Source organism: Lytechinus pictus, chromosome 19 (genome assembly GCF_037042905.1).
Source record: "Lytechinus pictus isolate F3 Inbred chromosome 19, Lp3.0, whole genome shotgun sequence".
Lineage (NCBI taxonomy): Eukaryota > Metazoa > Echinodermata > Echinoidea > Temnopleuroida > Toxopneustidae > Lytechinus > Lytechinus pictus.
The window spans coordinates 11,442,265-11,730,622 of record NC_087263.1 but is presented as its reverse complement, the minus strand read 5'-3'; the positions used below and the strand labels follow the sequence as shown (position 1 = coordinate 11,730,622).

Here is a 288,358-nt window from a genome sequence, read left to right as displayed (position 1 = left end):
TTTAGTCAAAGGCCCTTCTTAACAAAGGAGCCTTTGTCGAAAATCGATGGATCAAAACAGCAATGTCGTCCTGGATTCTACATAAACGACACATTTGCATTTTTTGTACGGTCCGAATTTTTAGACGATCTGCTGTTCCTGTCCACCAACTTCATGAACTTTCGACAATAAGCTCTAATATGTATATTGTGATTTGACGGGCATTTTCAATAGATTCTGAATGTCGCAGAAAGCGTCTGCAAAGTGGGTGCTAAAATACGCTATTACAAGTGAGAAGGACGATAATTTCAACGAATGAGATATGTTCATCTTGAAAACAACTTTTAAATTAGATAAAAATGTAGAGCTTCTTTTTATTACAAAAAATAAGTGGGAATATGGAGCATGCTATAAGCCATTATGTACAATTTTGATGATTTTCTATAGCACAAAGTGCCGATGATATTCTGCAAAATGCTGCAAATTTGAATCCATTATACTGTCATTAGAAACGTACAAGTGAGAAAAGCACGTTAAGTATATTATGAAATGGAAAGGATTTTCATCTACCTAAGCCAAGACTCTCATCTTTTAAAAACTCAATTTTATTTCAAGGACCACAACTCTGGAATTCTGTTTCTGTAGATATCAAGCAATCAGTTTCATTAAATGTTTTAAGTCAAAATCAAGGCAATTTATTCTAAATAGTTATTCATAAAGTTTGTATAAATTTCATTCAGGCATTATAGGCATCACCCCCTTACGTTGTAGTGTAGTGATTTTTTATATCGTTGTTATTGAAGTCTTTGTATAATTATTATGTTAAAGGGTAAGCTATATCACAAGGCTTGTTCCTTTCTTGCTGTCCCTCTCATATTCAATCCAATGTTTATTACTATTTTTTTTTCTATTTTGTGAATACGATACTTTGTACATGTAGTGTTTTTTGTATGGATTTTTATGAGCAAATAAATTGAAATTGATTTATTGTGTGAATATAATTGTAAAATTACTTCAAAATCATTGCAAGAAACTAATACAGTTTCCTTGAAACATTAGAGAATCAGGTTAAATTAATTTCTCGACAAATACTTGACAATCAAGGATTTATCACGTTCCAAGACATCCCTAGGCCGTGGAGGTGAAGTTCCAGCTCTCTCCAATGTGAGCGTGAAGCCATTATGATATCCGATCGGGGGATAACGAGGCCAAAAGATATGCATTGCTCAGGGTCGTTGGCTACTTCTTGACAGGAACAAACAGGTTTCTCTTTCCTGTGAACAAACACTCGAGACTTCTTGAGCGGACGCCACTCCACTGAAGAATATGACCTGATCAGAATACGGAATATGTCGTCCTTCACCTGAACTTGCTTCAACTCTTCATTTCGTCCCATTTTGTCAGGTCATTTATCTATTCCATTACACCTCAAACATGGTAAACTGATGTCCGATCGTTTTCATACCAATTCGAGAAGGTAGCAAAAATGTATTCATGTTTAATAGAAAGAAAAGAATTGAATATTTCTTCTGATAGAATTTCACCAGGAGCCAACATCAGAGAAAATGCCAGGCTTGTAATACGACCCCCCCCCCACCACCACCACCGCCACAATCACAAAAGAAGCTTACACTGGAAGTTGGTGTCCCACATTATCAATTATGATAACGTCACAAAGAAGTACGGTACGTAACTATGGAATCATGAGTTATTTGTGTTTAATTGAAATGCGAGATTCATTAACATTACACTGCGGCTAGTGTCTCCCCATATTTATTTCTGTTTATGGTAACTCGCGTACGAATTCGGCGGAACAACTTTTTGCTGGTAAACGCAAGCTGGTACTATTACCAACTACCCATAGGAAACATTTTACGTCTAGGTTAATCAGTCATAGTGGCTAACCTTAAAGACGACAGATATCACCCTCTGGTCTTTTTATCAAAGTGGAGGCAATGACAGAGGTGGGATTCAAATTCACAACCTTGCGATTATATGTCCAATACTCTAACCACTAGACCACGCGATGCCCCTCTCTCTCCATCTATCTCTGTCCATCTCTCTTTCTCTCTCATCGTCCCTCTGAAACTATTCTGGTTTGTGAGAAGTCGAAGCAGATTCATGTTTTGGATATAAAACTAGCAATAAGGTGAAAAAGCTTTTCACAGCCGATCATTAAACCAGTCTTTGCAAAATGAAAATAGGAGGCTATGAAATAGGTTTCCACGATAATTTTCATGAATCGACACACGTATACATGCAATTCTGTCGCGTATGCAGTTATGTAATGGTAACGCCAGGTTTAGTACTAGACCTTCTTGTACATGGTATAGGGCTAGCTCATATACTAAACATGGTTTACTTTCTTACCCACCCCCCCCCCCCCAACTTCCCACACCTAGCGTATTATGGGTTGTCTGTGCGTTCTGAATCACGCATTTAAAACAAAGAGTTGTGGGTTCGAATTCTCACCACGCCGTCATTGAAATTGGCAGGAAATCGATCAAAACTTTACAGCAATGATATAATCAACTCTATACACAATCAATGTTGAGTAGCATAAAACGCAAAATGATCGGACTTGTAATAAGATAAAATCCCTAATCCTGAATTATCAACATGTATGTCTTCATCCCCATATATTTTGAAGACGTATGCACCTTCTTCCGCACGTCAATCTTGACAATCTATAAATCAGGGTTGACAAATTCAACTTTTATTGTACCATCATAGTCAGCAATAGTCAGGAAAATTATGTACTATTTAAAACCTTTCTATTGGAGTACCACAGGGCAGTGTTCTGGCCCCCATCCTGTTCTTAATGTTTATAAATGATATATATGTATGTATTACTGAAGGTGCTTGCAGCATATTTGCTGATGATGTAGTAGTATTTGCCTCTGACAGTAAATTGGAAGATGTAACAAAGAAATTACAGAAAGATGTTAACGCCTAGGAATGCAAATTCACCAAATGTAGTATTACCCAAACCTAACATATCCCTATTCAAACGATCCTTTAAATATGCCGGAGCAGTAACTTGGAATAAACTCCCTGAAGATATCCAGAATGACATTTTTGTTGAAAGTTTCAAATATCATTATAAGAAATTTCGCTTAGATCAATAAGAATTTGTTTAAGTGTTCTATTTTGGTTCATATATACTTATAGTATTGTTATTATTAGCATGATTACCCAAGAATACACATCTAATTATTGTCGATTAGCATTAGTATTAATATTGATACAATTCTTTAAATTGAGGCCTATTCCTGTTTTAACATGATTTCATATTGATGTATAACACCTCTTTCTTTTTCCTTCACTCCTTTATCTTACTATATTTTTGCCATTTGTTCTTTTCTTTCTGATGTTTCACTTTTAGCACTATTTGTATTTTAGTATTGCTGTATGAAATTACATGTATTCCTATAATTATTTTTAATATTTCCTTTTAATATGTGCATTTCTCTCTATATGCAGGACCATTATGTGAAACAGCCTGCGAGCTGATTAATGTTTTATCCTGTTGAAAGATGTTTTAATAAATAAATAATAAATAAATTGATTTAAATGGCAAAACGTGTTAAAATTTGATAAAACTGCTTAACTTAAATAAATGTAAACAAAATTATTATAATATGTACTGGAAGAATTTGTATCTCCTTTGGATTAAGCAGAAGCAGTATTTCCTGTTATCTTAAAAGACACATCATATGAAAACTGATATACATCGCAAAAAGAGGAGAGTGTGTGGTATTTTGAAGATACCCTTAAAAGAGTGCAATGACTGCCTTCACATGAGGTATAATCATGAATTTAATTTTAAACCTAGTAAACTTCATGGAAAGGAAAAAATAATTCAAATCAGGAAATTCCTGGGAAAACCCCCTGGATCGAGTTATGAAGCATGTAAGATGATAGGGGAATACGTGATTTTGTAGAATTGAAACGGAATAGATATATTTGCTTCATTTTGGCCTTATACACTTCCCCGATTCTGTCACACGAATTTACCAATTGTATACAGTATTTTTTTCATTATCCTTCCTTCTGAAGTGAACGAAATGGATAGTTGCGCTTGGAGTTACGAAATCTTGTCTTGAATTTCGTGCTTTTTGCCTAAACGTGCAAAATAAAAGGAAATATATCAGAGCTCATTAATGACGTAATAATCAAGATTGAATTCCAGGATACTAATAGATGCATAAATTATGGTATGTGTATATTAACTAGAGTAGAAAAGTAGCTAATTATGTTCATAATTTTCTTACTATTTGTGAAAATTTCTTTGGACATGTGGAATGTGGCGTATTTCCCCCCCCCCCCCGGGGGGGGGGGGCAAGAATGACTGAAGTTTACCTGATATAACCATGATTTTCAGTTATAAGTTTCATTCTTATCTGCCTGCGATTTTTTAGGGGGAGGGGTAAATTAGCCAGATTGATTTTTCTTGGAATTTGAATTTTACTACGTTGTAAAATCCGTTCCCGCTGTAATTGCGAGAACTTGCTATTATTTAGTGGAGCGTGCCGATGGTGTAACTCATCCGTAGCCTATAGGAGCGCCCTGACCGTTCCTCTTCACCGACCTTCGTTCTAACCCACTGTCTGTATCATGGTAGCAAAAACGAGCAATGAATCTTGAAGGGGCATACCATGGCAGATTTTGTAAAATAAAATAAAAGCCACTCGCAAAAATTGCAATTAAAATCGCATTTGTGATAAAGTATGATATCACATGTCACCCGTCTTCCTTTCATTTTCTTATTGGCCTTGAAACTGGGGGTGGGGAAGGGACAATCCCCCCCCACCTACGAATCCGCCAGCGTTCTTTACATGGAACGTGAAATCAAAAGCGAAACTAACCTGCCCTTCAATAAAACCTTGCTTTTCAAGAGCAATGACATCAATGTTCAAGTAACGCAAAGATCGAGGATTATCGAACGTTATCGGCCCGTTGTTGACATTCTTTTACGATGTCCGTTGTTTCTCGCACAGCTTTGATAATGGATGTGGTTTTGTGCCAAATAAGTAATTGCGAAGGGTACAGTACAAATGAGGAAGACGAATATAAATCTAAGAGAAAGAGAGGTCGACAGGGAGAAAATGAGAGAGATGGGGAGAGAACGAGTTGCTTAAACCATGCAGGGAAATATACATTTTCTTTCTTTCTTTCTTTATCACTCCATCTCATTATAGCAATAATATACTCAATTGTAAGTTGTGCTTTATACAAATTGAGTAATATTATTATTATCATAAAAGCGTATCTATGGCAACCTGTAATTTTAAGGGCGGCCTCGAATATATCATTGATACATTGAAACCCTTACTCAATGGCCACGCCTATGAAGATAGAACTCGCCAACCGAGCTCCAATTAAGTCAAAGGGGCAATATAATTATAACAAGCAAAGCAGGATCTGAGTAGACGGCTTTATTATCCGACAAGTAGGTCAGAAATGGATTTCTAGTAATGCGCCATCATGAGTCAATGCGATTTGAATCAAATCCATTAGATTAATGTGGGCTTTCCCGACTTAAATACCAGTCCCACGCGTACAGAATGAATGAAATTAAAGTAATAGGTTCATGATAGGCAAATGATTTGCCTACCATGAAGAGGAAGGGCTTCCACTAATTCCGGAGAGTATTCCTGAACAGATTTCCGGGGAGGTCAATCTGTCTTTAATCTTTTTTTAGGAATCAATATAATTTCTTGACGGATGGTTCGAAGAAAGCAAGTTAATATAACTATACATCTTCCCTCCTCCATCTCTCTCTTTCTTTCTCTCTCGCTCTCACCCCTCCCATCTTTCTACATCTCTTTATTCCGTTATTTCTTTATTTTGTTCTTCCTTTAAAGAGCGAACAAAATGGGTCTGATGATCATGCTTTGTCCTGATGACTTTCTTGATTTTCTACTTTGGAAACGCTTCATGATTGAATGTGAAAACCATTAATGTGTCCAATCGACCCTGATTTAGCGCTGAAAATTAAAACAATCAACACTACGTAGTCATGTGCAAATCAGCACACCCTCACACAAACTGATGCCATGGAAATCACACGTGTGCCTTGAATCACAAACCATAAACTGTTAGATGAAATAAATGCGATCTAGCGAAGGAAAACCAGCTTTTCCCAAGAGACCCATATATAATTTAGCAATAATTATTCTCGAAAGAGGTCTCACCAGTGAACTCCTCCGAGTCCGGAGTTTCCTGGATAAAAATCCTTCATTTATCTTTAAGTAACAGGCTTAATATAAGTAAGGAACTTAGGCGTGACGGTTAATTGAAATGATGAGTGCGAAATTAGAAGTTGGTTAAAAAAGTGCATTGGTCGTTAAGTATCATGACTTTACGTTCTTTAGGAATTACTGGGATGTTCCTTTCTCAATGTGATTTCCGACTCCCTGGCGTTATTTATATCCCTTGATGAATTATTTCTGACTCCTTGGCAATTAAAGAGAATGCTATGGTTTCACAGAATGTAATGATGAATAATCAATTGCAAAATTTCTAAAGGGAAAGGTGAAACTACAATCCTGTAATTCTCGCATCTATAAAGCAGTGATCAATTTGGGATATCCATTGTCTTCATCATGTTCATCAAACGACCTTGAGGAGTTCCAAATGAATAATATATGAAATTAATTACTATCGTCAATGGAACAAAGTACGATGCACTTTATATGTTTAATATTGCGGAACTGATTAGGAAGGGGTAAATGATGGGATGTAAGAAGATTATACCCGGCTTCTGGCAAATCCCATGCTTATTTTGAAGAAGATAATTGAACCTCACACGTAATGAATCAATGATGTTTTGATGATCAGGTTTAGATTCATGAACGTTTCATTTTAAATCAAACCAATTTTAAAGCAGTACAGTAAAAAAAAAGGAGGCCCATATTCGCAGATTTTTTTATCTTGCAATTGGTCTGTCATTGTAATGTTTAAAAAAATGTTTGAACTTAAATATTGATTTCTGAAAGTGATATTGCACTATAACTACTAGTTCGTAGAACCTACGTAGATGAAAATAATCATGGTATAATAAATAAATAATAATAATGATATGCAACATTTATATAGCTTATGTAAAGTTTCTCAGAGCTGCACACTAGTAACCCCGGCTTGAGCACGGCTACCCTGACCGGTTGCTCGAGCATTCAAGGAATGTCACCCTACCGGCATGACCGGGTGGAGATTGACAAATGCAGATCAATGCCTTTGCCAAAGGACGCGAATGCTGCGGCGGGATTCGAAACTCATGCAGACCTTTTGGTTCAAAGTCGGGAGACGTATCCTCTGAGCCCCAATACATCCACAATTACATAATAAATCATAATACAGTAAAAGGAAATAATAAAATAAATAAGGAGAAAAATAGATATATTCATATTACCTGACGTTCTATTTTAAAGACAGTTTACTCAGTTGCATGTGAATTCAGAGACTCTTTTGTTTCAAATGGGCGAATGCAATTCTAGAATGATATATGATACAAAAATTTCACATTTTTTCATCATCACCATGTATCAAATATATTTCGAATTCGCAGAGATATGCTAGCGATATGATTAAACGATGCGGTGATCTTGAAAGCGTATAATAAGTCTACCGTATAATGATTAAAACATTTTGGTAAAATGCCTCTTAGAACGCTGTTAAAATGATGAGCAACGCTGTTTAAGCCCATCACTCTAACAACTATTGCTTAAACTTTTAAACAATTGTTTACACTTTTTAAACAACTTGTTTTAAAGTTTAAACAATAGCTGCTAGAGCGGCCGGCGTAAACAGCGTTGCTTAACATTTTTAACAACATTTTTTTACAGTGTCAATAACATAATTGCAGTGGTTAATTATCATGAGCGATAGGTAATTGTGTTTAAAGGCATATACAAACAAGCAGCCTTAAGAGCCCCACCTTAAGTCCTCAAATACTCATATCTGGCCAGGTTCATCTCCCATAATGCAACATTCTTGTAATACAGGCCCACTTGAATTGTGGTGTACTAGCTCAGTACTCCATACATCCACATTGCAATAATTATATTACCAAGTAGCGAAACATGTACCTATCCTTTCAAACGCAATTCAACGTCTGTATTACTAATAGTAATCTGAAAGAAAAAAAATAATTCAAAAACACACAATCAATGAGAGACAACACACACACACACCCAATGAAACGGATTGTGATTTGAGGGGGGCGGGGGTTATATCTCGACAGAAACAATAACGCTTATCATAAAAACTTGTAATTTTTGCTGATTTCGTCTATAACTCGATGATTTTATGCAAGAGGGGTGAATGGCATTTTTAATGAATTCTCCTGAATAGAAATTTCACGTTTGCTTTTTTTTCCAGCACACTTATAAAACACTTAAGAGAATTGTAACATTATCGATGCTTGGAATAGAATGTATAATGTCTCAGAGTACAGAGTTAAGCAACTAAAGGATTTTGATAGAACTTTGCAGCAATTTATATCTTATTTTTTTGTTAAATATTTGAAGCCGAACATAAACGATTGAGAAGTAAAAATGCACTTTTATGTTTTTCTTTGGTGTTGAAACATGATTATTTTGAACTTCACGTATATAGATGTTATTTTACAAGTCTTATAACAATGTAAGACATGCTCTTTCGAATAAAGGAATATTGTTTCAACTTCTGATGCACCGCTTCTTAAAAGTCAGGTTTCGTGTTTGCAGTTTAGTTAGCACAAATGATTGCACGCTATTGCCAGAGGCAATTGATACGTCAACTCGTTTTCCTTCCACAAATATTCTGACATGTCATTACATGTTACAGATGAGGGTACTGTTTCATGAAGACCTGTTATGATAACACATGCAATATTGATATAACACATTCACTATCAGCCAATCAGAATGAAGGATTTCAGTAGCTTTTAACTTTTATTGTAAATGTGTAATTATACCATGTTTTATGAAACGGACCCCACAACGTTTGCTTTTGTAAGCCACCGATGCTGTATGGAATTCAATAGAAGGAAACGGGAGAGAGGAAGGGAAGGATGGAGTAGTATTGACAGGTCTGGGCCGAGTGTGTAATAACCACTAGCGTACCTATGGGGGGCCCCCCTGACGAGTCACAACCAATGCAAGGGACGTATCCCTGCCCCCCCCCCCCCTGACGAGTCACAACTGATCCCTGACGAGCCCCCTCCTTTCAAATTGAAGATTTGTATATATATATTTTTTTTTTTTTGCTTGTCAATTTTTTTTCTGGTACGAAATCCTTTATTTGTGGTTGAAGACTTTTTTTTTCCTTTTCAATTTTTTGGGCGGACGATTTTGCCCCCCCCCCCTGTGGAAAATCCTAGGTACGCTACTGGTAATAACCCTATGTGAATGTGGGAGTGCAGTGGTGTAGCGGTTCTAACTCTTGCAATATCATAATCGGAGGGTCTTGTGCACGAATTTCACTATGGCCTAGCGTCCTTTGGCAAGGCGTCAATCCACACTTTGCAACTCTCACCCAGGTGCCAATTGGGTTCCTGTACGACACAATCGTCATGGGCGGTTTAGCAAACAGGCTGCTAACAAGCTATGAATCCAATGACCGGGTAATAATAATTGTGAAGCGCTTTGAGCAGTCGAAGATTGTTATCGCGCGATAGAAAAGCAAATTATTATTATTATTATTAAACTAATTATACAGTATGACGTCACCTATAGGTCTTGCTCCGCCCCCTATCAAATTATCCTGGCCCCGTCCCCATTGACATGATTAAAATATTTGGACCACATAAAAGCAAAATTAAAAGGCATGCATTCGTTTTATACTATCTGGGGGCCTATTGCATAAAACTTAGGCCATAAAAAAACTCTGGAAATAAACCGAAACTCTGACATACAGGTTATGCCATTGGCATTTAACACTGGCAACTTAAATTGCCACAGTTTCTCTTATGCAGCAGGTCTCTGGTTTACTATTCAAACTTACGGATGTTACTTAAGAGTCAAGAGATTATTATAAATCAATGTTCTGGAAATTAAAAAAAAGTAATCAACCTTTAACAAATAGATATTAATAATTGATTAGCGCTGTCAAATTTTCCCTTTTATTGTTCATAAACCTGAACAATAGTCGATCAGTTCATGTAGTAAACCCGGCCCTCGTTCCATAAAGACGTGTTAAAATAACAAGTTCGCCATTTCTATAACACGTTAGGAGTCAAAAGATTATTAAATATAAATATATTGTGGAAATTCAAACAAAATAATAAACATTTAACAAATATATATTGATAATAGAATAGCGCTGTTAAATTTCCACCTTTTATTGTTTATAAAACAATAGTCGATCAGTTCATGTAATAGACCCGGCTATCGTTTCATAAAGACGTGTTAAAATAACAAATTCACCATTTCTCACGTTTACTTTCACTTTCAGCAACTTTAAACTAATCGTCTTAATTTGTTATTATAACAAGTTTTATGAAACTGACCTCAAATTGTACATAGATTCAGTGTCTACAACGTGCAAGAAATGAATTCATTCCAAACTAGAAACAATGGCCAGAAAAGGATGAACAATTAGATTGCCATTTATGGCAAAATGTGTGTGTTAAATTCTACAAACCCTCTGAATTAATATACGACAACGATTGGATAAAATGAAATGGACGCACGCATCTTCTTGAATATTTCAAATCTAATTACCTTAATGGCTAGTGCGCGACCTTTAGGTGGAATCGAGTATTGATGTATTCATGAAATAAAGCGAAAGATAAAACTGCAAACGACTAGGAACACTACCTGATTAAACTTCGGACATGACCATGCATAATGATCGTGTGACTCGAAAACAAACGGTAATCAAAGTTTGGTTGATTGATAAGCGTAAGATGGAAATCCAATCACATATCTTGTTATACTCCTAGTAATAAAACATTTTCTTTTTATCCGCTTGATATTTTGTTGTTCGTGGTGATTTTCTCTTATTTATGATTTGTTATGGTATTGGAAGTGCAGCACAATTTTTTTATCTTTGAAAGTCTGCAAAATAATCATAAGCATTCAGTATGATTTTCCTTGTTATCATTGTATATACTGTATAATGTTACCATCGTATAGATTATAAAACAAACTGCTCATGTCAAGTAAATGAAGTTTATTTATAAATTCAATTCAATTCACACGATGCATCCCCCATGCCCACGCGACTACCATCACGAACACAGTAAAAGCATTGAAAATGTCTGTCAAATAACAAAAACAGCTGCGAGAGGGTTTTTTTGGTCGAAAATTGGTGAACCAGAACAATTAGTTTCGGAGCTGACGAAAAATTGCATAAAAAGAATCCACGACGAAACTGCTGTTTTGATTTACCAATTTTCGACTTCTTGGTTGTACTTCAAGTCATCAAGGGCATATGAAAATACGTTTTCTATATTCCTAAGTCCGTTCTGCGTCGTGGTGCGAAAAGCCTTTATCGACATTGGACGACGCAAATGCAATCATGGAAATGGGTTATATATTTAACAAATTTAACAAATTCAACGCTGGGAGAAACTGAAAGGCCTTTGCCTCTTCAGCTCCATCTCTCTGGAATGCTCTTCCACCGAGGATCCGAACAATTGAATCGCTTGAAGCATGTAATAAGTATTCAAAATCCTTTCTGTTTTCTTCTTACTTTTCTTAAATATGTTAATGTAATTTGTTCTGACCATACACTCACACAAGCATTTTTTTCCCGTAATCCCTCCATCCCTCTGCGCGTCGGAATAGTTTACTAGATAGATGGCGAATAATAAATGCTGTGTTTTTTATTATTATTATTATCATTATTATTATTATTTCATTTTTATTCATCCGGTATAAAACACTAATACATGATACAAAGGTCCAAGGACCAAAATGAACGCGTTTACAACAATTACAACATAATAGTAAATAAAATTAACGGTAACAACCAAAAACAGACTACTATATCCGGAAGATTATAAAATATGACAAAGGAAATAGGCGGAAAACAAAAATTTGGTTCTAAGAGGTAGGCTATTTTTACAAGGTATTATCTATGTCGATAACGCTATTAAAAAACTACATCAACATTTTAGGCGAGTTACAGTTACAACATGAAAGGTTAACAAATTAAAAATTCCTGGAGGAATAATGCAAATAATATTGTTATCTCATTAAGCTAAAAGAAAACAATACTACCTAAAACTTAAACTAGTTTAGTAAAAAAAAGTATATGCCTCTAAAGTAAAAATCACTCCAATGTGATAATCTAAAAATTCGTGCAGGAATTCCCTTGAATTTTAAGCTTTGTCAAAACGTGAGTAAATTTGTTTGGGTCCGATCGGTCAAGTTTGACCTACGCAAGGGGCCGCCGGACGCCGAACGTACGACGTGGCTGAGCCTTTGCTGTAGAGAGTCTCTGCGGCAAAGGGAAGTCTTTTTAACTTTAGATGAGCATGCGTAGGATCACGAATTTAAAGGTAATGCAAGGACTAGATCATCATTTACTCTAATGTAGGTCCCTCGTCTGTTTATTATTCATGTAGATGAGCAAAAACAAAATAAAAACAACCAAACAAAGATAACACCGACTTGAAATTCGCATTTGGCCCGACAGTGACTAGCTATTATACTACGCTGGAAACAACACAAAGTGCCATAGTTGGGTCATACTGTGGAGTGTGGCCCACAGTGCGTTCGAAGTTTACAACCACATGTGAAATCATCTTCACACTGTAGAATGTGGTCACTTCAACATTGTCTATCAGTCTTCACAGACATAAAGACACTCTGAACACGCAAACTGCACAGTTGTCCACAGTGTGAAATTATCTTCACACAATATGAGCCTTTTAACATTGAAAATATCATATCCACATAGTCCACTGTGTGAACAAGATCTGAATAAACCATGTGACACTGTGTTATTTCCATTAGGTTAGGCCTTTGAGCATGGATCTGCAACAAGTAGAGTCGAAAACCTACACTCTAAAAAAGGAAGAGCTAATTTTGCTCTTAAAGATCGTGTATAGTGACTGCATTTCGGAGTGCTGATTTGTCTAGTTCAAATTTGAACGAGAAAAATCAGCACTCCGCAGTGCAGTCACTATAACTTTACACGCTCTTTAAGAGTTAAATTTAGCTTTTCGTAGCTCTTCGCTTTTTAGAGTGTACTTAAAGGGGAATCCAGCCTTGGCCATTAAATGTTGTGTTGGGAAGGAGAAAAATAAATTAAAAGGAATGGTGAAAGTTTGAAAGAAATCGGACAAGCAATAATAAAGTTATAGCTGCTTTGAAATTGAGATCACTAATACTATGTAGATTTCAAATTGGCAACTGGGTAAGTAAATTATGACAAGGGGCAAGGACAACTTTCTCATAGGCCATGTACTTTATTATCAGGGATTTGTGGCTTTCTCCTATAGTACCCATTCCCCTGGGGCAGTTATCTAAATCTAACCCTGGTAGTATATTGTTTTAAGTCCTCATGAAAGAAAAATATAATTTGAAATAAAACTTTTGGGAAAAATGAAATTTTAGCCATAATATGTATTGGAGTACATGGAAGAGTAGTCCTTGCCTTACATCACTATGACATCCCATATGCGGCCAATTTGAAGTCTCCATGGGTATAGTGATTACCAATATTTACAACTTTTAAAAATTCATAACTTTCTTGTTGTTTGTCCAATATTGTTCAAACTTTCACCTATCAACTTGTCTGATTATTCTTTTCCTTGTAAAAACAAGTTTTTATTTGGGTTGGATTCCCCTTTAAGCAAAGCTTTGGAATTAGATCAAATTGGAGCAGTTGCGCAATGAGACAAAATTAAAGGGAGAGGGGTGAAATATGGCGTATGGGGCAAACAATTTTAAAAGATAATAGCAAGCGAAGCACGCGAACGAAAACAATATACCTTTTTAATACAAAAATCTAATTTTGTAATAGGATTTGGCTTACTATTAAAAATATATCTCATCTTTTCCCCTTTCTTTCTTTTTTCCCTTTCTCCCTTTTCTTTGTCTTGAAACTTTTGTGGGGGATGCGCCAAAGCCCCCCTCCCCTCAATCTGTACACAAATTTATTGGAGTATCGTGAACAATGTACGATGTCGGAAATATTGTGACCGTTGGAAATGAAACCCTACCCTCAAATTAGACGAAGGGAAAAAGAGGTGGAAATAGGAATAAGGTTAAAATGAAACTCGGTGGACCCTACTAATGACTCGATACATAACAAGTGTGCCTACATGGAATAATTTTGCCCTATTTCCCTTTTTTGTCGGGATTAAACTGAACGTGATTTTTTTTTTTAGATTTGAACGGCAAATTATACCATCTTAAGTAGATGTGAAATGATTATAGGTGAGGATCAAGGGGCGGAAGTTCGCTGGATCAGATAATAATCTTTTTCAACAAATTTTATAAGACGGGCCCCTAGTCTACCTCAGTGCCCCCATTTTTAGAATTTGCCACAAATGGTGCGACAATTTACAAGACCTGGGAGGGGGCGTTCACTAGCATTTGTTTTCTAACAACTTTCCGTGCTTTTGATTGGTTGAGACCTATCCAATCCTATGGTAACTATGAGGTTAAAGACACTTCATCGACTAGGCCTAAAGCATAAGACGCGTCCTTTCTTAGAATGCTTTGCAGTTAATGACAATTATCATGATCGTACTCAGATTTTCCCCTGTAGAAGGGGGGGGGGGCAAGACGCACGAATTATAAACAAAAACAAAAGGCGAGGATCAAAACGCCCGAGCTTGTATTTAGACTCTTGTGCATTTTCGAAGGTGAAATTAAAGGGCTTTGTACACACTTTTAGTAAATTTTATGAATGGAATTTTTCAAAATTTCTGGTGGGGGGAGCAACTTCCCCCTACCAACTATGCTGCGAACGGCCATGCCTATTAAGGCTCCTATTTCACAAAACCCCTTTACCGTGATTACACTATTACATTTAATGATCGCGATAATGGGATCGTTTTGACCTTGACTTTGGTGGATTTATGTGATGCGATCCCATAATGGTATTTACCTTCATTCTAAATTGACCTAATTATTATTATTCTAAAGTGATATTGTATCTCACTACAGACCGATATCATACAAACTCTACTGATTGTGCCCACAGCCCCTTTTAAGAATTTACAGGAGCGAGTTGGAATTTTCAGGAACATAATGAGAATTAGTTTGATGCGACGATTTCATTAATGAATCAAAAAGGGGAAGGTTGATGGCGGGGGGGGGGGGGTATCTCGCATTTAATAGTTTGTTGTTGTTTCTATCCCTTACATGATTTTTTTACCCAATATGCTTGTATGCGTTATAAGATGGGGTGTGACTTAATGGTGACAGTGTAGGAAAGGGTGCGTGTGGGGTGTGTGTCAGTGTGTATGGGTGAGCGTGTCGGTGGGTAGTGTTGCTATACAGGGATTGTCTCAGAAATTCAAATTAATCAATCTATAATTGTGTATCTGAGTGATATCTTACCCTATAATTATGTTATTTTCTGTATTATGCATTCATACTGAAGATAACAAATATTTTGTATACTTTTAACTCAGAATTTGATTATGATTCGTAATCATTTGTATAAACTTACCCATTTGTATGATTACCTGGTAAGAATTATAATTATTATGTTGTATGTGTTACTCATGTATTGAGATTTGGTGCCTTTTACTGTCTATATTTTATTCATGGCACGTCCCCAATGCAAATCAGACTCTGTATCTGTTTGGGTATTTTACCATGTGAAAATAAGATTGATCTATCTATACATGTATATCTATCTATATATCTATCTATCTATCTATCTATCTATCTGTTATATCTATTCATCTGTTAATATAGCAAAGACACGCAGACAAATTAATGGCACATGTTTCATTTTATGTGAAAACCGGAATTTGTTGGCAAGCAATTGAGTGAACCTGGTTAATATGTAGGCTTGAAACTTGAATACTTATATTTTTACAACTTTAAAGATTTACAAACATATATAAAGGGGAAGCATTTTTCGTCAGATCATTATTTTTGGTAATAAAATTAAACAAAGCATTATAGGTCAATGTGTGCATACTCCAGGATTTTGTTGTGTGCGTGCATTTTTAGCATGTTCAGATGTACATGAATGCATTTTCTTACAATTACGTTAATGAAACAACATCCTGAAGAGATAAGAAAGATCTTACAATTTCGAAATTTTTATAGAATCATCTCAGGTTGAAATGTTTTATGAGCCATCATTGGACTGACCGACAGGATTATGGATGGGACTAAGTGTTTCAATTCCCGTAAGGAAGGTAATAGTTTTGCAAAGAGTGCCTTACATTGCCTTAAGGAGTTATGCATATTTCATAGGCTTAATTGTCCCTTATAGTGTTTTTCGATGGAATATTTGGGATAAAAATTGTTCCCCTAGAACCACTTAGGAAGGACTTACAATTTTCATGAAGAATGCATAATTCATCGGCCAATATCATCTCAATTTATCGCTGCCCTATATTCGCTCGCAGAAGTCTTGGCCCCGTTGCATAAAAGTTACTATTAGGTAACTTTGCCATCCAATAACTACCGTGATAACACTGATCAACAGCTAATCAAAATCAAGAATTTAATGCAAGTTACCATAGCATGGCAAAAGCCTTGGGGGTTTTCAATGAATAGCTCTCCCAAAAGTTGAAAAATCGGCTATTTGCTGATTTACGCCGCCTCTTCTTTGACCACGGGGATTGTGAATATGGGGGTTTCAAAAAGAATAAAAACTTTTAATTACATCGTTTCCAATTTAAATTACATTTTAAGTACTATAAAATGGTGACGTTGATCAGGATTATGATATTCGTAGGACGTGTGATGATGGCGGTGATAATAATGATGACGATGATGATGACGATGGTGATGATAATGATGACGCTGATTATGATTATGGTGATGATAGTGGTTATGATGATGATTATCACGATTATGATGATGATAGTCATGTTGGTGATGACAGTGATTTTGATGATGATGAAGATGGTGCTGATAGTAATAATGATGATAATAATGATGATGATGATGGTGAGGATAGTGATGATGACGATGTTGACAATAGTGAACAAGATGGATATGAAGATGAAGATAATGATTATGATGACAGTGATTGCAGTGATTATGATGATGACGATGATGGTGGTGGTGGTGGTAATAATGGATACAATGTCTTGGTGAAACACTGTGTGACACATTGTTCTCTCTAGCAGAGTACTGCATTGGACAGCGAGCTGAAACTGATAGCTTGGGTACCGGACACCTCAAAAGTGTGAGTGGATCCCTCCATTTACTCAACTTTATTTATCAAAAAAGGGAGTTATAAAGGTAGCCTTGCAAATTGTTTTATTGAGAATGGTATACATTTTGTTCTATTTCCATTGCATATATTGTTATTGGTTAATATGACTATAACGTTATTTAGTGTTTTTAATAAACATTTTACTTTTCTTGTATAGTCATATTGCTTGCAATGTATATTCATTTGTATTGATTTGTATGGTTATCATTTTATACCTGTGTAATTATTTCTTATGTTGTATTGAGTTGAGAAATGAAATAAACTTGAACTTGAACTTGAGTGTTCACTGTGTGTTCACATTATCATGATTATAGAGTATGTGGGAGTGTGTTTACACTTGACGCTCAAGTCTAACATTTTAAAGGTAATTTGCCTTCCACACAATACCTGTGGGATAGTGTGTGTGTGTTTTTCCAGATAGGTTGTGTGAGGTTGGGTGTGTGGGTTCATGATGAATCGTGCAGTACATTGCACTTCCTTATCGTGTTATTTCTTGGGATCTTCGGTTACATATCCAGTATTTTAGAGTCGGGTAAAAGACAAAACGCGGGAAAACATGAGCCGGTTTGGCGCATCACAACTCTCTTAGTTTCCCAACACTATATCGAAATGTCTCGTCTGGGAACGCAACAGTTGGGGGCCAGGTCATTGAAACATTATCGGAAAGTACCTCCTCAGAAGAGGATTATCACGATTATATCGTTATCTATCGCACCCATGTGAGTTGAGATGGATGGGAGCCCGCTGCAGGAAAGGTATCAGGTGGCTCGTGCTGCCGCAAACTCGGATCGATCATGAATGCGATAATATCGAAGAGGTCGGAAGGGGAAAAAGGAAGGAGTCATGTTTATTTTTCATTGAAAGAACCGATTCCGTGTGAGGAAATGGCGAAGGAAAGCAGACAGCGAGAGGAACAGGAAGAAGAACAGGGACAAAGAGATAGAAGAGAGAGAGAGAGAGAGAGAGAGATCCCGGAAAGAGATAGACAGATAGAGAAAGGGAGAGTGAGAGATGTGAAGATATAGATTCAAATTAGCTGATTACATCCACAGGGCAGCAACATTCAATGGAAGGTGAAAGATTTATCTTCGATCCATTTTTTAATGTTCAAGTGACGACCTTATGATATTCAACTTCTAACATTGTTAAAAACAAACTTGATATTTTACGTACATTAAAAAAATATACCTGATGCCAATTACGAACACCGTTTGAACATCCCACACCCTCTTGATCTGCAAGCGTACACTTCATACCGATAAACACACCCTCATTTCCTTTAAATCAATTCAATTGCTCACACACACACATACACACACACACACCCCCAACCACACACACATTTGCCTACCCTCATCCACACACACCGCATTCTTCTCTTTGGTTGTAGAAATGCATTTTTCGAAATACACGAGAGCAGTAACTTGTTGCTACAGTCATACCAAGGAAACAGACTCAAGACGATCAAAACTGCGGCGTTATTTCGAATACAACATTGGCGCTCTGTTTGGTATCGTTGCAGTCGGTTTCATTGTTGTGACTGTTATGATGTACCTGTAGAATGTCTACAAAAAAGGAAAAATCTTGTTAATTTGGACTCTCGCCGCATTATTAGCAGTAGCGATTGCTGCCTTATAATGTCTGTTTGTATAAAGTTGCAACATTAAAACCACAACGTCTCTCTCTCACTCTCTCACCTACCCCAGTCTTTACTAGCTTCCTTTTCATTTTATTATTATGTTCTCAGTATTCGATTTCCAGGGATTCAACATTGCCTTCTTACCAGTCTTTCACTCCATCGAAGATTGTTGATAAATTTTCAGGATTGCTTTCTTGACTTAATCCTCCGATCTCTCTTCGGGGAGTATTGGCAACAGGCTAGCAAGAGTTCACCGCTTTCTACGGGACATTAAACACCATGAAACCATTCTCAGCCACCCCCGCGAGAACGAATGTATCGATGCATGATTGCCAAAGGAATATTGTCTCCGAGCGTTTACTGTTACGCTTAGAGGACTAAAAGTCATTACTCCTGTCTCAGGAATCAATAAACGATCTTTAAATCGTGTAGCGCTTTTAATCGCACCAAATTATCTCACATTCAGACTTCGGACGGTGTAAATACGGAATAGAGTTTACAGAAACGAGTGCTGTATTACCTCATTAGGCAGTTTCGCATCGCGACGCAGAACACTTTCAAGAACTTAGAAAATGTATTGTCAAATGCCCTTCATGGCGCAGAGAAGCCAAGAAGTCATTCTCAAAAAACTCGAAAATTCTCGAAAATGTTTGTAATGTTTTGTCACCTCCGAAACGGAGGACGAAACTGCTCTTCCGGTTCACCAATTTCTGACAAAGACCTCACAGCTGTTCATTGTTATTTGACGGATATTTTCTGTGTTCTTGATTTCGTCCTGCGTCGTGGTGCGTGAACTTCTTATTCTCTGCGCTACTTTGTCTAATAACGCCATCGAAATACGTCAGGACGGAGAGAAGTTGCATTGTCGCATGCGTGGAAGGGGTTGGGGGAGGTGTCAATTTGGCTGATCCATTTTGTCCAATTGAATCATACTGTATCGTTAAGCATTCCAAAGAGATTTAATTTCTCTATAAGTGCGCTGATTTTAACCTGCTGCGTACTGGAACGAGCAAGCTCCGGTGCAAAAGCATATGGGAATCACAGAATCAAGTAGCCAATGTTTTAATACACAGCGCCCCGATTATCTTATGGGGAAAGGGTGCCGCTTGCAAAGGATTCAAGGTGAATTCTTCAGTGAGCGATTTATCCTGTTTATCAATCAGACTATTTAACTGTTTACCAGAAATCACTACGAAGAAAGATAGTTTCCTGATATTGCACCCTGAATCTGAGGTGACGAAATCTCACTCCAATTTCGGCGTGGTACACGTAGTTCTTCCTCTCAAATGAGGGTCGTGACTCGTGGGTTACTTTTGTTACGTTGTCACCAAGAAAACCACCCATATCGTGCTGCTTTAAACCCAGAAAAGGTGCATAGGATAACAGTACGATTTATTCATTCAATGTTTAAGAGCGCATGAAGTATGGAGGTAATAAACTCTAGCCAGAGTCTGAACTATGATATATTAATGTCAAAATTATGTAAGTAGAATATACCGCAAACAAGAGCAATGCTCGGGTGTATCTCGGCTTTTTATTCTGAGACACAGAATACTATTACGGAATTGATTACAAAGGAATGTATTATTCATTTCTATTGATACCCCAAACAAACGTTGCATCTCCTCATCAGTCACTTAATGTATTAGCATAACAGGATAAAGAACAAAACTGACCCTATGGCCCTGGGCTATTCATTGCCTAATGGCGTAAAGATCACCATTATACATTAAGCGTGGACACCGGGTAAGATTGATGACTGCTTTCATTTATTAATCACTAGGGATGAATCTTTATGGCAATTACCGTTATAGGTTCTCACTATCAATAATTCAGAAACAAAATAGTTTTCCCTTGGTTGATTTTGGCGGTTGAGTGAGATTGGGAGAAAATGTGAGAGGGAGAGAAGAGGGAACGGGAAATAAAGGGTGGGGAAGAAAGAGAGAGAGAGAGAGGGGGATTCGTGACTAAGGTATCGGACTTGCACTGGCACCTCAACAGTGTTTAAAGAAGATTTCGTCTCTTAGATGTCTTATGCAAAAAAAAACTGTCAATAACTGCCCGTCGCAAAATATATGTTTTTAGTGGTTGCTGTAATGGAACTTTCGTCTCTCTTAAATCAATAATTAAGTTTCCCTCCCCCTTGCAATAGATATATATATCCCCTCTCTCTCTCTCTCTCACACACACCCTTTTCCTTTGCTTTCTATCTATCTCCCTTTTCTATAATGCATTTGCTTCTCTGTAAGCGTCTTCTCCCTAGCATGTTACTAGCACCCCCTCACTCCCTCTCTTTCTGTTAATCTAAATCTAAATCTTGTTCCCGTCCCTCCGCCCCCCCCCCCCACGGGCACGTTTAACCTTTTGTGGGAGGATCGCTTGTCCCTCCCTCGACAGCATAAAGGATGTTTTCCTGTAAATCAGGGTTTCAAAAAACACCAAACCACTCGGAAATTGAAAACTATCCATTAACTGGAAACAAAACGAGTCCCATGTGTTATTTGCAATACTTGTGCTAAATTCTAAATATGTTACTGTATAGCACCATAACCATTGTGCTGATATGATTAAAACTCATTGAATTGGTACAAAATATCAAATAAAAGAGTCAGACGATGACGGTTATGACGACGAAAACCATGATAATAATAATAATAAAATGATGATAATAATACGCTTGATAAAAAATAAAATCATAACCATCATTACGATAGTTATGTCAATACACTTCTTCTGTTATCGCTTGTTTTTTGTTACTTTTATGCATTTTTAATTTTTTAAATCATGTTTAATCTTAATCAACATGCGCACTGTGTCGCGCGATAGAGGATCGCTGTCGCGAAATATTTTACATCGGATACTTGTGGAACATTCTGCACGACATCAATATCCCAGCCATGGTCTATTGCTGGCGTCGGTTTTGCGTTAATTTCGAGTGGGAATTAGATACGCCAAACTAATCAGAGGGCCGTGCCTATAATAATAATTGATTAACATAACTCTAATTGATTTTCCCCGATTGCCCTTCTCGTGTTGCCCGTACATGTTTATAACCTATGACGTTAACGCACATGCACTTTTGTATGTTGTTGGAAGGATGCATTTCGTCAGAGGCTGCTCTACAAGTCCAAGGCGGGGCGAACACCTGTATTATTTTTGTGAAAGTATATATTTTACCAGCAATAAATGGGCCCCGTCTTACAAAGACTTAGGATTGATCCGATCAATCGTAACTCTATGGAAATCCATCAATGTCATAATTTTTTTTCTACGAAAAATTTGCACAATGTCCTTTGTATGCAAAGAGAAGCACAGTGAGTTTTCAAGAAAACAATGAATGCATGAATATACATACATCCATAGCTAGGAAATATTGTTATCAAGCATGCATAATAGATGTTGACGTAGCTGGCTTTCCATAGTTGCGATTGATCAGATCAATCGTATAACTCTTTGTAAGACGCGGCCCTGGTCTCACGTGGGGCTCGGGAATATATAATAGAAACAAGTATGAAACATTGGAAATGCATAAGTGCATAAATATACAGAATCATTGATATACTTCATATTCATGATATAAAACTCATATTATCGCAAAACTAAACTACAAAATGGAGAGTGAACGGCATCTTTCTTGATAAGACGAACTATGGTGATTAACCGAAATTGCATACAAAATATTACAAAAATAGGCAAAGGAAAAACGAAGTGGAAGTTTCGGGAACGTATTAGGAAGACGGGAGAAAAAGGCACCTCCTTAAAAAAAAAAAAAACTCAGAGGTCTTGGTCGTGAAACTATTCTGAATTTTATCCCCGTACTTCAACTGGAACAAAAAAAAATCTTTAACGTCGTTTTGCCGTCCTGTTTCAAAGACACTAGCCCCTCCCTGATTTCCTGTATGAACAATGTAGGGGCGGATCCAGGATTTTCCAAGGGGGGGGGGGGGGCACATTTCCCTGAACAAAAATTTCACAAGCCAAAAAACAAGGTTTTTAAACAAGAATAAGCATATTTCGTCCACGAAAACATTTGACAAGCAAACAACCCCCCCCCCAAAAAAAAAGGTCTTCACTTTCAAAGGGGGGAGGGCACACTTCTGTTTGAACGGCATCTTTACATTCCAAAATTTAATTGTGCCTCTCAAAAAGGGGGGGGCAACCCCCCCCCCTTGTTCCGCCAGTGGAACAGTGATATGTTTTTTTTTCAGTTTCTGTCTGCTAGTGACTTTTAATCACTAGCAGATGTGATCATGGAGACATAATAAGTTGGGTAACGTCAAATATAAACAATGTGCTCTCGTCATGCTCGTGAAGTTGGAATGATTTATTCTATTTCGAGAAAAGATATTATCTGTGAAACAAGATATGCTACCGTTAATCCAAGAAAGATCCGGGATCTGTGACAAGTAGGGGAGGAGGAGATTTCTTTTCCAAGATAATTATATGCCAGAATATTTTTACAAAATATTCCCTTTGAAAAATGAAAAGGTGATTGGGGAATAATAATAAAAATTAGGATAAGTGTTCATTTTTGAAATTTTACCCTTTAAAGAGTTGTGTATATTTTGATTTCAAATTTGCAATTTAGCTTGTTTGGATTTTTTGGGGAAAATGTGATAATTGAAAATAGAGATTTGAAAAATTTGTTCTGTTTTGAATGATGATTCAATAATGAACTATTTAAAAAACTGGGTGTGCAGATCTTTGCTTTAATCTATATCTTTTACATGGGAAACGCAAGTGAAAAATGCCAGTTCCTTGCTTGTAATGTCATTCCCTTTGTTAAAGAATATTTACGGAAAGTCTGAAAAAATACGTGAAAACATGGAACGCGAATATATTTTATCATAAGAAAAACATGACCTCCCTCCCCCTCTTTCACCTTCGTCTCTCTCTCTCTATCTCATGCTGCCGCCCCTCTTTTCGATTCTCTATCCGCAATCTGATTGAAGCATAAACACAATTGTTACACTAAAGCAAACCAAACAAATAATAAAACCAGACTGAAGAGAATGACCCACTTAAAAATAATAAAGTAGACTGAAGAGAATGACCAACTTAAGAGGTAAGTGGATTGTAATTTCCATAGGTTATAACGAATGCTATGAATTATCCTTTAGACGTGCATCATACATTCATGTAATAGTATGCTTCTTATGCTCCAGTTACACAGGCAAATTCGACTCCATGGTCCCGTCTTACAAAAGTTACGATTGATCCGATCGATCGTTACTATGAAAAGCCAGCAACGTCAACATCTAAAAAAAAAAAATCTAAATATTTTCTAAAATGATGTATATTCATACATTCAATGTTTTCTTAACAAATTCAGTATTCTTCTTTTTGTTTTCAAAGGACATTGAGCAAATTTCCTAAAGAAAAAAAATCTTGACATACATTTTTTGTTTTTGATGGATTTCCATAAACTTAAGATTGATCGGATCAATCGTAACCTTTTGTTAGACGCGGCCCAGATTGATCAAAGCTATAACGTTATCAACAATGACACTATCGACCGGTTAGGAGACGGTTTAGTTGGTGTGAACGTAGTATCATATTCCATGATGAATGGAACTCCGAATATGTTTCTAGTAAGCATGGTTACGAAGAAAGAGAGGGGGATGGGGGAATTATCGAGGTCAACAACAATCCATATTCATCTGTAGCTCGAACAAATAGGTAAATCAAAAGATTGATATAATGATGCTCACATTCTGATGGTCTTCGAAATTGAATAATCTCACTCTTTCACCTCCCCCCCCCCCGATCTCCTTAGGAGAGCTTCTGATTTCGAATATAATATTATCTATGCAATTTATAATATAGTGATTAATGAAGTGCAAACCACGGCGCGCCGCGGCGGCTTTATCGCTTTATTACCCCGTCCATTTTAATTCTGGCTCCTCCGCATACATGGCATACGGAATATCAAACATCCCTCCACCTTTGGGAGTATGACAGAAATGGGTAGTCAAGACTCTCTGATTTTTAAGCCAACTTATTGACGTTCATATCCTTCCGAGGGTGTTTCACAAAGATTTAAGTATGACTTAAATGTCGACGCGTAGATGTTAAGCCCGGCGTACACTATGCGATTTTTCGGCGATCCGACTTGAATTTCAAAGAAATAGTAAAAAACATTCGACATGAACATTCCAACCGATTAATATTTGCGATCAGAGTTCAGAATAGTGGTAGAACTACTGAAATCAAAATTCATTATAGTTCGAGCCTCTCTGTAGGGATAAAAGCAAATCCAAATCGTAATGACATCATCATCGGCTGCGACTTTAAGCCGATTTGGACTTTACTCCGACCACAGGGCTTGCCGCAAAGCACAATTATGATTTAGTTATTCCTAATATTATGCCGAACTTGAAATGAAATCATTTTACTTCTTGAAAATGTCACATTTAATGCAAAATGTGATTTATCAAAAAAATCGCGTCGTATCGGATCGCATAGTGTGCGCTTGGCGTTATGCAACGCGCAATCTTAGCCTATTGATTGATACCATAAACAAATTAATACGTATTATGATTATTGATACCCAGTAATGCGCGTCCTCATGGCACGATCTGGCCAATTGCGGTCAAGCCTTTATACCGCACGTAACTAGGCATTTAAGTGCGACTCTAAGGACCTTTTCACACGTGAATCTTGAATCATCATTGTAATGATGATTGCTATTGTAACCCGTATTGTGATCGTGACTATGATTAGCGTTCGTGATTTTAATCATGTTCAAGTTTGGTTTCGCACGTGCTAAATATTCGTCATTAGACCTCATTTTTCACTGGAATTATCATTCAAATTACGATCAAATTACCGTGTGAAAGGGCGGTAAGTCATACTTAAAATTTCGTATTGTTTCAATTTCCCCATGATTTGTCAGTGGCTGGGCGCTTTAAATCTTTTCGAAACACCCCAAGTACCCAATTAACACTTGGGTGGAGAAAAGTAAATAGGCGCATAGTGTCGTCACGATTCAACACTTGACGTTCTGATGATAGACAAGAGAGACAACCGCGACACTACCACAAATATTGATTGAAATTATTTCATTTTTGTCGAAAATCAATGCAATTTCCCAAGTTAAATATAGAAAGGTTTGTGTTTATGTATATGAAATGCAGTAAGATTACGCCGTTTTCATTGAAAAGGAAAACTCCGCCTCCTTCGTATTGAAAAATTATCCAATACTTGATTTTGATGGCTTCGTCCTTTTTGACTTGCTTGAAGACAGTCAATATGCCTTAAAATGCTTTTGAATAAGTGGTTTAGGGTTATTTTCTTGAGCATTTTGTTTAAAGATGATCTTTCTATTCTATTCGTTTATCTTCCACATTTTCATGCATATAAAACTATGCATAAATAGGCCTAGATTTACAGAATTATGAGTAAATTCAAATTGATTTACCATTCAGGTCTACAAAATATATGCACATTTCTCATCTCTGATTTTTCTTATTCTACATGTATAGTCAAATGGCAATCAAATATCAAACTGATCCATGTACATAATTTGTCGGATACGCAATGTTGCAGTAGCTCCATGATTTCCAACTACCAATTCAGGCACCCTCAGGCATTCAGTCCATCAATAATACGTGTATTGTAAACATGGAAAACCAAAATTAGGGCGTCTGATTTTCTTCGTGGAATAATGTAAAAAATATATGACAATTTAATGGAGCAGCCTGAAATATATTTTCGACATTTGTTACTCTCTACGTGATAATAAACTTAACAAATCCGCATTCTCATTAGTCATTTTGTAACGTCAGGAATTGTTTTCTTTTTACATTGCTGAAATGATTTTTTTGAAAATAATTGCTTGCTTGGTTTACAAATGAATTATAATAATTTCTTTTGCTATTGTTTCGATTAAAATCTATTTCATGTTTCGTATGATTGTATACGTTAGCCCCTTCGCAACACTCACTTTAAACCTTGTGTGAGTAAAATAAAGTAAGATAAAGAGCATAAAAGAAAGCGATTCAAATAGATAGGCAAGATAATCAGAGTCTAAATTGATAGGGTATCTCAAACTGAACGTCATATTTCAGCAAAAAAATGTGAATACATTTGTCATCCTCGGATGTTTCATTTACAAGACATCCTGCAGGAAACGCCTGAGAGAGGGATGAGGAAGCGAACAAACATAGGAAATGTATCAACATTCCCGCTTTCATCGGCATTGGGGAAATTGTTTTGATAAGAACCTCTATAACATTTTGGGCGCATCGTGGTATAGTGGTTCTGACTCTCGCCTTTCAAACAGAGGGTCGTGGTTTCAATTCCTAGCCATGGCGTGTTTTCCTTCAGCAAGAAATTTATCTACACTGTGCTGGACTCGACCCAGGTGAGGCACTTGCGTACCGGCAGGAAGTAATTCCTCAAAAAGCTGTGCGCACCAGAATCGGAAGACATATACCGTGTTTACACTTAATCGGCATTTGGTTCAGAACCAAATGCCGATGCAGAATCGGCATTTGGATTGCGTTTACACGTTGTTACAGCTCGCGGTTCAGAACCGCGAGCCGATGCAAAAACCTGAAATGATACGCATACCAACAATATACGTCATAATAAAGACAACGCTGGATCAGTGCGCTTACAATTACGTCACAATGGTAAAGTAATTGAAATGCGCACAAATTGCCGGTGCAAATTCGGCTTTCTGTTTACACGTAGCAAAAAGCCGATTCTGCATCGGCTCGCGGTTCAGAACCTACTACTTTGGTGGTGCAAATTGCCGGTTCTGAACCGCGAGCCGATTCAAGTTGCTCGCGTTTACACGCTATGAAAAAGCCGATGCTGAATCGGCTCGCGGTTCAGAACCGCGAGCCGATTCAAATGCCGATTAAGTGTAAACACGGTATAGCTTAGCCGGGATAATATAGGAGCGCCTTGAGCACCTAGCAAGGTGGATACGTGCGCTATACAAATCCTAGTATCTATTACTATTTAACATTTATACGACTGATCGCAGTACCAGCAAAATATATGTGAAGTTAATGAGCATTGACATTAATACATTTCCCTGAGAAACATGTTTGATTTTAACTCACACTGATGTAATTTCGCTCGATGGGAAAGCCAGCAATACATTGTCTTTGATACATTCCCCAGCAAAATACGTCATGTTTTAATAATTTACATTAATGTTGTTTTACTCGATGACATCAAGTGATGTGCAGTAACGTCGTAAAATAATCAGCTATACCGTGAATCCAAGGGAATCGGGAGATCCCAGACGTAGATATTTCATCTTACACCCACTGGGCAAGGAAGTACACTTGTATAGACACTTACGAATATTAATGAAAATAGAAATGATGTGATTATTCTTATCGTGTTTTTCTATTTATTTCTATTCACACATGGTGGGACGATAAGTAAATTTACCGGTGGCAGTTGCGCAATGGGCAGAGGAAATACAAGGGGCTCACCATGGCGTATAGGGCAAATTTGTTTAAAAAAACACGGGAAGAGAGTGGAACGAATGAGCTAATATTTTCAAGGTAAATCCAATTTTATGATTGATTTTCACATAATATTCATAATATCATATCATATTATCATATCATATTTTGCATTTTCCCCCATTTGCTTTTATTGTCCTGAGATTTTATTAAGGGATGTGTGCCCAAACGTCACCCCCATCTTAGCTATAATTATAGGCCTATGTTAGTTAATTTGTCTACAATCTGATATGAATTATTGATATTCTGTTTTATTAGTCTTTCTCACCAGATCATGAATATAGTGGAACAAAGTTACCTGATATTTTGAACCTGTTTCTCCTAATATTCCTTGAATCGTTTCTTCGATCGCGTAGGCCTATTTTTTTAATTTCCTGTTTATAATTTCTCAAATTCCCGGAAAGATACCAAAATTAAATGCATTTCAATAATCCTTTTTTTAATTTTGTTTCCTCTGTATATTGGGATTGTAAAATGAATTATTTTGTATTCAATTCTGAGACTTCATAGTAATACAATCACAGACGTTCTACACTTTAGATTTCAGGGATCTTAGAATAAATATATATCGGCTGTGAATAGTGACCTGCTTAACATGAGATGAGAATATGATTTGAATTTAGATCTAAAACGTCAGCATTTTAATCCTTTAAGATTGAAAAATAAATCCCGATGATCGATTCAAAACACATTCTAAATTTCATAGAATAGATATAGGAATAGTGACCAACCAACCAGAATGTAATTTGAACTTAAATCTGAGATATCTACATTTAAATTCTTAGTGATTGAAAATTAAATCCAGCGGATTCAAAATGAATAAAATTTTCGGCCGATTACTGTTCACAGCCTATCTCAATGTATTGGATAAATCCTCGAAATTCAGATTGTTTTTAAGGGATATTACTGCGTTTTATATCCCTTTTTACACCTCTGACGTGTTTGATCTACTTGATACCCAAATACAAAAGCTGTCAAGGATATCACACGTTGGCCATAAGACATTGGTATACAAACAAGTACTTAACACCCTTTCCTATAAACAAAGATTGATGTGTCAACGGGCACTTAACAACCACCCTAAAATGTAAAGTAAAGACACTCAAGAACTCACCTACTCTGATAGACAGACGGAAACTGGCTGGTATAGGTCTAGTATATGTATCTCCACCGGTATTCCAGGTATCGAGAGTAGATCCGAGAGAGAAATAATTCACCTGAGATGCGAAAGACAGGCTTTAATCAGTGATACCGATGAGAGATGTGGTATTGGAATGGCAGAGAGAAGGGTTAGGTGGTTGAATTGGATGTTATTCTCTGACGAGTGCCGAGTGTTGGTGTGGCTAGCGGACCCATAAACTTCAATGATGCGGGAATGCGAACATTTCCGGCAGTGCGGGATGGTTTTGGAATGTTTGGTGCGCCGCGAGAGCCAGGTAATATACACCCCCCCCCCTTCTTAAATCGTAAGAAATAGTGCGTCCGAATCATCGCTCATTATACAGTACATTATCTTCTACAGTTGCTTGTCCCACCCCCTTCCCCTTGGTTTTGGTAGCTTCCACTGCGTTATTAGAAAAGGTTGAGATGTTCTTGATGTTGGCATGTATGAAGTATAACCAGATGATATTGATAAAGTTTGCTATGACAGCTCTCTGATTTGATACTAGAATTGGACTAGAAATGTACATGTACAAAAGTCAATCTATCATTCATTTAGAAAGTAAGCATTCAGTCTTGAACTATATCAGCTAAACGTGGTGAAATCTCGGACGTTCATATTATGAACGTGATGTCGAAAATATTTACCTAATAATAATACATGTTGAAGAAAGAGATGAAACGTAGAATTATCCAGATTGGATTGGAAGTAGCTATCTTCCCTAAACGTTGAAGAGAACGTATATTTGATCCCTCTTATTATTATTTATGAGTATTCCAGATAAACGATTGGCCAATTCGTGATCATGTGACAAAGTATAATTTTCAAAGGAAAAACGCATCGCTGCAAATATATGGCAGAGGAGGTATCACTTTGTCCCATTATCTAAAGCCTAGCGACAATTTTTTTATCCATAAATAAAACTATTTTTAAAGGGGGGGGGGGCTCATTTCTAGAAACAAAAATGAATATTGTAATCACTTAAAGCCAGGCAGAGTAAAGAAGATCAATCGCACCTAAGTCATGAAAGTGCGCGTCTTACTTATTGGTTTATTGGGTGTGGGTGTGTGCGTGTGGGATGTCTGTGTGTGGGTGTGTGTGTGTACAAAGAAAGACAGAGAGATAGAGAGGGCGAAAATGAAAGTAAGTGAGAGAGAGAGAGAGAGGGGGGAGCAGCGGAGAGATGGAGTGAAAGAGATAGACATGTAATAAAACAGGAAGTGAAATTATAATAGGTATTTCAGAATCTCAGACAAAGAAAAAATCGAATTCGCTTTACCGTAAAAAGAAATATTGATAATAAATGCATTCTCTACAACGGGTCGTGCCTTCTACTGTCCCACTGAATCCGCATCAGCTTAATACGGCACCATCCATCAGAAATTGATAACAGAGAAATATGACATCTATGATAAGGAGACAAAAGAAATAGAAGAAACATTTGTCAAATATCATTCTAAAAAATCAATGACTACAACATAAATTTATTTCCCTTTGCATGTAAATGCGTGGTTATTTACTCCTTTCTGAACTGAGGAGGATTCGTCTCCTCTTTGGTGTACAGGCTGTGAAATTGAAGAAGAAAGGCAGACTGAACCACGAAAAAAAAATCATCTCAGTTAATTTCTTTTTCCCGTGTCCACTGATGGCTAATGCATTTTGCTGCTGCGAGAGACAGTAATATTGTTCTTCTTAAAATAATGCAATGTCACTTAACATTTATGATTTGATAAAACATTCTCAGTACATATAATGTTACTAACTGCGCCAAGGGCAGTTCTGCGAAATCAAACACTTTTTTGTTGTTGTAACATAATTGAATTCAATGTCTTGATGGTCAAAGACCCATTAGAAACGCATTTCTATTTTGTTCGGATATTAATCAGTATCATAATATCCTTTTATACATGCTTAATTATTTTGGAATCAGAGGGATAGCCTCGGAGTGGTTCAGGAACTACCTCAGCAGCAGGCAGCGATATGTTTCCATGGCAAATTTAAATTCTCCTACCAAATCTATCTCACGTGGAGTCCCTCAAGGCTCAATCTTGGGTCCTCTTCTTTTTTGGTTTACATGAATGACTTTTATGAATCTTCAAATACTTTATCATTTATTATTTTTGCCGATTACTCAAATATATTATTTTACCATAAGCAATATCATTGATGAACTCCCAGGTAACATTATTTTTTATGATATCAATATTCAAAGAGTATTAAATACGACATTTCTATGGGTAACTATCGACTAACAGACTGTCATGGAAAGAACATATAGATAATAAATGTAAATAATTTCACAGAATATTAGAATACTAAATAAAGTTAAGTTCTACTTCGTATATTATTAAATTTGTACTCTACGCGGATCCTCCCGCATTTGAACTTTTTTATTATTGCATGGAGTGCTGAGTTTCATTTGACTAGACTTTTACTACTCCAGAAAAAGCATTGCGCGTTAATTGCCATTCTCATTATAGAGCATACACGAATGTTCTTTTAAAAACTCATGGTATACTTGTATTTTATGTATTTTATCATATGTTTACAAAAAATATCAATATACCTCACTACCCTACAATATCTGCTGAACTTTTCCATTTACCTAGAACAAGGACATTATTTTTACAAACAAACTTTTCATGTCTCTTGGCATCAAACTTTGGAACTCACTTTCACAAGCTTTACGAAATAATCCCACAATTAATAGTTTAATAGAACGTTTTTTTTTAATCTCACTAATAATTATACATTCTTATCATTCAGTCTACTTAGGCTATTTTGAGGATCGTCCGTTCTTCCATATTCTTTCCCACTCACCCCTCCCTCTCCCTTTATTTCGCTTATTTTTCTCTATCTCCTCTTTTTCTATTTACCTGTGCAGCTTTTTTTTTTGTTTGGTTGTTTGTTTTCTTTTACTCGTTTTTGGTCCTTTGTTTTGTTGTTTTTGTTATATTTTGTCTGTTCTTGTACTATTTTTTGTCTTGTTCTTGTATAGTTTTTGTCATGCCTTGACCCCGTACCGCTCTGTTATGTCCTGTTTTTGTAACGTTTGGTTTCTTGTGTCTTTTTCACTTTTTTCATACCTTGTAGTATCATCAAGCCTTATTTTTACTTGGGAGATTAGGATAAAAAAATTGTATTTTACCAGGATTTATATTTAATTTCTACAAGAAAGATATGATGATTTGTATATTATATATATTTGTAACTTTGTATCTTGTATTAATATGTCTTATTTATTGATGGAAACCTTCATTCACAAGCTTTACGTTTCAGACGGTTTCTATTTCATTTCATTACGTTATATTATAATTCGCTTTACTTTGTAATTTTGTTGAAATTTTGAAATGAAATTAATTCGTTATCAATCAATCAGTTAATCAATCAATCAATTAATTACAGCGATATTAAACAATTGACTACTGAATTTTGTAATTCCCATAGGCTTTGCCTAGGGATGAACCCTTTATTAGGAAATGGGTAAAAAATTGGCATAAAACATTTTCTGAATGAGTATGTTCATCTTCGGCTCCTGTCTTTTCGTTAAGATTTCCCAACTGATAAATGGTCTTTCGAATAGTTGCTTCATCAAAGTAAATTATCACCCTAACCGGCTAAAAAGAATAGAAGTTTGGGGTTTCCGCTTTTCCCTCTTTCAATACTTTCTGAAATCAATACACCACAACCAATCCTACGCCCATCTTTCATATTTTGTTTTGCTTTCTTTTCTAACGGAGCGCGTCTCAAATCTCAATGTTTATTGACAAAGTTGACAGGAAATATCGTGTTCACTTGAAAATATCCATAGGCTACCATTGAACCAAATCGTTGGCTTTGAAAAAAAAGTTTTGTATTGCTAATCATATTGGGCTGTCATTCTTACATTTCATTTCGACAAATATCTATTGTCCGATAAATGAATTTTCAACTGATTGCTTTTTTAATGGATGAAACATGGAAAAAAGAGCTGCGTTTGAAATATCCACAGATGTTATTTTGAAGAAAAATGATGCTGTTTATTATTTCGCTTCATCGTTCAATAATAGAAAAAAGGTATGCACAGCAAAGAAAAAAACGTCCATGGATATCATTTCATTAATGCGACGAAGACAGAATATATCTCTCAATTTAAAAAGGATGATGTTTCGTCGTTGACAGGCCAAGCACTTAGGGTTCGTTCATTATCTTATCAATTTTTCGGATCGATGGCAAATTGGCTGGATTTGACTAGTTCGATGTTCAGCATGTTTAGGTTGTAATATTATCATGAACGTCGTGTTTTTTTAAGTCCTTCGATCAGATAAACTTAATCCATAATGACATTGAAAGGAAATGGATTGACGAATTATTACAATGTAGCTAAATACAATCCTCCCTGGCCGCCCTCTTTAAAGTCGATTCTCTATATTTGGACAAAACAAAAAGAGTGCAAGAGGGAAGAAGAGGTGAGAGTTAGAAAAGAGAATAAAGAACATAGAAGATGATAGAAATGAGAAGTGTGGTTCGTGTAAATCTATTATAACCCTTGTTTTACAAGTGAAATATGACGACACCGCCCCCCCCCCCACGGTCATAGAAAAAAAATCCGGTGCCGCCCTGATCCCATTAAAGGCAATCATCATTAATTACATCCCCTTTCTCATTCTGCGATAGTATATATTTGGGTATAGAAAATACCAATGTTTTCCACGCACACTCTATTTTCTGTAGGTAATTATAATGTTTGTTGTTTTTGTACTTCACAATAAAAAAGGAAGTCAAAGCGAGAAAGCTTCTCTACTGTATATAGAGAATAAACTAGGGCAATTCCATAAAATGATCAACCATTTTTTTTTCAAGTCTTACTTCACTTCATAAACTGACCAAGCCATGGTCAATAAGAGAACATTACAGACTGTCAAAAGAACAAGAAATCAGAGACAAAAATTCATGAAGGTCCCACATATAGGGGGTCGGACGTACATATTTTATTGAATTGCCCACTAGTGTAAAATCTTGCATTTACTAAAATCACGCCATTATAGTCCCATTTTGTTTAAAAACGAGAGGCAAATTACAAAGAAGAGTCCCTGTTTTGTTTTGTCTCTTATCTAATGAAGATGTTAACATGTTTATTAAAGATGACGCGCTATAGGACGTGTGTATCCTTGAATCCGCACGATTGGCACTCGGTTACCCGGCGCACGATCGGATAACCTTGCTGTGCATTACTAAGAAATATCACTCAATCCGACAAGATCATCCACGTTCTAAACATAGGTACACATATCCAACACTTCAGTCGACAATACTACATATCAATTATTTCCATTATCCTCGCGGAATCCAACACAGGGGGTTTGGGGGAAATAAATGGTTCGGATAACAGGTTAGAAATCAGACGATTGCTTTATCACCTGCCTCGTCGAAGCCTCGTCTTTCTTCGATTAGATCCAAGGTTGTGGAACGGTATACGTGGATATACGAGAAATGCGGATGCAACGAAAGCTGAAGAAATCCACTTTTCAGATCCCTTATATCGATGCAGCTATATTCGAGAAGGGTTATTTTTAATGGGATTTGTCTTTACGTATTTCAGCGGTGATGCCTGAAATACTTCTTCTCTCTGTTTTCTCAAGGCTATAAGGACGCCAATTCGAATATATTCGATGGTTATTTATGTAAAGTTAAATGATTAAATACCATAATATTGTTCATTGACATTGGTCCAGTTCAGAACGTCAGCCGATGCTTTTTATTGTGGTAGAGACATTGCATATTATTTGTATGTGTCTCTGCCTTGATCTTGTTTCCTTCATATCGTCAAGTAATCAAAACCACGCACACAAGGAAAAGATGTAATTTTTGTGCATTGACAGATCTCATTAAATAATGTATACGCTCAATCATCGAAAATGCAATCAATGGCTAAATATCATTTGCCACTGGAGAGTAGTGGTGGCTCTAAGAGGAGGAGCATTTGCATTTACCCCCCCCCCCCCCCCCATACTGACAGACACTGAAATAAATGATCGAATTTGGATAGTAATTTGTAAATGATGAGTACATTCTGTCGCAATTATCCTACTGCACTCTAAAAATAGTTCGGCAAAAAATGTCCAACTTTTATCTATTTGGTTAAAAATCTGCCCAAACTGGGTAATAAAAATTAATAATTGGGTAATAAATTTGCTCTATTGGATAATAATTGTCAAGAATATATATATATATATATACATATATACATATATATATATATATATATACATGTATATATACATATACATATACATATACATATATATATATATATATATATATATATATATATATATATATTCGGAGGAATCGGTGCGTTAGCGAGTTTCGCGAGCGTTCCTGCAGTGAATTTGAGAACTACCTAGAATATGCATCGTTAACACAATCTTAAATCATTGCAATTTTTTTTTCTCTCTTGTTTTTTTTCCCCTGAGAACCACTTACCACTGACGTATACTTATGCAATGATTTTTTGTATGTTTATTGATATGAAATTTTCTTATAGTGCCTTTCTGCATTTGTCTTCTGAAATCTTGCGTTAAATTGTTAAAAACTCTGCCAGCCTATATTTGTGCCTTATTGAGCATTATGCGGTTTTTTTTGGGTATAATTTTCCTCACTCGGGCCTACTTTTTTCAATCTAGCATCCTTGAATAAAAATGTCATTAGAGGTTTCATACAGTGCTTTTGCTCTCCTGCTATTTTTTTCAAAACACAAAAATTACTAAACGTATGTTTATTTTGTTATTTTTTGTCAGTTCTTAAATAAATTAAGTAATTGTACTATAAAAATTTAGCATGTACATTTTTTTATTGCAACATGGGGTATTGTGTCTGTAACCATTCATGCGTATATCGCGTGCATTCAATGCTGAATTTGTTACAAATCTGCAAGCATTTAAAAGTTATTGGTTCTTTCTTTTCTTTTTAACCATCCTTCGGACTGCAGAATCTTCTTTGCTTTTGTTTTGTATATGCATATCGCGACATGTATTTGCGGATAGACCACTAGAATACATTCATTGATCGATCTTTCTCCTACAGATCACACAGGCTTAAATCCTGTTTTCTGCTATGTTTTTTTTTATTACTATTTAGCTTTCTCCATTTGATATGACCTTGTTTGTTTTTGTTTTTTTATAGATTTCATCACGCTTCAGGAGAGACGGACACAGTATGGTTATTTTTCTGTCCTTGCTTTATTTTGCTTAGTACGTTCTGTTGATATTTGTTGTTTGTTTGTTTACGTTAGGCCTATTTTTAGTAATTCACTAAGGATCAGTCAAGTTTGTTTTGTTTTCATTTTTGTCCTGTTTTTCATCTTCTTTATTTCCAACCCCCTTCCAAAGTTTGCACGGCACAAGGTCATTATACCTTACACTAGTTTTCAATTCCCCTGCTTTGTTTTTGTTTTTCTTTATCTTTCTTCCTTTACTCCTCTTGTATTGCCCTTTCACTGTCACACATTTTTTCTTCTTCTATTCTACACATACTCAGGAACAGGCACATAGCATAGTGTATTGTTTTCTTTTAGGCTTCATCTAACCACCATCTGCCCTGCTAATGACGGATTTTTCTAGGTTTCCATTTAGCTCCTTAAATAACGATGACTTGTTGTCTCTCTCGGCGCAACATGGCGTTACTCGCACATTAGATAATCATGATAATTCCAACTATGGTGCACACATACAGAGTTTTATGGACAATAATACATCCGATCTTAATTAAAACTTGGATGCTAATGATCACTTCGGACAGCTCACTACATCACATTATTTTACAGAATAACATTTCAAATTATACATTACATCAGATAACACTGGCGAAAGTTTTTTTTTCTTCTCCATTTTAATATTAGAGTGCCAGTAAAAACTTTGATAAACTTAGACTATTTCTAGATAAAAACCGGGGTTTCCGAAATCTTCATTTATTGGTTTAACCGAAACATGGTTCTCTGACAATCCATGTTTCATATTCACACTCCCTTATTTTGATTTGATTGTTAACAATAGAACTCTAAGACCTGGGGGTGGTGTCGCTCTTTACATATCGCAACAATACGATCATACTCTTATAGCTAACATGACCATATCGACGTTTTAGAAACCTTGTTTGTTGAAGTCACAAACCCCAAACATGCCAAAGGTAAAGACTTAGTACTTGGTGTTTTTTTATAGACCCCCTCAATCTAATGTAAATACTTTTTTAGAATCTCTTAATGAAATTTTATCAAATCCTGTTTTGAAAAATAAAGATTGCTTTTTTATGGGTGACTTTAATATAAACTTAGTAGATTGTAATTCTAACAGCACCTCACATGAGTTTCTTGAAATGTTTCTTTCATATTTTTTTTTACCGCTTATCACTAAACCGACAAGAGTGACAGATAACTCGGCCACTTTGATTGATAATATTTTTAGTAACTCAACAAATTCTCAAAGCCGGTATTATCCTTAGTGACATTACTGATCACTTTCCAATTTTTGCTAAATTATCTACAAATAAAATTATCATGAAAGACACATTCAATACTCCATTTCGAAAGATAGCTGATGACAACATAAACAATCTAATTAATAATTTAAATACAACAGACTGGTCAAATGTTTTTGAATCCACAGACGTTGATGACGCATATAACTTTTTTCATTTCCAAATTAACCTCTTCTCTAGATACTCACGTTCCATTTACCACTAACAGAAAATCAAATCATACAAAGGTTCCACTCCATCCTTGGATTACTAAATCACTTTTGAGATCAATCAACCGAAAGAACAACCTGTACTAAAAATACATAACTAAACAAAGTAACGAATCTCGCTTTAAATATACTTCATATAAAAAACACTTACTACTTTATTACGCATTGCAAAAAGCGAATATTATCCCTCCCAACTCAATTTGTACAAAAACGATATGAGGAACACATTGGAAATCATTAATGGAGCATTAAATAAAAAGAAAAAAAGTACTTCTATATCAAAAATAAAAGCAAACAATACAATTACCGACGACAACAACTCAATGGCACAAGAATTTAATTCATAATTTTCAGATATTGGCAACAATCTGGCAAGCAAAGTCCCTCAAACTCATAAATCTTTCAACAGTTTTCTTGACAACCCAAATCCAAACTCTATATTTTTTAATCCTACTATTAAACACAAGAGAAATTATTAATATTGTTAATAATCTACAGACCAAGAAAGACCAAGAAGAGCCCACGTTTCGATGGTATTCCTAACTTCCTACTTAAGAAAATTATTTTGATTATCGTCGATCCTCTGGTCCACATATTTAATGTTTCTATGAACACAGGGAAGGTACCTAATCTCATGAAAATAGCCAAAGTCACCCCCTTTACAAAAAAGGTGATAATCAACTTGTTTCTAATTACCGTGCTATTTCATTGCTCACTTCGTTATCTAAAATTCTTGAAAAACATACTCGTACAATTACGTTCTTTAATAAATACAATACTTTTTCGAACTCGCAATTTGGGTTCCGCAAAAATCATAGCACCTCGCATGCAATTCTGACCCTTATTAATAAAATTACTTCTTCTATAGATAAAGGTTGTCTACTGTTGGTATTTTCCTGGACTTCTCCAAGGCCTTCAATACCATTAACCACGAAATACTTCTTCATAAACTTTCGTTTTATGGTATTCGGGGGAAGGCCTTGGAGTGGTTCAAGAGCTACCTAACAGACAGGTCTCAATTTGTGTCAGTCAACAACGTTGTTTCTTCTACTCTTCCTATTACATGTGGAGTACCACAGGGTAGTTTACTTGGTCCTCTTCTTTTTATTACATATATTAATGACATTTAAAAAAGTTCAAATATACTAACATTTATATTGTTTGCTGACGATTCGAACATTTTCTTTTCTCATGATAACGTAAACCAACTTGTAAGAATTGTAAACTCAGAAATCATACATGTCACTGACTGGATTAAGGCGAATAAACTATCACTCAACTTACAAAAGACGAATTATATGCTTTTTAGTAACAGAATAAATACATTACCTGATAACCTAATTTTTGATAATACTGTTCTTGAAAATGTTTCAGAGACCAGATTTTGGGGGGTTACTATTGATAATAAACTATCATGGAAACCACACATCAATAATATATGCACAACAATTTCAAGAAACATCGGAATTATCAACAAACTCAAATATTTTCTCCCATCTCACACTTTACTTACACTGTATCAAACATTAATATTACCATACATTAATTATGGCATTTTGGCATGGGGTTCTGCGATCCAAACACAATTACAAAAAATACTGTTGCTGCAGAAGAAGGCTCTTAGAATAATTTTTCAAACCCAATTCAGATCACACACAGATATACTATTCTTCCAAAATTATATTCTTAAAGTGAGCGATTTATATATTTTCCAACTCGCCCAATTTATGTATAAACTAAACAAAGATGATCTCTTTTCAATTTTTTCAAATATGTTCTGTAAAAACTCCTCTATACATGATTACCCAACGAGACAACGTAACTGTTATCACCTACCCCCTACCCGTACTATATTAGCTAAAAACTCTTTTATCTTTTTTTGGACCTGTGTATTGGAATTCCCTGCCCAACGACTTTAAAGAATCTACAAAACTTAATATTTTTAAACGCAAACTTAAAAAGATGTTCATTTGTCAATACTCCACACCAACAAGTCAAGCTAACACATAACCTAAACTAAAACTACAAAATAACTTAACCTTTAACTACCAATAAATTTGTCAAACTTTACTTATTAAAAAAAAACACTACAAGTACAACATGATACAATTCATTACGACCTGTGCACCTGCCATGTTCTTCTTTTCATTTGCACTTTTTATTTGCACATCCCTTATCTCCCTCTTTCCTTCCTTTGCCACTTTTCCCTCCCTATTAAAATTTTGTAAGTATTGTTGTTATTATATTTTTGTTATCACTGCAATTATTATTATTTGAACTACGTTCCCTTATTTTTGTTGTCGCTTATTCGTTTTATTTTGATATTTGTGGATTACTTGTTTTAAGCTTGTCTTCTGTGTCCGTCTCGATTTTTGTATATAGTTGTATATATAGTTTGTTTATAATTAGTATTGAAACTAAGTTTAGGGGCTTGCCTTCTCTACAAACTTTTGCTTTTCTTGGCAAGTCCCTCCGTTCATTTCTACATTCTTTTCATAGATAAAATTATTGCAACACACTGTAGTTTTGTTTAATTTATATTCAACATTTGTTACGAAATTTCATTGATCTTTCTGTATTATAATGAATATGTATTGTTACTTTGATTATATTTTGAAAAAAAAATGTTGAACGGAAATAAATAAAACTAAATCTAAATCTATATATATATATATATATATATATATATATATATATAGATTTAGATTTAGATTTATTTATTTAAATCTATATATATATATATATACATATCTTTTTCTCTGTACCCATCCCCCCCCCCCCCACCCCCTATATATATGTATACACTGTTGGTCATAAAGGTGGAATAAAATATTTTTGAATAAAAATCGACAGTTTTGTTGGTATTTGAAAGGCTACGCGTAGACAAAATGGTAATTGAGTGATTACATAATGTTTCCCCATTACACAGGTGACATTATGGCCCAGTGGATTTGTCTTCGGACTTTGAAACAGAGGGTCGTGGGTTCGAATCCCAGCCATGGCGTAATTTCCTTCAGCAAGAAACTGATCCACAGTGTGCTGCACTCAACCCAGGTGAGGTAAATGGGTACCGGTAGGAAGTTATTCCTTAAAAAGCTGTGTGCGCTATGAACGCCTAGCTTAGCCGGGTAATATAGGAGCGCCTTGAGCACCTAACAAGGTGGTTATGTGCGCAATATAAATACCCTATATTATTATAACATGAGAAATTTGGATTACGTAATAAATTATTTTGTTGTAGACTATAAAAGCCTATGCATATGATATTCTGTCCCTTTCCCTGATTTAGCACTGTGTTTAAGAAGGTTGCATTTTTTCGAGTTCCTTGTACCGTTTGAAATAAAAATCGGTAGAGACGTTCCCTGGACTATGCCTGGTCCAACGGCAACAGCAACACGCGAGAGAGTGGTAGCACTGCGACAGGAGGGCTACAAGCAGACTGATATCGCAGAAGTCCTAGGGATATCACAGAGTGCAGTCTCTAATATCCTGAAACGTCAACGTGAGGCGGGGAATGTGCGGCCAAGGAAATCTCCAGGACGTCCCAGATTGACCACAATAAGAGATGATCGCCAACTGTTAAATTTCAGCCGCAGAAACCGGAAATTGCCCACGAGCCGTCTTCGTCGCTTGTGGAGGAGATATCATGGGATCAACGTTTCCCGGTCAACCGTTAATCGCAGATTGCTCCAACATGGTTACCGAGCACGACGGTTGACCAAATGTCCACGCCTGTCTGTTCGCCACAGAGTAGCTCGTCTTCTTTGGGCTAGGGAGCACAGAAGGCTTCATCCAGGACATTGGCAACATGTGGTCTTCACGGACGAGAGCCGGTTCATCCTTGACCGAAAGGATGGGAGACAACGAGTTCGTCGATTAGCCGGAGAAAACATTCGCAATGAATGTATCCACGAGACGACTCAAGGCGGAGGCGGCTCAGTGATGATATGGGCCGGCATCCATTATGGAGGGAAAACGCCACTGGTGGTTCCGGACGGAAACGTCAACGCCGCCGCCTACAGGGATATCTTGGAGTTCCACTGTCTTCCATATGCAAGACGAGTGTATGGGCACAATTTCCGACTTGCAGGATGACAACGCTAGACCGCACAGGGCCGCTGCAGTAAGGGAATTCCTGGAGGCAGAGGGCGTCGTACAGTTGCCATGGCCAGCTTGTTCGCCGGATATGAACCCCATAGAGCATGCATGGGATGCCCTAGGCCGAGCCATCAACGACAAAGAGGTCATTCCTCAAAATTTGCAGGAGTTGGCAGATGCTCTGAGGGAAGAATGGGACGCTATGCCCGTTGACGTCATCAACAAGCTAGTGGACAGCATGCCACGACGTCTGCATGCGCTGGTTCGTGCCAGGGGTGGATATACCCGATACTAGTGACTGAGTAAGAACAATGACTCAAGTTTGATGCAAATTTGTCCATGAAATCACAAAAAAGAAGTCATCTGGAAAACTGAGAGAGATTGAAAATAAATATATCATAATCCCATCGCTTAGGACATAAACTTGTAAAATATCACTGTTAAACGTGTAAAAGGCAAAATAATAAAGTAAAGTGGTTATCATGCACCATAAATGCCATATTCAAATCATGTTGTAGTCATTACGCTGTGAAAATTTTGTGAAAAAAAAATATTCCACCTTTATGACCAACAGTGTATATATATATATATTTAGATTTAGATTTTGATTTATTTATTTCCGTTCAACATTTATATATATATATATATATATATATATATATACATTTACCAACGTACATTACCCAACACAGTGGACAGTATGTTGCCCAACATTTTAAGTGAGTAAAGTTGCAGACCACTCTAGAATACAAATTTCATACCTCACAACTTTCAGTTAAGCGGTCCCTACTGAAGGGAACACAATGCCCCAATGTGTTCACACTTCACAGTTTAGCAGTATTAATAGGATATTCAAATAGTCCACACTATGAGCAAACTGTAATTACACTGTGATTGCATTGGGTAAAACTGTGTTCACATCAGCAAAGGTATACAAGCGATGTGTTCTTTGTGACTCTTTCCATCCCTCTGCCTCACAACTTTTTTTTTCTCTTCTCTGTACCCACCCCCCCCCCCCACCCCCTACTTTTGAAACCATGGTTTGGCCAATGGAGGACAGTCGTTGTCGTACTACAGTAAACCCAGTCTGGATCGACCCTGATCGAGCTGAGCTATTGCAATAATATTTCGAAAGACACACAGGTCCCGTTTCATAAAGTATTGTTATAACAACATATGCATAATTTCTATAGCAAACTTACTATCAGACATGTCAGATAGATAGGTTTTTAAAACAATTTATACAACGCATATATAGATCCTTGACAGCTGATTGGATGATTGCGCGTCACATGACATTCAGAGGTATCAGCTATAGCAAACCAAAACATGGCACCCGTCAAATAGTCGGCTATTGCACACTCCAGCAAGAGAGCCAGCCGTGCAATATTCGACTATTGCACGATCGAGCAAGTGCAATAGCTCCCAAACTCAATATATGCGCGTACCATCGATTGCACCTCCACAATAACTGCATGCGCGTACCCGCATCTCTGCACTACATACACCACGCCGCAGATAAAATTATATTTAGCGAAATAAAAGGTCAAAGATAGGCCCGGTAGACCATAATCTTAGCCCTGTTTGTTCATTCATAAGCCTAATACTTTCGATCTATTTGGGTTATTTGGTCAAGACTAAATCTACAAGTCATGTGTTATATATAAAACAAATATTCAATGTTTTGTCATTCGTGAGACCGTTCGAACATTACGTTCGTAGCAAATTAAACAGTCTGTTCAAATCCGCTTCGCGTCGTTGAAAAGATTCTATCAACTTGCACGCTCATATAATATTCGAAACGATCACGCTCACAAGCGTAAAATATTTGTATAATATCAGTCTGTTTGAAGTCGATTTCATTGGTGAGATAGAGACGGAACACAGATTTTATAGATCCCACATCGATGCAATTAAATTCTCTTATGCCCAATTTGTGTAATTGATTATGGCAGAACAAATTGCATCGCATTTTTCATTTCGCCAAACGCAGACTGCATAATTATGTTGGATGTGTTTCGGTCGCCTCAGCACCGTAGGCATTCTTTTTTGTCATGTGATGGGGCGACGAGTGGCGGTGGAGGATGGCCAAAGATGCAAAAATGTTTTCTTATAATTTTCAGAATTTGCAGAGTGAAATCCGCTGCTCATATTAAAAAGTGATTAGCTCACAAAATATAAAGAGTGTGGAAACGAATAAAAGGTCAAGTCCACCACAGGAAAATGTCGATTTGAATAAATAGAGAAAAACCAAACTAGGCTCAAAATTTCATCAAAATCGGATGTAATATAAGAAAGTTATGACATTTTAAAGTTTCGCTTATTTTTCAAAAAAACATTGATATGCACAACTCATTGACGTGCAAATGAGACAGTCGATGATGTCACTCATTCACTATTTATTTTGTTTTTTATTGTTTGAGTTATACAATATTTCATTTTTTACAAATTTGACAATGTGGACCAACTTGACTGAACCATATAATATTAAACAATGCTAATTCAATATGTTCAGGGAGGAATTATTGTTGTTTCACTTGACAATGAGGAGAAAATTAGAATATTTCATATTTCATATAATAAAACACAAAAGAAATAGTGAGTGGATGATGTCATCAGTCTCCTCATTTGCATACCGACCAGGATGTGCATATAACTGTTTTGCGATGTAAAATTTAAAATGTCGTAAGTTTCTTATTTTACATCCAATTTTGATGAAATTTTCATTGTTATGTTTGTTGGATTTTTCTCTTTTTATTCAAATAAACTTTTTGTTGGGGTGGACTTCTCCTTTAAGCATTAATTAGAAGTTCTTAGGTGATTGGTTCATATCTTTTCATTTAATATATGGTCGTACTGATGTCATTTTTTTTTGGGGGGGGGGTTAAATATACACGGTTAAAAAGAGATTATACAGCCCGTATAAATGTCATACAACTTGTGTCACTTCATGAACTGATCATATGATTCATGGTATCACCTTAAGGTCGCACCCCGCCCTCAACCTTCCATCAAAAGAAGGGGGTGCTCCTGGCATGGCCGTTGCAGCTCTCCTCCATATAAATGTGTAATACTGGTAGGAGGCAGTGAAACGTCATTAAAGGTATCAAGACATGGCATTATTAATCAATGTCTAACAGTTATAAGTTCGGATTATTGATTCATTGAAGTAAATGCATTTCGTCTCACCAAAGTTTTTGCAGCTATTTTGTTCATATCTCAAGCAATACCCAATATCGACCATTATTATCCATATAGAGTAATTTAGCGATGCATTAAAAACTCATTAGGGCCAATATTCCACTCATCCTCAATCCGTGGAATCGTGGAATATTTGCCCTAACTCTTGGAATATTTCTGGTTTTCCATTCTGATCCATCCAATATAATATGAATATTTAACACCCCTATATCGGTAAGATTATGCAATAAATCCCGCATTAATACCATTCGGGTATCGTCACTCTCCTTATTCGTTTTAGTAGCGACATGTTATTACCAATTCTCGTCGCGTCGTATTGTCGATCCTAAACGATAAATAATGTTTCTTATCCTATGGACAATATTAGATTGGGGTCTGTTTTGTTTCTCTAGATGTTAAGAATTCATAAGGATTTCCACATGAGAGCATATACGAATTAGCTTCCGATTGACCGTGCGCTATTTTCATAAATCATAATCATTTTCGTACGATTTTATCATATAAAACTAATGCCTCTCTTCATAATTCATAGCGACGGTGTTAATACAGAATGCTTATGAATTGCGATATTGGGATAAGCCTGTAATAGACTTGATAGACGTTTATGGACTTTCGGATGTCTATTTGTCAAGCGCTTTTCGTGAATTGTAAGGTTTCTATATTCTCAAAGCTAGATGATGTGCCCTTAATTGTTTCTTTTATTTCAATAAAAATTAAAAAATATGATTTTTTTTGTTATATAAACGCGAGTCATATTAAACATTTTTAACAGCAAGATGAGCGTCAATGTGTACACGACTTATTCTAAATTATTCATTTGAATTCATGAAGTAATAATAATTATCATCATTATGTTTTTTTTTTATATTTTGAACAATACATCCCAGGTTAACAACCTATCTAAATTACTTTTTTTAAACTCCATTTAATTGTCGTTATAATTATGATTGTTTTACTTACTTAGTTCTTAATATGCATATGTTCATTTCACGTCATTCATTTCGGTTTTTTTTTCATTTCCAACAATTACAATTTGTTTCGTACATATTATATAAAGAATTAAACAATAAAACATAACAATTTTCTACGTACAAAAAAACCATAGTCAAAATTATCACATAAACATATTGAAAATATACAGTGCTTCCCAAAAAACTATACACTTTTGAAATGGCTGCCAAAAAAAAAAAATATATATATATATCACTTTGGGGGAAAAGACTTATATATACTGTATATATGGAAAGCCAATAAAGTAAACTTTGAAATGACACCAAAAAGTTGGAAAACTATTCATGCTTGAGCGAGCACTGCCCACTGAAACAAAGGGTATGATATTAGGCTGGGCTGGAATTAGCCTTCCAATTTCTTTCAGGTTTTTTTTTGTTTGGAACTTGCAAAGTTGAGGGTTTTGTGATGAATTAATCATCAATTGTGATCAGTTTGTTGTTTGAGAAAAATTTCATGATTTATTAAATTGAAATTTAATGCATGAGTGATCATGAATTGCAATTTTTAGTGCAGCACTTGACTTTATCATGTGGATCTCAGCAATGTGTTCATGATAGTCGGGAGAATAGGGGATAAGATAGGACTTAAGTAGGTGAAGTACGTTGATTGGATAAATGTCAACAGAACATTTAGCAACCCCTCCCTCCATCTCTACCCCCTCCCCCCCCTACACTTCTCTCCTCCTGTGAGACTAAGCTTGGCTAGGCTGGGCAGGAATCAGCCTTACAGTTTTTTTAGTGGTTAGTCCCTTGGAACTTGCAAAGCTAAGGGTGTTATGCTTAATTAATGAGTGAGATAAGTTATGGTTTTTTTTTTGGTTTATGGTTACTAAATTGAAATTTAATGCCTGAGTGAACATAAATTGTAATTTTAGTCATGCTAGTTTAGCATATTCACCTTGTGGACCTCAGCAGTGTGTTCATGAGAGTCAGAGTAATGTGATGGTACCCGTTACAAACAAGAGGGTGAGATGTGGTAAGACTTGGTTAAAAGGGCATTCCTCTTCTTTGTGTCCTTTTACAAATTAAAAGTCATATGTACCCCCCCTCCACCTCCATTTCCCCGATTTCTTCTCTCTCTCACTTCCTGGATTGTATCCTATTCAAAACTTAACTGCCAAATGACCGGTGGCTGATGGTCAATTTTTTTTGAGTGATTACCAAAAAATTGACTGATTATGATGATTTATGAAATAATATATTTAAAAAAAATGAATTTATGATTGATCACATTGCACATTGAATGAGTTTATTTACTGACAAATTGTTGATTAAATGATTGATAGGATAAGTTGATGCCCCAATTCAGAATTATAATTAAATCAACATTCTGCTCTGGACTTCACGTGTACATGACAATAGCAATCAGTCTCTCAACAGGAGGGGAGGGCGGGAGAGAGGAAGGGGGGGGGCTACGTGTTCTGTTGACCTTTATTCCATCAACCTACTTCTCCCACTTAAGTCCTATCTCACCCCCTATTCTCCCGACTCCCATGAACACATTGCTGAGATCCACATGATAAAGTTGAAATGCTGCCCCAAAAAGTGTAATTTGTGTTCACTCATGCATTAAAATTCAATTTGATAATTTATGAAATTTGCTTAAACAACCAAAACTGGTCACGGTTGGTCATTAATTTCTCACAACACCCTTAATCTTTGCAAGTTCCAAACTTCCAAAGGATATGCCTCTCAAAAACTGACAGAAATTGGAAGGCTAATTCCAGCCCAGCCTAATTTTCATACCCTTTGCTTCAGTGGGCAGTGCTCGCTCAAGCATGAATAGTTTTCCAACTTGTTGGTGTCATTTCAAAGTTTACTTTATTGGCTTCCATATATGTAAGTGTTTTTCTCAAAAGTGATATATTTTTTATTTGGCAGCCATTTCAAAAGTGTACAGTCTTTTGGGACGCACTGTATAGGAGGCTTCAAAAAAAGCAGAGCATGTAGGGTGCAGCCTCCTATTAGAAATATTCTTGTTAATAGGTTAGACCCCCCCCCCCCTCCAAAAAAAAAAAGGATTTGCTGATGCGTGATAGCGTGTGGTTGAATGCAAAAACGACTTCATGAATATCCAATGTAAATTTGGTGAGTCTCTAAATTTCCACCGTATACATCGTGGTCTAAGTAGCCGGTTCTCGGATGAAGTTGAAAGGGATACCGACACAAATATAACCAAAATGTCAAGTACTCCATGAATAAACAAGGCAAGTTCGATAAACCACGAAGTAATAGGGTGGGCGAATGAATTAAAGAGACATAGAAAGAGAGATAGGAAAGAATTAAATAGATGGAGAGAGAGAGAGAGAGAAAAGGGGAGAGAGAGAGAGAGAAAGGGAGAGAGAGGGGGAGTGAGAGAAAAGGAGGGGGAAAGAGGGAGAGGGAGGGGGTTACATGAGTTAGTGAGGAAAGTATGAGAATGAAAAAAAAAATGTAGCATATATGTAGGGGTTAGGGAGTAATACATTAGTTTGCCCTATATAACTCGGGTTACTTTGAAATTGCAAAGCCCGGCGGGCTTACTTGACCCCCATCCCCGTCTTCCGCATCGGTAGCGCTATCGCCCACTTCATATTTTACAAAATATTTTAATTTTCTCTTATCATGCTTATTATTCAAATATACTTCATTGATTAATTATTGATTTGTTGTGCTAAATTTTATTGAATTTTTTTTTTTTACATAAAGCTCCAAAGCTGCAAAAGATTTAACTAAAAACTACAGAATAGTTAGGATCACTGGCGGATCCAGGGGGGGGGGGGGCAAAGCCGGCCCCTGCCCCCTTTTGAGAGGCACAATTAAAACATCTAATGTAAAAATGCCATTAAAACAGAAGTGTGCCCCCCCCCCCCCTTTGAAAGTGAAGTCCTTTTTTTCTTTTCTTTTTTTTCTTTAATTTTTCGTGGACGAAATGTCCTAAAAAAATTGTTTTGCTTGTCAATTTTTTGTCGTGAAAATGTGCCCCCCTTTTGGAAAATACTGGATCCGCCCCTTTTTAGGATCAGATGTGAATGAAGAATAACAGAAACACTCAGTTTCCTATCCATTTTACTGTTTTGTGTGTGTGCGTGTTTTTAGGTTTATGTATATCTTAGCTTTTCACTTTTCAAAATTACTGGCGACGATATTCCGATGCAAAGTAGCATGAAATAAATGTTTTTTATCCAGTAATATTTTCATTCAATGACAGAAGAAATAATGAGTTATTGTGAATTTCGAATAAATATTAAATTTGCTTTGGGTTTGTGTTTTAGATCTGGTATGAACATACGATTTACAGAATTCATATTTTATATTGTTTTGTAATCTTTCATTTTCATTTCTATTCATTTATGTGAGGGGTGGGATGGGGCCCAGTCCTGGGCCTTGAATGTTTAAGCATTTTGACACTTGCAACTATTATTTTCATAAAGATATCTGCCCCTGATTATCTTTCTTTAATCATGTTATTTTGAACTAGAAGGATGCAGATGGGGGAGGGGTAGCGGGGGCACAAAATAAGCCAGTTCGTAGTTCCACTCTGCGCGCAATCAAATGAAGATTCTGCGCATGATCAGAGGAAGGTCATTAGTACAAAAGTGACATGGTGGTTTAAAATTTAATGCGATAAGCACCAACTTTGATGTCTTGATTATTCATTTATTCTTTTGCATCGTGTTTTTCATTTATATCCAAAAAACAACAACAACAATGCGTCAACGAACGACTGGTATTTCACATTTTGCCAAGTACATTGTACAACATGCTATAAAATGCATTCAAAGAAGAAACTCAACAATACCTTCATAGAGGATAAGAGCGTTCATTGGTGTGCTATTCTAGTCACCTGGTCAAATTCAATTTCTTCATACTGCTGTGTAAGGCATGCTTACGTAATATCTTGCTTTGAAATCTGCCTATCATAATGAAAGAAATGAAAGGTCATTTGACCAAAATCGTCCTTGAAGTAACTACGAACTGGTCTATAGCCAGATACTAAAATCATGGGCGGTGTGTGAGTTTAAGTCGATCACAATTATTGTGCGTGGAAACAGGAGTGAGAGTTTTAGGGGATTTCCCTCGACTTTCGGTGTTCCCCATAAGGTGGCGCTCTGCAGAAAACGAATCAAATTTACAGTAACTCTGTTTTCAGATGTCGGAGAGAAGAGATTTTGGAAAGCTTTGGTAAACTTTTAATGATGAAACAATTTTCATCACAATCTTACTGAAAAACACAATAACTCTCATTTATAAAAAATACTCACCAATCACAATAAACATTAATAATTGTTTGGACTTTTTTTCGAAAGGCAATGAGCAACACATATTGAGTGTGTAAACAAAGGTTTGTTTTCCAATTTGTTATATAATACTCGCAAACTAATACGTACTTCAAGGAAGAGACAAAATTCAACAAAGGTTTGTTTCCAATATGTTATATAATACTCACAAACTAACACGTACTTCAAGGAAGAGACAAAATTCAACGTTTGACAACAAGTATCTCTCCATCTTTGTCCTAAAAAACCCAGCAACCTGGACTTATTTTCCTTGTGCTTTCCTTTGTTTTAAGGTGCCATATATATATATATTATTTTTTGTATCACACATGTTTACTAGGACCCTGGGAGGATGAATCAAAGCAGAAATAGTACATGATCCAAATAGCGAAGGTTTTGGGGTCTCTCTCTTGACGATGTACACCTATATTCAACGGAATTGGTTATCACGGTAATGGTGGTGGTAATGTCTAATACACAAAAGGAATAACGCCCCCCCCCCCCTTTAAAAAATCGAAAGCTTCAAAGGGATCTTCATTAAGTGATCACTTAATGAAGATCCCTTTGAAGCTTTCGACTTGCACTTATCTCCTTTCTATAGCGTAAACGAGTACAATGACCAGAAGACAAATTCGAAGAAACACTAATGAAAGAAGGAATACATATTTTCTCATTTTCCAATCAATTAAACATATTAATCAATGTTACCATGACTATCTAGTTTTCAGCTGAAGGAAACCGAGTGAGAAAATCAACTCGAATTATTGAAATGTAAATATAACAAGTTTTCTTGTCAGTTTTTAAAAACTAAAATGGCAGGTGCAGTACTCGTGTTCAAGTGGTTCGATTGGCCATACGGTTAAACATGGCACTGGGACCGAATGCCGCTGCACTATATATTAATTTAACCGTAACACGTCCGTACTCCATGTACTCGTATGGTATAGTCACACCACCCCAACATATCCGACTCCAAACCGACCGATGGTATGTCATTGGAAATAACGTAATATCTTTGATCGGTCTGACATCGATTTCGTTGGTGTGCCTATGGCATTGAAACCCCTTTAAGTGGACTTGGGGTTTTATTGATTCGTAGCAATGTGTGCATACAACGGATGCAGATGAATGATGGATTCGTTTGGTCACCTTGTCCTCCCTCTCTACCTCTGGGTCCAACCCTAATAACGTCGATCAATTATCCAATGTCCATTGGGACAGTAAATATGTGGGTAATGGTATTACAATTTGATTGATCTCATGGGCTGTACTAGGAAAAATCACGGGCGGGGGGGGGGGGGGGGTGAGGGGGTCCCTCAATGATGATCCTCCCCTAAAATATTGTAATATGGTTTTCTTTAACAAACCAAATATTAATTTAAGTTTTTTGTGAAGGTAGGGTCTTACTTGTTGAGGTACATCCCCTTCCCTACCTTCCTGCGCTTTTTGCCCTTTCTCTTTAAAAAAAAATCGCGCGGATAATTCAGTTCTCAAGTTCCGTAGGTTTAAAGAGAATTTCACCTGCTGAGTGAATTTCACATTTCTTTAAAAAAATGAAATTTGTGTAAATTGTCAATTTATTCATTATATATAATGAAGCAAAGTGGTAATGCATTGTACTTAGTTCCAACAGTTTATTTTGAATTCCAAATTTTCGACGTTAAACATACGTCTTCTTCAGGGATAAAGCTCACAAAGACCATATATATATATATATATATATATATATATATATATATATATATACTCCAATAATGATGATCCTCCCCTAAAAAACTGTCCATTCGTTCATTATGATATATATATATATATGTTTTCATTGTGCATTTTTTGCCACGTTCCTAAAGAACGAGATAGGATACGGTCATACTTAACTATCACAATAGTCTGTAATTACAGGTATGTCTTCTTCATTTATATCATTATTATTTTAATTGAATGAATTATTTATTATTCATTAATTTATTTATCTGTTCATTCATTAATTTGTCATTATGGAATATATTCAACTTGGTGATAATTCATTGATGTGCAAAACAAACTTGGATGTTGTATCTCCTTATATTTTTCAGACGCTTCTGACGAAGTCTCAATTAAAAGACGAAAGCTAAAGCAAATAATGGTGTCCTGTGTCATCTGTTGAGTTGGCCTCGCCTCATCTCATTATATATATATATATATATATATATATATATATATATATATATATATATATATATATATATATATATACTCCCAAATATGATTGAATGTCCCTTACATATCGGAGTGACAATCGAGTGAAAAACCACTCGTATTTTTTTAAAAAGAGAACAAAATTTAGAAAACATTTTCCTGCAGCATTCACAGATGAATGAAACTTTCGAAATAGAATAAAAATCGGTTGTTCTGAACGATAAGAAATTGTTTCCTTGGCAATGGGACTTTATTAAAAATATTATTTGCCATTTCATCTAAGGATCTGTATACTTACCTGGCTATGACCTCTATGTCAAATCATCGGTTAAGAATGTGATTACATGGTGCTGTGCTGTGGTACACCGTCTACTAATGTTACTGCACGAGAGATGTCTCGAGATATAAATGCACTTCCGAATAGAACAGTACTTAGCACCAATCATACCAATAATTGTTACGTCATCAGCCTAATGCTACAGTCACATCTAGGAAACCGACTGCCAACCGACCGACGATGTGTCATTCATTATCACGTAATAACTTTGATTGGTCGGGAGTTGTTTTCGTCTGTGAAGCTGTCGCTGACTGACAGATGGGGTTGTCAGAATGAAAAGAAGTTCTTAGAAATAAAAAGTCAGGAAAATTTGGTATCCGAAATCCGAATAGCTTTATGTCCGAAAGAAAGATGTATCAATCAGTCAGGTACAAAGATATAGCCCCAGGCCTGTCATGCGTGTTGCATCCTCAGGAGAACCTCTGGCAAATAGAACCATCTTCCAGACCCCGTACTCGAGTGCGCTTGAAATAGCGGTTAACGCTATGGCATAGATTCGCCCTCCTTCAAACAAGCTCCGGCGATCGAGAGGATTGCTCCTATGTTATTTCAGATCTACGGCTGTTCTTGGGCTATTATTTGAACAACTACCCTCCCAAGTTGCGAGTGACGTAGGCGGGACAGCTCCAGGAGTAGATCACCAAATTTTTTTTTTTTGGGGGGGGGGGGGTAGAAGGGGCACATAGAAAGTTCATCCATCTAGGTTATCAAAATTAATTGGACAAGCGGGAAGGGGCTTCTCACTGCCAAAAAACAATTTACCGACAAGAACGTTATGACAATCCCCATCCCCCCCCCCCCAAAAAAAAAAAATATATTATTATATAAACAATAACTTCCAAAGGGGCGTATCATGGAGACATGAAGGAGACCACGACACTCCTGGAATTGCGCATGTATGGGGAAAAGAGAGAGAGAGAGAGAGAGAGGGAGGGGAGAATGGGGGGGGGGGGTGACGATGTCGATGATGGTGATGATAAATAGAGAATGAGAGCATTGGAGAAATCAGGAGAGAAGTATTAGATATTCAAAAAAGGAGGGTACAGGGAGAGAAAGAGAACAATTATGAGGAATAGAAAGAAAGGGACATAGAGAGAAAAGAAGAAGAAGATAGTTTTAGAAAGGGGTACGGTAAAGAGAAAAAAAATGAGGAGGAGGAGGAGGAGAGAGAGAGAGAGACAAATTGGCTTATCATACTCGTGTTCGCCATACTAAAAGGAAACCCATTTAGTACAAAGAAGAAAATAAAGAAGAGACTGGCTTTTAGAAAGCAAGTACAATATTAGAACAAATAAACGGAGAAGCAGGGGAAGGGAGAGAGAAAGGAAGAAAGTTGCCGAAAGGAAAGCATGGGATTTTATTTGCAATTTCGCGAGATTTGTTCTATATCCATACGAGGAATTATTATAAAGAAGTGATGACAGCTCGATCAAAACTATTCTCACTTGGAAAAAGATGTTCTGCAAAATAGGAATCGCTCCCCAAGAGGACCCATTCGAGAACTTCAAGGTTTCTTAGAATTTCTTGACTTGTTCTTGGCCCGCCCCTCTTTTTTTTTGCAAAATCAAGAATTTCGTCACCTGCAGGTTGCGACCTATTTAAAAGCCATGTGTCATAACTTGATGATGTGTACTTATCCAGCACATAACATTGTATTGTCTATTTCCCCCGTTAATGTTGAAAATTTGGGACTTTATCAAGGCTGAAATCACGTGAGATTTTTACCAATTCCCAGGTCAAATACATCCCAGAGCATGGACTTCGGTTTTCCCGCCATAATTACGAAATGGGCGTACGTCCTATTGTGCGCGTAGGTCTATAGTTTTTTTTTTTTTTTTTTTTTTTTTTTTTGGGGGGGGAGTTGTGTTATGATATTCGATTACTCTCCGTGAAGGAAGATTCGAGCTTCAAGTATATTGAAAAGTACTGACATTTATGAATGATGAAAATAGTAATAGTATTAATAATCTAAAAAAATAAAAATGACGGCAATTAAAACTATAATAACATTGATGACCAATGTTATGACATGACGATGATGATAATGTTAATGAAAATAAAGCTGATAATTATAGTAACAATGATGATATTGATAATATTACACATAATAAAAATGATAAAATTATATCTTTATTTCTCTCTCTCTCTTGGAATTTGACAACACACACATGCACACACACAAATGAGACTGAAGAACCCGACTTATTTCAAAGGTCTCTTCCACTCCCTTCTCCTCTCTCTTCTCGTTTCCCCCCTACTCTCTCCCTCGCTCTATCGATCTCTCTCTGTTTATAAATATAGAAAGATAGATTGAAGGCGGGATTCTTTGTCCAAGGTGTGGCCAAAATGACAATGAAAGGAACTTTAGTAAAGATAATTCACTGATTTATTGTTTCTCTTGCTTATTTTGCTTGATTAATAAACATATGCATAAACGTTACGCTCATTGTTTGTGTGAATGTTTTTGTCTCTGTTTCAACATGTAATCACATGACTTGGCGCAAATGGGCTTTGACTTTTTTTCAAACAATGGCTGTTGTGCACTCAAAACCATAACAACAACGCTGAAACAAATTTCTCCAAGTGACAAAGGAATATTTTCTCTATCCATACATGTTAGAAATTATCTCTGAATCCCATATTTCATATAGAAAATGCTTAATTTAAAAAGTGTAACATTTTTCCTGGCTCGCACTGTACAACCCCAAACCCCTAGAAAAAAATTAAAGGAGACTGAAGATGACAATCCTTTGAAAGGTCTCTCCCCCATTCCCTCCCACCCCCCTCTCTCTCTGGAATTTAACTAAAGTAACCCCCCCCCCCCGAGACTGAGGAATAAGATCCATTTATCCACCCCCCCCCCCTCCCCTGTCATTTTTTTTTTCTTTCGGCGGGCATGATCACGTTCCACACGTACGATAAACAACGCACGGCAAGGGGGGTTCATGGTGCCTATGTCGTCCTATATTCCTTACCTAATACATATTTACTCCCCATGGAGTCTGCAGACTAAATAAGATTTCCAAATAATCATCACTAACATGACAGAAAGTTCCTTTTGAAAGTTTCAGGAGAAATGTTTATCATGGAATAAGCAATGAAAGATTTTAGCCATATCGTAGCGTCAGATTCGTCACCAAGCATTCTTATTATCCACTAATTTGTAGACCTTGAAACAAATGAAAATACAGCCAGACTGTTGGAATTCACAACCTCACGTTGAACTTTAAGTTTTTGTTTATTGTTGTTTTTACATTAACCTTACTTGATATATTTCCTACTCTATGAAAAATAATATGTGGAACACCAGACTGAATCAAAATTGATAGAATGAATAGCACAAACATTTATCTCCTACTCAAAAAACAATAATTTGTCATTGCTTAATGTTACGTTCCTTTTGCTTTAATGCACCAAGTGACTGTAACATGTGGTATTAATGACGAGCAAGATTCATACATTTCCCCCTAAAAAACACGTGCTTACGTGGGTATCAATAATGCATGAAGCATTTTCATTTATTTGATGCAAGATAAAAGAGCAATCTATATTTTTAAAAAATCATGGTTTAATGCGATCTCGCCTTCTTTACTAACGATGTCAAGGCATTTTTTCTCATTTAGCATTCATTAAAAAAAATATTCAAAATACAAGAAATCGTTCATAGAACATTGTAAAAAGAGCCACACTCCCTCATTCAAAACATTATGATATAAATGAAAGTGTCAAACACGATATAAGAAGTAAATTCAAATATACTACAGAAAGTAATAACTAAATCAAAAGTTGTACCTTGCCTATTTATGTCAGTATAACCTAGATGTTCGATTGTAACAGCGCCCCCATAATGAGACCGTTGGTAAGGCTAGCAAGAAAGGCGCTTCCAAAAAAAAAGGTTTAACTTTTATTATGCTCTCGCTTGATTATAAAAGTATCTGGATGCAGATTGAAATGCATGATAATGTTCATAAGCAGGCATATAGAAAACAGAGCAATCCCTTATCCAACAAGTTAATAGTGCCTATTTGCCTTCTCATAGGTGCCTGTTGTTCATATCAGATAATTTGTTCTTAAAAACCACCCTTTTTGTACCCAATGAGCGCCCGGTTTCTTTATTTAGCGCCGTTCTGCTTCCTTCTGCAAGTGCATATAAATGTAAAAATAATCATAGTTTACGTGCCTTTAAGTTTCATGAGTCATGTGAGTGGGGTAGATTAGTATTTTTTTCTTTGTTTTAAGATCATGGCCGTACGCAGCGGGTAGGGGTCACCCCCAAATTTTTTGTTGTTGAAAACTCACATATTTTACTGCAGATTTTCAAAATATCCACCAAAAATGTGCACAAAATCCAGCAATTTCACTTAACGAAAATGCAAAAGCTCCTCAATGATAAGCTCGGTTGGTTCACTCCCTCGCTTTCAATTTTTTTCAATAAGTTTACGCGTGCTGCCCCCCCCCCAGCAAAAAATTATGTATACGGCCATGTTTAAAAAATAGAAAACGTGCCTTGTTTCCCCCTGTGCCCCCCCCCCTCCCCTCCGCACTTTCATCTTCGCGCCGCCGCCCCTGCATATCAGAATATTTGATATATAATGGAAAGCGAAAGTATCACACGAAGTATATTTGTGTGAGGGTGTGTGTGGTGGGTGAGTGTTGGTGTGTATATTGTGTGTATAGTGGTGCTCGGGAGTCTGTGAACCCAACCAGAAAATGAACATAATATAAGTGTTTAAGTTCTGCCATGTTTTAGATATTTTGATTGTGAAGTCATTTGTGGTGGGGTTCATTTAGTTTTGAGCACATGTGTACATAGAAATATATGTTCAGTTCATAAATCATGAATATGGTCATAAGACATAGAAAATTATTAAACCAAACAATGGCTTATATAGTTACATTAGTATAATCTGAAAAGGCCTGTTTATTAAATTCCAGTGCCATTCTCCACCCTTTTCCCACTTCCACCGCCATGCCACATGAATAATAAATACTTTTTATGAGTAGCTCACGATAACCAAACAGAAGCAAATTCGTGACCGTGATCAACGCGTGTATTATGAGCAGGCAGATAATGAAAGCCGTGCAAAACAAACCAAGCGATATTTGGAGCTATGATTATGCGGTAGGAACTAGGTAGATATTCGATCGTGGTGCTGTATACGGTAAGATTCTGTCTTTAATTTACATTCTGTGCACTCGTATATTTTTTTTTATTCGTAAAGAAAATGAATTTAAATCTAACGAATATTTTCATACTTTTTACCATTATAATGACAATTAACCGCCATATATTTCTGCCGGCATCTTCTCGCGTGAATGTGTGTATTAGCAATAAAAATAGGCTCCACAGAAAATTATGTTTCGAAAAGATGATTTCCTTCATTCAATTTTACGCAATAATTATTTACGATTGTTGGAATTATCGATTTGGACATTAACAGAAACTGTTACCCTACTTGATTGATTTTCATATATTTATTTACTCCGTTCATTTCTTAGTTTTTGTTACAATATTGGCTCTTTACACGTGCTAAGTACCCTTACCGACTGTATCAATTAAATTACTACAATTTGCTACTATTGCAAGTTTGCAACAACAAATTGTAGAAGATAGAGCCTTGAATTAGATTCAATACAACAAATACTCCTTGCATCATGTTAATGAAATTTGAAAATATTAACCACTGGCGTAGAGAGTGTTTTTTTGTTGGGGGGGGGGGGGGGCTCGGTGCCAAGTAAAAATGGCAGAGGTAAAAATGGCAGAGGTAAAAATGGCAAAGGTAAAAACGGCAGAGGTAAAAATGGCAGAGGTAAAAATGGCAGAGGTAAAAATGGCAGAGTTAAAAATGGCAGAGGTAAAAATGGCAGAGGTCAAAATGGCAGAGGTAATAATGGCAGAGGTAAAAATGGCAGAGGTAATAATGGCAGAGGTAAAAATGGCAGAGGTAAAAATGGCAGAGGTAATAATGACAGAGGTCAAAATGGCAAGAGTTAAAAATGACTGAGGTAAAGATCATGACATACTACATCAACAAGGAAAAGACAGAGCCTTTCCAGTTAATATCAGTCATAATTATTGGCCTCGTGGATCCCTCCATTTTCTCATAATTTTATTTTATAATGATATTTTACTAATATATGATAATTTGTTTTGTTTTACTTATGGAAAAATATCATATATTGTTCATGCCTCAATTTATATTGTCTGTATAAGTTCATTGTAATTATTTCGACCACTTTACTTCGTTCTGTTGAAAATGAAATAAATTAAAATTGAAATTGAAAAAAATTGAAAAAAAAAAAACATATTTTTTTAAACTGACATTTCATTGATATTTTTTGTTACACCAGATTTGGAAAAAACTGCTCGCAAATGACGACACCATTAAAATATAAAATTCTAATAGCTTTTTAAATCTTTGATGGCTTCCTTTAAACCCTAACCAATATCATTTTGATTTTTTTCTGCTATTTTTACAATAAACTTAATGTCAGGGTGAATTTCCCCTTTAACAAACTAATGACAATACTTGGGATCCAAGTATTGCTGATGCCACAAGATCTTCAAGTTCTTCAAGTGATCCTCGAGCAATCATCGTTAAATTTACTCGGTACACCTACACAGAGTCTATGATGAAAAATAGGCGTAAATTGAAGGGCACGAAGACAGTTATAGTGGAGGATCTCACCAAACGCAATGCACAACTTCTCTTCCAAGCTTCGAGAATGAAAGACAAGGTTAGTGCCTGTTGTTCTATGGATGGAAGGATATATGCAATCATGAAAACATTTAATGGTCATGGAATGAAGAAATTGATCCTATCGTCATCGGATTTGAACACTTAATTTTTTTTTTCACGAACAATTGTAATGACGCATCTGCTGAAATATGACGTATTTTATATATAACTTTTGGCTACCGGTGGCCAATTTGTTTGAATATTCTCGATCACTTTAACTTTTCTAATTTGTGTGTCCTTTGTATGTTTTGTACATGGTTACCAATTTGTGTGTTTCTAGTATAACATGTCTTTTTACAACACATATCAGCGTGCTGTTAACAATTTAAATATGAATGCAATATCGCGTATGTTGTCTCCTAGTATCTTAGATGAAAGTTCAAATCGGCAAAATCAGTCATATTATACACATGAGGCTTTAAAAAAATGCTTTCTATGATAATCAAACTACCAGTGTGAATGAGAAATGTTCGATGATTCATTTTAATTGCAGAAGTATATTGAAGAATTTTGATGAAATTACTTCATTATTTAACTACCTATCTATTAAGTTCTTTATAATTGGTGTAAGTGAAACTTGGTTAAAAGACGATAGTGTGCAATGCAATATTGATGGTTATAATTTTCTGTCTAATAATATAAAAAATAAGAGAGGTGGAGGAGTCGGTATATATGTTAGGGATGATCTTGTTTTTAAATCTAGAAAAGATATTGAAATTAATGATGTAAATATTGAAAGCATTTTTGTCGAAATGGAAATCCCACAGAATAAAAGTATTGTATTAGGGGTTTTTTATAGGCCACCAGATCAATCAGTTTCTTTGTTTTTAGATGCACTTGATAATATTTTCCATAGTTTGAGGAGTGGAAATAAAAGCCTATATTTCCTTGGTGATTTTAATATTGATCTATTAATGGTTTCCTCTTCTCAACATGTTAATAAGTTCTTAGACATTTTGATGACAAATTCCTTATTTCCATTGATACATTATCCCACTCGTGTAAGTTTACATTCGGCTACATTAATTGACAACATTTTCACAAATGATTTAACAAAACTGTCGAGTGGTGTAATATTAGATGACATTAGTGACCATCTTCCTATATTCTGTATATGTCATAATCTGATTTTTAAGGGTAAGGCATATTTTGAAAAGGACGATAAATGAAGTTAGTATTAGCAAGTTTTATCAATGTTTAGAGCAAATATCCTGGGACTTAGATGAGAAAGACCCAAATCTTGCTTACAATTCTTTTATAGATAAATTTCTAGAAATATACAATAAATGTTTTCCTTTGCATAAAGTACGTATTAAAAATATATCTTTTTCTAAACCATGGATTGACAAAGAGTTGATTAAAAATATAAAGAAAAAGTGGAAAGCCTATAGAAAATATTTAAAGAATCCAACTGATTATAGAAAAAGGGTTTATAATGAATATAGGAACATGGTCACACATGAAATGAAAAAGAAAAAATATGCTTACTACAAAAATAAATTCAACAGTAACAAGAATAATATAAAAGTGACATGGAAAATTGTAAATCAAGCTATCGGATCTCGATCTAGTAAAAAATATTCTAATATATCAAACTTAAATGTTAACAACTCAATTATTACTGATAAAGCTGATATGTGTGATATTTTTAATAACTATTTTGTTGATATCGGTTATAATCTTACTAATACTGAACATTATTCTGGTAATTATCAACAGCCAGACTTTTCATGGAATATCCGTTCTGCTTATATTACTCCAATAACTTGTAATGAAATATTAAATATAGTATCTTCTTTTAAAAACGGAACGAGTGCAGGGTATGATGAAATTGATGTTAATGTTGTTAAGAAAATAATTCCAATCATTTGTTCACCTCTTTGTTCAATTTTTAATTTGTTTATATCCAAAGGTCTCTTTCCAGATAAGCTTAAAATAGCAAAGGTCATTCCTGTTTTTAAAAATGGTCGTGAAGATGACGTCTCAAATTATCGTACAATTTCAGTTCTTCCTTTGTTTTCTAAGATTTTTGAACGATGTCTATATAAAAGACTATACCAATTTCTCACTTCTTCTAATATTTTACACAATGGTCAGTATGGCTTCCATAAGGATTACTCCGCATCGATGGCTCTTCTTGATTTTATTCATAAAGTTTCTGATTCTATTGATTCCAAAAAATATATGATTGGTTTATTTCTCGATTTAAGCAAGGCTTTCGATACGTTAGACCATACTATTTTAATGAAAAACTATATGCTTATGGAATTCGCGGTTTACTCTGGGAACTATTTAATAATTATTTATCACATCGTTTTCAGTTTGTATCAATTTGTAATAATAATTCATGTTTGAAACCGATTCGATGCGGAGTACCCCAAGGATCTATTCTGGGCCCCTTACTTTTTTTTATAAATATATGAATGATATTTGCACTTCATCTAAACTATTACACTTCGTTTTATATGCTGACGACACCAGTGTGTTCATGTCTCATCACAATATTGTTTCTTTGCAGGATAATTGTAATAATGAATTATAAAAATTAAATAACTGGTTGATTAACAATCGATTAGTTTTAAACATAACTAAGACAAAATTTATACATACAAAGAAAAAAATTGAGAAAGATAGAGTGGAAATTAGATTCAACAATTCAACTATACAATGCGTTTCATTTTTTTTATTTTTAGGAGTTTATATAGATGATAAACTCTCGTGGCATGAACACATTGGTGTCGTTTGCAATCGTGTTTCTAAAGGTGTTTGTATTTTATATAGATTAAAACATTTTCCGCAATATATTTTGATTATGTTATATTATGCTTTAATTTTCTCACATATTAATTACTGCAATATCGTTTGGTCTAACTCCGCTGATTGTTTTATAAACAGATTATATATACTTCAGAAAAAGGCCGTGAGGATAATTTGTAATAGCCTTTATAATGCCCATACCTTGCCACTTTTTCATAATCTTCATTTACTTACTTTGTCTGATTTAAATAGGTTTAACATCGCAATATTTATGTATCTTTGTTCCAAATCACTTATTCCTGATTCCATTATGTCTAAATTTTGCCTTAATTTTTCGATTCATCAACACAATACCCGCAGTCTATTTTATTATTTTTTACCACGAGTACGTACCTCAGTTTCTCATAACTCAATTTATTTTCAAGGACCTATTCTTTGGAATAATTTACCGCATTCTATTAAAACATGCCGAACCCTCAATTCTTTCAAACGTTATTACAAATTACATCTTTTAAGTTTGTATTCTTAATTTGCTTGTATAACTACGCTATATATTTTGAATGTACATGTATGTGTTGGTAAATGTTTTAATTTATGTTATTTTTTTGGGTAATATTTATTGATTTTGTCTTATAGTTGTTGGGTCAACGCTCAATAAGGCAATCTGCTCTTTTTTGTTGGCCCCTCATTCTCATAAATATGTTTTTTGTATGTTGTCACAATGTTTTACCTATGTACCTTATGTATGTTTTTCATGTTTTTATTGGGAGTGTAAATAAATTGAATTGAATTGAATTGAAAGTGTGCTTCAAATTTGAATATTAGAAGAGCGATTTGACATGAGAAGGCTGTCCATGCAAGTCCAGGAATAAATTAAGAAAAACCAACTCGGGTGTTATCAATTTGGTGCAGAAAATGTACAGTATGATTTGAAAATGTTACCCTTTCCATTAGTCAAACATAAACATTATAATTCTAATTTTCTTCTCAGAACCATTCTTATTTATATAATCTACTGTACATGGAGGGGCTTTTGGATTTTTTGGCATGGGGGTTTAAGACTGGCCATTTATACCTCTGGCATTTTTACCTTTGCCATTTTTACCTCTGGCATTTTTACCTCTGCCATTTTTACCTTTGCCATTTTTACCTCTGCCATTTTTACCTCTGCCATTTTTAAACCGAGCCGGGGGCTCATGGTATATATTTTACAACCAATAAAAAGGGAGAAAATGAAAAAAAAAAAAAAACGAAGGGGGGGGGGACACATGATACTACCTTCTGAGTATCGTGTCAAAATAAATTACAGAATTACATGTTTGCAATACAAAGTTCAATTTACTCATCGGTTTCGCACGCTTGCAGATTTTTTAAATGTGTAATTTGGCCTCATTCGCCATGTCTGCCCTCTCAATGTTTTGGCTCAATGCGCTTCTGTTGTGCACAGTATTTAATGTTTTCTCTATCGTTAGCAAAATGTACTGTTACGATACTGCAACAAATAACAATAAAAATTGAATTTTAAATTTTATTTCCTTTTCTTTTATTACAGGAAATAGATCAATCATACACTAAATAAAATCAAACATCTTACATGTCTTGAAGAGTTAGATGTGTAATCAAAAGTTATGATAGTCCTGTATCAAATCCAGTTAAAATCCAAGTTGGTTGGCGAAGATTCCTTGAATTAAGTTCACAATGATGGCGATGATGAAATTGATGTTGAAGCACGATGAATAATAAGAGTCACTGTAACGAGTTGAAATGTCTGTGAGGACGATGTTGATGATGATTAACAGTCAATTTCAGCAATCCATGGGTTGAAAGGCGTTCATTAAAACAGGTTGATGATCTCAATGAGAACCGAGAATTCCTCTCTCAAAGTAAATGCACAGTTCATTGATGGCGTGCAAATTATTCCACAGAAGATTAATGTTGTATAACAGTTGGAAATAAACTATGCTCTGACATAAAGACTGGTGTGAAACTCTGAGTTCTGATCTGATATGATGAAGAAACTGCCAGCTTATATATATAACTTTCCACTATTCTGGAAGGTTCTAGTATGTATTAAAAAAAAAAAAACTATCCTTCTTTCTAGAATAGTCCACTTCTAGAAGACTCTTGGATGACCTCAGTGAAATTAACAATGTAAACAACATAGCTAATCCTATCGTCCATTTCCACTACCACTAGGAGTCTATTGTGTATCTTTGTACATTCCAGAAATAACAAAAATTACTCCATCTCATTAAATATGCATGCCTAACAAAGCCCTACTGAGACATTCTGGAATATTCTTAATCATTATATGCTATGAATATCCTTAAAGAGGAAATAACTAAATAAATGAATGTAATTGTTCTTGCAATTCTACTTATATATAACAGTACCAAAATACAATGGACCTTACACATGAGTTTGCATAATTTAATTAAGTCTCTCCTAGTATTCCGGTTTATCCAAATCTTATTATTAAGGAACTTAACCTTGATATGTATATCGGGGTGGGAGGGTTAAAATAATCACTTTTTAATTCAATAGGATACAGAATACGTTCAGACACAGTAACATCCGGGTGGACTCAGATTTCGAAAGGGTGGAGTAGTGCGGTCCAAAAATCTGAAACCGTACCCTTAAGAAATTAAGTTTGTATGAGGCCCTCTACAAAAGTTTTTTTTTGGGGGGTGGTGCTTGGGAACTGGTATGTAACATGAAATGGGGATCTTCGACAACTGAAGCCTGAAATAAGGGGCCTTTGAAGGAAGAGAATGGGTTAGTCAATCAAAAAGTGTAGACATGTTATGCTAGCGTACAGTAACTGCTGGCAATGATTGAAAAGCGGGTCTTAAGGGCCCCACATAATTTTACTACCATTATACGTGAGTCCCCCCCCCCTGAGTAACATAGTTAACAACCATTATTTCACTATTTCTTGAGTGTCAACATGATCCACAAAACGTATCAAGTGAAGGCAATTATCATATTTCAGGATCTTTGGATGTTACCGTTAGAATTTAATTAAATAGTGATGAGGGCAACTCCTAATCATATAATTAATAACACTGGCACTATGCATCACAAAAAGAATAGTTGAGGCATTATTTAGCATAGGGGAAACATTCATTCATTTCATTTATTTCCATTTCTGGTAAAAAACATTCAAATACAATCAAATATTTACAAAAAAAACACATATGAATATAAATACCAAGAATATGGGGGAGCCAGCAGAGGCCATTGGCCTTTCAAAGGCTGGGCTCCAATGCCATATTGAGACATACATAATATAGAGAGAGAAAGGGGGGGGGATACATTTATGTCTGATGTGAAAATATCTTTTTGAGTATTCTAATATGGATGGATTATCACTTGCTTAGAATCCATCTTGAAAGCCCTTGTAAGAGCACGGTGTCCCCCTACTCATACACCTCAGTGTCCCACAGTGTGCGCCACAGTGTGTTCACAGTGTGGAACACAATGTGAAATCACCTTCACACTGTTAAATTTGAGCATTTCAACAGTGTGAATCATATTTTCAAATACACTCTAAAAAAATGGTTTACCCAATATTGGGTAAAATGGGAAAATGCATGTTGGTCGGGTAAAAAGATACCAAATATTTAGTAGGCCTAAATTCTACGCAATGTTTCGTTGAAACTTTCCCTTAAAACATGCATTTAGCCCAATATGGGGGGAAAAATACCCAGCAAGCATGCATGTTCCCTTTTTACCCAATATTTGGTAAAATTCTTCTCAGTGTTTTTAGAGTGTACTTGATTACGTGAATACAATATCTAAGTGTCCGCAGTGTGTAAATTATTTTCACACTGTTGAATTTGAGCATTTTAACAGTGTGAATAATACTTTTATATTATAGTCCGCCATGTGAACACATTGTGTTCTTTCCAGTAGCGCCACTCTCTATTGACATCGCAGCCCCCCCCCCCCCTCCGAATTTTAGAGTGGAATAAATAATGATAAACATTTAAATTTACACATGCTTCCAAACTCAAGCGTATGATCATCATGAGTTACAATTTAATATATTTAAATGTATATATATATATATATATATATATATATATATATATATAAATGTTTATTTTTAACAAAAATATATATCAATGAGCAATACACCGGTTGACAGTAGATTGTTGGCTGTATCATAGGTCATTACTCGATTGTCTACACTCTCTACATCGCATTGGAAATTGTTAGCAAAATTTCAACACGAATAGGCTTCCTCATTATTGATACAGGGCAAACATGATCAGCCTTAAACAAACACCAAGACATAGAATATTTATGAGATATTTTTGTTTTAATAAGAGGAGGGCAATGTTTCCCGGCAAGATGAAGCACTATGCAGCAGGCTTAGTTTCGTTTTTTATTTTCTCCTCTTCACCTGACCCATTTTCTAACGCTTCTTTATTTTCCTGGTGTTTTTTTTATATTTGGTACTGTTTATTTGTCTACAGGTGAATCCCACCACACTGCAAAAACTCCGGTGTTGATTTAACACCAGCCCGGAATCTATATACATGTATGTCCACACCAGAGAAGTATTGGAACAACACCAGTTTGGAATCAAACCAATGTTGTTTTAATACTAATTGGTGTTGTCTAAACACCTTTCTGGTGTTAGACCAAAACCAAATTGGTGTTGTTTCACACTACTCTGGTGTGGACATATATTCCGGGCTGGTGTTAAATCAACACCGGAGTTTTTGCAGTGCAGAAAATTTGTTTTTAAGGTCATACGCCCTCCTCTGTTAACACAACTTGTGTGTATTCTTATCCTTCATGACAAATTGATTTTTTTATGAATTCATTTCTAACGCATTGCAAAATTAGTGAAATGGAGGAAAACAAATGTTTATATGAATGAAAAATGTGTATCCTGTCATCAATATGATTTCTACGCAGCAGAATATGGGGGGGGGGGGTAGTAATGAAGTTATATCCGAATACATTACAATGTAACGGAATAATTATTTTCTAAACTCACTGAACTTAAAGGCCTGGTCCCACTGGCCGACATACAAAAAACGTATTCATAACGGATACAGCGGACAAGCAAAATTTCGGGGTGGCTCTATCCGTTTTCTTCCACTCCAAACAATTAACTCAAAGTGGACGGATGCTCGATGGATATAGAGCGTATGAAACGAGTAAGCAAAGAGTACACAACGGATACCGTTTTCCAACGGATTGCAAGATTCTTTTCCGTTTTACATCCTCTCTGCATCCGTAAGTGCAGTGGGACCAAGCCTTAACGTTTCATTCCTTGCTCATATTTATCCAACGTCGACACAGGGTAGGCATACACTTCACTTTAAACAAACACATTCTGCTATACGCGTTTGATCTAAGGGAAGATCAGCATTATCATGATTGTGTATATAATCAAAGGTACACCATTTTCTCTAGAAAATAAGCGGGGTTGCATTGAAGATTTATTCTTATCTTTCCTTAATTTCGAGTTATATTCTAAATGTTTTGTTGCTAAGACATGTGCTACTTAAGTTGAGATCCTCTCGAGTCCGCCGAGTATCTAAATATCATTGTTACAAATGTTGTGAATTTCTCGCGCAATAACATGCTATAGTGTAAGTTTTAGTTGAGGTATAAGTACACATCATATAAAGTATATGATTGAGGTTGTTGTCGTACACTTCACATTCTTTAAAGGGGAATCCAGCCTTGGTCATATTATGTTGTGTTTGACAGGAGAAAAATAAAAAAACAGAATGGTGAAGGTTTGAAAGAAATTGGACAAGCAATAAGAAAGTTATGGCTTTTTTAAAATTGAGATCCTTAAGACTATGTAGATTTCAAATTGGCAACTGAGTAAGTAAATTATGACTATGGGCAAGGACAACTTTTCCATAGACCAGGTACTTTTTTATCAGTGATTTGTGGTTTTCTCTTAAGTACCCATTCCCCTGTGGCTGTAATCTAAATATAGCCTAGGTAGTATATTGTTTTAAGTCCTCATGAAAGAAAAATATATTTTGAAGTAAAATTGGTGAATAAAATATAATTTTAGCCCTTTTATATATTGGAGTACATGGAAGAGTAGTCCTTGCCCTACATCACTATGACATCACATTTGTGGTCAATTTGAGATCTCCATAGGTATAGTGATTACCAATATTCAAAACTTTTAAAAATTCATAACTTTCTTATTATTTGTCCAATATTATTAAAACTTTCACCCATCATCTTGTCTGATTTTCCCTTTTCCTCTAAAAGCAAGTTTTTATTTGGGTTGGATTCCCCTTTAAGAGAGATACGAATTCCACGTAGTTAGGCGTCTTGTCAAATGTGTGCGTGCGTCTTTACCTTTATATTCTACGGCGATCCCGCTCAGCGTGCAATTGTCCATTTTTCTTTCTGCGGGTCAGTGCTCTTGCCATTCAAGACGCCAGCGTGCCCTTTTGCAGCGAAAACGGAAGCGTGCGCTTTTATCTTTTCTTTTAACACCCCCGGTTGGCTTTCCGATAAGATGTTTTTGCATGAGCGCCCTCTATGTCCTTGATATCGGCGTTTTAGGCAAACTATTAAACGCCCGATCTGTAGTCACTGATCTGAATATCGTTGTGTCCTTTTATCGGTGTGCCTAGTCCAATGGGTATATATTTTCCAAAGTTACGCTTTCACAATTTCTTTTGATAATTTTTCGTTTCAGGTTTCAGTAGTGACAAAGTTCAATTAGATTTAGATTTGATTTTTTTTAAATAGAACAATTAAGCTTTAGCACGAGTTGTTTTATTTTGAAGAATATACCGTTAAGACATTGACTTTCTAAAAGTAAATGTTCAGGCGCGGGTAAGAGTTTTTTCATCACACTGAGCCCACACAGTCAGCATTGTCGGGTGAAAAGGAAAAAATTGGAATTGTCCTTAACTTCTTTGTAAACGAAATGCAAAACCCTTCGCAAAAGATGCAATATAAATCATACCTGGGTCCCAAAATGATGGCATTGAAATTTCTACATTGAAACGCTACTGTGACAAAAAATAATAAACACATAAAATGCAAGCGTTTTTTTTATGGGGAAAAAAATAAAACTAAGGGCATCGTTGAAATTCATATTTGAGCTAAACATAGGCCTATATCTAAACATGTTAGAAACTAATATATTCACTCATAATACAGATGTCGTGCAAAACAAACGAATAAAATATCATTAATTTGAATTTTTAAAAAATAAATTGGATGCTTAAGCAGTCATATCGGTCATTGTTGATTAAATGCACAATTCTTGAATATCATTGCCCGAAATTTAGATCAAAAAGTACTTTCGTTACTTTGTAAGACCATTTTAAACATCTTTACCTTCAAACGAAATCAAAAGCACTTACCAAATTAGTATTAAAATTATCAAATTTGAGGTAGTCTTGACCATGAATTGAGTTAAATGTTTATAAAGGAATTATAGCGTCTTTTAATGAATCCCGTTCTAAACTTTGAATGACCGATGTCTCCGGGGGAAAAAATATCGCGTGAATTAAAATGCAAATTAACACATTTAAGTGACTCCGACATGAAATCGGACAGGAAAACCTATATTATATTTTTACCTGCGGTCTGTCTTTATTCTCTTATCAATTTCCCATGTGATCTAGAGTACTAAGTGACCAAGTGTTCTTGATTACCATCCAGGAGCCACAGAACCGAAGGGGTCTGGGCTGAAGCCTCCACACTCTATTTTCCCCCAAATAGCGTACAAAACGTAAAAAGTACCATGAGTTTATGCATGGTGACCCCCCTTCAAAACCGTTCTGCAGTGCGGTTGGGGGAGGTTTAATTATTTCTTTCAATTTTCCAGTTCTACTCACAATATTCAATTTTGTCAACTTAATTTTATGGCTCCTTTTTTTTCATCCAACTTCATTTCTTCCTTTGAATTTGTCTAAATATTTTCTATACTTATTTCTTTAACCTTCACGTTTGACTTATGCAGTACGTGCATGCATATTGCCGTTGATTTCTTCTTCCTATCAAATATCTGAATTTATCTGCAATGTGTATGTGTCAAAATGCAAATTAGATTCCCAGTGTCTAAGGTAAACATAATTTACCGACGTAAGTAATACGGAAGGCTCTTTGGCCTAGTTCCCCTTCTAACTTTGTACTTCACCTCTTAATCGCATAGTTGTATTCTGTATAGCTTTTTTATTTTTTTATTTAAATGCTTTTACACACAAAAAAAAAATCAATAGACGTTCAGGAAATCGTAATGCCTCGGTCACATTTGCTCTACGGCGGCCGTACGGCGAGTCGAAAACAGCCGTTTTATTCATTTTTTATTCAAACCACCTATATTTAGCTGGTACGAAAACTGATAAAACGGCTGTTTTCGACTCGCCGTACGACCACCGTAGAAAAAATGTGACCGAGGTATTAGGCATACTAGATCAAGAAGGATGGAGTGTATGCTGGCGCAGATTCTGCCGAAGTAACACAATACAATCTAATAGGCGCTGTATTTATTTTGAACAATAGTTGGCCTCTCAAAAGTATTGTGCTCTATTCTGTGACCTCTACTAAAAGAAGTCAGTGGGTCTATATTCTGCACCTGGAGGGTACGGTAGTGATTCCGGGGGGGGGGGGGGTGGCATCCGGCCCGTGCACCCTCCCCCTTTGAGAGCCATTATCAATTTGTTAATGTAAATATGCCATTTTTACACAAGTGTGCCCCCTTTGAAACCCACAGCATGCATTTTAATCGGAGGATATGTCGTTCATGCACAAGTGAGGACCTTCACTTTCGCCTGGTAAACACCCCTTTTCCAAATATATTTGATTATTAAAATGTACGGAGAGATGATAGGCAAAGAATATAACTCGAATGTATACATTAAGAGTAGACCTATAAAGAGGAAAGTTACATGGTTAATTAAAAATGTGTTGATGAAATATCGGTGGAACGTTATGTTATAATTTCCTGCGCCAAACATGTTTTATGTAATATTGCTCTTTATAAAGACAAGTATTAAACTACATTAAATGTCGAAATGCTGATAAATATAATGGAAACATATTGAAATACACATTACGAAAATAACCAAAATCAAGGCTCTAGTATGGGGACAAAACGAGTACAAGAAAACTACCCATTTGATGTTCATTTTAATTCCCCGAAAGCCGGACGTTGAAAATGACCTGGCCCAGTGCATTGCTAGCTGTATTTAATGGGAGAGCTCGGCTTACCCAATTGTCAAGGTAGATTTAAATTACCCCATTTTTGATTGGGGAGATTACCCTATTGTTGAACATAGAGGTGGTCTGAATGGTGGCGGATTTCAATAGAAGGATGACCCGTTGATTGGTGAGGGTATTTCAATGGGAGATTACCACTTTGTCAGCGCGGGTAACTGTCTTGATACTTTGGTGTGTCCCCGATGTGTCTTTTACTCGAACACCGTGTTTGCAACTAATCCCAATTAATGATACTATTTGGCATCAAAATGAAAGTCTAACTTCCACCCTTTTCATAGATTTCGTTTGAAAATATTTACAGTGTACGTTTAAGGTAAAATTGAAATATGAGAAGGCGCTTTTTTATGCAGACCAAATATGATTTGTTCATAAGTATTTTTATAATAAATGTTACAAAATCAAGTTTCATAGAACAGATGTTATACTCGATTTAATTACAACCAAAATAATTCAAAGTCATCAAGAGGGTAAGTATCAGACTAAATAATGCAAGCGTGATTTGTTCAGGCGCGGGGAAGATTTTTTTTTCAATCCCACTGAGCCTGATCTCTTTTTTTCCTTAAAAAACCGGGATAGACATGTGGTTAAATAAGCATTAATTGGATTCGTGCTTTCGGGAAAATATCATTTATTCACGAGCAAGAACATTGAACTGTTCAGTGTTGGCACCACTGCGATGAAGTTAATTCGAATTGTGTTTTTGAACAGGATCAAAATAGTAGAAGTAAAAACGTTAAGCTTATTATATATATATTAATCATTCTGTTTTTTGCATTATTCTTGACTACACGTGTCTATAGTTGAATGGTTTAGGTGTATTCAATCAGTGGCAGATTTTCAGGTGGGGGCACATTTTCCCTTGAAAACTTTTTAGACAAAAAGCTGTCACTAAAATAGGGCATTTTGACCCCTTTAAAACGTGGTGTTAAAAAATTAAGGTCTTTACTTGTGTTTGAAAGACATATTCATATTACAGATAGTTGATGTGACTCTCAAAAAGTGAGTACACTTGCAGGGGCAGATCCAGCCTTCGCCAAAGGGGATGGGGGGGGGGTCTTTTTAACCACATTACCCCCGATCAGCCACTCAAATCTGATTTTTGTTTGTTTAAATAAATGTAAAATAATCTCATAAGCCTTATTTAAATAGTGCGAGCGCGAAGAGCGAGCTATTTTTTTTTTAAATTGTTATTCCATGTATTTTGTCCTAAAATGGCATTCTGGCAATGCTTGTGATCCTAAACGAGATGAATAAATTTAATATACGCTTTGATCATTCTGATAAAAAGATTTGTTAACGGCTGATTGCAGTTAGCCATGAAGACGTTACATATTTCAAAATTCAAATAACGCGAGCGCGAAGCGCGAGCTGAATTTTGACCTTTCTACCTGAAGAATTGAAATTTTTGTAATCATGAAAAAGTTGAATATATAACAAAGCAACTGATGCGAGCGCGAAGCGCAAGCGGAAAATTCGAGATTTGTAGGAAAATTTCGATTGGATATGGATCACAGTTAAAGGAGCTGGTATGTTTCATTATTATTACTTTGAGTTTTGACATACATGTAGGACCGGGACATTCTAAGAACATTATTCCATCGTATGAAAAGTATGACTGTCTTCCTATTTCTCTTCATATCAATGCGCGAGATGAAACCTGTCAAAATTTCATTCTGAAAAGGGGAAAATTTATCATTAAATTAATTTATTAATCTAATAAGCCTAATCAGACCGAGAAATCAGTCAATATTATAGCCTGAAAACTGGCCATTTAAAGCACTTTTGTAATAATGAATAAGATGCATGAGTTAATATATTTTTAACAATCAATGTGCGCGAAATCGCCAGCCGAAAATTGTTGATAAACTGTCATAAAATAGAATTAAAATTATTTATATTAAAAATAATTATAGAATTAATATTTAAATTTTTATAACTCACCAATCAAAATGCGAGCATGCAGCGCTATCTGATACGTTTTTACAATCTGACATGAATAGGGATATTTTGATAACTATATGGAATACAGGAAAATAATAGGTACTTGACAAATCAAATTTTGTGAGCGCGCAGCGCAAGCAGAAAATGTTAATATTCAAACATTCAGACAATAAAAAAGAAATTTCTACAAAACATTTTCTTTTTTTAAAGTTCGATTTCCGAGCTGAAATATGTTATGTATATCGACTTCAAAATTTGATATTTAAAGTTCCATATATGTAAATCACCTAAAAGGTAATGCAAGCACTAAGCACGAGCGAAAATTTTATATAATGACATGACAGATTTTTTTATTGTTTTCGAAGTCTGCCCCTCATCTTATGTATTCACTCGTTTTCCTCCTCTCATGTGTACCATTTTTCTCCCCTCTTTTCCTTTTTTTGGTCTTCCTTTCCCCCTTTTTTTGCTCCGCCAATAGGGGGAGGAGGGAGGGCGGACCCCTTGCCCCACCCCTGGATCCAACTCTGGAACAATCTACCAAAAAGTATTAAACAAGCAAATTCAAATTCAAGAGAGAAATTCAAATCCGTGTTTAAACCTTTTTTTTTTGTTAAATATAGCTTTCTCTCCGCATATGAAGCCCCTCAATTGTTCACAGCCTACTGTGAACTGTACAACTACTTTATTTTGGGTGAAATTCCTTCTCTCTATATATTTTTTCCTTAGCGTTTAGATAAACGTTTTGTGCTAAGTGGTATACAAATAATGTAAATTATTATTAATGGCGTGCGTTTCCCGATCTCTGTATCGAAATCAATATTAATGAGAGAGCGCAATTTCATTGTTCTCGCTCTAATGGGGGAGGGGAGGGGGGGGGGTCAGTGTTCTATCAAGCAGAAGACGTAGGCCTATATGTGCATAAGTTCATGTCATTTGGTGTAATGATAAAGAATCTGATGAATTCTGTTTGTCGACGTTATAATAAAGTTAATACAATCAATATAATTCAGGCGTACACCGCTTTAACTGCATGGTATCATGCATCCAGAAATCGAAATAGCCGATTTATTCAAAACGTACGTAGCCGGGATGGCATGCAGTTCGGATGTTACAGTACTCTAACATTATAATAATCTCGTATTACAAATGCCAATTTTGCGAAAATGCACACAAATTCATAAATTGATAGACTCTGGGGAATGATGTCGATATAAAAATCGCATCGACCTCGATATGCGTTGGACTTGAGAACCCGCAAAATCTTTTCCAAAATTAGATGAAGGCCATCCATTCTCTCTATTTTTAATTGATATATAATCTATGTATTTCAGGATCATGATGCGAAAACCCTTTTAAAACAAACATGATAAAGAAAAAACGCGTCTCAAGTTATACATGGTTCATTGCCGCAAAATATACCAATCATCTTCACTTGTTATCATTTAATCATCAACATTATCACTGATATTATTATTCGTATTATCATGTCTGTTAATATCACTTCAAAGTTATAATTATCATTATCATCATCACTGTTATCATCATCACCATCATCATTCATTCATTATCTATTTACAATCGTTCTCCAATATCAATTTTATATTTTATATAATTAAGAATATATGAAAGATAATAGTAATGATTATGGTGATGCTGGTAATCATGAACATTAGATCCGTTTTGTGAGATAATTTATGCGATTTTACGTGCTAATCGCTACTCGATGATCGTGAAAGAAAGAAGTCGGGACGGTAGTACAAAAGATTCCCCATCGGACGGGCCAACGGTCTTTTGAAGTAGGTTCGTCTATTGAAATTATGACAATAATCACGACAGCGGATATGGGGAACTATTCTCTGAGCGCCTCTACCATTCATTTTGGTCTATGGCGAACCCGCTGAGCATGCCATTGTCAATTAATGATTCTCTACACGGGTGAGTGATCTTGCTCTTTCATGACCATAGGCCTGGGCAATGACTAAGAACAGTTCGATGAGTATTAATGCCAAGTAATCCTGAAAGGTCAATAATGTTTTGCTGGAGAATAATGTCTTGCTGGAGAAGACTATATCATGGCCCCATTTGCTTTTGCTGTAGGCCAGTTGTGTACAACCTGATATAGATGATAAATAATTATCTTTCATCTATTTTAGAGTAATGATATAATGTTAATATCATTCCACATAATTACCCTGAAGCTTACGGCCCCATATCTTCATCCGTGAAGTATTGAAATTTGAAGTTTAAATTATTGAACACCATGGCATCCTAGTATTGTACTGATTTTTACCATCACTGCAATATAGATAAAAACATAGAGTTAATTCTACTCACATTGATTTTACTTTAGAACAAATTCACCCCCCCCCCCCCTTCCCTTCTCGCTACAACCTTTTTTTTCCAGTCTCTTTCATTATTTCCTTACCAAAATGATCCTAATTTCAATAACTATGATAATGACATACTTAGATGATTTGCTGCTGACAATAATGATGCTGCTGATGATAGTGATGATAATCAACACTGATGATGATGATGGTGGCGGTGATGGTGAATGTGGTAGTGGTAGCCTTGGTGATTATGACAAATGAAAAATACTGAACGTTACGAAAGTCACACATTCAATGAATAATACCAATAAACATACTTTTTGATGAAATAAAAATCACACACAATTTATGCAACTTGTAAGCCTCCCATTTAGTTATTCTTATTTTTTTAACTGAATTTTGTCCGCGTATATTCCTTCTTGACGATTATTTAAAGCTTTCAAGTTTATAATTATATTGGTAAATCCCGGTCAGAAAAGTTCATGTCACCATTCCATTCTTGAGTACTATATTATATCAAGGAGATGATATCTCCTTGGTTATATGAGCATGGCCCTAAAATGATTGTGATGTGATAGGTATGAAATCATATTTTATTGGAAAATTTAGCCCTGTTCACACATCCAGCCTCCGCCACTGCAAGTCTTCCCCTCTGTTCCCCTTTCACTCTTTCCCTTCCCCCCATTTTTTCTCCCCCCATCGTCCACCAGATCTCTCTTCTTCTTTCCCCTTATTTTCTGTCTCTATCCATTTCCATATTCCAATTTGTCCCCCTTCTCCCGTTGATCGTCGATCCTAAATTTCTTCCCCTCTCAAATTTCCTAGTTTTTTTTTCTCGTTCAACTGTTTTTCCTCCATATTTCTTTCACCCTTCCTCTTCCTCCACCCCAATATTATTTTTGTATTATCTCTCTGTTTCCCCTTCCTTTTCTCTCCCTATCCTTCTTAGTTTTCTTCTTCCTCTTTTCATCTTCTCTTTTGGTCCCGCTTCTTTAAAACAAGGAGATAAGGAAATTTAAGACTGAGACAATATGTTATCCTGGGAAAATGGTTGCCCGTACAAAAATTGAACAAACTATTTCTTACAGTTTCTAATAAATTGTTGATCTATCTATCTGCCTAATAGTGCCAAGCTGTTCCGGTCATAGTCATTTCATCTTTCCATTTCCTTTTTTTTTTTTTTTTTTTGGGGGGGGGGCTCCCAACTTGTTTCAGATGCGAGTAATAATAAATATTCCATGTTGACGTGAATTCTATTAATGGCTTGGGCCTACGAAACGAAAATGTGTGGAATCTTATTTTCCCACCTAAAACATCCTAAATTGACTCTCTTCCAATTGCAAAAAAGAAGTTTTCATGGTTATTGCAGCAAATTCGAAAGATCAGTAACGATTTATGACACGTGCGTGATTTTTTATTAAGCTACCGTGGCTTTATGAATGCACCCGAACTTCCATTATAGATGCGAACCACAGTTCAGAACAGTGACCCGAACTCTCCGATCCGACAGCACTGAACTAGAAATACGTATTTCTAGTTCAGTGTCAGACAGTAAATATGAAGGCACGCCTTTGTTTTGGTCGTAGAGGGAGCTACTTAGAATAGATTCTTCGGTCTTTCGACAGAAATTAAGACTTGCAGGAAAGACGAACAAAAGAACGGTGGCATCAATGGGCCTTTGATGGCGGCCGTTCCTTTGAAGACAAGGGAACGTTGGGCGGGAAAGCCGAAGCGAAAACCCGGATGCGGTAAAAACGATAAAGAACGGTGCATGGACTTTTGACAAACTCCCTAATAGTCAACGCGCGCCCGTCCAGCACTTGCGCCCATGCACACATCCACATGTATTAATATATCAAGTCAATAATGTTGCTGTCAGCTTTCTTGTCGCCATGACAACGAGAAAGGAAGAGGGTTGTAAATTGATCCTGCACTGGCATAATCTCTGCATGGTATAATTGGTTCCTCGTATGATGTGGTTTATTTCACATAACGCGTAGATACACAGTATATAAAAACCTGGCAGTATGGAATAAATGTATTATTTCTGACACTGGCATATTGGTGAGTAAAGAAACGTTGCATATTTATTGTTGCCATGGTTGTTGTGTTGTTGATTGTGAAGGTATGCATCGCATTCGCAATTGCCCTATTGTGGAGTAATATTTGTGTATAAAACGCACTTTGGGGTTTATGTTGAGACAATGTAAACAACGGACAAGATGGTAGATGTTTGTCCAACGGAGTCCTACTTTTCTAAGGTCAAGTGAGCACGCTCAAAATATATTGAATTTGTTGGGAAACGCAAACATCGATTGCCGCCGGAGACTGAACCCCGAAATACCAGATGCGTCACTTTGCATGAAAATAATGATTAATTTTGCATAATTATACATAATTATGCACAATTCTTTACCACCGGCAAATCAAGAGAGAACAAGGAAACCATTTCTTCTGCAAACAGTGTCTGACAAGAAGGCCTTTTCTTACAAAAAGAGGAGAAAAACATGGAATGATGTTCTCAGAGAACAATAAAAAGACCACCTGTCAATTATCAAATCAGCTCTTCAGGGTTTGTTTTAAGTAATGCAGGTGTAACAGCCAGAAATTAACCAACACAAACCCTGCCCCACGGTATAAAAAAAAGTTTGATGAAGTCATAGAATATGTATCTTGTTGACTTTCAATTTAGGTCATGTTCCAGTTTTCAAAGTCAATGATCGTCACCAAGTGGTGGATTACACACGGCCTTATGCATTGAGCTTTTCCCGGGGAGGGGGGGGGGGGGGTTGGCGGGGCAGGAAGAAACACAGGCCCCCGAAGCTACCGCCATTATCATTATCCATTAAAAGCTGAAATAATAAATTCATGAGGTTTATGAATTATGCAATGATGTTCCCACGCCACCTGTGATTTTGTATGTAAAGTGGAAATATTTTTATCCGCGGTTACTATAGTAACATTGCCGGGCCACTAGAGGATAAAATATGGGTTAAGAAATTGCATGAAGTTCCATTGATAATGTTCAGTAACGTACGCAGGGACGCAGCCTCTTGCGGAATGAAAAGTTGACAAGCAAACCAAAAAGTCTTCGGCAAAAAGTTGGTGTCGTTTCGTACCCAAAAAAATGACAAGCAAACAAAAATAAAAATAAGAAAAGGTTTTAAAAAATTAAGGGGGGTTGAACCCCTGTAACCCCTCACACCCTGCGTACGCCACTGATAACGTTGAGCAATGTAGCAGATGTCTTGAAGTGCTCGTTGTTTCCGCAAACCATCGACCATGTCGACATAAGGGCAATTTCGAAATTACAACGCACACACCTTCTATAACCCAGAGAATCTTTTGTCAAAAAAACCTTCAATGACAAAACAACCTTTGTCGAAAATAGATCAAGATAGATATATGATTTATTAATAAAAATCAAGACGGTTAAGGCCGATTGCGATGTATTTACAAGGTAATAATGACACACACACAAAAAAAATGTTCAAACAATAACACAAATAATTACAAAATGAATAATACGGATAAAGCATGCATTGAAACTACTTGTGTTGTGGAATATTAGAAGGAATATTAACTGAAATTGTGTGTCTGGGAAATGACTAGTGTGTATGCTATTTTAGTATTCAACTATCTCATAAAAAAATAATCAACAAATTAACGGAAACATTAAACAAATTGGCAAAAGGTATTTTAAATGACGAAATCTTAAAGAGATAAAATATAAAAAATATATTATTCATGCATGTGCTATGATATGAGTTTATGAAAACGTGGTAACGTATGTGTTAATAATTCGTCTAGTATACTGCCAGTTTGTTTAAATGTTGATTTCAAATAATTAACTTAAATTGAATAAAGATTTTTTTCAAAGAAACAAAAAAATCAAACACAAACATAATAACAAAATAACATAATGAAAAATCCTAATATCGGCATTTCCTGGTGTACAATCAGATCTGATAATAGAGATATACTGGAGGTAAATTATTGTAAGTAAAGCAGAATTAAATTTAATCTGAAACTAACCGTTTCGTTTAAGGACTACACATATTACATGAACTAAGAATTTATTGAATAAATATTACGAATCAAAAAGTGATTGAATCATGACATTGTATATGTGCATTTAGGTAATAATCAGAGGATCAAAACAGCAGTGGCGTTCTGGACTCTGGACAATTGACGTATTAGCAATTTTCATTTCGTTTAGCAATAAGATATATAAACATAATGAAAATTTATAGTTGTCAAGATCATCGTACAGACAGGTTGGGAATGGAGGAAGCTGATAAAACCGCAGCGTGTACATTACAGACATACTATCAAAACAGGGAATTCTAACTCCCACTTCCCTGATCAAAGGTTATGGATTAGTGACCGCTCTTAGTATATTTGTTGATAATTCATAATCTAATTTTATATATTTTTTGTATTCTTTATAGAATCTGAAAAGCAGGTGTAAATGCCAAGTTTGCCTGTGTGCAAATAGAACGGTTGTTAGCACTCCTGCGTTTAGGAAGATGTGTGGGGCGATCGAAGGGGAAACAGGGCGGGGTGCATGGACAAGGCAAAATGTGCCCTTACTTTTATATGTTGTACAAAAACAATTCAATGTATTGGGTAGTATTGACCTGCTTATATGCCGCCCCTCCCTTCTTATTTAAAATGATGATTAAGGGTATTGAGTTTCCCTTTTGTGTGAAAAATATGTTTTTATGTTATTTTTGTGGAATTTCTTGTGAAGAGAACCCATACTGTATGCTTTAAAAGAAAATACCAAACGAAATGGAACAGTCTACTGTGTCCCCGCCCCCCCCCCCCACCCCCAACATCTAACACTCAAATCGTCCGGGGTTGTGTGTGGTTCACGGCTTTCTGGAGAGTGTGTTTAACAAAAATAAATATATACATACTGAAAAGAACTCAGTATCCATATGTATGTACCACACTGTGTGGAATACAATTTGACATCACCTTCAAACTTAAATTTAGGCGTTATTTTAACAAGTCTGATTCACATAGTCGGCCATGTGAGCACGCTGTGGACAGTCACACTGTATCCACAGTGTGAAAATATATTCACACTGATAAATTTAAGCATTTAAACAGGGTTGATAATATGTTCACATAGTCCACTATGTGAACACACTGCGATCACACTGCATGACACTGTGGTTTTTTTCAGCAGGGATAGTCCTACCTCAGGCGGATTCTGTTATTTCATTGTGTTCCATTTCTATTTGTAACAGGAAAGTATCTGGTAGGCCTATCTCTCTACTTACCTTTGGCCGTTTTGTACAGTATGGGCCAGTTGGGATGAAACGTTTCAGCCGTGGGCCTACCTTCTATTCACATTAAAAGGGTACGTAAGATAAACGTCATATACATCCAGATCCAGGTGTTAGAGGGTGATGAGGACATTGCACAAGTTGTATGGTTTTTTTTTTTTCAAACTCTATGCTATCGAATGCAATATTATGCCTAATAATTTTTTATTATCGTTTTTTTTGTCGGAAAGGATTAAATTAATTTTAAATTGGAAAAAATAAGTCGTGATTAATGAGAAGAAACTTATGTCAAAAAAAAATAAATCAAAGAAGAAATCAAATAAAAGAAGCATTAAAAGTATTGAAAAGATACATGTATACTAATTCAACATTATTTGGCGTATCCGTGTCGTTCTTATAACGTGAAGAAAAAGAAAAAGAAAAAAAACACCCATAAAAACCTGTAATAGATACTCCCTAAATATTAAAATGCATAGACCGAGGAAGCTAGTGGAACTTTCTATTTTCCTTCATAAATGGAAAATCGAAAATGTACATGAAAATTATTCTCTTTGTCAAAAATGTATGGTACTAGTTTTCAATTACTTTCATGTTTCTCTCATATTACTCTTACCTTTTGTATACATGTGTGTGTAAGGGTCTGTCTGTTGTGAGTGGGAGGGTGCGTGTGTGGGCGTTTTAACCCACCTGTTATTGTGAGGTGCCTTTGCCAAGTGGTCTAAGGCGCCCGACTGAAAATAGTGGAAGTCCGGGGATCGATTCCAAGGAAACGGTTCTTAAATGAGTTCTTATTTTATGTTTAGTTGTTTTTGTCTTCTGTACTTCATAACTTCATAGGGCGCCATGAGTGCATTAAGAACGTTGCGTGCCCCCAATAGAGGGACGGTCCTTTCATCATTGGCAATCGTGGGGTTTTCATTGGCAATGATTTCATTGACGTTGTCGTCACATTCCAGTCGGGTTCTGTCGGGCATCACAAGCCCGAAGGAGTCGATAAGACGGCTATTTGCTCAAGAGACAGAGGAATCAAAATCAAACTCAACCTGGTAAGACACACAGGCAGGTTTCGTCTAAATAACACACGCTAAGGAATAAAGGTCCAAGTTTGCACCTTAAATGAAACACTTTGGGATGTAATTCTGCACCCTAAGTTATAAAAGTGAGAAAACAATTCATTTTTTTTAAAGTTTTCACCTGGATTTGCTTGCTCGCACCCCAAAAGGTGCAAATTTGCACCTTTTAGGGTGCACGGTTTTTACGTTAAAGAAATTTATACCTTCCTTAATATAAAGGTTTGGTCTGATCCCTGCACTATTTAGGGTGCACAGTGTATCTCCACCATTTGGGTGCATAATGTAGCTAACAGTACCATTAAAGGTGTCTAAATGTGCATGTCAACTCCCAGAGAGTTAGTCAAATTTGAAACTCTATAATATATTATATCAATATTAATTTGAAATTTATATAGCATAGCCACTATTGTATGTAAAAAAAAAAAAAGAATCGATATACTGCATTTTGATACTCCCACTGCTTATTTCACAAAAATCTAAATGATCTACTTAAATGTTCTCTGCACAGATGTTTCTTAAATAAAGGCTCTAGAAAGTGAACGGACTGGATTATTCCTATTGCAATGGGAAGATGGTTCCACAATGTAGGAGCTGCGCAGCTGAATGCGCTTTCTCCCAGTGTTTGTTATAGTGTAAGGGTGTTTCTTCGCTGAATTGCCAATTCGTCCACTGCCAACTCGTCCACTCACCACATGGTCTACCTTCATTTAGTCTAATGCCATTCCGTCCATCAACATTTCGTCTAACAACCATTTGGTCTAATAACCATTTAGTCTAATCATCACTACGTCTAATCACTATTTCGTCTATTACCATTTCGTCTAATAACAAGTTGGTCTAATGCCCATTTTCTTTTCATTCATTTTGCACAATCAACACTTTAGCTTAATTAGACCAAATGGTATATGGACTAAATGGCTATTGGACCAACTGGTTATTCGACGGAATGGGATTAGGCTAAATGAAAGAAGACCATGTGGTAAGTGGATGAACTGATGGTAGACCAAATGATAGTAGACGAGTTGGCAATTGGACGAATTGGCGTTGGACCAATTGGAAATAAACCGTTTCTTCTAGTTAGATAGAACATTTATAGATTTTTTTTATGTACTGCATTTTTCATATTTGATGTGTTAATGGATCTATCTGTAGAAATGAATGAATAGAAGATTTATTTATTTGCCAACAAGGAAACCTCTTTAGTGAAATGCATACCATAAATCTTTTAAGGAAGATGAGAGATTTGAGATCACACTCCCAACGAATCCCCATTTACGATGGAAACATTCACTGAACTAAGGCCTACATGAAAACGAATTCACACTTTCGCACCAATACAGAATGTGAAATATGTAGATGACATCCGTTGACTGGAGCCATCTTAATGAAATAAATGGGATTCACATTATTCAAGCATTGCTATTATCGCCCTTTCAAACGGTAAAAAAAAAATCGTAATTTGAATGATGATTCCAGTGAAAAAAGGGCTAATGCCAATCCAACTTATATGTGATTTTTATTACTTTGAATTATGTTTGAATGGAAATTAAATCAAGAAGGGAGTACAATTGTCATCATAGTTTGGGTAACTTTTAACTTCCTCAGGGGTTTATTAATTTATTGATGACAACCCCACCCCCAAGAAAAAAAATAGAAAGGGGGAAGAGGTCGAATGTTTCCGTAAATACTGTCCCAACCATAATTTGCTGACAAAAAAGGTCATTAAACTTCTTTCAGAAGGCACCATCTGTGCTTACATACTTATGTCAATATAATGTTCTCAGTCCCTTTCATTTGTTTATGGTACTATCATACAAAGCAAATTATGACACGACTTTGCACCTTTTAATCTTTTGTGTATATTTATTCATTAACTATTATCAGCAATTGCTCCTGTGAAAGTGACGTCCCGGATTACGATTATGATTACCAAAATACTTCGAGGGAAATATCTCGACACAGTTCTGGAAGCCATCTTCTTAAGGGAGCAGCAAGTGATACGTAAGTACCCATTGATTCTTAAGAATAATATTCTAAGGAGGTTCTGCAAGAAAATAATGCCAGTCAACTGCAAAATTCAGTTTCAAATTTAAAAGTTATAAGATCCATTTTAACTTAATCAAATAAACTTATACCTGTTGATGCAAGAAGCAGATTGATCAATCTATTTGTAATTTGCGATGAAATGTATGGCTTTTAGTTGATTTCGGAACTAAAATTGACTTGCGATCGATTGCAAGTTTTTACAACATATTTATATATACATATATATATATATATATACACACACACACACATATATATATATATATATATATATATATATATATATATATATATATATATATATATATATATATATATATATATACTAAAGTAAGGATGAATGTTACGTAGATTAAACAATACCGTTGGCAACAGAGATCCTTGCCGGACGCCTGAATATTGTTTTGTCGAGGAGGCTTTGGGGTGAAGTTTCAACGAACGACACCGGTGCATGGCGTCAGTTCGATCAGCTGAGTGCTATAGTGCAGTGGGTTTGGACCCACATGACTCCATTTGCCCTTTTAACAACAAAACCTGGGCTTCGGGGCTTGTGCAGGGATAACTTGGAGACTTATGTCAATGGTTTATGACTCAGCGACCAATAGAACCCTGCTCGAGCCCCGAGACAATACTACCATGGTATCTTATTCTTATCGTTGGCTTTGCTTTCGCCATGCTGCCATTCTGCCGAATGTTTTTGCAAGGAGCTCCCTTGGTTCTTGCCAGGAATCCAATAATGAAAGCACAGTGTAATTTCATAAAGGCCTAGGTTGTAACTCGAACCAACGACTCATTGAATGATGTTCAGTTGATATATGCAGTCCAGGCAGATTTAATCGGGAATATAGAAATAATTTGTATGTACGTCCAATAATGTGATTACTGGTAATTCTCATCTATGTATTTCTCATCTATGTATTGCAGAGAGAGATCGATAGTCAACAGTCTGTGGAATTTCAAGGACATTAATGATGAAGTTCTGTTTCTCTATGAACAATTGGCCATCAGGAATAGTCATGTGAATCATACAAATACAAACATTTTCAGGTGAGTTTGAACCATGTCCCAGTAAGAGGCAACAACATTTTGGGGGATGAACAACCATCCCCCTTTTTTTGGAAGTAGTTAGATGGAGGAGAAAGATAAAAAGAAAAAAGAGTGGAAGAAAGAAGGAGTATAACAATTGTGTGGTCACAATCACGTCGCTCTATTACACTTGTTATTCGAATTGGAAAGAACATAGAGTTCCGTTTATGTCATCTAGCTCCACCCCTCTCTATTACAACACAGTCTGATGCCACCACTGGCACAATGGAAAATCCATAACGCTCGACAGTTGGTGTTGGCGTTTATCATACATTATTCGATGGGATAAACGCCGAAGTGACGGTGACCTCTGAAATAACTTTTATTTTATTTTATTTTTTATTTATTAATTTTATTTTATTTTATTTATTCTATTTATCTATTTTATTTTTATTTTTTATTTTATTTTATTTTTTTTTTATTTTATTTATTTATTTATTTATTTATTTAATTTTTTTTTTTTTTTTTTTGGGGGGGGCAGTTTTCATAAAATTACATACTGCAAGTACTTCTGGTAATTGCTGTGACACTTGACCTTGGTATTAGATGGTGTCCCTCCCACTGACGAGGCTACCCAGTGACACGAGTTTCTCCAAAATCTATCATCTGTACTGTTCATTCTTTTCAGAGATGAGCTGGCGAAATATCGAGCTAATTTGAACGGTAGTTCAGCCATTCTTCTTCATCAAGGCAATTGCCAAGTGAATAGGTCATCCAAAAAATTGATTAAAACATCTGCAGAATTCTTTAATCTCCTTCCAAAGGTAAGTGATATTCACAACTAATATTTTGTAAGCATATTCCATTCCAATAGAGTTTATGCTTGTTGGGGTTACAAGCAGAGATTTTTGGAGGGGGGGGGGCTTCTATGCCCCAAAAAGGTGCTCTTGTCGACAAAAATTGTCAACCACGAGGAATGAATGGATCGACATTGACCTGTTAGTGAGTTGAAAAGAAAATCTACCCCGCATGCGTACATGAGATGGGGGCCATGGACCCCCTCCCCCAAAAATTATAGATCAAGAAGAAATGGCGTAAGAGAAAGAGAGTGACAGAAAAAGTAGTGAAGGAAATTATTTTCTGATTATTGTATCAAAATTTTTGTGCTCGCTCGCAGCTTTTATATTAGAAATTTTGTCAATATGCCATGTCTACCCTCCCCCACAGAATTCTTTGCTTATTTCGTTACTGGTAAACGCCCGAACCCCTAGTTTATACGGTTTGTTTCTACGTTGGCTACCAGTAATCTGATATAACCACCTTAAAGGGGAATCCAACCCTAATAAAATCAGACAAGTTGTTTTGTAAAATTTTAAGCAATATCGGACAAACAATAAGAAAGCTATGAATTTGTAAAAGTTGTATGTATTGGTAATCACTTACTCATGGAGACTTCAAACTGACCGCATAAGTGTTGTCATAGTGATGTAAGGCAAGGACTACTCTTGTACTCTAATACGCAAAGTTGCTAAAATTTCAAATTATATTTTTCTTTCATGAGGACCTAAAACAAAATACTACCTACCAGATAATATCTTGTTTACTGCCCTAGAGGAATGGATACATCGGAGAAAATCACAAGTCCCTGATAATTGAGTACATGACATGGCCTATGAGAAAGTTGTCTTTGCCCCTTGTCATAATTTACATACCGAGTTGCCAATTTGAAATCTACATAGTATTAGTGATCAACATTTTAACGGACAAGTCCACCCCAACAAAAAGTTGATTTGAATAAAAAGAGAAATATCTAAATAATAAAGTTATGACATTTTTAAGTTTTTCTTAATTTCACAAAACAGTTATATGCACATCCTGGTGGATATGCAAATGAGGAGACTGATGACGTCATCCACTCACTATTTCTTTTGTATTTTGTTATATGAAACAGGGAATATTATATTTTTCTCCTCATTGTCAAGTGAAACAATGATCAATTCCTCCCTGAACATGTGGAATGAGTATTGTTTAATACTATATGATTCAGTCAAGTTGGTCCTTATTGTCAAATCTGTAAAAAATGAAATATTGTATAATTCAAACAATAAAAAACAAAAGAAATAGTGAGTGAGGGACATCATCGACTGTCTCATTTGAGTTGTGCATATCACCGTTTTGTGAAAAATAAGCAAAACTTTAAAATGTTATAACTCTTATAGTTTACATCCGATTTGGATGAAATTTTCAGCGTTTTGCTAGTTAGATTTTTCTCTATTTATCCAAATCAACATTTTCTGGGATGGACTTGACCTTTAAAGCAACCATAGCTTTCTTATTGCTTGTCCGATTTCTTTCAAGCTTTTACCATTATTTTCAATTCATTTAACTACTTTTCAACACCACATTTTATGGCCAAGGCTGGATTCCCCTTTAATGATGATGATGATGATGATAATAATAATAATAATCGGCTTAATGCATCGGAATGACGTTTCTAAGCGCTTTACAGATATTTGATTACCCCGGTCATCGGATCCTGAAATGCCCGCATATGTGTGTATGCACTTCCTCCACTCCCGGGGAAGCATTCCAACAAGAAATCCAAGACTTGACTGCTAGGCGCATACTATACATATTGGATTTCACACCATACCTGGTGGGTGTTTCATAAAGCTGTTCGTAAGTTAAGAGCGACTTTAAGAACGACTGGTGATCATTTCTTTTGGTAAATGGTACACCATTGGCGATGGTTTAGCGCGTAAGAAAGGTTCACCAGTCACTCTTAAAGTCGCTCTTAACTTACGAACAGCTTTATGAAACGGCCCCCTGGTAGTACCCATTTAACATCGGGGGGGGGGGGGGAGAGTTGTAAAGTGTGGATAGATCCCTTGCCTTTGGTCCACCCATTACTTGGTCTAATACTGATTAGCGATCATTTCTAATAATTCTCAGATGCATGGTATAGTCTCCAATCTGTCTACTTTTCATTTCGTTTTATTTATTTGACCACTTAAAAAAAGGCCTATAAATTATCCAGTGTCATATTATAAACAGTAACAATTTAACATGAACAGGACCCAAAGAATCTGCTTATAATCCAGGGATACATGTCAATCATTAGAATGTATAGACACCCTCCCACACACACACACACTCCTAGCATACCAACACATCCTAACACACAGCTACGTCCATACACAATATACTTACTATCTTGTACATTATAACGCGATAAAAACAATAGACCGAGCGGTATTTCACCTAGTGGATATTATGTACGCAATGCTGGGTACTAGTATATCCTATCAAGAAATTGAAAAATGGTGAATGACGTAATTGGCAACAAGACTCATTGTATTGTAGACATTAGACAAAATGGATGTAGACCAACTGACAATTGCCGTTTGTACGGCTCTGGGTTTCACTTGGCTTGACCTAGTCTGCAGGCACAGACCGTGGTTGAAACTTTGATTTGATAAACAAAGGTCTTCACACAAAACTAACACAATTAAATGTTTGCCTTTATTCTGCGCGAAAGGGCTCTCTGTACACAAGTCATCGTAGGCTGCGTATTCAAATCACTAAACTCGAGTGAAGGTTTGCAAAGCAGACTAGTCTTGTCCTCGACCTTCATTTACAGTATTGATTTGACCGACAGACGTTTATCATCAACCCCCCCAAAAGGAATTTCAAGTCTGGCCCAATTGTAATTAAAGTCCACCCCAACAAAAAATTGATTTAATTAATGAGAGAAAATCCAACAAGCATAACACTGAAAAATTTCATCAAAATCGGATGTAAAATAAGAAAGTTATGACATTTTAAAGTTTTGCTTAATTTCACAACACAGTTACATGCACACCCTGGTCGGTATGCAAATAAGGAAACTGATGACGTCATCCACTCACTGTTTCTTTTGTAGTTTATTATATAAAATATGAAATATTCTAATTTTCGCTTCATTGTCAACGACTAATTCCTCTCTGAACATGTGGAATTAGCATTGTTTTGTATTATATGGTTCAGTCAAGTTGGTCAACTTTTTAAGCTGTAAAAATGAAATATTGTATAATTTGAATAGTAAAAGACAAAAGAAATAGTGAGTGAGGGACATCATCGACTGTCTCATTTGCATGTCACTCAGTTGTGCATATCACGGCGATTTTTAAGAAATTTTCAGCGTTATGCTAGTTTGATTTTTCTCTATTTATTCAAATCAACACTTTTCTCGGGTGGACTTGACCTTTAATGCCTATTGATTGGTAGGATTGATTAAAACACGGGGGGTGTCATGAAACATCTTGTGAGTGATTTCCACGGACTAGTTTGACTAGCCAATCAGATGCAAGGATATCAGTAGCTTATAACAGTTGGTGGAAATGACTACATTTAAGTTTTTGTGTTATATATGATCTATAGGCCTATTTAATCCATGACCGGATGAATTCGCGTTAATCGTGAATTGCCATGCTACTTGACAGTAGTATAGTTAGGTGACCTAAGAGTGAAAATATAAAGGGTAGAATTGTTTATTTCACTCATTTTCGAGTAACCTCCAGACGATCACGAATGAAGATAATGATTTTGAATCGGTTATTTAAATGGAATAATATTTTCACCTTCACTCTGAATTAACTAATTAAAAACTAATTTTCCCAAGCATTCTACTCGTACATTTAACATTATGCAATATTCATGATATTAATGAGGGAACCCTTTTCCGTTCATTTTTAAAGGGTGATCCATTTGGTCTGCCGGAGCAAAAACGTTATCCAAAATGTGCAATTATAGGAAACAGCGGATCACTTCTACACAGTGGTTGTGGAAAATCTATCGACGAACACGATTTTGTAATCAGGTATGTTTTTTTATATTTATATTTGTTTTCTTTGACCAAGTAAATGGCAACTGCTGAGAAATTATTAATTTAGGCCTGCTTAGAAAGGAACATTATGGGGGTAGTGAGTACCAACCATAGGCGGCGGAAGCGGGAGGGGGGGCGGGGGGACGTGTCCCCCCTAAATTTTAGGTGGGGGGATGGTCCCCCCCCCCTAATTTTTTAGTTGATAACCTTTTTTTTTTTTTTTTTTTTTTGCTTGTCAATTTTTTTTACTGCGTCCCCCCTAAAATTTTTGGTTGATAACCTTTTTTTTTTCTTCTACATAAAAGGTATGGTAGGGTAGGCATGGTAGGATTAAGATGCGCACGAAGTCACATTTAGGACATGGTTACAGGCTTTAACAAGTGAACAAACCGAGGACTTTTTCAAATTATTATGGTAATAATTATAAAGTGTGTCCTAGAATAAGGAAAACCGGGATTACCGGATTTTTTTCCCTTCAAAATAACCACATGATTTACGCTTTATTTCATTTAAATGCGAGTCATGTCATTCACGTTGCTGATTTTATTTATTTTTACCATACAGATGTAACCTTGCATCTTTAGCTCCTTTTAAAGAAGATGCTGGACTAAAAAGTGATTATATTACTATGAATCCAACACTCTATTTAAGAAGGTAAGAATACAAGCAAAAAAGTGTACTATACAGACAGCGGAACTTTTTTATTTGAAAATATGTGCTTGGGGGATCTGACCACGCAAAATCACAATCAGTTGGTTATTTTTACGTTCTTGTAAACGAATATTGAAAAAAGTGGGGGCTGAAGCCCCAAACCTAACACTGCAATAGTGATCCTTAACCCCCCCCCCCCCGAATTTATATATTTGGGCTCCTTTCTAGTCCAAATGGCCATTCTGTTTTACAACATGGTCGCCGGGGGCCATTCTGAATTTCGGCCCCAAACCTAACACTACAATAGTGATCCTTAGAACTCCCGAATTCATATATTTTGGGCTCCATTCTAGTCCAAATGGCCATTCTGTTTTTCAACATGGTCACCGGTGGTCATTCTGAATTTCGGCTTTCCTGATTCAGTCCACACGTAGAAGACTGTCATACCCGCTATTTTTTTTTCCGACCCCTTAGAACACAAAACAATCGAGAAACGGACCTACATAACTCTGACTTTGTAGTACATTGTCCTTATTCGTTTTCGTTTGCAGATATAAAGGGCTGGGTAAAAAGGAGAACATCGACAAGTACAACCAAGACATGTCGCAGTACGGCGGAATGCTCAGTATACCTTGCTTTGGTATGAAAGAAAAGCATAATGCACGGGCGATTCGATCTTATGAAGGGAAGAAACCGAAAATTGTGTGCATGAACGGACTTCATTTTAGAACTGTCACCGATTTCTGGAAAAAGACGGGCGTCATAGATAAGAAACCCTCTACAGGTAATCCCTGCGGGGAAGAAAAAAGTGTTTTACACAGTGTTAACAGTGTGTTTACTGTGTTAAGCCAAGTGTGGAACCCAGTTTGTTCACTGTGTGAAGAACAGTGTTTCGTATAGTGTGTTAACAAAATGGGATACAGTGCAGGGGCGGATCCAGCTCCCGCCAATAGGGGGGGGGGCCCGAATTTTTGTCACCCATATTTTCCCCGATCGGCCGCTCAAAGTTGATTTTTGTTTGTTTATATGAAGGGGGTGTCTTAGTGGCGTAATGAGCCCAAAATTTTGGAGGGCGTTCGATACGGCATATCGCGTAAAATCAATAAGTTGCGAGCGAAACGAGCGAGCAAAATTTTTGACATTTTAATTACAAAAATCAAAGTTTGTGATAGATTTTGACATAACATTTGAAAAAATTGTAGGCAAATACTTTACACTTATCCCTTTCCTTTTCTCCCCAAAACGCCGATGTCCTAACAGTCATTTAAAAAACTTTATTATTATACAACAACATTTAAAAAATGTAAAAATTTCATAAGCCATATTTGAATAGTACGAGTGCGAAGCGCGAGCTGAAAATCTTTGGAATTTCATGTATTTTGTCTTGAAAATTGAATATTCTGGGCAATTTTTGACAAGATGCGTATGAAACTAAATATCTGTAATGGGTTCTGGCTTGATCGAAAAAGGACCTGTTAAGGACGACTTGCAGTTAGCCATTAAGACGATACACATGATATTTTTACTTTTAGATAATGATAGCGCGAAGTGCGAGCTGAAATTTTATTGACATTCCGACCTAAAAAAAATTGACATTCTAAGCACTTTTTGAAATAAACGGTATAGGTATAAAACTAAACAATTAATGCGAGCGCGAAGTGCGAGCAGAAAAAAATTGAGATTTCAGACCTAAAAATGGGACACTCTATTCATGTTTTGTAAATCATAAAAAAGGATGGGTAATTTGGTATCTTCCTACATTAATAATGCGAGCGCAAAATTGATTATTTTAGCACGTTTTGAATAAAGATCAAGCTGCATATCTCAATAAACATGTGTGCGCGTGTTTTAGAGTTAGATAGAATCTGGGCATTCTGAATACATTTCATTTTTTATCATGAAAATCAATAATGCGAGCGCGAGCGGAAAATATTTGATATTCCGGTATGAAAAGGGTTAATTTAAGCACTATTTAAAGCACTGTGTAGGGAAATTGTGAAGTTTATGTGGAAAGCACATATGAAAATGATGACTATCTTCCCATTCCTCTTCTTAAGCGCGATATGAAACTTGTCGATATTGCTTTCTGAAAAAGGGACAGTTTAGTTATTAGGAATTCATGAAAATTTTATTTTCATATTCATTAATATAATAAGTCTAAGGAGTGAGTGAAAATTTGTTGACATTTGAGGCCTGAAAACTGGATATTTTAACCAATTTTGTAATCATGAATATGATTTATGAGTTGATTTATTTTAACTATTAATGCGAGCGCAAATCGCGAGACGAAACTTTTGATAAACTGTCATAAAAGTGGGATTTTAAGTAGTTTGTTATAGAATTAATATAGATATTCAGATATATTAGATATGCAAAATGTATTGTCATGCTCAAAATAAAAAGAAATTACATTGGCATAAAAATCATATTCCGGCTGTTGGTATACAAAGAACAATATATAACATATAATAAATGATTACAAAAATAATGGCATTAAATGATATACAAAGCAAAAATTACACAGTGACCAAATACTAACCCAAAACAATATGATACGTTGCAAGGGCAGCTGCACTGAAACTTTACCTGGTGCCGAGGGGGAAACGCCCCAAGCACGGTGCCAGTCCAACACATCCATGGGCCCCGATTCGACATTGGACAATCACAACACATCACACTACACAAACACAAAATACCCATCCACACCATACCATACTAAAAAACACATTACAAAAGCTCCACACCAAAAACACACCCCATACCACACATTACAAAAACACATCACACTACAACACAACTCACAACACATCATACCAATCCACATTACACACACTCAAGAGTCATCAATAACAATGATGTCGAAACGGCACCCATCCAGTGCTGAAAACCACCAACGCGCCGCCCGGCGGTCCCCCCACAGGACCAGGCAACATAGCCTCAGCACAGTCGCCCCTGCATCGTATAAAAGTAATATAGCATGACAATTAAGTACAATACAAAAAATCAATTAGATTGAAATACATGTTGGAGTAAGTACTTGGTGGTATTTCGGTCTCAGTTTGAACTTTGAAGGGTATTGCCCACCAATGCCCACTAACAAACGATATTGCACATGACATAAATTTAAGGGGGGTCATCGTTTAAACTCTGCATTGTACAGAACCATTGCATTTGTGAGGAAAGAACATCTAAACCTGCTAGTCCTTATTCTTGGTAACCGGGTCCGCCCAGACCTATTAAAAACTACAAAGTCATGGAGGGGATGGATATCGTCTCTGATAATATATAAAGAATCTTATGGAATAAACAAAAACAATGTGTAGGCCTACTTGGCAAATCAAATAATAAGATTTGCACACAGCGCAAAAAGCTGCAAATGATATTCACACCATAAAACGGGCATTTACAGAGCACTTTAAAAAAATCAATATGTAAATCAAACAAACTAATAAAAGCTCGATGTCCGATCTGAAATATGTTTTGTATATTGACTTCAAAACTTAATATTTTAAGCTACATATCAGCCTATTGAGCAAGATGTGTATCTCATCGAACAGGCTAGGCGAGCGCGAAGCGCAAGCGAAAATTTGATAAAGTGACATGAAATATATATTTTAAAATCATTTTCCAAGTCTTCCCCTGGCCTTATCTTATTTACTCGTCTCCCTCTTATATTTTTCTCCTTTCTTTCCCCTTTTTTCTTTTTTTTTGCTCCGCCAATAGGAGGGGGGGGGGGGCGGGCCCCTCGCCCCCACCCCCTGGATCCGCCTATGCAGTGTGTTGTACAGTTTGTTCAAAGTGTGGAATACAGTGTGTTCTACAGTTTGTTCAGTGTAGAATACAGCATGTTCAGCAGTTTGTTCACAGTGTGGAATACTGTGTGTTCTAAAGTTTGTTCCCAGTGTAGAATACAGCGTGTTCTACAGTGTGTTCTACAGTTTGGTCAGTGTAGAATACAGTATGTTCAGCAGTTTGATCACAGTATGGAATACAGTGTCCTCTACAGTTTGTTCCCAGTGTGGAATACAGTGTGTTCTACAGCGTGTTCAGTGTGCAATACAGTGTGTTCAACAATTTGTTCACAGTGTGTTCACAGCGTGGAATACAGTGTGTCACAGCGTGGAATACAGTGTGTTCTACAGTTTGTTCAGTGTAGAATACAGTATGTTCTGCAGTTTGTTCACAGTGTGGAATACACTATATTTACAGTTTGTGCACAGTGTGGAATACTGTGTGTTCTAATGTTTGTTCCCAGTGTGGAATACAGTGTGCTCTACCGTTTGTTCACAGTGAGTTTACAGTTTGTTCACAGTGTGGAATACAGTGTGTTCTAAAGTTTGTTCCAAGCGTGGAATACTGTTTGTTCTACAGAGTGTTCTACAGTGAATTTACAGTGTGGAATACAGTATGTTCTGCAGTTTGTTCAGTGTTGAATACAGTGTGTTGTACAGTTTGTTCACAGTTTTGAAAAGAGTGTGTTCTGCTGTTTGTATAGTGTGTTCTACAGTTTGTTCACATTATGAAATACAGTGTGTTTTACTTTGTATTCACAGTGTGGATCACAATCTGGTCTACTTTGTGTTCACAGTGTGGATCACAATCTGTCCTACAGATTGTCCTGCACCGTCCCCGTTGCGATTGCGAAAACTTGCGAAGACCCGAGAGCGTTTCATCAACATGTTTGTCCGACAATTTGTCAAATCTGATAACTTTGTTTGATTTTCATTGGCTGAGAAGTGCTGTAACTATGGGAACTGTCGGATAAAACGGGACTTGTCGGATAAAACGTGCGGCAAGTCCTTCCATGAAACGCTCCTCATGCAGATGATTAGTAAACACCTTCCAAAAAGATCTTGGGGGGAGTTACTTATCATCAATGATCATGCTAATCGGCTCCTCAGTGTGTATAAAAAAATATATATTTTCTGACAAAATAGCTTCTGACAACTTCGTACCTTTTTGCAGGTTTCTATTTGGTGACTATGGCGGTACAGCTGTGTGATGAGATAGACCTCTATGGATTCTGGCCGTTTTCATCCAGATTAGGTAGCAACAAGACCGAGGTGCCTTATCATTATTTCGACGAAATGACGAGCGTGAAAGCGGAAAGTTCGCACAGAATGAACAAAGAGTTTACCACCCTTTTGCAGTTACACCTACAAGGCATTTTAAGGGTGCATCTCGGATCTTGTAGTTAATAAATATTTCATGTTTGCACATAAACGGTCGCGTATCTAAGGTAGGGGGGCACGTGCCATGGGCGCCATTTTCAGGGGCGGTAACGATGCAGAAACGCCTTTTAAGAGTTTAAGCAGGTTGTTTAAGCCCGTTACTCTAGCAACTATCGTTTAAAGTTTTAAACATTTTCCAACAATAAAAAAAAAGGTCTAAACAACTGTTTTGAACTTTAAACTACTTTTTGTCAGGGTCGGGCTTAACAACTTGCTTTGACGTTTTTATATGCAGTGAAAAGTAATTGAAAAAGAAGTCTAAAGGTCCCCCCCCCCCCGAGAAAAGCAACGATAGAGAAAAGGGTCCTTGGTAATTTTAATTTGACCATCGCCAGACATTGGGCGGAAATACAGCTCTTAAATGTTGCAAGGGACGCAGATTTTATCCTTGCTCCGTGTGCTATACACCTCTACATTTGTATTATACTTTCATACTGAAATAAATCATTATAGTCTTGATAATATACCATAATTTGAGCTTGTGCCATCACAACTGGTTGGCGCGTCTGGTAGAGTAACCCGTAACCAGACTATTCGAGTGAAGGCGCCCCCCCTATGTTCCCTTAAGGGGCTATTTCTTTACGGTGCTTTAACATAACATCCAAAATGCCAACTTCCTCGATCAATATAACTGTCTATCAGTTGTGGGTTGGTTTATACTTATGGAGGTGCACATCTTTTCTTCGTTTTGATGTGTTTGCTTCTTTATTTTGATTTTTCCCTCTCTCTCATTTATATTATATTTATTTCTCTCTCTCCCTCTCTCTCTCTCTCTCTCTCTCATTTACAGCCCTGGTACAGAAAATCCAGCGCTAAGAAACATTCGTATGATCAAGCGCCTTATAAATGTTATAGTTATTATCATTATTGTATTCTCAATCCACAATGCATTTGTATGCAGATTTCGAATCCTCAAAGAAATACCAGGTTCTAAGGTTTTTGCATTTTAGTTCGTTTACCCCCTCCCCAATTATGTTATTTGTTTGTTTTATTTCCGCATATAATATAACAGATACAAAGTACATACAAATACATATAACATGAGATGATGGGGTCAATGTTAAGATACAATAATAAAAGGTAAGAAATAAAGTAAATTATACGGCTGGTAGTCCATATTCAGCTGCAATAATGCATTGCTGCTGGTCTTCCATGGAGCCAGTTTACTTACAAAAAGGCTATGATTACCATAAAATAAGAAAGTTGACCATCAGACACATAAAAGAAATCATTAAAAAACAAAGAAAAATCATATATCCTACACCTACCCCCTCCCCCCGGTACAAATCAGTGGTTTAATTTCATTTAGCACAGATATATTTCAAAAATGTATTTTTAAAAGAATTGAAAGTGGTGACATTACGCACGCACAAAGGGATTATGTTGAATTCAGATGCAGCTCGGTAAGAGAAAGATCTTTTACAACTATTGTTATTCATGTTTTTATTCAATTCGTGATACAGCCTTTCATATAAATTTTCACCCCCCCCCCATTAAAAAAAAAAATATTGTACTTTAAGCTTATAATAGATGAAAACGAAGAAAAGAAATTCAAATTTAGTACAACTTGAATGCCTGACCACTTCTCTTGTTTATCATGTTTATCGGAAAACTTAAACAAACAAAAAATGTGCCAAAATTCAACTACTTTGAATTGATAAAAGTAGCTCCCTGTCCACCACCGATTGGTACGCAAATTGACAGTGAAAGTAAAATAGAATAAGATTGGATCAGTTAAGATCTAAACAAAAAATCTATCATTATAGATCATGACTTGTAGATAGGTTAGTCTTTCCAATAATAATGTCAGGAGCAATAATAGACATTTGAGCTATCACATATTTATTTTCCTTTGAGGCCTAGAAAATCAATTGAATAACATGGCTTGATTTGGCTTCTAAAATGTAGCATTTTTTTGAAATTTTGTTTGAAAAATATGGTTTTAGCCCAGTCTAGAAAAAATTTGTTCTTATTTCATAATAATATGCATATTTGGCCTATTGCTATTTTTTTTCATTTACGAAATATTTATCTCTTCTTAACAGTTTATCTTGTTGATAATCGTTCTATTTGTGTGACTAATTTATGCGCTCATTTCATACGATCAAGCATGAATGTGGGTGCGTGTGTGTGATTGTGTGTGGGTTTGTAATGACCTACTTAATGGGGCTATTTTCTTGCATTTTACCCATCAACCGGGGACGTCCCCGGTGCAGATAACCATGCCAATCAATTCTTCATCTCATTTGAAACCGTTTCATTTATAGTAAACTCATGATTTGTACAAACAAAAAAGTTCATGGTCGGCGAAATAGAGTGAAGTTGAGTGTAGGACGTTTTATTGAAACTATGTTTACATTTGAATTTTTTTTTCTTGTCAGATTTCGTGTTTGTCCATTTTTTCGCTTGTCAAACTTACCCAAAGTTTACCACCCAAATCACCTTCTTAATGAACGGAAACCTTTTTTGGTCACCTTTTTTCGCCAACAGAGCACCCTCTCTCAAAAAATCGTTCCCACGCCACTCGTGTGTGTGTGTTGTGTTAGAGAGAGTGAGAGAAATAGAGTTGATGTCGTTGAGAGGGGTGTGTTTGTGCGTACGAGGGTGGGTAAAATGTAAATGAATGTGACCCCCCCTTCATTGTATGTGGAAGCTTGATGTAAAATGGTTTAGGTATGCAATGATAATATGTGGAATTTTTCTGCAAATCATTCATGCATATTTTGTTGGTTTACATAAGGTTCAGGATCAGTTTAGTTGTTTTAGTAAAGAAATATATTTCTTAGGCATTTCATTCCATCACTATTTTGCTTCAGTTTTATGTGTAAATATTTTGTATATCATGTTTATATAACATGGAGATTTGTAAATCTGGTAATTTATTAACCTTGAGTTAATGTAACTCATTTAAATAAAATCCTTGATAAAAACATGTTGTTGCTTTTTGAGTGACTTATGTGCTGGGGTGTGGTTGGATGTAGATTTGATTAGTGTCCTGTGTTTTCTATTCTATATGGTTAAAATTAAGGGGTGTGGTAGCACATAGTGCAGAGGAATGGAGGAGGGGAAGGGGTATTATAGGGGGATGGGTCTGATGCAGTGGCGTACCTAGGATTTTCCACGGGGGGGGGGGCAAAAAAAAATAAAAAAAAGATCTTCAACCACAAATAAAGGCATTTCGTACCAGAAAAAAAATTGACAAGCAAAAAAAAAAAGGTCTTCAAGTTCAAAGGAACGGGCTAGGGATCAGTTTTGACTCGTCAGGGGGGGGGGCAGGGATACGTCTCTTGCATGGGTTGTGACTCGTCAGGGGGGGGGGGCAGTCTGCCCCCCGTAGGTATGCTATGTGGTCTGATGCCAAAGTGAATATATCTTCCTCTTTTAATTTGCTATGGGTTTGGAAAGTTGAACTCGATGCTCGTCCTATATGGAACAGGAAGAAATATATAGAAAGATTTGAGTTAACTTTAAAAAAAAAAATTATTACCTGGTGCTTAACAGGTAATTTCACTAAGTTTGTCATATCCCTCAGTAATAAACCACCCAATGCCAATATTTTGTTTCATGGTAATGGCATCGTGTATATGTTAATTTCCTGTTTGCTTGCCTTATCATTGCAGTGCAATGTTATTACTCTATAATTATCTTGTATTGTATTGATTTTTATTGGAATTGAATAAACCATTGAATTGAAGAAAACAAATCAAATTGACAGTAGTATCCGTGTATACGTTTTGATTGACTAGCTATCATGTATATTTATTTTTGTAATTTTCATGTTTGAAGAGGAAGAACAAAATAGGCCTATCATTCAAAAACACATAAAAGTAACAAAAGAGCAGTCGAACCATTACGAGAGATGTGTTCCAGAAGAAGCTACACTGTAAAAACTGCGGTGTTAAAACTGACACCAATAGAGGACCACACCGTGAGGTGTTGAAATTACACCCTAGAGATTAAAAATAACACCAAAGCGTGTAAATGTAACAACCAGGTGTTGTAATGACATCTATAGGTGTAAAACTAACACCACCAATTCACGGCACCGGTGTAAAATAATTGGTGTGGTCCTCTGTGTACACCGGTTGACACCACAGTTTTTGCTGTGTAGGTTAAAAGATAGAGCTTAATAACTGTTATTTTATTTTACTACTGAAATGCATACAAAATAATTGCATTTACCAGCTTGAGCTAAAACCTATAGGCACATTATAATAAGTGCCGCCTCATAAATGATAATGATGGTGGTGGCGGTAATGATGATGATGATGATGGTAATGATGATGATGATAATGATGATGATATACGGATGATGATGATGATGATGAAAGAAGTAATTTACGCGTGAAATCTTTGACTTTTTAAATGATCAACTAAGGCCCGAGACACAGAACAAGTTTTACTCCTTTACTTTAAAAGAAAAAAATCCGAATTTGAGCAATGAAGAAAACAATATAGGCAGTTTTAAAATAAAAAATGTATACTAGAATAATGAAAGTGAATTGAGAGTAACAAAACAATAAATCTAGCTAAACAATGAAAGCGATCGCATAGCACAAGTTGAACATTTTCAGATCATAGATGCGTATTTGTAAATAAGTAAAGTAAATAATGAAAACTCGAATCATGAGAAGAATAATTTACACTGGATTATTAAGCCCTAAGTTATCCTGTTGAACAGTTTTCAAACTTTATGGGGGAGCTATATAGGCCTATAGGCGACTTTAGATTTTTTTAAAGGGTAATACTTCACATTTTGAAGAAGAAAACAAAAAAATATTTTGTGTGTTAGGGGGTGGGCAGGTGACCCTTGTCCCTGCCCCCTCCCTGGTCGAGCCGCCCCTGCTGATTTTGAAAATGCATCGTTGAATATTGAATACCGGTCATGATGTTATAGTGCCTGGATCGAGCTTCCAATTTTTTTTGCTCAATTGGACGCTTCTCGGATACCCCATCCTGTTTTGTTGATTTTTCTGTGACACTGAAAGACAGTGATACTCTTTTGCCAATAAAAAAGGTCTGTTTACAATGGGTGCTTGTAACGAATGCTTGTTTGGAGCAAGGGAGGATTATGAAGACGTCGATCCGGTAAGTCTGCCTATTTTCCAAACGTTCATTATGTTTTATGTGAGTGAAATCCAGGTATTGAATCGCTCTAAATAATTCAGCACCCGCCGTTTTGAGTATGTGGGACAATACACTCGTCCAAAAATGTTCCGTATGGGGGGGGGGGGGGGATGTCCTTAAACTAAGCAGATACAATTTTAGACCAAAAGCTTCGGTCTCTGTAACCCAGGGAGCTCCGGTCCGCGCAGCAGTCCGGAGCCCAGGGGCTTACTGTGTATTTGACCATACTCACGGGACTAGCGTGATTTATGGTCTAAATTTAGTAAATATTTCTCCAAATGAATTGTGAAAACAGAAATTATGCACTTACCACGATTATAATATATGGATGAAGGTCTAACGAGTGGCAGTTTCCTGACATCGAGGCACAGACTGGAACTTCAAAAAAACGAAAAGTTATCTCCTTCTACCCCCGTCTCGATCGGCAATTTTTGTTATGAATCGTAACAATCGTAACAAACATGACAAAATGGCCGATCGAGACTGGGTAGAAGGAGAGAACTTTTCGTTTTTTTAAAGTTCCAGTCTGTGCCTCGTTGTCAGGAAACTGCCACTCGTTATAGGCTTCATCCATATTTTATAATCGTGGTAAGTGCATAATTTCTGTTTTCACAATTCATTTGGAGAAATATTTAGACCATATATCACGCTAGTCCCGTGAATATGGTCAAATACACGGTAAGCTCCTGGGCTCCCGCCCGCTGTGCGGGCGGGAGTTCCCTGGGTTACGGTCTCTGTTAATGTTGGTTGTTCAGCTGAACTCCGTTGGCTTCACTCACCAAATACAGAGGAGAAATTTAAAAAATAAAAAAATGTTAAAAAACTCCTCGAAGTCGAAACAGACGGCTGCCAGCTGTCTAATACAATTTTTGCTTTGGCATCGCATCTCATAATTCCTACATCATATGATATATGAAGAATAAGGCCTTATCCTGAAATAAGTCACCTCTATTCTCATGTGTGTCAGTGTGCGTGCGCTCGTTGACAATGGGTGATTTCAAGTTCGGTGTTCGGTGTTGGTGTTGGTGTTGAGAGCGTAAAAAGGCCGCTGAACCGAGCTCCAACACCGAGCTGGGTTCAGAGGAATGATACCGATTGCGTTATCGATAGCACATGACGTCACGCCTCTGCGCTGCGCTGCTAAATCATCTCAACTTCACGCGAGAAGTCTCGACGACGAAAATGAAATCGGAGAGAAATGCATTAAATTCTCATCGTACAGAATACCAATGTTTTAATTAATTCGAGAATTCGAAAGAGTGAATATTATTCTTCATCAAAATATATACAGCTCAAATGATTTGTACTCATCTTAACTGTAAAAGCTAATTTTACGGGGATGTTTCATCGTGTTCGCCGCCTGTTCACGAGCTTGAGATTGCCAACACCAACACCAACACCGAACTTGAAATCATGATTTTCCCAATCCCTGGGGGTTGGTGTTGGTGAATGGGGAAATTGCACGTAGATCGTCAACACCAGCCGCAGTGCTGGGTTCAGCAGACGACATTCAACACCAGCATTCAACACGAACTGCCGGAAATACGTCATATTTTCCGAGGTCAATCCCAACACCAGCCTGATTTCAAGTACGGTGTTGTGGCTGGTGTTGGTGTTGTCACAACACCAACACCAGATTTCAACACCGTACTTGAAATCACCCAATGGGAGATGAAGAAGTCACCGCCGCTGACGAAATGAACGCAGAACGGCAGTGAATGGAGTGGTGACTTAAACCAGGATAATGCCAAGAATAATTGTGAATGTTTGTGTTTTGCTTTCAAATGCAATTTAATGAATCTTCATAAATTGACTTTAATAAATAAAAGGGGAAGTTCACCCTGACTGAGCCTGAGCTGATCAAGCCTGGCCGAGTCCACTCATTCAATGAACAAGGTGATGATATAAGTTAGATCCAACATTAAGCCTGACAAAAACTTTGAAGTAAAAATAGCAGGAAAAAAATTGGTGAAGGTTTGAGGAAAATCCATTTATTTCAAGAGTAAGAAAGTTCTTAGAATTTCAAATTTTTGATTTGTTATTTCAAACATGCAGCTGCCCCATAGTACATGTAGTTTTCTTTTAAGGAGCAGGTTTGATATGATTTATGTATTGATAATGACATACTGAAGGTACATGTATAGTGAGTGATTGTAATACCGACTGCCCTTGTAATTACCGAACGCGCGCATAATGTGCGTCAGAAAATAATTTTATATGCTCAAAACTTTGCAACATCCTTCCAAAGGGAACTTGAATACATGTAACGTTAGAAAGATGATGAAAAACTCAAAAACAAATTTTCAGTCTTTACAATCTCAAAATGATAACATATGGTCATAATAGCTCATCAGTGATTTTGTTGTTTTCTCAACTTTTCCTTTAAAAAACACATGTTCGGTAATATGATACAGTTTTCAAGTGACCAAAATATTTCATATGTGAAGAAGGGTCTGATTGGAAGCTGATATTGTTTAAAAAAATAATTTTGGCAAAATTTTTACAAATATATATTTTGTAGGTATTTGTGTATGAAAGTTTGGTGAAATTTATGAGAATAATATGTTTGATATGATTGAATTGATGAAAAGTGTTTGGTATTAAATACAATACGATAAAAACCATTTTTAATATTCTGAGAAAAAGACATTTCATTGATTTTTTACCATACGATAAGTAGGAAAGCTGCTTATGACGTTATAAATCAAATTTTACATTTTCCGATAACTTTTTTTATTCATTCTTTGATGGATTTCTCTCAAACCATCACCACAATTTTTTGAATGATTTTTTCTGCTATTTTTAGAGTAAACTTTTTGTCAGGGTGGAGTTCCCCTTTAATTAATCAAGTATAACTGTAGTGTAGAACCTATTTTACAAAGAGGACTGTTTTCAAAGGAAGAAGAAGAGTAGGTCTAACTTAGATTCTACTCTCAAAAGTCAATTTTTTAAAATTTATTGCATTTGCAATAAATTTGTGTGATGTGTGGCTCAAGAGAAACAAGTTCTATATTATTAGTACCTAAGAAGCCTTTGTTTTCATCTTTTTCCCCTTAGGAAACAAAACGGAGGCAACAAGCGGAAGCAGCTGAACAAAGACTTACTCAGGTAATAGAAAAGAAGATTTGTTTGGAAGGAGGGCAAAAAAAAAACAAATTCATGGGAGGTGAGGGAGGGATAAGAAGGATGGAAGAGATTTTTCTTTGTTCTGAAAGTTTCGGGATATTTTATTTCGCTTTAATTTTTTTTCAACCATCTCTTGGTTAAACACAAGCCCGTGTCAAATTTCATTTAGTAGTGACTTGTATTAATAAAATTTTGTTACATAACAAATGCACAATTTCTATAACAAATTTATATTCAGTAGCTTTTAACTGTCATAGATTTGTATAACAAGTTTTATGACTGTTGGGACAGTTTGAGGTTTTTTTTTTCACTTTTCTTTTTATTTCATTTTCCCCCTAACTCTCTCTTGGTTGAACTCAAGCCTGTTTTAAATTTCATATACATGTAGTAGTTACATATATGAATAAAATTCTGTTACATAACAAATGCACAATTTCTATAACAAATTAATATTCAGTAGCTTTTAACTGTCATTATAAATTTGTATAACAAGTTTTATGACTGTTGGGACAGTTTGAGGATTTTTTTTTCACTTTTCTTTTTATTTCATTTCCCCCCTAACCCTCTCTTGGTTAAACTCAAAGCCTGTTTTAAATTTCACATAGTAGTTACATGTATGAATAAAGTTTTGTTACATAACAAATGCACAATTTCTATAACAAATTTATCTTCAGTAGTTTTTAACTGTCATTGCAAATTTGTATAACAAGTTTTATGACTGTTGAGACAGTATCAGGATATATTTTTTCTCACTTTCATTTTTTAAATTTTTTTCCCCAACCATCTCTTGGTTAAACACAAGCCTGTTTTAAATTTCATTTAGTAGGCCTACATGACTATGAATAAAGTTTTGTTACATAACGCACAATTTTTGTAACAAATTATCATCAGCCAATCCGATTGAAGGATTTCAGTAGCTTTTAATTGTCATTGCAAATTTGTCTGACAAGTTTTGTGAAACGGGACTCTGGACTTATTTCTACTTTGTCTTGTTATCATTTTGCACTAATTGAAATTGGGTTCATGAGACTGATGTTAGACTAAGTGGGTATTAGGCAAAATGGGTACACCCGGTAGTCTAAAAAATGGAAACTAAACTGAATAGTATGGTCTAAATAGACCGATTCAAGACCAAATAGTTTTTTTTTTATGCATTCAGGGACTATTACTTTAATGTTTGATGATAATGACGCTTTACAAAAGCTGAAGGCAGGTTTTAAAGGGGGGGGGGGGGGAGTGAACTGTGTGCGGTCTGTCACTGATGATGTGCATACAGTACATGTAGCTACTAGTCTTAAAAACTACCTTTTAGAGAATTACTAATAATTCAGCAAATAAGTTGCTTATAATTTCATTTGTACATGTATAGAGAATCTAAAATGTCTCTACAAGAAAAAAAAAATTGTTGCACTCTGAATGTAATGAGCAGTGAATTAGTGTGTTACCATTCAAGTGGGTTTATATTCCAAGACTACACTGCTTAGAATGATGCATTATGGTAAGGAGCCAGATATGAGTAGTAGTTGAGGACTTGAGTTAAGAGCGACTTAAAGAACGACTGGAGATCCTTTCTTGTGGTAAATGGTATTTTCATTGGCGATGGCTTAGCGAGGAAGAAAGGATCACCAGTCCTTAAAGTCGCTCTTATTTTACAAACAGCTTTATGAAACGCCCCCCCCCATGGATTTTTCATAAAGCTGTTAATAAGTTAAGAGCGACTTTGAGAACGACTGGTGAACCTTTCTTTCGCTCTAAATAATCACCAATGAACATTTAATAGTCAATATCATTTACCACAAGAAAGGATCACCAGTCGATCTTAAAGCCCCTCTTAACTTACAATCAGTTTTATGAAACGGCCCCCCGGTTCATATTTTCTTAATTTAAACTGTTTATTCCCCGTAGCAAGAGAGCCGAGGATTAAAAGACCCAGAAGGAGTGAAGAGGAAATTGCAACAGAAAGAAGAAGCTGAAAGGAAAGCAGCCAAAGTAGAGGATACAGGGGGGCAAGGAGGGTTAAAGGTATGTATTCATAGATGTATTGATGAGCAGGTGGGTGTTTCATAAAGCTTTTAGTAAGTTAAGAGTGACTTTAAGAATGACCGGATATCCTTTCTTGTGGTAAATGGAACACACCAAAATGTTCATTGGCGATGGTTTAGCGTGTTTAAGAAGGATCATTAGTCGATCTTAAAGTCGCTACTTGCGAACAGCTTTATGTAACCCCCCCCCCCTCCGATGAAACATAAAGACATAATCTGCAGGTACAGACCCTTGGTTTTCGCAATTCGTATAGTGCATAATGCAAAATCTGAAGTAGTTAGACTACATGAACATTCACTATGTACTGTGGCTGGCTCTTATTTGACACAGGCAGAGAGTTTGGAGTCTAGTCTGCACTCTAGACATGTTTTCTTTTTTTTTTGAAGTTGCAAATTTGAGTCTGCTTGCAGACTATTGAAGATCAATGACAGCTGTATAGATATCAAAATAAATTTGCATGGATAGAGCAGACATTGTATTTCAAATTATATCCTTTCTTTTTTACACAGTGGCAAGTTTCATCGTAGCAGAACTTCATCCTATCCCAACTTCTAACTGCTCGAGGAAGCTATGATTCACAAAGCAAACTGCAAATACAAGCTGGTATGGTAATATTGCTAAAGGAATAAAAAAAACATGCATCGCAATGGAGCTACCAATGCACTCATCTACGATTGATCTCCGGGAGAAATTCCATGTTTTTTAGGATGAACTATTAAGGTGGTGATGTATTCTGAGCAGACATACATACATGTACATGTTCTGCCATGGAATCGCAAACATGATTGGCAGACATGCATTTCTATCTACATGTAGTCATATTGTCACACAATACATGTATTCATTTCAATAACCTATTATCAACAATGTAAGATGTCGATAAGTACTGATAAACAGTACATGTAATGAGATATTGAATGAGAAGCTATGGAAAAAAAAATCAGAATTACTTTTACGTGTGTTTGTTGACATTGTTAAAATTGCAAGTTTTATGCTTGATGGGCTAGCATACAGTAAAAAAATAAAGAGGGGGGGGGGGGGTGATTTGAGATTACGACCCTTTTGTGACCCTTTGCAGATAGTTGCTTTTTACCATAGTGATTCGGGGGAGCATTTCATGGAAACAAGTACCGTACAATGATTATTTTTCTTTGATTATTGTTATAAAATACTGCAGTCTTACATCTAATATTGGCTACAATAAATCACAAAAGGCAGCGAAAAAATGCAACTGTTTGCACATTTTTAAAAAAATTTGCATTCTCTTAAATTTCTGTATTTTACTACAATAATTTGGAAAGCTCTTTGAAATCGAGGCTCATAGGAAATGCTGGGTTTCTTTGTTCTTTTTCATAAGCAATTGTGTCCGTGACAATATAACCCCTCCAACTCTGGTGGAAAAAAATTGGGTTTTTCATTTTCTTGAAATATTTTGCTACTTTCTACTGGGTGCTTTAATGTCCATAAATTACAATTAGACAATATGCCCATGGATATATCGTATTTTCCATAGCTTTAGTCATTCCAAAAGAATGTGCGTACTAGCCTTTGGTCCCGCCACGATGCCATGTTATGATTCATCTAGCCCACATCGTCTTTGAAGTTTCAATGGTGTAATATGTTTATATTGTTGTATTGTGAACAGTCTGGTACAGGTATAATTCGTTCATCTCTGTATTCTTGTATTGCGTTATTCAATGAATGTTCATGTATCAGTGGATAAGGGAAGTACATGTACAGTGATTATCTTTGCGAATACTATTATTGTTCTAATTCATTATCTTTTAGTCATTGTTGTAGTGCATTTACATGTGGTTGTATCATCAACTTTATTTTATCATCATTTTGTCATCTCTTCGCGATCATAATCACTACCTTCATTTCCATCATCACCACCACCAACACCATCATCATCATCATCATTACCATCATCATCATCGTCATTATCATCATCATCAATATTGTCATCATTACCATCATCGTCATTATCATCATCATCACTATCGTCATCATCATCACCATCGTCATTATCATCATCTTCATTTTCATCATCATCACCTTCATCATCAATATATTTTCTATAAGTTTTTTAATGCATCTATTGCTTGTAAATTTATATTCTCTAAATTCATATTATTGTGCCATTCTTGCAAGGCTTTACTGTCATTCCTTGAAAAATATTCATTGTTGATATATTATAATATAATTATGTACATGTATGCTTACATTGATCTATGTATCTGAATTTCAAGAAGAAAGTCACATGTCTAAAAAGTTTGATACAGTATATGCTCTTTAATTTGATACCTCAATCTCAGAAAATGGTCCAGAAAGTTTTGTGTCTTTGAAATGATGCTGGTATTATTTCATTTAACAAATGTGTTTTCACAGATTCCCTACTGTAGCTATTGCAGGGTAAACAAAAGACTTAATGTATGGCTGATCGTCAACAAAGCGCTGTATGGGGGCGTCGTGGCCTAGATAGTGGTTCTGACTCTCGCATCTGAATCAGAGTGTTGTGGGTTTTTTTCCGGCCATGGTTTGTTTTCCTTCAGCAAGAAATTTAACCCGTTGTGCTGCACTCAACCCAGGTGAGGTGAATGGGTACCCAGCAAAAAGCACTGAGCGCTGGAAGGCTGTTTGAGCTAAAGCTAGGTAATAAATAATAGCACACCTCAGAATAGATTGAATCTAGATAGATGGCACAATATACATGTACATGTACATGTAGATATCTATTATCATTATGTTTAAAGTCCAACAGTTAGCCTGCAATTTCTCTTCATTTTTATTGAAATTCAAGAATTACTTTAAATTAGCAGAGCTTTCTTATTTCTTGACCATTTTCTGTGATGGAGGTGTGAACATAAAGAGCAGACATTGAACTTCTGAGCATGATTTTCTTGTTGAAATCCAGATACCCCTCAGGCTCCCCCCACAAGGGACTTTTCGGTATCCTTTCTTCAAATTTTCACTTATTCATGCGTGAATGAGGAATCTTCTGAATTATATCAGGTGAAAGAGGAGATACTAAGCTTTACAATCGTAGGTAATTAGTCGTATTTGTGATTAAGTTACGATAAATCACTAATAATTATCAGTTGGGTTGCACTGCATATGGATGCATGGCTACAACTCTCTCTGATTGCTATTTGTAATACTTGTTATTCATGTATTGTATTTTGATATTGAGAAATTTATATTGTTTACTAAATTATACATATATGTACATGTAGGTACTGGTGTTTTGTCATTCGTGCAAAATCATATTGAAAAACAAAATGTACTGTTTCCATTATTTTTGCATTTCAATGTTCCTGTTCTACTGTAGGTAGTAGGAAGAGAGAGAGGATGTAAATATAATGAGATAATGTTGATGACTACGATGAGGATGATGATGAATATGATTATGAGGATGACGATGATAATTATGAGGATAGTGATGACTATGATAATATGATTATGATGATGAAATCAATATGATTATGAAAATGATGATTATAATACTCATATGCAACACTTATACATGTACTACATTATTAGTATCCTGGTTGTCACTGGTCAGGCGCTTGAGCATTCAAGGAATTCCAATCAATCAACCCATCATTCAAAATGAACATTCATACTCCAATAAACAAAACTTACATTTCTTGAAACCAAAATAATGCAACCATTTGAATTTTATTCAAACAAAATTTGATTCTCTAAAGCATATACATCTATGTATGAAAAACATCTTCAATTATTCATCAAGAAAAGCATCAGCTGATAAAAGTACATATATTTCCAAATCTCCCAATCTATACAAATTGAATATTTCATTCCAGCACATAATTTTGGTCAATAATTCAATGTAGTATACTCAATACATCTCACCATACAGATATACTATTAACATATTATTAATATTAAAGATACACATTCAGTAACACTTCTCTCTACTGCTATGGATAAATGTTGATATCCAGAGCATATAACAGTAAATGTATCAACGATTATATCCCACGATGCATCAGCAACCCACGATGCATCAGCAAATGCAAGTGATGCTTGAGAAGTAATCAAACTTTAATTGTTGTTAATCAATTTTGCAAAACAAAAAATTTTCTGCATTATTAAATAAGAACACAAGTACCTACTGAACATATAAATTGTGATTACAACCCTTTGTGCTACATTTAGATTCTTAATCATAACACTCTCCCCAAAATATACAAAATACACCCACTTTCGCTCTGATAGTGTATTACAATTGAATAGATACATGTAATGTATATAATAAAATTGCACATTTTCATATGTAATACATTAATTAATTAGAATGGTTAAAATAATACTAATGTATAATTCGGTACACTGAACATTTCATCAATATTCACTTGTGGTGTGTTGCAAGAAACTTTCGATCAATTGCAAGTCTATTTTTGTTCCCTAAATCAATCACATCTTTTGCAATTAATTGTAAATTTCTGGTTGATCGCTAATCTGCTTCTTGAAAATAGGAGTGTAATCTGATTCTCTACAGTTAAAATTGAGCTATCAATTGTACAATTTCGACAGAATATTTACAATTGATTGCAAATATTTCCTTGCAACACCCCCTGACCTCGCTCTCTGATGTCGCATATATGGCCGAGTTAAAGTGGCAAAACAGTCCGTAATAAGACTATTTTCATTCGCAGTGGACATGCACGTATACAACTCTTTATAACAGCCTCTGCAGTGATGAATACTCTGTATGTCGCCGACTGAAATCCGATCAAATTAATTCATAGAAATTTCTTATTTTTCATCATCAATGAAAGTTGTTCACAAGTCAAATTTAATACATTGTATAAAAAAATATATAAAAAGCTGCTCACAATATATCTCTGCAATACATTTCATAAAACTCAGTTTGATACATCTACCTTGATCAATTTAACATTATAAACTAATGCGCTACACAACTTTCTTTGTTTAAACCATTTGCGAAGGTTAAGTCAGAACACAAAAAACTCTTTTGCATCACAAAACAGCGCATTACAAGGTTACCAATGCTTCAAATAATATGGTGGCCAAGTGACTTGATCCATGAAAAAAAAGGTGCATACAACCTTCGATGACAATTTGCTAATTTCAAAGGAATTGAAACTAAAAGTAAAGAATAGAAACCAATGAAATGTGCATGAACCCCAACTATCGCTACATATGATACATAAACAGAAACTAAAAGTCACACACAAATGGGAAATTACACATGCCTATAGAAAGCAGCCAGTACTGTCCATGCACAAACACGTATATTTATATGATCTTTATTACAGGAAATGCCACTGAAAATCTATAAAAGAAGTCTAAAAATCATCTATAATTACCCCTTTCCTACAGTACATGAAAATGCGTTTTCTATGGACGAAGTATGTTAAAAAATTCTGAATTCAGACTTTCGTAAAAAAAAAGTGGCATCCAAGCTATTAACACAATGGCCAGTTTTCTGAAATATGGTTTTGACTTTGGCCATGGTTAACCTGTTGACTACGGAATTCGGTAATTCCCAAAGGCTTTTTCTACAGGGGTTACATCCAGTAGGCAATGGTTTAACCTGTTGACTACTAAATTCTGTAATTCCCATAGGCTTTATACAGGAACCACAGGGTTCCAGTAGGCGATAGGTTAACAAGTTGACTTATGAATTCTGTAATTCCCATAGGATTCGTACAGGAACCATTTGTTTCCAGTAGGCAATGGGTTAACCACCATACTTCCACAATAACATGCAGTCAGTGTCAAAGGGCAATGAGCTGTACAACTATGAGGTGACATGAAGAACATTTCAAAATTTTCTATTTCTTAACATGTATATACAGGTACAGTGTAGGTATAATTAGAAAGAAAAAAAAAAGAGTCCCTGAGGTACATGTATGATCTAGAAAACCAGTACTATCCTTGTTGCCAAGTTGAAATACTTGCATAATAAAACGCATCTATTAAAAAAATTGTATTATGCAATAGGAAGTGGATTGGCTCGGGTGGTAGTGTGTCTACCTATCACAATAAAGTTCAGGGGTTCAAGCCCTCCCTGGGTGGATGACTGATGTACATGTATGCACTTACATGTATCATACCCCTCCTTTACAGTGACTCCCTCAGTTCCTCCGATAGGATGTTAAAAAGAGGACCTCAATGTATGAAAACATATTGTCACAGAAAACACCTCCAATGTCTGGCATATACATATTACATAACAGACTCATTTAGAATAAAATATATAAATATAACCATCTAAAATTGTACATGTACATAAACCTGTATGATAAAGCTGTGTGTGCTCCAAATATAAAGGAATACTAAATGAAATATTTAAATAAAATTATCTTAAATTTTACATGTGCATGTAATTCTGTGCTCTAACAAAAGGGAAGCAGAATAATAAATTTTAAAATACTTTCTGGTCATTTAGCTTGAATGCTCAACGTGTGCAGTTACATTTGTGAATACCAGATTTAAAATAAGAAAACTGCTATACTACATGTATAACTGCTATACATTAATGAATTTAGGTACCAAACCAACGTGGTAAAATGAATTGAGTTATCATAGAAGTAATATTATAAATTCTACAAATTCAAATAAACCAACTTTAGTCAAGTGAAGAGTTATAGGGTTAAAGTAACCAATAAACAAAGTATATGAAAGTACATTTCCATACATTACAAACATATTAGAAACAATTAAATAATATCCCACAAGTGTAGTACACCTCAATTGCGTATGCGTTTTCCAACGCAAACTATTTCTTTCTGATAATTTAAAACCCTGTAAAACAAACATCGTTTAAACAAGCAAGAAGTATTCAACATAAGATAAAATACTGTACACCCTGAATATACATGTACAATCTCTTGTATTGTGTTCGCACTACCAAAAAAAAGTGTACATTGAGCCATACCATCCCTCAGTAAATAAGTAAAGGCTCTGTCTTATTGTTCCGTGCAAGCCTTACATGTGAATATTTTTGCTACCCCCGGTCGATGGGTTTAGCCATGATGATGGAAGATCTGAGAATTAGACTATAGTGGACTATGCGAATAGCAACCATCATTTCTATTCATCAAATCAGTGCCAATAACATGTACATGTAATAATATGTAATAATCCGATCCCCTATACGTGAAACGTTCATGAAATTCTCTGTCTCTGATTTGTTGTTCCTTTGACAGTATGTAGTGTTCTCTGAAGTAAAACTTGAAAAAAATGGGGGTCAAATGTACAAAAAGGTTGATCATTTCATGGAATTGCCCAATAACAATAATTATACACACAAATGTATAAAGCATCTTCACCTACCACAAATAATAATTCAATTGATTAAGGCACTTTTCTATACATGTACATGTAGTCGTGTGAAAATTTAAGAATTGCAGAGGTACATTTTCACATCTTCAACTAAGAGGATAACATGCAAAGTACTGTACAGTTTATATGATGCAACCTGGGTAAGTCCTACACATAATTTGATTCAATACAAATTGAGTGTATGAAAGAGAATTCTCGTCAGAAACACAGGAATACATGTGTTAGTGAAAGTCGTCATTATTGGATTCTTGCTGGATGGAAGTTCAATTCTTTATTTCGTAGAGAGCAGGACCGCATCGATCGGATTCTCGACATACATTCATTATTCGTCAGATTCTTGTTTCATAAGAGTTCAGATTCATGTTGGCATGGTAACGAAACTTATTACACATCCCCCACTATGGTACAGATAGATCCAGTGTGATTCTTGCTCCATAAAAGAGATATGACTTCTGTTTCCATGGTTGTAAAGTTTATTTTCATGTATCCTCATCATAAATAGCAGTTCTGTGTCTGAAACATAATTCTGTCCAGAAACAATGGAGCTACGATTCTTGTTGCCATGGGAACACAGTACACCTATCATCATAATTACTAGCAAAGCCTGTGTATGAAAGAGAACTCTGTCTAGAAGCGATGGCATTTTGATTCTTGTTGCCCTGGGTACACATTACATTTGACTTCCGGGACGGCAGTTGAACCGCATCAATTTGATTTGTGTTCTATGGATGAGAGTATCCTGGCAGCTTCCGTGCGTTGGCTGGACGACATCTGTTGGGAGATGTGGATGATGGAGTCTAAGGCGACATCAGGGTTCTCAAGGACGAGCCTGCCAAAAGGAAAAAAGAAATAAAGATCAGAGATGCCCGTCAAATTTTCATTTCAAGGAATCTTTTACCTTTGTTTGTCCTACCCCCCTTTTTTTTTACATTCTTACTTCGCTTCATGAAATGCTCAAACCTTGATAATTTGAGAGCATTACAAGGTTGATGGGACAAATAGTTTTTAAAAAGGTGCCTAATATACATGTAGGGTTTATATTGCATGGGATTGCCCCTATGAAGTGATTGATTGCAAAATTGAACAACTGATTGATTGATCCATCTATTCATTCATAAATTCATTCATGCATATATTCCTTATTTCATTCATTCCTTCCTTCCTTTATTCATAGATCCAGACCTGCCAACCTCTCTGAAAAAGTGTATTCTGTAATAAACAAAAGTGTATTTTCCCCCAAAAAAGTGTATTTCATAATAAAATGCGTGGCGCACTCGCTCATTGCGGCGCTCAAGCTGCATGCAAGCTAAAATGCGCACTGCTCTTGCAGATGAACAAAAAAACATTTAAACATGTGTATATCTCACCCTGGTTTTAACAAAATTACTGAAAAAAAAAACAAGTTACCTAAAATTACATTGATCTAATAACCATATTTGTGTAGGTTTCATGAAATAGAGACATATATAGAGATGATTTTTCTCAATAAATTACGATTTTGTAAAAAAAACGTACTGCCGTATTTTGGTTGTACAAACGTACTAAATACGCAAAAAACGTACTGGTTGGCAGGTCTGTAGATCCATTTATCTATTCATCCATCAATTTCCATCCACTTATTCATCCACCCACCCATCCATCCATCCATCCATCCACCCATCCACTCACCCACCCATCCATCCATCAATCCATCCACCTATTCACCCATCCCTCCATCCATTCCTAGTACAGTCTCCCTTACTGTCTCATCTGTTGCATGATGCTATCCCTCTTCACTGATTTGATATTCTCCACCAAGAATGAAGAATTGGTCTCCTTTTCTTTCTTCTCTTGTTCTGCTAACCAGCTCGTCACCGCCTTGTTATCCTCCCAAAGATAGGACTAAATTTGACGAGAAAAAGATCAATATAAAGTTTAAGACAAGCTTAGTCTGTAGAAACAAACCTCTCAAAAATCAAATAACCGTTGAGATTTAAAAAAAAAAAGGTCCGCAGAGTTAACCAACATTTTCTTGCTTTCAAATTAAATAAGGCAATCAATCTCTAAAAATCTTACATTTACTCATGTTTACTGTGCCCAGATCTTCCACTAACCATCTCCTTTAAGCATAGACAGGGTCCTCAATAGAGATACTCTTAATCAATCACCCGCCCCTCTCTCTCTATTAACTGATAATTGCCTTTGGCATATATCTTTTCCATCAAATATTGTGATTCATGAATTGCATTTTCTAGCTTGCTGTATATCTTTCCTTATTTTGTTTATATTTTTCATATATTTTAATATTTCCTTTTTAATGCATATTTAGTTAAATCAGGTTTTTAAATTTTTATGTTTGTGAGGATCATTTCCAACAAGCCATCTGTGTGCTTTTTATGATCTTCCTCTAACAAATATTTGTATTACCTTGTTATAAGATGTTTTTATCTTAAATTAAAAATAAATAAATGAAAAAATGAAAAGAAAATCTACTCACGTTGACTGTACCCTGGTCTTCCACGAACCATCTTCTGAGCATGGACTGGATCTCTCCGTGGGAGAGCTTAGGGTTACCCATAGAGATCCTCTTGGTGACGGCATGCTCCAGGATGAGACGGCGCAACCTCCAGTAGAAGAACGTCCGCGATGTCTTCCACTTCAGGATTTCCTGCAGAAAGAGGATATTAAAATATACATTCATTAGCTGGTTAAGAAGCTGTGGTGTACACCTGTTATGTAAGTTACACAGGGGAAGTTTTTTTTTGCAAAGGTATAATGTTGGAGTCTATTGTCATGCATTTCAGATTTTTACACTTAAAAGGCAATGAGACGTATATAATCATATCTGTGGGATATATGTCTTCTGTGAAAACTTATCTGCAATGTGCTGCACTCGACCCAGGTGTAGAAAATGGGTTCCTCGCAGGAATATTCATTGTTTCATTGAAATGCTTGTGTGCCTGGATTGAGAACAGCTACAGCCAGGGTAAAAACAACAATAAGACTTACTGAGATGACACCTTTCTCCTGCATGCGACCTGCCCTGTCGTGAAGGTCAGCGAAGGTCACAGCGACAGTATGATAGATGGGTAATAAGGCATCCTCTCTTTCTGTCAGCTGTTTGGTTAGTGCTGCAGGGAGTAAATGGAATGAATGAAATTTGATTTCAATCGTATACTTTTCCGAGTATCACCATCATCATCATCATCTTGTCATTGTCGTCATCATCATCAACATCATCAGCATTGTTATCGTCATAATCATCATCATCATCACCATCATCATCACCATTGTCATTATCCTCCTCCTCATCATCATCATCATTGTCCTCATCTTTATCACCATCATCATCTTCATCATCATCTTCTTCATCATCATCATCGTCCTCATCTTCATAACCATCATCATCATCATTGCCATCATCATAAGAAACATCATCATCATTATCATCAAAATCATCACCACCCATACCTGTCTTTTCATCTTTACTGATCGTTGGTCTGGCCAGTTTCTCCATGAGAGCAGAACAAACGGGATCGATGCGTCTCATCACTTTCACCTGGTCCTTCTTACGGAATTTGATCTCGACCGTACCCTCTGGTTCCAGAACACCTCCTCTGAAATATTGAAAATGGGATAATTATTCATTTATTTCTATTTTAATTATATCTATATTACCACTTGTGAGAGGGACACCCTATCTGTAGCTCTTTATTACAGAGAAAAGTTAAAACATACATAACGAGACAATTCCATTATTATTATCATTATTTGTTTGGCGTCACCTGTGCCAGGGACGTGAGAGGCGAACCGAATCACTGTGACCCGCAGGTCTCTCCTCCCGATATAACTGATTGGAGTGCAGGTGGATCACTGCACCAGGGTTTCCCCCTACATGTATCAAGGGTATCAGTAAAAATCATAAGAAATAATTTGGCTATCCTTTCCAAGACACTATAAATGCAAGAAAATATAACTGAAATTATAATAATTAAATTGGCTTTCCATAGCACTTTCTGAAATGAGCACAGAATTAGCCAATGGTTTACATGAACATGCAAGTACATGTATAACCAAGAACCTGTAACGTAAAACAAAGTGATTGGTCTTGGGGATAATTTTTTGATTGACCACACGCAATAATCAATGGAATCAATTGTATAAATCAGACACATGATCCATCGCTAAGCTTTATGATACGTGACCCAATGTTGAGTTATCCTTTGACTTACCTGCTGTCTTCATCAGCATACATCTCCATGTATTTAGGATTGATAGAGGGATCGATAACCACCCAGGATCCTCCTCTCAGCTCAGCGAAGGGCGGGATGTAGACCATGACTGGTTGTTTGTACTCGCACAGGCCATCGACGATGTAGGACCCGTACTTCAGCACCTGCTCGTACATGTCTGGAAAACGGAAATGGAGGGAGTGCTTGTTACAGGGCAGTAGTATGTAGGACAGTAATTATACTGACAAAATACTTTCACTCTGGAAAGAAGCAATGCACTTTGTGTCAGTGCATATAAGGCTGGCTGGTCCACTCCTTCCTTCATCATGCTATCTCTCTTTCCCTCCAACCATCCACCCATCCAACCACCATTCCATCCATCCATCCGTCCATCTATCCATCCATCCACCCATCTATCCATCCATCTACCCATCCAACCATTAATACAATGTACATCCACCCATCCACTTCCCTCCCTCCATACTTGTCTACCTGTACATGTATATCCCTCTCTCAATCCATCTCTTCCTCTTTCCATCCATCCATCCACCCCTTCCTTTCCTCCGACCACTCCCTCCCTGCATCCATGTCTATATCCTTCCCTGCCTCTCTGCATTAATCCCTTCCTTCCTCCATTTCTCTATCAATCCATTCATCCCTCCATCCATACCTCTAATTTCTCTGCCCCCGTCCCTCCCTCCCACCATTCATAAATTTCTCTTGCCAGTCATCTCTCCCTCCCTCCCTCCTTCCTTCAATCCATCCCTCTTCCCTCCCTCCATCTCTCTATCCATCCATCAATCCATTCTTTCATCCATCCATCCCTCTTCCCTCCCTCCATCTCTCTATCCATCCATCAATCCAACCATCAATCCTTCCATCCATACCTCCATCTATCCATCCCTCTTCCCACCTCCATCTGTCTATCCATTCATCCATCCATTGTCTCCCTCCCTCTCTCCTTCCTTTAATCCACCCCTTCCCTCCATTCTTCATTTTATGGACCCCATGGAAGAACAGAGTAATTTATGTCAATAACTCTGAAATGGGCAATCCTTTCGATAATTTTATTTATTTTATCTCAACATATTTGCAATTCATTTTGTTTATTTCTATTAATGCCATTTATGTTATTTATTTATGTTATGTATATTTATGTATTGTTTTTTTTTTATAATCGGAAAATAAACAAACAAACAAACAAACAAACCTTTCATTCCTCCAGAGAAACCTCTCCAGTTGGCAAAGACAATGAGTGGTAACCCTTCTCTGTTGAAATCCTTGATGGCCTGTGCAGTCTTGAAGGCCGAGTCTGGGTACCACACCATTCCAGCTTGAGAAATTGTCTGTTTTGAAAGTTAAAAAGGATAACATTTTCTGAATGCAAGAAATATTCAAATAGAAAATTTATTTGTCTAACGAGATAAATTTTTCTTAAATAATTACTTTGCAAATACTCATGTCATAAGTATAAAAACAGAATGTACAATCATATGCTAAGAAAGAAACTGTTGAGAAAAATTGAGATTTACTAGCAATTCATTTACCTGGTGGGTGTATCACTAAGCTGTTTGTAATTTATAAGCGACTTTACGATCGACTGATGATTATTTCTTGTGGTAAATGATACACACCAAATCTACATTAATGTGCATTTAACGCATAAGAAAGGATCACCAGTCATTCGTAAAGATGCTTGTAACTAACAGCTTTATGAAACACCCATCCGGTTACAGAGAGAGTGAAAGAGAAAGAGAGAGAGGATAAAGAGAGGGGGAGGATAACATAGAGACTACATGCACAAATAAAATGTAAAAATTTTACCTTTGCTTCTGAGGTTGGATTGCCTGGGTCAGCAGGGATCTCAATGTTCACTGACCTCGTCTCCACAGCGACGACACCAACAGGTATACCTCCCAATCTTTTCAAATAAAGGAAGGAGTATACACAGGATGAATAATGTTTGATGGAAAACTAGAAACATAATAAGTACTGCCATTACATGTATATTGGATTTAAAATCGGTGTCGTCCAAGAACTTCTTTTAATTCTAATCTGGGACAATTTCAAAGTCATAATTTGACAAACAAATATATCATGCAGAGCATTAAATTGAAAAAATATACATAAACCTGTCCACATTGTGCCCAAATTTCTTTCACAAAAGAATAAATACAAACAGGAAAATGAAAATCATTATAACCCTTAAAATCCCTTAAAAGCATTTCAATGCAAAATAGAAAATTGCTACACTCCTACACACCAATGAATAGAAAAGGGCAATAAAAACTGCTGCAATTTGAACAATAAATAATCTAAGCGAATAAGGTTCTCATGAATGAAATGTCCCCAATTCTGAGTCAAACTACAAGTACTTGAGGTAAAAAAAAAAACATGATGTATGACTCACTTGGCTCTCCCTGCAACGACAGTCTGAGCCCATGGTTCCATGATCTCCATGAAGCTACCCTTGTCAAAGAATCCAGACTGCCACTCGCTGACCTTATCTGAAACAAGATACATATATCGATTTAGAGGACTTTAGAATTGATGATTGTATTTTGGGTGAAAATGTATCCTAGTTAATCATCATCAGCTTCTTCACAATCATAATCATCATGTTCAGGGTTATTACAGTATCATCGCTTTTATCATAACCATCATCACTATCATCAAAGTTATTCATGTAACCATCAGCATCAGCATCCTTCTGCACCTAACCCTTATCATTAAATTCCTTCTAACCTACATCATCAATATTATTTGCATCAGCATCATCATCATCACCACCATCATCAGTAAAATCACCATCACAATCATCATCATCGTCAATATCAACACCATCACCATCACCATCATGATCACCACTATCATCACCATCATCATCATCACCGTCCATCATCATCATCTTCACCATTATCATCATCATCTTCACCATCATCATCATCATCACCATCATCATCCTCATCACCATCATCATCTTCATCATCATCATCATCACCACCTTAATCATCATCACCACCATAACCATCATCATCATCACCACCACCATCATCATCACCCACCACCATCATCATCATCACCTTCATCATCATCGTCGTCACCGCAATCCCTTACCTGGGTTGGGTCGACCAGCAAGCATGTGTCTTGGATCGTATGGTGCCTTTGAAGGGATAAAATCAATCTCCCTTTCTATTGGGTCTGCGCTGGGAATGATGGGAACGAGGCTATCCTTTGCCTAAAAAAAAAGGAACATAAAACAAATTTGTACATAGAATGCTTCAATTGGAAAATAAAAGAGCTAGGAGGAAGGCGAGGACAGCATCTTTATCAGCATCTGTCTCAGCGCCACCCTCCTTTATCTGTACAAATTGCTCTACAGACTGCCATTCTAGAAAAAATATCGCCTAGCGCTACATCATTATCTCTTAAAAAGACTAGATGCTTACTATAACTATGACATTCAGAATAATTATTTGCTAAATTCTTTATTCATAATAGTAATATACTACGCTAATAATAATTGTATGCTAGATCATGTAGACAATGCATTTATAATAATTATATATATGACAATTATATACAAAATATCTATATACAAATGTACATACATGTAAATGTTTGTAAATCCCATTAAAGTAAAAGTTAAGCTTAAGTGATTGTGATTTTAAAATGTAAGCATAACAAATTTCGACACTGTGGAAAACAATATGAACTGAATTAAATTAAATTAAATGGAATTGAAATGAATTGAATAGAACTGAAATAAAATATATTGAATTATATAGAACCGAAGTGAAATGAATTGAAGAGAAATGAAATAAAGTGAATTGAATTATATTGAATCAAATGGAACTGCATCAAACTGAATGGGACTAAAATGAACTTAATGAGTTGAAATATATTGAATTGAATGGAATTGAAAAAATTGAACTGAATTGAATAGAAATAGTTAAGAGAATCGCCTCACCTTTGGCATGTACGAGAGCCACTTGAGTAGCGTCCCCACGCCGTCAAAGTCATCTCTTGAGACGGCATGGGTGACACCGTTGTTGTGCATGATCTGTATGCCGCCAAGCTGGCTGTTAGACGTGTAGACCTCTTGTCCGAGGACTTTGTTCAGCGCGGCCGCTCCCGTCAAGATAATGTGCGAGTTTTCGTTCTGGACAATGCGCTGACCGAGGCGGACAACGTACGATCCGATTCCAATGGCGCGGCAGGTGACCTGAAAGTATACCCATTTTCGAGTTATTCATTTTAATATTTAGGGGTAAAAAAGATGATTGTGTGAATTTGTTAAGGATTTTTTGGGTAAAAAATATTTCCTGGAGATTTTCCTATAAGTGCTAGCAATTTTTTCATGCTAGCCACTACTTAAATTTTTTGTTTTTTGTTTGATGAAGCACATAACTTTTTTTACAGTACTCTTCACATTTATTATGTATAATGCACATCTCATACCTTTCTGATAAAACAGAAGACATTCCACATACAGAATTGCAAATACCCTGACATTCCAGCAATAAATCATACATGTATATGTTTTTTTTTTATACCTCCGTTAAACACCATGGGTGAATATGGGAAAATGCAAGCTATTAAATTGATACAGAGACTCCTTTGATCATACAGCATCTTTAACGTCAGATTTAAAACTTTAGCCAATATTTTTTATTTCATAATTTTTGTCATAAACATCCAACAAATTCCTTTCATGAAACGCTCCCCTGATCATGGGAAAAAATGAAAAACAAAGCTAAATCTGACCACTGGTTATTTGACCTTTGACCCCCCAACTAAATGATTCTCCCTTGCACGTACCATGTTGAGTGTGATGATCTGCTCATAAGCTCTTGATGTCCCTCCTGCGATCATACCGCTTCCTCTCAGGTTTTCTACACCCAATCCTTCATCCTTGCCTAGTGTAAAAAAAAACATAAAAAAGAAACTCAAGAATTAGGTTTTTTATACATACTGGTGGGTGTGTCATTCTAGAATAATAAAAAAAAATGCCTAGACTATATGAGAAACAGAACAACTGCTTGAGAACGAAGTGAATATAAAGCTCACCTATGATGTCTGTTATCTTGTAGCGAGATTCTCCATCTTCTTCGATGTGATCGGCACGGATAGAGTTCAAAGGAGTCAGCTTCTTGAAGTCACTCGGTGTGAGATAGAGGTATTTGAATCCCTACGAATGATACAAATCAGATATTGAGCTGAATGAATAAGCCAGTCAAATATTAATTTAAAAAAAAACAATCAATGCATTCATTTTTCAAATGATAAAATGAACCAAAGCAATGAAAAGTTTAAATATTCAGACATACAATGTATGTATGTATGTTACGGTGTAAGACAATGGTAGTACTTTTGGCAGAAGTTGCAGAGGACCAAGGCATAAAGAATACAATTACTGCAAACATACACTGCTCTGAATAAACAAAAATGAAATAATTAACAGATATTGACTGCTTTGAAAGGCAATAGCAAAGAATAACTAAACATACTTTGATTTAAAAAAAAAATCATGCTCTAGTCGGAAATGCTTGAGCACTGTATAAAGACTGTTTCTGTTAACTCCTGTAGGAACTCAATGGCAAAAAGAAGCTGCTGAAAACTGCTTATCTAATAAAAGAGAGCCAATGGAGTAAATTATAAAGTCAAAAAGGGGCCTAAGCTTTCGATCCTAGCAGAATCTTCGTCGGAGGCAAAATGACAAACATATAAAGTGGAACAACCATAATATAGACCACAAACAAGCTACAGCAACACTAGAAACAAGGAGACAAAAGGGGCATTAGTGAGTAGAGAAGACCAATCAGGTTAGTGAAGGGGATGAAAGAAAAGGAGTAGGCAGACACAAAGGGAAGTTAGTGTAAGTAAGGCCAAGAGGGATTAAGATAATGAGGCAGGCAACATCAAACAGGATCTGGAACAAAACAGTGATAGAGGGATGAATAACTAGAGAATTAGTGAGAGGTGGGTCAAACAGGTTACAAAGAAAGGCTTAATAAACTGGTGCATAAGAGTGGGGGGGAAAAAAGAAGAAAAAGAATGGGGAACAACTGATAATGTGCAAAAGACATATAAGTATATATGATAAAGCATTAAACAAACTAAGAGAAGAAGGTAAGTGTAAATATGTATCTATAAGTGATATGTATATAAATATATCCAAAAAAGAAATGTATATGAAAAAATATATAAATATATACACATATGGTGTAACTGATATGGTAATCCGCTAGGTGTGACGGGAAAAAACATAAGACTATATAGTAGGAAAGAAAAAAAATCTGTATATGTGAAAAAGAGGAAGCAAATTGCCTAAAAAGGTAAAAGCAAATATAGAAGAGAGGGGGTGTATTATGAAGAAACCATAGTATACATGTAAATAAGCAAATGTGGTAAATCTAAAAGAGGTGAGTGGAGAAAAAACAAATATATATATATATATATAATAATTATTATATCGCCTGAATAAGGAAGGAAAAATTGGAGCTGAGCTTGTATGAGATATGGGAGGAAAGTAGAGTAAGAAACTATAATGTAACTATTCAAAAGAGCTGAGGGGAAAAATTATATGTATATATAAATTGAAAGTGGATAGGAAAGAAAAATCAGTCGTTCCCCTCTTGGATGTTCAGGCCATGAGGTTGGGTGGTGCGAAGTCGTCTCATCCAGAGCTTCTCCCTGCTAGTACGGACTGAGTCAGGACGGGTACCTAAAGATTCGATGCCCTGTAGCATCATGTCAGTGATGGAGTGGTTGGGGAGGTTAAAATGGCGGCCAACTGGAGTGTCCAGCTTTGCTGTGTTGACGGTGGATCTGTGCCCGTAGAATCGTTTCTTGAGTGTGGTCTTGGTTTCCCCTATGTATTGTACCCTACAAACTTGGTTTCCCCTATGTATTGTACCCTGTAGGAACTCGGCAGGACAGCTTTTTGCTGGTAGGACAGCTTTTTGCTGGTAAACGCCAAGCTGGTATGTAACCAATTACCTACATGTAGGAAACATTTTACGTCTAGGTTAATCAGTCAAAGCGGCTGACATTATAGATGACAGAAATTACTCTCGGGTCTTTTATCAAAGTGGAGACAAAGGCAGAGTGGGGATTCGAACTATATGTAACAACCTTGCGATTATGAGTCCTACATGTATGCTCTAACCACTGGACCACGCGACAAGACTTTCCAGGCTTGTAAAGCCAGAGTAATGATATCAAAAGTTGTTTGGAAGCCTGTAGAGAAGTGAAATGACAATGAAATGCGCTATACATAATCATACAGATTATCATTATTACAAGATTTTATAACTGGAATAGGCGTACAGTACCTTCTCTGGTTCTTTTGCATCTTCCCAGGCGACCTTGAAGAGGTATTTGACCTCATCAGCCAGTCCGATCCTGGCCCCGCTGTTGGCCGAGATGTAGATGCGGGGAATCCCCTTCTCAACTGCATGGTCTGAAGCTTTCTGCGTTGGAAAATTAATACAAGAAACCAGCATAAGCGATAACCTTGGACATGCCGCTAAACCCAATGGCCCGTATTCTGAAGTCGGGTTTAATTTAAACTCTAGATTTAAGTTGTGGTTTAACTATGGAGAGCCAATTGGAGCACAAATACCTTACAGTACGCATTCAATTTATGAACTCATATGACACCTAAAATGTTCATAATTGTCAAGGAATGATACCTGAAGTATTTTTCTTCATTGTGAGAGCAAAAGGAAACGAAATAGTAAAAATAAGAAATATACAATATAATCATAATTTTTTAGTTGTTGGCTTCCTCTAATTTTAGCACAGAGTTAGACCATGATCTGGTAAACCTGACTTCAGAATATGGGCCAATGGGTGGTATCCTGATAATTAAACCTAGGTTTAAACCTGTCTTAAATATAATTTTAAACCACACTTCTAGGGAATGCTGGAATCCATATTTTTTTTTCCATTTTCGTGGTTATCACAATGTATCAATTAATTCATTAAATTTCATATATTTTTTTTCCTATTCTTTCCATTTTACGTATTAATCAATTTTTTGGGGGGACAAGGTTTAACTAAGCCATGGCGATCAGAATACCACCCAATGCAGTAAAATACCCCATAATAAAAATGGCTCGTTAGAAAATCAGACGTTTTCAAATCAACTTGCTCGCCAACCTGAGAGTCAAGCTAAGGATCAACCCAATTTTCCCTGGGCTTTTTCAGACCAAGTACTTACTAGGTGAGGGGGGGGGGGAGGGTAGGGTTGGATCTGGGCTGTGAAATGTTCAATCAATGCAATGTTAAGACACCTGTTAAGGTTCACACTATGCAGGGTTTCTTCTGATGAAATTATTTTGTATTTCGTTACCAAATTATGTGAAACGAGATTCAAGTATTCCTAATTTCATTATAATCTTGATAATATTATTTTGTGATTATTATTTACATGTAAGAGCATGATACTTAACTCTGCCAACATAATGCATACTAACCAAATAGTCAAAACATTTTCTCAGCTTCATATGGAGACAATAAATTATTTTCTATCTATCTATATGCACGCACCTGAAAATGTCTGTCTTCCTCAACAACAAAATTGTCAAAACATTTGCTCAGTTTTGAATAGAGACAATGAATAATTATCTAATTATTTATCTATCTATCTATCTTTCTTTCTTTCTATCTATCTATCTAAATGCACGCACCTGGAAGAGGCTGTCTTCCTCCACGCCAAACGATCCAATCTTGAAGGTGATGTCATTGGCGATGACGACCACGTCACGACCCTTAGGATACTCAGGGGTGAGGAATGTAAACTGCCATGCAACCATACCAATCTGAAAAGAAATAGATAAAGCACAATTTCAAGAACATGTACATTCAGTTGTTGCTTGACCTAATCTTTCACACCTCTAAACTTTGCCCTCATTTAATTACAAATAATTTTTTATTTCAATCATTATAAATATTGACCAAATTATATTGAATATTCACCATTTACCTGAAAATTACAAGATTGATCTCTTAAATGCCAAATAGTTTCATGCTGACTACACAATCCCACGTATATATTAGGTTAAAAAAACAGATAAAAATGAAAAAAAAAAGGAATCAAGACTGCCAAAATGTCTGAGTTACTCTAGGCTTTTGAAATCTCCCTTTAAATTCCAAGGAGGGGGTTGAGGCCAGGTGTTCCATGCCATAAGGCCGCTGAAAAAAACATTGCGCCATACTGTAGACTTTGTAAAAGTGGCACAGTCCAAGGTCAGGGCCAGCCAGGGGTACATTTCATGACAGAACTTGTTGAACGTTTTATCTGACAAGACCGGTTTTATCTGGCAGTTGTCATAGATGTACATGTAGTAACAGTGCTTCTCAGCCAATCACAATTAAGGAAAGTTGTCAGATCTGACAACATGTCGGATGAAAATGTTGATGAAATGCTCCCCAGGACTCAGTTGAAATCTAAGTCAATTCCTAAATGTCGAGAAGAGGGGTACAGGGACCCATTTCATAAAATTGACTATTATGGTAACTTTGCCATCCAATGGTAACTTGCATGGAATCCTTGATTCTGATTGGCTGTTGATCATCATTACCATGGTAGTTACAATGTACCATTGGATGGCAAAGCTACAATGTACCATAATGGTACCTTTTATGCAATGGGGACCCAGGAATATTTTATCACTTACTGTGTTCTCTCCTGGTACTCTGTTCATGTGTTGTAGCTCATTGTTCCTGTCATGGACGAGCTCATGTCCTGTCATCTAAAGATTGGAAGAAAGAAATAACACAGAATAAAAAAACGGTAGACTCTGCCTAAGCTGACCTTCAATAAGTAGAATAATTGCCTAAGTTGACGCAATTTTTCGACCAGAAAATGCAAACATTATAATCTCCGAAGTCAAATTTTGCCTCAGACGATAAGATCATATATTGTCCCAAAAGATGGGAGTTAGGCTGATTCAGCTGTATGCTCAAGGAATGGATTATTTCCATTGAAAGTATAAAAAAACGTTTTTGCCAGAAATGAGAGGGATCGCAGATCCTTCCTGTGTGTATAATCAGCAATATCTAAAAGTTTTAGACCAATAGGAAGTCATCAGTAATTTATTTTAAATTATATATTTTACTATTTCAAATCAAATCAAATCACAAAATTTACATTAAATTGGCAGCTAGTCATTGGAAAAAAAAATAAACGAAAAAAAAGTGACAAGAACCACTATTCTGCAGTACCAATATACAGCATATAAATTCAATCAATAAGATAACTTTCTGAATAGATATCATTTTAAGTGGTTCATCCGAAATAATAAGCTAAAAGTAAAAAAAAAGTACTGGTTGGAGCGTACACATATCATCTCTAGGGACAGTGATTTTCCGTTTCAAAAAATTGCCTTTTCCGTTTCAGAAAATCTCAAATTCCGTTTCAGCATGTCAGAAAACGGAAATTCCGTTTCCCCATAGACTTTGTACACACGGAAAAGTGACAATTCCGTTTACACATTTACATGCACACTCGCACTGGTCAAAATTTGTATCTGCTACTGTACCAACAACACAATAAAATCCGTTCTAATCGGATCTATGCGGGTGAATAAAATATTTTAACACACCCATTTTGCATGCATACATCCTCACCTTTCATATTATTAGCATTATTTCACGGTGAAATGATATTTCATCGATAATTTTGGGGGTTTTTGGACATCGTTATCATCAGTCAACGTCTTTTCCCAATCCGCCATCTTGGATTTTAAGACCACGATATCGTGCTGTTACATCTTCAAACGTAGAGGGCAGCAACACACAACTGTGTACATGTAGTTGAACGATACATGTGTGCATGTGAAGCCCAAAGCAACCCGGCCGGCCGGGTACGGGTACGGTGCGGGGTACAATCGAGTGTGCTGATGTCGAGTGCAGTCACGATGTGTGAATTGTCGTGATAGTAGCGAAGTGAGATCGTGTTTTCTGGGTTTTTTTGGCCATTTAATATTCTCATTTTGTTGTGATTTTGGAGTAATTTCTGTTGCTATTCTGTGTATTTTGAGGGAAAATACGTTTTCCGTGATTTTCCGTTTGAAATGCCATTTTCCGTTTCAAAAGGCCCTTTCCGTGAATTCCGTCCGTTTTCCGCGATCGCGGAAAATCACTGTCCCTACATCTCAAATGAGCATAAGATATCGGAGGATTGTCATGCAACATGCTTCAAAGTGCCCCATGGACAAGGCAGATGCATAGACCGGTGCAGTCTGCTCGTAACACACAGAGATTATGCCTATCAGAAGAGGTCTTGATGGTATGGTAGTAAACTTGCTATCCTAATGTGGATATCTCAATGTTTGGATGTCCCTTGCCCCTTAAATTGTTGGTGAATGGGGCACCAACCCCCACCAGGATGTAGCTGGGAATTTCAGTGGTGATGATGCAGGATGGTACTTGTAGTGATTTAAGATTTCTATTTATATCTAAGTAACTGTTTGTAATGTATGTGTATAAAATATTTGTATCCAAAGGAACTGTTGCTGCGCTAGCGTCATGAGCATCTCTGGACGGTGTGTGCGCTCAATAAGATATCAATATTATCATTTATGTCTATTATTTTCAATATTACTTTGTTCACTGTGGATAATTATTCTTAAAAAATTGCCAGAATGTAGGTAAAAAAGTGAAATATCTTACAATTTCTTCAGGAATCTCTGCTTCAGGATGACTCTTCTTGTGCTGCTCCCACAGAATGGCTAGGTTCTATTGTAAGAATCAATTATAAAGGAAACATGGAAGGGAGGCAGCAAAAGGAGAGGAGTATAGGGGAAGAGGAATGGTGGAGGAAAGAAAAGAGCAGTGATATGACAATTTTTAAAAAAGAAACAGAAATGCAAATCAACTTTTTATATTCATTTGTTACAATATTAGTCATTATTTATTCCACTATAAATATACATGTGTATGATGAGATAACAATGGTCATACATAATAATAAATTAAGATATGGCATAAATTCCATATCTATCAGGTAAAAGCTTTGCTTATTCCATCAGCATTCATTCTTGCATATATTATAGAGATACGATGTATTGATATAATGAATCAAAGGACTAGAAGATACGTCAAAAAAGATATTACAATTTACGGGCATGAATGAATAATATTCAGGTTACAGTATTCCATTGACATCAGGAAGGAGGTACATGTACCACAAAGTTCGACTTAAAGTTGCACTTAAATTCCCTGTTACATGTAGCATATAATGCCTCATCGCATTGTTCAGACCATGCTCATGGGATGAGAGATACCACATCAAATCACATCAAACAATGATATCACATGAATATCAGGAGCATTGGCTCTCAAGCATGACTTCTGGTGAAACTTTACTCTATGTCAAACATCCTCCAGATTGGTTGGGAGGCCTGTGTACCCTACCTGTCTGAACATCTCGGGGAAGTCATAGACGTAGGTCGTGCCCAGGGTCTGGGCCTGGTAGCGCTTGAGTTGTAGGTGATCCTTGGTCATGTAGGGGGCGTTGATCAAACGACCGTGGAGAACTCCTTTCCGCATGCCGTACGACACAAACTTTACCTGCACACAGAAGGTCAATATTGGAATAAGGACCAGGTGGGTGTTTTATAAAGCTGTTCATTAGTTAAAGGTAAATGCTAGTTTTGGTAACGATATCAAAATGAGCTCGTACAGAATCCAATGAAATGACCACCAAAGTGTCTGTTTGTATAAATAAAACGCATGTGCCAAAGGATTCGGGAAGAAATTGTGTAATTGCTGAGAAATCAGCAAATAAGCACAGGATTCGGGTAGAGCGTCGGGCCCGACGCTCAAAGCAATAATTATACACTGTCCCACGTGCGCTTATCTGTGTTGGGGAAGTTCAGTCTGAACATTTTTCAGCGTAGATTTCAAGATTTCACAAAGTTCAGTTTATGTAACTGTACCAGATCTAGATCCTCGATGATATACTGACAATTAAGCCTGGTTTTACAGACTTTCTCATGAAATCAGTGTTTACTGCAACTACTGGAATTTCTCTTTAGCGTTTTAAACGGTGTGTTTTAAAACGTGTTTTAAAACGCGTTTTAAAACACCCGTTTTTTTTACAAAAAAAACGTGTTTTAAAACACCGCATAGACTTGTGTGTTATAAATTTGCATGGATGTGATGTTAGATAAATGTTTTTTTTTTTACACTGTTATTTCTGAAGTGTATTATTTTCTTCTAACTACCTGTAACTAAAACTTTTTTTCAACACCACTCCTTTTCTCCTCTTTCTCTTTCCCCTTTCTCCATTGCTTTGTCATGTTCCTCTTCTCTCTGTTCAATTGTGCACATCAATCCATATTAAGAATATTCTCATTTTAACAAACATATCTTAGTGTTGTACTCACTTTTTGGACAGGTAAAGAAACACTATTAAAATAAGCTAAAATACATGTACATGTACATGTAATAGAACTTGAATGAAATGGAAGTGTTGCACAAGCGCAATAATATTTTACAAATTCTGTAAACCTGACATCATACTCTTGAGGTACACACAAGTTGGTGAAACTTTGCGCTTCATAAAGATGAAGAAAAGTACTTTAAACAGTATAAGATAATCAGCTAGCAAACCTTAACCCTAACAATTCCAGGGGACCTTAATGGCCCCCTAAAGATTTCTATGATAAATCCATAAACACGACAGGGCCACGCCATATCGTTCAAGACTATTTTTGGGATGAATGCATGGGTATGCAGTTATGATATACACCACAAGTGCATATTATCAGATCCCGAATTGCTTAAAAACGTGATTTCATGTATAAGCCCAATGTGAGTTCTTGCCAAAATTCGTATCTGTATCATTATTTTTACTTATTGTTAATGATTGGAAAATTGCCAAAAATTTCTATTAGTAATAAAAAAAAGTTTAAAAACTCTGTACATAAGAAATATAAAAAAGTTTAAAAAACATAATCCCGGTTACCTAAATAGACTGGGCTATTTTGTTTCCTAAGAAGACTGAGGGGGCCCCCCTTATGATCTGGGCCGTCGATCGCGGGATCACAACGAAAATTGGCACACGCATTACCCATGGCATAATCTAAAAAACTATAAATCAAATTTTGCATAAATCTCATTACTAATTTATGCGTAAAATCAAAAGTTTGCTCTAATTAACTAAATAATGCCCCTGAAATTATCATTTTTGGTTTACAAACCCTTTATAGGAATCTGATCAAATGTTCTTTTTAAAAATTTCAACATCACATTTATTTTTTTATTTTTTTTATTGTTTTTTCAATGGAAATAGTCAGGGACTATATTTTGACCATAAACAAGGTGAAATTAATTTATTTTAATCAGTAAAAGGAAAAATAATGGCACATTTATGAATTATGGCTAAAAACACTATTTGAATTAGATTTGTACACAAATTCACTTTTTTGAGCAATTTTGGGTCTGCATGCACTTACAAAATGTTGCATAATTTCGGAACCACATACCAGGGGGTCGCAATTTTGGTCTCAAAAATTGCGTGAGACTTGAAAAAGGAAAGTCTGTGAGTGACGCGGTAAAAAAAATATGTGCAGTGGATTTATCGCAAAAAATGACGAGGGGGGCTGATTCAGCCCCCCCCCCCCAGTCTTATTAGGGTTAAAAAAACATTCTATAGGCCTACTGATTGTTTTTAATATACATTTGATCAGAATTCCTGAATTAAAAAATATGTAGTTCAAGGGCTTTACTTATAGATTTGAATTGAATTTGTATTTCATGCACTAAAATTGGTATAATTGATTCAAATGAAATAAAGCATATATATTGATTTACCAGTAATGAAATTAAGCTTTGAAACCCCATGTACGTCAATTTCTTCCATTGTGCAAATTCTCCTCGCCCCCCCCCCCCCTCGATTCAGACTCATGTATATGTTCATGTATTAGATTAGGGAATAAAATGTCAAATTACTTAATGTGTTCTTTTTTTGTAGGCATTCAATTTCCATGATTTAGTAATTTTGGGGGAAATATGAACTTTTCTGTTGTAAATTCATTAACAAAATTGTGGTAATCTCTTATTTGAAACATCAAGAGCTTAAATCATACTGTATTTAGTGTATAGTTTAATTGATTTAGAGAAAATTGCATCATTCGTTGGAGAAAAAAACGTTTTAAAACGATTTAAAACGTTTTAAAACAATAAAAAACGTTTTATTTGTTTTTTTTAATAAAAAACGTTTTTTATCACAACCCTGGTTAAGAGCGACTTTAAGAACGACTGGTGATCCTTTCTTGTGGTAAATGGTATATTGAATTGGCGATGGTTTAACGCGTAAGAAGGATTCACCAGTCATTCTTAAAGTCGCTCTTAACTTACAAACAGCTTTATGAAACGGCCCCCTGGTTATTATGTCAAACCTTCGTTTGACAGCACACCCCTTTGTCAACCCCCAAAGTGCTGAGAGGAGCAGTTTGAGGAATCAGAATTCTCATTTAGAACAAAGCGTAATTAAAATAATTCAGGCTTGCTTAAATAATATTCATTTCATTACCGCATGCTTTTCCTGGTGTAGCTAACACAGGTACATGTACATGTAACAACATATTGGACCACACTATAAATAGACAGGAATTTTTCAGTAATTTCACTGTTCTTCATCTCCTCATAACCTTGTAATTTTACAGTTTCCTGAAAGACCATTTGGCAAATATCAATTATTTATAGTTTTAGTAATTCTGCATAAGCTTTGTTCAAATTTGTGAATATTTACTTTTCTGCTGTTACCAGAATTTGTTTTCCTTCTCCTGTCAAGCCTTGAGAAAAAGCCAACAGCCCTAATATTCATATTTGGGTCATTCCATGGGGTTGGGGTAACAAAATCGTGTGATGTCCATGTAACGGTGGTACCAGCTTTTATATATCACAGAGATGATCAGTTCAAATGGGCTTAAGTTTTGATGTGTCAGCTTAAAGATGATGTCCAATCATAGTAATTCAGTTGGAAATTTGAGATCTTTAATGGATTTGCTGCAAAACAAATACAGAGTTTTACATCCATTACATGGACATCACATTGGCAATAAATTCTCAGGTGTGAATCTGCAATACATCATGATGCTTGAGAAGTAAAACTTGGTGAGACACCATTTATTTTTGCTGGTAATTTTATGCATACATTTGCCTTCTTTACATGAGACACGGTTTTGGAGTTCTGGTACATGTATGTCATGAAAATTGCCCCAACCCCATGGAATGACACATTTATCTCTTGAACTCACCAAACCAGTAGAAGGATCTGTCTCCTCCCGGTAAGTACTGATGTCTAGACGATACCCTGATTCATTGGTCACAAAGATCCTTATCGGTAGAAGTGGACTGTGTGCGTTTAGCCTGTAACAAAAAAACAAATTATATTGCAATCATGAAATACCATGCCCCACAGCAAAAAAAAAATGTTTGATTATACTGAAACCTGTTGTATTTTATATTCACATTAGAAACTGTATCTCTGTAATCATGAATACTATGTTTAGAGTTCTATGCAACATACATGTAGGAAGGAGGAACAGTATATTTTGTTACTGCTTTTGATCTAGAATTTACTTTTTATTGATGTTATATCCAAGTAACGGCTGCTACATGTGACATCATCATGATCATCATCACCATAAAACCATCATCGTCATCATCATCATCATCATCATCATCATCATCATCATCATCATCGTCATTGTTATCATCATCATCACCATCATCATCATCATCGTCATTGTTATTATCATCATCATCATCATCACCATTACCATCATCATCATCGTCATCGTCATCATCTTCATCATCATCATCATCATCACCATTATAATCATCATCATAATCATCTGCCATCACCATCATCATCATCACCAGAATCACCCACCATCATCTCCATCATAATCATCATCGATGATCACATAACATACTTGACATTAAGCTTGAGCTCAGCCTGCAGGATGCGTAGCTTCCAAAGCCTGGATCCATAGCGGCTGATCATGTTCCGTAAGCTATCTGTAGCCTTCACTGGATCCATGTACACGGTGGGTACAAAGTTCAAGAAGATGTGATTGCAGTCTGTCCGCTTGGACTACAAAAAAAGGTTACAAAGAGGGAAGTGTTTAATAGTGGTTAGGCTAAAAATTAATTCTGAAGGCATAAACAATTCTGCTCTCCAATGAAAAAGGAAACAACACTGCGAAACAAGTTTCGGTAATAAGGAAAATGTGTCATTGTACCTTCTATATTTCAGAAATTGGGGGATATGTGACTCCAATAACATCATGTAGAGCATACAGAAATATCCCAAATCAAGAGAAAAGTCTCATTGGATGGAACAACTGTTCTGGTAATATCATCTGTGAAAGTTTGTGTACTGTGGTGCATACCTGTAGCTCATGCTACCAATCATCCTATGCATCTCATAAGGCAACTGGCTGTTTTTTAATTTAACATTCTTGACACTTTAAAATTGAAAGTGTACTTGGTAAATATCATCAGCCTTCAAAGTTGACTTCCATGCCAGTATTTCTGACCAATCAGGAGGTCATAATCTGAATATGCAGTAAATGGTAACAACTATACACTGTTTTGTAATTAACACTTAAATTACATGTAGGATGGATAAACACAAGCTCAAATTCATCAACAGCTTCGAGGAGCCCTCTCGCCCTTGGTCTACAGATACTCAATTGATACATGTATCTACAAGGGTGTTTGCGATGTACTTTGACCAATCAGACGGCTGTAATCTAAATAATCAGTGAATAGTAACTATTATACACTGATTTATCATACAAACTTACATCGGGATGGGTGAAGGCAAGCTCAAGTTCATCCATAGCTTCAAGGAGCATCCGCTCACCCTCGTTCTGGAGATACTCGAAGGACGCCTCTTTGGTTACCAGGTCGGAGTGACGGATGATGGCTCGCAGGAAGAAGCGGTAGTCGGTGACCTCTTGACCTTTCTCCACCTGGAAACACAGAGGAAATTATAAATTTTTAGAAAGGTTTCATCCAGCATAAAAGTGATTAAGTATAGCAGCTTTTCAGTAAATATAGTCAAAAAAATAAGTGCATGTCGTTCTGCCTTTTTCAGAAAGTCTAGCAAAGAACAGAGGATGCATGTACCTGTGTTGAAAGGATTTTTCAATAGAAGCAAAATATCAAAATATGAAGAACAAAATACATGTATTCCAAATGGAAAGTTGATTTTATTTTGTGCTACAAAAGTATTTATCACAATTTTTCATTAACTTTTTTGGTGGTGGATGGCAACACTTCTGATTTTAAAAGAAATTCTCAGCAAATTTGATAACATCACAAATATAAAACTTGTACATGTATTTATGTTGGTGATTATTTTTTTAAATTCAAATAGCACTGCAAGCAAACCATCTACACTGTACATAATTAAATGTGAACATGTACTGTGTATGTCAATTTCATATGACATTCTCCCTCCCTACACCCTTCCCCCCCCCCCCCACACACACACAAGAAAAAGATGATGGCTGATCATATGTATTTTTGTTTTCTTTTCTCACACTTGTTCATTCCCTAACATACAGTTGTGCTCAAAAGTTAGTGAACCTCGCCACAAAATGCACTCCTTCATGCCGAGTGTTGAATGTAGACAACAACATCACAATGTTCGGCGAGCCCAGAGAAACAAACTTTATTAATGTAATATCTTAATCACCTGACTTCACAATTAATGATCTAAAACTTGGCAGAACTTAAAAGAGAATGAAACCTTTGGAACAAGATAGCTTGTGTGAAAACAGAAAAATCAAAGAAACAGATCAACGAAAGATTGAGAAAAACCCGACAAATAATGAGAAAGTTATGAGCATATGAATATTGCGATTACTAATGCTATGGAGATCCTCACATTGGCAATGCGACAAATATGTGTGATGTCACTTGTGTACAATTCTCCTTATAACTTTGGTATATATTTCACTTAAACTGCCTCTTTTATCACATCTCTCGGTAGATCATGTGTTCTTTCTATAGGAGGGCATGTAATACAGATTTTTAAAGAATACATCATGGATAAAGAGTTTGTATCACCATAAGAAAAAAGCAAAAAGAGACATTTTGGGGGTATTTTATAGTCCATCAAAGGGAAAGTTGTTCACATGTGACATCACACATTCTTGTCGCATTGCCAATGAGAGGATCTCCATAGCATTAGTGATTGCAATATTCAAATGCTCATAACTTTCTCATTATTTGTCCGATTTTTCTCAAACATTCTTTGTTCTTATTCTTTGATTTTTCTGTTTCGACAGAAATGTTCCAAAGGTTTCATTCCCCTTTAAACACTTCTAAATATGTTCATTTTCTGATGGGGTTCACTAACTTTTGAGCACCACTGTATATAAATTCCATTTTATACAAAGGATTCATAGATGTATTAATGTGCTGCAATACAGCATCACACAGAAGTATAGAGTATTAGAGCATTATTAAGAAGTACGTGATGAGTCTCTCTTTATAAATATAGAACAGAAATCCAAAGAAAAGAAGAATAAGAACCTTCCCTTCAAATTAAAAACAGGTGGATGTTACACCTACACTGTATATGGAATAAGTTGTTAGTAATCCTAGTATAATCCCAACTTTCTAGGCTAGAAATGAATAAGTATTTACAGTATATGTATGTACAATGAAATATAATGCATAATTTAGTGCCACATCAATGGTTCCCAAGAGAGAGAGAGAGAAAGAAACAAGTGGAACGCCTCTGGCAATCTTGCCTGCATTACGCAATTCGATATAGCAGCAGTGCTGCCTCTGAAAACAGCTAATGAATTATTATTCATAGAAGAAAACACTAATATGATATAACAAAATATGTCCATTCACCAAAAATTACCTTTGACCATGATCATGTGAGCTAAGACATGTGCAAAACAATCATTCATACTTGATTATCCTTATGTCGATGTTTCATGAGCTAGATCCATAAACTTCCTAAGTTATGATGCCAATTCAACACATACTCCCAACACGGCCAGAGGTCATTAACCTTTAAATGACCTTTGATCTTGGCCATGCTCCTGAAACGCGCAAAGGGTATTCAGGGATACATTGCTGCTCTTATGTCCAAGTTTCATGAACTAGATGCATTTAAAGTTATGATGACAATTCCTCAAATATCCCTAACATGGCTAAAGTTTGTTGACCCTAAGTGACCTTTGACCTTGGTCATGTGACCTGAAACTCGCACATGATATTCAGGGATACTTGATTGCTCTTATGTCCAAGTTTCCTGAACGAAATGCATAAAATTTCAAATTTATGATGACAATCCCTCAAATACCCCTTACATGGCTAAAGTTTGTTGACCCCAAGTGACCTTTGACCTTGGTCATGTGACCTGAAACTCGCATATGATATTCAGGGATACATGGTTGCTCTTATGTCCAAGTTTCATGAACTAGATCCATAAAATTTCAAAGTTATGATGACAATTCCTAAAAAAACCCTAACATGGCCAAAGTTCGTTGACCCTAAGTAACCTTTGACCTTAATCATGTGACCTGAAACTCAGGCAGGATCTTCAGTGATACATTATTACCCTTATGTCCAAGTTTTATGAACTAGGTCCATATACTTTCGAAGTTATGACAACATTTCAAAAACTTAACCTTGGTTAAGATTTCGATATCGATTCCCCCAACATGGTCTGAGTTCATTGACCCTAAATGACCTTTGACCTTGGTCATGTGACCTGAAACTCAAGTAGGATGTTCAGTAATACTTGATTACCCTTATGTCCAAGTTTCATGAACTTTCTAAGTTATGATGACATTTCAAAAACTTAACCTTGGTTAAGATTTCAATGTTGATGACGCCGCCGCCGTCGGAAAAGCGGCGCCTATACATGTACATGTACATGTAGTCTCGCTCTGCTACATGTACATGTATGCAGGCGAGACAAAAACACGTCAAAAGTGGAGAAAGAAATTTTACATAAACAGTGCATAATATGTAGAATTAATGAGACCAACATATATCGAGTTTTTTTAAAGATCATTATATTCAATAATATACATTGGAATGGATATAAAAGGGAAAATATTGAGCTTTTTAGAGGCATTTATGCTAGAAGTATCACTGGCACCAGGTATGACTGAATATTAAAACGATGATAGAGAAGCCGACAGGCATAGATTTTCTTTTTTGCAAGATTTCATAAAAGCGAATGTACATGTACATGTAACTGATGCTTTACCATTTGTCCTGGAAATCTAAGTTTTGCAACTTGCATTCATAAGAAAGCAAAGAAAAGTGATCATGAAATCTAAGCTAAAAAAAAAAAAAACACTAAATATTGGCAACACAGATTAACATATGTGGGAAAGTGTATTACCATTGAGAACAGACAACGGCCTAGATACCATGCTTAGTTTGTTAATTTCTCAGCAAAATTTTGCATATTCTCTACCAGAATCATTCAGCATATATGTTTTTTTCTTGAACTGTACAGGTAATTTGAGTTATTATTTTATCATAATTCATATGGATTTTTCCCTGTTCAATTGCCTTTAATTGATATTTATATATATACACATGTATATATATATATGAATGTACATTTTGTATACAAACACCCAAATGGTCCTATTAATATTGGATTCTCTTCTAACTCACTATAAGATCGATAGCAGAAGAGGTGGGTGTTTAATAAAGCTGTTTGTAAGTTATGAGCGACTTAACGAACGACTGGTGATCCTTTCTTGTGCTACTTGATATCCCTACATGTACATGTATGTACTGTAGCTGCTTTAGCACATAAGAACATGTTCCCGTCATTGATATCTTTATGAACAGCTTTATAAAACACCAACCAGGCATCTATGTTTAAGAGGAAGTTCAAACTAATGGAAAGTTTGTTATAAAATTAGCAACAACAAAAAATTAAAAATATTGGTGAAGTTTTGAGGAAAAACCATTTGTGATGTCATGTACATACATGTACAGTATATGAGCAGCTGTCCCATTTGTTATGTGATATCAAATGCACAAATTTCATGATTAAATTCATGATGTCTAGAAATTTCTTTCTTTTGGAGCAGGTGTGAAATACTTTGTCAGTTGATATACTAAAGGCATAATAAAACCCATTCCTTTTTTTTTTATAGAAAAATGACATTTCATTTTTTTTATTCACGATGCATGTGAAGCTTCTCGCATACGGTGTATAACGTCACAAAAATGCACAAATTTCTTTTTTTTTTATTCATGACAAAAAAAACGAAATTCTATATATATCTTTGATGGATTTTTCTCTAACCTTCACCAATATATTTTATCATTTTTTCTACAATTAAAAAGAAAACTTTTTGTGAGGGTGAAATTCCCATTGAAAGGCATCGATTTGAACTGTTAGTGGCAAAAAAAGATCAAACTGCAAATGCAATGTGAAGATGAGTGGCACACTTGAGTTAATATGTCGATTATGTCAGGGGGGTATTTTACAAACAAATTTACATGTGGGTCAGGGGGCTTGAGCTTATGATCAGCACTGCCAGCATGGTAGTCTCGTACAACAGGAGTTTGGATGAACTGAAAAATAAAATTACATGCACATGCAAACAAGGGGATGGAAGTTGCAATTAATCCCAACTAAATACATGTACAACAGAAACTGCATTCGGGTGGGAGAATAACATCAATTACAATTTACTAATAATAATAATAAATAGTTCTTGTATAACGCATAACACATAGCCCCTAAAAATTCTCTATGCTAACAATTCATTCACAATGCCAATGATTAATTCAAACTTGCAATAGCAAATCAATTCACAATGTTGATTCCTATTAACAGTAATAATTTAAAATTACAAAAATAATACCAATTAACAGTGCAATTTCAAATTCACCAAATCCATCATCATCATCATCATCATCATCTTCATCATCACCATCATCATCATCATCAATTCATCATAATCACCACCATCATCATCATCATCATCATAATCATCATCATCATCACCTCATAACCATCGTCATCATCATCTTCATCATCACAATCATCATCATCACCATCATCATCATCAGCATCATCATCATAATCATCATCATCACAATCATCATAATCACCACCACCATCATCATCATCATCACACTTGTCTACCTGTTCTTTCAACTTGGCATGATTACAACAATACCTATATCATCAATCATAATAATATTCATACCTTAGCCGAGCCGAGATAGAGATGCATGCGGTAGTTGGCTCTGTCCATGAGGTGTAAATCAAAGTTGCTCATTCTGTTGATCTCCAGCTGGAATGCTAAGGCTGGCTCCAGATGGCGATAGATACGATCCTCGTGGAACTGATAGATAAGACAGGAAGAATGAGTTATCACAGATAAAAAAAAATTGATGATAAATCACTTGCTCAATTACTTGATCATCTTTCATTCTTCAAAATGGCAACATTAATATTTCTAATAATAATCATTCAATATTTATATAGAACCTACACTGTATACAGAATTTTTCTCCGAACTTCAAAATATACCTATTTACTCAGGCAAATTTTAATTTTGTTTTCATTTTCCGGGGCTCTTTTTCCCAACCTACTGCCTAAATCTGCAACATTGGATAAGCTTTAAGGAGAATGAAACCCTTGAAACCAGCTGAATCCATATCAAAGAGAAAAATCAAAGAAACATATTGTTGAAAGTTTGAGGAAGATTGAATGAATAATAAGAAAGTTATGAGCATTTGAATATTGAGATCACTAATGCCATGTAGATCCTCCCATTTGGCAATGCGACCAAGATCTGTGATGTCACACACGTACAACTCCCTCATTACTTTAGTACTTATTTCACTTATATTCTCACTTTTATAGAGTCTATCACAAGGTGAGGTGTTCTCTTTATGAGAGGACAAGTACAGAGGTTTCACAACATTATATCATTGATGAATCGTTTGTCATATGATTAGAATGAGCAAAAAGAGATGTTTTGGGGTATAATTTCAGTGTCCAAAAGGGGAGAGTTGTTCATCTGTGACATCATAGATCTTGGTCGCATTGCCAATGGGAGGATCTCCATAGCATTAGTGATCTCGACATTCAAATGCTCATAACTCTTCTATTGCTAGTCCTATTTTACTCAAACTTTTGTTGATCTTATTCTTTGATTTTTCTGCTTTCACAAAAGTTAACTTGCTCCAAGAGTTTCATTCTCCTTTAACAATGCGACGAATAGGGATTTCCAGTGCTTCCTTTTTTACTTTCCAGGGCTCTTTCAACCATTCCAGGGTTAATTTTCCTCCGCCCCAAGTATTTTTTCCCGCTATACACCAATATCTTCTTCCAATCCAATCCATTGCGCAGTTGGTACATACCCTTGTAAACTACAAAGGCTTTCACTAACATACACGTAACTAAATACTTAAAGGACAAGTCCACCCCAACAAAAACTTGATTTGAATAAAAAGAGAAAAATTTAACAAGCAAAACACTGAAAATTTCATCAAAATCGGATGTAAAATAAGAAAGTTATGACATTTCAAAGTTTCGCTTCATTTCACAAAACAGTTATATGCACATCTCGGTCAGTATGCAAATGAGGGAACTGATGACATCACTCACTCACTATTTCTTTTGTATTTTATTATATGAAATATGAAATATTTTGATTTTCTCGTCATTATCATGTGAAATGAAGTTTCATTTCTCCCTGAACACGTGGAATTCCATTATTTTAACATTTTGTGCTTCAGGCAAGGAGGTCCTTATCATCAAATTCGTAAAAATTGAAATATTGTATAATTCAAACAATAAAAAACAAAAGAAATAGTGAGTGAGTGACATCATCGACTCTCTCATTTGGATGTAACTGGCTCGTTCATATAACTATTTTGTTAAAAATAAGCGAAACTTTGAAATGTCATAACTTTCTTATTTTACATCCGATTTTGATGAAATTTTCAGCATTGTGCTTGTTGAATTTTTCTCTTTTTATTCAAATCAACATTTTTCTGAGGTGGACTTGACCTTTAATACCTAATATAAATAACTTAGCAACCTAACTTAACTTTGGGCAAACTAGCAGTGAAAACTTAACTACTTAGTACAACTTATCTGCTTAACTCACTCCATTACAATTTACAGAAAAGGTAGGTCTTAGGTATTCCTTTAGAGGAACTGAATGGAGACATCTTTATATCATTACTTCAGTTGTTCCTTTAAAACTTAATTGAGTTGACTATTAAAGAATTTGTCTTATGCATCATTAAATATACCCTACATTGTACATGTACATCAATCATTGATCTGAATTGAAACTTACATCCAGTCTTGCTCGGTAGGTGAAGTACTTGGGAAACTCCCGTCTTTGGAAGATGACGAACGTGACACGTCGGATGTCCCTGTCAAACAGTTTCTGCCTCTGCAGAGTGCGGGAGAAAAAAAAACAGGTTGGCAATTTTTCGCTGAAGTTTTGAAGTGTGGACGAATTTTCTGTCATTTTTAGAAAGCTTTAGTGAATGGAAAGGAAATCTACATGTAATCTGCACACAACACTTGCTGCTACAGTGTATGAAGAGGAATCCTCTCGCAAGCTTCCAGGTTATTCAGGTAAAATAAGTTTATATGGAAACCATGAATGCATTTAAATGCAAGTTAACTCTTTGCCTGCCATGGACATAATCCCTCCTGTGCCACATTAGTTTGAATGGTGAAACCTAAAAGGGGGTTTTGCATGGATTATGCAAATGAACTCACAATAACTTTTGATGGGTTGATTGTAAAGAAAAGCTTTGTGCATATGCAGCACAATACACTGCACATATTACTATTGTAATTGTAGAGAGAAATAAACTTGAATTGAATTTAATTGAATACTAGTATACAAAGAACTAATATAAAAAAACTGTAAATCTGATTGAGAACAATAAAGGGTCACTAATCGTTTGTAAAGTCATGCATACATTGTAATTCGCAAAATGCCTTATAAAAAACCACCGATGGTCCAACCTACCCTTTCTCTACAGAACCCCATGAACATCTCCCCGAGATCCTTATCACTCTTCAGCTCCTTGTACTGGATAGCGATGTTGACGATGTGGATCGGCTCGTCGATCTCGCAGTTGTGCTCCGGGTTGTTGTCCGCGTCCACACCGTGGGAGAAATTGAGGTGCATGTCGGCAAAGCGGTCGATGACCTCGTCAAAGGATCTGTATAGTGGGGCAGGAGAGATTTGACAATGATTCAAACTATCTTAACGACAAAAGTAAGATTTTTATTACTATTTTTCATGAGGCCACTGATTTCTATTATTATTATTAATTATAATGATAATACTGTACCAACATGCTTATATAGCGCATATCACTGCCAAATGCATCCCTATGCGCTTAATTGGATATTATTACCCTGGCTTTAGCCCCGCAGCCCTTTTACAGCGCGGTGGCATTTCAAGGAACAAATTCCAAGGAATAAATATTACTACTACTCCTACTAATGATACTTCTACTTCTGCTACTGCTGCTGCTACTACTACAGCCACTACTCCTACTTTTACTACTACTACTACTGCTACTACTACTATTACATGTACTACTGCTGCTACAGCTACTACTACTACTACATGTACTTCTAAAGTACTACTATTATTTCTACAGCTGCTGCTGCTGTTGCAACTACTACTTCCGCTACTTCATCCCAGTCAATGGAAATAAAGCATTTCACTCAAATTGTCGGGTCTGACAATTGAAATATTGCTGACAACCTTCACTAAATGGCGCCCAGGGCCTACCTACACAAACATTTGCTATTGATCACAAATATAAAACAATTAATTCTGATTGGTTATTCATCAGTGTTCTGAAAATAGTGCTCGTGACTCAATGATTTACATTTGCCATTGCATGTTTTGTAATTGATCTCTACACTTTGTGTCAAGGAACCCTACGCCCCGTAGCACAAACCTCAGCAATTGATAATGCATAGTAATCAATGCAATCAATCATAGAAATCAGCCCCATGATGAATGGCTAAGCTTTATGTTACAGAGCCCTGGGTACCATAACACAAAGGTAAGCAATTAATCGTATGCTTGATTTATACGATTGATTGTACATTGTAGTCAATGGAATCAATCGTAGAAAAACGTTCTGCGATCATTGCTAAGCTTTGTGTTACGGAGCCCTGGTCGGAAAGGTGAACATTGCAGGTGCATTGACCTTTGAACTTACTTCTCAAAGTCCCCTATGCTGGAGAAGGCACACATGAGGCCTGTCCTCTGGCAGGGGGGCAAGTACGCCCCCGTTAGCTCCTCACCGACACTAGCCACTCGTGGAAGGCCATCTGATCTGGGAGATTTGATGATCCTATATACATACAAACAATGTATTAAGAAGACATGCTACATGTAAATCATATTCAGTTATCAGAGTCTGAAATGAAAGTGTTAGTCTAGGTGCATACATATACATGTACATTGCTATGCATTAGATGAGCAGACTTACATGTAGTCTCTTCTAATTCAGACCTGTTACAACCAATGTAGTGAGATAAACAATAGCCATTATACATGTTAAACATATACTGTATTGTCATACATGTATTTCTGGAAAAGATATAAATAACAGAAGAAATAAATTAGAGCATGTACCAGGAAGGGGTTAGTGTTTTAAAATGGAAAGCAGTTTTTTTGGTTTGATGAGTTACATGTACATTTTACGGCGATTCAGATTACAGGGAACCATCAATGTCATATGATTTTGAAGTATTGTACATGTTACATGTATTTTTATGACACAATTGACAATATTAAGGTGTATATGAAGCAATATGTACATGTAGGGCAACAGTGTGAAAAGAGTCGAATTTCTCTACCTACTAGGCACATTATTACTTGTACATGTATATCCTATAAATCTATAAATACAAATTGCACTCCTACTTCTGTGGAGACAATGATCAAAGGCTACTTCTACATCTGCTTTTACTCCTACTACTTCTGCTGCTGCTGGTACTACTACTATGACTACTCAGTCGGTAGAGCGGGGGATTCGTATTCCGGTGACCCGGGTTCGATTCCCACTTGGTGCGCTAGTGCCCTTTGGTAGGGCATTAAACCACAGTACCAGGTCCTTCGGAGAGGACCTTAAGCCGTCGGTCCTCTGGTTGCTTGCTTACAAGCATTCATGCTTTCTTAGCAATCAGGTAAAAAATCACCATCAATAAACCAATACTTATTCTGCTACTGCTACTACTGCTACGACTATTGCATGTACTACAGACTACAGCTGCTGCTACTGCTGCTGCTGCTACTGCTACTACTACAATGTACTACTACTTTTTTTTTTAGCTTGATACTATAACTCACTCTTGACTATCTATTGCTCGTTAGATTTTCTCTTTTCATCCAGTGGCCCATTGCATTAAAAAAACTGTTTATAATCCAATAATGATCAAATCAATCTTAACTGTATGGAAATCCATCTATCCCATAGTATTTTCGACAGAAAATTTGCACAATCTCCTTACTATAAAACAAAGAGAATTGCACTGAATCTTCAAGAGAACGATGAATGTATGAATTTACATCATATCTAGAAAAATTTTGAACGAATTTGCATTTCAGATATTGATGTCGCTGGCCATCCATAGTTGTGGTTGATCAGATCAATCGCAACTCTTTGTACGACAGGGACCTGGTCAGCATGTTACCACATGGTAATTACCATTGGACGGCAAAGATAACATTAATACTTGTCTAACTTTTCTTCAACAGGCTTAAAGGGGAATCCAGCCTTGGCCATTAAATGTTGTGTTGGGAAGGAGAAAAATAAATTAGACAGAATGGTGAAAGTTTGAAAGAAATCGGACAAGCAATAAGAAAGTTATAGCTGCTTTAAAATTGCGATCACTAATACTATGTAGATTTCAAATTGGCAACTGGATAAGTAAATCATGACAAGGGGCAAGGACAACTTTCCCATAGGCCATGTACTTTATTATCAGGGATTAGTGGTTTTCTCCTAAGTACCCATTCCCCTGGGGCAGTAATCTAAATATAACCCAGGTACATGTAGTATATTGTTTTATGTCCTTGTGAAAGAAAAATATTAATTTGAAATAAAACTTTTGGGAAAAATGACATTTTAGCCATAACATGTATTGGAGAACATGGAAGAGTAGTCCTTGCCTTACATCACTATGACATCCCATATGCGGCCAATTTGAAGTCTCCATGGGTATAGTGATTACCAATATTTACAACTTTTAAAAATTCATAACTTTCTTGTTGTTTGTCCAATACTGTTCAAACTTTCACCTATCAACTTGTCTGATTTTTCTTTTCCTTATAAAAACAAATTTTTATTTGGGTTGGATTCCCCTTTAAATGCTATTTTCTTAACCCAGCATGCTTTCATTGCTTGCTCACTGCAATTGCCATGCTAAACTTGCATTTCTACATGACCATTTGCTCAAGATTTTCATCTTGGCTCAACCACTTTCGCATAAAACCCTAGTGTAAACAAACAGAAAGGGGCAAAGAATATTTAGAGGTACTAATTGCTGTTGTAGTGCTAAAGCATCTCTTACTCATACCAGAAGAAAAGTCACAATTGAAACTTACATTAGATACTAATAGAATGTAGGGGAGGGGCAGTATCAGGGTATTTAATAAGAGGGAGGGGGGAGAGTGAAAGAGGATGTAGTTAAAAAAAGGGGGGTATTCATATCATTTCTATGATCAAACTCTCTCTTTGAAAAATTTCTTCTATTTTTCCAGGTCTTCCTGTCCTCCTCTTCCCTCTGTTTCTCTAATATTTTACAGATTTGTTCAAACTAACTCTTAATCATAGGAGGCGCCACCATCAACCCCCCACCCCCCCCCCACCCTAATATGGTACTTCCCCTGTGCTAGAATACAAGAAGCGATTCTAACCTCTAAGGAAAACTCCCCATCCCCGATGATTCTTCAAATGGCAAAAAAGAAATAGAGAAGATTTTTTTTTAAAGAAAGAGGTACATGTACATGTACATAAGAATACTAAATCAAGGTCTGTGTCATGTACTGTAATTCTACATGTATATTTCCCATCATTAAATTGTAAAAAAAAAAGGTCGGAGTTAGGTCACCTTGCGACCCAGCCTATCAGAAATATTCAGAATACCATATCCCCGCCACTGGATATTAAAACTGTTAGTGTTGATTAGAAGTTAGTTTATAAAGGTAAAAGTACAAATATCATTTTTTCCTTCATCTCATCATGCAGAATGCAATTGATGGCAGTTTACAATGTAAGTATTCCGTTTCAAAATTTGCATAAAGGCAGTATATTGCATTTTTTCAACAACTCATTACAATTCTTTCATAATACATATATGTCTCCATACAATATGCAGTGTTAATCTATCAACCATGAAATCCCTTTTTTTCATTTTATAGACAATTGTCATATTTTGCAATTATCCTTTCAAATTGGTAATGTATAAAAGACATGATGGATGTTTCATAAACTTAAAGGTCAATTTCACCCCAGGAAAATGTTTATTTGAATCAATAGAGAAAAACCAAACAAGTATAACGGTGAGAATTTCATCAAAATAAAATCCGATGTAAAATGAGAAAGTTGCATATTGTACCTGCATTTGGAAATTTACACATCTCCGCATTACTAACAACATGCACATGGGATGCGCTCTTCTACACAGTTATCAATGATATATTAAAATATCACATGCACATTCGGCATGACGTTTAGTCCCACTTTAATTAACCGTTGTGAAACACTCCCCACACATGTGTATTGTTAATGGCTTTTTGGGGGAGAGGTTAAGCATGATACAGTATACTGCTGTCCAAGTGACAAATGACATTGTCAGAAAACTATATACATGTATACACTGGTGTGCATTGTAGAAATATTAAATTGAATACTCTACATGTACGCATATTCACTCTAAAAGAAAATAAGCAAAGAAAAGATAAAGACAAGACAAGCTGCTCAAATTTCCAAGGCTTTGATAGCATTTTAGTGTACAGACATGCACAACCACAGAACTACATGTATCAAGAACTTCTCCTCTAAGATGATTGCTTGGGGGGCAGAACATGAGTAGTATATTGAGAGAGTGATGTCGATGGAAAACATCTCTGATTGGTCAGATCTTTTTTTTGTAGGGAGCATATAAAAATAGTGTCCTCATTGGGTAGTGTTCTGATAATTAAACCTAGGTTTAAGTTAACCCTAGTCTAATCTAGGATGCTAAACACCACTTACAGTGTATGTGGATTGCTGGGCTTCATAATACATGTATTTCTTCCATATTGGTAGCAATTAAAATATAATAATTCATTGAAATTCATTTTATTTTTGTATTCTCCTTTTCTTCCCATTTCATGAGTCGATTCATTTTTGGACAACTCTTTGCAGCTGGATAAGAAAAAAAGGTAAACGAGTTAACAAATGGCACTCCATAAGAGTGAGTCTAAGTTAAGCCAGGTTTAACTAAACAATGGCTATCAGCATACTACCCTATTTGTTTTTGGAAAATAACTTTGGGCAATTCCATAACTTTCATACGATATGTACGTCCGACCCCTATATATATGGGACCTTCATGAAATTTTCTGTCTCTGATTTGTTGTGCTTTTGTAAGTCTGTAATGTTCTCAAAGGACCATGACTTGGTTAGCTTATTAAGTGAAGTAGTTAGGATGTACAAAAAGATTGATCATATTTGCCTATTGACCATATACATTGTGCATGTACATGTACACTTGTCTGTGAAGTGAAGTATTAATATGCATTTTCCAAATCCCCCCTCTCTCAATATATCCACTTTTTAATAGAAAATGAGCCATACAGAGAAAGACATGGAATGGATTCCTTTGCCAAAGTTGGCCAAACTCTGTCAATAGAGGGCTCTAGGCATGCATTTTTTTTTAAATACAGCCCTTTTGGCAATATCACAAGAGGGGGAGCATGCAATTCTCATTCTGTGGCAATCATTTAGCAGCGGGTGACTTACACACGGCTGTTCTTTCCTCTGCCATAAAAGAAAGGGAAAGAGACAAAAACGATGATGGATAATAACAATGACATGGGAGGGGTATGGGGGAGGGGCGGGCTGGGGGCACTGGGGGTGGGTAAGGGGGGAAAAGGTAGATAGGGATCAGTGGCCCGTTGCATAAAATTTACTATTATGATAACTTTGCTATCCAATGGTAACTACCATGGAAACAATGCTCATCAAAATCTAGGATTCCATGAAAGTCACCATTGGATGGCAAATTTACCATAATAGTAACTTTTAAGCAATGAGCCTCAGGGAGCAGAAATGGGTGGGGGAAGCCAAGGAATACATTTAAAATTTAGTTTGGGGAAACTTTTCTTGGTATTGCAAGCAATGGACACAGCTCTTGATATCTACATGTACATGTACTTGGACTTCAATTACAGTTTATAAAATTTGTGTTGCAGGAAAAATCGGTATAATTCCCTGCAACATCTGCCGTTTCAAATAGTGCTGCATGATAAAATATTGTAATATTGAAAATATGTCCTTATAACTAGTCTACTGAAAAATACAAAACATATATTCATGGTTCATCTGGTAAATAGAGACGACTGTGCCAATTTTACACTACAAGTATATCAAAATTGATACAACATAATCGGATACAATATCAAAAAGTATATTTTATACTCCTTTGTGCATTAAAGCATATAAAAAAAAATTAAAAAAGATAAGAAGTACTTAATATTTTCAAGCACAATACATCAAATCAATAAATATCATTTAAACCTTAAAGAGAAAAGAAAAAAATACTTTCTCAAATCATAAACAGCAAATCTTAACAGTAAGGTAAAGAGAATAGAATAGTGAGAAAGAATCAATGATGTTAATGTATAATACAAATGGGAATGAGAGAGTGAGTGACATATATTATAGAATGAGAAAAGAAAATTAAAGATATACAGATTTATATATACAAAGGGAAGAAGGGAGGAAAAGAGAGATACATGTACACCAAAGGGAAGAAGAATGAGGTATAAAGAGTATTAAGTGAGAGTGGAAATTTTAAAGATAGACATATAAAGAAAAAGAGAGTATAAAGAGAAAGGCCCGTATTCTGAGGTCAGTTTTAACTTAGACCACGGTCTAATTCTGTGCTAAAATTATGGAGAGCCAACAATTAAAAAAATCTGTTTATATTGTATATTTCTTGTGTTTACTATTTTGTTTCCTTTGGCCTTCATAATGAAAAAAAAATCAGTTATCATTCCCACACAATTATGACAATCTGGGTGTCATATGAGTTAATAAATTGAATGTGTACTGTTAGAGATTTGTGCCCCATTGGCTCTCCACAGTTAAACCACAACTTTAAACCAGGGTTTAATTTAAACCTGAGTTCAAAATACGGGCCAAAGAGAGTACAAAACAGAAGAGAAATCTAATTTTTCTATTTTTAGATTGAAATAAAAAATATGTGCAGGTACAAACATACAAATAAAATTAACCAAATAACAGGAAATAAACCGTAGAAGGTAAAAAGGAATACATTTGATTAGATACATGACTTTTTGTATAACATTCAAGAAAGAGAAAATTTGTGGAATTTGAAAAAAAAATGCATGGCACTTATAAAATACATTTACATGTACAAAAAGTATGCATAGCACAAGAAGCTAAACATTTGTTAAATGAGAATAGGAAAATTCAAAACATATCGTTGCTGGCCTGTTAAAACCTTGCATCTCATAATTAAAACAAAAAATGAGGATACATGTAGGTGAAGCAACCTTCTCTTTCCTTGAAAGAGTTCTCTCCAGAAATTAAGACTGTTTTTCAGACAATATGACGTTGCCATAATTTTCATACACTGTATATCAAAAATACAGCTACATGTATTTCTATGTTGTCCAATTAGTAAACAAGATTGTTTAAATTTTGAGATACAAGTTTCTTAACAGCCTAGCGACAATATTATATGAATGCAGTTGCTTTGAAAAGAGAAAACTAGTGAAATATTTTTAATTAGGGACATTCTAGATAAATATTGGCAAAAACTGAACAGAAAATATGAGGAAGACAAATGAGTTATAAATTTTTGTGAACGGCACAGCAAGAAACCATTAATCAATTTAGGATCGTTCAGACACAGCACGCGGAAAGACCATGGACAGAATTTTGCAACAACTTGGGAACACAGTCAATAGGATATAAACAGAGAAATAAAAACAGAGGGCAAGAGAAAATTTTTGTTTTTTAAATTACAAATGAGACACCCTAAATTTGTCCTGTTTTAATATTGCAGGGGTTCTTTACTAATCAAATTTTGTAGAAAAAAAAAATTGACTTTACATCCAGATGCTTGTCAGCAACAAGAATTCTAATATTAAACGTTTGGGTTTTAACTTAAGCTAACGAGAATAAAATATGGTTGAGAGTATGATTTTTTTTCTTCAAATTTTAGGGTTCCCACTTACTATCGATATTTTCATAACTGCTTGATCTAAATTCCTACAAAGATGCTATTTTTGGTGAGGGTGACAAAAACGAGAAATGAAATTCTCTTATAATAAATGGCAGATTTATTTTCAAACATTTAAAAACAGGCATTCATCCTTAAAGTTTAAATCTGGACTTAATTTTATATTATGGTGTTAATAAAAAAAATTCACGGTGACAAATACGGACACAATTCACTACAATAAAGTTAATGGCTTCACATCACGATTTGAGAGCAAGTTAGTCCAATGTCACACCATACTTTTCTGGGAAAAGATGACAAAGTAATGACAAAAAAGGGTTACTGTGGGTGAGAAATAGATACACAAATGAAACAAATATCAAAGCAAAACTTATGACAAAAAGGGTTTAATTGTGGCTTAATTTGTGAAGAATTAGAGAAAAATCTAAGTGAAAATTACGACAAAAAAGAGAAAAGATTATTGTAGGTTGTGAATGAGTTATACATGTATATTAAGAATTAAAGCAAAAATTTGGTGACATCGAATACTGAACACCAACATGCAGAAAACTTGCAAAAAGGGATTAAAGTGCCGAAAGGAGATTAGAAGGCTTGAAAGGCTGATACGACATTCTGTATCTCACCTGGAGCCGGAATTAGACTTTTTCTTTTTGACACTCTTAGTGCCGGGGACATTGTGGCCCCTGTCTGTAATAAGGAACCTTAGGAAGGAAATCAAAGAGTAGACATAATAATATAATAACATTAATAATATTAACAATAATCCATATTTTATTGTTCAAAATAGAAATCAGAAAAAGAAATCATACGAAAATTCAATTTGCCCGAGTGATCTTGGGCCCAGCAGCCACTGAGTACCACCAGAGAGACATTGCTCTATCCCTTAAATCGTTGAACGCAAAACAGGGTCGCAGCAACTCCCCATCTTTTAACGTCTTTTGGTCTGACGCGACTAAGGTGGACGCTCTACCAACTGAGCCAACACAAATGTGATTATTGGTAAAGTTGGGATGCATTGCTAAGTTCAAAGAGGTACACGGATACATGCTGGGCTGAAGTTGTTATGGTTTGGGTAAACGCATTTCAAACAGTGATTACAACAACAAAAATAATTGCATTGCCAATTTTGATGAATGTATAATGACCAGCTTAAGTTATACGCCTTTCATTCATGAACCGCACCATACATGTATACTGCTTTGTTCTTTTCAGTGCCTTTTTTTTAATTACATGTACGTTCCATGAGTTAAAACATAAGCCTGTGTATACGGCTACATGTACATGTATAGTATTCAATTTTGCATTGAATAAATGTTGAAAAGGATGAATAAAGGTTATGAAATTATAACTGAACTAAAGGGAGATGTTTTTTTCAATATTTTTTTGGTTTGCATCCCTGACTACGATGGCACACAGATACCATAGAAGACTGATATGAGAAAATACATAGGTTTAGAGAATAATATAACTGATTATTCAATCATCAAATACATTTAGTTTAGACCTGGGTAATATTTTATTTAGTATTGGATAATATATGAAGTATAACTGGGTTATTGATGAAAAATTAATAATATGACTTTTATATGATCATCTACATGTACATGGATACATCTGTATGAGAATCCCTATGAATTTACCAATATCACACTACTATCAAAGAAAATACTATTAGCTGAAAATAACAATGGAATAATAGCAATTCAAGAGAAAGTATGTTTTCAGCAGCTATAAAATAACACTATCGTGTTTGCTTTAAATGCTAACTCTTTCATAAATCTGTATAAAATCAAGGATGAGTCCCATGGCTTTGATTGTTGCATGTTATTTCTGAGGGTAAATACATGTACATGTATGTGCAGTCTATTGAAAAATTTAATCATTTTATTTTCATGAATGCTTGACATCAATCCTGCAATAAATGAGAGTAAAATATGACTGATCGTCAAATTACCATATAATCAATTTCATTGAAAAAAAATGCAGGTAACAGAAAGTCATGCAAAGGACTCCATTGCACGCTCCAAAAGGCCCAAACAAAATAACATTTAAAAATCAAATCTTGCATGATCCATGTACATGTACAACGAATGATGGATGATGGACACCTTTCAGAAATGAACCAAGTAGCATGATCATGTGCATTTAATTCAAGATACACATTTAGGGACTGTTCCATTTATGACAGGGGTGGAACACACAGGCATGACCAAGAGCTTGACACCAGACAAGAGTTCAATCTTGCCTAGATAATTATACTGCACACCCCCTTTGCAGGAATGGAAATGGCAAAATATCACATGACCTCTATACAGAATACATGATTATGGACTATTCCATTTACCTGTTAGGGTGGGAAGATGGAAGCATGAACTGGAACTCCACTAGGCACAGACCATTGGAGAGCATTGCATGTTGAAGGCAGTTCAGGTCATAGGCAATGTATGCCCGTCTTATATAGACCTGGAAAAAAAGCAAAAAAAATCATAAAATTATGCATATATATTCTGCTAAAAATAATAGAAGTTAATGTATTTAGATGAGCGGTTTCTGAGACAGCAATACTTCTGGAGGTCCATTACAGTTATTGAGAGAAAAATATTGGATCAAAGTTTATTGACCTGCATGAAAATTTACCCTGTCAAAAAAAAGAATCCTCAATTACAGATTGTGTCAATGTGGGCAAGGACTTTTAAGAAAGCACATAAGCTACTTATCAGGTCACATTTAGATTTAGCTGGAGCATATATTGTCAACTGTCTTACCTCCAGTGCAGCCTGTCTGACGACCGAGTTCATGTGGAAGAAGAAATCTGGTAAGACGTCGAAGATCGTCGTCTCGGACATAATCAGTTTCTAAATGAAGGAAAGAAATTGAAAACATCAACAATAAGCTGTACACACTCATGTAAGTTTTATACTGCACACTTTGAGATAAAAAATCAATGTAGGTGCCATCATGAATACATAGTTGATATCAGAAAACATGGACATGTACAAGTACATTGACTCATAATACGAACCACCTGATGTGCAGAAAAGCAATCTTTGCAGCATGAGTATTTAAGCCATCAATATTAAATCATAAATTATCTATAAGATTCCTTATTCTTTTAATCTATGAAATTATTTCAAATATCACGGCTCTCCAACCTCCCAAATTGATTTCTCTGATAAGTAATTTCCATAGTGATTTTATTATTGTATAGAAATGTATATTTAAGAGGGCAGAATCACGTTATAATATTTTCTTTCCGATTTCCAACGGTGTCTTACTCATCTCTATTCATGTATACATAAATGTAACAGAAATTGAGAACTTGAAACTAATAAAAGAAACATTCAACAGTCATGTAGATCTTTTTTTATCAAAGCATTGAACAGCATTGCAGTAGAATGGCAGAGATTGAATGGGTGTCAAAATTGGTTACATGATATTTGCTCCCGCGACAAATACTCCAATGGAAAATCTGCATATTAAAATAAACATAAAACCTTACCTCCTAAACTAAATAAACCCTAATCCTTATCTTTAAATTACTCTAAACCAAAAACCCTGTTACGATCCTAACTCTAACCCTATGCCCTCTGAGATATTAAGACCAGAGCAAGTGTCACATGAGCAAATGTTTAGTAGACAAATTCATAATATTTCAGTGATGTTTCACCTAATCCTTACAATTTGACTTCCAGATGTAGAAAATGTTAACAAACCTTGAGACTATCTGGACAGTACTGGTGTCCATACATGTCGATGGCAGACAGGAAAATGGACTCCACTTGGTTGTGACGGAGTTCGTAGGATGGCTGGTGGGCGGCGATCAGGGCCTGGCGCGATCGCAGCGCCACCTTGGAGTTGTCGGTTTTGTTGAGAGTGGTCAGCTCACTGAGGATTTGGGTGAGCTCGTCGGTCAGACCAGATTCACGGCTGCTCAACCGGTCCTACAAGAGATCAAAGCAGTTTGGAAAATCATATATGATTCTATTATTCATGAGATAATTTGATGCTTTCGAGGAAGGTACAGAATATGTAGAAAGATCAGTTGGAGGCTTAACCTTTCTATTCAATATGAAGGAGATAGCAACTGTTTCATAACTTATCAATATATTTAATTTATAACCATTTTTTGTAGATGGATCAGTAGGAGGGTATAACCTTGCTATTCAATACTAAAGGTCTAAAGACTCAAGTTTTCTGTTTTCTAAACACCGAGGAGAGATCTGCGGATCATACTGATTCAGTTCACTTTTCGCCTCCCAGGCACAGGTGACGCCAAACAAATAATATTAATAATAATAAAAATGTCAGTTTCGTAATTATACTCTGACTGGTGATCTTAACATCATATATCGTGTTGTTTTATGACATTTACATAACATACATGTAACATAAAAGTGTACATGTAAGTGTAAATAATAAAAATGTTTTATAAAAATGCTTTCATACAGAAAAAACTTGACAAACACCACAAGGTTTGATGACCAGATTTTCAATTTAATATGCAATTTGTTTCATTGGATTCTACTTTGATTTTCAGTTTATTCTTTCGTACTTCATTTTTTGGGGCCTGGAAAATTGTTTTTTCCACAAAGTTCTGTGAATTCCATGTTCTACGTGAACTGCATGCTTCTTTTTCTGCCTTCTGTATCCCTAAAAACTGGGGAATCTTAGTTACATGTAGGCGGGAGTCAGAATATGGGCGAACATTTATTGTGTGCTATTTAACCACATCAACTGCTACATAAGTACTAACAATGAGGCCTACGACGAGCTTGTTCTTATTCTGAATTTGGGAATGAGAATAGATGATGTTGAAGACCGTTGACATGTCCCCCTTGAACTCGTCCCTCAGCGCAAAGACGCACTTGTCGTACGGGCCATGCTGGAACCGTTTCTCCACGTCCAGGTAATGCCGGAGCAGCTCCTGGATAATGGCCTTCATGTGGCCCCGGATCCCGTTACGATAGCTGCGGAAGGTGATGATCAAAATATGTTATTGAGGTATACATGTATTTGCATTAAACTGGTTCCAGGCCTAAGATCTAGTAAAAGCTGATTAAATGGAATGAAAGGCAACACACTGGATTCCATAACTATATTCCATCAAAGTCAGATGGAATATAACAAATTTACGTCACAAGATTTCATTATTTAGGAGAAACAGTTTATTATCATGAATACAGGTATGCTGTGAACCTGATGATATCTCTCTTCCGTAATTAATCAAGAGATTACCATTATCAGTATTTTCAGCTCAAAAAAATAATTAAAAACAGGATTGACTCCTCAATTATTTTAATCTTATCTAGGTCTTACTCTAGAGACAGGGAAATTCGTGACACAAATAGTCACTTATTTTCACCATATATGTTATAAGCTACTAAAACCCTTGTATCTGATTGGCTCAGAACAAAATAGTCAGTGAAAATCATTAACATTTTGTTTCATGAAATTCTCCTCATAGGGCATCCGGTGGCCTTCAATGATTGGTTTGGGAAAACGGGCAAGTTTGGACGGGATCAAATCACTCACCGTTGTACAAGTTGCACGATGCCCTGAGTGTGCATAAAGAAAGTGTCTCTGTCAGCTTTCTTCTGCAGCATGGTAGCTGCATAGCGATCCAATACATTGGCAATCTGGTCAAATGAGAGATAAAGATAAGTGAAATATATTAAAATGTTGACTACTGAACTCAGCAATTTCCATTTGCTTTGTACATTGACTACCCAGTTTTCAGTAGTTTATTGGTTAAAGGTACATGTAAAATGCAGGTCGTGGCTTGGCTTACATAATATTCAATATATTTGATATTTAATATTTTGATGACAGCTCACAATAAGCTAGATTTTTAGAATTATAACATGAGTAGCAACCTTCTTTTGCCTTGAAATAGTTCTTCACAGGAATCAAGAGACTGTTTTCAGACAATATGAGACTGCCACCATTGCTATATTTTTAAAATACAGCCTTTTCTAAGCTGCCTTCAACGATAGGAGTTCTGCTATTGACCAAGGGATGCAAAATGAGTGACCACTGGCCATATTAGACAGGTAGCCACTAAGACAGGTTCGACAGTATAAAAAATGCAGAATACATACCTGTTGACTTGGAAACTGGCAGAGGACAGATGTGATATTGCTTGAGTAGTTGTTGAGAAGTCTCCTGATGTCCGCTTCCACTGTGTTAGGGACACGCCCAGAGATGCTCGCTATCATCTCTTGCATCTCAAGAAGAGGGAGGACGGGGTCTCTCAATGATGTCATTAACTTATCTGTGATGGTATTACACTAGAAGGAGACAAAAACAGTTTTTTGGAGGTTAACAAACTGGGAACTGTTGTTGAAACTCATTCATAGGTAAATTATTATCAACATCATCTTTATCATTACTGGTCCCTGGGAAAATAGTAGACCTTTAGTATCAAGATCACTTGGGGGCAATATATTTTACTATTGCCCTCTTGATTAGTCAATATTTGTATATCATTGCTTGGATAAAGACCAGCAGTGATCTAGCTAGACCCATTTTAGAGGTGGTCGCTATTTCACGGCATTACAAAGTTTTTTTGTGTCAATGTAATAACAATCTGACATTATTAGCAAATCTTTGAAAATAGAGTGATACATTGTATTTATCAAATATAAGAATGTTCAATGTAAATCATGCAAATAAAACAAAATCAAGGATGGAAATTAACACAAGTTCATCAATTCCTCTTTGCAAGGAGTTAGTTTTGAAACACTTCTCATTTGAAACTTACATGTAATAATAATAATAATAATGTGACTTATAAAGCGCCAAATCCACTCTGTAGAGTGCTCAAGGCACATAAAGAGCTAAGAGTTAAATAAAAAAGGTTTTAGAAGATTTTTGAAAGTTTCGACAGAGGTACATTTTTTTAATGTCTTCAGGAAGGCTATTCCACAGCTTGTTGTGGATGGAAGCAGTGTTTTTTTCATTTTGTGCCGGTTGGGCCCGACCACTGCCGTCCACTGTAGACCAGACACACGGCTTTGGTCTCCGGGAAAACAGTAGGCCTTTAGTATCAAGATCATTTGGGGGGCAATAGATTTTACTATTGCCCTCTTGAGTAGTCAATATTTGTATATCACTGCTTGGATGTACACTGTAGACCAGACACACGGCTGGCATGCCATTTGAAACATCTCACCTTTTTGCTGAAGTGTGGTTCCTGGAGGCAGTATCCATTCATGATGTTCTCCACAGATTCTCTGGTCTTCCTGAACATCTGGTTGAGTTTCAGCCCAGCATTCTGGGGATTGGTGGCCTCCGGGAACTTCCCTGTGTACAGTTGGGCCTAAAAGATACAAAAGCAAGGTTACAATAATAATATTAAAGGGATGGTCCGGGCTGAAAATATTTATATCTTAATACATAGAGTAGAATTAACTGAGCAAAATGCCGAAAATTTCATCAAAATCGGATAACAAATAATAAAGTTATTGAAGTTTAAAATTCAGCAATATTTTGTGAAAACAGTCGTCATGAGTATTCATTAGGTGGGCTGATGATGTCACATCTCCACTTTCCTTTTTCTTATGTTATTACATAAAATCATAATTTTTTCATTATTTCATACTTGTGTGAATAATATGTCTCCTTATAATGAAATAAGTTGCAGCAATAAATATCTAATGCACTAAATCAGTTTTCAATCCAATTTTTCTAGTTCTTGGAGGAAAAAATTTGAATAAACCTAATTTCATATTATAAAATACAAAAAAGCAAGTGGGGATGTGACATCATCAGCCCACCTAATGAATATTCATGACTGTTTTCACAAAATATTGCTTAACTTTAAAATTCAATAACTTTGTTATTTGTTATCCGATTTTGATGAAATTTTCAGCATTTTGCTCAGTGAATTCTACTCTATTTATTAAGCTATAAATACTTTCAGCCCGGACATCCCTTTAAGAATTTTTGCAACCACTTTGCAGATGCTTTCTGGAGCGTAGATAATCTATTGTCAAAAGACCTTCTTGACAAAGCGACTTTGTCAAAAATCAGTTTATCAAAAAAGCAGTTTCGCTCATGACTCTGGATAAACAAGGTATTTGCAATATTTCGTCAGTTCCGAATCTTAGGACGATATGCTGTCCTAGTTTACCAATTTTTGACAAAGAGCTGTTCATCGTGATTTGACGGGCATTTTCAATGCATATAGTACATGTATGTTTTGGAGTCCCTCCCCGATGCAATCATGTAAACTTGCTAATCACAACAACAACATAATAACAATGATAGTGTTTTTTTAATATTCAACCAAGGGTAGCCACTTCAGTTTCAGAAAAATCTGTTTTCTTAGCGGGCCCTGATTGGGGACACAACATATGCTCCTGCAACATTTGCTCCGGTCTTCATATCTCAGAGGGCATATTTTTAGAGTTAGGATTGTAATGAAGTTTTTGATTCAGAATAATGTAAAGATAAGGATTAGGGTTTATTTAGTTTTGGAGGTTAGGTTTTATGTTTGGCTTAACATGCAGATTTTCCATCGGAGCAATTGTCGCCGGAGCAAATGTCATGAAACCCCTGCTTAACATGACAAAGATATCGACCCCGCTTAAGCATAATTACCCTGATCAGTCGCTCAAGCATTCAAGGAATTTCGACCTACAGGGTACCCATTTACTAAACCTGGATGGCGAGTCGCAAATTTAGATAAATACGTCGCCAATGGATGCTGCTGAGTGCTGCATTGGGATTCGAACCCTGAACCTTACTTTCCCACTTCTCATCTATACTAAATGAACCTTCGTTACGCTAATCATGATTTCAAAACTACTTTCCAATTGAAAAAAACTATAAGAAATAACTGAATTTATTTGAAATCAATTGAACTATCCCACAATTACATGTAAGACCAAAACCTAAACCAATATTGATGACTTGGTATGCTGAAGTAAATCACTTTCTGTATGTACATGTAATAACTAAAATGTATTGAAAATACCTTTTGGACTCTACTTGGGTCATCAAGCTCCAGTTTGGCCACAACACTCCCTTGGTCAAGGACGGCTCCTGGACGCTTTACATAATGGATGCTGTATGACAGGAGGGATAATTTCTTTAAAATCAAACACTCTTTATGTACGTGCAAATCCATGTATATTTATCATCATCGTCACAATCTTATAATCCTCACGCTACCATCTTTTTTCATTATCACCACCATCATCCTCCTCATAACCATCATCATCACCACCACTTTCATCATCGTTCATCATCATCATTACAATCATCATCATCCTCATCATCACCATCATCCTCCTCCATCATCATCACCATCATCCTCCTCATCATCATCCTCCTCATCATCATCATCTTCACCATTATCATCTTCCTCACCATCATCATCCTCATTATTATCATCATCATCATCCTCCTCATCATCATCATCTTCACCATTATCATCTTCCTCACCATCATCATCCTCATCATTATCATCTTTATCACCATCATCATCATCATCATCATCTTCATCACCATCCTCCTCCTCAACATCATCACCAAAACCAAAATCTTCCTTACCATCCAGTCTCGTTGACCCTAAGACTCATCACCATCTTCATCACCTCGATCTCAGCGTACGGCTGACCCGCGTATACATGACCTCCGTCCTCCACCACAAAGTTGATGAGCTTGCCTGCCGATGGAGAGCGCAGGACAGTGGGATCATTCTCCTTCTCAAAGATGCAGGTCTGAATACCGATGGTGATGCGGTAACTATGGAGATACAAGATGGCGGAGGTATAGGTAATGATTGTTGAAAACATTCTGAGCACATGCCTTTTTCCACTCATTTAATTTCCTACTCTTTTTTTATACAAGCATGTGCAAACTCCACTTTTATCATCACTTATTTTGTATGTTAATCAAAACACTCTGAATACATGCCCACTTTCCACTCATTGATTTCCAACCGTATCACTTTTATATCAATAGGCAAACTCTACTTTCATTTTAACTTCTGTTTGTTTTTGTTGATGTTTCATTGACATTTTTCATTGTCTCCTGTCTGTACATGAGGTTATTGAAATCATTTTCTTTTTTTCATGAATTAAAAAGAAATACTTATTTGAATTGAAATTAAACTAGAGTTCGGAATACCAGCCTCTATGATTCAAATTCATGATATTGGAAACTTGATGGTTTTGTTTCCTCTGACCTAACAACCTGGCCTCTTAATTTTGAGTAAAAAAATCCTTTTCCTTTTTATTTCCTTTTTCTGCATATTTTTTTTCTCTTTTACTGCATTTATTCTGCACTTATTAATTAATAACAATCAACTTGATGTTAGGGTGGACTCAGACTCCCTCTAAAAGCTTTACTTTTACTTTCTCCGAGCTCAGCTCTATTTTCCTTCCCCTTTTGTCAGCTGTCGATGAATATGCATAAATTATTTGTTAAGGGCCAATTCACAACACGCTCTTGCCTTACTTTAGGTCCCTCCACTTTGAATGTAACGCTCCAACTTGTTTCTTTTTTATTTGTATTTATTGCAATTATTTTATTTTGGAATGAGTAATATGTTTTTTACTTTGACTAAATTAATTAATGAATTAATAATAATAATAGGCATTTATATAGCGCCATCTATCTAGAAATAATCTATTCCGAGGCGCATTGTTTATTATTATTATTATTACCCCATCTTTAGCTCGAGCTGCTTTTCAGCGCTCAGTGCATTCAAGGAATTAATTCTGCCAGGTACCCTCTCACCTCACCTGGGTTGAGTGCAGCACAATGTGGATACATTTCTTGGTGAAGGAAATTACGCCATGGCTGGGATTCGAACCCACGACCCTCTGTTTCAAAGTCAGAAGACTAATCCACTGGGCCACAACGGTCCAAAATTGGAATGAAAAAATCTTGTTTCCTCTTACCTATCAACCTGTTCCTTGAGATAAGACGTGTAGCTGCTGCCGTCGTAGGAGACCAGGAGACCTCCATCTGGCATCCGATGAATCTCTGCCTCTACCGTTGACTTGTTGAGGCACAGATGGTAGCTGTTGGGACCCTGTCTCGTCACCTCGGTGACGTACTTGTTGCCCTCGTGGATGAGGTCCACCTCCCTGGTGTTGCTAAGGGTGCTGACCGGTAAGACCTGTCCTCTGTGAATACACAACAGCAATGGTTTTAGTCATAACTTTGTCCATAATGACGTGAATTCAGACTAGAAAATACGACAAAGTTGGTCTAAATGTTAATGAATATACATGTAAGAATAACCCAACACAGATTTTGAATACCACATGAACACTGTTTAAGCAGTAAAGCCATTATGGATTTAAGATTGGTGTGAATTGCTACTGGGTTCATTACATAGTATCAATTGGCATAAACCACAGTGCATACTGAAACGCATCCCCTTTCGGACAATACTATATTTTTCTCCTGATGGTGGTACATGTACAACATTTCCTCCTGCGACAACTGCTCCTCAGATGCGGGGTTAGGTTTAGGGTTGCAATAGGGTTTAATGTTTGGTTTAGGTAGGGTATCGTGTTTATAAGCCAAGGGTTGAAGTTGGTCAATCGATTAGTGTGTGAAATTAAGGGAAGAGCAATTGTCGCCAGAGCAAATGTCATGGAACCCTTCGGATACATACCTTTCAAGATTGGTGAGGTAGTTGGAGAAGCTATCATGAATGGACGCGTCGGCGATGTGAATGGACCCGATGATCACGCCAAGCATTGGGTCTGGTTTCTCTGCCTGTGAAAAGAGTTCAATAAGAAAGTATTCTTTTATCTCAAATCAGAAAAGAGAAAGAGCAATGCAAGTAAACCCTATGGTGACAACAAAGATGGGGTTCAATTTCTGAGCTGGTGACGGCAATTACTTGAAGTATAAAAAAATAGCAATGCAAATAAATTCTTGACCACACTAAATAAAGAGGTCAAGTTTCTTTTCCTGCAAAAACAATCAAATGAATTATATTATTGTTTCATGATTTTAACTGGAAAAAATACTAGCCATTTGGATTGATATATGATTGTAGCAAGAAAACTTTGTCACTTGAATTTATAATTAATTCTCAAATGTGAAGTTATCAGAGAGTCATGATAAAGAGTTTCTACTTTGAGTCCTTTTATTTCATATCATCAGGAATTGATTCTTTGACAGAGTGGAATTCTAGTTGGAAGACACTAAGAGCAATGCCAGTATTATAATAATAATAATAGGCATTTATATAGCGCCATCTATCGAGAAATATTATATTCCGAGGCGCGTTGTTATTATAATTATTACCCCGGCTTTAGCTCGAGCTGCCTTTCAGCGCTCATGCATCCCAATATCCCATGATTACTACAAAATCATTTCTGACTATCACTTCGTTCAGCATGACAATCAATCCCGAAATGTGGACTTACCTGGACTTTTTCTGCTATGAGCCTGTCCAGCCAGGCAGTGTTGAAGTCATTCATCTGAAAGGAATCCGTCTCTAACAACATGATCAGGTATTCCACCGTCGTTCTGAAGTCACCCCTGATTGAGAGCTCTTTCAGGGCGACCACCATATTCCTGTCAAAGCAGAGATTAAAAGCATGCATTAGAAGTCCTTAACTCTTAACATGCCATACACACTACTAACACAACGCCACAGTGCTAATCCGATGCTAATCCCCTGTGCCAGCCACAAAACCCCCCTGTGCCACATTGATTTTGGGATCGCGAGTCGTATTCACTCCTTTCAATAGTCATGATTACAATTGCTTGTAACTCTCTAACGATTAGTTTATCCACAAAATATTGTGTAGTAAAGTTGTAGGAAATTTCATACCCCTTATAATGGTGTCCTTATTATATGGATGGGTTATTATCTTTACCGCTGAAATATGAGTTGTATCAAGTAATTCCATTTTGTGGAGTGTTTTGTATGGATCAAAAAACCTAGGTCTCTTCCCTCTCGGAGGCGGAGCCATATCTTGTAAAAAAATGTAGAAATACTCGTAAAAGTCTAATGTAAACTGCGTGAGTAAGTTGATCTGTCAGAAAGCAAAGTTCGCGCTGTACACAATAGTGCTAATTACGGCGTGCATGCGATGCGCAACACAATGCAAAACGGCGTAACAATGATTGTAATTCCGAATGTGCGCAGTCATGCACGAAGCAGGCGAGGGTAGGAAACAATGCAAGCACAAAGCAATCAATAGTAGGCGTGCGAGCACGAGTGTGGCATGTTATAGTAGGATACGTAGCGTGCACGAAGCACTCAATGAGTTAATTGATATTACATGTACATGTAGGTCAGATGCATAAAGTATCAATTGAAACCATGCAAGTAGGAGTTTTCTCAATTGACAACACATGATCTGGCAGAGATATAAGAAGTCAGAATGAGGGCATTTCATAAAGCTGTTTGTTACTTATACATTAATTAACGCACACCTAGTGATTTTTTTTTTGTGAGGTTCTATATCATTTTCCTGGTAAAAAATAGCAGCAGTAAAATTTCTTAAATTTTATTCAAATCTCGACAAATGATGAAATTTGCATTCAAATGCGCTTGATTAACGTCCTTGACTGACTGACTGATTAATTGGTTGGTTGATGGATTGACTGACTGACTGATTGATTGATCGAAGAATCGATTGACTATTTATTCTTTTTCATTTTAACTTCAACAAAATTAACAATTTAAAGCAAAATATAAAATACAGAAATGAAATTTATATGATTCAAACTGCTGATCCTGCCCTCAAACAGAAAATGCAAACATGTCCTTACTCTCTGGCATCTTCTCTGTCCTCCCCCCATGAGAAGCAATGGCCAAATTGAGAATCGGCAAACTCATGGAGCCCTCCTGCAGCTGCCACGCTGAAGTAACCCCAGACGTTCTTGCTGCTGCGGAAGTTCAGTTCCGAGACCGTACCGGCGCTGGGTTTGAAGCCCTGGAGAGACAAAGAGAGAGAGGGAGAAGGAAAGACAAAAAAAACAGGAAGACAAATGAGCCACAGAGAGGAAAGTGAGGAAATTGGATAATGAGAGGGGAACAGGGAGAGAAAGAGAGAGGGAGGGGGAGAGACAAATATATAGACACACAGACAGACAAACAAACAGAGAGATAAATAAAAACATACAAAAGGACAGAGAAAAAATTATGTTATCAAGGATTTGATTAATGACGAGATTGCAATATGAAACACATTTAAAATACACCATGAGTTTTTAAAGTTATCAAACAATCCCAAATAGTTAGACTATTCCTCCTGATTTTTTTTTCTTCTTTTTTTTTTTTTTGCTAGATGTGCCAACACTATACTTGTTTATACACATTCTCAAATTTCCTTTGCGAATTTTTCTTTAAAAAAACAAGTTACAGCATGTCTTAAAATTTGAAATCCTTCACTACTCAGAGAGATGATAGTTCTTAATAAATGTGTAAAAGTCTTTAAAGAAAATATTCTTTTGCACTTCAAAATGTAGTAGATGATGTTCAAACAGAATGTTAGATAACTGATTTCTTATTAGTTACATGGTTTTTCCAAGGAAAAACAAAGAGAAAAAAACTCCAAATTCTTAAATCTTCTATATGCTGTAACTACAGAATAATCAATAAGTGAAATCTTATTTGTTAAAATTTTTTCTCTAAGATGAAAGGAAATGGGGAAAAAAAGCTCAATTTACCTCATCTGGATTTTCACTGGTGATTCTACAGGCAATCACATGACCCTTGGGTGATGGGGGTATGGGAGGGCTACAGAGAAAATTGGGAGGGAAAAAATGATTAGAATGCAAGTCAAATATGTACGGTACGTGGGCTATTATCCAACATTAGCTTATACCTAGTTATAATTTTGATTTCTTATTGCACCCCTGCCAATTTGTAAAGGCTATTTTTGCAACTTTTTTTTTTTTTTGGGGGGGGGACACTTTAGGGGCCAACTGCTGTTTGCCACTATTTTCTATCTTTTTTTTTGATGCACATATTTTTCCAGTATACAAAAATTGCATCTACATGTGTAACCAATATCTTGTCTAGACATTTCCGTTTCATTACTATGAAGATTCAAATTTGCATCTCTCTCTCTCTCTCTCATATATTAGACTATAGCACAAATACTTGCAATTAAAATGCAACTCAAAAATTTATTTGAAACTTGATTTTTGGTGAAAACTGCAACATGTAGAACGACACATTTGGAGCTGCTTTTGTTTCAACGAAAATGCAAATCGTTCTGCAGAGATGCCACTTAAGTGATGAAAAAATCTGAAAATCATAACTTTTTACACAAATATGTGTTTCCTATGGTTAAACAAAGTTTGATTGGAAAAAAAATATGTCTGCCTACATGTACTTACTTGTCAAAGTTAATTGGTGTATCCTCCCATGGGCTCTCGGAATAAAGGACTCTGATATCTTTGATGCGATGAAGGGGAATACCCATAGCAACCTAACCATTGAAACAAAAAATAATTAGTTTTAGACATGACCTGTCACCCTAAAACCAACAAGCTGTCCAAAGAGAATTTTAGTGAGTTTGAAAACTCACATCCTTAGCTGTCACATAATAATATATTACTTCTCAAAGCTGATTAGAAAAAAACCCAGCACATTCTATTGGTAAAATACAGAAAAAATTATGTGAGAGCTTAAATAAATTGTTGTTCTTCTTTTGTTCTTGTTCGGTTTTTTTTTTGGGGGGGGGGAGTGGGGGAGGTATGGGGGTTACTTGGGGGTGAATCTCCGTCAGCCATATATAATGTGCAGCATTGCCTGCTGTGTGGCTATAAACATTCACATACCTGTAGCTGTAATGCAGGGAGATTGACTCCGGCCACCATCTCCGAACAGGGATGTTCCACTTGAAGACGGGGGTTTAGCTCAAGGAAAGAGAAGGTGCCATCCTCGTCGTTGTAGAGGTATTCCACGGTTCCTGCGCTAACATAGCCGACCATCTTGGCTAGAGTTACCGCAGCCTGGGTAGGGAGAAAAATTAAGAACTTATTTAAGAGGTGGGCTAAAGTGGGGTTAAGAAAATTAGGACTTTTCCATTCTCAAAAGACGAAGACTCAGCATTTTTAGGCCATGCTTCTGAAAATCATTCTTTTTTTTGGGGGGGGGAGGCCCACACTGTCCAATTTTTCAACCGATTTTCTTAAAAAGGTTGTGTCATATTGATCAGGACAAAAAATCTTATTCAAATGAGATATGCCAACTTGGTCATGAAATATCACTTATTTATTGCCCACCTCTACTTATATATAAAACTTCTTTCTTTTTAAGTTCTACATCTTTTTACACCTCCCCTCACCCCATGATTATTTCAGCACAGCAAACTTTTCATAAGGGTATACGACTCTCTGTTATTGAGAGGGCAATAACTTTTAACCTTATCATTTTGAAAACAAAGTGGTGCATAGCAAGCGTATAGGGTTATTTATTGACTTTCTAATCACAGACCTGCCAACCTCTGGGAATGAAAAACTGTATTCTGTGATAAAAAAACTGTATTTTTCCCCAAAAAAGTGTATTTCATAATAAAATGCTTGGCGCACTTGCTCATCGCGGCGTTGAAGCTGCATGCAAGCTAAAATGCGCACTGCTCTTGCAGACGGAAAAAAAAACATTGAAACATGTGTATATCTTCACCTTGGTTTTAACAAAATGATTGAAAAAAAAAAAAGTTACCAGAAATTACATTGATCTAATAACCATATTTGTGTACATTTTATGAAATAGAGACATATAGAGTTGATTTTTCTCAATAAATTACGATTTTGTTAAAAAAAACATATTTTTAAAGAAAAAACGTACTGCCGTATTTTGGTTGCAAAAACGTACTAAATACGCCTAAAACGTACCGGTTGGCAGGTCTGTAATCATGTATAACCAAAATTGGATCAAGACAATCAAGACGGAGGGGTATTCATGAACTCGTGCCAAACATTAAAAAAATGACAATAACTAGCGAAAAAGTCTTATGTTGTAAGTAACCCCTTTTCTTTACCTTCTCCATCTGTTTAAAGACTTCATCCCTTGCGATGGAAGTCGGTGCCTCCTCTATGATCTTCTGGTGGCGACGCTGAATGGAACAGTCTCGACCAAACAGGGAGATGGCATTCCCATACTTATCAGCGAGCAGCTGGACTTCTAAATGACGAGCACTGAAAAAAAAAGAGAAATTTCACTCTCAAATTAACTCAAGTTATCATGTTCATGCTTTGATATACCCCAGGAGTATCAGGGTTAAACTCCGGGTTAAAGTTGTGACAGTCAATAATGGCATAAATCTCTATCAGTATAATATCAATGTTTCTGCTCATTTTTCTCTCAAATCATTAACTGCTCCAGAAAGATAAATAAGATAGCTTTCTTCACCATTCACGAGTTAGGTAAGAGCACAGTAAACATAAGAAACATAACAATAAAAGGAAAATTTTGACATTTTTGGCTTCCCATAATTTTAGCACAAAGTTAGACCATGGTCTAAGTTAAACCCGAGTTCAGAATATGGGCCTTAAAGTTTCCTACGATCACCATATTAACAATCAGATAACGAAACTTCTTTAATAGTCAATCAAAACAACAGATCCTTGTCCGATCTGTCAGACGACAAGTGTCAATCAAATGCCCCCCCCCCCCCCGGATGTACATACATAATAATATGCCAGAGTAATTTAGTTAACTTTTTCTGTCCCTGGCATTCCAATGGTTGATATTTCTTATCTTGTATTGCTTATACTGAAATGTATTGTTTTTTGTAATTTTCTTTGCCAAATAAATAATGATAATAATAACAATAATAATAATAATAATTAATAATCATAATAATCATCATCATCATCATCATCATCATCATCATCATCATCATCATCATCATCATCATAATAATATAATAAATAATAATCATCATCATCATCATCATCATCATAATAATAATAATATGATAAATAATAATAATAATAATAAAATATTCATTAATGACACTTACCTCTTTGCCAATTTCATCACAAAAATGGGCGAGCCTGGTACTTCATTCTGCACCTGTCTGAAGAGACTGGCAAAGTCCTCCTTGTCCTCTGCTTTTCGGATTCCCTTTCCGCCTCCTCCCTCTGAAGCTTTGATCATCACAGGGAATCCAATCCTCTCCGCAGCCTGATAGTTAAAAGAATTGATGCCGATGATGATAATTTGTAACATTTATGAGGTGCTTACCTTAAAAAGACTGGACTATTTCGGTGCCTAAGAAGGCTGGGAAATCACAATGAAAATCGTCACAAGAGTTACTCATGGCATAATATACAAAACGATCAAATTCTTTGAAAATTCTCATAATTAATTATGCTACTTTATGAATAAAATAAGAAAGTTTGCTCTACTTAACTTAAGAAGGCTCGAAATCTGCAATTTTGTTTTATTCACAGACCCTTTGTAGGATTCTAATCAAATATACTTTAAAAATATTCAATATCATAATTTTTCTTTTTTAATCTATTTTACCATTAATTTAATTTCTTATGTTTCTTGGTTTACGGACAATGATCATTTACAAGAGTTGAAAATAAGAGTGAGTTTTATCCATCAATAAACAAAGTGTCTAATTCTCAGAATCAGAAAAGCAAAAACACCTCCATATAGACCAGCCAATATGGACAGCTTCCCTATCCCCATCAAGCAAGTGGTCCTTTTGTACTGGTTTCCCTGTCTAACTCCCACTTCCCTGCCTTTACAATGTTACCTGCAAGCCCTCTTCGGCATCCATCACGCATCCCTTGCGGTAGAGTTCATCAGGGATGGTCAAGACCTTGCCGCTCTTGGCGTCCTCCTCGGTCCAGTCGATGGTCAAGCCATCCCCACTCCACGGCAGGGTGGGCACCCCAGCGCTCTGGGCAACAATGGACGATGCGATCTTGTCCCCCAGTGACCACATGGCATTTTCAGGTGGACCTATTTATGAATAAACAAGTATACCAGTATTATGTACATGGTCATCAGTGGTTTCTCTTTTTTATTTTGTGTTTCCCTTTGTGGGGGCGTTTTGGTCTAGTGGTTATGACTCTCAACTTTCAATCCTCAATCTGAGGGACATGGGTTCTATTCCTCGCCATGCCGTGTTTTCCATCAGCAAGAAATTTACCCATATTGTGCTGCACTAACCCAGACTAGGTGAATGGGTAACCGGTAGGAAGAAATTCCTAGAACGCTTGAGGGCCTAGGAAACCAAGCTAAAGCCGGGTAATAATAATAGAAGGGGCCCACTGGGAGAACAGTTTTTGGAAATGAATGGCTACCCTGGGTAAATATACCATTATTATCATTATTATCCATTAGTAAAGTAAACACTCCAATTTGGCAAAATTTAGTTTCAGCTACGCTAATTCTATACAAAATTCAAACAATGGTTTCGGCAATGATAATTCAACATGGAATTCAACCAAGACAGATGTTTTCATTGTCACTAACACTACATACATGTATAAAGGCATCTTAAGGAAAAGCTTCAAACAATATTTTTCCTTTCTTAATATTACCAAGTATGGAATATGCTAGCTTTCAGAATTAAGAGTGCACAAGTGTCTGTCTACTAAACATGAACAAAGAGACACTATTTTGTACCTACAAAGGGACTTTATAGAACACATACAGGAGCAGTAGAATAAATAAAAATCGAAATTGAAAAAACTCTGGCCATGTATACTAGCTAGCTATTGAAAACCAGGGGAGTTTTCATGAACAAATGGACTGTGATATTCACTGACATTTGATATTAGCTACTGAGATCCTTGCATCTGATTGGCTCAGAGCAAATTTGACAGTGAGAATCACTGGCAAGATGCATCATGAAACAATCCCTTGAGCACTAGTGGGTGATTTCAAGTTCGGTGTTGACCTTTTGGTGTCTTACATGTATGCCAATTAATAGTTGAGTCATAGCACCAAACATAAAATGAAGTTGGTTCTGAAAAGTAACTCTCTACGTGTTGAGCTGTCAATATCATGATCTGGATCATTTGTGTAATCTCAAACTAGGTTTTTGGAGCTAGGACATACAATATCCCAATTGTGCTTCTAACATAAACACCAACACCAGACTTGAAATCACCCAGTGTTTTTAGTGAAAGCATCCTCACCTATAAAAGCTATGCCGCTTTTGTGTAACATTTCAGGGAGCTTGGGGTTCTCGGAGGCGTGACCCCACCCCGCCCACACTGCTTCCACCTGCATACGGGTTGCTATGTCAACGATGAGCTCGACGTTAGCATAGTTGTTGTTATTGGACCCGCCGGGTACAGGCACATAATGGTCAGCTGTCTTGATGTACTCTGTGCAAAAAGAAGAAGAGAAATACAATTTTTTCATTAAAAAACTACTGTTAATCATTGTTTTAAACAACATAATGCCTATTTCAAGTTTAGGTAGATATCCCCACAAATTGACAGTCGCTCCTCAAATTTCTCTCTTGAATGTTTGTACATGCCCCAAAACAGTTACGAAGTGGAGGATATGAAATGAAAGTGTGATTTAGTGAATAAATTGTGCAATTTTTACATTCTTTATTTCTCAAAACCATCAGTATTTGAGCAAATTTGAAATGAAATTTTGGAGTTATCTAGATCTCTCTCTTTGTAACGTTTTTATTTTTCTTTGAAATGACCCCTTGAGCACTTATCATACAAAAGAAACGGCTGGGTGAGAGAAAGAAACTACTAGACAATTTATGTCCAACACCAGAGGCGTGTTTCACAAAGAGTTAAAGATAAATACCAGTTGTGGTAATGATAAAAAAATGAGTTCGAAAAGAATCCAATAAAGAAACACCAAAGTGTTTGCATGTATAAATAAAAATACATGCCAAATGACTCTGGAAGAAATAGCGTATTTGCTGAGAAATCAGCAAAATAAGCACGGAATTCCATTAAATGTCAGGTATTTTTCCAAGCAATTTTAATACACTGTCCCACAAATGCTTTTCTGTGTTAGTGATCATCAAAATTATTGATTTTTAGCTAAGATTTCATAATTTCGCAAAGATCAGCTTACATTAATGTACCAGATCGAGATATATGATATGGTGACAATTAACCTTGATTTAAAATACTTTCTCATGAAATAATTGTTTGCTGTAACTACTTTCTTTTACCTTTTAATATTAAAGTAAGACTGAGAGTCATGCTTTAATGCTGACGCATTCACAATTTGTACCGCACAATCTTATTGAATAATACACAGTAGTGCACATCCCATTCGCATCATCTGACCAATGCGGTGATGTTTTTTATACTGCTGGCAACTGGGAATTTAAATGCGACTGTAAATCTTCGTGAATCACCCTCCAGGCCTGAGAAGTGGTTTCATTATTTCAAATTTTTAAAATTCTACAATATAATTATTATTATTGACCTCATACTAAATCTTTACATCAACTTTAAACACTGCAGTTTACATCCGATACCTAGTATGAATACACACACTAATTGATATTATTGACCTTGTACTAAATCTTTACATCGACTTTAAAGGAGAATGAAACCCTTGAAACCAGCTGAATCCATATCAAAGAGAAAAATCAAAGAAACATATTGTTGAAAGTTTGAGGAAGATTGAATGAATAATAAGGAAGTTATGAGCATTCGAATATTGAGATCACTAGTGCCATGTAGATTCTCCCAACGGCAATGCGACCAAGATCTGTGATATCACACACGTACAACTCCCTCATTACTTTAGTACTTATTTCACTTATATTCTCACTTTTATAGAGTCTATCAAAAGGTGAGGTGTTCTCTTTATGAGATGACAAGTACAGAGGTTTCACAACATTATATCATTGATGAATCGTTTGTCATGTGATTAGAATGAGCAAAAAGAGATGTTTTGGGGTATATTTTCAGTGTCCAAATGGGAGAGTTGTACGTGTGTGACATCACAGATCTTGGTCGCATTGCCAATGGGAGGATCTCCATAGCATTAGTGATCTCGACATTCAAATGCTCATAACTCTTTTATTGCTAGTCCTATTTTACTCAAAGTTTTGTTGATCTTATTCTTTGATTTTTCTGCTTTCACAAAAGCTAACTTGCTCCAAGAGTTTCATTCTCCTTTAAACACTGCGCAGTTTACATCCAATACCTGGTATGAATACACACACACACACCCACAAACATAAAAGGCAGACAGGTATAAAGAAGCAAAGCCAGTCAAGCAACAAAAAGAGGTTCAATCACACATTCTTACTAGTGACCACAATGAAGGGATTATGGGATTAAGGTGTATCTTGAGATAACCTTAAAATGTGCATAATCACTTGACTTTGTAAAGCATAATATACTACGGTTTTCTATGGGCTGTTTACACTGAAACAACTTTCTTCAAGATGCACAATAACAATCTGCTATTCTTATACTGCATCTGACCTTTAATACATTTAATTTTCAAGTGACTTGTCCAATCCCCACACTTGTTTTATTTTATTTATTTATTTATTCAATTTATTTATTTATTTATTTTGTTATTATTATTACTTTTTTTTTGGGGGGGGGGGGGCACTCTTCACAGTCTTATATCACTGCAACTTACGGTTGTTTATTAATACCTCGTACAGTACATACAATTCATCTCAAACTTGCAGGAAATCACTTTTTAAAATGACCAGATACAGTAATGGTATAAATGGCATCACCACAAAATCCTAGCTCTTTATCGAAGGAAATGAAATTTGAAAATTTGAGTAGCCATCAATCATTTTCACTCATGAGAACATTTCTTTCTTAAGAAACAGATAGAGATTGTTATCTGATGAGTGACATGAAAATATAAGCAAAATTATGGTTAGTCTCCCTTCTTTCTCTGATTCTTTACTATCAATATATCAAATTAATTTATTATTTTGAGTTTTGAACAAAATATCCTTAAAACAAGAATAAAATTATTGTACCTGCATTTGCATTGAGATCTTCAGGTGTTACCATGACGACAAACCTGATGGCCTTGTCGTTCCTGAAGACTTCAAAAGCCCATCTTCTGATAGACCTCATACACTTGACAGCAGCGATTCCATTATTAGCAATTAAAACCTGGAGAGAGATACATGTAACAGGGTAAAATGCTTGATGTAATTTATATGAAGTTTATATTAATCAATTATTCATTCATTCATTATTTATCTATTTATTTTATTGTGTTGCCGGAGGGCCTCATCTACAAGTACATGTATTAAAGATGTCCTACATGTACATGTATGTAGTTCATTATTTTGTACATCATTGTGATTGTAAATGATTTTAATATTGATTTTTAATGTTGCCAAATAAATTTAATTCAAATTCATATTTTTAAAATTTATGAAAATAAGGGTCAGTTGCCAAATCATTTCCTTGGTATAATTTGAATAAAATTGATAATTCAGAAGATTTAACAAGGGTCGGTCAGGTACTCAGGTTTTAATAAAAGCAAAATTTAAAGGTTTTTTTCAGCCTCATCCTACCTTATTGATAACAAAGTTGCCTCCGTACTTCCTGACAAACTCTGGGGACGTAGCGACGGCAAAATCTTTGCTGTCCCTGCGTCCTTGACGCCACTCCCGATTGTTGACCGGCCGTCGGCTGTCCATCTCCACCAGGTTCATACCGGACATACTGTGTCGGAAACTGCAAGAGGTCAAAGGGCAGAGGTCAACAGGTCATGATTTCATCATAATCCAAAGGATCAAACATTTGAGCAACTTGCCGTCTTAAGCCGTTTTTCTCTTCCTCTCTTTTTTATGGCTGTTTTGTGGCTGTTTGCCTCCCCTAAAAATGGCTAGAAAAAAGTGAATTGTGTCCACTTGGATACTACATAACGGCTACAGAATGACAAATTTGGTGCATTTTGTTTAGCTTTCCTTTAAAGTCATGTTAAAAAGGGGTAGGATATTGTAGTTTTTTAGATAAATATTGTTGTTTTTCCAATAGAAAGGAAAGTCTTCACATTTTAGGGCCGTCTGCACCATCCCGAAGTTTCAAATTAGCGCGCTATTTCTGATCCGGCAAATTATCCCGATCTGAAAAATCTCGAGATAGTTGGCGGTGCAGACGCAATTATCGCGCTAGTTCGTAGGATTAATCTCGAGATTGCAATCCCAAGTCAACTCGGGTTTATTTGCAAAATAGCGCGCTATTTTACGAATTATCCCGCTAATTCGTCGGTGCAGACGCACTCGAGATTGGACTCGGGGTAATTTATTCATGACGTCAGTCCATAATGCAATTCGCGTTCCACTTCCGCCTTGGTCAAAACATAAACACGTGCGAAAGTCAACTTTATACATGCGAATAGCGTTCATAAGCAACGATGGTGTCCCCACCAGTGAATGGATTTTGGGAGAGACCCCGGGAGAGACCAGACCGAAGGGGGAGGCGCTCATCGCATCGACGATGGTCATATTCAATAACAACACTGACAGCAGTGTTGTCTTATTCCTTCGCAAAATGTGAGCAAATAGCATTTCTTTCCTCCTTCTCCCTCTCTCTCTCTGTCGTTGCCTCCTACTCCGCCATCATATTTCACGAAGAATACATCACTTCTTCACTCGCTGAGCTGAAAGGATTGTTGCATAACACCGGTTGAATTCGGCGAAAGTACTAATGAAAGGAGTTCATTGCTTGCATATCGCGGGAAGTTATTCAAAAGCGCGGGCCGTTGAAACTCCAAGATCCGAAAGTGCGCATGCCCGGAATATCGGGCTTGTTGCCTCGCTCGAGCAGATATATAGCTCCTCGTGGGATGGTGCAGACGGGGTTTCATGAATCTCGAGATTAATCGCGAAGAGGGCTGATCGGGCTAAAATCTCGAGATTGAGCAAACTCGGGATGGTGCAGCACCGCCTTTTCAGATCATTTGCACACTATAGCAAACCATGCATAGAAAGTTTAACAATCGATTGAATGAAGTATCAAGTGTATCTCTTGTATAAAGAACCATAGATACATGTAGATACATTGAACGATGTTGTGCATACCAAAACATTTAGAGTTCTGTATCTACTTGTACATCTAAAGGCCACCGCACACCTTACGACCCGACCAGTCGCCGACTGGCTTGCGACTGGGTGAGGGGAGATGTGACGTCACAGCTCTTGTCAGCTTCGAGTCGCAGACCGGTCAGAGACAAGTCGCAAGGAAAATCGTAAGGATTTGACATGTCGAATCCTTATGACTGGATCGCAAGCTCAATCCAACTTCCAGCCAATCAGACAGCAGAGTTGCACGACGCGTATATGATAAACAACGCGCTTACGCAGTAGTAAGCGCACTTCCTCAGTTGCAATGACAAAAAGCAAAAAGCGCATGCGTGAGTCGCAGATCGGATCGCAAGGTGTGCGGTGTCGAGGCTTATGACTACCTTGCGATTCATCTCCCCTTACTCAGTCGCAAGCCAGTCGCCGACCAGTCGGGTCGTAAGGTGTGCGGTGGCCTTAATACACAATGCAACATGTCTACTCAAAAATGTGAAATTCACAGAAAGTAAAATGAACAAGCATAAACCAGATCTCCCAACAGTTCTTAATACAGAAAATTAGATATGTGTATGACTTTTCTCAAATGTTATGAGTATCAAGGAGTATTGGAAACCATAAAAACAGCTTGGAACATCCCAAACTCAGATTCTTTCCTTCGAATTAAGAAATGTTGGGAGCTTTGTTCAATTTATCTACAACAAAGGTGGAACACATGCAAAAACTTCTATATTAAATGAAATATAATTTAAGCAAGCAAGCAAGCGATATTGTCGAAAGTGTATAAAACGAAATTAGAGAGATATTACAAATATTATGCAAATTTTTATCAATAAATGAAATACTTTGCATAATAGAATTTTAAGCAAAAGTAATTGAAGTATTTAGAAAAGCAGAGCGGGAGAAAGATAGAAATGTAATGTACATGTACATACATATACAGGTCTAGTACAGTACTGTACATGTATGTACATGTATGTACATGTATGTACAGGGTGCTACATAACATTTTAGAAGCACTTTCCCGGTTGGGCAAGTAAATTTTTAAATAGTTGGAATATACTTGCCCAAAATCTATTTCACTTGCCCGAAAAAAATCATAAAAATCAAAATTATAAACCATTGAACTTCTTTTCTCTCTTTTGACATGAATCGACGTACCTTGTCTTTGCATGTCTTTTTCCAAAGTGATTTTATCTTGCCCGCTATGACCAAAATTAGGGTCGATATCATTTAAAAAATAACGACCCAAATTTTGGTCATTCCACTGTGAGAATTTTGCTTTCCCAATTCGGGCAAGTAGTTTTGGTCTTTACTTCTAAACACTTGCCCGACTCTAACTTTTATTTGCCTAGGGCAAATTGGGCAAGTGCTTATGTAGCACCCTGATGTACATTTCATATTTCTTTGTTTTTCAATAAGTACAGAATGTACTCCATGCTTGAACTAGAAGCAAGAATATATTCCCTCTTTCATAAAAATATCTTCAAGAATGTTTTTTTAACTTCTAAAGGTGAATCTGAATCTACTGTTTTATGTTATTATAAGGACAGGACACTCTAATTCCTCAAATTTAGCAAAGGTATTAACACAGTTAAAATGCAGAAGGGCAAAGGACAATTGAGAGTATGAGAAAGTCAAATGAAGAGCACAAGGAGACATATTCTGTCATTTTTCAGGAAAAGCAAGAAGAGACCATCTGGTTTTATGGTTTAATGAACTTTAATAAGTTGGTGCAAACTGACCTTGCACCATGCATGAAGATACTGAATTAGACTTTCTGAGATAGTAATGTGGGCTTTCATAACAACTACTGATAATCTTTCTCAAACTTTCTGACAAAAAAAAATGTCATTTTTTTCTTTCAATCAAATTTTCCTTTTTTTTCAGGACAATTATTTTTGATACACGCCTATAAAATCTGAGTTTTCATCATTATCATTATCATAAAAAAAATATTGCTTTTAAAATCTGATAAGCACACACACACACAAACAAAAAATTCACTTGAAATGGGGAATGCCAGGTTTCAGAAAAGAGAAGATATAACAAAAGATGTGGAACATGAAAAAATTGTTAACCTTTCCCATCACAAGAAATTTTAATACAACAAACAGCCCAAAATTAGTCAAATGTATAAAAAAAAGAGGATGCAGAATTTAGGTTTTGTTGTGTTACTGGTACTTTTGTTGTTGCTGTTGTTTTGTTTTTTCTAAAAAGTCTTAGAGCAACCAATTACAAATTGCTATGATGCGCCTAATTGCATTGTTATCCAGTATTAATTTCTGAAACTCTGCTCTGACAACTTTAGAGTACCACAACTATAAAATGCATTAGAACTGTATTAAACATGCATTTTATAGTAAAGTAGTTCATGTAATCAAACCTTCATGGCTGATCTGGGCGCCGTAACACAAATGTTTAATAGCGAATAATCGCTAAATGAAATGACCAATCAAGATCATCGTTGCATGCGCATTTTGATAAGTAGACTGACTATGAACCAATCAGAATTGTTCTTTGAAATTAATAATCAATCGCTAAACTTTGTGTCATGGGACCCAGGTCCTCAATTTTTTTTGTGTACACAGTCAAGAGTTATTGTGCCCTTCTTTAATACACTTTAAATAACCCAATTATCCTTTAATATTTGGTAGATTGAAGAAGGGTACATGTACTTCAATCTTCCATGGGCATGGACAATTAGACACAGTCTGATTTGTATATTTTGTAGCCTTGGCATAATATGAACGGCTACATGTACTCTTGATACAGTTCAACCCCCCCCCCTCCCCCTGGGCCTCCCGCACCCCACGTATCTAAATCAGAAACAACTTGTCAAATGATATATGGGGTAGCTGCTTGCATATGATGTCACAAATCAAACTTTAAATATTCATATTTAAAACCAAACCGATTTATTGTCAAAGTGAACTTCATTAGTATACAGGGGTGTGAGTAGTCACAAATAAAAAGATCTGAAAAAAGCTGAATAGTGCTGAATAAGTCTGAAATAGAAAGAGCTTCCATACATTATGTACAGAGGAAAGCCAAAATAAGCTGAAAATAAAAACCAAAAAAAATCTGAAATCAGATAAAAATCTGAACTCTCACACCCCTGAGTATAGTAACTCTTCTAGGCTGTGTATAAGTACAGCGGCCGATTCGCTCTATTGAAGTGGCAATGGATTAGAACTCTATTGACATTCTTTGGCCAAATGGGACGCAGAATGAAAGAGACAAAATCATATTAAGTCAGTTTGCAAAAAAAAAGAAGTTGTTAGCTTTTAAACGGCAAATCTAGATGTTAGAGAAAATATTACCGGTATGTTAGAACCAATGTATGGGACTGTACTTACTCTTCAGATATTGCACTGAACAGACAAGTTAATGTGTAAAGGGTAGGAACAAAAAAATACAATGAAAATACATGTACAACACTCACAGGCATAGCCACTATTGTTTAATAATTGTTTGAATTCTCATGATGATTTTTATGTAGGCCTACTGTACAGTATGTACATAAACTGTAGACATTCAAAGTCTACCACAATTCAAGCTTCCTTGATCTTTGATTTTATTTTTGTTCTTTTTTGGATTTCCTTTTTATTTAATAATCAAAACTCAAACAGTCAGACTTTGATGTACATGTAAAAATACAGTGCACATGCGCAATGTTATTTTTTTCAGGAAATGCAATAAAGCGCAAAACCTTACTGCAGTACCTCGTCGCTGGGCTATTAAACACCTCAGAAATAGCTGCATTTTTGAAATATGACAATGGAGACAACCTCATATTGTCTGAAATACAGTTTAATTCCTGTAGAGAAACTCTTTACATGTCAAAGAAGGTTGTCAATCATCGATATTCAAGCATTTTCCGACCTCTCTTCATTTTTTAAAAAACATTTAGAGAATCATGCATGAGGTTCGAACATCCCAGCGACTCTATGACATTGAACACTAAAACAGGAAAAGGGGTATAACAAACACGGGCGTCAGCGCAGAGGATTATGCTAGTATTTTTTTTTTGGGGGGGGGGGTTGGGACATCTATTGTTGGATCCCCCCCCCCCCCCCCCCGGAAAAAAACACACAGATAATCCTTTGCGCTGATGCCCATGGTAACAAACACATAAATATGTATGGATATATATGAATGTTGATTTTTTTTTTCATAAATATATGAGCATACAACAAGCATTCAGAAATTAGGAAATCTATTTTTAGTGCGTTACTAAGCTTCAACGGAGAGGACTCTAGCGATGCAGATGGAGTCAGATGCAAATCATGCAATATCTACCATTTGCAGTTCAACATTTTATCATGGACAAGCAATGACAAAAACATACATTTGATGGATGTGTTTGTTCTTCACAATAATACAGGATATGGATAATGTCTCAACTTCTTGAATGCTGGCTGAATGCAATTTGTATCAATTTTTCCCAACCATAATATATCCGCACAAAGGTAATATTACAAGTCCATACATGTAAGGTTGGAAAGTGACCCAACAATTTATTGCGCTGCCATTGCTTCTGTTTCAATTTTTCTAAAGATAAAATTAAGAAATAGTGTTCTGGTTGGGAACTTGGGACCAGATATTTTTAATTTTAAAGAATATATTATTGATAAAATTGAGATGAGTGTTGGGTTTCAGATCAAAGTTCATAATTGGCCTAATATGCAGATTATTTTCGTTCACAAAGCAACTGCCGCTGGTTCAAACATTATGGATTTGAAGGGTTTGGTCTCTATTTTTAATGGAAAAAAAAATCAAAGCACACACTTTGAAAAGTTGTCTGCAAATGGATGAGACTGCATGCATACGTGTACAGAAACCATTCAATATTGAACACGAAAGCGGGGACGGTGACCCTACTAAAAGGTCGTGACCCTTACTTATCCGACGACATTGACATTACAGGGGAGACCAGGTGGCATAGGTGAGGGGCACCGAGGGCACTTAATCTGGGCTTGGATGCGTCTTTGGCTTGACTAGGAACAAAGAAACGTGGTGGGATAGACTTGAGGGTAACACTCATCCAAGAAATAGTTGATACAAAGGATGGCAAAAGAAACGGCACGAGCAAAGAAAGGAATAATTACAATAGGCCTGGGGGATATTTCATAAAGGTGTTCGTTCGTAAGTTAAGAGTGACTTTACGAATGACCGATGATCCTTTCTTTTGGTATTAAATGATGTTCACTGGTGATTATTTAGCATGTAAGAAAGGATCACCAGTCGTCGTAAAGTTGCTCTTAGACTTAACTATGAACAGTTTTTTTAAATACCCACCAGGGGGCCGTTTCGTAAAGCTGCTTGTAAGTTAAGAGCAACTTTAAGAATGACTGGTAATCCTTTCTGTGCTATGTGATATCCCTATGTAATTGAGTTATGACCTAAGAACATGTTCCCGTCGTGCGCAAAGTCGTTCGTAACTTTACGAACAGCTTTATGAGACACCCACCAGGTCAGAATTGAATTAGAACAGGGTCCTGCTTCATAAAGACTTGTTATAACAAATGAACGATTTCAATATCAAGTTTACTATCAGCCAATCAGATTGACAGATTTCAGTAGCTTTTAACTGTTATTGCAAATTTGTTATTGGAACAAGTTTTATGAAACGGACCACAGGTATCACACAACCTGAAATAGAGGAAATGTAATATCACATCTAAAACTGGTTTACAAAAGTATGCATGCTATCAGAAAAAAAAAAGAATTTTCCTTTCCATTTCAACATGAAGTACATGATATCCCTATGTAATTGAGTTATGACCTAAGAACATGTTCCCGTCGCGCGCAAAGTCGTTCGTAACTTTACGAACAGCTTTATGAGACACCCACCAGGTCAGAATTGAATTAGAACAGGGTCCTGCTTCATAAAGACTTGTTATAACAAATGAACGATTTCAATATCAAGTTTACTATCAGCCAATCAGATTGACAGATTTCAGTAGCTTTTAACTGTTATTGCAAATTTGTTATTGGAACAAGTTTTATGAAACGGACCACAGGTATCACACAACCTGAAATAGAGGAAATGTAATATCACATCTAAAACTGGTTTACAAAAGTATGCATGCTATCAGAAAAAAAAAAGAATTTTCCTTTCCATTTCAACATGAAGTACATGATATCCCTATGTAATTGAGTTATGACCTAAGAACATGTTCCCGTCGTGCGCAAAGTCGTTCGTAACTTTACGAACAGCTTTATGAGACACCCACCAGGTCAGAATTGAATTAGAACAGGGTCCTGCTTCATAAAGACTTGTTATAACAAATGAACGATTTCAATATCAAGTTTACTATCAGCCAATCAGATTGACAGATTTCAGTAGCTTTTAACTGTTATTGCAAATTTGTTATTGGAACAAGTTTTATGAAACGGACCACAGGTATCACACAACCTGAAATAGAGGAAATGTAATATCACATCTAAAACTGGTTTACAAAAGTATGCATGCTATCAGAAAAAAAAAAGAATTTTCCTTTCCATTTCAACATGAAGTACCTATTTTTATATTAACTACATTGTAGGGCAAGTCCAAGAATTCGCGCGCATTACGTATGGGACATTTCAGAGGCTTTAATGACCTGAAAAATAGTGTTAAATTACTTTGAATACCCTCATGATGGTAGACATCTAGGAGAAAGATAATCATGCAAAAAATGGTGACATATGACCTTGACCTTGACATTTTTTTGAGAAAAGATGTGCAGTTACGTATGGGACTCAGAAAAAAGACAATTTTTCAAACATTTTTTTAAAGTTGAAAATTCTCTCTATTTCATTTGACAACTTGTAACTTTAGTGTGATAGAAGTCACAACACTCTAGTATATCTAAGGCAAGTTTCGCCAAAACCCTCTATGTAATTACAGACTCTAATTAAACAAATTAATGACATGTTACGTATGGGACATTTTTTCCCCATAGAGAACGTACATGTACATAATTTCAAAAATCGAAATAACAAAAGAGTTTTTTCCTTTTGAAATTTTCTATTGAGAGATATTTGATATGACTGAAAAGGAAATTAGCCATTTCAACAATTTTTTGGTCTTGTTTTTCATGCTTTCATGAATTTCTTAAGTACAGTGTATATCTATTGTTTTTAATTCTTTTCAAATTTTTCAATTTTCACAATTTTTTTGTTTCGATTGCCTTCATTAATCAGTATTCATAACAAATCAGTCTTCAAAAACAAGAGAACATGTAAATAATCACTTTTTAGAGCACTCTTGAAATTTATTTTTCTCAATTCACTCTATACACAAATCTCCCCATTGACATTGTGTGTAAATGTCCCATATACATAACATGTTGTCCCATACATAACAATCTTTTTAATTAACTTTTAATTAAAAAGTAAGCTATATTTTTCAAACTTTTTGTGGTATAACATTTTCATACTTGATATACATGTATTAGAACTTCCAGAGATGCAACAATACAAGTATTGTATTATAAGAAATAACGTTAAAAAAACATCCTCAGAATGTTACGTATGGGACATTCGGATTCCATCACTGGACAAGACCTAATTTGCATATTTAAGATGGCACCACTTTTTTCCCCAAAAGGAATAAGATGTTAGGGGGTCAAGTCCCACCTATTACTACATCTCACAAGTTTTGTTTTGATTTTCTATGAGTTTTTATAATTGTCCCATAAGTAACGCCCGTTTTACCAATTATGCAAATTAGGTGCCCCAAATTAGCATAGATATGCATATTATCAAATTTTTCTTAATGAAATTTTAAAATTCAGCATTTGGGCTTTCATACCCCACCAAAGATAACTTCTGAAATTAAAGATGAAATTTTTCCTTCTAGGGTGACCTTTTCTTGGACTTGCCCTGTATTATAACAGAGATGTCTTCTGGTGTTTGGGTTTCCTAGTTTTATATATTTCTTTCAAAAAAGGAATGATTTCAAAAAAACCTCAGATAATTGATTTGGTTGGGATCAAGATCAATTTGGAAAATTTTTCTTAAAATCAAGAAAAAATGTGGCAAACAGTGTCTCATTAAAAATGGTGGGACGATCCCTGAGCACTGGCAACAGAGTATGAAATGATTTATGTAATATTACCCTACTGTACATATTAAATGAAATTGTCCTCCACACCAGACATTTAAAGACTTTTAATACGTACCTTCCTGGTTTTTTCTGTTTAAAGTTTCCAACATCACTATTTGAGCCCGAATCCGTTGTCGTGAAAACACTGTCCGAGCTCTCCCCGTTGTTATTCGGCGTCTGCGGTGGCGACTCGTCCATCGTTGAATCCTCGGAGATCTGGAAGAGCACCCTCTTCTGGGCGCTCTCCGTCGAACCCTTCCGGTTGACGGATGCATTCCCATTGGATGCGCCCGCCACGCCCTGGCTGGGTGGAGCCTTGCCGTTTTCCTTCCCGGACGAAGCAGACATAGCGGATGAATCCTCCTCTCTTCTTCGTTGAGTTGTTTCTAACGCACCAGGTTGCCAATTTGAGGGGGCCAAAGATCTATGATGGTAAATGAATGAAAAAATGAAGACAGTCAAAGCTAGGAATAACATTACAAATATCATTTGATACATGCATCCTAATGGTAGTTGGCAACAACCTCAAGCAGACACAGTGCTCCGTCTTCTGTTTTCTCAACCAAAAGACACAGTACATGTATATTCCTTCTGAAAATGACTTGATTCAGTGTAACACAAGATATCCGTAAGCCTTTAATAGTCCAAGTATCTTGGGCATATCTGGTAGAGCTTGAAGGGTTTTTCACTCTTCAAATATTACCTTGCATATCTGCTGGTGATCCTGATGTAAATGCAAAATGGTGCTACAGTACATTTTACCCCAGGCCTACTGTATTAACAATTGCAATCAAAATCAAAGGCAGGTCTAAAATGCAAGTCTCTGATTGGTTGGAAAATAAACTGTTTTTTATTCCTGGAGTTGTGTTTAATTGCCCCTCTTCGTGCAACAAATCCCTGGTCCATTTCATGACAATCTGAATATTTGTTGCTGATCATGCTTAAATCACCAAGACCTGCTTACACAAAGAGTTACAATCAAACGGAACTCCAAATATTGAACGTATCTTGATTGCTAACCAATAACAGGTGTGCATTTTGGTCTTGTGTTTGATTTTCTGAGTTGCGTTTAAACATAATTCTTTGTGTAACAAGCCCCAGGACTGATAAGTCCAAGGTGAATGGTAATCTCCAATACAGAATGGTCTCTCGATTTCTGTAGAAACTATTTTATCAAACCCAACCTTTGTTCTCATTATAGACACTCATTCTGCTTGATAGTTAATTATTTTGAAATCAAAATTTAATGAAGAAATATTATCACTTGTACATATAGGAACAAAGAGTATGACTCAATGAAAAGTTTTTGAAAACAAACAGTACTGTCTGGCACCAAAGGCCATTGTACTTGCAATTGTATGAAGTGCACGAATGTCAGGCATGGGCACAGATCCTGGTTTACCCCCCCCCCTCCAAAAAAATAAATAAATTGTACAGCAGCCTACGGGAGAGATTTGACCCCCCCCCCCCCCTAAGAGGGACCAAAAATCTCATGAAATCATCATTTTAGTCTGCAAGCACAGACTCATATTTAACACTTTAACCAACCATGTCTAGACTGAAGACTAGAATGTCTGTCTGTGTCAAATAAAGGTATCCAGAGCCAGCCACAGTACAGAGTGAATCTACATACATGTAGTCTCACTACTTCAGACTCTGCATTATGCACTACAGATGCAAATTGTATTTATTAAAGAACATACTGTACAAGTCTTGAAAACATCATAACTATTAAGAATTATAGTTCTAAATAATTGAAAATATATACAACTTTAAAGTAAAGGATCAATGTGTGAATGCAATTCAATCAATACTGATAATCAAGAGCAAAGATGTCTTGAGTGACAATCTAAACAAACCATTGTCTGCCAGTGAAGGTCAATACCCTTGTAAATTTACGTACAATGTACCAAGTGAATATATACTTACAGTTCGACTTTAATACACAATTCCAATCAGTAATGCAGTAAACATGGATAAAGAATCCAAAAGAATCCCCAACTTTTCCAAATGAACAGTGTCAAGTGACAGCTAGCTAACCTATGAGTGAGCAATGCTCTACTTGGGTAGACTAATTTACTGCAGCTAGAATTTCTTTATGAACCCCCTACCCTGTTAAACAATTCAAGAAAAGACTGATATGCTGGTATTTGTAGTTTGGAATGTTGGTTTTAATATACCTTTATATTTGTCCAACAGGAAGCATGGGTATCATAATATGAAATCTACATGTAATGTCATAAAATTTGGTAAAATTTCAAGAAATATGAGGGTACTACTAATAGACTCCCAAAGCTCAGTGTTCTATTTAACTCGGTGCACTGCATTCCTCTACACTTGAACGAATGGCTTGCAATTTGTACAATGAAGGAATCACCCATGTATAAATAGTCAGTGAAAACCTAATACACTTCTGTATGAGATGTTGATGAGCATTATGTTTATGCAGCCACATAAATATTTGGATTTGTCGGGGGGGGGGGGGGGGGGGGGGGGGCACTTCCATTGACGAGTGGATACCATGCATGACCATGGGGTCTCGAAAAGTACACCTGTACCCTACATGTAAACAAGTATTTTCCATATTCTGAAAATGCACCCCTTAACAAGTACAGCAATATTTAAATTGTTGTCACAGACGTCAGTTTTACCTTTACCTACATGTACATCATCGGGTTTAGTAGGCCCCACCTCCCACACCTCGCGCAAATCAGACTCTAAACACGTGCTACGTAGTGTTGACTGTTGGGGCAAAAAGTACATCCTTTATCAAACATTTTAGTCTTTTTATAACCTCGCAAATTTGACCCTAAACACGTACATGTAGCTTTCCTAGCGAAATAGATACCCATTTTTCATTATTTTAGTGTTTTTGACACCCTTATTACATTACATACGTAACGTGCATAATCTTGAAAAAGACATCATTTTTTCGTGTTTTTTTGGTCGCGCATGGTATCCACTCGTCGATGTAAGTGCCCCCCCCCCCCCTCGGGAGATTTGTATGCAATGGGGTTACCGTTACTTTGCTACTCATGAACAGAAATATATGATTTTCTTGGAAGAACAAAACATGGTCAGTCATTTGCTGATTGAACCCCAAAAATGTGATGTCTGGACACCAATTCACTTCACACTAGGGCATCTAGCATAGGAAATGCAGCAATTGTTCCAATGTGCCCCCACCCGAAAAAAGCCACTGACTCGAAAATGAAAATTTATTTTAACCCTGATTCTGGCATTTTGATGATAAAAGCCTCCATTTTGACTTTTTGAAGATTGAAGCGGTGGCATGAAATGCCTTAAATTCAATAGTTTTCTACCACTTTGACCTGGAGTTTCAATGAATATCTCTCTACAAAATTTGTGTTCGCTGTGGGTCTTCTTTTCTTCGAATCGAGCAGATACGCATGCGCAGAGAAGTGGCACTGTGCAGACATAGGGTCACACCATACAACCTACATGTACATGTCTACAGATGTGTTCAAAGTTCAAAGTTCTTTCCTCTTAAAAACATGCACATAAGAACTTTGAAATTAATAACATAAAAAGAAAAATGAAATAGAGTAGACAAAAATAGAAAATGAATAAGAGGCATATAAATGAATTTAATGTATGGAATAAGAACATAATAATGAATTAAAAAGGTGAAGAGACTTCAAGAAAGTATAGCTTGCATAACAAAGCAACCTATCATCCTATAGCCGACTTTAACATACCAGAATAGATTAATATACCAGCAAGGATGTTCAATCCAAATTTTACTGGCAACACTGTATTTTCTCGGGGCTCCATTGTAGAGAAGCTACATGTACATGTATGTAGTCCAACGCCATTTATCTTGACAGCTCTATTTACCGCCAACTTTATTAACCTGCATATACATGTACATGTACATGTATAATATATAAGGAAATGCATGGATGTATTTAGCAAAAGTTAAAAATGTCGGAACTTTCTCATTTTACCTTGAGCCAGGGGGCTTGGGAGATTTTGCCCCTGAAATGCTACAAAAGGTGGTTTCAGACCGCCTCGAAGTTCGTCAGTTCCAGTTATTCTCTGATCAGGAAAGGTACCCCGATCAGAAAATACCAGGTATTTTGGTAATGTGAAAGCAAACTACGCGTAATTTCCCCCGAAAGAAAATACCCGCTAAATAGTAGGTACTTGGCGAAATTACGAAAACTTTCGCGGGGATTTTTCCAAGGTCGCAAGTATTTTGGCAATGTGAAAGCAATTTACGGGAACTTTTAGCCCAGCGTGTCGTTGGGCGCGGGCGCCGTGGGTGGCTGCTGGGCTAGTGGTTTTGAATCTCGCTCCTTGCCTGCTTATTAGACCATACTGCGCATGCTCCTAACTTCAGGAATTTATCCCGAAGGGTATGTCTCGGGGCGGTGTGAATGCAGGAATAATTAATGGGTATTTTTTAGCCTAAAAATGTTCTCGTAATTTAACGGGGATTCTTGTGATCGAGGCGGTTTGAAACCGCCTAACCGCCTAAAGAGCCATGGAAATTAAAAAAGATCTATCATAAATCTACATCATTGGATTGTAAGCTTTTTAAACATTGAACCGAATGGGGATTTTCAAGGACTCTTTTATTAAAGTCAGTTGTGAAAATTAGACCCCCCCCCAGCAAAAAAAAAACATATGACTGACTAGAACTGATTTTGATGAGCTTTTCATTGAGCTGTGCTTGATTGCTTTTTCCTCTGTTTATTCCAATTGACTTGTTGTTGGGGGTGGACCTCACCTTTAAAGCAATAAGAAATATAAACTCAATACACCTTTTTTATATATATCTCAGGGAACCAGTACTGCTATTAGAGGTCCATGTACAGTGTTTCCTTTGATAACTTGCAGTTTTCAAGAACGCGAGCAATTCCACAATGAATGTGATTGAAAAGAAAATAAAATCTAAAAAAGTGATACAAATATCCCAGAAGTAAGATACATGTATATTATGCCATTCCTTAATAAAAAGCATTTGAAGAGAAGATGAAACATTTATAAATTTCTCAATAAAAAATAATGAAAACAATAAAGTCAAGTGCTTTGAAAATGCAAGGTGGCAACTTTTTTATGTTGTAATTATGTTTATTTTTATTCATGATACAATTACTTTTTTTAAGCAATGAAACTGGGTAGGCTATAAAGAATCTAGACCTAATTTGTAGAAATGTTAGGAGTGAAAATAAGAGTAATTCACACCTATTAACAATACGTTTTGTACATCTACGGTTTAATATTGGTCCAAGAAGTGTGTATGTATAACACAGGTACAATGTATATATCCCATCGTACTGAGCGTGATCGGTTCATCACGGACGGACATTTGATAGATTTTGAAAACTTTGAAGGCTTGTAACAAATTAGGAATAAGATGAACATGGTTCCTTTGTGTTTTATAGTGAAGGGTAGGGCAAAGTATGTTGAATGATGAAAAAAATTTGTTGCCATGGTTACCTACAAACATAGGTAGCCACTAAATGTGCCATATCACGGACGGACATGATAGAAATGTGGTTTTCAGAATTTTTGAACATTTTTATTGTTTCTATCTAAATAGCTTAACTTTGACCAATAATTGTTAATGCAACTTACACTCGGGTATGTTAGCTTCTATGTTTAGCATATTGAATTCTTAACCAATATCAAACTTCCGAGAGAATTGCAAATATTTTCCATCACGGACGGACATCTCGGACGGACATCACGGACGGACACAATTAAAATACATTGGAAGTACCTTGTAAGAAGTTCTTATTACTTGTTTGGGGGAACAAATGCTATTGTATTGATGATTTGTACATTCTTTATATGATTAAACAATATTAGTTGCACAATCAAGTTTCTACAACTTCAATCAAGTTGCTACAACTTGATTTAAGTTGTAGCAACATGATTTCTATGCTAGACACACAAAATAATCTAGCCATATGATTGCTTTTAAACACAGTTCTTTTCAAAATCAAATATCCTAATGCACATTGTCTTCTTTTCAATTTAGAGAATACTGTAGTTGGTACCAAATCAGCATCCAGTGGATCAATGATCATGTTGATACTTTTCATGATATATCATGATGATACATGTTCATACATTTTTAGGCATAAATTTTTGAAGAGCACAGATTTTTTTATGTCCAGTAACTAAATCCAAAAGATTCACAGGTTGCTTATCATTATGCTTGTTTGGTGGATCAAGTATGACCACGACACTTGTCTAGGCTCTCTTCAAATTCATCTTTTGTCCATATTAAAGTGGAGGGTTACACTTCGTAATTCCGAAGGTTCTTGATTCCGAAGGTTCGTAATTTCAAAACACGCAAATTGCCTATACCTCGATGTTTGTTCATCCGAAAACGTAAAAGGGTTCGTTAGTCCGAACATTTGTGGCGTTATTCCGAAGGTTCGATAATCCGAAAACGAAATAAGGTTCGATGTTCTGAAGGTTCCTTAATCCGAAAACGAAATAAGGTTCGTTGTTCTGAAGGTTCGTCATTCCGAAAACGAAATAAGGTTAGTTAATCATTTAGTTTTCGGACTAACAAACCTCATTTCTTTTTCGGATTAACGAACCTTCGGAATTACGAACCTCACTTCGTTTTCAGACTAACGGACCTTCGGAATTACGTACTTCATTTCTTTTTCGGACTAACGAACTTTCGGAATTACGAACCTTCGGAAATACGAACCTTCGGAATAACGAACCTTCGGAATAACTGAACCTTTGGAATAACGAAGCTTCGGAATTACGAATGTATGCGAAAGTGGAGACACCCCTTCACATCAACAGCCCTCATGTATTTAGGCCCTGACTGAATCCAAAATTGAAATCAGATACCAATTAAACTTCTAAACACTGCAGTGCAAGCTTTATATGAATTGTATGCATTTTCACAGATTTCTAGATCAGCAATTTGCTCAAAATTAGCTCCAAAATGGACTTTAAAAAAAAGGAATTCTTGTACTTTTCACAAGCCTCAAGGACGTGATGTCATGTTCTGTTAGAAGCATTGTGAATCCATAGGTTTGTACATGGAAAAAAAATGATTTTTTTTCTTCTGCTTATCAGAATATGCATTCTCCTTTCTTCTTTTCCATCACTTTCTGCAAGCTTCAATTGATGAAATATACAGCTTTTGACTTATTCTTGCTATATTTCATTTCCTGCTTTTTGGCATACATGTAGCTTCCAACTCTATCTGCATTCCAATTATGTTTTTTTTTTAATTCCTGACAACAATTAAACCCCAATAACAGCCAAAGAAAGATTTCACAAAAAATTGTGAAGAGTTGTAGGTTTCCATCCATTTGAGTTCTGAATAATTCTCAGTGCCATTTTCACTGCAAATTGGAACTAAAATTAAATTCATAATCTGCTCAGTATTTGCTCATTGTCTGTCCGTGATGAAATTAATGTCCGTCTGCGATTATTTTGATTGATTTATGATATGGATAAAATGTATGGATTTTAGCTATTTTCAAATGAAATGATGTACAGAGTCTAGTGAGATGCTTCTACACACTTTTATTTTTGTTTCTATTCTGATAAAGAATAAAAAGCTGAATCCATACATATTATCCATATCATAAACTCAATAAAAATGATCACGGACGGACATTAATTTCATCACGGACGGAAATTTCAAAATGGAATGTTAACATCTGGCAGAAAAATTTACTTCCCATATTTTTTCTACTGATTTATGTTTGATGATAGATTAATGTTCAGAGTACAAGAAAATCCAAACCAAATTGGAGTAACTTTGAAAACAATAAAACTAGAGTGAATTGAATTTGAGTGAATTTACATTGTCCGTCCGTGATGAAATTAATGTCCGTCCGTGATCATTTTTGATCGAGTTTATGATATGAATAAAATGTATGGATTTCAGCTATGTTCAAATAAAATGATGTACAGTGTTTAGTGAGATACCTCTACACCTTTTTATTTTTTATTTCTATTCTGATAAAAAGTAAAAAAACTTTTTATATTTTTTTTCATCACGGACGGAAATTTCAAAATGGAAATGTTCACACCTACCAAAAAAAATTACTTCCCAATATTTTTTTTCTACTAATTTATGTTTGATAATAGATTAATGTTCAGAGTGCAAGAACATCCAAACCAAATTAGAATAACTTGAAAAACAATAAAACTAGAGAGAAATTAATTTGAGTAAAAATGTCCGTCCGTGATGAGAGGTAATAGCACCCCCACAAATAAAATGGACTATTCCAGTACTTTCGGATTTATCAATCTTCATGAAACTGAGTTCTTTGAAACCTGAGATATCAAAGATTGTCTTAAAAGCAATTTTGATAGAAATATTTAAAAAAAAAAATTTCACCTCAATGCTAACCCTTAACCGATCATGCTCTACTTTAAATTTGAGCCTGGTGAGGTCATTCAATGACCCTGTTTCATGAGACTTGTAATCCATGATAAAGTTACAAAGAATTGTTACAAGCTACTGAAATCCTGCAGTCTTATTGGTTGAGAGCAAATTTGTTCTTTAAAATTAGCCCTTGTTAAAGACTTGAGAAACAGAGCCATGATCACTTTATCCTTAATCACTTCTACAAACACCAACATTAACTAGGAATCAGCAGAATACAGTGTACTCTGATTATTATTATCTGCTCACCTATTTTAAGGAGAGATGTGTAGTAATTAGCTTAATTGGGTAAACCTGCAATGTTTCTTTTTTACAGAAATATGGTACACAGTACAGAAATATGGTACACAGTGTTCTAGCTAGACCCATTAGTGGTGGTCGCTATTTCAAGGCATTACAAAGTGTTTTTTTTTCAGGCCGAGTTGGTGGTCTTAGAGCCAAAAGTGAAGGAAAATCGATGTAATATAACAATCTGTCAATTGTCATTAGTAATTTAAAAAAAAATAAACTATCAAATAAAAAAGTAAGAATTTTTAATGTAAAATTATGCAAATAAAGATGAAAATGAATGCGAGTGCAAATTCTCCTTGCAAGGAGTTGCCTTTGAAACACTTTTCATTTGAAATTAGTATGGAAGCAATGTTTTTCATGTTGAGTGGTGGTCACAAATCTTCTGTACGGTTGGGCCCGACCAGTGTAGCTACATGTACATGTATAACATTGATGTGCAATATAAATGCTTTGGATCATCTTAATGAAGGTATTTACAATGAATGAATGAAGTTTCTGTAATGTCCAACAGACACAGGGAGCCCCCCCCCCCCCCTGGGGAGGGGGCACTCACATATATTGGTGGTACAGGGACGTGCCACTTTGATGACCCCCTTTTTAAGACCTAATTTCCAGTTCTCTAGATACTCCGAATGACAAAAGTTCCATTCAGAAACTGCTCCGCCTCTGTTATGGAACATCTCAGTTCCCTCGCGCTGCCAAAATTGTCCAGCGCGAGCACACACGGCTTCACAACTCCCTCCGCTAGCAGCTCCATGCACCGCTAGCCCCACATGCACAGCGCTAGTGTGCACCGTACATGTACATACAGTATTGTGATCCCGTTCTGTAGACCCCGTTTCTCACATCGCCCGGTATATATATTTAGTTCCCAAGACCCCATATTTTACCCTTGTGACCAGTCAGTTCCTTAGACCCCCATTTCAGAGTTTCATGAGGCACACCCCCATCAAAATATACTTTGAGGTTTGAGTACCCCCCCCCCCCCATAGAAGAGATGCTTGGAACATTAGAGCAGCATGATGATGCACATGGCCTGAGTCTGTGCACATGTATTGTGCGATAACAGTTCCAAAAAAAAGACTTCCATTGAGCACAAAATTTACATGGATATATTAAACACTAGTACAGAGATATTCATTACAAAATCCGAGTGGAAATGGTATTCATCCTTTACATGCCAAGACCTCAATGCTCAAGTACAAAAACATAAACAAGAAAAAAAAATTGAAAAAAAGACAAGAAGATACATGTACATGACAAAATTAGCCTACATGTACATTGTAAGAGTGATCAAACCAGATTTTCACACACAATTGTAGGAAATGCTATACAAAGAATAGACCAAAAGCTTCAGTCTCTGTATTTTGGTTGTTCCGCTGAACTATGTTGGCTCCAATGGGGATGATAGTAAAATGTCAGAAATTGTAGAATAAATCCCCCGAAAAGACTGTTATTCCTGTCTATACAAAGAATAACTTACACCAACTAGCATTCAAGGAACTTCATAGAGTATAAACTAAAGCAAAAGCTATGACTTATTATCTATAGCATTTAAGCCTGTCTGTAGGTTTGGTTATTATAAAAGGGGAATCCAGCCTTGGTCATAAAAATGTTGTGTTGGAAAGGAGAAAAAACAGAATGGTGAAAGTTTTAAAGAAATCGGACAAGCAAAGAAAGTTACGACTGCTTTGAAATTGAGATGAAGACTGTATTTCAAATTGGCAACTGGGTATTTAAGGGGCAAGGACGACTTTCCCATAGGCCATGTACTGGATTTGTCATTTCCCCTGGGGCAGTAATCTAAATATAACCCAGGTAGTATTATGTTTATGTCCTCATGAAAGAAAAATATAATATAGAGTAAAAAATTTTTTTTAATGACATTTTGCATAAGAACAATAAAAGACAGCAAAATAAACTCAGCCTTTTTATGTTTTTCTTTATTTTGGGGGACCAGTAAATTTTAGGTTTGGACCAGTAAAAAAATGAAACAAGTGGAATGCCTCTGGCCGTCTCACCTGCATCACGCGATTCAATATAGCAGCAGTGCTGATTTTGAAAACTACTATAACTCGCACAAGATGTTCAGTGATACTTGGTTACTCTTATTTCCACGTTTTATGAACTAGACCAATACACTTATAGAGATATGATGGCAATTCAACAAATACCCCCAACGTGGTCAAAGTTCTTTGACCTTACATGACCTTTGACCTTGATCATGTGACCTGAAACTCGCACAGGATGTTCAGTGATAATTGATTACTATTATGTCTAAGTTTTATGAACTAGACCAACACACTTTCAAATTTATGGCTGTAATTCAACAAATACCCCAATTTGGCCAAAGTTCATTGACCCTAAATGACCTTTGACCTTGATCATGTGACCTGAAACTTGCACAGGATGTTCAGTAATACTTGATTACTATTATGTCCAAGTTTCATGAATCAGATCCATAAACTTTCAAAGTTATGATGGTAATTCAACAGATACCCCCAATTCGGCCAAAGTTCATTGACCCTAAATGACCTTTGACCTTGGTCATGTGATGTGAAACTCATGCAGGATGTTCAGTGATACTTGATTAACCTTATGTATAAGTTTCATGAACTAGGTCCATATATTTTCTAAGTTATGATGACATTTCAAAAACTTAACCTTAGGTTAAGATTTTGATGTTGATTCCCCCAACATGGTCTAAGTTCATTGACCCTAAATGACCTTTGACCTTGGTCATGTGACATGAAACTCCGGCAGGATGTTCAGTAATACTTGATTAACCTTATGGCCAGGTTTCATGAACTAGGTCCATATACTTTCTAAGTTATGCTGTCATTTCAAAAACTTAACCTCAGGTTAAGATTTGGTGTTGACGCCGCCGCCGCCGTCGCCGTCGGAAAAGCGGCGCCTATAGTCTCACTCTGCTATGCAGGTGAGACAAAAACTGGGTATCTACTGGTCTGATATGAACAGGTTAGACGAGTAAAAAAAGGTTAGTGTGGAGCCCTGACTATGACATATATATGCGGCCAATTTGAAGTCTCCATGAGTATAGACAGGTCTTACTAATGTTTACAACTCTAAACAAATCATAACTTTCTTATTGTTTTTTTCAATTCAATTCAATTCAATTGTTTGTCTGATATTGTTCAAACTTTCACCTATCAACTTGTCTGATTTTTTTTCTTTTTCCTCTAATAAAAAACTAATTTTGGGGGATTGGATACAATATTTCAATATTTACAGATTTGATAGTACTTAAAGTTGAATTAAGAAGGGGGTGAGTTTCCATAAATATAGGTTCTACATACAATATATATAAGTTGTTCAAACACATAGCATGTCACAATAATCCTCTGCCTTCTCGATATTTTGCTTTGAAAGTCTATGAAATTAGCCACCTGTCAGAGCCCGAGAGACGAGTGTACAGAAAAGTCACTCGGAGTGTGACGTCACCGGGGGGAATTTAGTATAAGAGGTGCCTGAATGTCATACAGAAATGCTATGCAGAGAGAGAAAGATATTTTACAATTTTTTTTCAAAGCAACTCAAATCAAACAAATAGGACTGATATGTACAAATCTTTACTTTCCCTGTATAAAAAACAGTATGAATAACCACCATGAACTCTTCAATCATGATGTAAGATAGCAAACAGTGAGTTATTGAATGATATTTTCACTATTTCTCATTTATTTTATCACGATGTTCAATCAAGTGAGTAGCTGGAAAGTAATTCCGGCGGCTAGCTCAGCGCGCGCTGAACGCATAATACCGTACTAGTACACACAACACCCAGGCATTGAGTGTACTGTTATGGTCTGGTATGTCGACTTAGTTCATGGCCGTGCAGCGATCCCCTGGCGTTTTTTCTTCTTTTCTTTTATCTTTGACTCCACTTTTATATCCTCTGGATCATTTCCACTCATAGCTCATTCCACAGAACAATCTTGAACCAAACGTATAGTATTCTTTCTCGGCCTTCTGAGTTGTTTTCTATATTTAATTACGCTAGGGGTCACCGTCACACATACAAACGCAATTCGGAAGTGAGTTGAAGACAGAAAGATATATAGTAATTAGTATACATCTCTATGGTTGAAGACAACAAGAACGGTACGGTAGCTCGACAGCTAGCTGCGCCGGAGCGGGCGGCGGGTCGGCACAAAGCAATTCCGCAACCAACTGTGTTTTTTTGCAAGAGCCGCGTCACACGCGGATAAATATGTCATAATAACACGTCTGCTACGTTATCGACTGGTGAGAAGATCTCGATCAAATTTCATATTATTCCTTTAGGGTCTATGGTATCATTCTGAGGGAATTCACATATTTGGAATAATAGTACGGCCACAAATATTTTAATCATTTCCTCTTTGCAAGTTCTATGGCTCGCAGATACAACTTCAACTGCAGTTATTCCATATGAAGGAGTACGTGCATAGTACACAAAACGGCACTGCCTTGTTTACTACACCGGGACCGAATACCCCCCGGTGACGTCACACTCAAAGAACACCCGTCTCGGTAGGCATTGCAGGAGCGAACTCAGGGAAAATGTGTAGGGATAAATCGTTCAAATTCACTATTTTGAAAAAATAAAATGGGGGGTCGAATCAACTATTAGTGTTTGGGGGGTTGTAAGGTTGCTATTAATGTAAATATCTCAATATTTGGAATCGTCTTCTTAATTCAACTTTAAGGACCAACTTGACTGATCTATAAAATGTTAAACAATGGTAATCCACATGTTCAGGGAGAAATAAAACTTTGTTTCCCAGGACAATGAGGAGAAAATAAGAATATTTCATATTTCATATAAGAAAATACAAGAAATGGTGAGTGATGTCATGAGTTCCCTCATTTGCATACAGACCGGATGTGCATATAACTTTTTTGTGAAATTAAGTATAACTTTTGCAGAAAGCCTTAACATTTCAAATTCTGGGCAGGTTACTCTAAATATTGACCAAAACTCCTTTTATTTTATTTAGTAATTTGAGTAGCCCACATCTATCAGTACACTACTAGTAGTACACCCCCAAAAAGCAGGCAAAAATTTTGTCTGCTGCAGCTCAACCGTTTGGTCGCTATAAACTTCAATGACTTCAGTCCAAGACCAGTCCAAGAATTTGAACGATGACATCGAGATCAAAGCCAAAATACAATTACCTTATAAGTTACAACAACTGTTCCCATGGTTCCCGATTACGATAATTGGAAAAGCGGTGGGCATTGTGACAATGTCAATGGCATCGTTGATTGACCCTGACAAGACATGCCTGAACATGATCTGAAAGTAAACTGACCAAGTCCAAGACTGACTTGAGTTGAGAACAATTTCTGAATTCTGGTGGGGAAATTTGCTCGAAGTCAGTCGGTGCAAAACTGTATTATTAACACCCAGCTGCGCCTAGCCTGAGCGCGGCGGAGCCCATGGCATACATGTAGCTATGCCGGCATGGCCATGGAATTGAATTTGGCATAGACATGGGGCCGATTGCAGGAAAGGGTCTTTGCAAGGACGGTCTTTCGCACTCACACTAATACGAGGTTAGTATAAATACTAACCTCGTACAAGGGACCGTGTTTGACCCTGGATTTCGAAGTAGTCGGCAAACATCGCTTCATTGCTGAAGTAATATTTGCCGAAACTCCTTCTCGCTACGCACCGGGGCTCTTTCCGGTAAGTAGCAATACATAAAAAAATTAAACATATGATTTGGAAATAATTTCATTATAAAAAGAGCGGTAATTTTATAACTGTGTCTAAATTCTTTGAATGCGCAATTCTTAAGATTAATTTACTAATTATGGGCACCAATAAATGAAATACCTTAAAAAACATAATTCAAGATTACTATTGGCGATGATAACACTTTTTTGCAATTAATTTAAAACGATGACTAATAAAAAAATTGAAAAAATACACTTGCCTGGAACGAAACCAGCAGTACAAGCTTTAACGAACGTCAATAATACGGTATACCAAAGTCTATACAATGAAAAGATTGGACACTTCACGGACTTCGCGTAATGCCTTGCGTCGATTTGCGTGTAAAATAGTGTAGGCGCCTAGTCTTTCCCTTGTCGTGTCTTTGATATGAATATAAATCGCGCGCCCTCTATAGGAGAAAATTGATATCCACGCTAACCAATTTTTATCTCCGTGAAATCTTCACTAAAGATCAAGAAAATATACATATTTTATAAAAGAAACTTCAAGGAGAAGTCACGGAAGGATCTAAATGATTCGGTAAGTGTCATAGCAGAATGTGAAATACCAGATTATGCATGATATTTTATGTGGGCAAAAGCCCAGTATATTTTGGATGTGTCGCGTGAATATGACTGATATTCCTTCGCACGCGAGATGATATGAACCCATGGGTGGGTCCTTCGTGTCGCCCATTTTTTATGATGCGCCATGTGAAACGCATTTCAAATAAATTATCTGCAAACATATTTTATTCGTCCGTTAAAATAAACAAAATATTTGTTTATAAAATGATGTGATATCTCACAAAATTGTATAAAATTTGATTTTAAAGCAAGCTTACAAATTATATTTGTTTATCATAAATTTCAGAAACACCCCGCTTATAGCGCATCATAAATGATGGGCGACACGAAAGACGGTCCTTGGAAAGACCCTTTCGTGCAATCGGCCCCGGCTCGAGCTCGCGGTACTGGGTACCGCACCAACAAGTACACAATACAGCAAGGTCAAAGAGGCACACGCCGATATCGCTCTAGCGGGCTAGGCTCGGCGCGCCTGGTCGAGATTGTTCCGGTTGACGTCGCCACACTCACTAAAAAAATGAAGACAGAAGTACATTGAAAAACATTGACTATTGGGGCTAACATACTCATGTTCCAAACAACAATGAAATACTACATTCTTTACATAATTCAATAATTACCGGCGCCGGTTGTCCAGCTAATACAATGAAATCAAGTAGTTTTTCGATTTACTAGCAGCAGTGCAAGCCAAGTACACGGTCCCATCCCGTGCAATCATTTGTTTTGGTCTCGTTCTCGTACATCTATAAAATGCAAAATTGTTATAAATACAGTGTAGTTAAATTTTGACTAAAATCGATTGATAAATTATATTAGGAATAATTAATAGTGTGACATTCAAATTTATGACTTTTTATCCATTAAATTGATTTTTTGAAAAGAAATGATGCGTTTTAAATTCACAATACCGATTGGCAATGGCATGGTTCGATTTAGGGAAAATCAAGTGAAATTTCATTGGTGAAAAAAGTGGGCTCGTCCGATGACGTAGTCATGGGATCTCTAGCATGGCCTGGGGCGTGAACATGAACATCATGCTTTCGATCGAAGTTGGGGGAATGACCGACAACATCGTACGTCAGGATTTTGGGGGGGATTAACCCATTGGCGGCGGAGCAGAGGATTATCTTTTGTGTTTGGGGGGACGCAACAATAGGCGTCCCCCCCCCAACACAAAAGATGGCCAATGGGTTAACCTTTTCATTAAAAAATCTATATATATATATATATATATTTGGGAGTATAGATGATAGATTTTGATATGATAGTTTTTTAATAAAACATATTCCACCCTTTTTCTTTTCCTTTTCTTTCTTTTCTCAGCTCCTTGGCTTTATAGGTCGTGAATTTTTGAGGGGGTTCATGGCCCCAAAGCCCCACATACAACGGGGCATGGGGGTTAATGAAACATTATTTTTAAACACTCAAGATAGCTTGTGCGAATGACAGAAAAAATCAAACAAACAGATCAACAAAAGTTTGAGAAAAAATGAATACAACCATGGGCGGAAATCCCAGGGGGGACAGGGGGTCGCGTCCCCCTACCCAAAATAGTAGGGGGACACAATATCAATTGTCCCCCCCCCCCCCTACTATTTTTGGTCTTTTATGATGGAAAGAAATACATCAATAAAAATCGAAATAATACATGTATTTTGGAGGAGAAAAATTGAAAAAAAGGGGGAAAGAAAGAAAAAAGAAGGGGGACAAAGAGGAAAAATGAAAAGGAAAAATAAGAGGAGGGAGACGAGTGAATAAAATAAGTTCAAGGGAAGACTTGGAAAATTATTTGAAAATATATTTCATGTCACTATATTAAATTTTTGCTCGCGCTTCGCGCTCGCATAGCCTGTTCGACGAAATACATATCGTGTTTACTAGGCTGATATGTAGCTTAAAATATCAAGTTTTGAAATATACAATGCATATATTTCAGCTCGAACATCGAGTTTTTATTATTTTGTTTGATTTACAAATTGCTCTATAAAATGTCCGTTTTATTGTGTGAATATCATTTGCAGCTTTTTGCAATGTTCGCTCGCTTTATTTGATTTGCCAAGTAGGCCTACATATTGTCTCTGTTTAGTCCATCAGATTCTTTATATACCGGTAATAATTCTATAACAAATTACTTGAAATCCCCCTTTTATGACAGTTTATCAAAAATTTCGTCCGCGATTGCGCTGGCATTATTGTTAAAAATATATAAACTCATAAATCCTATTCATGATTACAAAAGTGCTTAAAATATCCAGTTTTCAGGCCTCAATGTCAACAAATTTCACTCACTCATTATGCTTATAACATTAATAAATACGATAGATAAAATTTTCATGAATTCCTTATAACAAAATTGTCGCTTTTTCAGAATAGGAATAGGAGGATAGTCATCATTTTCATATGATGACAAAATGTCCTTAGGCCAAGAATGTACAGGTCTCACATGTCTCAGGTCAAAATAGTAATAATAATATCAGCTCGCGCTTCTCACTCGCATCATTATTTTATTACGTGCTATCCGTATCCACTTCACAATTTCCCTACACAGTACTTTTTAGATAGTGCTTAAATTCACCTTTTCATACCGGAATATCAAGTATTTTCCGCTCGCGCTTCGCGCTTGCATTATTGATTTTCATGATAAAAATGAAATGTATTCAGAATGCCCAGATTCTGCCTAACTCTAAAACACGCGCACACATTTTTATTAAGATACGCAGCTTGATCTTTATTCAAAACGTGCTAAAATTATCCAGTTTCAGATCAGAATATCAAAAAAAATTCTGCTCGCGCTTTGCACTCGCATTATTAATGTAGGAAAAGACAAAATTTCCAATTTTTTTCATGATTTACAAAACATGAATAGAGTGTCCCATTATTAGGTCTGAAATCTCAATTTTTCCACTTGCGCTTTGGGCTCGCATTAATTGTTTGGTTTTATACCTATACCGTTAATGATTACAAATAGTGCTTAGAATGTCAACTTTTTAGGTCGGAATGTCAAAAAAATTTCAGCTCGCGCTTCGCGCTCGCATTATTTAATAGTTTAAATATTTATCGTCTTAATGGCTAACTGCAAAACGTCCTTATCAGGTCCCTTACAGATCAAGCCAGAACCCATATTAAACATGTCTGCTCGCGAAGTAATTATTTAGCTACATACGCATCTTTTTCACACACATTGCCCCGAATATTCCTACACTTTTTAATGTATTTTTATAGAAGTGACTGTTAGGACATCGGCGTTTTGCCCCCCCCCCCCCCAATTTTTCACGACCAAGAAACAAAAAGAGAACAGGAAAGGGATAAGGGTGAAATATAAAGCCTATTATTTTCCAAATGTCATGTCAAAATCTATCACAAACTTTGATTTTTGTAATGAACATCTGTGAAATTTTTGCTCGCTCGCAACTTCTTATTAATTTTACCTGATACACCGTATCAAGCCCCCTCAAAATTTTTGGCTCATTACGCCACTGGGACAACCCTTTCAAAGAAACAAACAAAAATCAACTTTGAGCCGCCGATCGAGAATATGGGTGAAAAATTGGCGGGAGCTGGATCCGCCCCTGGTCCCCCCTACCTTCGGGGAGAGATTTCCGCCCATGAATACAACTATGAGCATTTGAAGTTTGGATCATCAAAATGTAGATCCTCCCGTTGGCAATGCGACAAAGATCTGTGATGTCCATGGAGGTATATTACTAGTTTGCTATATCTGTATGGTGATATGTCGCATGTGAACAACTGCCATTGTGACTTTTTGTAGGCCCCCGGGGGGCCACTTACATTGACGAGTGGATACCATGCGCGACCAAAAAAAAACACGTAAAAAGGATGTCTTTTTCACGATAGGGCACGTTACGTACGTTACGTGATAAGGGTGTCAAAAACACACAAATAATGAAAAAAGGGTATCTATTTCGCTAGGAAAATTACGTGTTTAGGGTCGAATTCGCGGGGATGATAAAACAAATTTAAAATATTTTATAAAGGATGTCCTTTTTGCCCCAACACTTCGTGTTTAGAGTCCGATTTGCGCGAGGTGTATAGAAGGTGGGGTCGTACTAAACCAAATGCGGTAAAGCCGACGACCGTAACAATAAAACATTCCTGTACTTGTTTAGGTGTTCATTTCAGGGAACATTTGCCAAGAGTATCGTTTTGTTTCCATGCAATACTTGTAAAGGGTAGGGTTTCACACGCCAATACTTGTTAAGGGGTGCATTTTCAGAATATGGAAATTACGTGTTTAGGGTGCTTTTCGAGACCCCATGGTCGCGCGTGGTATCCACTCGTGAATGGAAGTGGCCCCCCCGGGTGTAGGCCCTATAATATTTCACTTAAAATGCCTCTATCATGGATATATAGGTTGGAGGGCATGTAATACAGATTTTCAAAGAATATGGATAAAGAGTTTGTATTACCATAAGAAAGAGAAAAAAGATACATTTTGGGGGGATTTTATAGTCCATCAAAGGGAAAGTTGTTCACAATGACATCACACATTCTTTGTCGCATTGCCAAGGAGAGGATCTCCATAGAATTAGTGATCGCGGCAATATTCAAATGCTCCTAACTTTCTCACTATTTTGTCCGATTTTTCTCAAACTTTCATTGACCTTATTCTTTGATATTTTTTTTGTATCCACACAAGCCCACTTGTTTCAAAGGTTTAAGTAGGCCTATATACCTTACTTCGGACAACAGGTCTGATCGAGTACTGCGAAGCACAAGCTTAACAAATTGAAAAAATTACCGAGAGCCATTTTGAGGACTCTTACTTGATTTTTATGAATTTATCCCTTTTATAAACTCTTAATTTTCGATTCTCATTTCTTGTGTATGTTCTTCACTTTTTTTACATCATAAATATGGATCATTAATAATAACAAAGTGACATTCAGAAGGGGGGAAATAAACGGGACAGTCCCCATGCGGCTTGGTTGCGGGGGGGGGGGGGTGACATTAAAAACGATTATGTCATGTATTAAAAAAATAACAAATATAAACATATAATGTGACAAGCTAATGCATGATAATATATTGGAGGTATTAGGCGTCCAATGCCGCCAAAACTCTTGGCGAAAAGAATCTCGAAATAGAAAAGATGATGATTATTCTATTTCATTCTGATTTTTTCCCCATCCATAACAATTCCTGAAAGGAATTTTTACATTCACTAATATTACGTAAGAAAAATCCGATGAGAAAAATGATGGTCATCACGTTTTTTTTTTTTTTTTACAAGTTCACACCTAGTTACCAATAATGAATAAAGCATTTCCATTTATTTGAAAGCAGGATAAAAAAGCATTGTAGATTAAAAGCCTTGCTCACGGGCATAGCTGCCGCGGCCGGAGATCGAACCCCGGACTTTTTCATGCACAGCCAGGCGCCTTAGACCACTCGGCCACGGGACCTCCGCTCTTGCATGTGCATATACACGTCAATCAATACCACCGTCATCGTGATCATGATCATGATGATCATCTTGTTCTCCCTCCTCCTCATCATATACCTTTCATATGATTCATCATAAATATATTATGACGTTCGACTGTAAATTATTGGTAATACGTAATATGAATCGATTATATATATATATAATATAATAAAAATGTTTAAAAATCATTATGCATGTACCAGGGGCGGATCCATGATTTTTCGATAGAAGGAAATATTTTCCGGAGGAAAAATTTGACAAGCAAAAAAAAAAAAAAAAAAAAAAAAAAAAAAAAGTTTCAACCAAAAATTAAGATCTTCACTTCCGAAGGGGGGGGGGGGGGGGGCACACGTTTTACATCACTAATTTTAATTGGGCTCCAAGGGGGGGGGGCAGGGAACGGGCCGGCCGTGCCCCCCCCCCCCCCCCCCCCCCCATCCCCCGATCCGCCAGTGCATGTTACAGAAACAAGTCCACGATCAAAATGATGAATAGCGCCATCTTAATGGCAGAAGAAGGTTTACTAGTTTTTTTATTAGGTTTAGGTTAATTACCCCCACTTTTTCTGTTAGTCAAAGACCCGTGGGATTTGTGTAAGTTAGGGCAATTCATGTATAGTTACAATAATAACGCACTTCCTCATATTTTTATTTTTGATGCCATGTTCCCTAAAAATAATTTTTATCATAACTACCCCACGAGACACTCTGACGAATTTCATATATCACTTTACAGAACTGTACTGGCCAAAAATTCATTCATATTCAACGGTCCTAAATTCTGGAACTCCCTTCTTAATAATGTAAGACAGTGTCTCTTAACATGCATTCAAACGTAAATTCAAACTTATCCTGCTTCATTCCGCCTATAATTCTAGGCATCGGAACTAACATTTCATTATCATCTTGATTATCATACTTACATTTTTCATTTTTATTGTTTTATCTTGTTTGTCTTCATTGTCCAGTTATATCATCTTTTGTTTTTGCACCAGATCAAGCTTGTCTGTGGTCAGCTTTTCCCCATACTGACTTTCCTCCTTTTTTCTTATTTACTTATTATTTTCTTACCTTGTCTTGTCCTGTCTCTTGTTTAGTCTTGTCTTTTATGTCTTGCCATTCCACCTCTCTTCCTTTTCTTCTGTTTAATGCGCAATGTAGCGGAAACCTCTTGGTGTGACTAGATTTGCATTTGGTCACTTATTTAAAATATGTTTACATCAATCTGTTTTCCACCTTTCTCTTTTCTTATGTATGATTAAGTTGACAATTTACTAATTTTTTTTCATTTCCAAGGGGGATCCACACTTTACAAGCTTTGCTTTTAGTGGACCCATCATTTCCATTTATGCTCACTTTTATACTGTTTTTTTTACGATGTAAGAATGTAAGAATCTGTAAAATTGTATCTGATTTACATTACTTTGTATTATGTTTTGGGGAGCATTACACACTAAACAAAATCTGTGAATTAGTAGTTAACACTTAATTTATATAAGTAGAATTTGTTATTTGTAATCATATTTCGATTTTTTTTTTCAACAGATTTAACTTGACGCATTTAACTTAAATCGCATGTAATGAAAAGTTCATGCTATTGCATTTATTTAATTCTATTGCTCACTCACAAATTTAGTACTTCATGGAAGAATGAGTACAAACCAACTAACGTCGAGGGCAGCAACAAACGACTGCAAACGGAGCCAGGTATTGTTTATTTTTTTTTTTTTTGATTTGCTCAGATTACTGAAGAACAAATCAGAAAATGTCTTTCAGAGATACCACGTAACAAAGCGACCGGTCTCGATACAATTCTTTCGAGTATACTGAAAGACTCGTCTACCTGTATTGTTAACACACTGGCACATATCATTAATTCATCACTGAAAGAAGGGTATGTTCCACTCGAATGGAAAAGGGCAAGAATTACTCCATTATTTAAGGGTGGTGATGCTTCAATTCCATTTAACTACAGACCAATATCTATATTACCAGTACTCTCCAAGGTCATATAGAAAATATAGTCTTTAAACAAATATATAAATATCTAAATGAAAATGACATACTTATTCCAAACCAATTTGGTTTCCGTCCAAACTTTTCAACAAGCCTTGCTCTATTAAATCTTACTGAAAATATTACTAAATCACTAGATAGAGGAGAGTCAGTTGCCCTTGTTGCATTAGACCTGGAAAAGGAATTTGATATGATTATCCACGAGATATTGCTTAAAAATTAAAATGTTATGGATTTGATGAAAATTGTTTACGATGGATTCAAAACTATTTACACTTTTAGAACCCAGAAAACCGTCGTAAATGGAAATGAATCCACTGAAGAAACTATACAATGTGGAATTGCTCAAGGGAGTATTCTTGGGCCTTTGTTTTTCATACTTTACATGAACGATCTCCCTAAAGTAATAAAATATTGTAACATATCACTTTATGCAGACGATATATGTATCATCTAGAGGTCCTACTCGAATGCAATATATAGTAAACGAAGACCTGGCCTCTATATACTGGTTAATACACAATGAGCTTTTGTTGAATGTTAAAAAGTGTAAACTGGTCATTATAGGCTCGAAGCATAAGACCAATTTATTTGCCAATAATGTTCGGATTAATGACCAAGTTCTGAAAAGAGTAGAAAACTGCAATTGTTTGGGTATCGTTGTTGATAATACCTTGGTCACATTTGCGGCTGAAAGCAGGTTTTTTTTTATCCCGTATTTAAATAAATAAAACATCCATACATATATACTATAACATAACATAATATACAATAATTTCTTTTATTTCTCCCTCTTTTTATTCCTTTTCCCCTGATTCTTTTTTGCCACAGCCGATAGAGGGGGGGGGGGGCACTTGCCCCCCCCCCCCCAAGTTACGTCATTGTTTGCTCCTGCGTCATTTTCTCCGGCCTTAATATTTAAGAGGGCATAGATACAGCGTTAGGATTGTAATAAAGTTTTTGGTTCAGAATAATGTAAATAAAATGACTAAGGTTAATTTATTTAGTTTTTTTTAACTAAAGAGTATGTTTTATGTTTTGCTTAAGGTGCAGAGTTTCCATTGAAGCAATAATTGGCCCCGGAACAAATATCATGGAACCGTTGAACTAACACAGGAAATAACACCGGAGTAAAGTGGCGTAGTCCAATGTCAAGTCCACCTCGTAAAACTGTTGATTTGAATCAATAGAGAAAAATCAGACAAGCATCATGATGAAAGTTTCATCAAAATCGGATGTAAAATAAGAAAGTTATGACATTTCAAAGTTTCGCTTATTTTTCACAAAATAGTTTATATGCACAATTATTTAGTCACATGCAAACGAGAGAATCGATGATGCCCCTCACTCACAATTTTTTTTTATTGTTCGAATTATACATTATTTCAATTTTTGCAGATTTGACCATAAGGACTAACTTAACTGAACCATAAAAAATGTTAAGCAATGGTAATTCAACATGTTCAGGGAGAAATAAAACTTTGTTTCACAAGGACAATGAGGAGAAATAATAATATTTCATATTTCATATAATGAAATACAAAATAAATAGTGAGTGAGTGATGTCATCAGTTCCCTCATTTGCATGCCGACCGGGATGTGCATAAAACTGTTTTGTGAAATTAAGCGAAACTTTAAAATATCATAACTTTCATATTTTACATCCGATTTTGATGAAATTTTCAGTGTTATGCTTGTTGGACTTTTCACTTTTTATTCAAATCAAAATTTTGTTGGGGTGGACTTGTCCTTTAATAATATCATGTACACCCGGTTAACACCGCAGTTTTGCTGCGTTGGAGTTCAGTTACAATGAACCAATCGTCTGCAATCATGACAATGGTCCCCAGAGAATAAGCCAGTCCGTAGTTCCATTCTGCGCATGATCAGAAGATTCTGCGCATGATCAGAGAAAGGTCATTTGTACTAAAGTGGCATGGTGGTTTAAAATTTAATGAGATAAGCACCAACTTTGAAGTCTTGATTATTCATATATTCTTTTGAATAGTGGTTTTCATTTGCATCCACAAAGAACAAAAATGCGTCCACGACTGGTATTTCACTGCAGTTTGCCAAGTACATTGTACAACATGCTATAATATGCATTCGAAGTAGGAATGCAACAAATACCTTCATGGAGTCTTCAATGGTGTGCTATTCTAGTCACCTGGTATAATTCAATTTATTCATCCTGCTATGTAAGGAATGCACATGTTATATCCTGCTTTGAAATCTGCCTATCATAATGGAATAAATGAAAGGTTATTTGACCAAAATTGTCCCTGATGTAACTACGAACTGGTCTATTGATATCACTGAAGTTTTTCAGGAACTCCCGGGGTCCTCTTTCGCCGGGTTATAGCCAAAGGTCTGTTCAAATTTCATATTCAGCATGTCGATTATTGTCGTGGGCGGGTACTTGTTTGACCCATCGATGCACTCGATGGAGACCTCATTGTCGGGATTCCCGAAGATGGCAATAGACTGCCTCTCGTGCTCGATCTGATCTGAAGGAACCAATACTCTATGCTCCTGTAAGGAAAGAACATAGGATAAAACCTGGGTTATATAAAAGGCATGTGGACATTTGCCAAATGAGTTGTGTTAACTACGAATAAAAAAGAGAGATTACGTATAGGAAGTCATAAAAGCTTATTATTTATTGATCTCATAAGCCTAATGACAGCGCGAAATGTATTGATATCAAGGCCTGAAAACTGGAAATTTTCAGCAATTTTGTAATTACAAATAGGATGCATGGGTAAAAATGTTTTAACAATTGATGCGAGCGAAAATCACGAGCCGAAGGTTTTCATTGATAAACTGCCATGAAAAGGGGATTTTAAGAAGTTAGTTGTAGAATTTTTATAGAGGTATATTATACGTAACATAACTTATAAAATGCGGGCGCGCAGTGCTTGCTAATACGTTTTGGCAATCAGACCTGAAAAGGGATATTTATAGAACTTGACACATCAAATAATGCGCACAGCGCGAGCTGAAAATGATGATATTCAGACCATGAAATGTAAATATTTAAAGCACTTTTTTTCAAATTAATTTGTAAATCAAACAAAATAATGAAAGCTCGATTTCCGAGATGAAATATCTTTTGTAAGACTTCAAATTCGATATTTTAAGCTGTATATCAGCTTATTGAGTACTATATTTAATTATGTATCATATAAGTCGATGCGAGCGCGAAGCGCTAGCGAAAATTTTACATAGTGACATGGAAGATTTTTCATTTTCCAAGTCTTCCCCTCATCTTACCTAATTCAATCGTCTTCCTCCTCTCATTTTCCTTTTCCTTTTCTCATCTCTTTTTACCTTCTTTTTACCCCCTTTTATCTTTCTTCCCCTTTTTTTGCTCCGCCAAAAGAGGGCCCCCCGCCCCCCCCCCCCTGGACCCGCCTATGGCCTGTACACGAATATAAACTTACGGTAGCAACAACTTTGTCTGAAGTCCACCGCTGCATGAGTTCCCCAACGTTGACCATCAAAGTGCCCTCTATTGGCGATGCTGGGATCCATTTTCCATGGACATTCTTCACCTGTAAGAAGGGTATATGGTAAGGTGGATGGGGGGGGGGGGGGGGGAGGGTAGAGTTAACACAAATCACTTTCATCAAGTAGTACAATGATTTGTGAAGAACATACTTCGAGACTAGTCTGCAAGCACAGACTCATATTTGACACTTTAACCAATATACCATGTCTAGAATGAAGACTAGGCGCCAAACTCTCTTTGTCAAATGAGAGCCAGTCGCAGTAGTACACAGTGAATCTAGTCTCACTACCTCAGACTCGATCTGCAGTGTATAATATGCGAATTGCAAAAATCAAGGGTCTGTGCCTGCAGACTAAGTCTAGACATGGCTACCACTAAAGTGAAGCCAAGGAAACACAGAAAACGTCTATTTTTATATAAAAATATATTTCTATTGATTATATTGATTCAAAGCAGATGCTTAAAAAAAAAACTTACATGTTTGTTTTTAATTGTCCTGGCAAAATAGTGGAACTCATTAGATGAGATTCGTTGTGAAATATATCCATTGTCAACATTTAAGTGGTTCCTCAAAATTGTACTTCCCGGCATGCAAGACAAGAATGCATACTATCGTATACACAATCTCGTCATAATCGACGACGCCACAACTATACCATCAGCAAATTCAGCATAATAATTATGCACCGCCAGCAGACCACCACCACCACCACCATCCGACTAATCCCCCTCCTCATCATCATCATCATGCATCACCATCACCATTACCACCAACACCATCATCATCATCGCCGTCGTGGTCATCATCATCATCATCATCATCGCCGTCGTCGTCGTCGTCATCATAATTCTATCATCACCAAGATAACTGGACTTTTTCCGATAGAAACCTTTGGGAAAATAATGTATTTGATGACATATCTACATTGAATGCAAAATAATTTTTGATTTTCTGATAATAGTGTTCCAGATTTGTGGAATGCACTCACTTCACAACAATACGCAATTCCGCAAGTTTATAGAGTCATTCAAAGCCAACCTCAAGACAAATCTATTCTCATCATATTTCAAATAACACCGCCCCCCTTGTGAAATAATTCCCTCTGAATAGAAAACAAGATAGAAGCCACACTCTAAATGCTATATATTTTTTAATAGTATCCCATATGATTTACAACCCATGGCACATAGGGAAACACTCGATGTGTGACGTCACAAAATTCAGAATCAATAACTTCATTTTTTTGTAATTCTCGCCAAACGTCTCCTTATAAGATCGAGATGCCTTCAATATTAAAGTGGTAAACGCCCCCCAAAAAACCCAATAAATTAATTGGTATATTTTCTCTTTTTCGACTATTTTCCTCGATTCCTAATCTAATTAAGGTAGAAACCAGAAATATATATAAAATTATCAACTCGTATGTTTTCCATTGAAGTTCTCCTTCCAACTAAGTTTTCTACGTCAACATTAAAGTAGCAAACGGGGGGATACTAATTAATTAATCAATTAATTAAATGGTATTTGTTCTTGTTTTATATCATAAGGGTGAAGAAAATACCTCAAGCCCAGGTTGTGTGTCCTGAAAAAGTAGTGTTATCCCGCCATAGTCGCAGTGCTCCCCACACCGCACTTGGTCCTCTTTTATATCAACGTTGACCAAGGATGGGTAATAAAGGGAACGAATTGACGTCATGTTTCCATTGGTTCCAGTCAGCTTGTGTCTGTCCGTAAAATAAAATGGATCCTAAAGGGAACAATAAACATAAATGCCACTAATTATGAGCCAAAAGTTTGAGGGGCAAGATCTGTGTGGGAAAATTTCTCAAACGTAGTGAGCGAGCGAAGTAATTTGCCGTTTGACTTCACATTATATTAACAGTTAATGTTATATTCAGCTATTCCCCTTTCATTTTTCTTATTTATCTGTTTCTATTTGTCGGTCCTGGGACTTGGGAGTGGTGGGGAAAATCCCTCCATCTGGAGAAGCGGCACCAAGGGGGGGGGGGGGGTGGAACGTACGGGGGCATTAATTTGGTGGTCCCCCAGTCAGGATCGTTGCCGCCTAGAAATTTTGAAAATTGAAAAAACAATGTATAGTAAATGCTGTAAAGTGCATGCTCCAAACATAATTTTTTACTCTTCAAATTTTCAAAATTTTATCCTGTCACTGTGAGCTCCCAACAACATTAGTCACTAGCATAAATCTTTCAGGCCATTATAATCATAAACTTCAAAATTTCGCTCACGCTTTGCGCTTATGTAGTGGCTGTTGATTGAGAAAAATATATAATCTGTTAAGTATGATAACATGGGACTTTACAAAAACAGTGTTCAAGTCAATATGCACAAATTATTCTTCTCGCGATTCGAGTTTTCAAGATTTTTTTTTATCGAGGAACGCATCCTGCATGTTCATAATTACAACAAGTGGAACGCCTCTGGCATTCTCGTTTGCATTACGCGAGTCGATGTAGCAGCAGTGCTGACTTTGAAAACAATTACTGGATAATTAATCACAAAAGAAAACATTCATATGATAATAAAATATCGCTCTGCTATTTATGCAGGCGAGAAAAATGTTAGATATATTAAAAAAAAATCAGCTCGCGCCAAACGATTTCATGCATTAATTGTTCAGTTAGATATCCATATATATTCATGTTTAAAAAGTGCTTATAATGTCCAGTTATCATCTCAGGATATTAAGCAAATTTCAGCTCGCGCTTCGCGCTCGGATTATCTATTTGATGGGATATCATCTTCACGTGTCACTGCAAACAGTCCTTAACAGGGACTTTTTTCAAATCGGTAGGGCCTATATTAAAATATTTATATATATAGAACGCGCTTCGTGTTAGATTTTGTGAAACAGGCAAAAAAATGTCTTGTGCTCCTGCGCCCCCCCCCCCCCCACTTGAAAATTCCTGGTTCCGCCAATGTCCATCCGAATGTCAGTGATTGTGATAGTTTATGAAATAATAGCTTGGGGATGCGGGCAAATGTGACCAAAATTGAGGGGGAGGGCACTCTTTTACAAGCCTACTTAACTTACATCGAGTTTGAGCCCTCGGGCAATAATTTCGAGCACTCTGTATTCAAGAAGGATAGCTGAGTGAAAGAGGTCTGTGAGACATTTTCGAAATTCTGGCAACTCTTCTTCCGGAAAGACCTGAAAACGAAAAGCACATGTAATATATTTATAAATGAAATAGGCCTGTATTCGCTGGTAATAATTCAATCGATTTTGTCTTTAAAGAGGGACGGTATAAGAATCAACAAGAGAATGAGGAACAGATATTAAACGCTACTTTTAAAACTTTTCGATAAGGAATTATTCATCAGGAACCACAATAAATCGCCATGTTTAAAAAAATACATAATGTCATCTTAAATTTTAATTTCACTGCATTATTGGTATTAAACTTACATCTTGTTGTATTGCAAACCTCATACATGTGAACTCATACAGTTGCAGAGAAAAAATAGTTACACAACGCGGAGACCCTCTCAGTTTTTATACTTTTCGCCCCTTTTTCTTTCCTTTTCCCCGCCCTTCCACCCCTTCCCTCCATCTTTTACCCCGGCTTTTGCCCCTAATTTTGAATCCTAAGGGGCGGTTGCCCCCTGCCCCAATGAGTCCCCGCCCCCCTCATATAGGTAGGTATATTTCTCACCGTTGACGTGCCTTCGATAGGAATACAACCAAAAACCTCCTTCAGATCATTGGATGCTCTTCGCGGATTCAACCTACATGTGTATTAATAAAAAAAAAAATGAAATGGATGAATCCATATGCCCCCTATTAAAGGCAAATAATTCCCGCCCTGCAAATGATTGGGGCTGTAGTACAGGTGATTTTAGAAATAATATAAATCTGACGCAATTGAAGGCCTATTTGTATGTTCATGTCCCCTCAAAATATGTGTTTCATTAAAACATCACTGTTCCTAACCTACTCAAAACTTGTTTGACGGTCCATATTTGTATAATTTTTTTATTCATTTTGCCCAATTGATTATCGGCCCACCGGGCAGCCACTGATGCTACTCTGACAGAGTAATATGCCCATGCTCTATCCCGTAGCTGCGTATCTTGAGAAGTCATAGCGACATAGCTGGCTTGTATCACGGGGGGGGGGGGGGGCAGTCTACTTTGCAACTTGTCAATTCATTGTCATGCAATGAAACGTGGAGCGTTATAGCGATGTTAACATGCACAATACCGTGAACTATGTGGTTTCAGACCAAAAATAGCTATTAAAAAATGGGCTTTATTTAACGATCATCATTGCAGACCGTAGGCTCAAAGACACACAGTTTACAAGGTAAAAAAAAATATGATCATAATACAGAGCAATACATGCAATGGGTTACCATTGACCTGGGAAGCGGGGGCTGCGTGTATTATTTTCCATAAGCAGCACCCCTGGAATTCTGGTTGGTGTGTGGTTCTAGTGCCTGTTCTAACTTACCATGTTATATATTTTTAGGACGATACTATATGGTATGAGGTCCTTGGTAGTTATTTTGATGTATGTGGCTGACCCACAATCATCACCATCATCATCATCATCATCATCATCATCATCATCACCATCATCATCATCATCACCATCATCACAATCATCATCATCATCATCATCGTCATCATCATCATCACCATCATCATCACCATCATCATCACCATCATCATCATCATCACCATCATCATCATCATCATCACCATCATCATCACCATCACAATCATCACCATCATCACAATCATCATCATATCATACCCTTCTTTTTCCATATGGTGGTAACCATAGAAACTTCCTTCTGGTCCAGCGCACTTCATCTTCTCATTTAAGGGTAATTGAAAGAACCTCTTTGAAGTGGTAAATGCATCGCTTATCTGGAAGTGTAACATTAAAGAAAAATAATCTTTTACTTTAATAAGACTTAAATATAATCCAAGCTGCATGCATGGGGAAGTTATACGAACTAATGCAGAGGTTCGAGGTTCGAGTCCTGGTCACGCCTACCGGATGGTGACGTTAAAGGTCGGTCCCAGGTCTACGTAAATAATATCATCTGATTGATACGTGCCAGTGGAAACTCAAACATACACACGCATGCTATCAAAATAACAATTGCGAAGATGATGTTGGCGATAATAATGATGATGATGGTGATGACGATGACTATGGTTGTGTTGGTGATGGTGGTGATGAAGATGGTGGTGTTGATGGTGGTAGTGGTGGCGATGATGATGATGATGGTGGTGATGGTGATGACGATGATGATGATGATGAGGTGATGATGATGATGGTGGTGGTGGTTATGATGATGTGGATGATGATTTTGGTGGTGGTGGTGATGGTGATGATGGTGGGGTTGGTGGTGGTGGTGACGATGATGATGGTGATGATGATGAGGTGATGATGATAATGGTGGTGGTGGTTATGATGATGTGGATGATGATTTTGGTGGTGGTGGTGATGATGATGATGGTGGGGTTGGTGGTGGTGGTGATGATGATGATGATGATGATGATGATGATAAGGTGATGATGGTGGTGGTGGTTATGATGATGTGGATGATGATTTTGGTAGTGGTGATGATGATGATGGTGGTGGTTATGATTATGCTGAATGATGATGGTGGTGTTGGTGATGATGATGGTGATGATGATGATGATGAAAATGATGACGATGATGATGGTGATGATGGCGATGATGTTGATGGTGACAATGATAATGATGGTGGTTATGATTATGCTGATGATGATGGTGGTGTTGGTGATGATGGAAATGATGACGATGATGATGATGGTGATGATGGCGATGATGTTGATGATGATGGTGATTATGAAAAAATTATGCCCAGGTAACAAGCCAACGTTGGCTCAACGTTGGAAACTCGAAAGTCGTTGGGACGTTGGAAAAACGATGGATTAACGTTGAATCGACGTTGGAAACTAGTTTGATGGAAATATGATGGACAATAAACAATGGCACAACATTGACACACACACACACACACACACACAACGTTTGAAACTTGTTATTTGGAGAGTTGTTGGACAGTCGACGATATGTCACAACGTTAGAAGCTTGTTTGCTTCGATAGTTGTTGAACAGCCAACATAGGTACAACGTTGACAAAGTTGGAAACTAGTTCGATGGAGAGTTGTTGAACGACCGACAATGGCACAATGTTGGAAATTAGTTTGTTGGAGATTTGTTGGACAGTCGACAATGGCACAACGTTGGAACCATGTTTAATTGGATAGTTGCTGAACAGCCAACGAAGGATCAATGCTGACAACGTTGGAAACTACTATACGATGGGAAGTCGTCGAACAGCCGACAATGGCACATGATTGACATTGTTGGAAACTAGTTTGTTAGAGATCTATTGGACAGTCGACAATGGCACAACGTTGGAATCATGTTTGATTGGATAGTTGCTGAGCAGCCGACAATAGCACAACGTTGACAACGTTGGAAACTAATTCGATGGAAAGTTGTTGAACAACTGACAATGACATAGCGTTGGTAACTAGTGTGTTGGAGATTTGTTGGATAGTCGACGATGGCACATCGTTAGAAACATTTTTGATTGGAAAGTTACTGAACAACCGACAATTGCACAACGTTTACAACGTTGGAAACTAGTTTGTTGGAGATTTGTTGGTGATGATGATGATGGTGATGATGTTGATGATGATAATGATGGTGATTATGAAACAACTGGTGATGGTTATGATAAAGATAAATTATGATGATATTGAAGATAATGGTGAGGATGATGATGATGGTGACGAAAATGGTGACGATGATGATGGTGTTGATGGTGACAATGATAATGATTGTGATTATGAAACAATTGGTGATGGTTATGATGAAGATATGATATTGAAGATGATGGTGATGATGATTATGATAATGGTGATGATGGTTATGTTGGTGATGGTGGTGGTGAAGATGGTGGTGGTGGTGATGATGGTGGTAGTGGTGATGATGATGATGGCGATGATGATGATTTTGGTGATGATGATAATGATAACGACGACGATGATGATAATAATACATATAATCAATATTATGATAAAGATTGACTTCAAATGATAGTGTTCAGAAAACAACAAAATGTACTGACTCCTTTAAGTTAAAGATGATTAAATATAAGACATTTCATCACTATTATTTATGCATTAGTCATATCCAGGTTGTTGAAAAGTTAAGACCAATATCCTTTATAAACTGATATTTGCAATTTTCATTACCATTTTCCTTTTCCTCGTAGGCCTATACATACGCACATCGACAGTTCGTAAAATATATTTGATGATCTTTGTAGATTTGCGTGGTGGAGTTTATAACGTGGAGAATGTTTACGGTTCACCATGTGTATTATGAAGAAGGGAAAGGAAATACAGGCACTGGTAAAATTGAAATGGAAAGGCGAGGGAGGATGAAAAGACGAAATTAGAGGTATTCTTTTCTTGAAAGTGAGTGAAGTCCTGAAAAGGACTGTAAACCAGATGAGATGGGCTGAATATATGGCTTGAGTAGCGATGGTTTGAGTATAGTAGCAGGTTAAAGTTAACTGACTCTCTTCACTTCAACCTGCTACTACCCAGGACCAAAATCCAATTGAAACCAGTTGGATTTCCAACTGGTTTCAATTGGTTTCAATTGGTTTTAACTGGTTTCAATTGGTTTTAACTGGAATTTAACAATTTCCAGTTGAAACCAATTGAAACCAGTTGGGCAACTGGAAATCCTAACTGGAACCAGTTGGGCAACTGGAAATCCTAACTGGAACCAGTTGGGTAACTGGAAATGACTTCCAACTGGAAATGATTTCTAAATGGAACCAGTTGGGCAACTGGAAATCCTAACTGGAACCAGTTGGGCAACTGGAAATCCTAACTGGAACCAGTTGGGTAACTGGAAATGACTTCCAACTGGAAATGATTTCTAACTGGAACCAGTTGGGTAACTGCAAATCCTAACTGGAACCAGTTGGGTAACTGGAAATGACTTCCAATTGGAAATGATTTCTAACTGGAACCAGTTGAGTAACTGGAAATCCCAACTGGAACCAGTTGGGCAACTGGAAATCCTAACTGGAACCAGTTGGGTAACTGGAAATGACTTCCAACTGGAAATGATTTCTAACTGGAACCAGTTGGGTAACTGGAAATCCTAACTTGAACCATGCAGTTGTGTAACTGGAAATCCTAACTGGTACCAATTGGGTAACTGGAGATGACTTCTAACTGGAAAGATGGGTAATTTGAAATGAATTCTAATTGGAACCAGTTGGGTAACTGGAAATAAAACTGGAACCAGTTGGGTAACTGGAAATGACTTCCAACTGGAAATGATTTCTAACTGGAACCAGTTGGGCAACTGGAAATCCTAACTGGAACCAGTTGGGCAACTGGAAATCCTAACTGGAACCAGTTGGGTAACTGGAAATGACTTCCAACTGGAAATGATTTCTAACTGGAACCAGTTGGGTAACTGGAAATCCTAACTGGAACCAGTTGGGTAACTGGAAATGACTTCCAATTGGAAATGATTTCTAACTGGAACCAGTTGAGTAACTGGAAATCCCAACTGGAACCAGCTGGGCAACTGGAAATCCTAACTGGAACCAGTTGGGTAACTGGAAATGACTTCCAACTGGAAATGATTTCTAACTGGAACCAGTTGGGTAACTGGAAATCCTAACTTGAACCATGCAGTTGTGTAACTGGAAATCCTAACTGGTACCAATTGGGTAACTGGAGATGACTTCTAACTAGAAAGATGGGTAATTTGAAATGAATTCTAATTGGAACCAGTTGGGTAACTGGAAATAAAACTGGAACCAGTTGGGTAACTGGAAATGCAGTTCCAGTTGAAACCAGTTGCCTCCAATTGGTTTCAACTGGAACCAATTGAAACCAGTTGCCTCCAATTGGATTCAATTGGTGTTAATAGGGAAATTGGAACAACTGGAACCAATTGACACCGATTGCCAACTGGTTCCAGTTGCCCAATTGGTTTTAACTGGAACCAATTGGCAACTGGTTTTCAATTGGAACCAGTTGGTTTTAACTGGAACCAATTGGCAACTGGTTTTCAATTGGAACCAGTTGTTCCAATTTCCCTATTGAAACCAGTTGGCCAACTGGTTTCAATTGGTTTTGCCCTAATTGGTTTTAACTGGATTTTGGTCCTGGGTACTCAAACCATCGCTACTCAAGCCATATATTCAGCTCATCTCATCTGGTTTACAGTCCTTTTCAGGACTTCACTCACTTTCAAGAAAAGAATACCTCTAATTTCCTCTTTACATCCTTTCTTGTCTTTCCATTTCAATCTTCATGATCTTTCTGCCTGTATTTCATTTCCCTTCTTCATAATTATGCACATGGTGAACCGTAAACCTCCACGTAACTATATATTTGACGTATGTTTGTGTATAACTCGCGTGTAGTATCCCCCTTGCAGAATAACGACAACCGGCCCCCGCCCCCCCCCCCGGGTCACGTGAGCATTATAATATTATTCACTGATTGCTATAATCTCAATTCAATGATTTGGTGGATTTCTTTGTTAGAGATTGCATTCTGTGGTAATGAATGACACCTGCAGCCCAATCTTTGCATTTATACATCCAGAGATCAATAAATAACGGCGATCCAGTCATCTGTGACTGTTAAGAATAGTCATGATTGTTCAATGTTTGTTTCGAAATTCAGATTGTTTGGCTTACAGTATACCATGCTTCCTTCCAAGTTCAATTTGGTTAGATTTTGAAGACTTAAAATGTATATTAAGTAAATGTTGAGCATGATAAAGAAAAGTCATCTATGGCTCTTAAATTCATATTTCGCTCATGAAAATGAAATGCATTTAGAAATGACCATATATCTGCACCCGCCCCTGCTCACATGGACCTCGAGGCATATTGATACTCGTGTTGATCGCACATTACGTTTCGATTTTTCCCCCAATTTAGACTTTGTCAAATTTGTTATTCATATATGTACCATAGGGCCCTACGGTAAGCGTAATTATTACAACTGTCAGTGAAAGTCATGAAACAATTTGAGATTACCTAGGTAAGTCGGATGCAGCTATATTTTAGAAGTGAAGATGAGATCGAAGGCTGAGCGTTTAAACATGAAGTCATGACATCGATGAAGTGATGGGTTTTCTAACCCACTGGAACAATATGGCTAAATATTTGCTTTTATATACTCACCATCGTAAACGACATTATACTTCTAGATATTTATATGCAAAGTCGAGTTTTATACTATATTATACATTAAAATTGATATCAATAATTGGCTAGTGACGTCAACCCCTTATCCGTACTGGATAGAACACAGTGTTCCACATTTTGTTCCCGGTGAAATGGGAAATCGCACTGTGAAATCACCTTCACACTGTTAAATTGGAGCATTTCAACAGTGTGAATCACATATTCACAGTCTAGTATACTATGCCAAAAACACTGTGACCACTCTCACCACAGAGTTACGCAGCAAAACTGTGGTGTTAACCGGTGTACATAGAGGACCACACCAGTTATTTTACACCGGTGTTAAATTTACATTGTTAGTTTAACACCTATAGGTGTTATTACAACACCTTTGGTTGTTACATTTACACTCTTTGGTGCCATGTTCAATCTCTAGGGTGTAATTTTAACACCTCAGGGTGAGGTCCTCTATTAACACCAACTGGTGTCAGTTTTAACACCACAGTGCAGTGTAGCCACAGTGCGAAATCTTTCACACTGTTAAATTTGACACTGAACAGTGTGAATAGTTATATAGTCCACGATGTGAACACACTGTGATCATATTGTGTGTCACCATGGACCTATTCGAAATTAAGGGTCTATTATGGTGACACTATGTCCTTTTTCAGTAGGGTTATACATGTATGATCGAGGCGTATCACAATCTTACCATTTCAGCTGGGATTCCGAAATTTTTCAAGTACATGAAACCTATGGTGGTGAGAGCTTGGTGGACATCGTCAATCAGTTTCTGAAAATGTTCGGGATCTGGACTCTCACGATCCAGACTGTAAGCTGAAAAGTCGACGACAGGCACAGATTCCTCCATGTTGGCTGCAAAACGAAATATTTACTTAATTGTTGACAACTCGGTGGCGGCGGGAAGCGATTGATCAAGCGGTACGCTGACGATTGTATACTCGTTGAAATACCATGGACTTTGCCAGTAGGTCCATGGAAATACGATGCCACAAAGTCCTGCAACATTCCTAATAGCATATTTTACATTTGCAATGGTGAAATTTTGCTCAGCAAATTTTGGAGGTTCATAAGGAGAGTGATGATGATTGTGACATTAAATGGCGCCTAGTATTTAGAAGTCTGAAATATTGCAAAAAAAAAACCAGGACAGCAAAGCGAACAATACATTTACAATCATGATCAGAGTAACTTACATAAATAGACTCCGGAGGTGGGGGTCGGGGTCGGGGGGGGGGGGGACACACACTGTGCAGTATTTTGTATAAAAGCGCACAGTGAATTTCATTTCCAATTCAATAGACTATAGGCTCTTATAATTAATGAGACATTAGTGATGGGGTATGAAGTCACTGATAAACGCGATTCAAATTTCTGCTCTTGGATGTACATGTAGTTATAAGCACACCGGTCAGAGGAGGTCAGAGCTTAATTGCAGCAAAGATCAGGAGTATCCCTGATAATCGATGAAGTCAAATAAAACGATTTATAGCCTTTCTCTTTTATTATCCGAATTGCGAATGAGAGGGCTCGTATGCTTGAGCAAAGAGGTACATGGGAACCCCTCGGGCCTTTATTGATTAGATAGTATACAACATGTACAAGGCATATTATAGTAATGGATTGTGTACGTGTGTAAAGATGTAGCTTAAAATGAATAAATAGTTCATATTCATGCCAAGTAGATTTTCATCGGCACAAACGCAAAAAAGGGAGAGAACAGAGAACAGAGCACACATGTAGGCCGAATGTTAATTGTTACAGCTAGGACTGACCGTGCATTTTATTGTACGAGAGAGCGAAGCGAGCAAGCAAATTTTTAGTATTAATGGTGTCAAAAACGTCATTCACCATGTTCAAGGGGGTATTTATATGAGAGAGACTTAAAGCTTGCGGAGAGTGAGCGTAGTGAGTGAGCCTTGATAAAGTAATTGCTTCAGATAATTTACATACTGGAGGAACACGGTCACTTGTTTATCGGTAACTGTATATGTCTTCAGAACAAAATGAAACAGAATATAAATTTGATATATCAGAACGAACAAAATGAGGAATTAGACAGTTTCTGTTTATGTTATGGTGACTCCAGTAGGAACTCGGCAGGAGTGCTGGTATAATGTCAAGCTGGTGTGCCAGGCCTATTCATACTAATAGGGAACATCTTACGTCTAAGGCGGCCGGAGACCGGAGTAGCCGACTACACTCGTTAAAAAAAAAAATCAAATTGGAGACAATGGCGAGCGGGGATTCGAACTCACAACCTTCTGATCATGAGTCCAATACGAGACCAGACAACCCATTGATATTTTTTTCATCGAAAACCCATTTAATAACTGGTTGGTTAGAGGTGAGATAAGAATGAAGAAAGATGTGATTATGATAATGATTATCAGGAATAAAGATGCCTTATGAAAATTATAGGCCATCACAGACTACAATTGAGTCACAGAACGTGGAAATAGCACATTGGTGCAAATGAAGAGGAAAAGATTTTAGATTTTTTTTTTGAATAAGTTTAGTTTAGAGATGATGTGCATTCAATCGTTTGAATTATTTTAATTGTTATTATCAATTCGTCAGCTACACATTGTAACTGTATATGTCTTCAGAACAAAATGAAACAGAATATAAATTTGATATATCAGAACGAACAAAATGAGGAATTAGACAGTTTCTGTTTATGTTATGGTGACTCCAGTAGGAACTCGGCAGGAGTGCTGGTATAATGTCAAGCTGGTGTGCCAGGCCTATTCATACTAATAGGGAACATCTTACGTCTAAGGCGGCCGGAGACCGGAGTAGCCGACTACACTCGTTTAAAAAAAAAATCAAATTGGAGACAATGGCGAGCGGGGATTCGAACTCACAACCTTCTGATCATGAGTCCAATACGAGACCAGACAACCCATTGATATTTTTTTCATCGAAAACCCATTTAATAACTGGTTGGTTAGAGGTGAGATAAGAATGAAGAAAGATGTGATTATGATAATGATTATCAGGAATAAAGATGCCTTATGAAAATTATAGGCCATCACAGACTACAATTGAGTCACAGAACGTGGAAATAGCACATTGGTGCAAATGAAGAGGAAAAGATTTTAGATTTTTTTTTTGAATAAGTTTAGTTTAGAGATGATGTGCATTCAATCGTTTGAATTATTTTAATTGTTATTATCAATTCGTCAGCTACACATTGTAACTGTATATGTCTTCAGAACAAAATGAAACAGAATATAAATTTGATATATCAGAACGAACAAAATGAGGAATTAGACAGTTTCTGTTTATGTTATGGTGACTCCAGTAGGAACTCGGCAGGAGTGCTGGTATAATGTCAAGCTGGTGTGCCAGGCCTATTCATACTAATAGGGAACATCTTACGTCTAAGGCGGCCGGAGACCGGAGTAGCCGACTACACTCGTTTAAAAAAAAAATCAAATTGGAGACAATGGCGAGCGGGGATTCGAACTCACAACCTTCTGATCATGAGTCCAATACGAGACCAGACAACCCATTGATATTTTTTTCATCGAAAACCCATTTAATAACTGGTTGGTTAGAGGTGAGATAAGAATGAAGAAAGATGTGATTATGATAATGATTATCAGGAATAAAGATGCCTTATGAAAATTATAGGCCATCACAGACTACAATTGAGTCACAGAACGTGGAAATAGCACATTGGTGCAAATGAAGAGGAAAAGATTTTAGATTTTTTTTTTGAATAAGTTTAGTTTAGAGATGATGTGCATTCAATCGTTTGAATTATTTTAATTGTTATTATCAATTCGTCAGCTACACATTGTAACTGTATATGTCTTCAGAACAAAATGAAACAGAATATAAATTTGATATATCAGAACGAACAAAATGAGGAATTAGACAGTTTCTGTTTATGTTATGGTGACTCCAGTAGGAACTCGGCAGGAGTGCTGGTATAATGTCAAGCTGGTGTGCCAGGCCTATTCATACTAATAGGGAACATCTTACGTCTAAGGCGGCCGGAGACCGGAGTAGCCGACTACACTCGTTTAAAAAAAAAAATCAAATTGGAGACAATGGCGAGCGGGGATTCGAACTCACAACCTTCTGATCATGAGTCCAATACGAGACCAGACAACCCATTGATATTTTTTTCATCGAAAACCCATTTAATAACTGGTTGGTTAGAGGTGAGATAAGAATGAAGAAAGATGTGATTATGATAATGATTATCAGGAATAAAGATGCCTTATGAAAATTATAGGCCATCACAGACTACAATTGAGTCACAGAACGTGGAAATAGCACATTGGTGCAAATGAAGAGGAAAAGATTTTAGATTTTTTTTTTGAATAAGTTTAGTTTAGAGATGATGTGCATTCAATCGTTTGAATTCTTTTAATTGTTATTATCAATTCGTCAGCTACACATTGTACATTTCAATTGAAGTATGTGGTATTACCACCCCTCGTCCACAAAGATGCCGGGATGACCCACCCCCACGCCAAATGATTTTCTGATTGGTTTATGATCAAAATCAAAATATTTAAACGTAATTGGACTCATGTAAATTCATTAAAGGACTCATCTTAATTATACTTTCATGATGCAGCGGATAACATTTGCTACAAAGGCAATATGAATTCGTTTTATTTCATATAATTTTCATTTCATATAAACATTACAATTTTCACATATTTTTTTATTTTTGTATCATAAAGTCATACAAATCAATTTTTCATAAAGAATATAATGTACACAAGTTATGTTTATAGATGAAGGCGTAAGTCGATCTCTCAATGCAAAAGCTTGCATGTACTGGTCAGGCCTACATGTATGCCTATACTATACAGTTTTTAGGCCAATAAAGACATGTCGTAAGATCGAGAGCGGGCCAGAAATTGGGCGAGAAATTTTGCCGTTTTAGAATGAGAAATTAGGCCAATTTAAGTTCACTCATATATTAATCATTTGATAAATACAAAAGTAATATTCTATCTTGAAAAGTGTGGGCGATCATTGTACAGGCCATCCGCAAATTAAGACAACTGCCCTCTCTTGTTTCCCTTCTACTTCCTTTTTTTTATATATTTGACTTCTTTGAATTTACCAATACTATATATACTCTCTTCTCCTACATATCCTTCTTTTCTTCTTCTCCGCTATTCTCCTTTTCTTATTTTCCTCTTATAATTCATAATAAGAAAAAAAAAGATAGGGTTATAAAAAAGGGGTGTGAACTTACAAAAATGAAATCTTTCAAGTATAATTTACAACATTAAAATGGAAAATTTCAGTTTCTGATTAATTCTGAATACAAGTATTGAGAAATATTTTTTCACTTTTCAGGTTCATCATGCTGTATTTCGCAATTTCCTTTTGAAAAGCCCGAATCCACCCACGAGTGAATGAAATAAAATTTCTTTTTTTGTTTTCTCTTTGAGTTATTAAGTCGGAAAAAGAAAAACAACAGTTACTTTCGCGCCGCGCGCCGAGCTCGAAGCGAAGGGGTTTGAATCTAAGATCTGATTTCCTCATCTTTTCCCAATTTAGATTGAATCCAGATTTCTATCGAACTCATTTTGACTGATCTCATGTGATTTTTGGAGCTGTTTGGATCGACTGAGTGAGAAAGTGCTTAAATTCTGGACCAGTCCCCGGCCCCGAGAGGTAGGCAGACATGGCAGAGGCAGCAGCGCAGCGCCAGCGGTGACGGACGGACCGGCCAGGGGGTAGCCTCTTGTCAAGGCCCTGTCGGCTGCTTTCCGAGCGAACATGGCTAAGCAAGGGATATAGCGAAGCAGAGCGCCGCGAGACAGGGCCTCTTGACATCTGAGCCGAAATTCACCGACTTTCTTTTGTTTTTTATTGTTTTTACCAATATTCCGACCAAGAACTGGTCGGTGAAAATCATCCAATGAGATCGCGGGCCGCTACTATGCCTAGTATGGCTATGCCTATGTCAGTATGTGTGTCTATGACGTCCCCGGGGGGGGGGGGGGGGGGGGGCACTTCCATTCACGAGTGGATACCATGCGCGACCATGGGGTCTCGAAAAGCACTCTAAACACGTATTTTCCATATTCTGAAAATGCACCCCTTAACAAGTATAGGTGTGTGAAACCCTACCCTTAACATTAAGTATTGGAAACAAAAGTAGGCCTAAACGATACTCTTGGCAAGTATTCCTTGAAATGAACCCCTAAACAAGTACAGCGATATTTTATTGTTATGGTAGTACCATTGGTACCGTACGGGTCCGTCGGTCGTCGGTTTTACCTTTAGGCTTTACACATCGTTTGGTTAAGTACGGCACCACCTTTCAGTCACACCTCTTGCAAATCGGACTCTAAACACGTAGTGTTGGGGCAAAAAGGATATCCTTTATAAAACATTTTAATTTTGTTTTATCATCCCCGCAAATTTGACCCTAAACACGTAGCTTTCCTAGCAAAATTAGATACCCTTTTTTCATTATTTTTGTGTTTTTGACACCCTTATCACGTTAGTAATTACGTACGTAACGTGCCCTATCTTGAAAAGACATCCTTTTTACGTGTTTTTTTGGTCGCGCATGGTATCCACTCGTCAATGTAAGTGGCCCCCCGGGATGACGTCATAACTCATTGAATATTCATGAGCTCATCTTGAATGGCGACCCGTGGATTCTTGGCGAAGAGTGACGACGAAATATCAAAGAGCATTGAATATGCCTCTGTAATGCTGAATATTGACCGATTTAAGTATTTGCAAGTCGATGAAATTAAATCTGCACTGAAAGGACGAGATGTTTTTGTAAATCTATACCCACAGGATATGGAAAAAATGTAATTATTATTTCATGCGATTCCACTATGCGTCAATTATCGATCTCCGCTGTGCAGTGAGGGAATGCTAGAGTGAAGTTGCTTCCCCTTGACTCGAGTCTGACCAGTATCTCCCAGGAAGTTTCGGGCGGTGATGGGTCTGTTACGGCCAGTAGCAGTAGTAGTACCGTACCACTACTTGTACTTTTTTGCTGGTTATATCACCTTTAGTGTCCCGCAATTAAATGAATCCCCTGCAGAATAGTGGACTACTATAGTATTCCGAACCCCGGACGAAACAGCTTTGACATTTCATTGGTTTACTAGGTGACCAGTAATATCATGACTCGTGTATATTAATTAGGAAGACGTTCCTCATGAATATATAATTCAGCTCAGATGTCAAGAGGCCCTGGCTCGCGCCAGGTCTAATTCGCTTTGCGAATTAGGAAATCCCTTGCTTGCTCGGGAAGCAGTCGCCAGGGCCTCGACAAGAGGCTAGCCAGGGGGCGACTTAGGGCCTAGGCCTCGACGGTTTGCACCCTCCCGGGCCGTGTTGAGGGTGCGAGAGGAGGCTTCTCGAGAGTAAAACTCATTTACTACTAACGTATGCTTACTCTCCACAAAGCCAGGAATTCCTTCCCAATCATCTGCGTGTACCGCCAAAACACCTGAAACTTTAACCCCCGAGATTTCTACTAAGTTTTTACTCTATACTTACTTTCCTTCTAAAAGATCTAGATCTCTAAAAGTTAGATCTGGCCCTAAATGGGATACAACTTCATTGTTTTTTTTCAAAACCCGTGTACAAAAACGTAAAAATTACCATATGATTGTGATTTTTTGCATGGTCAGCCCCCCCCCCCCCACTTTGAAAACCGTTCCGCGGCCCCTGTTGGAGACATCTTCCATACTGGAGACAGTCTCGTAGACATGTGTCTCTTGATTAGCCTTGGTTTTATCTCAACTCCATTAAGGAGCTGAGCCGCCTCAAACTTGATCGAATTATGTGTTTTTAGATGACAATCACTGTTCTCTCAAACATTCTATTGGCAGAACTCTCAAGAATCAACACATCGACATTACCTGTACATGTAGTTTGTTCTGAGCTTGAGTTTGGATACAAGATGGCTACTGCCTCGGCTTCTGATGCATCTGATCTTGTGAAGACATCTCTCTCTGGCTTTGTTACCTGTCATATTCCCGAAGCTTCACTTGAGTAAGTGAATAGATTCATGGTTCCATGTTCCCTCTTTCGAGGGAGGGGGGGGGGGGGGTTGGGGGAGAAATTATGCCCTTTCCTATTGGCTGCTGTACAATGTACAAATTCAATATTCAGGGGGGGATGGGGATACTTCATTATCCTACAGTGTGTTATTGACTTTGCCAACATTAAAAAATGTATGGTTAGGGTTGCGTTGCAATAGGGTTTTATGTTAGGGTTAGGTTTAGGGTAGGGTAGTGTTAAATCTAGGGATGAAGTCGGTCATTGTGGAATTTAGAGTGGAGCAATTTTTGCCGGAACAAATGTCATGGATTTTGCCAAGGATGCACAGACATAATTATGACGTTATTAAATCATGAAATCCTATGAATTGAGTCATGATGATGTTTTGAGTGTGTGTGGACATCATAGGATGGCATTTGATTCTAATCATACTGTATTTTGAATACTGTCTTATTACCACAATTTAGGGGATTTGTCTTACCATATTTAGACGCTTTATGAGGTTTCCCTGAGTTACAGGGCTTAAATATTCTAGGGGACTTTTTTGATGTTCTTTTTCTCTTTTGTTTTCACTTTATTTTTTCCCCTTTGGATCCTGACACCATTTTATTATTATGCCTTCTCCTCCCCCCTCTCTCTCTCTCTTAGGTTTATTGATGACATTGTCCTATCCTACATGCTGGGTGTGCTCGAAGATCTTGATAGTGATGATGGATTTGAGGTTGAGGGTTTCGTAGAGATGATGCAGGCATATATTCCTGGATTTGAGGATGTGAGCAGGTAATAAGATAATATGACAAGGTTTGAGGTTGAGGGTTTTGTAGAGATGGTGCAGGCATATATTCCTGGATGTGAGGGTGTGAGCAGGTAATAAGATATAATGACAAGGTTTGAGGTTGAGGGTTCTGAGGAGATGATGCAGGCATACATTCCTGGATTTGAGCAGATACTATGACAAGGTTTGAGGTTGAGGGTTTTGAGGAGATGATGCAGGCATACATTTCTGGATTCGAGGATGTGAGCAGATACTATGACAAGGTTTGAGGTTGAGGGTTTTGCAGGGATGATCCAGGCGTACTGTATATTCCTAAATTTGAGGATGTCAGTACGTGATAAGGTATATCAAATTGGCTCAAATTTGGCAAATGACAAGTGACAGAATGTGGCCATCCTTGAATCTCTTCAGGAATTACACTACATTTGAAATATGTAGCAAACTGAAATTTATATTTACTGAAACTTTGTTGGATGTGTTCCCATGACACAATTTATCAGTCCTCCAATCGTTTTCAGAAATGTTATGAACCAAAATACCATAGTCTATTGTACCTACAGGCTACAATAAATGGATATACAGGGCCATTCATTCTGCTCTGTTAAAAACTAGATAAAAGTACAAAATGAGGATCACTGAGGAGGAAAAAGAGAAAGTTTTCAGGGAAGTTCTAAAGGCAATAATACTGGAAGCGACTCTCATACAAATATATATATATTTTTTTTTGGGGGGGGGAATGGTAATTGAAACCTGTTCCTATTTCTGTGAATAATTTTTTGTTGTATTTAATAGGAAATTAAGGAATGTTGCTATTTGTGAAAAATTGTTAGTATTTTGTTCCTATTTCTTGGTTGTCAGCATTTTTTTATCCACTCTTATTGAGGGATAGCATCTCAAGTTTTTTAAGTTGCTTCAATTAATTTCTAATGCTAAACAAAACCTGGTGTCCTACGAACGAGAGCATATTACACATCAATGATCAACATCCCTCGTCATATTTCACTTAGAATTAAATTACTTGCAAATGCTTTCATTTATTTTCCCTTTTTGCCCTTTCTTTTCCTTCCATTCAATGTATTTCCTTAGTGACACGATATGTGAATGGGTTTTCAAGCTGGCCAATGAGCTTTCAGAGTCCAAAGAAAAAGGTTTGTTCCAAATATTGTGCGTTTGTAAAATGGATATGAATATATGAACAGCAGTAGAAACTTATATTTGTGACTCTTACCACTCATGAACAATGAATACAGGGAAGAGTTGAAAATTTGCATTTTGGCACCTGGACCTTTTTCCAAATGGAAGATACATGAATGAAAATATCAGGGTGCAATATGGTCTAGAGCCTACTTTTTGAATCAGTTGGAAGTGACTTCCATTGTAAGCAAGAAATTACCTTTTTCGTCAAAGTCTTATAAAAAAATTATCTTGTTGAATTTATTTTGCGAAAGGTTTATTACATGTTTTCCCATAAAAAGAAAATCTGATCTGTTGTAGACTTTATGTTAAAAGAGATAAGTTTCTTTTAATTATGTTTTAAAAAATGTAGAAGTGCTGGGCGATAATTTCAGTATCATCATAAAATAATGATAGTAGTATGATTATGTTAATATATTGCGGTAACACAAAAATAAGGACTAAAATAATGTAAGTTATGAAAAGTTAATCACCTTTATTGACCAAAATTTTGATCTGTATTGCTTAAACCAACTCAGAACTTCATAAGTTGGTGCCCAAATGCCTGCTTTTCATGGACAAGCACCAATGCAAGCCGTACTTTCATTTTTCCCTTCCCTGTTCTCATGGAATTGCAGCTCACAATTGACATACATGTATGTAATGAATTGTCAGACTTAGCAATATGTGTTATCGGCGATATTTTGCTGGCGATAACCAACTAACATCGAAATTGGAAATTTACCAGCACTACTTGCGTATTCTTTTCACTAGAAAATGAACCTCCTTGTGATGTATTGTCTGAGATGATTTCGTGTAACCTGCCCTCTCATGCTGGAACAACGAAGAGGACAACCCCATTGGCTGTTAAAGGAGGTAAAAGGTCACCAAGGTCAAGTCCTTGCCCTGACAAGCAAGAGGTGATTTTATTTTGTATATGTAGGGGTTATTTCAATATTTCTTTGCAAGTTTAACTCTTTACCTGCTTTTTTCGAGAAGAGTCACATCCAGTGGACTGCCAAGTTCGACTTGGCACAATCTATTCACAATACACAAAGTGCATAATGTCTATTGTTAATACTCACATACCATACACAATAAGGACGTGTGCATCACATAACAATAAACCAATGACTAGCTATTGTGAGCTGAATTAGCATAGTCAATGCAAAACCCCTCTTAAGGTCGCACCTTGAAATTAATGTGGCGCAGGATTGTTCCTGTACGTGGCGGGCAAAGAGTTAAACAACAGGGTAGGAGTTGCAGTTAAGGGCATTACTTGTGACGCACATTTATAAAATAAGCATTTGCATATCTTGATTTTTTTTTTTGAAAAAATAAATTCAAAGTCCACATTTTTGTGTGATGTAGGAAAATGAAAAAAAAATCTGACAGAATTCAGGAACAACATAGAATTCACACAATGTATTTTCACCCTTGTTCATTAGGCCGGGGAGAGTGGAGACGATGAAGATGCCCAGGTCAGGCAGCTCCTGGAGATGTTCCCCGCTTCCTGTTCTCTGGAGGCTCGCCGTTGCCTAACAACAGCCAAAGGCCAGATGGAAGATGCAGTCCAGCTCATGCTGGTCGAGATGGAGAAGGATGACCATGCTCCAACAGTCACCAAAGATGAGGTGAGCTGAAGTATTGAAATCATATTCCTGGGCAGTATTTCACAAGTATTTAAGTGACTTTGAGAGTCAAACTTAACCCTTAATAGACTGGGCTATTGTTTTGTAAATTTCTTATGTATTTCTTTGTTTTTCAACTTTTTGTTTTTCATTGTTTTTTTAATGGAAAGTTTTGGCGACTTTATTTTGACCATAAACAAGATGGAATTAATTGATTCTAATCAGTGAAAGGAAAAATTATGATATATTTATGAATTTTGGCTAAAAACACTATTTGCATTGGATTTGTACACAAATGTTTTTGAGCAGTTTTGGGCCTGCATGCACTTACGGAACCGCGTACCCGGGGATCGCAATTTTGGTCTCAAAAGTTGCGTGAGACTTGAAAGTAAAAAGTCAGCGAGCGACGCGGTCAAAAGATTTTGTGCAGTGGATTTATCGCAAAAAATGTTGAGGGAGGGCTGAATCAGCCCCCTAGTCTTCTTAGGGTTAAAGTCCTTAAAAAAGGCATTCCTGCATCAAACAGATCATGCTAAGAAAAAGCGAACTACTGCATAGGAGATAAGATCTTGTGTTACAGTTCATATGCATGGTAGCATTTAATCATAACTCCAAGTCACACTTAATGCCTTGTGAAACACCCCCAGGGCTGGTATTCAATTTAAACACATCGTGGGCCGACTCCTCAGCCGAAAGCGGAATGTTGTCTGCCATCCAAATCCAGGGGCAAAGGTGGCTAAAGGTGACGTCATTCTTCATATTGGGTCGAATGACTTATCGAAGGATAATGGAAGTCCACAGATCGCTGAAAACATCGTATCCTTAGCAGACGCTATCTCAGCGAATGGCTGTGAAGTTGGCTTGTCCAGTATAATTCACTACAGGTGGGAATCAGCTCATCAGAGACGCCGGGTTGATGTGGTAAATGAGCGACTGAAGAGAGCTTCACGTGAAAGGGGATGGGGTTTCATCGACAACAACAACATCGGTGACAGGCACCTTGGTAAGGATGGAGTACATATAAATAAGGCAGGACAAGCTGTTCTAGCCTCAAATTTTCGACGCTTCATCGAGTGACTTCGAGGGCAAGCTCCACTTGATCAGAATATGACCTACGCTGAAGCTCTGATGGGATCTTCAACGCAGGATTTCGAGGTGATTCCACCCAGAGGGAGGCTGAAATCAACCCCGGTCCATCCTTGGCTTCCACAGACGAAAGATCAACAGGGGTGGCACGAGTATCTACGTTTTGTCAAAGCAACATGCAGCTAAACTCTGTCTCTAACTGTGGTGAATCTTGTGGAAGCCGTGACGAATCTTATTCAATATCACCATCATTTTCTCGTAACTCTTCACAAGTTGGTAATGAGACTTTTAATCACCTTGATACGTCCAGTAGGCCTACTGGTAGTTTTGAAAATGATTTTCAGGAACCATCACATGAACTGAGAAAGGGTAAAATTAATCAATTAGTAAATGGTTCAGTTCCTAGGTTTAGAAACAGAGGCTTAAAATTTGCTCATTTGAATATTCACAGTTTAATTGCTAAAATTACTTCTGAGAAATTCATCATTTGATGTTGTCGGATTGAATGAGACACTTTGCGACTCAATGATTGATGATTCTGAATTGCGTATTGATGATTATGTCTTATTACGTAGAGATCGTACGAGACACGGAGGTGGTGTGGCTGTATACATATCGAAGAGGTTCAATTACAAAAGAAGGGATGATCTGATTTCACCAAATTTAGAATGTATTTGGTTTGAATTGCATTATCCAAACAAGTCTCCAATTCTGGTTGGGGAGTTTTATAGACCTCCGAATTATCATGTTGATTTCTTTGAAGAATTAGACAGAAACTTGGATGCTGCTCTCTTGGAAGATATGAGCAGTATTATTTTGGGTGATTTCAACTGTGATTGTATGCCACAACAAAATGATGTGAATGGGGAAAAAATAATGTTTTATACAAATATGTACGGGCTGAGTCAGCTAATTGATACTCCTACAAGAGTTACAAATACCTCTGCCACTTTAAGGACGTTCCACAGTTAAAGTGAAATCCATGTCATTTTCACCAAACTTTGCTCATAGATACTTTAGAACCTTAATATTCGAAATATGCAAAAATTAACATAGGTCCATGTGCTTGATTTTTTGCTATAGAGCTTCAAAGTTCACCCAAATTGATGTTCTTAAGAATTGCGCATTCAAAAGAATTTGGCATTTTTAGACCGCCCAAGATTACTACAATGAGTTTAAACCTCCATTACTCATTCAAAATACATGAAAAAGTCATCAAATTTCGCAAGAGAGTTAATAAAATTGTATCGTTAGAATGGAGAATCTATTAATAGTGCTATTTGTTTGCAATTTTAAGTTTAACAGCACTGTCAGTTCTTAAAAATGGCGTAAAAGATAACAAAATCCCAATCTAAAAAATGTAAAATTTCAGTAACAAACTACAAACGTACAATAAATGCTGCACTTTATTCAAAATCCATGTCATTTTCACCAAAATTTGCAGAGTTGTAGAGGAAGGTATACCTAAGAGGTACAAACATTAAAAAATAGGGGTTCATGTGCTTGTTTTTAAACTATCAGCATTTTTATTAGAGCAAATGTGCTTTTTAAAACACCAAAAATGGGCCGAATGCTTAGTATCTATGTGAAGAAAAAATCAAAACCACTCTACCATTTATTCAAACTCGGGCTAATATTCGTGATTCTTGGCAGCACTGCAGAGTAAAGTATTTTGAAATTGTAGAGAATATTTTTTTGAATGGTCCATGGAATAATTCAATTTTTAGCTTCATGAAATAACGCATCGGATCTGCAGTTAAAGTGCAGAAGATGAGAAAAATCAGCTCATACCCGCAGCTAATTAATCACCTGTTCATCCATTGTGACGTCAGCGCGCAGAGTGTAAACTATGCGCAGATCATAATGCGCACAAATATAACTGTGGAACGTCCTTAATTGATATGATATTTGTATCAGACAAAGAACTATACAATGAATGGGGAATATTTGAAACTAGTATAAGTGATCATTATTTGGTGTATACAATTCGAGATTTCAGTGCTAAGATGTATAAAGATTCTGAATTTGCAGAATTTCGTTCATTTAAAAATCTTGATGAGGAAACATTTTATAGTGAATTGAGAAATATTCCTTGGCAGGTGGTAAAAGATATAGATGATGTTGATGTTGCTTGGGATGTATGGTTGACTTTTTTCAATGATGTAATCAACAGGCACATTCCCTTTTGTAAAAAGCGGATAAGAAAAAAAGCTTGTCCTTGGATATCTGACGAGGTCGTCAAGCTAATGAAGGAACGTGATAAGGTTCTAAATACAGCTAAAGTTAACAAAAATAATGATATTTGGGACACATACAAATTTCTGAAAAATAAAGTTATTCATCTCATGAGAAAAAGTAAAAAAGAATATAATGCTAACCAGATTTCACAAAATCAAAACAATAGTAAGAAAATGTGGAGATGTTTGAGAGAACTTGTGCCCAAGTCATTACCTATTTCTCCCAACACCATAAACGTAGATGGAACAGATGTGTCGGGCAATGCAAAGATTGCTGAAACATTTAATGAATTTTTCATTTCAAATGCTACTAATATTACTAAGGACCTGCAAAGGGATACGTCTCAACAGAGAGTTCAAGTAGAAGATGATACAAATGTTGGTTCAATTCACTCTCAATTTGAGCTAGAGTTGATTACTAGAGATTTTGTTTTGAAACAGATTGATAATCTGAGTATAGATAAATCAACTGGGGAAGATCATGTCAGCTGCAAACTTTTAAAGATGACAAAAAATCGCAGAGTCCCTTTGTGATATTATTAACAAATTCCTTACTACTGGAGTTGTTCCTCGTGAATGGAAAAAGGCTCGGGTAGTACCAATATTTAAATCTGGTGATATGTCTTCATTGAATAATTACCGCCCAATTTCTATATTACCAATCGTTAGTAAAATTTTAGAAAGGGCTGTTCACCAACAGCTAAGTGAATTCTTGGACGTGAATAATTTATTACACCCAAATCAATCTGGTTTTCGGCCTATGCATTCAACAACTACTGCCCTTGCAAAACTTGTAAATCAGTGGTCGTTAAACATTGATAACAATTTAATTTCTGGAGTTGCGTTCATAGATCTTCGGAAGGCCTTTGATACCGTGGACCATGAGCTGCTTTTAAAGAAATTAACTTGCATTGGTTGTAGTAAGAGGACTATCACTTGGTTCAAATCATATTTATTTGATCGACAACAAGTGACACAATTCAAAGGAGCCAAATCGCACCCTTCAATCGTCAAATTAGACGTGCCACAAGGGTCAATTCTAGGTCCCCTTTTATTTTCAATATATGTTAATAGTTTACCTGAATGTATTCATGAAGGTATTATAGATATGTACGCTGACGACACGACACTTACCGTCAGTGCGAATGATGCGACAGTTTTGGAAGAAAAATTAACTGTTGCATTAAACAAGGTCATGGCATGGATTAAAGATAATCAGCTCGTCCTCAACACTGAAAAAACTTGTGTCATGATAATAGGTTCTCGTGCTAATCTCAGGAAAATAGATTCTTTCACGATTTCGTTAAACAGTGATTTGATAAATAGAGTTCAATTCACCAAATGCTTAGGAGTTTTGATAGATGAAGAACTGAAATGGTCAAAACAAATTGAAAATGTATGTAAACTTACTCAGAAAAGCATTGGCATAATAAAGAGAGTGAAAAGTTCTTTGCCTGTGCAGTCCTTAAAGTTGCTTTATAACAGTTTAGTGTTGCCAAGATTTGATTACTGTTCTGCTGTATGGTCGAATAGATTTCAATCCCATACAATTAAGCTGCAAAAAATTCAGAAGAGGGCTGCAAGAATTATATTGAACAAGACATACGACACACCGTCGGCTGATTTGTTCACAAGTCTTAAATGGATGACACTAGACAAACGATTTGAGCTCAGTCGCGTTTTGATGATATATAAATGTGTTCATAATTTAGCACCCTCTTACCTTCAGGTAAACTTAACCAATCCAAATGATGTACATGAACATCATACCAGACAGAGAGACAGTGGATATTTACGCGTGCCCAAGTTTTGCACTGATTGTTATAAGTGTAGTCCAATCGTATCTTCAATATTTGAATGGAATAAGCTTGATAATTCAATTAGAACAGCTCCTTCTGTCATTTCATTTAAGAGAATGTTTAAAAGAACTTGTAATTTATAAATAACTTGCGGAACATCCACTGTTGTGCTTATTTTGTGTTAGCATGACCTTGATGATTTGGTGTATATTATCAGTATTTTCAAGATGTCCTTCTTAATTAATTTGATTTATTGATATTCATTATACGTCAAACGAGTGCCCGTCTGCGTTTTGTTTGCTGCTAAGTTTGTTAATGTTTTGTTTTACATTCAAATCCTAATGTGAATCTTAATGCTGTAACATTCTGTACATACGTTATGCATTTTGTAAATATGTTTATTGTTATTCAGAGCCCCATGGAAGACCACTACTTATTGGTGAATGGGCTACCCTGTCAAAATATCAGAAATAAATAAAAAAATAAATAAATAAAATTATTACTTAAATATTTTACTTAGCATTTTTACCTGGCTAAGCAAAATGCTTAACCTCATATTCAGATCACATCTAAGTAAGTATTCTACTATGTCAAGCCGAATTAAAGCAAAATACAAAGCAAGTAAAAGTTATAGATTTAATTTGCAATAACAGTTAAAAGCTACTAAAATCCTTCAGTCTGATTGGCTGTTAGTAAACTTGTTATAGAAACCGTGCGTTTGGTATTATAACAAGTCTCTATGAAACGGGTTCGTTAATATGCAGTGGTACCTCTCATACTATAATTCAATTATCATATTTTGATATGCCAGGCAATGAAAATTATCAATTCAGTACCTATCTCATTGGAAAAAATGAAAGGTCATTTGCGAAAAATTGCTCTTGCGCTAATTACAAAATGGCTGGTGATGATTAAAGTTTGTAGAGAATTCAGAGAGTTTATGAACTTCTTTTTCTATTTTATGTTTCAGTGGAGAATGAAGAAAGCCCATCACGATGACAAAGCGGTCAGAAATTCAATACTTCAGAAGTATGGATTTGTTGACGTCAAGGATGACACAGTAACCCACAGACCAGTAGCTCCCAAACAGGTAGAGTTCACTCTCATTTTGTGGCAGATATATATATATATAAAAAATATATATGTTATTATTGTTATTTTTTTTTTGGGGGGGGGGGGGCTACTTTTCACAACTGAATACCTTTTTTCACAACTGACTTCCTACATCTGCAGCATTTGATAAGCTTTAACATTGTTTCATAGGGCCCTGAACCCTTGTAATGTTTTGTTGTTGTCTGTTTTGTGGTATTAAATAGTACAGGTATGTATCTACATGTAATCATACAGTAGTCTTTCGTATAATCATACATTCATCGTTCTCTTGAAGATTCAGTGCGGTTCTCTTGTTTACTCAGGAGATTTTTCAAATTTTCTGTAGAAAAATTATGGTATGGATGGATTTCCATACAGTTTAGATCGACTGGATCGATCGTAACTCTTGGTAAGAGGGGGCCCAGGCCTACGTGTATTATCATTGTTTGGAGGAAGACCCGTCACAACTTGCAGAATGTCATGCTTCTTTGCTCATTTCTCTGCATTCCGGAAAAAAATTACACAGAGGTTAGGGGCAATTTAACCCTAATTCTCCGGGGGGGGGACCATAATGGCCCCCCCTCGACAATTTTCGCGATATATCTGCTGCGCAAAATTTTTTGACCTCGCCGCTCACTGACTTTTTACTTTCAAGCCTCGCGGAAATTTTGAGACCAAATTTGTGATGCCCGGGTATGCGGTTACGACATTACGCAACATTATGTACATGTAAGTGCATGTCAGACCCAAAATTGCTCATAAACTTGATTTCATGTACAAATCAAATGCAAATTGTGTATTTAGCCAAAATTCATAAATGTATCATTATTTCTACTTTTACGGATTAAACTTAATTAGTTTTGCCTTGTATATAATCAGAATTAAGTCTGGAATGATTTCCATCAAAAAAACAAAAAGTAAAAAACAAAGAAATACATAAGAAATAAAAAAAAAACAATAAAATACATAAGAAATTGGTCTTGGTACCAGAATTTTTTTCATTCACAATTGTTAGGAATGCTATAAAGAATATTTTCACAAAAAAAATAGCATTCTAGGAGCTTTATTTAGTGAATCAGAGCAAAAAGTATGATTTCATGAATAAATTAGCATAATTAATTCATATGAAATAAAAATATATGAATTCAGTGAAATTTACCAATGCAACTGCGTAGATTACGTCATTCTCTACCATCATGCAAATTTTCGTTGTGATCGCGCAATCCGCGGCTGAGATCTTAAGGGGGGGGGGGCCGGGAATGACAAGAATCAAAATACCCCGGGAGATTTAGGGTTAACCCCCGAAATGCTCAAAAGAGACCTGGTGGGTGTTTCATAAAGCTTTTCGTAAGTTAAGAACGACTTTAAAAACGACTGGTGACCCTTTCTTGTTTATGGTAGATTCATTGGCGATGGTTTAGCACGTATATAAGGATCACCAGTCGATCTTAACTTACGAACAGCTTTATGAAACGGCCCCCTGGAAACCCAAAAAGGGAGCACTGGAAATCTCCATTCATTACAATGGTAAAGATTATCCTGAATTTCTTAACCTTTTTGGCTCGTATTTTCCAAAGAGGTTTCAGTTGTACAAGGGTACAAAATCATGGACTAAGCAGATTTCTTGTATTGTTGCTCTTCAGTTAGGTGCCCTTTACCAAAAGTGTGCATTTATAATGGGTCTTTAGTGTGCAGTGATGAAATAAGTGTAATTACATGTACACACATCTGCATAGTCCATGGTTTTGTTTCATGGTATAATTGAAAACCCTTTTGAGAATACTAGCCTTTGTAAGGTTCATGTTCTTTCACTCTTTACTTTTGAAAATCAAATGATCCGTCTTTCTAATTGTTCTTGTATTGCAGGAGAAGAAAAAGATGGTCAGATACCTGAATAATCAAGTTTGTTCAACAAAAGGAGAACGCTTTATCGAGACTAAAAAGCCAATGACGGAAGAGATGAAGAAAACATATATCAATCTCAAGCCTGCACGCAGTTACCATTTTCACTAGTACTTGTTCAGACTCGCCATAAATAAAAAAATCAATCTTTAGTTTAGGAAGCCAATTTCATGAAGTAAATGTTACATGGAGCTGCCATTTCCATCAGTGCTTGTTTTCCCTTGTAACAATAACAATTCACCTTTTTAGTTTAAAAGGCCAACGATGGAAAGAATAAGGAAAACATACAATCTAAATTTTTAGGCCTACAAAGAGGTTTTTTTTCAATGTCGATTTTCAAGTTTTAACGTTTAGCACATGAATCATGATTCAAAACGCAAAGTACAAAATGAAGATATAATGCGAAACTAAGGGTGTGTTTAATGTCCCCCATTCCCGGTCGTGAAGGTAAACGTCTTTCAGATAGCGATTCGGAGGAAATGTGATCAGCTCAGATCTTAGAACCTTCAGCGTTGCGAATGCAACACTGAACACGATTGAGTTTTGAAACGTCTTTAAATTTGCTCTCGCAGTGAAAGCCTACACAAACATATGTGAGAATTGGCCTTTCTTGTGATGGGTCAAACTGCGCAGTAAGCTGTGCTAGCGAGAGCAGGAAATCAAAAGACAATTTGACGTATAATCAGCATTACATGTATATTTTCAACGCTGTATTGATCACCCCTGATCATGTTAGTGTTCTGTAATTCTCGCTACCCCAAATAGCGATTTCGCCGAGATCCGGGAAAAATCCCTGTAACGCGCATTGCATTATGGGATAGCTTTTCGGTATTACAACTTCCTGTTCGGAAGTCCAATGCACTGTTTTGCCATTCAGATCAACAGTGCCGTCATCCACAACAACACAACGTCGCTTTCGCTCGGAAAGTTCGTGATCACAACCCTCTCTTTCACGATACAGTTTAACAGCCTTTTGTGCTAAAGTCACTAATTCTGCCCGACGCTTTCCATTGCACGGTATTCCTCTGTCAGTTAAGATTTTTTAAAGTTCCGAAACTGATTTTTTTTCCCCATTTTGTGGTCGACGAAAATTTGAACGGAATGAGTGCTGTAGTGTATATATTTAGCGTATAGTCGAATACGATCGTGATGTCAGGCCAGTCGCTAAATGCAAAATTTTAAGATATTCATTTTTTGTTTAATTTTTTTATAACCAAATAAAAACATGTATAATATAAACAATTATATTTTTAGTATATTTCGAAGGAGAAGAACAAATCACACAATATCAAGCTTGCATGGAGTTACCATTTTCGTTAGTGCTTGTTCAGACTTGCTGCAAAGAATTATTCAACTTATAGTTTAAGAAACCTAAAAACACTAGTACAGAAGAGATGAGAAAAATTCCCAGCCATGTTCATAGGAGAATTGCCTCTACTATTTGTCCAACATTTCTCAACAGTTTGCAAATATGAAGCTTACATTTTCAAATATAGATTAAATTTTCAATTCTTTATCCAATTTCTTTCAAATTTTCACAATTTTTTTTTTAATCATTAGAGGTTATTTTTTTTTGGTTTTGAAACAAGAAATAGTGCAATTATGTATCATAAAGTTAACAGTGACTATAAATGTAAGCATATTTTTGTATCTTGTAATATTCCATGATGTTTATATGTTCATGCATAATGTATCCGTATGTGTATATGATTACACTAGTGTATTTTTCTGCATATGAGTACATGTTGGTATATATTCCTCTTGCATAGTGTAAAATATGTAGAACAGGATTTGAATTTACAACTATTTGCATGCTTGGTTTATTGCTTTTATTCCCAAGGGAAGCTCAAAATCGACTGAAATTTTTATTTTACCATTCATACCACTGATCGTTATGGTTTTATAGGTCGGAATGTCCATATCAAATGCTATTAAACTGCCTTTGAAAGTCAGATTGCAATGGTTTGTGTACATCTTAAATTTTCCCCAAAGTGTGTGATAGGATTAATTTAAAGTTTGAATAGTTGAATAAATTACCTGGTATTGAGCATGACTTTGTTGACGCATCTTTCAGGATCAACAACAATCATTAATTTGATTTATGTAAGTGAATCATGTTTGAAATTCAAAATCCTGTAATTATTTGAAAGAATTTTTAGTGAGAATTGTATGTCACACGATCGAAGTATTTCAGTCTGTTCTGATCTCCCACTGGGGTGGATCCAGGATTTTATAGCAGAGGGGCATACTAATTTGGAATTGGAGGAAGTGGGCAGATTTTTCAGTTTTTGTCATGCAAGCACACATCAAAGTGTTAGTGCAGGAAAGTCCTTAGCACCGTACAGTTAGCATAAGGGCATTGTATATAGGGCATTTTGAAAAGGGACTGTAAACCAGATGAGATGAGCTGAATATAGCTTGAGTAGCGATGGTTTGAGTAGTAGCAGGATTTCACTCACTTTCAAGAAAATAATATTTCTAATTTTCTATTTTCATCCTATCTCGTCTTTCCATTTCAGTCTTTCTGCCTGTATTTCCTTCCCTTCTTCATATTACACATAGTGAACGGTAAACCTTCTCCACGTTATAAACTCCACCATGGAAGCGCCATGGTGTAGCGGTTCTGACTCTCACCTTGTAATCAGAGGGTGGTGTGTTCGAATCCCACCATGGTCTAGCGTCCTTTGGCAAGGCGTCAATCCACACTTTGCCACACTCACCCAGGTGCTAATTGGGTACCGGTAGGAAACAACCGTCATTGTGGTTGGTTTAGCAAGTTTGCGCCTAACAGGCTGCTTGAAATGCTATGAATCCAGTGACCGGGTAATAATGATTGTGAAGCGCTTTGAACAGTCGTAGATTGATAAAGCGCTATATAAATGCCAATTATTATTATTATGCAAACCTACAAAGATCATCTACTCACTTATAATTGTCCTCATGAGTTGTCTTTGGCTCTATTCAAATGACTATTTTCAGCAATTGTTTGTCATTATCCAAAATGAATAATTTGAAACTAAAATCATGGACCACCGATTATGATGTGTTTTGTATTAGGCCCATAGATTTTACCTTTTTAGAATAACATAATGCAATGTATTCTTTGTTTAACTTAAGTTAGATTCAAAGTTTCACAATGGAATTAAAGGGGAAGTTCACGCTGGAGAGAAAATTTTGTTGCAAAAATAACAGAAAAAATTATAAAAAATATTGGTGAGGGTTTGAGGAAAAATTAAGTAAGTTGTTATAATTTTGTTTAAGTTTTGAATTTGTGATGTCATAATAAACGAGCAGCTGCCCCATATGTTATGAAATAGAAAATGCATAAACTTCAACTTTTTAATGGTTCGTGATGACTTATTTTTGTTTTCTTTTTAGGAACGGGTGTGAAATTATTTGTATACAACTTTTGTTTAAACTTTGAAACAATTTGTCAAACAAAAGTCAACAATGGTTTAAAAGTTTAAACACGAGTTGTCAGAGTGACGGATTTAACCTTCGTTTAAGGGAGGGGGGGGGGTCAATTTGACAAATTTTGTAACTACGCCGCCGCGCGAAAATTTTTGACAGCGCCGCTTGGTGACTCTTAACTTTCACGTGTTCATCTTTTGAGACCAAATTTGTGATGCCCGGGTACGCGGTTCCGAAATTATGCAACATTTTGCATGTCAAACCTAAAATTGCTTTAAAAAACGTGATTCCGTGTACAAAGTCAATGCAAATTGTGCTTTCAACCAAAATCATAGATATACATACGATTATTATTACTCTTGTTGGTTAACATGGATTTATTTTATGCTATTTATGATCGCAAAAGTTCATCGAAATAAAGGAAATAAAGGTTCGAAAAACAAAGAAATAAGAATTTAAAAAGATAACAAAATATATAGGAAATTGATTAGGTTTTGCCAATTTCTTTGGTAGATATTTGCTAGAAATGAAAAAAAAAAGAAGAAGATATTTTCACCAAAATTAGCATTCTACTATAGCTGTAGTCCTATAAAGTGAATTGAATACTAAAACATACACAAAAACACATTTGGGGCAAATTTTCATACGCTTATTTGCATAACTCATAAATTAATAAATATAAACAAGTATTTTTTAAAATTTATTTTACAGTCGTGTAGTTTACATCCGGCTATACGTGCATGCAAATTTAGTGGCTGAGATCTAAAGCAGGGGAGGGGGGGGGGGGAGAATTGATCCCCCAGTTTATCCTGGGGGCCGTTTCATAAAGCTGTTCGTAAGTTAAGAGCGACTTTAAGAACGACTGGTGAACCTTTCTTACGCGATAAACCATCGCCAATGAATATACCGTTTACCACAAAAAAGGATACCAGTCGTTCTTAAAGTCGCTCTTATCTTACGAACAGCTTTATGAAACACCCACCTGGTGCGGTTTCATAAAGCTGTTCGTAAGTTAAGAGCGACTTTAAGAACGACTGGTGATCATTTCTTGTGGTAAACAGTAGATTCATTGGCGATGGTTTAGCGCGTAAGAAAGGATCCCCAGTCGTTCTTAAAGTCGCTCTTAACTTACGAACAGCTTTATGAAACGGCCCCCAGTTAAATGAGGGTTTAACAAAGTGCTTCAAATTTTAACATCTGTTCTGAAACTACTCTTCTTGCAGAAACGTGGGGGCGTGTTGATTTGACTGAATTTTATAGTTGTTTATATCACATACCTACTGACATTTTCTCTTAATTTGTTTTAAAAGCATCAGAAAGTTTGAATATTAAGATATTTCAATGAGGAAAAAACCCAAAAGTAGCTCTTCAATATTGGCCAGATATCTGTCCTTTGCTCTATCATAATTATCTACGGGCGGTATATTGCATAAATCACTTGAATGGAACTTCTTTGTTACAGTATATGCAAGTATTTGATATGAATTAATGTTATATATGATTACATGCCTTTGGGAAGAGAACGGTAAATATTTGCAGCAAGATGAATAACACATAGAAAATGGAAAAAAAAATATTTTAAGTGAAATTTGGTGTGTATGAGTGTCTCAAGCGATAATTTAACCCTGAAAGGACACCTATATTTGAGATGTATTGAGGATGGGCCGGGGGGGGGGGGGCATGATGCCCCCTTCTAATCTCGGCCGCCGTTCGCGCGATCGCGCCGAAATTTGGCTCGCACATTCTTTACCACATACACTAAAAGCCATTATAAAAAAATTGTCTTAAAACGATTTTTTTTTCTATTTAATATGAATAAAATATGCAAATTTATTCGTGAAACACATTATTTGCATATTTAACAAAGAAAAACGTAAACCAATTTTGCGGCGCTATCTATTTGCGTTTCTGAAATATCGTGCGAAGCGTTGAGAGAGGGGGAGGAGGCGTCATGGCCCCCAGTCCTTATAGGGTCAAAGCAGAGAACAAACGGATTTATATTAGTTTCAATGTGTACAACATAGACGTCCAAGATTATTTCCAGTACTATTTATTCAAAATAGAATGCTTTTGCCACTTTCTCATTTATTGACAAAATCACAAAAGCTATTGACAACTTTGAACATACAATAGGTGTTTTTCTGGACCTCTCCAAGGCCTTTGACACTATAAATCATGAAATACTGCTCTACAGACTTGAAAATTACGGAGTTCGTGGGAAGGCCTTGGAGTGGTTCAGAAACTACCTCGTAAATCGTAAACAATTCGTAAGCATAAATGAACAAAATTCTTCTCTACAAAATGTTAACTGGGGTGTTCCCCAAGGCAGCCTCCTGGGCCCTCTTTTATTTATAATCTATATAAATGACATCCAGAACTCCTCTGAAATAATATCTTATGTCATTTTTGCAGATGATTCAAATGTACTCTTCTCTCATCCTTACCCCGATATTTTAATAAATGTACTGAACACTGAACTGGATAAATTGGTACAATGGATTAGGGCTAACAAATTGTCAATTAATGTACAAAAAACGAAATGCATGCTTTTTAGCAATTCTTTAGAACAATTGCCATTTACTATCAAATTGGACAATAAAGACATTGAAGTTGTTACTACAACAAAATGTTTAGGTCTCATAATAGACAACAAATTATCTTGGAAAACACACATAGACTTTATATGTCGTACAATTTCACGCAATATTGGTGTTATCAACAAAGTTAAGTTTTTTCTTCCAACTTCCTCCCTTAAAATGCTTTATTCAACATTAATTTTACCATATTTAAATTATGGAGCAATCGTTTGGGGAAATACACACTCAACCTATATACCTTGATAGAATATTACTTTTACAAAAGAAGGCATTGCGTGTTATTTTCAACTTGTCCTGGAGATCTCACACGGATGAGTTGTTTTTTAACAATAACATTCTAAAAAATAAAAACACTGTACCAATATAACTTAGGTCAATTCATGTATCAGTTAAACAATAATATGTTACCATTCATATTTAATTCTTCATTTAACAAAAACAAAACTCTTCACAAATATCCCACACGTCAATCAGATGAATTCCATTTACCACTACCCCGGACCATCCTTGCAAAATCAATTTTTACTTTTGAAGGCCCTAGACTCTGGGGAACTATTGATAAAAACATCAAAGAATCACCAAGCCTTAATTCTTTCAAATATAAGTTCAAAAAAATTCTCCAAGATAACCATTGAATTTAACTCTTCATCACTCAAACTCTTGTATTTTTTTTTTAATCAAACATGATTATCATGTCACGTATGCTTTTCCATCTCTTTCGTTTTCCTGTTGATCAACGAGGTCCGTCTGTGAGTGCTGGGGCTGGATTCTGGAGACTTTAATCTCTCTTTTTCTTATTTCCTTTTCCATTTTAATTTCCCCTATTTCCTTTTAATTTAACTGGTTCATGCTCAAGTTGTTATTTTGATTTTTATACGCTATGCAACTACAATAATATTTATTAGGAGGCTGCACTCTACAAGCTCCGCTTTTTAGCATCCTCCTCCATTTCCGACCTGATATGTAATAATCTTGAATATAATTTTTTGTACAGGAATACTTGAAATATGTTTTGTTATTTATATGTTAAAATGTACAAAATAAACTGTATTTGTTGAAAATGGAAATAAACGAAAATGAAAATGAAAATGAACAATGAATGGTTGTGAACGATAAATATCTCTAATAAAGTTAAATATCGCCAGCCAAATTATTTTTATACGGTTTCTTAAGTTATTTCACAAGACAATATAAATTTGAAACCTATTAAGCTCCCACTAAATTTCATTTAGTTTTCAATGGTTTTCAATTGTTCTTAAAGAAATATGTACAGTTTTTTTAAACCCAATTTACATGTTTGTTATTTTTTCATCACCCGAGCGTTAAATACACGCACGCGTATTATATTGTACATAATTATGTACAATATACATTTTTGAAGGGAGGCCACGTGGTACCAATGTAGCCAATCACAGCTCGTATTTCACCACTATTCACTAGATCTATATATATATATATATATATAAGTTTTTTTTTCCTGAGGGCACTGTGCACCGTGTGCCCACTTCAGAATGCAGAAAGCAGTCGCCATATAAACTGATCAAACACCGTTGGTGCATGTGGACATCATACTCGTATATTATATACCCATGCAGAGACATAATGATGGCTGTTCTTCGCGAATGGTAAGCATATCATTATGTTATTTTGTATTATTATTTTTTATTGTTATGGCTGTTGCTGTTCTACTTGTTTTCCTTCTCTTCTTCTTTATAATAATCTTCCTATTTTTTTGTACTTCTGTTTCTTCAGTCTCTCTTCTTCTTCTTCTCTTTCTTCTTGTCTTCTTCTTCTCCCGCCTCCTTCTTGTCTTCTTCTCCCCCTCCTCTTCCTCCTTCTTCTTCTCCTCCTACCGTTCTATTATAATTACTACTCTTATTATTATTATTAGTAGTAGTAGTAGTAATAGTTGTAGTAGTGTTATTAGTAGTAATAGTAGAAGAAGAAGTAGTAGTAGTAGTAGTAGAAGTAGCTAGTAGTAGTAGTAGTAGTAGTAGTAGTAGAAGTAGTAGTAGTAGTAGTAGTAGTAGTAGTAGTAGTAGTAGTAGTAGTAGAAGTAGAAGTAGGAGTAGTAGAAGTAGTAGTAGTAGAAGTAGGAGTAGTAGAAGTAATAGTAGTAGTAGTAGTAGCAGTAGTAGTAGTAGTAGTAGTAATAGTAGTAGTAGACGTATTAAAGGATATAGTCCACCATTATTGCAATTATTACTAGTATTATATACCAAGAAGAGTAGATGAATCTGCGGCACTACACTTTAACCCAACCGCTGTTATATCACAGATATAACCAGGAGATTCACATACGATTTTAATTCCTGGCGGTTACAAGTATGGCTTTCAAGTGTACACCAACATATTCCCAGGTATTAAACTACAGTTACAAACTACAAAGCCACAGCGAGATGGATATCATACACTGTCAATTGCCTTTCAGTTACTTGGACGTGTCAATATGGCGAGATTTCAAACTCACCCCCCCCCCCCCCGAAGGAGAATTTCATCCTGAAGAAAAGTTCGCTGTAAAAATACAAGAAAATATGATATGGATGGTTGTGAAATGATTTGTCTGTTGATAAACTGAATGTACAATACAATCATTTTAATATTTAAAGAAATTGCATTAATGGACATTTTTGACTACCCAATATATGGGGATGCTGCTCGCAAATATGGTTGTACAAATACCAAAATTATAATTATAATATTTTTAATTCTTTGATGGATTTCCTTCAAACGTTCTTCAATAATTTCGATAATTTTCTGCTAGTTTTACTGTATATTTTTCAGGTGAACTTCCCTTTTAAAAGTTGATCTGATCATGTACAACTGTGAAGCATCTATAAAAAATCAATGTAGACTACAGAACACTGTTTTTGTATTTTAGGATTAGTTCCATGATATTTGCTCCGGCGACAATATCGCTCAGATGAAAAAAATGTACATTTACGCAAAACAGAAAATTCACAATCCACCCCAGAAAAATGTTGATTTGAACAAATAGAGAAAAATCAAACTAGCATAATGCTGACAATTTTATCAAAATCGGATGTAAAAAAAGGAAGTTATGACATTTTATAGTTTCGCTTATTTTTCACAAAACAGTTATATGCAAATCTCAGTGATATGCAAATGAGACAGTCGATGATGTCCTTCACTCATTATTTCTTTTTTTTATCGTTTGAATATATATTTTTTTTACGGATTTGACAATAAGGAACAACTTGACTGAACAATACAGTATTAATCAATACTAATTCCACATGTTCAGGAAGGAATTAATCGCTGTTTCACTTGAAAATGAGTGGAAAAGTTACTGTAGAATATTTCATATTTCATATAACAAGATACAAAAGATAGTATTGAATGAGTGACGTCATCAGTCTCCTCATTTGCATACCTACTAGGAGTTGCATATAACTGTTTTGTGAAATTAAGCAAAACTTTACAATGTCCTTACTTTCTGATTTGCAATTTCGAAATTTTCAGTGTTATGCTTGTTGGATTTTTCCCTTTTTACTCAAATCAATTTTTTGTTGGGGTGGACACAGAATAAGCCATGGTCCTTATCTTGAAACTGTTCTGAATATAAAAACTCTATTACAATAAAAAATCTGATGATTTTAATCATGTTATCATGTATTTTCACTGTACATGTATCGTAATGATATATCAAGTGGTTATATCCTGAAAATGTTTTTACTGTTTTCGAAGTTAATTCCATTATACTTTGGACTTTTAACTATACTAGTAGACCGGCCAAAAGTCAAAAAGTGCTCTAGATAAGGATTCGACCCCCCTTCTCTTTTTTTTTCCGAACTCCAGTTCATCTGCTTAATCAAACATATTTTAATTTCCAATTTCTATTGCAAGTTTATTTAGAATGCCCTTTTCATCTTACTGTTCAGCACCGAGGTGTTAATTTTTTACTGTTATATTTTTCACAATTTTGCAGTGGTATTTTTTTTTAAAATGAATCTCAAGACTATCTAATTGATTTTTTTGGCACCCTTTTCAGTATTCCCTTTTTAACGTGCAATATTTTGTGTAAGAGTATTTATATATTTTATTTATGTCTTGGGAGCGGCATGTGTGGGGGCTCATGCCTTCGGGCAACAGTGATGGATTTCGCTTTTGTGCCCCCTGACCCACATGCCGTTCCCGCATTTCTTTGCATGTTCATGTACTGTAATTTGTTTTATTCTAATGTAATGTGTATGTACTTTTATATTGGTCAAATAAATGATAATAATAATATAATTCGTATATGCCCTCTGAGATATCAAGACCGGAACAAAACGTCGCAGGAACGCAGGTCGTGACACCTTGGATGTTATATCACCCCGGCATTCGCACTATACGGACATGACGGACGAATGTAATTAATATTATTAATTTTATTTTTTCATAGACGCTTGCACACTTTTTTACCTGTAATGCATAAAGAATTTCATTTATGTGATTTGAGATAACAAGAGCTCTGTAGATAAAATGCCTTGGTCTTGCATGTCACGAATCGACCCTGGTATGGGTCCCGTATACACAATACCTGAATGAAATGGCCATTCAAGATCATCGTTGCATGCGCATTTTGCTCAGTAGACTGACGAGGAACCAATCAGAGTAAATGTATGTTCAGTCATTTTTAGTACTTATAATTGTCATCTTTATTTTTTTTTTGTTTCATTAAGAATAAAATGTTTTATTGAAGATATCATGCCAATTTTCTAAAACCTTTATTATTTCTAACTTCAAATATGCGGGGCCCGCAAGTTGTGGGCCAAAGTCTAAAAAAGGAAGTGAAAATAATAGTGAATGGAGACGTAATAGCCCTTCATTAAAAGTAATCACGAAAATTGGATTGAGAGAATTTATGATGAGTGAGGAAGATGGCAGATATCTTCATGTTCAGTATGGATTGAAGCCAGTTGTATGAAATACATGATACGTTACGATCATAAAGATCATATACAATATGATTTCGTTATGTTTCACAAATTATTCATTTAGAGTGCCATTAACATTATTTTTGCGACACGTTGTATATTGTTTCACTATGCGTAACATGGTGTGTAATACATGTAATAATAATTTCCCATTTTTCGCTGTGCCACGCGGACGGACTACGGAGCCCGAGAGGGGACATGCATGAACATTTTTTTTTAATAAGTCGTTCCCACCACTTATAAGTCGTTACCACCACTTATAAGTCGTTTCCACCACTTATAAGTCGTTCCCACCACTTATAAGTCGTTCCCACCACTTATAAGTCGTTCCCACCACTTATAAGTCGTTCCCACCACTTATAAGTCGTTCCCACCACTTATAAGTCGTTACCACCACTTATAAGTCGTTCCCACCACTTATAAGTCGTTCCCACCACTTATAAGTCGTTCCCACCACTTATAAGTCGTTCCCACCACTTATAAGTCGTTACCACCACTTATAAGTCGTTCCCACCACTTATAAGTCGTTCCCACCACTTATAAGTCGTTCCCACCACTTATAAGTCGTTACCACCACTTATAAGTCGTTCCCACCACTTATAAGTCGTTCCCACCACTTATTTATAACTACCACGTGATGGCATATAATTATGAAGAAGGGAGCAGTACGCCGCGCCCGCTAACTCCAGGAAGCTCCGACGCCGACGCCGAAGCTCTCAAACCAAGCCTGGCGAAAATCATCGAAATCGATGGATATAGCGCCAACGTCAACAGACCCGGGTACCCAACATTATAACAACAACAAGAAGAAGACCGGCAGGAAGTTGGTTGGATATTCGATATTCGATATTCAAACTGTGAAGTTGGTTTGATATTCAGGTTCGATATTCAAACGCGTGTGAAGTTGGACCAATATTCGATATTCGATATTCAAAAATTAGGGGTCTTGAAAGCTAACTAGGGGGTTAAACAGGTGCAGCACGTCTCGGGCAACCATAACAACACTGTCACTGGCCTGCCCTAGTAAGAGGACATTCAGGGGACAAACGTCAGTGAATGAAAGGGCAGAAAATTTAATTTTTTTTCTTTTTCTTTTCGAGGGGCCCCCACATCCCGACGGCCTACCCAGGGCAACCATGTATCCTATCTTGTAGAACTGGACTCGGGCAACCAGATAAACACTAGCTTGACCCGGCGCATGCACAATTTTCTGGCTTGCTTCGCTCGCTGGCTACTTTTTCAAAATTAATTATTCCACATTTGCTTTGGTGTGCTGCCTCAACATATTTTCTTTATTATCCGCAATTGCGTTGAACTTAATATAATATGTGGTGTATGTACCCGCGATTTGATAAAAAATGGCCATCTGCAATGTTTAAAAATATCACGAGGATCCGGGGGCTCCGCCCCAGACCAGTGCATGGCGCCACCGAATGGGGAGGCCCCATTGAGCCCCCCCCCCCGAAATTTGAAGGAAAAAAATGTATATAATTCTCCAAAAATGTTTTTAGTTCTTTAAATTTTAACAATTTTCTCATCCATTCACCGTCACAGCATTTAGCTCCCAACAATTTTAGTCACTAACATAAATCTTTCAGGCCATTATATAAAATTCAAAATGTAGCTCGCGCTACGCGCTCGCAGTTATTAATGATCATCTTTTCACATGGGGCTTAAAATTCAATATTATTAGAGTTTTCATTATTCGTTTTAGCAAGATACATTATCCTGCGAATTCATAATTTTCATAAATGATATATTTTCAGCGAATTAGATAGCCATTCAGTTCATAATTTAAAAAAAAGCTTAGAACGGCCAGGTATCATCCCGGATATCAAAAATTTTCGGCTCGCGCTTCGCGCTCGCACTATTTATTTGGTGAGATATCATCTTCATAACCCAATTAATGGAAACAGCTGATCCTTAACAGGTCCCTTTTTCATTCAGTAGGGACTGCATATAAAATAAAATTAACTCGCAACTCTCGCTCGATTTTTTTAAAAATGTGTGTCATCCCCCGGCCCCAAAATGTTTGTTTGCCTCATCCTAGGTTACAAACCCTGGTGCCGTCATTGCCCCGGACCCGAACCGCATAGCACTGCCCCCCCCCCCAAAAAAAAAAGTTCTACAACCGAGAACAAAAAAGAAATAATAAAACGAAAGAAAGAAAAGGAAGATGAAAGATATGATGTCAATCTCAAAATTACAGGTGATTTTTTTTCGCTCACTTCGCTCGCTCGAGACTTATTATTAAGCAAGTATTTGCTGCGTGCGCCATGGTGTGCCCCATCTTTTTTGTTCTAATCTCGCATTGAGCTTCGCCCTAATGTTCAGGGCATAATCATAAAATATCCTGGTCATACAATATTATGACCCCTCCATTCTCTTTCCCTCCCTTTCCCCCTCCTTTTCTTTCCTATCTCTCCCTTTCGCTTCTCTCTCTTTTATTTTTGTCTTCTCTCTTTCTTTGTTGTTTTTTACTCTACCCATTGGCGGCAACCCTAACGGATGGGGGGACCGTGGTTCCCCATGCTTGAAATAGCCCGTATTCCTTGTTAATTTACCCCCCCCCCCCCAATGTGCATGCGCTGGGTCAAGCTAGTGTGTATCTGGTTGCCCGAGTCCAGTTCTAAATGTTAGGATACGTGGTAACCCTGGCTAGGCCGTCGGGATATCCCTCGGGGCTTCTTGAAAAAATAGTTTATTTTAATTGAAAAAATGCGATAAATAGCCCTTTATTCCCTTTAATTTTGTTAATTTGAGCCCCCTAAATGTGCATGCACCGGGTCAAGTTAGTGCTTATATTGTCGCCCAAGTCCTGTTCTAGAAGATAGGATACGTGGTTACCCTTGCTAGGCCGTCGGGATATCCCTGGAGGCCCCTTGAAAAAAAAAATTATTGAAAAAATGCGATAAATAGCCCTTTATTCCCCTTAATTTTGTTAATTTGAGCCCCCTAAATGTGCATGCGCCGGGTCAAGCTAGTGCTTATCTTATTGCCCGAGTCGATTTCTACAAGATAGGATACATGGTTGCCCTGGGTAGGCCGTCGGGATGTGGGGGCCCCTCGAAAAGAAAAATAAAAAAATAACAATTTTCTGCCCTTTTATTCACTGACGTTTGTCCCCTGAATGTCCTCTTACTAGGGCAGGCCAGTGACAGTGTTGTTATGGTTGCCCGAGACGTGCTGCACCTGTTTAACCCCCTAGTTAGCTTTCAAGACCCCTAATTTTTGAATATCGAATATCGAATATTGGTCCAACTTCACACGCGTTTGAATATCGAACCTGAATATCAAACCAACTTCACAGTTTGAATATCGAATATCGAATATCCAACCAACTTCCTGCCGGTCTTCTTCTTGTTGTTGTTATAATGTTGGGTACCCGGGTCTGTTGACGTTGGCGCTATATCCATCGATTTCGATGATTTTCGCCAGGCTTGGTTTGAGAGCTTCGGCGTCGGCGTCGGAGCTTCCTGGAGTTAGCGGGCGCGGCGTACTGCTCCCTTCTTCATAATTATATGCCATCACGTGGTAGTTATAAATAAGTGGTGGGAACGACTTATAAGTGGTGGGAACGACTTATAAGTGGTGGGAACGACTTATAAGTGGTGGGAACGACTTATAAGTGGTGGGAACGACTTATAAGTGGTGGTAACGACTTATAAGTGGTGGGAACGACTTATAAGTGGTGGGAACGACTTATAAGTGGTGGGAACGACTTATAAGTGGTGGTAACGACTATATAAGTGGTGGGAACGACTTATAAGTGGTGGGAACGACTTATAAGTGGTGGGAACGACTTATAAGTGGTGGTAACGACTTATAAGTGGTGGGAACGACTTATTAAAAAAAAAATGTTCATGCATGTCCCCTCTCGGGCTCCGTAGTGCCACGCGGACGGACTTTACGACGGTATATTGATTTTGGAAGAGACTTTTGGGCTCGTCGTAAAACACTGTCCTGCAATACAAGTTTTGTGACATGAGATTTTTTTCACGTTTCGCATCCGCAACGGACACATTCAATCTGCGTTTCGTGTGCAAAATTCTGGTTGCTACTATGGTAACAGCGATATATCCGATTTAGGACGAGCTTCCAGAGCCACATTGCTTCCTCCCAGAGCTCGAGGGACCACGTGTGAAAAGGGATTTCCTTTTCAAGAGTGGGCACGTTACGTATATGTAACGTTATAAGGATGTCAAAAACGATATTAAAAATGCAAAAAAAAAAAGATATATTTCGTTAGGAAATTAGCTACGTATTTTCGGTCAGTAAGATTGCTTAAAGTTGGTTATCAGCAATTTTACTGCTTCTCTAATTATTTCACATGGTATTCCTAAAAACCAAAGTGTAGAAATTTCCTCACTTTTTAAATTCTAATGATATATAGTAATCAATTTATGTCATGTCATGTTATCAATTCTTTGGTATATGCAACGTAGGAGGGCCTATACTGTAGGAGGGATGATGCTATCTAGATAGCTCGCGCCCGCTAAATTAACGAGATTGCGCACAGCTTTGACGCTCTAGTTACCTTGAAATCTGCTTGGATATGAAAATTCAATTGCAGTTTTTAAAAACGTGTTTGGGTAGGAGAAAGATCATTTTAAGGGGAAGAAAATCCATCTTAAGCGGGAGAAACAGAGCCTGGGCGGGAGATATTAAATCTCAAGCGGGAGAACGGAATATTTTGGTAAAATGGTCTTTCGGCGGGAGATCTGCCGCCGAAAGCGGGAGAGTTGGTGTCTCTGGATAACGGTGGAAATCATCACTACCTAACTACATAACTGCGCCCTTCTATCACCGTCTGCCAATGCCTCGGGGGATAGAAGGGCCAATATGAAAAACACATTGGGAACGTTAATTTACACAGGCATCATATTTGTATATTAAGAAGGAACTCAACAAGTACAAATTTCTTCTTGCTGACCCCCTTTTTTTCTAGACTTTACTGGGTGAAAGGATGTCTCCTAACTACAAGCGATTCGCGATTCTTTTCTGTTCACTCCTTGCTTGTGTACCCGGCATTTACTTTGGTGTGACGTCACATATTGGCAGGGCAAAGACGAATATCTTGGTCAATGGAGTAGCCAGGTTTACTCTAGAAGATGCCTTTAAACGGTGAGAGAAATCTGTTTTCAAAACTTGTTTACCGATGACCATGGCTCCGTAACACAAGGTTTTGTGATAAATTGCAAATACGAAAGAACTGCACTGATTGGCTCCCTGTCATTATTTCAAACAGAGTGCTCATGCAACGATGATTTTGATTGGTCATTAGTATGTAGCGATTGATTGCAAACCTTTGTGTTACGGAGCCCAGGATAATGTTTAGTATTTAATACATGTATCCATATTCCTCATATCCACCTTGCTCAAGACGCTCCGGGATTACCCCGGGTAAGCCAGGCTACCGATTTCGGTGCTCAGATTTTTTTTTATTACTTCCCGTCGGTGTCTATTTACCTCACCTGGTCTGAGCGCAGCACATTGTAGATCAATTTCTTGCTGGAAATTGGGCCTACATCATGTTTACGATTCAAACCCATCAAAACCATGGATCCTACTAGAATATGACAAAAGTAAAATAAACATTGCTTGTTTAGAGGCAAGTCCCGTTACTTCATTTAAAGTAAGTAATCATAACGGAGGAACAAAATTGCAAAGGGATAGAAGGAATAAGACAGGGTAAAGAGAGAACAAACCAAGATGGTTACAGGTGAAAAGAAGAAAAATATAGGAGTGCTAAAAAGGAGAGGGTACGAGCATCACACTACAAGAAAGGTGCAACTTTGTGGGAAAAGGTGCGAAGCGAGTATTCGAGCATAGCTGCACCCCTAACTCGCCAGCGCCACTGCGCAGGCCAGCAGCGGGTAGTGGAGGTGCAAGTTTGAACCTCGCGTATATAGTCTAGCTAGTTCCTTTCATACTTCATCATTATCAAAATGCTCTCAAAGTTCAACCTGCTCGGCAATGAAAAAAAGGTGTTTTTCTTGCTTGTGTGTGCGAATGAATGTGCCTCTTGTGTATACAGTAAAACTCTGCTTTTACTTGCGAACTTGCACCAAAATAATGACACAGAGAGCTAATAGGGTCTATCGTATGTCGTATGTGTTGAATGATTTACGAATAAAAAAAAAACATAATTCGCATATTTTATGAACATGTTACGGTTATTATGATTGTGTAGGGAAAAATAAATGTAAGAAAAGTTGTCTAAGCGTGGATTTTTTAAAGTTTTTATTTGGGGAATCAGGTCGTTTGGAAAAGATAGTAATTTTAGTAACTGTTTCAAGAAACTTTTCGTAAATCCTTATGGGATCTAAACGTTACAATTATAGTTGTGTGATTTAAGGCTATACCCCCATCGCACACGATCCATCATTTTCTTTCTTGTTTGTGCCAATTGATTATTGCGGAATTAAAGTTGGAGTTAGAAATCACTGACTCTGATTATGTGCATCGCAGAAGAATCCCGTAACCACCTGAAAAATTGGCAAAACAGACGAAGCGGGCGGCCAGGCACGGTGGCATCCTAATCAGCTAATAGGAAAACCGTGTCAAGTTGGATCCGTGGCCGTCTTATACCATTTTAAGTAACTCGTGATTTTTTGGTCCGCACCTGGTCGGCACTAAAAAAGTCCTCACCACAAGCGTTCAGTAACTGTAGCAGATCCGCGCTACTTCGCTAGTTTTACGATGGCGCTGGTCTGGTGCTGTTAAAAGCAGCGCCAAATAGTTCGGGCAGGGCGTGGGCTATTTTAGCCGGCGCCATTCATAAACTAAAAACTTTACGAGTTAACCCAGGCCTGGTCTGGACCAGCGAGTTACTGAAAGCGGTATTAGTGCAGACGAGACATCACACAGGGAGCACTTTTAAGGTGCAACTTTGTGCCATATTGGAAAAGTACAGCTTTGCACTTCTCTTGACGGTGCAAATAAGCAAATTTGGGGTGCAATTCTGCACCTTACACATGTTGCTAATTTGCACCTTTCAAGAGTGGCAAAGTTGCACCTTTCAAAAAAGGTATAAAGTTGCACCTTAAAGGTGCTTCCAGTGTGACATCTTTTCTACACTTTTAAGGGTGCAGAGATGAACCTATTTTTCATGGCGTGTAAAAGAAAGGGACGGTGAATAAAGAGTTTTCATGGATTAAATTGTTGTAGGTACGAACGTAGATTTGCTTTCTTTGTTTGTACTAATTATAGTGACCTAGGGATGTATATATTAACATATCAACATTCTCTTATTTGGGTTATGTATCAAAATGATTTTGCTGCGAGATTTTTTACAATCATTGCAATAAAAACGGAGGTCCAGAGTACATAAAATAATTTTCTGCAAATAAAGTAGGCCTACGTGTTAAGGGTAAATGATGACAATTGGGTGTATAGACGAGCAAAGATGTGCAGATGTGTTCTAATAGAACATGATAAAAATTCAGATCGCTTTTGAATAATCTGCTTAAACACATATTGGCAAAGATATGGGAAAGATGAATATCATTAACTTTAAGATATTGTTAAAAAGACATGTATGTGATCTAATTTGCGTTAAAAAATAAAATATAAGGGTTATTTGTCTGAATTGCACGTCTTCATGCTACACCGTAGTTGATTTATGGTAGTATTAATGTATGATAAAGAGCGAGCAGTGTGCGACAAGAAATGAAGTTTATTGATGACCCAAAAGTGGATACTGTTTTGTATAAGGTATCGATATTATGTTCTCATAATAACATATTGTCAAGTCCTAAAACCCTGACTGTTCACATAAACAATTTCAAGAGCAGTATCACTTTTTTCTTGGTTAATCATTGAACTTGTCATTAAAATCATGACATTATTAAAGGGTTATTGATAATTTTATTGGCCTTGATCCAATTGGAGTTCCCAATTCTTATAAGTTGTTCTTATGATGAGAAGACAAAATTGTTGGAATCATCTGCATAAAGTAGGAAAGTTAGTTTGAAGATATACATACACCCTGACTCACACACACACACACACACCCCTAAATACATATACATAAACACCACACACCCTCACATACAGTTGAGGCCAACAGTTTACATACACCCATAGAATTCAGTGAAATTAATTTTGTTCGCTTGCCAAACATCGTAAAATTGACTATATCTTCAGAAATATAAATACTCTCATGACGAATTTGGTATCAAATGAAAGATCATATTGAGGACGTTCCACAGTTATGTTTGTGCGCATCATGATCTGCGCATATTTTATGCTCTGCGCGCTGACGTCACAATGGATGAACTGGTGATTTAATCAGCTGTAGGTAATGTGAGCTGATTTTTCTCCTTTTCTACACTAACTGCAGATCTGATTTTATGAAGCTAATAGACTAGAATTATTCCATGGACCATTTTGTTTATTCCTCTACAATTTCAAAAATAGTTTCTCTGTAGTGCTGCAAAGTATGATGAATATGACCCCGAGTTTGAATAAATGGAAAAGTGGTTCGGAATTTTTCCTCACATAGATACTGCTTTTGGCGCGTTTTCGGGTGTTTCAAGAAAGGCACATTTGCTCTAATAAGAGTGCTGATAGTTTGAAAAGAAGCACATGAACCCATATTTTTTCATGTTTGCACCTCTTAGGTATACCCTCCACTACAACTTTGCAAAGTTTGGTGAAAATGACATGGGTTTTGAATAAAGTGCAGCATTTCTTTCACTTCTCAAGTTTGTTGAAATTTGACATTTTTGAGGTTGAGTATCTTTCCCGCAATTTCTAATAACTGAGAGTGTTGTTAGACTTAAATGAGCAAACAATTGACAGCAATAAAGATAAATTATCCATCTTACGGATACAATTATTAATCATATTGCAAAATTTTATGAAATTTCATGGATTTTGACTGAGTAATAGGGCTTTAAACTCATTGTTGTGATCTCGTGAAGTCTAAAAATGCCAAATTCTTTTGGATGCGCAATTTTTAAGAACATCATCCATTTTGGGTTAACTTTGAAGCTCTATAGCAAAAAATCAAGCACATGGACCCATGTTAATATTTGCATATTTGGAATATTCAGGTGCTAAAGTATTTATGTGCAAAGTATGATGAAAATGACATGGATTTTCAATGATTGGGAGCTAGACTACGGAACCATTCGCATTTTAGACGGCATTAACAGACTTTTGCTTGTTTTCGGCGCATGTTGGGCTGTTTCAAGCCAACTCGCAATACTTTAGACACTGGTAATTTGAAAACGAGGACATGGACCCCATAGTTTAAATGTCTTAACCTCTTCAAAATATATTCCTCTACAAATCTAGAGAGTATGATAAAAAATGACATGGATTTTGAATGTTTGGGAGCAGGACTAAGAAACCATTTGTATTTTATACATTTTGGACGGTATTAGACTTTTGCCCGTTTTAGGCGCATTATAGACTGTTTCAAGCCAACTCGCAACACTTTGGACACTGATAGTTTAAAAACGAGCAAATGGACCCCATGTTTTTAATATTTTAACGTCTTTGAAATAAAATCCTCTACAAATCTAGAGAGTAGGATGAAAATTACATGGATTTTGAATGTTTGGGAGCAGGACTAAGGAACCATTCGTATTTTATACATTTTGTACGGTATTAGACTTTTGCCCGTCTTAGGCGCATTATAGACTGTTTCAAGCCAACTCGCAACACTTTGGACACTGATAGTTTAACAAGTGGAACGCCTCTGGCAGTCTCGCCTGCATTACGCAATTTAATATAGCAGCAGTGCTAACTTTGAAAACTACTATGAAATAATCATTCACAAAAACATCATTCATATAATGACATAATACCACGTTCATTGACCATAATGACATTTGAACGGAGACTTAAGACTGTCAACTACACCCATGTCCACATTTCATTCACTCTATCCATAAACTTTCAAAGTTATGATGGTACTTCAACAATTACCCCAACATGGCCTAAGTTTATTGACCTTAACTGACCTTTAACTTGGTTTTGTGACCTGAAACTCACAGGGGATGTTCATTGATGCTTGATTACTCTTACATGTATATCCCAAGTTTTATGAACTAGATCCATAAACTTTCACAGTTAGGATGGTAATTCAACAAATACCCCAACACGGCCAAAGTTCATTGACCTTTAATGACCTTTGACCATGGTCATGTGACCTGAAACTCGTACAGGATGTTCAGTGATACTTGATTACTCTTATGTCCAAGTTTTATGAACTAGATTCATAAACTTTCAGAGCTAGGATGGTAATTTAACATATACCCCCAACACGGCCAAAGTTCATTGACCTTAAATGACCATTGACCATGGTCATGTGACCTGAAACTCGCACAGGATATTCAGTGGTACTTGATTAACCTAATGTCCAAGTTTTATGAACTAGGTCCATATACTTTCTAAGTTATGATGTCATTTCAAAAACTTAACCTTCGGTTAAGATTTGGAAAATAATTTTCCCAACATGGTCTAAGTTCATTGACCCTAAATGACCTTTGACCTTGATCATGTGACCTGAAACTCAGGCAAGATGTTTAGTAATACTTGATTAATCTTATGTCCAAGTTTTATGAACTAGGTCCATATACTTTCTAAGTTATGATGTCATTTCAAAAACTTAACCTTCGGTTAAGATTTTGAAAATAATTTTCCCAACATGGTCTAAGTTCATTGACCCTAAATGACCTTTGACCTTAATCATGTGACCTGAAACTCAGGCAAGATGTTTAGTAATACTTGATTAACCTTATGTCCAAGTTTCATGAACTAGGTTCATATACTTTCTAAGTTATGATGTCATTTCAAAAACTTAACCTTAGGTTAAGATTTGATGTTGACGCCGCCCAGGAGAGAGCAAAAGTGCGCCAAAACTGGTTTTTGGTCATGAAACAAATTTTGTTTTTTTCATGTTCTAAGCAAAGATAAGAACCTGTAGAATGCCTCCGTACAATATTTCTCCATTAAATTGAATATTAGTTGCCCATTTTTATTCAATGTTACCGGAAAATGACTCTTTACGGCTACCGCATGTGTAAATGACACATTTTAGATATTTCACTGTTTTGACAAAACGGATTGCTTAATTTATTTCTAATTCACGGTGCTCTTTGATGAATAATTGTTTTAAGTGATCAAAGATTTTCAAGATAAAATGATAATCCCTTCAGAGGCAATTTTGGACGAAACCATTTGCCAATGGGGGGTTTTAGCAATTTTTTTTTTCATGAGCATTTCTTTTACAAATTGCTGCCGATTGCTGCGCTGTAAATACCATGGCGGTCTTTGTTATAGTTCATGCTTTACACTGATACCAAATTTAGCTGCATATACGTGCATTTTCTGGAGATATAACCAATTTTCAACCACATGTTCGCCGTATTTATCACAAAAATCGGTCCAAGTTACTGTCCCATTATATGCGCGTGCATGCCGAACGTTGCGGGTCACATTAAACATCAAACTCCCCGTCGCGTTCTGGGAGAGAGAGAGAGAGGGGGGGGGGGGGGGGGGGTGTCTAGCTGGCTCAAGTGTGTGGCTCTTGTGACTGGTGTCTACCTTTAAAATAGTTTCGTTAAACATACGTAAAGGCAAGCTTTCATTTCCAATTCCACTAACTATATAATAATACATGTAACGCAACTTCATTTTGATGCCAAACTGTTCCATCCCGTGTTCCATATTTTATATGCTGTCATACTGAGAAGATTAATTCTTAAGGTAAGATTCCCGGGTAAGATTATATATTTGGTTTGTTGTTCATAAACCAAGTAGAGGCTACTGTATATCGCTATAACACACATGACTAGGGATGTGATAGGTCTCTCGCAGTTTTCTGACAAAATATGAAAATGCGTATAGGACACAGATGGGATATACGTGGCCTCTATTACATGTATAAATTGCATTATCATTATTAGTATTTATCCCCCAAAAGGGTTTGTAACTTCACATACACGTATGAATTCGTTTATCTCTTGGCTCATTCTAAATTTGCTATAATTGTTGGTATCGATCAAGAAGGAAGTGTATATTATTATTTCAATGATTGTTTGGTTTATGATTCTCATTGACTTTATATGTATTCCACATGCTAATGGTAACAGGTGACATTGTGATTAGGAGCAAGTTTTTAAGAGTACAACAATCACAGCCTCTTCCCCCTGATGTTCAAAGTATGCTAAAAAGATCTTCTCACCAAAGACACAATAGTTGTTGAGATAGTAGAGAGAGACTCTGATTCGGAATAACTTTGGATACGCCGTTCTTGGTAGGCCTTGTAGGGCCTTGTACTGATTAACCTGCAGAGGACCCGGCCTCTAATCACTGGAATCATTATTTTAAAGATTTCACTGTCCACTTCTGGTATCAATCCATTTTAATTCATGTAGGTGTGGTTAATCATTGTACACAGGGAATAAAAATACTCCCTTTTCATTTTTTTTTTACAATTTCACTTTGAATTTTACAATTCCGGATTCATGGTAGGACGCCCTCTTTAAGCGATACTCAGGTCACCAATTGAATTATTTGTACCCCGAGCAAAGACTTTTCTGGTTTGGTTGCCTGTTTGTGTGTTTGCTGTTTGCTGATATGCTTAATTATTGCTGAAATTTATCTAAAACTAGTTTCTGAAAATTTGAAACTTATTGTAGAATTAGAAACATGTAATTTCTTCTCAAATGTTAACAGCCAATCAGAAAACAGTATTTTAACGACGTCATCAATATTTGAAAATACTTTTATTGAATTCTACGGGTGAAATTACCCCTATCTACCAAATTTAATCATACAAATGTGTGAATAATGGGTTTTGGCGCACTTTGGGTTCATTCTGGCCCACTGTGCGCCGCCGCCGCCGCCGCCGCCGTCGGAAAAGCGGCGCCTATAGTCTCGCTCTGCTATGCAGGCGAGACAAAAACGAGCTCATGGACCCCATACTTTTAATTTTTCAACGTCTTTAGAATATATTCCTCTACAAATCTAGAGAGTATGATGAAAATGACATGGATTTTGAATGTTTGGGAGCAGAACTACGGAACCATTCGTATTTTAGACATTTTGGACGGTATTATCAGACTTTTACTTGTTTTCGGCGCATTTTTGGGCTGTTTCATGCCAACTCGCAACCGTTTAGACACTAATAGTTCAAAAACGAGCAAACGGACCCCATGTTTTTAATATTTTAACGTCTTTAAAATAAAATCCTCTACAAATCTAGAGAGTATGATGAAAATGACATGGATTTTGAATGTTTGGGAGCAGGACTAAGGAACCATTCGTATTTTATACATTTTGGACGGTATTAGACTTTTGCCCGTTTTAGGCGTATTATAGACTGTTTCAAGCCAACTTGCAACATTTTGGACACTGGTAGTTAAAAAACGAGCACATGGACCCCATATATTTAATATTTTAACGTCATCAGAATAATATTCAATTATTTCTCTGAAAATCTAGAGAGTATGATGAAAATGACATGGATTTTTAATGATAGGGAGCAAAACTACGGAACCATTCGCATTTTAGACGGTATTATTAGACTTTTGCACGTTTTCGGCGCATTTCAGGTGGATTTCAATATTTTCAAGCCAACTCGCAACACTTTGAACACTGATAGTTTAAAAACGAGCACATGGACCCCATATTTTTTAATATTTTAATGCCTTTATAATATATTCCTCTACAAATCTAGAGAGTATGATGAAAATGACATGGATTTTGGATGTTTGGGGGCAAAAGTACGGAACAATTCGCATTTTAGACGGCATCATTACACTTTTGCACGTTTTGGGCGAAATTTTTGGTGATTTTCATGCCAACTCGCATCACTTTGGACACTCATAGTTAAAAAACGAGCACATGGACCCCATATTTTTAACTTCCCTACACCTTCGATATGCATTCCTCTACAATTTAGCCGAATTTGATGAAAATGACATGGATTTTGAAAAAAGTGCAGCTTACAAAATACTTTTTTGAGTAGATTCATGTCTTTGAATATTTTTTTTTTCAGAGTTATTGCACCATTATTTCCAAATGAGGGCGCTGCTAACTCCAGATAGATATAGTTTTACCAATTAAAAGACTTTCTCTTACTTTGGTATACACTTAGTTCGATATCTTGAAAATTTGATGAAGTCTGATGCGGTGTCCACTGAGTTAAGATAATTTTAACTCATTTGGTGAATTTGTGAGGTCTAAGAGAGACATTCTCTTGACTGCGCAAGATTGCATATCATTCAAATACGACGACTTTGAAGACCCGTAGAAAAAAAATAAGCGCATGAACCTATATTATTTTTTGCATTTTCATAATGCATAGATACCAAAGTTACTCTCTGCAAAATTTTGTGAAAATGACATGGACTTCATTTTAACTGTGGAACGTCCTTAAGCTCTTTTACATGATTTGGATGCCGTTGGGATTGAAGTACATTTCAGGTGGATTTTTTTTTAAGAAAACGTAAAATTCGAACCAAATGATTATTACATTTTCAAACATCGTTTCATAGAAATATATAAATGACAAATCTATGATATCATGATATGTCACCACTAAACAAAGAAGTGTAATATGAAATGTTTGTGCTAAGAAGTAACTAGCACAGGTATGAATTTCTTTGTCAGGTTTTTGTTCTTAATTTGTCTAAAATATTAAGATTTTTTGGGAAAAAATGACACCTAATATTTTTCAAGTCCTGATGACATAGTAATGTGATGAAGTGGCATGATATACTCATTTGTCTGATATCAAATTCGTCATGATAAGATAAGATACAGAAAATTTTATATTGTTTAGCAAGTGTCAACTTTTCTTTGAATTACCTGGGTGTAAACTTCTGGCCTCCAATCAAGGTTTCAATTGTCAATACTGAATCTACTTAAAGCCGTTACAACAAATTTCCTTTCAATTCTTCTTTAAACCCATATTACATCACAATAATTTTATATTTAGTGATTTTTTTTCCAACATATGTACTTTTTTAAAAGCTTTCCAAAACTAAGATCACTTCATTATTATCATGCTTATACCGTAATTGTTTTTTGTAATTTCTTGACTCTTTTGTAACATTACTTTTTTTGTTGATTTTATGTATATTTTTATGCTATTTTGTAAAACATTTGTCAATTCAGCTTAACAAGCTGCGATCATATGTTTTAATAAATCTTGAATCTTGAATCTATCTGCCCTTTGGAAAAAATGTCTCTGCCGGGAATCGAACCCGGGGCCCCCAGCTTTGAACGCCGGTGCCATATATATATATATATATATATACATATATATATATATATATACAAATTAAAATGGGATGTATCAAGTTCAGGGAAAGTGCTCGATGTTTCAACTGAAGCAGAGCGTTGTAGAAATTTTCCTCACCTCTGGTCTACCAATGGTTTCGCGCCTCGATCACGGGCGGCTCATCAGGACACTGAAGCTAGTTGGATTTGGTGGGGGCCCTCGGTTGGGGCAATGGATACATTTCACGGTCCGGCGGTTCTTTGTTCCTTCTTTTGTGACGGCATGTACTGATTAGTTCGGACCTTCGGTTGAGAGTATGATGAAAATGACATGGATTTTGAATGTTAGGGAGCAAAACTACGGAACCATTCGGACCGTGAAATGCATCCATTGCCCAAACCGAGGGCCCCCACCAAATCCAAGTAGCTTCAGTGTCCTGATGAGCCGCCCGTGATCGAGGCGCGAAACCATTGGTAGACCAGAGGTGAGGAAAATTTCTATATATATATATATATATATATATATATATGTATAAAAGAAGAAGTGATTACACAGTAATACATGTTTGCATCACCAACATGTTCTTAGAGCATCCAAAATGATCTGTTCACGAACATGGTGGCAATGCAAACATGCATTATTTGTGTAATCACTTCTTTCGCATTTCTCATATGATGGAGTGCAAAAAACCTGCCACCCCAAAACCTCCAATTGAAGGAAGTAATTGAAGTATTTTTACTGTTATGTAAAATTTGAATCCAGCTGCTATTGATGTCATAATCCTACATGAGTTAGCAAACACATGTGCAAATCCGTTTTCGAAAAAAAAAAGAGAATTGATACTAAACAGTGCTTATCAAAACAATTCTTATGTAAGTCATTGAAAAGGTGCTTTGCAATGAATGTTGATGCAACCCTTGTAGGATTATCACATCATTGACATCCGGGGGGCGTTTCATGAAAGGACTTGTCGGACGTTTTATCCGACAAGTCCCATTTTATCCGACAGTTACCATAGTAACAGTACCTCTCAGCCAATCAACATCAGAGAAAGATGTCAGATCTGACAACTTGTCGGATGAAAATGTTGATGAAACACTCCCCTGGGTTCGGATCGTTTAGTGTGCGCCGGGCTTTTGACTGGCCTAATTTGGTGTAACTGTTTCAGAGCTGAGGTTGAACTGTTTGAAGAACGATAATTGGTCAAGGTTAGGTATCAAATTTTGAATTTCATTTGACACTGAGATCTGAAAATCTGAGATGAGCATGTTGTAACCCCAAGTTCAGGTATTTGCAACTCAGAGAGGGCGAAAAATGCCATGCATCGAATTGGCCCTGCACTAGTGAATGGAGGAGCCATGGAGATGAAGCGCGTTGCAGAGCTGTTGCAATGTGTTCCGGTGCAATCGCATCGCATTGGGAGCGCTGGGCTTAAAGCAAATCGAAACCAATTGTGTAGTTAAAGAAATGTGAGGGTCATTCGATGTTTACTGAAAAAGGAAAGAAAAATTAAACATGATTGAAACTTGAAAGCATATCTACAAAATTTAATTTCCTGTCAAATATTGCCGCGACAATATTGTAGCACTATCAGATTTGTTTGCGCCGCCCCCGTTTACTTAATTAGTCTCTTGCAATCTACAATAAACTACATTTTATATCATGATATGTCCCCACTGAAGAAAAAAGTATAATCAGAAATGTTTTTGCTGAGAAGTAAATAGCACAGATATGATTTTTTTAGTTAAGTTTTTGTTCTTAATTTGTCTAAAATATCAAGATTTTTTTGGAAAATGACACCTAAATATTTTTCAGGTCCTGATGACAAAGAAATGTGATGACGGGGCATGATATGCTCATTTGTTTGATATCGAATTCGTCATGATAAGATAATATAACATAAGATACAGTAAATTTTATGATGCTTGACAAGTTTTCTTGTACCAAACGCTCTTGAGGTGTGAGTATGAAACATAATGAGATGAGGTCAACTCAAAATATGACGCAGGAAACCATTATCTTTCGTCTTTATCAAGACTTCGTCAGAAGCGGTAAAGTCCAGGATAGAAGAGGCATAACCTTGTTTTTTCATATACAATATCTTTTTATGGTTTCTTGTCAGTTCGAGGGTGCTGATAACGAATCTGAATGATGCCACTCGTGTAGCCTTGAGAATTTTCTGCAAATTGGCAAAATCCAATATGGCCGCCAAAATATGCAAATTACCATGAAAATAATAAAATTGTCCACACATTGGCTGTAAAATGCATGAAAATGTGTGGCAGGAGTTAAATACTCTCTGAAAAAATATACATTTGACAAAATATTTATTTTCTGGATATTTAAAATGGCCGCCATAGGCCCCTGTATACTACATTATGTACAATATGAACAGGGAAAACTAATTTTACAAAAATGAGCACTAAACGGCCAGAAATCGTAATATATGAACGAAGTAATGCATGCAAATCATCATAACTAACGAGAAATATCATTTATCATGTCATGTATGGGAACATTGCTGTATTTTGATATTTAAAATAGCCGCCACTGGCCAAAACAGTATTATGTATAATGGCGATGGTGACCAAAAAATCCACAAGAGTGAGCACTAAAATAAATATTATTAAGATAAACGAGTGGAATACTAACTAAAACATAATTGTTAACGAAATATATAATTTAATTTGTCATGTTTGTGATAAATGTTGTATTTTGATATTCAAAATGGCTGCCAGAGACCCTAACAGTAGGCCTAATATGTACAATGAAAAAGAGGACCAAAGAAATCACAAAAATAAACACTAAAATGCGCGTATGTGATATATTAATGGGATACTGTCTAAAAACATATTTTTAACGAAATATATCATTAAGGTTTCAAGTTTGTGTTAAATACTGTATGTTTACTTTCAAAATGGTCGCCATAGACTTTGACTGTATTATGTATAATGCGAACTGGGAAACCAATATTCACAGCTGTGAGCACCACAAATGCACGTAATGGTAATAGTGATCTATGAGTAAAATATTGTCTGAAAGCATAATTTCTATAAGATATATCATTTATTCTGCCAGTTAGGTCAAAATGGCCGCTACAGGCCCATACGGTGTACACTGTGAATTGGAACAAATTATTTCAACTGATTTTGGCTTTGCTTGACTAAATGGTGTTGTATAAGTTAAATAACGTCTGAAAACATGATTTATAACGAATTATCACCCGTATCAGACATCTGAGCTGGTCATTTACAAAACCGTATTTCCCTGTATTTTATTATTATCAGGAAGGGATAGGTATATTGTTTGTATTTTCCTCGGTCTCAATGCGCGTATTGACTTTGCATGCAGAGACGACGCAAAATATACCTTTGTATTTTCCCTGGTCTCACATCCGGGCCTTTGAGGATGCGAATGAAGTGATACGCTTCATAATGTTCCGCGCACCAACGATCTACGTCATAATAAAGACAACGCTGGATCTGGGCGCTTGCAAGTACGTCATAATGGTAAAGTGCAGAGCCTAGACACTGATATTATCATGACACAGCAGAACTCTATTCTTAAAAGATATCACTGTTATCATGATTTTTGCTCTAGATATCTGATTTGGATGATAATAAAAATATTGACTGCCCTTCTTTCGGGGAACATCAAATATATTGCCCTTAAAAGACCCATATTGCCCTCGTCTAAAGACTCGGGCCAATATGATTCTTTTGCTGGCAATATATTTGATGTTCCCCTCAAGACCCGTCAATATTATATAAATATACCATATCTTATGTAGTTTAGGTGATAAATACTGTATTTCAACATTCAAAATGACCGCCATATGCCCTTTTTATGTCCCTATTCAAATTGTATATAATAAGGGCCTATGGAGGCCATTTTCAATTTCAAAATACAGCATTTATCACCTTAATTACACAAGATATGATATATCTCGTTAGAAACCATAGCTGTAGACAATATTTCACCCTTACATCACAAGGAATTATACACTCTAAAAACTGGAGTGCTAATTTAGCTCTTAAGGAGCGTGTATAGTGACTGCACTTCGGAGTGCTGATTTTCTCGTCCAAATTTGAACTAAAAAATCAGCACTCCGAAGTGCAGTCACTATACACGCTCTTTAAGAGCTAAATTAGCACTTCGTTTTTTAGAGTGTATGCAATATTTATATTCAAGCAAAGCAAAATTCTGTCAAAATTATATGTCCCAAGTTACAATGTACATAATACTCTTAGGACCTATGGCAGTCATTTTGGATTTCAAGTACAGCATTTATTACCTCCATGACCAATATGTGATACATTAAGTTTGAAATCATGTTTAAGACAATATTTTTACTCGTACAACACAGTTACCTGCATTTTATGATTCTCACTTTTGTGAAAATTAATTTCCCTATACGCATGTTACATAATCTAGTTAGGGCTTGTAGCGGCTATTTTAAATGTCAAAATACAGTATTTATCACCTACATGGCAAAAGAAATGCTATATTTTATAAAAATTGTGTTTTCAAAAAATATTTTACTCATGCAACAGGATTATATAGATGTCATGGTCAAGCAAATCCAGATTCTTACAAAATTATATGTCCCCATTTACATTGTAGATAATACTGTTAGGGCCTTTAGGGGGCATGTGGAATTTCACAATACAGCATTTATTTCATGCATGACAAAATAAATGATATGTATCGCTATAAAACATGTTTTCAGACAATATTTACTCGTAGATCACAATCACTTGCATTTTATGTTTCTTACTCTTGTGAAAGTTAGTTTTTCCATTCGCATTGTACATAATAAATATAGGGCCTATTGCGGCCATTTTGAATTTCAAAATACAGCATTTATCACATACATGGCATATTGAATTATATATTTCGTTAGTAATGATGATTTGCATACATTACTTCGTTCATATATTACGATTTCTTGCCGTTTAGTGCTCATTTTTGTGAAAATTAGTTTTCTCTATTCTAATTGTACATAATAGAGTATACAGGCCTGGGCCTATCGCGGCCATTTTGAATATCCAGAAAATAAATATTTTGTCAAAAATATTTTTTTCAGAGAGTATTTAACTCCTGCCACACAATTTCATGCATTTTAGAGCCAATGTGTGCACTCTAAAAATCGAATGTTAAATCAACATTTGAAAGGATGGAGGAGTGACAACCTTTTCCAAATGTTACATCCAACCTTGTATAAAGCTGAATCCAACATTTTAAGTGTTGGGTAGAACCATTTAAAGTGGTAAATGCAACATTTAGAAAATGTTGTCACTCCTCCAACCTTTCATATGTTTAGTTAACATTTATTATTTGAGAGTGTGGGCAATTTTATGATTTTCATGGGTAATTTTTGCATATTTTGGCGGCCTTATTGGATTTGGCCAATTTGCGGAAAATGCCCAAGGTTACACGAGTGGCATCATTCAGATTCGTAATCAGCACCCTCGAATTTACAAGAAACCATCAAAAAATATTGTATGTATGAAAAAACAAGGTTGAGTCAATTTTCTATGGGACCTTTCCTGGACTATATCTACTTCTTTCGAAAGTAGTAGATACCGCTTCTGACGAAGTCTTAATAAAGACGAAAGCTAAAGCTATAAGAATGGTTTCCTGCATCATCTTTTGAGTTGACCTCATCTCATTATATATATATATATATATATATTGTAAAGAAATGGATGAAGAGAACAATGGTAGGCGTAGCTTAAATCAAGGTTCCCCAGAGCTATCTACCCTTTGGAAAAATTGGTGATGCCGAAAAAATGTCTCTGCCGGGAATCGAACCCGGGCCCCCAGCTTTGAACGCTGGTGCCTTAACCACTAGACCACAGAGACGGGTTAGTGGCTAGGGCGACCCCGAACCGATTGACCGTCAGATAGACAGATTTTCGACACTATACCAATTATAATTTCCTTTGTCGGGTGAAGGTGGGTTTCGAACAATGACAAGCCGCCATACTTCAGCTGGATCAACGCTATTGCTTTGATACAGTACACGTATGGGAGAAAGTATACAAATGTGTAAAGTTATACATGTACAACAGCTTTGGCAACTCTTTTATTTAAATATTGTAAAGAAATGGATGAAGAGAACAATGGTAGGCGTAGCTTAAATCAAGGTTCCCCAGAGCTATCTACCCTTTGGAAAAATTGGTGATGCCGAAAAAATGTCTCTGCCGGGAATCGAACCCGGGCCCCCAGCTTTGAACGCCGGTGCCTTAACCACTAGACCACAGAGACGGGTTAGTGGCTAGGGCGACCCCGAACCGATTGACCGTCAGATACACAGATTTTCGACACTATACCAATTATAATTTCCTTTGTCGGGTGAAGGTGGGTTTCGAACAATGACAAGCCGCCATACTTAAGCTGGATCAACGATATTGCTTTGATACAGTACACGTATGGGAGAAAGTATACAAATGTGTAAAGTTATACATGTACAACAGCTTTGGCAACTCTTTTATTTAATTATTGTAAAGAAATGGACGAAGAGAACGGTTCGGGGTCGCCCTAGCCACTAACCCGTCTCTGTGGTCTAGTGGTTAAGGCACCGGCGTTCAAAGCTGGGGGCCCGGGTTCGATTCCCGGCAGAGACATTTTTTCGGCATCACCAATTTTTCCAAAGGGTAGATAGCTCTGGGGAACCTTGATTTAAGCTACGCCTACCATTGTTCTCTTCATCCATTTCTTTACAATATTTAAATAAAAGAGTTGCCAAAGCTGTTGTACATGTATAACTTTACACACACACATATATATATATATATGAAGAGTTTTGTTCCAAAAGGAGCTAGATCCTCTTTTGGTGTTTTTCTGTAAATCAAGGTTTTTTAATTCACCACTTTCCCTTAGCCACTGTTGTTCTATTTTGATATATATATGATAGTACTATCATGTTAGATTAATTAAATAACGATTTCTAAAAATTGCATTCATTATCAATTTTTAAACAATTTTTGAAATTTTATTTTTCATGGATTTAGCTCCTTTTGGAACAAAACTTGGTAAAATGTCAATTTTAGCCAATTTAAACATGTTTGATATTGGAAATTGAACACGAAACACGTAAATATGGCCAGCAGAGTACATTCCACATCTTTTCTGATGTTTATCCACTGAAAATTACAATTAAAAAAATGATATTTTGTCATCTCTTTCTAAGGACAGTAATTTTTCGATATCTAATTCCAAAAGGAGCTAAATCCAAAAATGTTCATAGAAATTGTAAAATTCTGTTATTTTCACCAAAAATTGCACTTATGGTGCGAACTTGTATTTATAACATGTACCTAAAAAAAATGAGTGATGAACTTAATGTACAATAGGAACGCCGATAACCAATTTTAAATAACCGTATAGTGGATTTAGCTTCTTTTGGAACAAAACTCAAATTTTCTATCAATTTTTACCAATCTTTCCATTTTTTTTTCAAATGCGATATGTTGCATTTGATTCCAAGGTCTAAGATACATATATTTCTATCAAAAAATCAATTTTGGTCAAAAGTGGATTTAGCCCCTTTTGGAATCAAGCTCATATATATATATATACACACACATACACACACACACAAATTATACATGTACATCAGCTTAATTTGGCAACTCTTGTATTTAAATATTTTGTGAAAGACGTGGCTTAAATCAAGGTTCCTCAGAGCTATCTGCCTCTTGGAAAAATTGGTTTTTATGCCGAATATTAATGCCTCTGCCGAGAATCGAGCCGGTGCCTCAACCTCTGGTAGACGGGTCAATATACGACCAAAAATAGCCTTACCCGGAACAAATTGCAATAAATGATTTTTCAACGGTATTTTGTACTATTTGACCTCAGGGATAACATACTAAAAATCTACCAAAATCCGCATCCGGGAAAGTGGTTATATTCAAGATGGCGTCCAAGATGGCCGCCATTCACTGAAAATGGATACAACTGACACATTATCCACCCTAGAATACTATTTCGGTTCATATTCCATGGTCTGGGGGTACAAAAATTGATTTAGGCTAGAATGCATTATAAGCCCTCCAGTGTACCAGACAAATCCAAGATGGCGCCCAAAATGGCTGCCGTATGCTGAAAATCCACAATTCATCTAAATTTGTTTTTTATTCAGTGTTTTTAAGGGTGAAATAGTACATTGAAACAATTTACAAGGACAGCCAGTGGTCTGTGTGTCCAAAAATCCAAGATGGCTTCCAAAAATGGAGTATAAAATGGCTGTTGATAAGTAAAATGGACATAGTTCATTTCATATCCGCCTGGGACATAATGATTTTGGTGTCTAGACCATGATTTCAATGGTCAAATAAGACATTGGGATAAGTTACAAGGAAAATCAGTGGTCTGGTATGTGCAAAAATCCTCGATGGATTCTAAAAATTGATTCTGAAATGGCTGCTAATACTTAAAGCGGACAAAGCCCATTTCATTTTGGCCTGGGATATGTGATTTTTATGTCTAAACCACTGGTTTCAAGGGTCAAATAATATATAAGGATAAGTTACAAGGACAGTCAATGGTCTGGTATGTCCAAAAATCGAAGATGGCGTCCAAAAATTGGTCTTAAAAATTTGCTGCTGATACTTAAAGCGGACAAAGTTCCTTTCATATCGGCCTGGAAATGTGATTTTGGTGTCTAAACCACTAGTTTCAAGGATCAATTAATACATTAGGGCAAGTTACAAGGACAGTCAGTGGCCTGGTCGGTCAAAAAATCTAAGTTGGCTTCCAAAAATTGATTCTAAATTGACTGCTGCTACTTAAAGCGGACATAGCTTATTTCATATCGGAATGGGGGATGCGATTTTGGTGTCTAAACCACTGGCTTAAGGGCCAAAAAAATACATTAGGACAGGTTTTAAGGCCAGTCAGTGGTCTGGTATGACCAAAAATCCAATATGGCTTCCAAAACTTGATTCTAAAATGGCTGTTGATACTTAAAAGTGGCATAGCATATTTTAAATCCGCTGTGAGATATGATTTCGGTGTCTAAACTATGGTTTCAAGGGTCAAATTATATATTAGGACAAGACAATGGCAGTCAGTGGTCTAGTATGTCCAAAATTACAAGATGGCTTCCAAAAATGGAGTAAAAATATGTCTGATGTTACTTATAAAAGGACATAGTTTGTTTAATATCTGTCTGGGGAATATGAGTTTGGTGTTAAAAGCATGGTTTAAAAGGGTCAAGTAATACACTATGGTAAATTACAAGACCAGTCAGTTGTCTGTCTATGTTAAAAAATCCAAGATTCCTTCAAAAAAATGGGGTGTAAATTGACTGTTGCTACTTAAAAGTATGCATAGTTTATTATAAATACACCTTGGAGGTATGATTTTTCTGTCTATACTAGAGTTTACAGGGTTAAGCACTACATTGGGTTAAGTTTAAAGGACAGTCAGGTGTCAGGTATGTCCAAAAATCAAAGATGGCTTAAAAAATGGGGGTCTTAAATGACTGTTGTTACTTAAAAGTGGATAGAGAACATTATAAATACACCTTGGGAATATAATTTTGGTGTCTACACTAGGGTTTCAAGGGCCAAACAATACTTTGGGACTGGTTACCATGATATGCAGCTATCCATTTTGCCTTAAAATCCAAGTTGGCTTAAAAAATGGGTTCTAAAGTGACTACTGTTACATAAAATATCTACCTGTTAGAAATAATCTTGGTGCCTACACTTAAATGCATGGGGACAAATAATTATATTGTTTCATGAGTTGGTAACAGCACCCATTTTGATGAAATTTTAGAATCCATCATGGATTATATGACAAAATGGAGTACTAACCATTCTTGTTACTTGTCCGAATGTTTTATTTGACCCTTCATACCACAATATGAACACCAACATTATTTCTTGCAGATGAATATTGTAGAACTCTGACCACTATTGAATGATATGAGTCGTTTTAGATTCCTTTTTAAAAAACCCTCTTGTGTTTTAGGCGAACCGGACAACTGCATATCAATGTAACCAGTCCAAACGTATTATTTTAACCATGAAACCATGGTGTGGACACCGAAATCATATCTCCGAGGTGGATTTTAAATGAACTATGTCCATTTTTAAAGTAACAGCAGTCATTTTAGACTCCGATTTTCTGGAAGCTTTCTTAGATTTTCGACATACTGGACCACTGACTGTCCTTGTAACTAATTTTCTGCCTGTTGAAACCATGATATAGGCAACAAAATCATATGCCCTTGACGAATAAAACATTAACTATGTCCATTTTTAAATACCATCGCGGCTAATTGAAACTATTTTTAAGCCACCGTGGACTTTTGGACATACTTGACCACCAATCGTCCTTGTAACTTATCCCAATTTATTATTTGACCCATTTAACCATGGTATAGGTACAAAAATCATATTCCCGGATATTGAACAAACTATGTTGGTTTTTTTTTAAGTAGCAACAGCAATTTTACTCCATTTTTGGAAGCCATCTTGGATTTTTGAACATACCGGGCCACTAATTGTCCTTGTAACTTGTCCCAATGTATTATATGACCATTGAAACCATGGTCTAGACACCAAAATCATATCTCTCAGGTGGATGTGATATGAGCTATGTCCATTTTAAGGATTAACAGCCATTTTAAACTCAATTCCTGGAAGCCATCTTGAATTTTTGGACACACCAGACCACTGGCTGTCCTTGTAACTTGTCCCGATGTACTACTTCACCATTTAAACAATCGGATGGAAACCAAATTAAAGCCCTTAAGTAAGTAATAGATGATATGTGGATTGTTAGACTACGGTAGTCATTTTGGGCGCCATCTTGGATTTTCCTGGTACCCTGGAGTGCTTATAATCACTCTAACTTGTATAAATAAATTCTTTTACCCATTGGACCATGGAATATGAACCCAAATAGGATTCTAGGGTGGATAATGAGTGAGTTATATCCATTTTTAGTGAATGGCGGCCATCTTGAAAATAACCACTTTCCCGGATGCGGATTTTGGTAGATTTTTAGTATGTTATTCCTGAGGTCAAATAGTACAAAATACCGTTGAAAAGTCATTTGTTGCAATTTGTTCCGGGTCAAACCATATATTGACCCGTCTATGGACCAAAAAGACAGGTTAGTGGATAGGGCGACCCCGATCCGATTGACCGTCAGATAAACATATTTTCGACACCACCAATTAAATTTCCTTTGTCGGGTGTAGGTGAGTTTTGAACAATGACAAGCCGCCATGCCTACGCTACCATTGTTCTCTTCATTCATATCTTTCACAATATATACTGTATATGTGTCTTCAATTATTTTTCTTCAATAATAACTAGTAGAGCGATTTGACATGAGAAGGCTCACATTCATCCTCGATTGTAATAGGTCCTTTTTATAGATCCGTATATTTTTCACGTTCAAAACTCACCTACACCCGACAAAGGAAAAATAATAACTGGAATACAGTACAAGGCCTGAAAATTACTCTACCTAATTTGCGTCGTGTTTCAGATAGTTCGGAAACTTACTAGTTCACATAAAATAATTTACGCACGTCTAGAACCTGCTCTAATGCAGGCGTTAATTAAAGCCCCTTTCACAATTGACGTACGACCTGTTTACGACCACCTGCAACATTTTTTTCTTGTTGTTGCACGATCGATCCCTTGGTGTCTTGCGAGCACTCGCAGTCGTTGTAGACGATCGCACAAACTCGAGGTGGTCGGAGGTGATCGTGACTGGTCGCATCTGAACTTTGAACATGTTCAAAATCCAAACGCGATCAAATACGATTGATTCACTCGCAACAGGTCGTACCATCGGTCGGGCGACCATCGTGTTAGTGTTGTTCAACGTTGTACGACTTGGTGCAAGAGGTGGCACAACTAAGTATAGTCGCATTTAGTCGACTGGAGGTCGTACAACACTTGCACATGTGCTGGAGACCTACAGAGACCAGTCTTGCGACTGGGTGCGATAATATAAGACTGTTGCAAGATCGATCGAAATTACGGCTTACAACATTCCACTACCGTTGCATTCGCTTGTATGCGACCGTTCAGCCCCTTTCACAATTGACGTCCGACCAGTTTACGACCGCCTGCAACAGTTTTTTCTAGTTGTTGCACGATCGATCTCTTGGTGTCTTGCGAGCACTCGCAGTCGTTGTAGACGGTCGCACGAACTCGAGGTGGTCGTGACTGGTCACATCTGAACTTTGAACATGTTCAAAATCCGAACGCGATCAAATACGATCGATTCACTCGCATCAGGCCGTACCCGGGGTCGTACCATCGCTCGGGCGATCATCGTGCGAGTGTTGTTCAACGTTGTACGACTTGGTGCGAGAGGTGGCACAACTAAGTAGTCGCATTTACTTGACTGGAGGTCGTACAACACTTGCACATGTGAAAGCGACCTACATGTACTGAGACCTGTCTTGCGACTGGTTGCGATAATAATATGGGCCATAAGACTGTTGCAAGACCGATCGCAACGGCTTACAACATTGCACTACCGTTTCATTCGCATGTATGCGACCGTTCCACTCGCAATCCCTCGTACAACACTCGCATGTGATCGCACGAGCACAATAAGAGCATATGCGACTTACTCGTGCAACGGGGTTTACTGGTTGTTTTTGTTGTACGACAGCTGTTGCAACTGTGAAAGCCTCTGTGCGATCTTATGAGATGACTAGCGATTGATGCCTGTTGCAGCCTGACGCACGACCAAAAGGTCGCAAATGGTCGTACGTCAATTGTGAAAGGGGCTTAAAGCCCCTATCACAATTGACGTACGACCAGTTTTACGACCGTCTGCAACAGTTTTTTCGTGTTGTTGCACGATCGATCTCTTGGTGTCTTGCGAGCACTCACAGTCGTTGTAGACGATCGCACAAACTCGAGGTATTCATGACTGGTCGCATCTGGACTTTGAACATGTTCAAAATCCAAACGCGATCAAATACGATCGATTCACTCGCATCCAGTGGCGTAACAGGCGGGGGGGGGGGGGGTGGGGGCAGGGGGGGGGGCAAGCTGCCCCCCTGGTGGATTTCACCGGGAAAAAAAAAAAAAACGGGGAAAAAAAGAAAAGGGAGGGAGAAAGAAAGAAAGGGGAAATGGGAAGGAAACAGGGAAGGGAAAGAGAAAAGTGAAAAGAAAACGAAGATTTTTTTAATGGAAAAGGACGGAAAGCGGGAAAAGGAATGAAAGAAGAACATTTGAGAAAGAACAAATCATTCCAATATAGGCCTGTGTAATGCAATAGCATGATGGGAAATAAATTAAAAGATGACAAAATGGCAAACAATAGCGGGAAATGAAGGTAGAATGGAATTAGTCCAAAGCTAAATTGGAAAACAAAGAAAAGGGACAAGAAAAAAATTTAATGACACAACCGGGCTGCCGAGGATTGAAAATAAAGAGCGGGGAAAAATATGGACTGCTTACAACATTGTGTTATACGCTTGCTAAATTTTATGCAAATAAGCTACCGGGGTTTGCCCCAGACCCTACGCAGTAGGGGCTCTATATCTATAACCTTCGAATGGCTCTATAACTCCACCTGGAGGGACCCTACCTACATTAAGCTTTACGTTCAATCACTGGCGTACAGGCGGGGGGGGGGGGGGGGAGGTTCTTGGTTCCACACCCAAGAGGAAATAAAATAAATTATAGGAGACAACGTGTAATGAAAGGAATGGAAACAATGAAATGTCCATTTCAATAGGCATTTTTTTTCCAGCTCACTTTGCTCGCTGGCGACTTTTTACAAGGTTTCCCACATTGCTATGTTTTGCCCCCTCAAAATATTTGGTTCAACTGGGTTGAATGAATGTGTTGTGTAAAAGCTATATCCTGTATATACCCGCGATTTGATTAAAAAAGCGGCAATCTGCACGGTTTAAATGGCTATGATATCAAGAAGTTCCGGGAGCTCCGGCCCGGACCCCAACCGCATAGCACTGACGTATATGAGTGTGGAAGGATTGGGCCGGCATGGTCCCAAAAATTTTACAACCAAGGAAAAAAAGAGGAGAGAAAAGCAAAGGAAAAGTGTAGGATATGATTTTATTTACTGAATATCATGTAAAAAAATATCTCAAGGTTATATTCTCATGAAATGGTGATTCTATTTTTCTCGCTCGCTTCGCTCGCTCGGGACTTATATTAAGCGGCTTTTTAGCACATTTGCCATACTGCGCATCTGGCTTTTTTTTACTCTTCATGCTACTGCCGCAAAGAATCCTGTTCACAGCGGCGTACAGACCAAAATCTATCACGAAATTTGATTTTTGTATTAAAAATGTCAAAATTTTTGCTCGCTCGCTTCGCTCGCTCGCAATTAAAAAAAAAGATAAATTCTGCCTGATACGCACTGTCTGGCCCCCTCAAAATCGTCGCCTCATTACGCCTGTTCATACCATGATATGACTGGGAAATTTTTGGCTCTTGCCCCCCCTGGCCACCGACCCCTGTTACGCCGCTGCTCGCATCAGATCGTACCATCAGTCGGGTGATTATCGTATGAGTGTTGTTCAACGTTGTACGACTTGATGCGAGAGGTGGCACATCTAAGTAGTCGCATTTAGTCGACTGGAGACCGTACAACACTTGCACATGTGCTGGCGACCTATAGAGACAAGTCTTGCGACTGGGTGCGATAATATATAGGCCATAAGACTGTTGCAAGACCGATCGCAACACGGCTTACAACATTGCACTACCGTTGCATTCGCATGTTTGCGACCATTCCTCGATTACATTGCTCTGAAGTCGGATTGGTCTATACCTCACTCAATCAATCGCACGAACACTCGCACCGGTTTCATTCAAACGTACGAGCAATCGCATTGTCTCACGTCGACTCTCACGACTATGCAATCAGTCGTGCAACTTATTGAAACTTTCGTGAAACCACTCGCAATCACTCGTGCAACACTCGCATGTGATCGCACGACCTCCCGCACGAGCGTATACGAGCATATGCGACTTACTCGTGCAGCGGGTTTACTGGTTGCTTTTGTTGTACGTCAGCTGTTGCATTTGTGAAAGCCTCTGTGTGATCTTATGAGATAAATAGCGATTTATGCCTGTTGCAGCCTGTCGCGCGACCAGAAGGTCGCAAATGGTCGCACGTCAATTGTGAAAGGGGCTTAAGCCCCTTTCACAATTGACGTACGACCATTTGCGACCTTTTGGTCGTGCGACAGGTTGCAACAGCCATCAATCGCTAGTCATCTCATAAGATCGCACAGAGGCTTTCACAGTTGCAACAGCTGTCGTACAACAAAAACAACCAGGAAACCCCGTTGCACGAGTAAGTCGCATATGCTCTTATTGTGCTCGTGCGATCACATGCGAGTGTTGCACGAGGGATTGCGAGTGGAACGGTCGCATACATGCGAATGAAACGGTAGTGCAATGTTGTAAGCCGTTGCGATCGGTCTTGCAACAGTCTTATGGCCCATATTATTATCGCAACCAGTCGCAAGACAGGTCTCTGTACATGTAGGTCGCTTGCATATGTGCAAGTGTTGCACGACCTCCAGTCAAGTAAATGCGACTACTTAGTTGTGCCACCTCTCGCACCAAGTCGTACAACGTTGAACAACACTCGCACGATGATCGCCCGACCGATGGTACGACCCCGGGTACGGCCTGATGCGAGTGAATCAATCGTATTTGATCGCGTTCGGATTTTGAACATGTTCAAAGTTCAGATGTGACCAGTCACGACCACCTCGAGTTCGTGCGACCATCTACAACGACTGCGAGTGCTCGCAAGACACCAAGAGATCGATCGTGCAACAACAAGAAAAAACTGTTGCAGGCGGTCGTAAACTGGTCGGACGTCAATTGTGAAAGGGGCCGAACGGTCGCATACATGCGAATGCAACGGTAGTGGAATGTAGTAAGCCGTAATTTCGATCGGTCTTGCAACAGTCTCATATTATCGCACCCAGTCGCAAGACTGGTCTCTGTAGGTCTCCAGCACATGTGCAAGTGTTGTACGACCTCCAGTCGACTAAATGCGACTATACTTAGTTGTGCCACCTCTCGCACCAAGTCGTACAACGTTGAACAACACTCACACGATGATCGCCCGACCGATGGTACGACCTGTTGCGAGTGAATCAATCGTATTTGATCGCGTCTGGATTTTGAACATGTTCAAGGTTCAGATGCGACCAGTCACGATCACCTCCGACCACCTCGAGTTTGTGCGATCGTCTACAACGACTGCGAGTGCTCGCAAGACACCAAGGGATCGATCGTGCAACAACTAGAAAAAACTGTTGCAGGTGGTCGTAAACAGGTCGTACGTCAATTGTGAAAGGGGCTTTAGCTGTAGGGATTACGATTTAGCAAAAGAATTTTCCAGAAGATTGGTGCAAAAATAAAAAGAATGGTTAGATTATGGCACAAGCATGAAATGTTGCTTGAAGGAGGAATAACAAGTGTTGACCAATGCCAACCTGATCTCTCCTAGTATAGCAACAGTTGCTAGGTAATGTATTTACCTTAGCAACCATCATTTGTTGGGTCAAATCTACAAAAATTCTGCTTTTTAAAAACTTCTAAACGCCCAAACCTTCAATAAAATCCCAAGCAACATTCCATCCAACCATCCATAGCAGCAATTTTTAAATGAACACCCTTTCCACAGCAACTATATCGCTTATATTTTGGAATGCAACAACTAGAATTAATATTTGAATGGAAATGCTCATAAAGTGGTCAAAGAATTAAACTTGGCAGTTTAAAAGACATTCCATTCGCTCAAAATGTACAAGAGGCAAACCAAAGTCTGCATGATAATAATTTATATCCAGATAACAAACGTACATTAGATGTATGTAATTTTGGCATACGTGTACTTTGGTAATTTAATAAACAACGTATTCGAAGCAACCATGGTTGTATAAAAATAATAAATAAGCCTGGAAATCTCTAAAAGGATAAAACTCTACTGTTTTATGCTACATGTATTTCACAGCGATATTTGCTTTGTACAATTTTTGTTCCAGTGTGATTGGGTGGAGTGATAAATTGTGAATTTACGATCCATATGAAGGGGGGGGGGGGATGTCTGTGCACCCTCAATTCAATTCAAATAAACTTTTATTTGCTTCCATTTCACAAATTTCTAAATTTTTCGTAAACATTAATTCATACAAAAATCAAGTTTGTTATGAAAAATATAAATATGTACATGTTAGGTTTATAGAAGAAGACGTATACCCTAAAAGCAAAGGCCTGTGGCGGGATACGCCCATAGACATAAATACAATACAAGACAATACCAAACTATTTGAATTAAGATTCAACATGTATTCCGTTTTATTTCACATGAATTTTCAGTCGATAATGTTCCTTAGATCCTTATGAGTATGCCAAAAATCTCATTGAAAATTTGCGAGAAATATATGATTTGGAAAAAACCTTTTCCAATTATTTTCAGATTGAACTAAAAAATGGTGCCCCATATCTGCACGCCCATTCACCTTACACACGATTCGGTGATTTTGATAAGAAAGGCTGCATTTTGAGGCCGAAGTTCAATATATTTCCACCATTTTCAGTCGGACTTTTAATAAATATCTTTCTATGTACCGTACATGCAATAGTATTCAACCCTTTTGGTGAATTTCCTCAAATATAATACATTTAACATGTATCCATTTATTTTGAAGAGTTAAGCAGTAATATGTACAAGGTGCCAAATCCGAATAACAGCTATTGCTAAATGTATTTTGTGGTCCCCTTTTACCAAATATATTATTTTCTTGTTTGTACATCAATAACATTGTATTTGTATATTTATTTCATGGTTATAAAATTTCAACCTCAACTTCAAATATATAGAAATAGGGTATCTACCTCTATTCCAGACCTTTCTTATTTTTAAGAGAAAATTAAGGGATGTTTGTTGTCAGTATTTTCATTATCAATCTGTCGATTGTATGGATCAAAATATTGCATATGTTTAGGCTGATGCTTGATAATTATTGTTTTCAAATAAAAGAGGCGAAGATAAATCGTTCGAGGTTTTTGTCTCGCCTGCATAGCAGAGCGAGACTATAGGCGCCGCTTTTCCGACGGCGACGGCGGCGGCGGCGTCAACATCAAATCTTAACCTAAGGTTAAGTTTTTGAAATGACATCATAACTTAGAAAGTATATGGACCTAGTTCATGAAACTTGGACATAGGGTTAATCAAGTATTACTAAACATCCTGCTTGAGTTTCAGGTCACATGACTAAGGTCAAAGGTCATTTAGGGTCAATGAACTTAGACCATGTTGGGAGAATTATTTTCAAAATCTTAACCGAAGGTTAAGTTTTTGAAATGACATCATAACTTAGAAAGTAAATGGACCTAGTTCATGAAACTTGGGCATAAGGATAATCAAGTATGAGTCAACATCCTGCTCGAGTTTCAGGTCACATGACCAAGGTCAAAGGTCATTTAGGGTCAATGAACTTTGGTCAAGTTGGGGGTATTTGTTGAATTACTATCATAACTTTGAAAATTTATGGATCTAGTTCATGAAACTTGGACATAAGGTTAATCAAGTATTAGTGAATATCCTTCCTGAGTTTCAGGTCACATGACTAAGGTCAATGGTCATTTAGGGTCAATGAACTTTGGCCAAGTTGGGGGTATTTGTTGAATTACCTTCATAACTTTCAAAATTTATGGATCTAGTTCATGAAACTTGGACATTAGGTTAATCAAGTACCACTGAATATCCTGTACGAATTTCAGGTCACATGACCATGGTCAAAGGTCATTTAAGGTCAATGAACTTTGGCCGTGTTGGGGGTATTTGTTGAATTACCATTCTAACTCTGAAGTTTATGGATCTATTTCATAAAACTTGGGATATAAGAGTAATCAAGTATCACTGAACATCCCCTGTGAGTTTCAGGTCACAAAACCAAGGTCAAAGGTCAGTTAAGGTCAATAAACTTAGGCCATGCCGGGGTATTTGTTGAATTACCTTCATAACTTTCAAAATTTATGGATCTAGTTCATAAAACTTGGACATAAGAGTAATCGAGTATCACTGAACATCCTGTACGAATTTCAGGTCACATGACCATGGTCAAAGGTCATTTAAGGTCAATGAACTTTGGCCGTGTTGGGGGTATTTGTTGAATTACCATTCTAACTCTGAAGTTTATGGATCTATTTCATAAAACTTGGGATATAAGAGTAATCAAGTATCACTGAACATCCCCTGTGAGTTTCAGGTCACAAAACCAAGGTCAAAGGTCAGTTAAGGTCAATAAACTTAGGCCATGCCGGGGTAATTGTTGAAGTACCATCATAACTTTGAAAGTTTATGGATAGAGTGAATGAAATGTGGACATGGGTATAGTTGACAAGTCTTAAGTCACCGTTCAAATGTCATCTATGGTCAATGAACGTGGTATTATGTCATTATATGAATGGTGTTTTTGTGAATGATTATCTTACAGTAGTTTTCAAAGTTAGCACTGCTGCTATATTAAATCGCGTAATGCAGGCGAGACTGCAAGAGGCGTTCCACTTGTTCTAAATACATTTTAAGCATCCAACAGGTACTATGCAGACATCTGACACCCAATGTCATGAAAATATGAACCAATATATGAGGTTGATTTTAGTAAGGTTTCATAGTTTTAAGCATCTTTAATCATTAAATAAATAATCATGTTGCTTAGCAACTGTTACTTGGCATGGACGGGTATAAGTGTTCCTGGGTTTGTGTGAATAATGTATTAATGCTTTTAAGAGCAAAGTAAAAAACACTGTTTGTTGTCTTTCATTGACTGCGTGTTATAAAAAGTGTAGAAATACAGAGGATGAATTTGCCTAAAATTTTCTTTGTATAGAGAAACTAAAATGGTCTTGAGAGGAAAGATGCTACTTTGGGATGTAATAATAGCAATATGAATCTATTAAATGGGGAATCAATGTGTTATCATTCAAATAGGCCTATAGTACAAGACTACACTTCTCAGAATGTTGCATCATGGCTAATGAATCAGTCCAGGGGAGCGTTTCATGAGGAGTTGTCGGATGCTTTTTCCAACAAGTCCTGTTTTATCAGACAGTTACCATAGGAACTGTGCTCCTCAGCCATTCAAAATCAAGGA

At 36.5% G+C, this 288,358-nt stretch overlaps 5 protein-coding genes across 14 annotated transcripts; 3 read left to right on the top strand and 2 right to left on the bottom strand.

Moving 5' to 3' along the window:
- Window positions 1-78,405: 78,405 nt before the first annotated feature.
- LOC129283011 (CMP-N-acetylneuraminate-poly-alpha-2,8-sialyltransferase-like) lies at window positions 78,406-98,160 on the top strand. Its single transcript, XM_064113691.1, has 9 exons — window positions 78,406-78,486; window positions 82,557-82,765; window positions 84,677-84,793; window positions 85,763-85,885; window positions 86,553-86,688; window positions 90,601-90,722; window positions 91,293-91,382; window positions 91,931-92,163; window positions 96,345-98,160. The coding sequence occupies exons 2-9, from the start codon at window positions 82,563-82,565 to the stop codon at window positions 96,575-96,577; spliced, it is 1,257 nt and encodes a 418-aa protein (XP_063969761.1). The 5' UTR covers window positions 78,406-78,486; window positions 82,557-82,562; the 3' UTR covers window positions 96,578-98,160.
- A 3,201-nt stretch (window positions 98,161-101,361) lies between these two features.
- LOC129283422 (uncharacterized) lies at window positions 101,362-110,204 on the top strand. Its single transcript, XM_054919257.2, has 4 exons — window positions 101,362-101,698; window positions 104,795-104,845; window positions 106,769-106,885; window positions 107,416-110,204. The coding sequence occupies exons 1-4, from the start codon at window positions 101,639-101,641 to the stop codon at window positions 107,431-107,433; spliced, it is 246 nt and encodes an 81-aa protein (XP_054775232.1). The 5' UTR covers window positions 101,362-101,638; the 3' UTR covers window positions 107,434-110,204.
- A 364-nt stretch (window positions 110,205-110,568) lies between these two features.
- LOC129282753 (acetyl-CoA carboxylase-like) lies at window positions 110,569-188,169 on the bottom strand. Of its 10 annotated transcripts, none has more exons than XM_064113680.1 (53): window positions 187,973-188,124; window positions 186,120-186,467; window positions 182,853-182,948; window positions 176,440-176,602; window positions 175,891-176,029; window positions 173,087-173,278; window positions 171,694-171,902; window positions 170,947-171,110; window positions 169,963-170,119; window positions 168,758-168,931; window positions 168,314-168,405; window positions 167,639-167,708; window positions 166,739-166,902; window positions 165,382-165,532; window positions 164,619-164,722; window positions 163,894-164,121; window positions 162,539-162,733; window positions 161,961-162,051; window positions 160,155-160,301; window positions 159,082-159,270; window positions 158,516-158,619; window positions 157,737-157,950; window positions 156,697-156,924; window positions 155,749-155,838; window positions 155,328-155,446; window positions 153,607-153,684; window positions 150,514-150,531; window positions 145,720-145,854; window positions 144,504-144,699; window positions 143,814-143,912; window positions 141,705-141,842; window positions 140,989-141,063; window positions 136,290-136,457; window positions 135,414-135,574; window positions 134,733-134,844; window positions 130,882-131,037; window positions 130,138-130,203; window positions 128,142-128,216; window positions 127,152-127,283; window positions 125,793-125,930; window positions 123,526-123,646; window positions 123,277-123,374; window positions 122,426-122,680; window positions 121,573-121,693; window positions 120,866-120,962; window positions 120,280-120,376; window positions 119,666-119,801; window positions 118,456-118,633; window positions 117,695-117,840; window positions 117,233-117,354; window positions 116,721-116,891; window positions 115,986-116,125; window positions 110,569-115,073 (listed from the first exon to the last, which is right to left on the bottom strand). In XM_064113680.1, exons 2-53 carry the CDS (start codon window positions 186,389-186,391, stop codon window positions 114,950-114,952), a joined length of 7,305 nt encoding a protein of 2,434 aa, XP_063969750.1. In that variant the 5' UTR covers window positions 186,392-186,467; window positions 187,973-188,124; the 3' UTR covers window positions 110,569-114,949. The 10 variants fall into 10 exon arrangements, with proteins under 10 accessions (XP_063969750.1, XP_063969753.1, XP_063969756.1 ...); XM_064113683.1 differs by lacking the exon at window positions 182,853-182,948 and adding an exon at window positions 181,308-181,322; XM_064113686.1 differs by lacking the exon at window positions 182,853-182,948 and having other exon boundaries at window positions 187,973-188,169.
- A 19,891-nt stretch (window positions 188,170-208,060) lies between these two features.
- Window positions 208,061-223,474, bottom strand: LOC129282515 (uncharacterized). The gene is made up of 7 exons (XM_064113755.1): window positions 222,986-223,474; window positions 216,801-216,916; window positions 215,698-215,770; window positions 215,076-215,192; window positions 213,582-213,767; window positions 211,952-212,062; window positions 208,061-211,040 (listed from the first exon to the last, which is right to left on the bottom strand). The coding sequence occupies exons 1-7, from the start codon at window positions 223,142-223,144 to the stop codon at window positions 210,834-210,836; spliced, it is 969 nt and encodes a 322-aa protein (XP_063969825.1). The 5' UTR covers window positions 223,145-223,474; the 3' UTR covers window positions 208,061-210,833.
- A 767-nt stretch (window positions 223,475-224,241) lies between these two features.
- LOC129282594 (CUE domain-containing protein 2-A-like) lies at window positions 224,242-245,337 on the top strand. Its single transcript, XM_064113754.1, has 8 exons — window positions 224,242-227,949; window positions 230,142-230,304; window positions 230,962-231,093; window positions 232,175-232,236; window positions 233,036-233,181; window positions 233,710-233,895; window positions 239,985-240,104; window positions 241,973-245,337. The coding sequence occupies exons 2-8, from the start codon at window positions 230,213-230,215 to the stop codon at window positions 242,117-242,119; spliced, it is 885 nt and encodes a 294-aa protein (XP_063969824.1). The 5' UTR covers window positions 224,242-227,949; window positions 230,142-230,212; the 3' UTR covers window positions 242,120-245,337.
- The last annotated feature ends 43,021 nt before the right edge of the window (window positions 245,338-288,358 follow it).

Excerpts from the sequence above, each read along its gene's own strand:
- LOC129283422 (XM_054919257.2), top strand. The coding sequence starts at position 101,639 with ATGGGTGCTTGTAACGAATGCTTGTTTGGAGCAAGGGAGGATTATGAA. Across the intron at positions 101,699-104,794 it reads ATTATGAAGACGTCGATCCG|GAAACAAAACGGAGGCAACA; the intron begins GTAAGTCTGCCT and ends TTTTCCCCTTAG. Across the intron at positions 104,846-106,768 it reads CTGAACAAAGACTTACTCAG|CAAGAGAGCCGAGGATTAAA; the intron begins GTAATAGAAAAG and ends TATTCCCCGTAG.
- LOC129282594 (XM_064113754.1), top strand. The coding sequence starts at position 230,213 with ATGGCTACTGCCTCGGCTTCTGATGCATCTGATCTTGTGAAGACATCT. Across the intron at positions 230,305-230,961 it reads ATTCCCGAAGCTTCACTTGA|GTTTATTGATGACATTGTCC; the intron begins GTAAGTGAATAG and ends TCTCTCTCTTAG. Across the intron at positions 240,105-241,972 it reads GACCAGTAGCTCCCAAACAG|GAGAAGAAAAAGATGGTCAG; the intron begins GTAGAGTTCACT and ends CTTGTATTGCAG.
- LOC129282753 (XM_064113680.1), bottom strand. The coding sequence starts at position 186,391 with ATGTCTGCTTCGTCCGGGAAGGAAAACGGCAAGGCTCCACCCAGCCAG. Across the intron at positions 141,064-141,704 it reads TCTATCTCGGCTCGGCTAAG|TTCATCCAAACTCCTGTTGT; the intron begins GTATGAATATTA and ends TTTATTTTTCAG. Across the intron at positions 115,074-115,985 it reads ATCATGCAACAGATGAGACA|GCTCGTCCTTGAGAACCCTG; the intron begins GTAAGGGAGACT and ends TCCTTTTGGCAG.
- LOC129283011 (XM_064113691.1), top strand. The coding sequence starts at position 82,563 with ATGAGTGCATTAAGAACGTTGCGTGCCCCCAATAGAGGGACGGTCCTT. Across the intron at positions 85,886-86,552 it reads ACAAATACAAACATTTTCAG|AGATGAGCTGGCGAAATATC; the intron begins GTGAGTTTGAAC and ends CATTCTTTTCAG. Across the intron at positions 90,723-91,292 it reads GAACACGATTTTGTAATCAG|ATGTAACCTTGCATCTTTAG; the intron begins GTATGTTTTTTT and ends TTTACCATACAG.
- LOC129282515 (XM_064113755.1), bottom strand. The coding sequence starts at position 223,144 with ATGGAGGAATCTGTGCCTGTCGTCGACTTTTCAGCTTACAGTCTGGAT. Across the intron at positions 216,917-222,985 it reads TCGGAATCCCAGCTGAAATG|ATAAGCGATGCATTTACCAC; the intron begins GTAAGATTGTGA and ends TTACACTTCCAG. Across the intron at positions 211,041-211,951 it reads CAGACAAAGTTGTTGCTACC|GAGCATAGAGTATTGGTTCC; the intron begins GTAAGTTTATAT and ends CTTTCCTTACAG.